This window comes from Emydura macquarii, unplaced genomic scaffold, assembly GCF_026122565.2.
Source record: "Emydura macquarii macquarii isolate MOO-44397 ecotype Brisbane River unplaced genomic scaffold, CSIRO-AGI_Emac_v2 contig_1635, whole genome shotgun sequence".
Taxonomy (NCBI): Eukaryota; Metazoa; Chordata; order Testudines; family Chelidae; genus Emydura; species Emydura macquarii.
Window position 1 is genome coordinate 1 of NW_027131772.1, and position 280,386 is coordinate 280,386.

A 280,386-nucleotide genomic window follows, 5' to 3' on the forward strand; every position below is an offset into this window, starting at 1 on the left:
TTCCAGGAGCGGGACAACTGGTAGGCAGGCTGATTGTATTCATTGTGTTGAGTTGAGCGGGCTCATCCAACTCCAGAAGCATGAAATGGTTGTCATGAGGCTTGGGGTTATACTGAGGGTGCATGTAAAGGCAGATTCTTGGATTCCATTATCTGCTCTGTGCCTTCGTTCACCTTTAGATTATAATCCCCCCAGACGCACCTGCAGTGAGCTACATGGAGAGAGGCCACAGGAAAAGATCAATGAATGTGCTTCAGCAGAGAGTTGGGCCAATCATAGAGTTTTCAGTGTTGAGGTAGCCTCCAAGACCTTGTCAACTTGGTTCCCCAAGAACTCCGTTCTGATCTCCGATCATCCAATCTTAGTTCTTTCTTGGCCTCCACTTAAACTCCATAAGTTAATCAGACTTGCGTGTGAGGGATGGGTGCAGGGCATACCCCAAATCCATACAATTATACAAATATTGGTACCTTGTATACAAGTTTAACCCTCTTCTGATACATACGTCCTCCATTTTACATTGTCTCATGCACTTTATGGTTGGTCCAGTTATTGTTCAGGCCCAGTTCATATACATCTCATGCCATGGGCGCCGGGTATGTAAGGCCAGGGAATGCTTGCTTTGCCTTTTCTTACAACCAGGCATGGTCCCATCCACACTCTGCCCCTTCGTGCTCTGTCCTGCTGGCATGGGCCTGGCAGCGGTGGCTCTGTCAACCGTTGCCTTTCCGCTGAAGCAGGCGGGGGCTAGAGTGCAGGTGGCTGCCCAGCCAGAGAGAGGGGCATCGCAACACCAGTGCAGACGGCCGCCTCCAGCTTCTCCAGGGCTGGGGCTGCTTAGCCTGCCCAGTGCTCAGGCCATCTGGCGCTCTGGTGCTGGGCTGGCCAGCCAAACCCATTGTGGGTTGGGGCAGGGGAGCGCTGGGGCGCAGGCTCTGGGGGTGCTTGGGTCACTCAGCACTGGTGCTGGGGTGCTCCACGGCACACACCCCACCCGGATCCGGAGAGCCTGGCTGGTCGAATGGGAGCTGTCCGGGCGGGGCTCTGATGGGAGAGGGTGGTGGATGGGGCTGGGCTTCAGGCAGAAGGGGCGGGGCCAGGGGATAGCCTCCCCAGCTAGACCGGCAGTTCTGACCACCTTGGTATCATGCTTTTTCTCCAAGCCACACGTACACAGCATATTTTAGTTAGTTTCTTCCTGTGTTTATTTGGTTTCCTCCCTGTCTGCATAGCCTCCTTACACACATTCTTAGCCACTGTTGCTGATATGATTTCTTGCTCCTGATTTCACACAGCTGAAATGAAGAGTTACAGTGAATTCATAGCAGATTTGTGGGACATTTTTGTGTTATCAAAGCTTGCCTTTTCACCAAAAGTCATGAATTCCGTGTCCTTGGCTTTTGGGTAGGGTGACCAGATGTCCCAATAATATCAGGATCATCCCTATATTAGGGGCTTTGTCTTATATAAGCAACTATATCCCCTTCCCCCCCACACCAAAAAAAAAAAAAAGAGTCCCGATTTTTCACACTTGCTACTTTTGGGACCCACTTAACATGGTTATTTTGACGTTTGCCTTATCCTGGATTCCTGTAGCCTGCTCAGACCTAGTTAAACCTATGTGTGAGCACTGAGAATTTCAGAGTCAAATCTGGGTCAAAGATTTCAATTTTTCCAACAAATCAAACAGTCGGGGGCAAAAGCTTGTTTCAATTATTGCGTAACATTTCTGATAATAAACTTACAGAGACTTTGAAAGAAAAAGTTGTCTCTAATGAAAAAAAAAATCAAAACATTTTGAAAATGTCGACATGAGACATTGCGATTATTTAAATGATTATTTATAGGTTTTAATTAGTTTTCCAAATAGAAAAAATAGACCAGATTCATCCTAATACGCCAAGAGAGTTAGGACAAAAGGAGGTGAGGGGAACAACATATCTATCTTCAGGACCGGCGGTAATGATAGAGCTTTAAAAAGTCAGCCCAAATTGCTTTACATTTTCGGGTGCGCCCATTCTGCGGAACGCCAGTCATTCAATTGCTGCCAGATCAGCCCTATCGCTGAGCGAAGCATCAATGTTTGGTGGGATTTGACTTTTCCATTTTTACAGGATTCGGTTTTTAGCGACCAGAGCTTCGTGTGGAACCAGGTTGCCTTGTCCCCAGGCAACCTCCAGCTGTCAGGAAATATATCTGAGGATGAAATGTAAAGGAGAGGGGCCACTGGAGGCGAATGGGGCTAAGGGCTGGGAAGGTGCAGCAGGAGGCTTGGGCATGGATGGGGGACACCAAGGGTTATCCCCATGCAGCACACTCTCTCCCTTCACCCCTCCTTTGACTTACCCAATCTGTTTGGTGCAGTGGGCAGCAGTTAGCACCCACTTCCGGTCTATCAGGCTCCCGCCACAGTAGTTTCGGCCGTTCCTGAGGAGAGCCACCTGGTAGGGCCGTGAGCCGATGGGGCAGGGTCCCCCCCCAATGATCCGCGGTTCCTCTCCCTCTGATGCTGCAATGGAGAGAAAGCATCCGCAGTAAGCGGAGTGACCATCAGCCATGGCCGTACAGATTAGCCAGTGGCAGGATGACCATGAGATGTTACTTGCACCCGGCTGTGCAAAAGAACAAGGCGATCGGAGGATGGACCTAGTGAGGTATTTCCGGCCATGATCGGGACACATTAATTCACCCATGTTCCAGAAAGAGGAATTCCAACTGGAACAGGTGTAGAGAAGGGTGCTAGAATGATTAGGGGGACGAAGTGCCGATCTTACAAGGGGAGGCGGAAAGAGCTCGGCTTGTTTTCACCTAAAACAAAGGCTGAAAAGGGATCTGATGGCTCTCTGTAAATGCAGCGGGGGAAAGAGCTAGAGGCAACATTGGCACACGAACAAATGGGGATAGAGTGGCCATAAATAAATCTAGGCTGAGAATGAGAAGATGGTTACTAAATATGGGAGGAGGGGGGTTGTGGAACAGGAGTGGGGGGCAAAAATACTCATTAGTTTGAAGATGGAACTCAATATGTTTATATGACAGAGTTGCCCCAGAATGATAATACGTTCCAGAATGATATTTGCCTTTTTTGTAGCTGCATCACATTGTTGACTCATTTTCAATTTGTGATCCACTGTCACCCACAGATCCTTTTCAGCAGTGTTGCCACCTAGCCAAATATTCCCTGTTTTGTAGTTGTGCGGTTGATTTTCCTTTCCTAAGTGAAGTACTTTGCAGTTGTCTTTACGGAATTTCATCTTGCTGAGTTCAGAGCAATTGTCTAATTTGTCAAGGTCATTTTGAATTCTAATCCTGTCCTCCAAAGTGCTTGCAACCCCTCCCAGCTTGGTGTCACCCACAAACTTTAGAAGTGTATTTTCCACTCCATTATGCAAATTATCAATGAAAATATTAAATATCCAGACACAGGACTGAGTTCTGTGGGACACCACTAGATACACACACCAAATTTGACAGTGAAACTTTGATAACTACTCTTTTAGTATGGTGTTTCAACCCGTTGTGCACCCACATTCTAGTAATTTCATCTAGACCACATTTCCCCAGTTTGCTTATGATCATGTCACATGGCACTGTGTCTAAAGCCTTTCTAAAATCAAGATATCTCTCATCCACTGCTTCCTCCCCTCTGCTAGGCCAGTAACCCTGTCAAAGAAGGAAATTAGGTTGGTTTGGCACGATTTGTTCTTGACAAATCCATGCTGGCTATTCCTCATAGCCCTATTGTCCTCTAGGTGCTTACAAATTGATTGTTTAAAAATTTGTTGCAGTATCTTTCCAGGTATCAAAGTTAGGCTGCCTGGTCTTTAATTTCCCGGGTCCTCTTCGTTCCCCCTTTTAAAGATAGGTACCATGTCTGCTCTTCTCCAGTCTCCTGGGACCTCATCTGTCCCCCCAGGAGTTCTCAAAGATAATTGCTACTGATTCTGAGATTGCTTCAGCTACTTCCTTAAGTTAAAATTCCTTAGAGTGAATTTCATCAGGCCCTGCTGACTGGAACACATCTAACTTAGCTAAATATTCTTTAATCTGTTTGTTAGAAATAATCAAACATGTTGTCCTGGGGGCGGATTGGGGAGATGGAACCCTTTATTGCCTGCTCGTTCCACCTCCACGCCACGAGTGAGCAATGAGGGGGTTACTTTACAATTCTTTTAACCATAGCAGTATGTGAATGTGTACATTTCCAGCAACTCCCCATACACCCTTATTTGGTTACATTGACCCCTATAAAATGAATATTAACAACTACATAATGAATTCAATTATACCCGCCCCTGTTTGTTATTTACAAGCTTACCATACAGAGGTCAGGCACATAACCTTAAAACCTATACATTTTACACTAACATTCTTTAAAGTAAAGGCATGCCAGGGGGAGGAAGAAGATAATGGTTTTTCCACCCACCAAGGCCTTGTACAGGAATGCCGATAAACGTATCCCCTGCCCAGATGGCAGGAAGGGAGGAGAAGAAGAGAGATAACAGACTCTAACTGAAATTCACAGAAACAAGATATGCCCTCACCATGACCCCATTCCCTGTAATTTAGGCCTGGCCATTTGTCCAGCTTTTAACTCTTTACTCTCCTACACTGTTCTTTCCCTATTTTGGCTTGCGTTCCTTCCCCTTTGTTGTTAGTATTAAATGTGTTGAGTATTTGGTGTCCATTAACTTTTTTAGTTACAACTGAAGCAAAATAGGCATTAAATAGCTCAGCTTTCTTGATGTCATCTGGCATTAGCTCTCCTTCCCTGCTAAGTAGAGGACGTACGCTTTCCTTCGTCTTGCTCCCAATGTATTTAAAGAACTTCTTTTTATTGCCTTTATGTCCTTTGCTAACTCATTTTGTGCCTTAGATCTTCTGATTTTGTTCCTACATGTTTGTGCTATTCTTTTGTTCTTTTCCTTAGCACTTTGTCCATATTTCCACTTTTTGTAGAACTCCTTTCTTATTTTCAGGTCATTTAAAGAGCTTCTGATGGAGCCATTTTGGCCTCCTCCTATTCTTCCTATCTTTCCTTCTCATTGGGATAGTTGGAGTGGTGCCTTTTATATTGTCTCCTTGAAAAACTGCCAGCTGTCCTGAACTCCTTTTTCCAGTAGATTTTCTTCCCATGGGATTTTACCTACCAGTTCTCTGAGTTTGTTAAAGTCTGTTTTTTGAAATCCATTGTCCTCATTATACTGCTTTCACTCCTTCCTTTCCTTAGAGTCATGAAATCTGTCATTTATCGTTTCATGATGACTTGCACCCAAATTGCCTTCCACCTTGAGATTTGCTGCCAATTTCCCCCTGTCAGTCAGAATCAAGTTTAACATACTCATAACTTCTGTGGATTGGGAACCTATAACCGTGTCTCTCAACCTTTCCAGACTACTGTATCCCTTTCAGGAGTCTGATTTGTCTTGCGTACTCCCAAGTTTCACCTCTCTTAAAAAGTACTTGCTTACAAAATGGGACATAAAAATACAGAAGTGTCCCAGCCCTCTATTACTTAAAAATTGCTGACTTTCTCATTTTTACCATATAATTATAAAATACATTATTTGGAATATCAATATTTTTCTTACATTTCAGTATATAGAGCAGTATAAACAACTCATTGTCTGTATGAAATTTTAGTTCCTACTGACTTTGCTAGTGCTTTTTATGTAGCCTATGTAAAACTAAGCAAATATCTAGATGCATTGATGTACCCCCTGGAAGACCTCTGTGTACCTCCAGGGGTACATGTACCCTGGTTGAGAACCACTGATCTATTACATACACTCACCATTGAGTTAAATTTGCTCGTTCCTTTTGCAACTTCCCATACCCATGTGTCCTTCATGAATGAACTTTAAAATCCTGGAATTTTTGTTTGTTTTTTTTCTCTGAGGATAAATGGAAGCTTAACACACTTCCCTTGGAGGGGAACGTTTTCTGCCACTGAGGGTTTATCTGTTTAGGCATGAAATGCTTTTTCCATCCAGAGTGTAGAACATGCATCATGGACTCCACTATCTCTTCCTCTGTGGTAGCATGTAGTCACATATCCCACATGTGAGGTGACACACTAGCTGAGAATGTTGATGTGGAAGTCAACCTTGGATTTGGTTTCTGGAGCATGGCCTTGGTGGGTCACATTTCAGATCTTGGCCAATGCATCATCCTACAATGATTTGACTTCCTGATGCGTGTTTTGGAAAGATTCCATTTAGTGATTTCCAAGAAAGAGAACAGGGAACGATAGGTCATTTTAACAATGTTCAAACCGTTCTCCAACCACTTTTTGAAGCGCTCTCGCGCCTTGGCAGCAGGAACTTGAAATTTTGCAAAGAAAAAGCCCTTGAGTCGGAGGTGCCCTGCACTATTCCCATGAAAATTCATCCAGATTTGGTCAAATTAAAAGCCTCCGGAAATCACAATTTACACATGCTCAATAGAATAGGGGGTTGGTCAGTGATCAGGGTTTCCTGGCTCTACCACAGCACAAATATTTAAAGGTGTCAAGCTTTTTAGAGTGGAACATTTTCCCATTGGAAAATGTCATTTTGCCAAAGTCAAAAATTTCCATGGGAACATGTTGATTGTGATGCAAATTTGTTAAAAAAAAAAAAAGATCAAAGTAAAACGGTCTCCTGTAGGGGTTGGGCTCCACAATCAAACTACATCTTCCATGATGCCTCACAACCTGGAACTCCCATGATGCACTAGCATCTCCACACCAAGAGGTGCATGGTGTTTCATGAGATAGGCAATCTGACCAGGGCATTGGACCTTATCCAAAAAGGCCATTTTGGTTTGTCTTATCAAAGTAATTTTTTGTTCACATTTGCTTTAAAGACTTAACATTATGTTACAAATGGTGCTATATAAAAGTTATATATTTTTATACCTGCTTTAAATTTAAAGCCATTGAAATCTCGATGAAAAAGACTTATTTTTCCACCCCAAAACACGTTTTATTCATTCATTCATTCGTGTCAGAATTCTTTCTTTTTGCCCTGATTTGAGACGAACACAGATTGTGAAATCATGGCTCCCTGCCAGCTCTACAAATAATAGAGAATAATCAGACACGAGGCCTGAATATATTAATTCCCTTTCGCAACCTTAGTGACGGGAATCAATAATGGGACTGCCAGGAAGGTGGCTTTTCATAACCAGCCACCCACCTTAAGCACCGTCTGGAAGACATTCCTGCCCTGAAATTGCAGAAACTTCTCACCCAACCCCACTTTGGGATCTCTTGTGACTTTTTTTCCTACCTGCTGCCCCAGCCACGAGCATTGCAATGATCAGCAGCTCCATGGTGGTTGTGGTGATGGATACGGTAGGAGTCTTCGCTGTCGTTATTGCACTGAAAGATATTGAAAAGGAATCGCTGGGCATAGGTGTCTTGAGGAGGATGGATGGTCTCGCGAATAAGGTGCTGACTTAGGATTTAAGGAAGCCAGGCTCTTTCCCAGACTCCCATGAGCAAGCAGTTTCTCTGTGCCTCAGCTATCCTGACTGTACATGAGGAGGAGAGCCCTGCCGTACTGGGGGAGGATAAATGTACTGTGGTAGTCTGATGGCAATGGGGGCCCACTCTCCCCCAGGGGCATTTTCCATGAAAAGATCTGATCTGTTGAGGGGGGAAAAACCTCAATCCAGATGAAAAAGATTTCCATGCGCTGCACTGAGCCCACCCCTCTCCTCCAAGCTCCGCTTCTAACGTATCACCCCAATAACAGATGCAAGCGCACCCCCCATAACCAGTCTACTAACAAAGAAATGAATAGATTTAAGGCACTGATCTGGCCCTCATCACGGTTCCATCTGAGCATCTCATCATCTTTACCGTACTTGGAGAGGTAGAGCAGGGCTATTATTCCCTTTGTACAGATGGGGAAACTGAGGCAGAGAGAGACTAAGCGATTGGGCCAAGGCCATACAGGAAGGCAGCGGCAGACCAGAGATTAGAAGCCATGTCTTCCGAGACCCAGCTGAGCAGCCGAACCGCCAAGCCCTCTGTCTATACTGAATGCCCTGTGCCATGCCCCACAATCCCCCGAATAACAGAGCAGTGTCCCCATGACATCCCATTGTCACTCCAAAACAGAGAGATGCCCTAAGTCTCCCCTTAATCCCCCAACAACAAAGCAATGCCCCCTGGTATCCCAGAATCACCCCAATGACAGAGTGATGCTCCCTGGCACCCATAATCAGTCCAATAACAGGACAATGCCCCAAGCCATCACTCTACGTCGCTCCCCAAACCACAGCCATCTCCTTCCCACCCTGCCGCATGACCCCCCACCCAGTCAGGCTTCCTGACAACCGGGGCTGGACTGTCCCTGCTTCACCTGTAGCTCCTGCTTGTGGCACCCGGGAGCGGAAGAGCCTCAGGCAGTTGTGTCTTGGACAAAGCCAGGAATCCTTTCTCTGGGGTGGGATACTTTATATGCCAGGGAAATGGGCTGTTCCTTGTGAGTCAATAAGTGATTGCCACGTCTGGGGAGCTGCCCCACATGTCGGCAACCAGGTGCCTCCCTCCACCCTCACACTCCTGGCTCTGGTACATCAGGTTTTGTGGAGCTGTGGGAGCAAGGCAGCCTTTGTTCCTGCCTCTCTCCTTCGCAGGGGCACGCAGCAGGAATTAGCCCTGGGAACGGTGCCTTCTCCATTGCTGAAAGTGACTCCCTGAGCCTGCCGCTCTGTCTGCTGCCACCAGAACAAGGGGGTGCAGAAATCGGCGAGGGGGCCAGAAAAGAGCCACGAAGGCTGGGGGGAGGAAGGGCCTGAGGGCTTGTCCTCACTTGAAATGCCACAGCAACAAATTGGCCCATTGGCGTATCCAATCCACCTCCCCAAGAGGCAGGAGCTGGGTGGATGGAGAATTCTTCCATTAAGTAATGCGGTCTACACCAGGGGTTAGGTGGGCTTCACTACGTCGCTTGGGGCTGTGGATTTTTGGATGGAAGCCTGGCTCTGAGACCTCTGCCCACCCTCCGAGCGATGTAGCTGGGTCAACTTAACTTTTTAGCATAGACCTGGCCTGTGCAGTGTGTGACTAAGAGTTTGATCTGCTTTGTTGTTCAAAGAGAAAAGCGAGAGGTGGCTCGCTCACGCTGTGTACATATCTTCACGGGGAGAAAATCCTGGGTGCTGATGGGCTCGTAAATGAAAGAGAACAAGAGCCAGTGGCTGGAAATTAAAGGCAGACACGTTCCAGTGAGGAACGAGACACTATTTCTTCCCAGTGCGGGTTGATTAACTGTTCCCTGATGGATTTGCCGTCATTGATGGCTTCCAATGCGGACCGGCTGCCGTTTTGGGAAAATGCTGGCAAATGCTGATTGGACTCAATACAGGGGGAAGTGGGAGAATGTCTCCAACATGTGGTATACAGGAGGCCAAAAGAGACGATCTCAAAGTCCCATCTGGCCTTAGAATCTATGAGTACATCTACCTTGCTATGAAAGGCCCTTGGTATGGCTATGGCTGGCTGAAAGGTTACAGGCTGTGGGCCAAACAGAGCCGGGGTGGGAAACACCACACAGGCATGGTGGGTGTCTCAGAGCCTGGGCTCCATCCTGAGCGGGAACGTCTACGTTGCTATTTCTAGCCCGGCAGCCCAAGGCCTGTGAGCCCAAGTCGATCTATCCAGGATCTGATACTTAATGCCGCACGTTTTGAACTGCAGTGTAGATGCACCTGACGACTCTGTGAGATCAAAGCCGATACAAGAACTTGTATTTTTCAGGCAAGGTGTAATTGAACTGTGGAACTCACTGCCACAGAAAGCTCTTGAAACCAAAACCATCACAAGATTCAAGAAGAGAGTGGAATAACAGGAATGATCACAGTTTGTGATTACAAGCAAATGAGTGGCTGGCACTATCAAACTTCCTCTTTCAGGGTTTGAATTTGTCTCTAATTATTAGAAAGCAGGGTGAGGATTAATGTGTGGTGGGGAGGGCAGATTATCTCCCTTCAGCCACTGCAGGGGGTCTCACATCTTCCACCGAGAGCTGTCAGTGATGAGATTCTAGACTAGATAGTGCGATTGTGTTTTTTTAAAATAAGCCTTGGATTCTCTTAATTTGTTTTCTGGTTTCAATCTGTTCATTAGATCCTTATCTGGACCTCATCACCATGGTATCTGGGCACCTCATGCTCTTTAATGCATTTATCCTTGCACACTCTGTTGCTCCCTTTGTTAGGGTTAGGGAGACCAAATAGCAAGTGTGGAAAATCAGGGCAATTCTTTTTCAGGAGGAGTGGGGCATAGCTGGGTACATAGGACAATCTTGTGATGATCCTGATAATATCAAAACATCCAGTTACCCTAGTTAGGGTGGGGAAGGGGATGATTTTCCCATCCCATGAGGCTGTTCAAGATTTCAAAGTTTCCGTGTCCCCAAAATCTTGCAAAATGTTGCCACCTGAGAAAAGAAAACCAAGACCATTTTGATTTGGGTCGGTTGAAACATTTCATTAACAAAAAATTCTAACGTGTTCATTTTGCTTTCACCTTTTAAACTCATTTAAATAAAAAAAAAGAAATTCAATCACATTTCAAAAGGGTTTCGAATACATCGAGCCAGGAAGTTTTGACAATATTACAACTTCCCCTGCTCAAAGTTTTTTTGAGCTGGGAACGTCACTGAAACACCTGTCCCATAAACAGTTTTGATGCCTTGGCATTTTAGGGAAGAGAAATTCCCATCCACTCTACCCATTTTACCGATAGGGAAATTGAGGCAGAGCGCGAGCCTGAATGCCTTGTTGAAAGTGTCACAGGTAGTTGGGTGTGGGTCAGGAATTGAATCAAGGCCTCCCACACTCCTGGATGATGCACAGCACTGAAATGTCCCTTCTCCATGCTTTTAAGGGGAACGCAAGTCACATTTTCAAGCTTTCCTTTGGAATCACAAGGGCTGGCAGTTTCCCTCTTGTTTTGATTCAGGCCAGTCACAAGACTTCAGCAGCTGGAGCTTGAAGCCTAGCACCAGCTATCAGGAGAGCTGGCAGCACTGCTTCTTGGGAATGTCTGCCGTACCCAGACGGGCTGGCTTGCCACATGTGGCAACTCCTCTGCGCTCCAGGCTGGTGTGAGGGCCTGTAATGACAGGACTATGCAGGTCTCTCTATGGGGCAGGAGCTGCTCTGAGTAACTGGCACATGTCTGGCTCCCCAGACTGGTGCTGTGCCACCCTGGTATCGACATTGCTATTGGCTGCTCGAGGGAAGGGTTAAGTTGGTTCTGCGTCTGGATGGCGCCTGGTGCTGGGATACTGGGATACTACCGTAATACACCTAATAACTGACAATGTACAGCACCTAGCACAAGGGGTTATGGTCTATGTCTGGGGCATCTAGCTGCTACCGTAATACACCTAATAAATAGTAATGTACAGTGAGTAGTGTAGTGGGGTCATGGCCTACATCTGAGGCTCCTAGGTGCTACCGTAATACATCTAATAAAATAATAACATACAGTGCGTCGCACAAATGGGGTCCTGATCCATTCTCCGATGTGCTCCCGTAATAGGAAATGCTGAGCACAGAGGGGTGGCCTAACTTCTGCCATTGAGAGGGTCTTATGCATCTATTTCCATTCATGCATGTCAGCTATGAGCACTCTCCTGGCATTAGACACTTAAGGCATTTTGTTCCCCATGGAACCCCAGTCGAGGCGCTCCCTGTTGACCAGTGGCTCTCATCTTGGATCTGGGGCCCACAGTTCAGTGCCCCCTCTACTTTCTGTGAAGAATGGATTTGAATGCGGGTTTTCTGTCTTCTACGAGAGCCCCTGCATCCTGACCAGCTTGCAAGATTCAACTCTGGCTCCCCACTCTCCGTAATCCATGGCACTAAGAAATGCAGCTCAGGGAAACAAAGGCTAAGTTTATTATCAAAGAACAGAGATTCAAGCGATAGAGAGTAAAATCTCAGGAAGCAAAGGTTACAGGAAAAACCAAATCATAGCTTGGTTCCTGGAGCCGAAACACAACTCACAAAACTTTCTCCCGTCTCCTGCAGGATGGCTTGCCCCATGTCCTTTCTCCAGCGTTTGCAGCCAGGTTGGCCGAGATCTCCTGTAGCCGGAAGGGGTGGTCCCCCTCTGAGGAGGACCCAGAGAGGGAGCCAGACCCACCCTGGCTGACAGAGGCCTGCCCCAGGGGAAGCCCTGACCAGAAGCAAGGGAGCGGGTCTAGGCTTTTAAAGGCCCCAGTGGCCCCACCTGACTGGAAGCAGGGGGGTGGAGCTAGGCCTTTAAGAGCCAGGCCGGTGAACTCAGTTGGGGAGAGACGGCCGAAGGGGAAGGACGTGTCTCCTCCTAAGCTCCTAGCTAAGGCTGGGCCGGGGAGCTGTGCTGAGAGGGAGTGGCCGGCCTTAAACCTAGCCTGGGGATCGACAGAGGTCTCCCCCAGGTACCCTACGGCCTGGGAGTTGGAGGAGGGCCCACCAGACGCCCCCACGGCCTGGGAGCCGGAAGAAGGCCCATCGGGGCTCCTCGCTGACTACGAGCCTGAGGAGAACCCCCCGGAGACACCCGGGGCCTGGGAGCCGGAAGCGGATCCGCCGGAGCAATACCGAGCCTGGGACCCCGAGAACTTACCGGCCCTGCCCGAGGCCTGGGGACCGCAGGACCTGGAAGAGCTGCCCTCTGAAGATGAGCCCATGGAGCTGCCCGAGCTGCCACCTGTGGAAAAGGAGGGCCTAGCAGGTCTACCACACCTCAGCGACCCAGAGGAGGCAGGTACCGGGGGTTTCGGGGAGGAAGAAGCCCAGGGATAGCCGCACGTTAGTGGCTGAGTCGGGGCAACCCGGGTGGCGTGTTGCGGTGGGAGCCCCGCCGACCCAGTGGCAAACGCCGTTGCCACTGCCAGGGCCCTGGGCTGGGAAGCAGTGGAGACGGGCGGGCCTGCGTCCCCCTCCCCCCTTCCCTGTCCTCCGTGAGAAAGCCTTCCCCGCCGGGCCGTTCCAGAGAGCGGCTTGCTGCCGTGCCAGCCCTGCCTGAGGGCCTGGCTTTAGACTGCTTGCCGTGCCAGCCCTGCCTGAGGGCCTGGCGCTAGGCTGCTTGCCCTGAGAAGGGCACAAGACTGCTCCCGGTGAGAGGTAGCCGGGAGGAGTGGTCCCCCTCTGAGGAGGACCCAGAGAGGGGAAAACCCGGACGCTGCTCCCTGGTTCTAGGGGCACGTCCACATCTCCCTTTCATAAGATCACACCGGCTGGCAGCTTCTCTTCACAGGTTGAAGGATGCCAGGGTGTTTCTCTGCACCTCCCCCACCCCAAATATACCACAACAGGGTTTTGATGATCACCTGAAAATAGGGTCCCGCTGTTTACTTGTTAGCATATATATATATATATATATATATATATATATATGGCAAGAATTGTATATATATATATATATAGCACGTATAGCTGGATAGAAAGCTGGATAGATCATCGGGGTCAACAGGTAGTGATCAACGGCTCAATGTCTAGTTGGCAGTTGGTAATAAGCGGAGTACCCCAGTGGTCAGTGCAGAGTGGTAGATACACTGGAAGGTAGGGACAGGATCCAGAGTAACCTAGGCTATGTCTACACTGACAGCGGCAAAGTCGCAGCCATGAGATGGACTTATCTGGATCGACTGAGCGGTCAGTGAAGACCCAGAATCCCGCACTTAGGATGAAAGAATCCCATGCACTGCTTCAGACCGGGGACCGACTGGCTAGGCAGCAGTTCTGTGGAAAGGAACCTGGGAGTTGCAGGGGACAGGAAGCTGGATATGAATCAACAGCGTGCTTTTCCATAAGTACATCTCACAATGATTAATCATGACCAGTGTGATGCAGACTTCTGGTAGAGAGACCTTCCATGACCTCTTCCATGTCTCTACGTCATTTGCTGCTGCTTCCATCTGCTCTTTGGTGTTGACATCAACTGTTCTGCCATCCCTGCTCAGGGTTGTTCTTAAGCTATCCCGGGGGTGACCGTCTTTCCTCACACCCCTTGGTTTCTGCTTGATGGCTTCACGTGCGTTGGCATCCAGAGACCATGCCCCAGATATGTCCCCCTTTTCTTCGGATTCCGGTGGAAACAAGCTGCTGGTTGCTGATTCCTCCCATCCCTTCATTAGCAAAGAAGTGTTTCCAACCAGTGCTCAGCCCTTATTTTCAAAGGTGACTAGTTTCCCGTCTTACGTTATGGTAGAACTCCGGCTCTTGCAGCCTTGTGTTTGTGTGACCCAAGGACCTCTAGAGGCTAACTGTCAAAATTTCTTTAAAATAAACAAAACTTGAGCACACATAAAAATAGCCAAAATCCAAACAAAACATTTTGATTTTGATGAAAGTGAAAGTTTCATTTGACACGGAACCTGTTTCTTCAATTCAGTGAAAAATTAAAACATTTTCATTTTGGGTCGAGCATGAAACAAAGCCCTTTCCTCCCCCCACCTTACAAAATTGCCAACAAACTGAAAACTCCATTATTTGCTTGTCTCTCTCCTACAGAAGAGGTAGTTAGGCTCCTAAATGCTGTGATGTCTAGGGGAGTTGGATGCCAAAATATCTTATGTTTCTGTGGGAGTTAGGTACTTAAATATCTTTCAATTCTATGGGAGTTAAGGCTGTAAATACCTTTTCAAGGGGAGTTAGAGCCTAATACCTTTGAGATCCAGGGGAGTTAGGCGCTCAATACCATGGAAGCTCTGGGCCTTAACCCAGGTAACCCAGCTTCCCGCATGGCGCATTCTAGCCAGGCCCAAGAAGCCCAGAGAGTTATTTTGAGCATCTGCATTATCGAGTGTGACCGGCTCCCCGTTTCGGTGCCTTACATGGGTGACACTTATTGTGTGGGTGGAGCTCGGACAGTCACATCTGGCTCTTTCTCCCTGGCCTGGCAAGGTGGCTAGGAGAGTTGTCAAACTAAGAGCCTCCTGCTCTGCTTCAGCAGGAAGGTGTTTCTTTGGGGCCATGAGCCTGGTCCCTCGCCGGCGGTGGAGGGGGAAATAGAATGCGTGTTTCTCATTGTATACTAGTGCTCTAACCATTGGTCCACCTATCCCTTCTGAGCCCTTCAGGAAAACCCCCAGCAGCTCACTTCCCCTTTCCCCAGCCATCCCATCAGCCCCATCCAGCCAGATTCCTTCCCAGCGGGATCCCCCAGATCCTTTGCTAAGATAGGACTCTACAACGCTAGTTTTAGGGCTGGGAAATGACGGGGACTGTTTGGTATGAAAATAAGTGATTCGCTCCTGGCTAATTTTGCTTATTTTGGTTGGAAGTATTCCTGGAGGTTTCATCACATGACCTAACCTTTAATGAGAGGTTCCTCTTTAATTCCTGGAGACTTCAAAGCAATCCTGGAGAGTGGGCGACTCTACTCCAGGCTGTGTTGGGAAACGAGCGACTCCTCGCAGTGGCACGGCTGGCGAAAGAGGCTGTGTTGCTGGGCAGCATTTGATACAAGTGACTCTTGAACTGCCGGCAACAGTGGGTGCTTAACTGATGTCTGAACCCTTGGGTGTCCCCTCGGGACAATGGCGGGGACCACTGAAAGATGAGCAATTGTTAGAAAATGTCCATTGGGCTGTCAATCTACCCTGAACTAATCCTCTAGACCCCACTCCCCTCCCAGGGTCAGGGACAGAACCCAGAAGTCCTGGCTCCAAACTCCCCTGCTCTAACCACTAGACATGACTTCCCTCCTAGAACCAACGATAGAACCCAGGAGTCCTGGCTCCCAGCCTCCCATTTTAAACCAATAGACCCCCCCTTTCTGCCCACAACCAGGGACAGAGAACCCAGGAGTCACTTGATGGGAGATCTCAAAATTTTTGCTTTTCCTGCCAATTGGGACTGAAAACAGATGTCCACGTGTCAGCATTTCCTGACGAATGGAGATGCTGAGTCTGACCCGCGTGAGTTATTTCTCTGGATGAAAAATGTTTGTTGGCTTTTTGCAAAACAACAGGCTAGGCATGGATATTGTGCTGGAAATGTTTGCCAATGGCTTGCAGAGGGTGAGTTATCAGGACGTAGTGCCAGGAAGCTTTTCCAGTCACAGGGCGTGGGCATCGTTCCCTCATCTCATCCTGGTTCTCCTGGCTATTTAAAAGACACTTCATGCTTCCTTTCAGCAGGTGTTTGTGAAGGACCCTGTTTTGTCATAGATTTTAATGATCGCAAGGAAACTGTGATCCATCCATCCTACCCTCCTGCGTAGCGCAGACAGGAGAGTGTTCCCCAGGGATTCCTGCCTCCAGACCAGATCTGGCTGTTGAGCTAGAGCATCCTTAACTCCACCTCTTGCTTGTGTGCCCTTAACTCCGCCCCTTCATGGCTTTAAAGCCCATATCTGGTGGGTGAGCTGGAGTGGAGCTTTGTGTGTGCCAGAGAGATGCCTTATCTCAATGCAAAGACTCTGAGGGATGGAGAATCTGCCCTGTCCCTGGGAGTCAGTTCCCCACCCTGAGGAAAATCTGCCCCTTATTTCCAGTCTGGATTTGTCCGGCTTCAGCTCCCAGCCTTCAGCTTTCACTCTGCCTCTGTCTGCTGGGTTAAAGAGCCCTCTGCTCCCCGAAATCTCCTCCCCAGAGAGGTGCTGATAGACTGGGATCAAGTCCTCTCTTCCCCTTTCTGGGAGAAACTCCCTCATGGGCAGACTGTCAAGGAAGCCCGCCCCGCCTGGGGGCCAGGGCTAGAGACTCATAGGCAGTGAGTTTATTCCCCTAGACCAAGGTGCTGTGGCCTTCCTCGGAGTCTGGGCCCGAGGAAGGATCGCGATAGCCCCGGCTGGATTGTACCACCAACCTACACCCTGGAGCCTGGGGATCGTGCCCCCCAGGATTGCCACACGGCCGGGGATGTAAAAGAAGGCTCATCGTGGCGGAAGGCAAGCGAGCGAGAGCTCCCAGCGCCATGCTGTGTCTTAAGGCTTGTTGCTACGGCGTGGCAAGCAAGGGCAGGTGAGGTCTGGAGCTCCAGCTTGACGCTGCAATGTCCTGACTGCTGTTTTTAGCACGCTAACTCGAGTGCGTTTCCCTGGGCTGAGAGACACCAGCTGCAGTGTAGACAGACCCAAAGTGGGAGAATAGACAAGCCAGTAGGGTCAGTCAGTGAGGGCTTTAAGAACAGTTGGACAAACGCCTGTCAGGGATGATCTAGGTTGACGGTTCCCAACCTGCCGTGCTGGATGCCCTTGGGGGGGCACCAAAGATTACAGGGGGTTCATGAGGCTTCAGTAGTATTGAGGTCATTTAGCCCCATGTGCAGGCCGGAGCAGAGGAGCAGCCCCCCCACAACCCTGCACCAGCCGGGCGCCCGGCCAGAGAGGAGCAGCCCTGTGCCGGTGGGGGCCAGGAGGAGTCCCCGCCAACCCGCCATGGCCCGCCTCCATTACCTGCAGTCCATGGGGGATGGGAAGAGGCGGGGTCACATGGGGCGGGCAGTGGCGGCTGCACCAGGGAAGGCTTAGCTTCTTACTCAGGTAAAAGTCATTGATTATTATTATTTATGTAATTTAGTGGTCTTATTATCTTTATATGTGTTTAGAGGGGTTATATGTGTTTATGGCCAGTGAGTGGGTGAGTTGGGTGGGGGGGTGTTTTACCTAGTGTTAACTAATGGGGCTTTCACTCAGAAAGGTTGGGAACCACTGATCTAGGTTTACTTTGTCCTGCCTCAGTACAGGGGGCTGTACTTGATGCCCTCTCAACCTCCCTTCCAGCCCAACTTTTCAAGATTCTACATGGGAAAATTGACCAGAACAGTTCCCCCATGTGGACACGCTTATTCCGGGATAAAAGTGCCTTTTCCAATTTAGCTTAATCTCCTTGGAAACAGAGCTGGGCAAAATACTCCATGTCTGACCTGTCTGTCCTCATCGTCAAAGGAAACCTGCACAATACCTTCAAAAGATGCGCCTCCACTGGAGACCGCCATCCTGTGTCATCCACCTTCACAGCCATTGAGAGAAATTATCTCTTCGTCCACCTGCTCTGCTGTTGAGGACATATGGGAATCCCAAGCCCTTGCCTGACTAAAATAGAGAAGGACCTCGTGGCCAGGATTCCAGCATCCCAACACCCAACACAGCTAACAGAAAAGAAAAACAAGGAAGGAGAAAAAAATGTGCCGCAGCTTAGACATAATCCAGATCCACTCTTTCCACTGGGAACTGTCTAGCCCAACTGTGATAAGATCTGTGGATCCCAGATTGGTTTTATTAGCCACCTGTGGACCCACTAGCCAGAACTCGCGATCATTTCATGGAAGACAATCATGTGTCTATTTTCACTTCCAAATGACTTTTTTTAAAATAAATTTCCTTTTACTTTATTTAATTTATTTATTTTAATTAAAATGTTAAAAAAAATGCTCAACGTCCACCTGAAACATTTAGTGTCAGGTCAAATGTTTTGTTTGACTCAAAATTGTCAGTGAAAAAAAAATCCATTATCTGCTCGATCCTCTTTTTGTCAATATTGATTATATTTTTGATGGGGGAGGGGAGCCAAAATGATCATTTTGTTTGGAAGTAAAAACGATTAATTTCAATAATGTTCAAATATTTTTTTTGACTTCATCCATTTGATTTTTCTAGATCTTTATGTGACATTAAAATATTAACTTTAATAATATTATATTTACAATGCTATCCATATAGTCGATTGAACCATAGACATAAACGGCTGGTAGGGACTTCAAGGGTCATTTAACTGTTTCCACATGGCCATGCAGGATCGATCCATCCATCCACTCATCAATTCCCTCTACCTACTCATCCCTCTGTATTCTGTGCCATCCATAACATCATAGATACGTAGGTATGGAAGGGACCTTGAAAGTTCATCTAGTGAAGTCCATTGTCCCATGCTGAGGCAGCATTCAGTACATTTAGACCATCCCTGACAGATGTACGTCGAACCTGTTCTTAAACACCTCCAATGATGAAGATTTCACCACCCTTCTCAATAATCTATTCCAAACTCTGCTTAGAGTTAGAAAGTTTTTTCTAGGATCTAAGATTATATGTCATATTTTAATGTAATATCAAAGTCATAACTAAATGACTCTTACACAAAGTAAATTGTCATGGATTAAGAGAGCAGCTTCTCTCCTGGATCAGTAACTAGTTAAAAGACAGGAAAAAAAGAGTAGGAACAAACGGTCAATTTTCAGCATGTAGAAAGATAAATCATGGTGTCCCCCAGGGGTCTGTACTGGGACCAGTACTGTTCAACATATTTATAAATGATCCAGAAAAGGGGTAAATAGTGAAGTGGCGAAATTTCCAAATGATACAAAACTACTCAAGATAGTTAAGTCCAAAGCAGACTGGGTGCGAGGGGATGGATCACTTGATGATTCCCTGTTCTTTTCATTCCGTCTGAGACACCTGGCATTGTCCACTGTCAGAAGACAAGATATTGGGCTAGCTGGACCATTGGTCTGACTCAGGACGACCATTCTTAAGACTCAAAATGACAATGTTGACATGAAACGATTTGTTTTTTCTTTTTTGAAATGTTTTATGAAGGCAAAGTTACAATAGAACTTTAGGAGAGTACATCGTCCATTACTTATTCAGGATCATATGAACCTTCAAAGAACCAGGCTAAAGATTCTGGTTTGTTCCCTCTTTGCTGAGCACGCTAGAAAGGAGTGACAAATTTCGAAATACCTGTCCTTTCTTTGGCGCTTCTCTTGTGTACATACCTGGTGTGAAAAGTTTTTAACATCATCACAGAATCCTAGATCCATAGGGTTAGAAGGGACCGCAACTGTCATCTAATCTAACCCCTGCCAAGATGCAAGATTATAGAAATGACACGCTTTTATTATAGAAAGGTAACTTTTCTACATGATCAAAACACCTTTTTTTTGGGGGGGGGGGGGCATTTTCGCAGCATCGGACACTAAGAAATTTCAGCTTTTCATTCCCATTCACAACAGATTCTTCCCCGTGCCCCAAAATGTTTGAGTTTCTCATAGAAATGGAGTTTCATTTTCCAACCAGCTCTGGTTTCTGAGCACAAAATGCATCTTTCTCTTTGTCAGTCTCTCCTCTGTTACAGCTTCTTCCATGAGGTCAGTTTTTGCTTTATTAACTGTTTTTTGAGCTCTAAAGGTCTTTTCCCCAGCTTTTTCCCCCCAAATCCGAGGTCTAGAAGGTGCTTTTTTCAACAAAAGCTCAGAATCTCATCGAGTCACATGACTGCAGGAGCTCAAGACTTTAAGAAACAAACCAGCTCTCATGAGACTTGTCACAAAATCATGGGAGATTTGGATCACTGATTCTCAGCCATGCCAAGTCTTGCAATTTTACCCTGGGTCTACTGTGGGGATGTAAATAGCTACATGTAAATATAAACATCTAGGAACAAAGAATGAGGCTGGGGGACTCTATCCTGGGAAGCAGTGACTGTGAAAAAGATTTGGAGGTTGCAGGGGGTAACAGCTGACCATGAACTCCCAGTGCTTGTCTGCACTCCAGCTCCATCCCTGTAACTGTGTTGCTGCGATGCCGCACAATAAAGCTTGAACTCCACGAGACCGACTTCAGAGCCGTTAAAGCCACTCAGCCACGCGTATCAATCCACGAGACCAGATCAAAGGCCTGTGTGCTATTTATGGTGTTTGAAAACCAGTCTCGCGGTTTTTAAACTGGTCTCCCCGTCGTCAGGCTGATCGCACGCTTTTAAAAGCAGTCTCGTGGTTTTCAAGCTGATCCCGCGATTCTAAATCAAGTCTCACGATTTTATAGTTCAACCTCCTGATTTTTAAACCAATCTTGTGAACGTCTGGCTGCCTCACGGTTTTTAAGCCAATCTCCCCCATTTTAAGCCAATGTCATGATTTGTAAAGCAGCAGCCTTGTAATTTTTACACCGATCTCGTGATTTTTAAAGCAAGCTCACAATCTTCGGGTTGATTCAGTCACACATTTTTAATACAATGTCAGGATTGTGTCAGGCCTGGCTTGTAACTGTTTGCTGCTTTGGGCTGTTCCCTGTCCCAATCCCACCTGGGCCAGCTCCCCTCACCCCATTCAGCACCCCCAAGGGCCGCAGCGAGGTGAGGGGAGGGATGGCTAGGGAGTGTGTGGTGGTTTATTGCAGCAGGCGTGACATGCTGTGAGCTCTCAGTTCAATCCGGTGTACCCCTTCCCTATGGTGCTCCTCACCCACTGGATAACTTTGCAGACACTGGCGTAGACCCCGGGCTGTCCCTCCAAGGCACAGACGGACATTCCCCAGGAGACGACGCCCTGCAGCTTTCCATTGCAGACCAGTGGGCCACCAGAGTCACCCTGTGGAGACAACAGAGAGCCATCATCAAATGCCAGCCACACACACGTGTGCTCACACACACACACACACACACACACACAGATCAGGGGCAACAGGGACACACACACACACACACACACACACACACAGATGGACAGGAAAGGTTTAAAGAGCAGCAATGGATTCAAGTGGTCACACCTGTGCTGGCGGTCAGGCCCAGGAGGTGGCCATACGGTAAGGGAAGCTCGGCAGTTTGGCTAGGTGCAGATGAAGGGCCGATTGGCTGCTCTTCCATGGGGCATGAAGGCTGGCTGGGGCCGGGGGCTGAGTGACACCTGCCCCCCAGCAGCATGCCGAGAAGGATTTAGGGGCAGTGGGGGATGATCAGAGTACAAAGCGAGAGTATTGAGCGGGGTGAGCTCTGACACCCAGGAACTCAGTCACAGCTGCACCTGCCCTGATCTCCAGGAGGCCTCCTTACATGGCATGAGTCTATGCCGCCCTGTGGCACGCCAGCACACAGCATGTTGTCCGTGATTATGCCTCCATAACTTTCCTGGCACGAGGCCTGGTTGATGGTATAAACATTTGCGCACTGCAGGATGGCTGGGAACTTCTCTGGGCAATGACAGAAAAACAAGAGTTCATGAGTAGGGTACAAGGTGCAAGAGACGTGTAAGACCCTCCACTGGTGTAAACTGGCATAGATCCACTAACTCCAATGGAGCCCTGGCCGACTGACCCCAGCTGAGGATCTGGACCCATTGACTGAAATGGAGCTATGGATGACTGACATCAGCTGGGATCTGGCTCCATTTCTTTTCCATGAAAGGAAACTTTTGATGATTCAATGGAGAAGCCAGAAAAATAAAACCCAACCTAATTTCAGGTCAAACTAATGGTTTCATTTAGATCCAGTGTTTTATGTTCTAGTATAATATTTCTTTGTCATATGAAGTGTGTTTTTAACATTTTAAAATTGTTTAAAAACAAAAGGAAGGATAATTTCAAAAGGAAATGTTCTGAACAGAAAAAAAAAATCAAGCCATTGTGACTCATTGTGTTTTCAAAATGCAAAGTTTTGATTTTTTTCAGAACATTATTTCTGAAATGAACAATTTTGTGAAATTGTCACGAATTGGCAGGACATTTGGTGATGTTGAAGCTGCATTTTTCACCAAAAATTGTTTCAGTTGGAAAATTTCCCCCAGGAAAAGCCAAAGACCTTTGACAGCCTGTTAACGAGGTTTCCTTAAAGACCTTCCACTCCCATCCCCAAATTGAGCCGAACCTTAGCCCCTCCCATGTACACCCAGGCACTTCATACTTTGGGGTGAACTAATGGTGCCCCATCCTGACACGCTGCATTGTCTTCCAGGAGCGGGACAACTGGTAGGCAGGCTGATTGTGTTCACGTGGTTGTTGAGTTGAGCGGGCTCATCCAACTCCAGAAGCATGAAATCGTTGTCACGGGGCTTGAGGTTATACTGAGGGTGCACAAAGTAATTGAGGATTCTTCGTCTCTGCTCTGTGGATTCTTTCACCCGTAGATTATAATCCCCCAGACGCACCTGCAGTGAGCTACTTGGAGAGAGGCCACAGGAAAAGATCAATAGATGGCTATTCAACTAGAGTTGGGCCAATCATAGAGTTTTCAGTGTTGACGTAGCCTCCAAGACCTCATCAGCTTGGTTCCACAAGAACTCAGTTCTGATCTCCAATCATCCAATCTTATTTCTTTCTTGGCCTCCACTTAAACTCCATAGAGTTGATCAGACTCACGTGTAAGGGATGGGTACGGGCCATATCCCAAATCCATACAATTATACAAGTATTGGTATCTTGTATGCATGTTTAGCCCTATTCTGATGCATGCGTCCTCCATTTTACATTGTCTCATGCACTTTATGGTTGGTCCGGTTATTTTTCAGGCCCAGTTCATATACATATCATGCATGGGCGCCGGGTATATAGGGTCAGGGAAGGCTTTGCTTCCTTCCTAGCTTCCTTGCTTGCTTCGTAGCTTCCTAGCTTCATAGTTTGCTTCCTAGCTTGCTTGTTTTCTTCTTTGCTTCCTAACTTCCCTGCTTCCTAGGTTCCTAGCTTCCTTGCTTCCTAGCTTCCCTGCTTCCTAACTTCCTAGCTTACTTGCTTTCTTCCTAGCTTCCTGACAGTCAGGCGTGGCCCCGTCCACACTTTGCCCCTTCCTGCTGCATCCTGCTGGCATGGGCCTGGCAACGGCAGATTGGGGTGGAGGTGGCTGCCCGGCCCACTCTGGCTCTCCAGGGCTGTGGCTGCCTGGCCCACCTGAGGCTGGGGCTAAGGGCTGGTGGAGGTGCAGCAGGAGGCTTGGGCATGGATGGGGGACACCAAAGGGACACCAGGGGTTATCCCCATGCAGCACACTCTCTCCCTTCACCCCTGCTTTGACTTACCCGATCCGTTTGCTGCAGTGGGCAGCAGTGAGCACCCACTTCCGGTCTATCAGGCTCCCACCACAGTAGATTCGACCATTCTTTAGGAGAGCCACCTGGTAGGGCCGTGAGCCGATAGAGCAGGGTCCCCCCCCAATGATCCGCGGTTCCTCTCCCTCTGATGCTGCAATGGAGAGAAAGCGTCCGCAGTAAGTGGAGTGACCATCAGCCATGGCCGTACAGAGTAGCCGGTGGCAGGATGACCATGAGCTGTTACTCGCACCCAGCTGTGCAAAAGAACAAGGCGATCCGAGGATGGACCTGACGAGGTATTTCCGGCCATGATCGGGACACAATGTCCCTGGGAAAACTTCCAATTCTGGTCACCCATGTTCCAGAAAGAGAAATTCCAACTGGAACAGTTGTAGAGAAGGGTGCTAGGATGATTAGCGAGACGAAGTGCCAATCTTACAAGGGGAGGCAGAAAGAGCTCGGCTTGTTTAACCTAAAACAAAGGCTGAAAAGGGATCTGATGGCTCTCTGTAAATGCATCGGTGGAAAGAGCTAGAGGCAACGTTGGCACAAGAACAAATGGGGATAAAGTGGCCATGGATAAAACTAGGCTGAGAATGAGAAGATGGTTACTAATTATGGGAGGAGGGGGTTGTGGAACAGGAGTGGGGGGCAAAAATACTCATTAGTTTGAAGATGGAACTCCATATGTTTATTCGACAGAGTTGCCTCCTGTAACAGGCACTGGACATGAGGAGGCCCCTTTCAGTCCTACTATGATCTTTTGATCATCTCTTCTACCAAGGATCAGGTCTGGAGCAGGGAAGGATGCAGATTTTCCGGATTGTAGGAAATCCAATTATTTCAATTTTTTTTCTCACTGTTTCAACATGGAAAAAAATTTTCTCCCCAAAAAATTTCAACTCATTGTCTGTATGAAATTTTAGAGAGTCCGGTAGCACCATAAAGACTATCAAATTTCTGTGGGCATAAGCTTTCGTGGGCTGCAACCCACTTTGTCAGATGCATCACTATGAAATTTTCACAGTATATAGAGCAATAGAAACAACTCATTGTCTGTATGAAATTTTAGTTTGTACTGACTTTGCTAGTGCTTTTTATGTAGCCTGTTGTAAAATTAGGCAAATATCTAGATGCATTGATGTACCCCTTGGAAGACCTCTGTGTACCGCCAGGGGTACATGTACCCTGGTTGAGAACCACTGATCTATTACATACACTCACCATTGAGTTAAATTTGCTCGTTCCTTTTGCAACTTCCCATACCCATGTGTCCTTCATGAATGAACTTTAAAATCCTGGAATTTTTGTTTGTTCTTTTCCCTGAGGATAAATGGAAGCTTAACACACTTCCCTTGGAGGAGAACGTTTTCTGCCACTGAAGGTTTATCTGTTTAGGCATGAAATGCTTTTTCCATCCAGAGTGTAGAGCATGCATCATGGACTCCACTGTCTCTTCCTCTGCGGTAGCATGTAGTCACATATCCCACATGTGAGGTGACACACCAGCTGAGAATGTTGATGTGGAAGTCAACCTTGGATTTGGTTTCTGGAGCATGGCCTTAGTGGGTCACATTTCAGATCTTGGCCAATGCATCATCCCGCAATGATTTGACTTCCTGATGCGTGCTTTGGAAAGATTCCATTCAACGATTTCCAAGAAAGAGGACAGGGAACGATAGGTCATTTTAACAATGTTCAAATCGTTCTCCAACCACTTTTTGAAGCGCTCTCGTGCCTTGGCAGCAGGAACTTGAAATTTTGCAAAGAAATAGCCCTTGAGTCCGGAAGGTGCCCTGCGCTGTTCCCCGAAAATTCATCCAGATTTGGTCAAATTAAAAGCCTCCAGAAATCAGAATTTACACATGCTCAATAGAATAGGGGGTTGGTCAGTGACTAGGGTTTCCTGGCTCTACCACAACACACATAATTAAAGCTGTCAAGCATTTTAGGGTGGAACATTTTTCTATTGGAAAATGTCATTTTGTGAAAGTCAAAAATTTCCATGGGAACGTGTTGATTGTGATGAAAATTCGTTTAAAAAAAAAAAAAAAAACAAGATCAAAGCAAAGCGGTCTCTTGTAGGGGTTGGGCTCCACAATGAAACTCCACCTCCCATGATGCCTCACAGCCCGAGACTCCCTTGATGCACTAGCGTCTCCTCACCAAGTGGTGCATGGCGTTTCATGAGATAGGCAGTCTGACCAGAGCATTGGACATTATCCAGAAAGGCCATTTTGATCTGTCTTACATAAATAATTTTTTGTTCACATGTTTTTCTTTAAAGAATTAATATTATGTTACAAAATTTATATATTTTTATACATGCTTTAAATTTAAAGTCATCGAAATCTCGGTGAAAAAGTTTTTTTTTTCCCCCCAAAAAACATTTCATTTTGTGGGAAATGTCAACATTCTTTCCTTTTGCCCTGATTTGAGATGAACACAGATTGTGAATCATGGCTCCCTGCCTGCTCTACAAATAATAGAGAATAATCAGACACGAGGACTGAATATATTAATTCCCTTTCGCAACCTTAGTGACGGGCACTGTGGAATCAATAATGGGACTGCCAGGAAGGTGACTTTTCATAACCAGCCGCCCACCTTTAGCAACGTCTCGAAGACTTTCCTGTCCTGAAATTGCAGAACCTTCTCACCCAACCCAACTTTGGTTTCTCTCGTGACTTTTTTTTTCCTACCTGCTGCCCCAACCACGAGCATTGCGATGATCAGCAGCTCCATGGTGGTTGTGGTGATGGATACGGTAGGAGTCTTCGCTGTCGTTACTGCACTGAAAGATATTGAAAAGGAATCGCTGGGCATAGATGTCTTGAGGAGGATGGATGGCCTCGCAAATAAGGTGCTGACTTGGGATTTAAGGAAGCCAGGCTCTTTCCCAGACTCCCATAAGCAAGCAGTTTCTCTGTGCCTCAGCTATCCTGACTGTACCATGAGGAGGAGAGCCCTGCCGTACAGGGGGGAGGATAAATGTACTGTAATAGTCTGATGGCAATGGAAGCCCTGTAGGCTGGTGGCACGGTCCAGCCAGCAGTGTTGCGACCCTTCCTTGGGCCCAGGCTCTGAGGAAGGCCGCAGCGACTTTCTCTAGAAGAATAAGCTCCCTGCTTATGAGTCTGTAGCGGTGGCCCCCAGGCAGGGAGGGCTTCTCTGCCAGTCTATAGCCCCCTGGCCCACACGTAGGGCAGGGCTTGTAAGGGGTCTGTAGCTCTCCGGCCTTCCAACAGGCGGGGTGGGCCAGTAGTTTATTGCCCCTGGCCCTCAGACTGGGCGGGGCAGGAAATGGAGTCTTTAGCCTCCGGCTCGCAAGCAGGGCTGGAAAGTGCCAAGGTCCTATGGCCCCCGGCCCTCAAACAGGGTGTGGGGGGGTGGTGAGTAGTCTGGCCCCCCCGGCCCCCCAGGCAAGGTGGGGCAGACGAGTAGTCTGTTGGCCCTGGTCTTCAAGTAGGCGTGGCAGGTATAGTCTACAGCCCCTGGCCCTCAAGCCGGGCAGGGCTGGTCAAGGAGTCAACAGCCCCTGTCCCTCAAGCGGGTGGGGCACATAAGCGGGTTGCAGCCCCCAGCCCTCAAGCTGGGCAGGGCTGGCAATAATCAATAGCCCCCTGGCCCTCAAGTGGGCAGGGCATGTATAGTGGTCTATAGCCCCCGGCCTTAGTCAAGCGGGGCTGGCAAAGCTCAGGGTCCTCTGGCCAGCAGTGTAGAGGACGCCAAGCACTCCCAGAGAGGTTAGGGAAGGAGGGAAGGGGGACGCAGGCTCACCCGACTCCACTGCGTCCCAGCTCAGGGCCCTATCAGTGGCAAAGAATTTTGACACTGAATCAGCGGGGATCCAGCCGCAACATGATGACTGGCTCAGTCTTCCAGGTCACAGGGCCCCAGGGGTTCCTTTGGTCCACGAGGTTCGGTCCACTTCGGTGGGTCCTCCACATCAGGCAGCTCCTGCAGGTCAGGGCCAGCCTCAGGGGGTTTCTCCCACCCAGCGGGCTCAGGTAGCTACTCCCAGCTCCCAGGGCCCGGCAGCCCCCTCCAGTCACACGGGCCCGGCAATCCGGGCAAGCTTTGGAGGCTCCGGTTGGTGGGGCAGTTGCGCCAAACAGCCACAGGGCCTGGGTCAAGCCTAGTCCACAGCCTCTGGGAAGACACATCTGCCTCCAGCAGCAGCTTCCCCCTGACTGAGCTGCTGGGCCGGCCTTTTATACTTGCCTCCCTGGCCCTGGCTCCGCCTCTCTGCTTCCGGGTGGCTTGGCCTGCAGGGCCTGGTTCTGTCCAGCGGGGGGCATTGCGACCCTTCCTCAGGCCCAGCTCCGAGGAAGGCCGCAGCAACATGTTACAGGACCTCCTCGTCAACCTTCTCCTCGCCCTGGCCAAAATGGCCATCTACAAGACCAGGGTGAGGAGGTTGGCAGGGGGGGCGCTCTGCGACTGTGGGGCCTACTTCTGTTCCCTTGTGCACTCTCGCCTCCCGGCAGAGTTCCTCTGGGCAGTGTCCGCTGGCTCCCTTGACATCTTGCAGGGGCAGTGGGCGCTGTCTGGGGTTCTCTGCTCGGTGTCCCTTTCCGGTTCCCTTCATTTAAACCTGTGACACCCCATGCCCCTTCCTGGTTTTCTTCATTAGTTGTCCCCTGTAATTAGTTGTAGCCCGGGCTCAATGACTCCTCCACTTAGGCTGAGGGAGGGGCCTTTAGCAGTGGTCGGGTTTGTACCCGCCCACTTCCCAGGTTTCAAATAGTGCAGGCCCACTCTCCCCCAGGGGCATTTTCCATGAAAAGATCTGATCTGTTGAGGGGGGAACTTCAATCCAGATGAAAAAGATTTCCATGCGCTGCACTGAGCCCAACCCTCTCCTCCTAGCTCCGCTTCTAACGTGTCACCCCAATAACAGATGCAGGCGAATTCCCGTAACCAGTCTACTAACAAAGAAATGAATAGATTTAAGGCACTGATCTGGTCCCAATCACGGTAGCGTCTGAGCATCTCATAATCTTTATCGTATTTAATCTCACAACTCCTTGGGGAGGTAAGGCCCATTGTACAGATGGGGAAACTGAGGCAGAGAGAGACTAAGTGATTGGGTCAAGGCCATACAGGGCGGCAGCGGCAGACCAGAGATTAGAAGTCATGTCTTCCGAGTACCAGCTGAGCAGCTGAACAGCCAAGCCCTCTGTCGATACTGAATGCCCTGTGCCATGCCCCATAATCCCCCAGATAACATAGCAGTGTCCCTATGTCACACCATTGTCACTCCAAAACAGAGAGATGCCCCAAGTCTCCCCATAATCCCCCAACAACAAAGCAATGCCCCCTGGTATCCCAGAATCACCCCAATGACAGAGTGATGCCCCCTGGTACCCCATAATCAGTCCAGTAACAGGACAATGCCCCAAGCCATCACTCTACGTCGCTCCCCAAACCGCAGCCATCTCCTTCCCACCCTGCCGCATGACCCCCCACCCAGTCAGGCTTCCTGACAACCAGGGCTGGACTGTCCCTGCTTCACCTGTAGCTCCTGCTTGTGGCACCTGGGAGCGGAAGAGTCTCAGGCAGTTGTGTCTTGGACAAAGTCAGGGATCCTTCCTCTGGGGTGGGACACTTTATATGCCGGGGAAATGGGCTGTTCCTTGTGAGTCAATAAGTGATTGCCACGTCTGGGGAGCTGCCCCACATGTCGGCAACCAGGTGCCTCCCTCCACCCTCACACTCCTGGCTCCGGTAGGTCAGGTTTTGTGGAGCTGTGGGAGCAAGGCAGCCTTTGTTCCCGCCTCTCTCCTTCGCAGGGGCACCCGGCAGGAATTAGCCTGGGAACGGCGCCTTCTCCATTGCCGAAAGCGACTCCCTGAGCCTTCCGCTCTGTCTGCTGCCACCAGAACAAGGGGGTGCAGAAATCGGCGAGGGGGCCAGAGAAGAGCCATGAAAGCTGGGGGGAGGAAGGGCCTGAGGGCTTGTCCTCACTTGAAACACTACAGCAACAGATTGGCGCATTGGCATATCCAATCCACCTCCCCGAGAGGCAGGAGCTGGGTGGACGGAGAATTCTGCCGTCTGAGGGGTGTGTTAGCCCCGCACTGGAACTGAGCGGGTGTGTTGGGCTGGCAGCTCTGGAGGGAGCAGGGCCCTGAGATGGACACAGCCCCCAGGGCCAGGGGAGAGAGGCCAGCTCAGGTCAGCCTGATTGACAGGGCGGGCCGGCCAATGAGGGAGCCGGAAGAGTGGGGGGAGTCCCGTCCTCCGTGTGAGCTGGAGCTGCCTGGGCCTGGGCCTGCCTGGGCCGAACTAAGGACAGAGCAGCCGGCGGCTGGAGGCCGATGGAGAGGCCCAGGGAGCTGAGCTGAGCTGTGCTGAGCTGGGCCAGGCCGGGCAGGGGCCGGGGCCGGGGCCGGAGCCAGGTGCGGTGAGTGAGCGGCTGGGCAGAATGAGGGGGACCCTGGGCAGAGGGGACTCAGAGGGGGATGGTGGCCCCGACAGGGGGACTGAGGCAGGGCAGAAGGGCCCTGCCCCCTAGCACCGGGGCTGGGTGGCCACTGCCAGAGCCAGTGTCTGACTGTGTGTTCCTGCAGCACGGCCAGGCCTGGGCAGGGGCCTGCGAGGTGTGACACAGACTGTGAACCCCCCTCACACCCCACAGACGCTGTGTGGGGGGCCCCGGGCCGGGGGCAGTGCTGGGTGTTTCCTTTAACCCCCTGCGCTTTTCTTATGATTTATGTGATGTTTGGTTGCTGTTTGTGTAACACGTGGTGTTGCTTTGCGGTGTGCAGTGATCAGCGGGTCAGGGATGCGCCCAGAGCAGAGTTAGGCCCCCCACGGTGGGGACCCCCTAGCCCCTGCCCTAAGGAACCACGGCAGGATTGGGGGTTGAGCCCCAGGAATCCTGGGCCCCGCCTTGTCGGGGTTACGGGGACCCCACCACACAGGACAGCGGAAGGGGAGCCCTTGAGGTCAGGTGGGCCTCTGGGTAGAGAGCGGGAGCAGGGACTCAGATTCTTTTGCTAGCCAGCTGCACCGGGGTCGTGTGAGAGCCAGGAAAGTTCCCCACAATAACATTCCCCCTGCTTACATATCACCTAGTGCTGTCTACACCAGGGGTTAGGTGGGCTTCACTACATCACTCAGGTCTGGATTTTTGGATGGAGCCCGGGCTGAGACCTCTGCCCACCCTCTGAGCGATGTAGCCGGGTCAACCTAACTTTTTAGCGCAGACCTGGCCTGTGCAGTGTGCGACTAAGAGTTTGATCTGCTTCGTTGATCACAGAGAAAAGCCAGAGGTGGCTCGCTCACGCTGTGTACGTATCTTCATGGTGAGGAAATCCTGGGTGTTGACGGGCTCGTGAATGAAAGAGCACAAGAACCAGTGGCTGGAAATTAAAGGCAGACACGTTCCAGTGAGGAACGAGACACCATTTTTTCCCAGTGCGGGTTGATTAACTGTTCCCTGATGGATTTGCCGTCATTAATGGCTTCCAATGCGGACCGGCTGCCCTTTTGGGAAAATGCTGGCAAGTGATTGGACTCAATACAGGGGGGAGCGGGAGAATTTCTCCGACACGTGTTATACAGGAGGCCAAAAGAGACGATGTCAAAGTCCCATCTGGCCTTAGAATTTATGAGTACATCTACATTGCTATGAAAGGCCCATGGTATGGCTATGGCTGGCTGAAAGGTTACAGGCTGTGGGCCAAACAGAGCCGGGATAGGAAACACCACACAGGAATGGTGGGTGTCTCAGAGCCTGTGCTCCATCCTGAGCGGGAACATCTATTCTGCTATTTCTAGCCCAGCAGCCCATGACCTGTGAGCCCAAGTCCATCGATCCAAGATCTGATACTTGATGCCGCACGTTTTGAATTGCAGTGTAGACACACCCAACGACTTTATGAGATCAAAGCTGATACAAGAACTTGTATTTTTCAGGCAGGGTGTAATTGAACTGTGGAACTCACTGCCACAGAAAGCTGTTGAAACCAAAACCATCACAGGATTCAATAAGGGACTGGAATAACAGGAATGATCACAGTTTGTGATTACAAGCAAATTAGTGGCTGGCACTATCAAACTTCCTCTTTCAGGGTTTGATTCTGGACTAGATAGTGCGATTGTGTTTTTTTAAAATAAGCCTTGGATTCTCTTAATTTGTCTTCCGGTTTCAATCTGTTCATTAGATCTTTCTCTGGCCCCCATCACCATGGTATCTGGGCACCTCATGCTCTTTAATGCATTTATCCTTGCACACTCTGTTGCTCCCTTTGTTAGGGTTAGGGAGACCAAATTGCAAGTGTGGAAAATCAGGGCAATTGTTTTTCAGGAGGGGTGGGGCATAGTTGGGTACGTAGAATAATCTTGAGATGATCCTGATAATATCGAAACATCCAGTTACCCTAGTTAGGGTGGGGAAGGGGACGATTTTCCCATCCCATGCGACTGTTCAAGATTTAAAAGTTTCCCTGTCCCCAAAATCCTGCAAAATGTTGCCACTTAAGAAAAGAAAACCAAACCTATTTTGATTTGGGTCAGTTGAAATATTTCTTTAACAAAAAATTCTAACGTGTTCATTATTGCTTATAAACTCTAAACATGTTCATTTTCAAAAGGGTTTCGAACACATCAAGCCAGGAAGTTTTAAACTCATTTGATGCCTTGGCATTTTAGGGCAGAAACGTTCCCAGCCACTCAACCCATTCTACCGATAGGGAAACTGAGGCAGAGCGCGAGCCTGAATCCCTTATTGAGGGTGTCACAGGTAGTTGGGTGTGGATCAGAAATTGAATCAAGGACTCCCACACTCCTGGATGATGCACAGCACTGAAATGTCCCTTCTGCATGTTTTAAGGAGAACGCAAGTCACATTTTCAAGCTTTCCTTTGGAATCACAAGGGCTGGCTGTTTCCCTCCTGTTTGGATTTTTCCAGTTGCAGGACTTCATCCACTGGAGCTTGGAGCCCAGCTCCAGCTATCAGGAGAGCTGGCAGCCCTGCCCCTTGGGAACATCTGCCGTACCCAGATGGGCTGGTGTGCCGCATGTGGCAACTCCTCCATGTTCCAGGCTGGTACGAGGGCCTGTAATGACAGAGCTACACAGGTCTCACCATGGGGCAGGAGCTGCTCTGAGTAACTGGCACACATCTGGTGTCCCAGACTGGTGCTGTGCCAGCCTGGTATCAACCATGTTCTGGGGTGCTAGAGGGAAGGGTTAAGTTGGTTCTGCATCTGGATGGCTCCTTGTGCTGGGATACTTGGATACTACCGTAATACACCTAATAACTGACAATGTACAGCGCCTAGCACAAGGGGTCCTGGTCCATTTCTGGGGCATCTAGGTGCTACCATTATACAACCAATAAACAGTAATGTACAGTGTCTAGTGTAGTGGGGTCCTGGCCCACATCTGAGGCTCCTAGGTTCTACCGTATTATATCTAATAAAATAAGAACATACAGTGCCTTGCACAAATGGGGTCCTGATCATGACTGGTGCTCTGATGTGCTCCCATAATAGGAAATGCTGAGCACAGAGGGGTGGCCGAACTTCTGCCATTCAAAGTGTCTTAGGCATCTATTTCCATTCATGCACGTCAACTATGAGCACTCTCCTGGCATTAGACACTTGAGGCATTTTGTTCCCCACTTTGTTCCCCATGGAACTGTTGACCAGTAGCTAGAGCTCTCACCTTGGATTTGGGGCCCACAGTTCAGTGCCCCCTCTACTTTCTGTGAAGAATGGATTTGAATGCGGGTTTCCTGTCTTCTAGGAGAGCCCCTGCATCTTGACCAGCTTGCAAGATTCAACTCTGGCTCCCCACTCTCCGTAATCCATGGCACTAAGAAATGCAGCTCAGGGAAACAAAGGCTAAGTTTATTATCAAAGAACAGAGATTCAAGCGATAGAGAGTAAAATCTCAGGAAGCAAAGGTCACAGCAGAAACCAAATCATTGCTTGCTTCCTGGAGCCGAAACACAACTCACAAAACTGTGTCTTGTCTCCTGCAGGATGGCTTGCCCCATGTCCTTTCTCCATCATTGGCAGCCAGGTTGGCCAAGATCCCCCTTTCATAAGATCACACCGGCTGGCAGCTTCTTTTCACAGGTTGAAGGATGCCAGGGTGTCTCTCTGCACCCCCCGCCCCCTCAAATATACCACAACAGGTTTTGATATTCACCTGAAAATAGGGTCCTGCTGTTTACCTCTTCTGGTTAATTTCCTTCTGAAGTCTCCACCCGCTCTTTGTTAGCAATTCACTTAATGCGCTGATAGGCTGCTACTGTACAACACACGGTACAGAGGGGACCCATTGTCTGGAGAAGTTTGTCTTACTACGCTACCCGTGAGTGATTGCAGACCTGTAGAACAAAATTGTTAGCATATATATATATGGCATACATAAGTGGATAGAAAGCTGGCTAGATCATTGGGCTTAACAGGTAGTGATCAACAGCTCAGTGTCTACTTGGCAGCTGGTTACAAGCGGAGTGCCCAAGGGGTTAGTCCTGGGGTCAGTTTTGTTTAACATATTCATTAATGATCTGGAGGATGGGGTGGATTGCACCCTCAGCAAGTTCAAGGAAGACACTAAACTGTGGGGAGTAGTAGATACACTGGAGGGTAAGGATAGGATCCAGAATAACTTAGACAAATTGGAGGATGGGGCCAAAGGAAATCTGATGAGGTTCAAAAAGGACAAGTGCAAAATCCTGCACTTAGGATGAAAGAATCCCATGCACTGCTTCAGACTGGGGACTGACTGGCTAGGCAGCAGTTCTGTGGAAAAGAACCTGGGAGTTACAGGGGACAGGAAGCTGGATATGAATCAACAGCGTGCTTTTCCATAGGTACATCTCACAATGATTAATCATGACCAGTGTGATGCAGACTTCTGGTAGAGAGACCTTCCATGACCTTTTCCATGTCTCTACATCATTTGCTACTGCTTCCATCTGCTCTTTGGTGTTGACATCAACTGTTCTGCCATCCCTGCTCAGGGTTGTTCTTAAGCTATCCCGTGGGTGGCCGTCTTTCCTCACACCTCTTAGTTTCTGCTTGACGGCTTCACGTGTGTTGGCATCCAGAGACCATGCCCCAGATATGTCCCCCTTTTCTTCAGATTCCGGTGGAAACAAGCTGCTGGTTGCTGATTCCTCCCATCCCTTCATTAGCAAAGAAGTCTTTCTAACCAGTGCTCAGCCCTTATTTTCAAAGGTGACTAGTTTCCCGTCTTACGTTATGGTAGAACTCCGGCTCTTGCAGCCTTGTGTTTGTGTGACCCAAGGACCTCTAGAGGCTAACTGTCAAAATTTCTTTAAAATAAACAAAACTTGAGCGCACATAAAAATGGCCAAAATCCAAACAAAACATTTTGATTTTGATGAAAGTGAAAGTTTCATTTGACACGGAACCTGTTTCTTCAATTCAGTGAAAAATTTAAAAATTTTCATTTTGGGTCGAGCATGAAACAAATCCCTTTCTTCCCCCCACCTTACAAAATTGCCAACAAACTGAAAACTGCATTATTTGCTTGTCTCCACTCCTACAGAAGAGGTAGTTAGGCTCCTAAATGCTGTGATGTCTAGGGGAGTTGGATGCCAAAATATCTTATGTTTCTGTGGGAGTTAGGTACTTAAATATCTTTCAATTCTATGGGAGTTAGGGCCGTAAATACCTTTTCAAGGGGAGTTAGAGCCTAATACTTTTGAGATCCAGGGGTTTTAGGCAACCAATATCATGGAGCTTTGTGTGTGCCAGAGAGATGCCTTATCTCAATGCAAAGACTCTGAGGGATGGAGAATCTGCCCTGTCCCTGGGAGTCAGTTCCCCATCCTGAGGAAAATCTGCCCCTTATTTCCAGTCTGGATTTGTCTGGCTTCAGCCCCCAGCCTTCAGCTTTCACTCTGCCTCTGTCTGCTGGGTTAAAGAGCCCTCTGTTCCCTGAAATCTCCTCCCTAAGGACGTGCTGATAGACTGGGATCAAGTCATTTCTAAAGCACGCCTATGTGTTGTGCATGAATTGGTCTGGGCAGACCCTGCTGGGTTCCCTAGTGCACTTCAGTGTAGGTACCCATTTTGGTACTATACATGGTTTCCACTGACCAATTAATGCACAACACATTAGTGTGCGTTCGGAACCACAATCCTGCAGCGCGCATTACTGCGCCATGTAGACAAGCTCTTAGCTAAGTCTGACTTCTGTAAACTGGCCATCAAGAAGTTAAGGTTGAAATTAGATGAAAGTTTCTAACCATCAGAGGAGTGAAGTTCTGCAACCTCCCAAGGGGAGCAGCGGGGTAAAAAACCTAACTGGCTTCAAGACCAAGCTTGATAAGTTTACGGGAGGATGGTCTGATACGATGGCCTACAATGGCACGCAGCCGATGTGCGATGGCTGACAGCAAATATCTCCAATGGCTGGTGCTGGGACATGACTGGGGACGGCTCTGAGTTATAACAGAGAATTCTTTCCCAGGCGGCTGGTAGGTTTTGCCGACATGCTCAGGGTCTAACTGGTCGCCAGATTTGGGGTCTGGAAGGAATTTTGCCCTGGGTCAAATTGGCAGAGACCCTGGGGGGGTTTCACCTTTCTTTGCAGCATGGGACATGGGTCACTTGCAGGTTTTAACTAGAGTAAATGGTGGATTTTCTGTAACTTGAAGTCTTTTAATCACGAATTGAGAACGTCCGTTACTCAGCCAGAGGTTGTGGGCCTATTACAGGAGTGGGTGGTGAGGTTCTGTGGCCGGCAATGTGCAGGAGGTCAGACTAGATGATTATGATGGCCCCTTCTGACCTTAAAGTCTATGAGGACAATAGGAGGGTCTGGATTTGGGATTTTGAAGCCAGCTCAGCTCAATACAGACCATTGCTACGTAGCTCCAAAGAATTGCTCTGCAGGAGCAATTCTGATGCTTCCAAGTTTGTTTGCAGTCCAGAATGAAACTGACGCTGGTTGAAATTTTTTGTGAAAACCATGGGGACCCACCCAGGTCTAACCCACCGGAGCCCAGTGGTGATGGCCCTGCCTTGCCCCAGAGGCTAGTAAATTAGTTGGACAAAGGGGAAGAACTCCAGCAGGTTGCTGAAAAGATGCAACTTCACGTTGGTGTTTGGCTTTTTTAACTCAGTGGTGGCCTGTAGGTTTTGTTTGCTGAACTGGACAGGTTGACCATCTGAGAACTGGCGCCGCCTACATTGCAGTCTGTGACTAGGAGCTTCCGGTCATCGCTGTCCCCTTCCCGTTGCTGACATTATCTTGCACTTGGCAATGAACTTGGAAGATGCCTGTGCGTGGTTTCTTTTAATGTGTAGACACCAATGCTTGGCAGGATGAGGTTCTTCATCCAATGGCAAGGAAACCAAGACCACTGCAGACTGCCATCCTGCGTCATTCACCTTCACAGCCCTTGAGAGATATTGTCTTTTCGTCCACCTGCTCTGCTGTTGAGGAAATATGGGAAGCCCAAGCCCTTGACTGACTAAAATAGAGAAAGACCTTGTGGCCAGGATCCCAGCATCCCAATGCCCAACAAAGCTAACAGGGAACAGAGAAATAGGGAAGGAGGAAACAATGTGCCACAGCTTGACTCAATAATCGAGTTTTACTCATTCCACCGGGAACTGTCTGGCCCAACTATGATAAGATCTGTGGATCCCAGATTGGTTTTATTAGCCACTGTGAATCCCACCAGCCAGAACTTGCTGTCATTTCATGGAAGACGATCATGTGTCAATTTTGCTGAATTGTTTCAGTCAAAAAATGAAACCTTAAAAAAAAAAAAAGAATTCCCAAAACATCAAAATTCCAAATGACTTTTTTAGAAATTTCCTTTTACTTTATTTTTTTTAAAAATTAAAATGTTAAAAAAAAATGCTCAATGTCCACATGAAACATTTAGTTTCAGGTCAAATGTTTTGTTTGACCCAATATTGTTAGTGGAAAAAAAAATCCATTATCTGCCCAATTCTTTTTTTGTCAACATTGACTATATTTTTGATGGGGGAGGGGAGCCAAAACGATCATTTTTTTTATGTAAAAACGATTAATTTCAATAATGTTCAAATATTTTTTTCGACTTGATCAATTTGGTTTTTCTAGATCTTTATGTGACATTAAAATATTAACTTTAATTATATTATATTTACAATGCTATCTATATAGTCGATCGAACCATAGACATAAAGGGCTGGTAGGGACCTCAAGGGTCATTTAACCATTTGCACGTGTCCACGCAGGATCGATCCATCCACCCACTCATCCATCCCCCTACCTACCCATCCCTCTGTATTCTGTGCCATCCATAACATCATAGATACGTAGGTATGGAAGGGAACTTGAAAGATCATCTAGTGATGTCCATTGTCCCATGCTGAGGCAGCATTCAGTACATTTGGACCGTCCCTGACAGATGTACGTCGAACCTGTTCTTAAACACCTCCAATGATGAAGATTTCACCACTCTTCTAGATAACCTATTCCAGTGCTAAAGTCTACATAGAGTTAGAAAGTTTTGAATTTAATATTTTAATGTAATATCAAAGTCATAACTAAATGATTCTTATGCAAAGTAGGTTGTCATGGGTTAAGAGGGAAGCTCCTCTCCTGGATCAGTAACTGGTTAAAAGACAGGAAACAAAGAGTAGGAATAAATGGTCAGTTTTCAGAATGGAGTGAGATAAATCGTGTGTCCCCCAGGGGTCTGTACTGGGACCAGCACTGTTCAACATATTTATAAACGATCTGATTAGTGAAGTGGCAACATTTGCAGATGATACAAAACTACTTAAGATAGCTGAGTCCAAAACAGACTGTGAAGAATTACAAAGGAATCTCACAAAACTGGGTGACAGATGAAATTCAGTGTTGATAAATGCAAAGTAATGCACATTGGAAAAGAGAGTCCCAACTATACATATAAAATGATTGGATCTAAATTAGCTTTTTCCACTCAAGAAAGATCTTGGAGTCATTGTGGATAGTTCTCTGAAAGCATTCACTCAATGTGCAGTGGCCGTCAAAAAATCTAACAGAATGTTGGGAACCGTAAGGAAAAGGATAGATAATAAGACAGAAAATATAATAAAACCTCTATATAAATCCATGGTATGCCCACATTTTGAATACTGCGTGCAGATCTGGTCTCCCCATCTCAAAAAAGATATATTGGAATTGGAAAAGGTACAGAAAGGGCAACAAAACTGATTAGGGGTATGGAAAAGCTTCCATATCAGGAGAGATTAATAAGATTTGAACTTTTCATCATGGATAAGAGATGACTGGTGGGGATATGATAGAAGTTTATAAAATCACGATTGGTGTGGAGAAAGTAAATAAGGAAGTGTTATTTACTGCTTCTCATAACACAAGAACTAGGAGTCACCCAATGAAATTAATAGGGAGCAGGTTTAAAACGAACAAAAGGAAGTATTTCTTCACACAACGCACAGTCAACCTGTGGAACTCCTTGCCAAAGGATGTTGTGAAGGCCAAGATTATAACAGGGTTCAGAAAAGAACTACATGAGTTCCTGGAGAATAGGTCAATCAGTGGTTATTAGACAGGATAGTCAAGGATGCAAAACATTCTCTGAAGTGTCCCTGGCCTCTCTTTGCCAGAGGCTGGGAATGGGTGCGAGGGGATGGATCACTTGATGATTCCCTGTTCTTTTCATTCCATCTGAGACACCTGGCATTGTCCACTGTCAGAAGACAAGATATTGGGCTAGCTGGACCATTGGTCTGACCCAGGACGACCATTCTTAAGACTTGAAATGGCAATGTTGACATGAAACGTTTGTTTTTTTCTTTTTTGAAATGTTTTATGAAGGCAAAGTTACAATAGAACTTTAAGAGAATACATTGTCCATTACTTATTCAGGATCATATGAACCTTCAAAGAACCAGGCTAAAGATTCTGGTTTGTTCCCTCTTTGCTGAGTACGCTAGAAAGGGGTGACAAATTCTTAAATACCTGTCCTTTCTTTGGCGTTTCTCTTCTGTACATACTTGGTGTGAAAAGTTTTTAATATTATCACAGAATCATAGACCCATAGGATTAGAAGGGACTGCAACTGTCATCTAGTCTAACCCCTGGCAAAATGCAAGATTATAAAAATGAGACGCTTTTATTATAGAAAGGTAACTTTTCAGCATGATCAAAAAAAATGTTTTGTGGCATTTTCACAGCATCGGACACTAAGAAATGTCAGCCTTTCATTCCCATTCACCACAGATTCTTCCCCATGCCCCAAAATATTTGAGTTTTTCATAGAAATAGAGTTTCATTTTCCAACCACCTCTGGTTTCTGAGCAAATAATGCTTCTCTCTCTTTGTCAGCCTCTCCTCTGTCACAGCTTCTTCCCTGGGGTCAGAGTTTCCTTTTTTCCTTGTTAGTGGTCGCTAGTAGCTCTTACCCCAAGAGTTTAAAATTTGCAAGTCTGGACTCACTCAAAATTGTGAGACTGGCTTAAAAAATCACAAGATGTTAAAAAAAACAAACAAACCTTGCTAGGATTCATTTATTCGCTGGTTTTGGGTTTTTTTTTTTAGTTCTAAAGGTCTTTAGTTCTAAGGTTCTAAAGGGTTTTCCCCCCAAACCCCAGGTCTAGAAAGTGACTTTTTTTGACAAAAGCTCAGATACTCATCGAGTCACATGGCTCCAGGAGCTCAAGACTTTAAGAAATGAACCAACTCTCATGAGACTTGTCACAAAATCATGGGAGATTTGGATCACTGATTCTCAGCCTTTCCAAATCTTACAATTTTACCCTGAGTCTCCTGTGGGGATGTAAATAGCTACATGTAAATGTAAACATCTAGGAACAACGAATGAGGCTGGGGGACTCTATCCTGGGAAGCAGTGACTGTGAGAAAGATTTGGAGGTTGCAGGGGGTAACAGCTGACCATGAACTCCCAGTGCTTGTCTGCACTCCAGCTCCATCCCTGTAACTGTGTTGCTGCGATGCCGCACAATAAAGCTTGAACTCCACGAGACCGACTTCAGAGCCGTTAAAGCCACTCAGCCACCTGTATCGATGCACGAGACCAGATCAAATGCCTGTGTGCTATTTATGGTGTTTGAAAACCAGTCTCACAGTTTTTAAACTGGTCTCCCCGTCGTCAGGCTGATCGCACGCTTTTAAAAGCAGTCTTGTGGTTTTCAAGCTGATCCCACAATTCTAAATCAAGTCTCACGATTTTATAGTTCAACCTCCTGATTTTTAAACCAATCTTGTGAACGTCTGGCTGCCTCATGGTTTTTAAGCCAATCTCCCCCATTTTAAGCCAATGTCATGATTTGTAAAGCAGCAGCCTTGTAATTTTTTACGCTGATCTCATGATTTTTAAAGCAATCTCACAATCTTCGGGTTGATTCAGTCATGCATTTTTAATCCAGTCGCAGGATTGTGTCAGGCCTGGCTTGTAACTGTTTGCTGCTTTGGGCTAGTCCCTGTCCCAATCCCACCTGGGCCAGCTCCCCTAACCCCATTCAGCACCCCCAGGGGCCGCAGGGAGGTGAGGGGAGGGATGGCTGGGGCATGTGTGTGGTGGTTCATTGCAGCAGGCGTGACACACTGTGAGCTCTCAGTTCAGTCCGGTGCACCTCTTCGCTATGGTGCTCCTCACCCACTCGGTAACTTTGCAGACATTGGCGTAGACGCCGGGCCGTCCCTTCAAGGCACAGACGTACATCCCCCAGGAGACCACGCCCTGCAGCTTCTCATCGCAGACCAGTGGGCCACCGGAGTCACCCTGTGGAGACAACACAAAGCCATCAGCAAATGCCCCCCATACATGCGTGCTCACACACACACACAGAGATCTGGGCCCATCGCCTCCAACAGGGGGTGACAGGGACACACACACACACACACACACACACACTGATGGACAGGAAGGTTTTAAAGAGCAGCAATGGATTAAAGTGGTCACACCTGTGCTGGCGGTCAGGCCCAGGAGGTGGCCATACACGGAGGGAAGCCCAGCAGTTCGGGCTTGTTGCAGATGAAGGGCAGATTGGCTGCTCTTCCATGGGGCATGAAGGCTGGCTGGTGCCGGGGGCTGAGTGACACCTGCCCCCCAGCAGCATGCCGAGAAGGATTTAGGGGCAGTGGGGGATGATCAGAGTACAAAGCGAGAGTATTGAGCGGGGTGAGCTCCGACACCCAGGAACTCAGCCACAGCTGCACCTGCCCTGATCTCCAGGAGGCCTCCTTACCTGGCACGAGTCTATGCCGCCCTGTGGCACACCAGCACACAGCATGTTGTCCGTGATTATGCCTCCATAACTTGCCTGGCACGTGGCCTGGTTGACGGTATAAACATTTGCGCACTGCATGTTGGCTGGGAACTTCCCTGGACAATGACAGAAAAACAAGTGTTCATGAGTAGGCTACAAGGTGCAAGAGACGTGTAAGACCCTCCACTGGTGTATACTGGCATAGATCCACTAACTCCAATGGAGCCATGGCCGACTGACCCCAGCTGCGGGTCTGGCCTCATTGACTCCAATGCAGCTATGGCCGATTGACCCCAGCTGGCAGCTGCCCCTTTGACACCAATGGAGTACAGCCGATTGACACTGGCTGGGATCTGGCCCCATTGATTTCAGTGGAGCTACAGCCGATTAACATCAGCGGAATCTGGACCCGACTGACACCAGCTGAGATCTGACCCCATTTCTTTTCCATAAAAGGAAACTTCTGATGATTCAACAGAGAAGCCAGAAAAAAACCCCAACCTCATTTCAGGTCAAACTAATTGTTTCATTTAGATCCAGTATTTTATGTTTTAGTATAATATTTTATGTGTTTGTAACCTTTTAAAATTGTTTTAAAAACAAAAGGAAGGGTAATTACATAAGGAAATGTTCTGAACAGAAAAAAAACAAGCCATTGTGACTCAGTGTTTTCAAAATGCAAAGTTCTGACTTTTTTCAGAACGTTGTTTCTGAAATGAACAATTTCATGAAATCACACGAATTGGCGGGACATTTGGTGATGCTGAAGCTGCATATTTCACCAAAACTTATTTCAGTTGGAAAATTTCCCCCAGGAAAAGCCAAAGACCTTTGACAGCCTGTTAACGAGGTCTCCTTAAAGACCTTCCACTCCCATCCCCACACTGAGCCTGACCTCAGCCCCTCCCGTCTACACCCAGCACTTCATACATTGGGGTGATCTAATGGTGCCCCATCCTGACACGCTGCATGGGCTTCCAGGAGCGGGACAACTGGTAGGTAGGCTGATTGTGTTCACGTAGTTGTTGAGTTGAGCGGGCACATCCAGCTCCAGAAGCATGAAATCTTTGTCACGAGGCTTGAGGTTATACTCAGGGTGCACAAAGAAGTTGCGGATTCTTCGTGTCTGCTCTGTGCCTTCGTTCATCCCTAGATTATAATCCCCCAGACGCACCTGCAGTGATCTACATGGAGAGAGGCCACAGGAAAAGATCAATAGATGGGTATTCAACTAGAGTTGGGCCAATCATAGAGTTTTCAGTGTTGGGGTAGCCTCGAAGATCTCGTCAACTTGGTTCCCCAAGAACTCAGTTATGATCTCCGATCATCCCATCTTATTTCTTTCTTGGCCTCCACTTAGACTCCATAGAGTTGATAAGACTCGCGTGTAAGGGATGGGTACGGGGTATATTCCAAATCCATACAATTATACAAGTATTGGTACCTTGTATACAAGTTTAGCCCTATTCTGATGCATGCCTCCTCCATTTTACGTTGTATCATGCACTTTATGGTTGGCCCGGTTATCGTTCAGGCCCAGTTCATATACATATCATGCATGGGTGACGGGTGTATAAGGCCAGAGAAGGCTTTGCCTTTCCTGATAGTCAAGCATGGCCCTGTCCACACTCTGCCCCTTCCTGCTGCATCCTGCTAGCATAGACCTTATGGCGGCGGCTCTCTCAACTCGCTGTATTTCCACTGAAGCAGGTAGGGGCTGGGGTGCAGGTGGCTGCTCAGCCAGAGAGAGGGGGCATCGCAGCATGATGCAGGCCGGCCGGGGCCAGGGTGGGTCGGGGCAGGGGGGGGCAGTGCTGGGGTTCAGGCTCTGGGGTCGCTCGGGTCGCCCAGCACTGGTGCTGGGGCGCTCCAGCACTGGGCCCATCCAGACCCGGTCAGCCATGCTGGTGGTTGGGCTGCCCAGGGTGGGACTGTGACAAGAAAGAGGTGGTGGAAGGGGCAGGGCTTTGGACGGACCCCAGCCAGACTGGCGGTTCATGAGCCGCCCCTCGTAACAAGCTTTGTTCTCAGGTCACAGGTACCCAGCACATTTTGTTAGTTTTCTTCCTGCGTTTTGTTAATTTCCTCCCTTCCAAACATTCATAGCCAGTGTTGCTGACACTATGATTTCTTGCTCCTGGCTTCACACAGCTGAAATGAACAATGTGGTGAATTCACCATAAATTTGTGGGATATTTTTGTGTTATCAAAGCTGCATTTTTCACCAAAAATCATGAATTCCTTCTCCTTGGCTTTTGGGTAGGGTGACCAGATGTCCCAATAATATCAGGATCATCCCTATATTAGGGGCTTTGTCTTATATAAGCAACTATATTCCATTCCCCTCCCACCCCAAAAAAGAGTCCCGATTTTTCACACTTGCTACGTTTGGGACCCACTTAATACGGTTATTTTGACTTTTGCCTCATCCTGGATTCCTGTGGCCTGCTCAGATGTAGTTAAAATTATTTGCCTGAATACTGAGAATTTCAGAGAGTCAAATCTGGGTCAAAGATTTCAATTTTCGCCACAAATCACAAAGTCGGGAGCAAAAATTTGTTTTGATCATTGCGAAACATTTCTGATAATAAACTTACAAGGAACTTTGAAAGAAAAATTGTCTTGAATGAAAAAATCAAAATATTTTGAAAATGTCGACATGAGACATTGCGATTATTTAAATGATTATTTATAGGTTTTAATTAGTTTTTCCAAATAGAAGAAATAGACCAGATTCATCCTAATATGCCAAGAGAGTTAGGACAAAAGGAGGGGAGGGGAACAACATATCTATCTTCAGGACCTGTGATAATGATAGAGCTTTAAAAGTCAGCCTGTATTGCTTTAAATTTTTCAGGTACGCCCATTCTGCGGAACGCCAGTCATTCAATCACTGCCAGATCAGCCCTATCGCTGAGCGAAGCATCAATGTTTGGAGGGGATTGACTTTTCCATTTTTACAGGATTCAGTTTTTTGCGACCAGAGCCGCATGTTGGAACCAGGTTGCCTTGTCCTCAGGTGACCTCCAGCTGTCAGGAAATATATCTGAGGATGAAATTTAAAGGGGAGGGACCACTGCGATTTAAAAATCCCAGCTTTTTTCTTTTTCAAAGCCAATGAGTGGACAAAATGGAAGTGAATTTGCAAAATGTTTCCCCATTGCCGAATCTGCACTTTTCGATGGGGGAAGGAGGGGAAATGTTTTGTGAAAAAAATTCGACCCACATCATCCACGTGAGCTGTCAGCACCAAGTGACGAGGCTGACGCTAGCGAGCGGGGATGAGGGGGCGGAGGTTTCCCTCTGCACACGCCATTGGGGAGACCAATGCTGGCTTGCTGCGTCCTGTACTGGGGCAGGCTCGTTTGAAGAAGGATGTTGGAAAACCACTGAAGGTGCAGAAAAGAGCCACAAAAATGATTTGAGGCTGGGGAAAAAATGGAGGCGGATGAGGCTAGGGGCTGTGGGAGGTGGAGAGCGAGATCTGGGCATGGATGGAGGACACCAAGGGAGAAGATAAGGACTGGAGCCGTGGGTTATTCCCATGCAGTACACTCTCTCCCTTCACCCCTGCTTTGACTTACCTGATTTGACTGCTGCAGTGGGCAGCAGTTAGCACCCACTTCCGGTCTATCAGGCTCCCGCCACAGTAGATTCGGCCATTTCTTAGGAGAGCCACCTGGAAGGGCCGTGAGCCGATGGTACAGGGCCTCCCCCCAACGACCCGCTGTTCCTCTCCCTCTGATGCTGCAATGGAGAGAAAGCATCTGCAATAAGTGGAGTGACCATCAGCCATGGCCGTACGGATTAGCTGGTGGCAGGATGACCATGAACCATTACTCGCACTCGGCTGTGCAAAAGAACAAGGCAATCCGAGGATGGCCCTGGCGAGGTATTTCCGGCCGTGATCGGGACACATTAAGGCCCCTGGGAAAGCCTCCAATTCTGGTCACCCATGTTCCAGAAAGAGGAATTCCAACAGGAACAGGTGTAGAGAAGGGTGCTAGGATGATCAGGGGGACGAAGGACCGATCTTACAAGGGAAGGCAGAAAGAGCTTGGCTTCTTTAACCTAAAACAAAGGCTGAAAAGGGATCTGATGGCTCTCTGTAAATGCAGCGGGGGAAAGAGCTAGAGGCAACATTGGCACAAGAACAAATGGGGATAAATTGGCCATGAATAAATCTAGGCTGAGAATGAGAAGATAGTTACTAATTATGGGAGGAGGGGGGTTGTGGAACAGGAGTGGGGGGCAAAAATACTCATTAGTTTGAAGATGGAACTCAATATGTTTATACGACAGAGTTGCCTCATGTAACAAGCACTGGACATGAGGAGGCCCCTTTCAGTCCTACTATGATCTTATGATCATCTCTTCAACCAGGGATCAGGGCTGGAGCAGGGAAGGATGCAGATTTTCTGGATAGTAGGAAATCCAACAATTTCAATTTTTTTTCTCCCTGTTCCAATATGGAAATAATTTTTCCCCTAAAAAAATTTCTGATGAAACTAATTCTGGGGGCGGGAGGAAATCCATTTCAGGTTGATCAGAACCTTTTGGTTTTGACAAAATCATAGCATCATGGAAATGTCAGGCTGAAAGGGGACTCGAGGTGTCGTCCCATCCAGGCCCTTGTGCTGAGGCAGGACCCAATAAATCTAGGCTATCCCTGACAGGGGTTTGTCCAACCTGTTCTTAAAAACCTGTCATCAGGTCCTCCTAAGTTTTCTTTTATCAAGACTAAACAAGCCCAGTTTTTAACCTTTCCTTGTAGGTCAGGTTTTCTGAACCTTTGACCATATTTGTTGCTGTCCTCCAGACTCTCTCCAGTTTGTCCACATCTTTCCTAAAGTGTGCTGCCCTGAACTGGACACAGTTCTCCAGCTGAGGCCACACCTGTGCCGAGCAGGGCGGGACGACCTCCCATGTCTTAAATATGACACTCTGGTTAATACTTCCCAGAATGATATTTGCCTTTTTCGTAGCTGCATCAGATTGTTGACTCATCCGCAATTTGTGATCAACTGTCACCCCCAGATCCTTGTCAGCAGTTCTGCCACCTAGCCACATATTCCCTGTTTTGTAGTTGTGTGATTGATTTTCCTTTCCTAAGTGAAGTACTTTGCAGTTGTCTTTACGGAATTTCATCCTGCTGAGTTCAGAGCAATTCTCTAATTGTCAAACTCATTTTGAATTCTAATCCTGTCCTCCAAAGTGCTTGCAACCCCTCCCAGCTTGGTGTCACCCACAAATTTTAGACGTGTATTCTCCACTCCACTAAAATCAAGATATCTCTCGTCCACTGCTTCCTCCCCTCTGCTAGACCAGTAACCCTGTCAAAGAAGGAAATTAGGTTGGTTTGGCACGATTTGTTCTTGACAAATCCATGCTGGCTATTCCTCATAGCCCTATTGTCCTCTAGGTGCTTACAAATTGATTGTTTAATAATTTGTTGCAGTATCTTTCCAAGTATCAAGGTTAGGCTGCCTGGTCTTTAATTTCCCGCGTCCTCTTCGTTCCCCCTTTTAAAGATAGGTACTATGTCTGCTCTTCTCCAGTCTCCTGGTACCTCACCTGTCCCCAAGGAGTTCTCAAAGATAATTGCTAGTGATTCTGAGATTGCTTCAGCTACTTCCTTAAATTAAAATTCCTTAGAGTTAATTTCATCAGGCCCTGCTGACCGGAACACATCTAACTTAGCTAAATATTCTTTAATCTGTTCTTTCCATATTTTGGCTTGTGTTCCTTCCCCTTTGTTGTTAGTATTAAATGTGCTGAGTATTTGGTGTCCATTAACTTTTTTAGTGACACCTGAAGCAAAATAGGCATTAAATAGCTCAGCTCTCTTGATGTAATCTGGTATTAGCTCTCCTTCCCTGCTAAGTAGAGGATGTACACTTTCCTTCATCTTTCTCTTGCTCCCAATGTATTTAAAGAACTTCTTTTTTTTGCCTTTTATGTCCCTTGCAAACTCATTTTGTGCCTTAGATCTTCTGATTTTGTTCCTACATGCGTCTGCTATTCTTTTGTTCTTTTCCTTAGCACTTTGTCCATATCTCCACTTTTTGTAGAACTCCTTATTTTCAGGTCATTTAAAGAGCTTCTTCTGATGGAACCATTTTGGCCTCTTACTATTCTTCCTATCTTTCCTTGTTGGAGTGGTGGATAGTTGGAGTGGTGTCTCTAATATTGTCTCCTTGAAAAATTGCCAGCTCTCCTGAACTCCTTTTTTCCTTAGATTTTCTTCCCATTGGATCTTACCTACCAGTTCTCTGAGTTTGTTAAAGTCTGTTTTTTTGAAGTCCATTGTCCTCATTCTACTGCTTTCACTCCTTCCTTTCCTTAGAGTCATGAAATCTGTCATTTATCATTTCATGATGACTTGCACCCAAATTGCCTTCCACATTGAAATGTGCTACCAATTTCCCCGTCAGTTAGAATCAAGTCTAACACACTCATAACTTCCAAGGATTGGGAACCTAAAACAGTGGCTCTCAACCTTTCCAGACTATTGTACCCCTTTCAGGAGTCTGATTTGTTTTGCGTAACCCCAAGTTTCATCTTACCTAAAAAGTACTTTCTTACAAAATGGGACATAAAAATACAGAAGTGTCCCAGCCCTCTATTACTGAAAAATTGCTGACTTTTTCATTTTTACCATATAATTATAAAATAAATTATTTGGAATATCAATATTTTTCTTACATTTCAGTATATAGAGCAGTATAAACAACTCATTGTCTGTATGAAATTTTAGTTCCTACTGACTTTGCTAGTGCTTTTTATGTAGCCTATGTAAAACTAAGCAAATATCTAGATGCATTGATGTACCCCCTGGATGACCTCTGTGTACCTCCAGGGGTACATGTACCCTGATTGAAAACCACTGATCTATTACATACACTCACCATTGAGTTAAATTTGCTCGTTCCTTTTGAAACTTCCCATACCCATGTGTCCTTCATGAATGAACTTTAAAATCCTGGAATTTTTGTTTGTCATTTTCCCTGAGGATAAATGGAAGCTTAACACACTTCCCTTGGAGGGGAACGTTTTCTGCCACTGAGGGTTTATCTGTTTAGGCATGAAATGCTTTTTCCATCCACAGTGTAGCGCATCTCTTCCTATCTCTTCCTCTGCGGTAGCATGTAGTCACATATCCCACATGTGAGGTGACACACCAGCTGAGTGTGTTGATGTGGAAGTCAGCCTTGGATTTGGTTTCTGGAGCATGGCCTTGGCAGATCTCATTTCAGATCTCAGCCAGTGCCTCATCCCTCAATGATTTGACTTCCTGATGTGAATTCAGCAGTGGAGTCACAATTCTGAAGCGCGAGTCCTGGGATTTGAGATGATGCTTTTCTTTGAAATCGATTATTTCAATCACGAATGATCCATAGATGCAGCTGGGAGAAGCTTCAAGACCAAGTGGCATGCGTTTGTAGTCCTCATTTGTGAAGAATCTTGATGCAAAAGCTGCGTATCCCCAGCTGCAGTCTTTGCCCGAGCCCATCTTGCAAATTTTCGCACAGAACGGCAGAACATTGTAGTTGATAACAATATACATAGGCCAATAGCCTTTTCAGTTCTTCAAATTAACCCTCCGTGGTCCATTTCTGTTCCACATCCAGCAGTAGCAATATTATTCCATGCGTTGTGTTATCAGAGATGTTATCAGTTAATTTTCCCCAAGAAAGTGTAACTAGTGCATGCGACACTAATATAGTGTCCATACTGAATAGCTACACCACAGATATAAGCTCCGGGGTAGAGCCAGTTGGAAAATTTCCATTGGAACCATATTCCACCAGAAAATGCTGTTTTGTCAAAATGGAAACGTTTCCCAGGGAACATGTCGATTTCATTAAAATTTTGTTTGGCAAGAAATTGACATGATCCGAGTGGAACATTTAGATTTTCATTTTGAATAGACTTTTTGTTTCGATATTTGACAACCTTATTTAGTTTCTTTTAATTCTTTATGAATTGAAAATGGGAACCAAACACCTCAACTGTATCAAGATGAAACATTTTCGTCGATCAGAAACTATTTTTTTTTAAATGTCATCTTGCTGGAAATTTCAAAATTCGTTGGTATGGTTCTGATTTGGAATGAAAATAAATTTCAAAATCACAGAATGTCTGGCAGATTCCAGTTTCTGCACAACTGCACTCCCAAAGATGCAGGTGTATAGAGCTTGATCCTTTCATTCAGAGAGGAAAGGCTTGTGGTTTTAGATGTTGAGGTCCTGGATCCTATCCATGCAGATGAGCTGAATGGGGGCAACATTGATGGGGATGGATAGAAACTGTGCTTTGATGGAAAATCAGGGTTTCACCAAAACAGAGATTTTCAATTTCCTGTAGAAAATTTTGAATTATTTTGTCCAAAAAAAAAATAAACACACCAAACCCAAAATAATCTTATTCAGAAATACCTCTGGCATGCCTCTGTGGTGTTGCAGTCTGGCTGCCCCATTTTCCTCCATATGCTGTGCTCCACGGTGAGACTTTATCTCCCATGATGAATCACAGCCAGGAGCTCCCATAATACAATTATCTTCCCTTACTATTAATGGTGTATCATGGGAAATGTAGTCCAACCAGAGAGCTTGGCCAATAGAGGAGGATGGGGGCCTCATGCCTGTATACTACAGTTCCCATGATGCATTGCGGCAGCACTTCCAGATCAGAATGTTTCAGATTTCAATTTTTTTCCTGAAAAGTGAAACTTTTCGGAGGGTGGAGGGCAGAAATAATTCTTTTTTGGATTGGAGGGTCACAGGGTAGCTGTATTCTCTGCTAATGATGTTTAGAAATTGCTTGAGCTGAATATTTGAGTGGGCAGAATTTACATGTAAAACCAACTTGCTCTGGCAGGAATTATAAACGACTGTAGGAGGGGTTGGTAACAACACCTAGAGTCAAGGTTGCCTAACACTTTCCATGATAAAACCCTGTTTTCAGTTGCTGAAAGCTTTACCAAACTTTAATTCTTCAGGCTGAGATTTTCCACGCTTGCTCTCTGAAAGTGCTTTGGAAAGATTCCGTTCAGCGATTTCCAAGAAAGAGGTCAGGGAAGGATAGGGCATTTTTGAAATGTTCAAACCGTTCTCCAAACACTTTTAGAAACGCTCTAGCGCCTTGGCAGCAGGAATTTGAAATTTTGCAAAGAAATAGCCCTTGAGTCAGAGGTGCCCTTCGTTGTTCCCATGAAAATTCACCCAGATTTGATGAAATTAATAGCTTCCGGAAATCACAATTTACACATGCTCAATAGAATAGGGGGTTGGTCAGTGACTAGGGTTTCCTGGCTCTCCCACAACACACATAATTAAAGCTGTCAAGCTTTTTGGGGTGGAACATTTTCCCATTGGAAAATGTCATTTTGTCAAAGTCAAAAATTTCCTTCGGAACGTGTTGATTGTGATGCAAATTCATTTAAAAAAAAAAAAAAAAAAAGATCAAAGCAAAGCATTCTCCTGTAGGAGTCGGGCTCCACAATCAAACTTCATTGCCCATGATGCCTCACAGCCCGGGACTCCCATGATGCACTAGCGTCTCCTCACCAAGTGGTGCATGGCGTTTCATGAGATAGGCAGTCTGACCAGGGCATTGGACATTATCCAAAAGGGCCATTTTGATTTGTCTTATCGAAGTCATTTCATGTTCACATGTTTTTCTTTAAAGAATTAATATTATGTTACAAATGGTGCTATATAAAAATTATATATTTTTACACCTGCTTTAAACTTAAAGCCATTGAAATCTTGGTGAAAAAAATTCCCTCCCCTCCCAAAAACACTTTTCATTTTGTGGGAAAAGTCAAAATTCTTTCCTTTTGCCTTGATTTGAGACTAACACAGATTGTGAAATCATGGCTCCCTGCCTGCTCTAGAAATAACAGAGACTAATCAGACAAGAGGCCTGAATATATTAATTCCCTTTCGCAACCTTAGTGACGGGCACTGTGGAATCAATAATGGGACTGCCAGGAAGGTGACTTTTCATAACCAGCCGCCCACCTTAAGCACCGTCTGGAAGACATTCCTACCCTGAAATTGCAGAACCTTCTCACCCAACCCCACTTTGGCATCTCTTGCAACTTTTTTTTCCTACCTGCTGCCCCAGCCACGAGCATTGCGATGATCAGCAGCTCCATGGTGGTTGTGGTGATGGATACGGTATGAGTCTTCGCTGTCGTTACTGCACTGAAAGATATTGAAAAGGAATCGCTGGGCATAGGTGTCTTGAGGAGGATGGATGGCCTCGCGAATAAGGTGCTGACTTGGGATTTAAGGAAGCCAGGCTCTTTCCCAGACTCCCATGAGCAAGCAGTTTCTCTGTGCCTCAGCTATCCTGACTGTACATGAGGAGGAGAGCCCTGCCGTACTGGGGGAGGATAAATGTACTGTGATAGTCTGATTGGAATGGGGGCCCACTCTCCCCCAGGGGCATTTTCCATGAAAAGATCTGATCTGTTGAGGGGGGAAAAACCTCAATCCAGATTAAAAAGATTTCCATGCGCTGCACTGAGCCCACCCCTCTCCTCCTAGCTCTGCTTCTAACGTGTCACCCCAATAACAGATGTGGGCGAACCCCCCATAATCAGTCTACTAACAAAGAAATGAATAGATTTAAGGCACTGATCTGGCCCCCATCATGCTAGCATCTGAGCACCTCATAATCTTTATCGTATTTAACCTCACAACTCCTTGAGGAGGTAGGGCAGGGCTATTATTTCCTTTGTATAGATGGGGAAACTGAGGCAGAGAGAGACTAAGCAATTGGGCCAAGGCCATGCAGGGAGGCAGCAGCAGACCAGAGGTTAGAAGTCATGTCTTCCGAGACCCAGCTGAGCAGCCAAACTGCCAAGCCCTCTGTCTATACTGAATGCCCTGTGCCATCCCCCATAATCCCCTGAATAACAGAGCAGTGTCCCCATGACATCCCATTGTCACTCCAAAACAGAGAGATGCCCTAAGTCTCCCCTTAATCCCCCAACAAGAAAGCAATGCCCCCTGGTATCCCAGAATCACCCCAACGACAGAGTGATGCCCCCTGGCACCCATAATCAGTCCAATAACAGGACAATGCCCCAAGCCATCACCCTACGTCGCTCCCCAAACCGCAGCCATCTCCTTCCCACCCTGCCGCATGACCCCCCACCCAGTCAGGCTTCCTGACACCCGGGGCTGGACTGTCCCTGCTTCACCTGTAGCTCCTGCTTGTGGCACCCGGGAGCGGAAGAGCCTCAGGTGGTTGTGTCTTGGACAAAGCCAGGGATTCACTGGGTGGGACACTTTATATGCTGGGGAAATGGGCTGTTCCTTGTGAGTCAATAAGTGATTGCCACGTCTGGGGACCTGCCCCACATGTCGGCAACCAGGTACCTCCCTCCACCCTCACACTCCTGGCTCCGGTAGGTCAGATCTCGTGGAGCTGCGGGAGCAAGGCAGCCTTTGTTCCCGCCTCTCTCCTTCGCAGGGGACCCAGTAGGAATTAGTCCTGGGAACGGCGCCTTCTCCATTGCCGAAAGCGACTCCCTGAGCCTGCCGCTCTGTCTCCTGCCACCAGAACAAGGGGGTGGAGAAATAAGAGATGGGGCCAGAGAAGAGTCATGAAGGCTGGGGGGAGGAAAGGCCTGAGGGCTTGTCCTCACTTGAAACGCTACAGCTCAGATTGGCCCATTGGCGTATCCAATCCACCGCCCCGAGAGGCAGGAGCTGGGTGGTCGGAGAATTCTTCCATCGCCTAGTGCTGTCTATACCAGGGGTTAGGTGGGTTTCACTATGTCGCTCGGGGCTGTGGATTTTTGGATGGAGGCATGGCTCTGAGACCTCTGCCCACCCTCCGAGCTATGTAGCCGGGTCAATCTAACTTTTTAGCGCAGATCTAACCTATGCAGTATGCAACTAAGCGTTTGATCTTCTTCATTGATCAGAGAGAAAAGCGAGAGGTGGCTCGCTCACGCTGTGTATGTATCTTCACGGGGAGAAAATCCCGGGTGCTGATGGGCTCGTGAATGAAAGAGAACAAAAGCCAGTGGCTGGAAATTAAAGGCAGACACATTCCAGTGAGGAACGAGACACCATTTTTTCCCAGTGCAGGTTGATTAACTGTTCCCTGATGGATTTGCCGTCATTGATGGTTTCCAATGCGGACCGGCTGCCCTTTTGGGAAAATGCTGGCAAGTGATTGGACTCAATACAGGGGGGAGTGGGAGAATTTCTTCAACACAAGTTATACAGGAGGCCAAAAGAGATGATCTCAAAGTCCCATCTGGCCTTAGAATCTATGAGTACATCTACATTGCTATGAAAGGCCCATGGTATGGCTATGGCTGGCTCACAGGTTACAGGCTGTGGGACATTTAGGCTTGGGCCAGACAGAGCCAGGGTGGGAAACATCACACAGGCATGGTGGGTGTCTCAGAGCCTGGGCTCCATCCTGAGCAGGAACGTCTATGCTGCTCTTTCTAGCCTGGCAGTCCAAGGCCTCTAACCCAAATCCATCGATCCAGGATCTGATACTTGATGCCGCACATTTTGAATTGCAGTGTAGACACACCCAACGACTTTATGAGATCAAAGCTGATACAAGAACTTGTATTTTTCAGGCAAGGTGTAATTGAACTGTGGAACTCACTGCCACAGAAAGCTGTTGAAACCAAAACCATCACAATATTCAAAAAGGGGGTGGAATAACCGGAATGATCACAGTTTGTGATTACAAGCAAATTAGTGGCTGGCACTATCAAACTTCCTCTTTCAGGGTTTGAATTTGTCTCTAATTATTAGAAAGCAGAGTGAGGATTCATGTGTGTTGGGGGGACAGATTATCTCCCATTAGCCACTGCAGGGGGTCTCACATCTTCCACTGAGACCAGTCAGTGACAAGATTCTGGACTACATTATGCGATTGTGTTTTTTTAAAATAAGCCTTGGATTCTCTTAATTTTCCTTCCTGTTTCAATCTCTTCATTAGATCCTTTTCTGGCCCCCATCACCATGGTATCTGGGCACCTCATGCTCTTTAATGCATTTATCCTTGCAGACACTGTTGCTCCCTTTGTTAGGGTTAGGGAGACCAAATAACAAGCGTGGAAAATCGGGGCAATTCTTTTTCAGGAGGGGTGGGGCATAGTTGGGTATATAGGACAATCTTGAGATGATCCTGATAATTTCGAAACATCCAGTTACCCTAGTTAGGGTGGGGCGGGGGATGATTTTCCCATCCCATGAGACTGTTCAAGATTTCAAAGTTTCCCTTTCCCCAAAATCTTGCAAAATGTTGCCACCTGAGAAAAGAAAACCAAGACCATTTTGATTTGGGTTAGCTGAAATATTTCATGAAAAAAAAAATTCTAACGTGTTCATTTTGCTTTCACCTTTTAAACTCATTTTTAAAAAATAGAAATTCAATCACATTCCAAAAGGGTTTTGAAAACATCCAGCCAGGACGTTTTGACTTCCCCTGCCCAAACTTTTTTTGAGTTGGGAACGTCACTCAAACACATCCTGTCCGGTAAATAGTTTCAGTTTCGATGCCTTGGCATTTTAGGGAAGAGAAATTCCCATCCACTCTACCCATTGTACCAATAGGGAAACTGAGGCAGAGTGTGAGCCTGAATGCTTTATTGAGGGTGTCACAGGTAGTTGTGCGTCGATCAGGAATTGAATCAAGGTCTCCCACACTCCTGGATGATGCACCGCATTGAAATGTCTCTTCTCTATGCTTTTAAGGAGAACGCAAGTCACATTTTCAAGCTTTCCTTTGGAATCACAAGGGCTGGCAGTTTCCCTCCTGTTTGGATTCTGGCCAGTCACAGGACTTCAGTCACTGGGGCTTGGAGCCCAGCACCAGCTCTCAGGAGAGCTGGCAGCTCTGCCCCTTTGGAACGTCTGCTGTACCCAGACGGGCTGGCGTGCCGCATATGGGAACTCCTCCGTGTTCCAGGCTGGTACGAGGGCCTGTAATGACAGGGCTACGCAGGTCTCTCTATGGGGCAGGAGCTGCTCTGAGTAACTGGTACATGTCTGGCGCCCCAGATTGGTGCCGTGCCAACCTGTTATTGACAGTGCTATGGGCTGCCAGAGGGAAGGGTTAGGTTGGTTCTGCGTCTGGATGGCACCTGGTGCTGGGACACCTGGATACTACTGTAATACACCTAATAACTGACGATGTACAGCACCTAGCGCAAGGGGTCCTGATCCAAGTCTGGGGCATCTACATGTGACCGTAATACGCTCTTGAACTGCCAGTGATGGTGGATGCTTAACTGATGCCTGAACCTTGGGTGTCCCCTTGGGACAACGGCGGGGAGCACTGGAAGATGAGTGATTGTTAGAAAGTGCCCATTGGGCTGTCAATCTACCCTGCCCTAATCCTCTAAGCCCGATTCCCCTCCCAGGGTCAGGGACAGAACCCAGGAGTCCTGGCTCCCAACTCCCCTGCTCTAACCACTAGACATGACTCCCCGCGTAGAACCAACAGTAGAAACCAGGAGTTCTGGCTCCCAGCCCCCCGTTCTAACCCAGTAGACCCCACTCTCTGCCCAAAACCAGGGACAGAGAACCCAGGAGTCACTTGATGGGAGATCTCAACATTTTTGCTTTTCCTGCCAATTGGGACTGAAAACAGATGTCCACGTGTCAGCATTTCCTGACGAATGGAGATGCCGAGTCTGACCCCCGTGAGTTATTTCTCTGGATGAAAAATGTTTGTTGGCCTTTTGCAAAACAACAGGCTAGGCATGGATATTGTGCTGGAAATGTTTGCCAATGGCTTGCAGAGGGTGAGTTATCAGGACATAGTGCCAGGAAGCCTTTTGCAATCACAGGGCGTGGGCGTCATTCCCTCATCTCAGCCTGGTTCCCCCAGCTATTTAAAAGACACTTCATGCTTCCTTTCGGCAGGTATTTGTGAAGGACCCTGCAATGTCATAGATTTTAATGATCGCAAGGAAACTGTGATCCATCCATCCTACCCTCCTGCGGAGCCCAAACAGGAGAGTCTTCAACAGGGATTCCTGCCTCCAGACCAGATCTGGCTGTTGAGCTAAAGCATCCTTAACTCCACCTCTTGCTTGCGTGCCCTTAACTCCGCCCCTTCATGGCTTTAAAGCCCATATCTGGTGGGTGAGCTAGAGTGGAGCTTTGTGTGTGCCAGAGAGATGCCTTATCTCAACGCAAAGACTCTGAGGGATGGAGAATCTGCCCTGTCCCTGGGAGTCAGTTCCCCACCCTGAGGAAAATCTGCCCCTTATTTCCAGTCTGGATTTTTCTGGCTTCAGCTCCCAGCTTTCAGCTTTCACTCTGCCTCTGTCTGCTGGGTAAAAGTGCCCTCTGCTCCCCAAAATCTCCTCCCCAAGGACGTGCTGATAGACTAGGGTCAAGTCCTCTCTTCCCCTTTCTGGGAGAAACTCCCTCATGTTCAGTCTCCAACTTGCAGGCAGGTTTTCCAGCCTTTGGATCATTCCTGTCGCTCTTCTCTGACCCCTCCCTGATTTCCCAGTGTCCTGTTTGACATGCAGCCTCCCACCGGGGCTGGGTGCAGACTCCAGACATGGTCTCCGCACTGTCGTATCCACCTCCAAACCACCATCCAAAGTAGATAGTGCTCCTGAAATAGATGCACGATGTGCGTGTTATTTTGAGCCATGCTTTGCTCACTCTGAGTTGGGTTTTGAGCATCACATGAACGCCAATGATGTCCCTGAGCTGAAAACACCAACATTCAGATCTAGGCGCTCTACGGGAAATGTGCACAACCGGGGTGTGATTTTTAAAGCGCACTAACCCGTTGTGCATGAATTGGTCCAGGCAGACCCTGCTGAATTCCATGGTGCACTTCAACGTAGGTACCCATTTTGGGTGCACTTTTATACATGGTCTTCACTGACCAATTAATGCACAACACATTAGTGTGTGTTCGGAACCACAATCCTGCAGTGCGCATTACTGCGCCATGTAGACAAGCTCTTAGCTAAGTCTAACTTCTCTTTGTACCAAAAGCAATCCGATGACTTCTTCGTTTCCTATAAAAAAATTCAGTGTCTCCTCCCGCACTTGCTCTCTGAGCACAAAACCAACGTCCTGGGACTTTTACAGGGAAACCCGTGCATCAGTTTGCAAGCTAAAGAACTGGGTCCTTTCTGCAATTCTTCTCTGTGTCCTGAAAGGGCTTAAAAACAGGGCAACGCAGGCACTTCAAACGCGACGCGTAATGTATGAAGTGTGAGCAAGAAACAAGGTGTATAACCACTGGAAAAAATTGTGAGATTGGCCTAGAAATCCAGAGCTGTAGACAAATTACAAAAAAGAAGCAATGCCAGGCTCTTTTGCTTTGCGTGCGGGCACTGGAGGATTTATACGTCACGTTTTCAAGCTCTTCTCCCCAGCTTTAAGGGCAAAAAACTTTTTTCTTAATGAAGCCAAGAACTAATGCTACTGACAGCATGAGGATGATGAGAAATTATCTGTGTCACATTTACAGTCAGCTCAGATGGGTCATAAATTAAAGGCCCCTCCTAGTTCTTCCATTGCAGTCTCTATCTGACGGGGAACGAAAACAGCTTCCCACTGATTGACAGCTCAAGCTTCTCAGAAGTGAAGGAGCAAAACAGTCACTGGGCAGGGTTGCTCCCAGCTGGTTCTACCAGACCTTTTAATACCAGGGCTGGGTAATTTTCTTGTAATTGTCTCTAATTAGTTCTGCAGCAGCATTCCTAACCCAGAGCTCTTCCCAAAGGCTGATTCATGTGTGAGCCTGCAAACCTCCGAAAGGAACTCTGCTCTGTCACATTCTTCGGCAGTAGATCCCTCCCCAGTTGTCTGCGCTGCAGCTGATCTTGTCCAGTGCCCACGTTGCCTGTGCAATGAAACGATGTAGCAAAGCCGGGTGCATCTCTTGGTGGTTGATTTCCCCATGCGTCCAGCATGCACTAGATCAGCTTAACCTGTCTGAGTGCTTTGCAACTGGGTGTTATCCTAGCTTTCTTCCAGTCGCAGTAGTGTTGCAAGGATGTGCAGTGCCTGGCCCCCTCTTTAAGGGATTATGATGTACACAAATCAAATCAGCCTGGGTGTGGAGGGAAGGTGGAACTGCCTAGTGATTAGGTCCCCAGGAGCAGAATGGGCCAAAAACTGAGTTTTTGGTTTGCTGGCTAGAAATCGGGGGTGGGGGAGCAATTTATTTCAGGTCGGCTCAATAACAAAACGTTTCAACATTTCCAGCGAATGGAAATGTTGGGGGGAAAAAAAAAAGCCATTTTAGGTCGAATAAAACGATTTGAGGTTATGGAAAGATTTCCCAAAGGTTGTAAAAAAATACATTTGAAGGCGATTTCGAAATGAAAAGGAGTTTTGACCCCAAAACATGGAAATGTTTGGTTTAGAAAATGTAAAAAATGAAACTCTTTAAAAGGGTTTTGGGGGTTTTTTTCCCGACAGAAGCAAGCCAGTGAAACTGACATGAATATGCAAAGTGTTTCAATCCACCTGAATGTGCATTTTTTTTTTTTTTTTTTGGCCAAAAAAGAAAAAGGCCGGGGGAGGTTGATTGCAAAATTCTACTCAGGAGAGCTGGATTCAATTCCTGGCTCTGCTACCGACTTCCTGTCAAGTCACTTTGTCCCCCACCCCTCGTGCGTCAGTTTCCCCATCTGGATAATGCTACTAACCCTGTGTCAAGTGCTTTGAGGTCCACAGATAGATATTTGTTAAGTCATCACCCCCCTCCCACAGCTGCCTCCTTCTGTCTCCTATTCCCCACTCCTCCCTCACTGGCTTCCTGTGGAGACCTAGTCCTGAGTTGTGTATTTACCTCTGCTAGCACCTGTCCTGGAGACAACACCCCTTAGTGAAGGCAGCTGGAATTGCTCCTCCTGTGATGTCCCAGCTGCTTTTGCAAGTGTTTGTGAGTCGCTTAGATGTCTTCATTCGATTAAAGGCGTCAAACTCACTGTCAGGAGACGGCCGTAGCCCAACTTCACTTATGGTTGCAGGCCAGGATTTAAATTCACACCAGGAAAATTGTAATGTAAACATTAAAGTGCATCTCCCTAAGGTGCCTCATGGGAGTTGTAGGTTCATTGCTTCATGCCCTCGGTCTCCTGTGGCAGTGTTTCTCAACCTTTTAAGTAGCAAGTACCCGCTAACTTCTGGAAATTTTAATAAGTCCCCAACACTCAGTTTTCCACGGGATTTTATATTTACGGACTAATGGGAGCCATATGTTGGAAGAAGGGCTGAGTATACAAGGCCGTGATTTGACAGATGTCAGATCTAGTGTGGGTAGCGTTACCACCGTTACAACAGGAGTGCACAACTCAAGTATGTATCTAGGCTAGAGGTGACGTTGGCCAAAGGTAGGAGGCTTTGAGTGGCATGCCAATGCTGGGGGATATAAAGTGCCGTGCATAATTTTTTGCCTCCCCCAGAAGCTGGGGGCTGCCACATGCCTCCCAGCTGGGAGCTAGGACTGGGCGGGAAGTGAGCTCCTGCCGCCAGGTTTCCCCCGCCTCCTCCCTTCACTCTGTTTTTCCCGGTTACCCCCTGCCTGTGTCTCGCATACTCCCAGGAGTACACGTACTCCTGCCTGGGCTACAACTCCTATGGGGCACCGTTGTTTACTGTCTGGCATGGTGCATCATGGGAGATGTGGAGCAACCAGGGAGCCCCCCATGCTCTGACCACGAGACCCGATTCCCATCCCAGAACCAGGGATAGAACCCAGAAATCCGGACTCCTAACCCCATGTGCTCTAGCGCACTAGACCCAGCTCCCCTCCCAGAGCTGGGGCTGGAAGCCAGCAGTCCTGACCCCCAGACTCTGGTACTCTAACCACTAGACCCAACTCCCAGCCTGGATTCAGTGACACAGTGCTATGATCGGTTAGGTTCCTTCCAACTGGTTTCCCAACCACAGTGCAAGAACTCCCCGCCATTGTCCTGAGGTGACACCCAAGGGTTCAGACATCGGCCGTTCGAGATCCACTCGTATCAAATGCTTCCCGGCAACACAACCTCTTTCTCCACCTGAACCCCTGCGATGAGTCGCTTGTTTCACAAACCAGCCCGGAGTGATTCACGTATTGTCATACCAAATCCTCATGGTCATTTTCCAGCAATAAAACCTGCCTTGCAACGTCCTACCTTAGCAAAGGATCTGGGGGACCCCCATTGGGAAGGAATCTGACTGGATGGGGCTGACACTCTAGCTGAGTGAAGAGAAACTGACCTGCTGGGGGTTCTCCTTAAGGGCTCAGAAAGGATGGATGGACAAGTAGTTAAAGCACTAGAGTACAGTGAGAAACCCACGTTCAATTCCCTGCTCCACCACAGATGTCCTCCACAACCTTGACTAAGTTTTTGTGCCTCAGTTTCCCCATCTGTACAATGGGACAATAGCCCTACCCAGTTCAATGGGGGTGTTGTGAGATAAATGAATTAAAGGTTGTGCGGTGCCCAGATACCATGGTGATGTGGGCCAGATAAGGAAAAAGATCCCAGGACTGGGCCATCTAAATGCTTGTGTGAGACCCGCATCACTGCAGTAACAAGATCATCTCCCGAATATGTATGGGTTTAACTCGCCCCTGGGAGGAAGAGATTTTTATGTTGCGATAGCTGAACAGAAAAGAATTTTTTCTATTGGTTTTTTGTAAAAAAAAAATCGTTTTCTGTGAAATTTTTCATTTGCCAGAATAGTTTTTGAAAAGAAAACAAAATGTTGTGGGAGGAGAATCTAATTTGGGTTTTTTTTCGTTTTGAAAATCTGGTTCCCCTCCTCCACCTTTCAATGAAAACTATTCCGCTGGCAATTTTTGCGACCAGCTGTAGTTATCACCTGAACGTGAAAGTGTTTCAAAAGTGAAAAGTGGGAGCTCCCCCCACACACACATTTTCTGTTCCCCCCTGGAAAAAGCACTAAGAAAATGTGGAAAGCCATCTATTTCTCCACATTACTAGACTGCCCCTGGGAAAACTGCAATTCCCCACTGGGGAATGTTTTTCCTTTGGAAACTTATGCTTGGGAAACCAACCAGATTTCCCACCCAGCTTTATTAATAAATACTTATCTAGAGCTTATCTAGATCTGAAAGCACTGTACAAAGGAGTTCAGTATTACCCCATTTGCCAGAGGGGGGAAACTGAGTCACAGACAGGTGATGTGACCCCCCCAGCAGGCCAATGGAAGAATGGGCACTAAAACTCAGGCCTCCGACGTCCCATCCTGGTGCGGTATCCACTAAGTCACACCGCTTCCCAGCTCTAAAGAGCAAGGTTTGCAGAGCTCAGGTCTGTGCCTGTGTTATGCTGAAGTGGCTGGCATCAGTGGGGTATTGGATCCAAAACCAGTGGCTGCGCCAAGCTCCCTGCTTCAGGCTCAATGGAAGGAGCAATCAAACTCCATGATGGAGTACGGAGAACTGCATGCAAAGGAAGTTACCGCCCAAGGCCCGGGGTGGCTCAGTGCTGAGCCGTGTGAGTTGGAAGGTTTCCCTGGCTGCCAACACAGGGGTGAGGAGATGCCTGTGCATCTGGGAAGCAGGAAGCAAGCGGGACCCTGGATGGAAGCAGAGTGGCAGAGCTCTTTGGGCACAGGGTCTGGAGGGACAGGTGGGTGGATTTCAGAGCCAGGAAACAGCCTGCTGCACTCATGGGAGCAGGCCAGTGGGGACGCATTTTTGGAAGGAACTGAGATTCCTCCGAGCACAGACCCGACTCGTGACAGGAATGACCCTGCGGAGCTCGTCAATGTGCTTGGGCCAAAGGAGGTGACTGTACCTTCCAAAGACTCCGGCAAACCAGCCAGGAGCAACTCCCCTTTCCAAGGGTGGCTGGACTGAGGAAGGATTATTTCATGCTGCAGAAGCGCTCTGACGGCCAGGATATGTTTGGGGGGTGGGGTGAGCGTTCTTCTCCTCCTCAGCTTTATGGCTATTCTGGTCAGCCCTGGCGGGACAACAGCCTCTGACTCTTCCCCCCAATTAAATATCCTCCTGCTGGAACAGAGCAGGAGGCCCTCGGTTTGACGACGCTCCTTGCCACTTCCCCAGGCCAGGGGGGAAGAGATGGGCGTGGCCTTCCGAGCTCTACCCACCCAATAAGCCCCACCCACATAAGGCACCGAAACAGGGGGCCAGTCACCCTTGATTGTGCCACTGCTCAGAATAGCTCTCTGGGCTCCTTGGTCCTGGCTAGAATGTGCCATCAGGCAAGCTGGGCTACTTGGGATAAGGCCCAGAGCCTCCAGGGTATGAGATGCCTAACTCCCATGGATCTCAAAGGTATTTAGGCACTGAACTGCCATAGAAATCAAAGGTATTTAGGTGCCTAAATGTCATATAAATTAAAGTGTTTAGGCACCTAATGGCCATAGAAATCAAAGGTATTTAGGCACTCGACTCCTACAGAAATTAATGGTATCCGGTGCCTAACTCCCCTTGCTCTCAAAAGTATTTAGGCGCCATGCCCCCTTTGATATCAAAGATTTGCAGGTGTCTAACTCCCATAGAAATCTAGGTTATTTCAGCAACTGCCTCCTATAGAAATCCAGGGTATTTAAGTGTCTGACGCCAGGAGAATCATGAATGGTAATAGGTGCATAAGATTCTTTAAGGGGTGGGGCTTTGGCCAAGCCACACCCCCCCATGCTCAGCATTGATCAGGGCCCTATTGTACTAACAAGGCGCTGTACGTTATTATCTATCAGGATTCAGCTATTTTTGTTTGGCTTGGAATTTAAATTGTTCATTCCCCTTCCCCCCCCCCCCGCCCACAGTCAAACCAAAGCAATATTTCAAGATGAAACCAAGAAAAGGTTTTTCTCCCCTCTTTTCTGAATTCTTGGGGGGGGGGTAGGGGAGTCCAAAAAATGGAAAAATTCACCTGAAATTCACCTGAAAAATTCATCGAACATTTTAGATTTCCAAGAAATTGCATTCTTGGAAAGAGAAAACAAATTAGTTCAACGGATTTTGAACACTTCGGTTCACACAGAAATCACGGGGATGAGATCACCTTTGTTAATATCCAACCTTTCAATCCATAGATTTTTTTCAGGCCACAAGGAGCACTTAGATCATCTAGTCTGACCTTCTGGCTAACACAGGCCACTAAAATTTCACTGAGTTCCTCCCGTCACTTTGTATTTGGTTAAAGTATCTTTCAGAGAGACATCCATTCTGCCCTGGAAGACACCAAGAGATGGACAATCCACCACTTCTGTGCGGTGTTTGTTCCAATGATTTTAATCACCTGTGCTGTTAAATATTTGAAATGTATTTCTGAGTTGAATTTGTCTAGCTTCAACATCCAGCCATTGGATCTTGTTGTACCTTTCTCTGCTAGATGGAAGAGCCCATTATTAAATATTTGTTCATAGGTACTTATAGATTGGTATCAAGTCACCTCTTAACCTTCCCTTTGAGCTCCTGTTTATCACTTCAGTAGTAGCCTGTATTTTCTCCCCTGAAGATACTTAGTTACCATAATTGTCACCTTTTGATCTTTTTGATCAGCTAACCAGGAGTTTGCAACTATTTGAATACAAGGGATGGGCTTGCTGCCTTCTTAAACTGCATCAGGGAAATCTGAGGCCTGGTCTACCAGGGACCAGGCAGGAGGCTGCGATGGATCGAGGACTGGTCATTGAGAAACTCTGAGTTAAACAGACAGAGCTCATTAAGTCTCTCACTGTCAGACGATTTCTCCAGCCCTTGAATTTTTTTGTGTGTGGCTTTTTTTCTACACCCTCTCCAATTGTTCAGCCTAGACTAACTTAATATAAAGTGGGTGTACAACTAGCTGGAAAAGCTTCACAATCAAGCTAGAGAGGTGTATTGAATGGGGTCCTGCAGGGATCTGTCCTGGGTTTGGTTCTATTCAATAACTTCAAAAACGATTTGGATAATGGCCGAGAGAGCACACTTATAAAGTTTTTGGATGGTACCAAGATGGGACGGGTTACAGGCACTTTGGAGCATGGGATTATAATGATCTTGACAAACTGGAGAAATGGTTTGCAATAAATAGGATGAAATTCAATATGGACAAATGCGAAGTATGACACTTAGGAAGGAATAATCGTTGGCACAGATACAAAATGAGACACACTGCCTAGGAAGGAGGCGTACAGCAGGAAAGAATCCAGGGGTCATAGTGGATCACAAGCTAAATATGAGTCAGCATTGTCACCCTGTTGCAAAAAAAGCGAGCATCATTCTGGGATATATTAGCAGGCATGTTGTAAGCAAGACATAAAAAAATAAACCTTCCGCTTTACTTAGTACGGAAGAGGCCTCAGCTGGAATATTTTGTCCAGTTCTGGGCACCACATTTCAGGACAGATGTGGAGAAATAGGAAAAAAATCCCGAGGAGAGCAACCGAAATGATTAAAGGTCCAGAAAACATGACCTATGAGGGAAGATTGAAAAAGCTGGGTTTGCTTAGTCTGGAGCAGAGAAGGCTGAGGGAGACGTGATACCAGTCTTCAAGTACGCAAAAGGTTGTTATAAAGAGGAGGGTTATAAACTGTTCTCCATAAATGCTCCGACCAGGATACGAAGTGATGGGCTTAAATTGCAGCCAGGGAGATTTAGGTTAGACATTAGGAAACACGTAAGGGGAGAAAAGCTCTGGAACAGGCTTCCAAGGGAAGCTGTGGCATCTCCATCACTGGAGGTTTTTAAGACCAAGTTATTCAGGTGCCCGTCAGCAGCCTGGCTCTCAAGCCCAGCCACGCCAGCTCCTGAACCCACTCGTCCCCCGCCTTACTCCTGCCCTGCCTCGCTCCAGATGACTCCGGTCCTGACCCCTGACTCCAGCCTTGACCACTAGGCCTGACTCCTGCTCCCATCACAAGGTGCAGCCATTCAGTTCCCGGTCTCGTGACCTCATGGGAGCCTGCTTGAGCATCCCGCTGGGGTTTAGGCACGAGCGACTGGCACCACGTAGCTCATTGGAGGCAGAGCGGTACCAGGACCGGCTGAAACGTAGGTGCCTAAGGGGGTTAGACACTTGTGGGATTAGCTGACCAGGGGGCTTGTGAACCTCAGTGTTGGACAGGGGCACCTAAGTCCCTTGGTGGATCAAGCCGCCGGTGCTGCTGTGCGGGAAGGAGGCACCAGAGAAGCAGAGCCACGGTTGTCACTCTTTTATTCTGAGGTCTCCAGGGCTCCCGTCCCGGTGGGCGCAGTCAGCCGGAGCGCATGGTCTCCTGCAGCCAGGTGATGTAGTTGCACACCTTGACGAACACGCCAGTCCGGTTGGGGCGGGAGCATCCTTCGAAGCCCCACGAGACGATACCCTGGAGTTCCTTCTGGCAGGTGAGTGGCGAGCCAGCGTCTCCCTGGAGGGGCGAGCGCCGCGAAACTCGTCAATAGGACAAGCATCACGCGTAGAGAGCCCAGCCCAGTCCCTTGCGTGACAGAGCTTGGCCCTCGCCACCCACACTGCCTTTCAGAGTGAATGTGCCGCACTTATGAGCTTGTGTAACCCGCCGTGCCCAACTCCCTGCCCCAGCCACGGAGGATGTGAGTCTATTACTGCTGAGCTGGGCTCTTCAGTTCAGGAGGGTCTAGCGTTGACCCTGGGCACACTGTATAGCAAGTCCCTGCCCTCAAGAAGTTACTGTCTAAATGGACTAAGGGTAGGAGGGGAAACAAAGGCAGGAACGGACTTGTCCAAGGTCATACAGGAGGTCAATGGCAGAACCAGGAACAGATCCCAGGAGTGCTGGCTCCCAGCCCCTCCTGCTCTAACCACTAGACCCCACTCCCCTCGCGAGGCCAGGAATAGAACCCAGGAGTCCTGGCTCCCATTCCAGTGTCCTAGCCACTTGGAAACATTGCCTCGCGCTGCAGCTCGTGCCCTCGCCGTGCCACGCTTTTCCAGAAGGGATGGAGAAGACCCTTCAGAAGCGAACGAAGACAGCCGGGCATCGGAACGAATCTGGCACCATTAATGAGCTCCCCTGCCAACAACCCAACGCAGCCGCACAGGAGTCACCCCCCAGCAGATGGCCTCGTCCCACTCTGGTGGCCACAATCTTTGGCTGCTTCCTCCACGTCGCTGTTTTCCCCGAAGTGCGGAAATCCACAATTTCCGGGGGAAAGGGTTCGATTGGAAAAGGGGTGTCCGTCCCGCATGGATCTGCAGTTGGATCTATATTGACCGGGCACCAAGAAAGTCACGCCACTATGATTTTGATGGTCAATCTTTGGGCTAAACTGGGGCGACCAGACGTCCTGATATAATATTAGGGCTTTGTCTTATATAGTCAACTATACCCCCCCAGAAAAAAAAAGGGGTCCCGATTTTTCACACTTGCTATCTGGTCACCCTAGCTAAACCGCTCCGGGCACGAGCAGATCTGAACGCCACTCGCTGCTGCTCCTGGGGAAAGCAGGATCACCGAGACGTCCGCCGAGCGAGGCTGAGTGGATGGCCTCCTGGACGGTTGATGTCTTTGAAATAGTTCATATGGGGTTTTTAGTCACTGATCTTTCTCCCGCAGCCCCCCTCCTGTTGGTTTTGGGTGAAGAGGAAGCAGATGGGACGGTCACAGATGCTAAGGCGAAGAGTGAAGGGCCGTGATCGTCGGTTCTGAACTCTGGGATAGCCTAGGCCATGGGAATCACTTGTGCTGGGCTGTCTCACGCTCCGTCCCGCCCCAGCAGGGGGTGCAATGCCTCACACACACCTGCCCTGTCCTTCCTTCTCTGCAGCATGCCAGCAGGTGCGCTATTCACCCCCCATCTGCCCCACCCCTCCCCCTCTGCCCCACCCTAGCCAGGAGGAGGAAGGGGGCACGCCTCATTCACCCCACCCGCCCTGACCCTGACCCTGACCTGGCAGAAGTCAGTGCCCCCCTGGATCACGCCGGCGCAGAGCATGTTGGGGGTGATGCGGTCAGGGTCCATTTCCTTACACCGGTCGTCGGGGAGCACCGTGATGTTCCCGCAGAGCAGGACGTCGGAGTGCAGCGCTCGGCGGGGGCAGGGAGGCTGGGCTGAAGGGCTGTGGGCTAGGGAGAGAGAGAGAGAGAGAGTCTCCTCAGCTCCGGTAAATGCTCAGCTTCTGCAAACAATATCCAGCCCGGACTGGGATCTGGAGAGCTACACAGGGCTATCCATCTATCCAACCATCCCCCACACCCCATCCAACCATCCCCCACACCCCATCCATCTATCTAACCATCCCCCACACCCCATCCATCTATCCAACCATCCCCCACACCCCATCCAACCATCCCCCACACCCCATCCATCTATCCAACCATCCTCCACACCCCATCTATCTATCCAACCATCCCCCACACCCCATCCATCTATCCAACCAACACCAACACCCCATCCAACCATCCTCCACACCCCATCCATCTATCCAACTGTCCCCCACACCCCATCCAACCATCCCCCACATCCCATCCATCTATCCAACCATCCCCCACACCCCATCCAACCATCCCCCACACCCCATCCATCTATCCATCCATCCCCCACACCCCATACATCTATCCAACCATCCCCCACACCCCATCCAACCATCCCCCACACCCCATCCATCTATCCAACCATTCCCCACACTCCATCCATCTATCCAACCATCCCCCACACCCCATCCAACCATCCATCCAACCATCCCCCACACCCCATCCATCTATCCAACCATCCCCCACACCCCATCCAACCATCCCCCACACCCCATCCATCTATCCAACCATCCCCCACACCCCATCCATCTATCCAACCATCCTCCACACCCCATCTATCTATCCAACCATCCCCCACACCCCATCCATCTATCCAACCATCCTCCACACCCCATCCAACCATCCTCCACACCCCATCCATCTATCCAACCATCCTCCACACCCCATCCAACCATCCTCCACACCCCATCTATCTATCCAACCATCCTCCACACCCCATCTATCTATCCAACCATCCCCCACACCCTATCCATCTATCCAACCATCCTCCACACCCCATCCAACCATCCTCCACACCCCATCTATCTATCCAACCATCCTCCACACCCCATCTATCTATCCAACCATCCCCCACACCCCATCCATCTATCCAACCATCCCCCACACCCCATCCATCTATCCAACCATCCCCCACACCCCATCCATCTATCCAACCATCCTCCACACCCCATCCAACCATCCCCCACACCCCATCCATCTATCCAACCATCCTCCACACCCCATCCATCTATCCAACCATCCCCCACACCCCATCCAACCATCCTCCACACCCCATCCAACCATCCTCCACACCCCATCTATCTATACAACCATCCTCCACACCCCATCCAACCATCCTCCACACCCCATCTATCTATCCAACCATCCTCCACACCCCATCTATCTATCCAACCATCCCCCACACCCTATCCATCTATGCAACCATCCTCCACACCCCATCCAACCATCCCCCACACCCCATCCATCTATACAACCATCCTCCACACCCCATCCAACCATCCTCCACACCCCATCTATCTATCCAACCCACCACCACACCCCCTCTAACTATCCAACCATCCCCCACACCCTATCCATCTATCCAACCATCCTCCACACCCCATCCAACCATCCTCCACACCCCATCTATCTATCCAACCATCCTCCACACCCCATCTATCTATCCAACCATCCCCCACACCCCATCCATCTATCCAACCATCCCCCACACCCCATCCATCTATCCAACCATCCTCCACACCCCATCCAACCATCCTCCACACCCCATCTATCTATCCAACCATCCTCCACACCCCATCCATCTATCCAACCATCCCCCACACCCCATCCATCTATCTAACCATCCCCCACACCCCATCCATCTATCCAACCATCCCCCACACCCCATCCAACCATCCCCCACACCCCATCCATCTATCCAACCATCCTCCACACCCCATCCAACCATCCTCCACACCCCATCCATCTATCCAACCATCCTCCACACCCCATCCAACCATCCCCCACACCCCATCCATCTATCCAACCATCCCCCACACCCCATCCATCTATCCAACCATCCCCCACACCCCATCCAACCATCCCCCACACCCCATCCATCTATCCAACCATTCCCCACACTCCATCCATCTATCCAACCATCCCCCACACCCCATCCAACCATCCCCAACACCCCATCCATCTATCCAACCATCCCCCACACCCCATCCATCTATCCAACCATCCCCCACACCCCATCCATCTATCCAACCATCCCCCACACCCCATCCAACCATCCTCCACACCCCATCTATCTATCCAACCATCCTCCACACCCCATCTATCTATCCAACCATCCCCCACACCCCATCCATCTATCCAACCATCCTCCACACCCCATCCATCTATCCAACCAACCTCCACACCCCATCTATCTATCCAACCATCCTCCACACCCCATCCAACCATCCTCCACACCCCATCTATCTATCCAACCATCCTCCACACCCCATCTATCTATCCAACCATACCCCACACCCTATCCATCTATCCAACCATCCTCCACACCCCATCCAACCATCCTCCACACCCCATCTATCTATCCAACCATCCTCCACACCCCATCCATCTATCCAACCATCCCCCACACCCCATCCATCTATCCAACCATCCTCCACACCCCATCCAACCATCCTCCACACCCCATCTATCTATCCAACCATCCTCCACACCCCATCCATCTATCCAACCATCCCCCACACCCCATCCAACCATCCTCCACACCCCATCTATCTATCCAACCATCCTCCACACCCCATCCAAACATCCTCCACACCCCATCCAACCATCCTCCACACCCCATCCATCTATCCAACCATCCCCCACACCCCATCCAACCATCCTCCACACCCCATCTATCTATCCAACCATCCCCCACACCCCATCTATCTATCCAACCATCCTCCACACCCCATCCAACCATCCTCCACACCCCATCTATCTATCCAACCATCCTCCACACCCCATCTATCTATCCAACCATCCCCCACACCCTATCCATCTATCCAACCATCCTCCACACCCCATCTATCTATCCAACCATCCTCCACACCCCATCTATCTATCCAACCCTCCACCACACCCTATCCATCTATCCAACCATGCTCCACACCCCATCCAACCATCCCCCACACCCCATCCATCTATACAACCATCCCCCACACCCCATCCAACCATCCCCCACACCCCATCCATCTATCCAACCATCCCCCACACCCCATCCAACCATCCCCCACATCCCATCCATCTATCCAACCATCCCCCACACCCCATCCAACCATCCTCCACACCCCATCCATCTATCCAACCGTCCCCCACACCCCATCCATCTATCCAACCGTCCCCCACACCCCATCCAACCATCCCCCACACCCCATCCAACCATCCCCCACACCCCATCCATCTATCCAACCATCCTCCACACCCCATCCATCTATCCAACCATCCCCCACACCCCATCCAACCATCCTCCACACCCCATCTATCTATCCAACCATCCTCCACACCCCATCTATCTATCCAACCATCCCCCACACCCCATCCATCTATCCAACCATCCTCCACACCCCATCCAACCATCCTCCACACCCCATCCATCTATCCAACCATCCTCCACACCCCATCCAACCATCCTCCACACCCCATCTATCTATCCAACCATCCTCCACACCCCATCTATCTATCCAACCATCCCCCACACCCCATCTATCTATCCAACCATCCCCCACACCCTATCCATCTATCCAACCATCCTCCACACCCCATCCAACCATCCTCCACACCCCATCTATCTATCCAACCATCCTCCACACCCCATCTATCTATCCAACCATCCCCCACACCCCATCCATCTATCCAACCATCCCCCACACCCCATCCATCTATCCAACCATCCTCCACACCCCATCCAACCATCCTCCACACCCCATCTATCTATCCAACCATCCTCCACACCCCATCCATCTATACAACCATCCCCCACACCCCATCCAACCATCCTCCACACCCCATCCATCTATCCAACCATCCCCCACACCCCATCCAACCATCCTCCACACCCCATCTATCTATCCAACCATCCCCCACACCCCATCTATCTATACAACCATCCTCCACACCCCATCCAACCATCCTCCACACCCCATCTATCTATCCAACCATCCTCCACACCCCATCTATCTATCCAACCATCCCCCACACCCTATCCATCTATCCAACCATCCTCCACACCCCATCCAACCATCCTCCACACCCCATCCATCTATACAACCATCCCCCACACCCCATCTATCTATCCAACCCTCCCCCACACCCCATCCAACCATCCTACACACCCCATCCATCTATCCAACCATCCTCCACACCCCATCCATCTATCCAACCATCCTCCACACCACATCCAACCATCCTCCACACCCCATCTATCTATCCCTCCATCCTCCACACCCCATCCATCTATCCAACCATCCCCCACACCCCATCCATCTATCTAACCATCCCCCCCACCCCATCCATCTATCCAACCATCCCCCACACCCCATCCAACCATCCCCCACACCCCATCCATCTATCCAACCATCCTCCACACCCCATCCAACCATCCCCCACACCCCATCTATCTATCCAACCATCCCCCACACCCCATCCAACCATCCCCCACACCCCATCCATCTATCCAACCATCCCCCACACCCCATCCATCTATCCAACCATCCCCCCACCCCATCCAACCATCCCCCACACCCCATCCATCTATCCAACCATTCCCCACACTCCATCCATCTATCCAACCATCCCCCACACCCCATCCAACCATCCCCAACACCCCATCCATCTATCCAACCATCCCCCACACCCCATCCATCTATCCAACCATCCCCCACACCCCATCCATCTATCCAACCATCCCCCACACCCCATCCAACCATCCTCCACACCCCATCTATCTATCCAACCATCCTCCACACCCCATCTATCTATCCAACCATCCCCCACACCCCATCCATCTATCCAACCATCCTCCACACCCCATCCATCTATCCAACCATCCTCCACACCCCATCTATCTATCCAACCATCCTCCACACCCCATCCAACCATCCTCCACACCCCATCTATCTATCCAACCATCCTCCACACCCCATCTATCTATCCAACCATCCCCCACACCCTATCCATCTATCCAACCATCACACCCCATCTATCTATCCAACCATCCTCCACACCCCATCCATCTATCCAACCATCCCCCACACCCCATCCAACCATCCTCCACACCCCATCTATCTATCCAACCATCCTCCACACCCCATCCAAACATCCTCCACACCCCATCCAACCATCCTCCACACCCCATCCATCTATCCAACCATCCCCCACACCCCATCCAACCATCCTCCACACCCCATCTATCTATCCAACCATCCTCCACACCCCATCTATCTATCCAACCATCCCCCACACCCTATCCATCTATCCAACCATCCTCCACACCCCATCCAACCATCCCCACACCCCATCCATCTATACAACCATCCCCCACACCCCATCTATCTATCCAACCATCCCCCACACCCTATCCATCTATCCAACCATCCCCCACACCCCATCCAACCATCCCCCACACCCCATCCAACCATCCCCCACGCCCCATCCAACCATCCCTCACGCCCCATCTAACCATCCCTCACACCCTTTCTATCTATGCAACCATCCCCCACACCCCATCCAACCATCCCCCACACCCCATCCATCTATCAATCCATCCCCACACACCCCATCTATCCATCTATCTATCTGTTGTTGCTTTAGATGCTGCATTGTTGCCCCTGCGGATGGGCCCCTCTCTCGTAAGCGTCTGTCTCCGGGGGCCAGCCCAGTGCCTCTCACTGCCCTGAGTGCCGGGTCCTAGGGGAAGAAGATTCCTCTTCATCCTCATCCTTGAGCCCCATTTCATGCGCCAGCAACTTTGCTGAGCTCATGGATTCACAGAATTTAGGCCAGATGAGATCACTCGATCACCTAGTCTGATCTGTGCATCACTCAGTTACCCTGCACTGAGCCCACATACTTTATTAGACCAAAGCATTTCACTCGTGAGGAGGTTAAACTGGAGTGTGCCACAGGCAGAGAACGGCAGAGATCGAGGTGCTCCCAACGCAGAAGGCCATAGTAACTGCAGGTAATCCATCGGGTGAGACATACCCAGATTAGCCCAGCAGGCAACCCACGCCCACATTGCAAAGGGCGGCAAAAAATCGGCCCACAGTCTCTGCCAATCCAACCTACGGGAAAATTCCTCCCTGACTCTGAATGTGGAGATGGGCTGAACCCTGAGCAGGTTGCTGGTTGGGGGATTCTCATCCAAAAAGTGCTGATTAGTTGAAATCGAACCTATCCCGGCAATAAGGTTGCGATTGAGAGAAATTTCCCACTTTACTAATTTCTGGAGACAAAAAAACCGACAACAAAGATTTGAAGCAGTGGCGGTGGCCCCTTTTGACATTTTCCCAGCAAGACTCGCCAAGGTTTTTTTGCTTCAAAAACTACTTTTCGTTTCAAAATTGAAATGAAAAAAAAAAGTTTTTTTAAGCTTGAAATTGAAACCCAAATTGGATTTCTTTCTTCCCCCTCTCCCCCAGATTTTCCAGTTGGGAAAGTTCAAAACTGAAATCTGAATCAAATTTCTTCTCCCCTCATACACGCTGCCTCCCTTTCCTCCCCCCCCTCTGTCTCTTCCTCTCTCCCCGCCACATTTTTGGCTTGGGAAAGTTTGAAGTTGAAACCCAAACTGAATTTCTTCTCTCCCCTCTCCACCCCAATCCCAAGATTTTCAGTTTGGGACAATTTTCAAGATCACAAAATTGTTCAAAACCTCAAAATTTTACTGGGGATTGGAACTCATTTCCTAGAGTCATCACGGAGCATAAAGTTAGAAGAAACCACCAGATCATAGTCTGACCGGGACAACCCAGGCTGGGGATCCTCTTCCAGTTACCCCTGTACTGAGCTCAATAATATAAGTTTAATGGAAACATTTTCTAGATGAGTCTCAGGACCGGATTAGAAGATGTCGAGCCATAAAGAATACACCATAGAACCATAGCCCCAGAAGGCTAGAGGGAACAGCAAGAGTTGTCTAGTCCAGTGTTTCTCAACCTTTTAAGTAGCAAGTACCCCTTAACTTCTGAAAATTTTAATAAGTCCCAAACACTCAGTTTTCCACAGGATTTTGTATTTACAGACTAATGGGAGCCATATGTTGGAAGAAGGGCTGAGTATACAAGGCCGTGATATGACAGATGTCAGATCTAGTGTGGGTAGCGTTACAACGGGTGCACAACTCAAGTATGTACCTGGATTAGAGGTGATGTTGGCCGAAGGTAGGAGGCTTTGAGTGGCATGCCAATGCTGGGGGGTATAAAGTGCCGTGCATAATTTTTTGTCTCCTTCAGAAGATGGGGGCTGCCGCCCGCCTCCCAGCTGGGAGCTGGGACTGGGTGGGCTGCTGCCGCCAGGCTTCCCCAGAAGTCGGCAGCTGCCGCCCGCCTCCCCTTCACTCTGTTTTTCCCGGGTACCTCCTGCCTGTTTCTCAGGTACCCCGAGGGGTACACGTACCACAGGTTGAGAACCTATGGTCTAGTCTACCCTCCTGCCAAGAGGGAGGATCTGACGTGTAAACCATCCAAGACAGACGCTATCCAGCCTCCTCTCAAAAACGTCCAGTGAAGGAGCTTCCACAACCTCCCAGGGCCGTCTGCTCCATCGCCCGACTGCCCTTACTGCTAGAAAGTTTTTCCTGAGATTCAATCTAAAGAGAGACCAGCTTTTCTCCCCTCTTTTTTATGGCATCCTGGCAAGTATTTGAAGACCACGGTCATATTTCCCCCCCCCCCCCCCTTAACTTCTCTTTTCCAGACTAAACATCCCCAGTTCCTTCAGCCTTTGCTCACATGGCTGCATTCCACCCCTCTGAGCATCTTTCTCTCTCCCCTCTGGATCCTTTCCAGCTTCTCGACAGCCTTCCTATACCTTGGTGACCGACACTGGACACAGTTGTCCAGCTGAGGCTGAACCAGTGCTGTGCAGAGAAGTCCTGTCCCCTTCTGTGACTTGCCGGCTACGCCTCTGTTAATGCAGCCTCACATTGCATTTGCTTTTTTTGCACCAGCATCGCGTTGCCGGCTCACGTGGAGGTTGGGACCCGCCACAGACTCCCAGATCCTTCTCACCACTTCCCTGGGAAGTTTGTTCCAATGCTCAATCACCCTCTCTGTTAAAAATCTGTGCCTCGTTATTCTGCGGGGGTTTGGTGTTTTGTTTTGTTTTGTTTGTTTCTGCTCCTCTACCTCTTAGGAAGATGCTGGTGCCCCACCCAGAAAGCACACAGGTCGAGTAGGGCTCGGGGCAGCTGCTGGGCAGCGGGAGCGGCTGAACGTTGCGGTTGATCATGGCCGGCACCAGGAGTTTTACCAGCATGATGTTGTTGCGGTGGGTGCTGCTGTCATACTCGGGGTGTGGGATGAGCCGGGAGCCGATGGTCAGCTGCTCTGACCAGTCAAGATGCCACAGGTTTTGCTCCCCCAGGCGGACTTGGAGCGTGCTGCGGTAGAAAGGGGACGTGGTCACAAAACTCCACTCAACTGCAAGGGGGCCAGGATGGACCCTCCAGTCTAAGCTCCTGCACAGCCCAGCCCAGAGATCCTCCCACAGAGATTTCTGCCTCCAGCCCAGGTCTGGGCGTCAGGCTAAAGCATCCCCAAGGGTGGTTCTCTGGCTTGAGCTATGCAGGATGGACAGGATGGATGGGCAGAACGACCCCTTCTGGCCTTGGAATCTATGAGATGATGAAGGGGATGGAGTTAAGGGCATTCCCACAAGGGGTGGAGTTAAGGACGTCCATACACGCACCTATAAGGGGCAGAGTTAAGGGCCCTCACACAAAAGGGGCAGAATTAATGGCACTCACCCAAGGGGATGGAGTTAAGGACATACACAAGGAGGCATAGTTAAGGACACACATTCATCCAAAGGGGTGGAGTTAAAGGCATTCACCCAAAGGGGCAGAGTTAAGGATACACACCTAAGGGAAAAGAGTTAAAAGCCACACATCCAAGGGGGCGGAATTAAAGAAACACCCACCCAAGTGGGTGGAGTTAAGATCACACTCTCGAGGCAGAGTTAAGGTCACACTCACCCAAGGGGTTGGAGTTACGGACACTCACACCCCAGGTGCGGGAGTTAAGATCACTCATCCAAGGGGGCAGAGTTAAGGACAGACTGGAGCACCTCCTCCCATTGGAAGAACGGCCCCCTAGTGCAGAGGGCTCCCGCTGCTGACCAGCCCCTTGACCCTTCAGCCCATGGACAGACCTACCGGCCGGTGTTGCACCGAGCAGCCGTCACCACCCACTGCTTGTCTATCAGGGTGCCGCTGCAATGGAACTTGGTCCCGTCAAAGATCGCCGCCACCCACGGCTGGGAGTGCTCCCGGCACTGGAAACCCCGCAGGAGCCGGGGGGAGTCCTGTGTTGTGGCTGCATGGGGAAAGGGGCAGAGGTTATGGCTGGATTACGATGAATGTGTCACGAACTCACACACCTAGAGATGAATGTGGACGCCCCCTCTCCCGGGCACATGCAGAGCCCCACAGAGAGAGACACACACACACACTCACCCCCAGTTACCAGCAGCAGCACGAGGCCCAGCAGCTCCATGGCACGCAGCCACAGTGATGGGCAGGGCAGAGGGCTGCTGGCTCTGGGGAGGAGACAGAAAGGGGCTCATTAACAGAGAATTTACACCAGCCACACACACCCCCACAGCCCTCCACCCACTGAGACCTGCTGACAGTGCTGATATCGACGTACTAGTCTGTGGGCCAGATCCTGACGTGACTCCAGCGGAGCGAAGGCCGCTGGACACCAGCCGGGATCTGGCCCCATTGGCCTCCGCGGAAATGAATTACGCCTGTAACCTGCCCGGCTCCGGCTCTCCCTGGGGGCTGAGCGTTGCAGAGGTTACCAAGTCTGCCGCTGGCTCCTCAGCTCAGTGGGCGGAAGCTCGCCGCTTTAGACCCAGGCAGACCTCAGGCAGGTCCCCAGGCCCGCTAACCCCTGCACCGCCGTGAGGGTGACCAGATATCCTGATTCTCTAGGGACAGTCCCAATATTTGGGGTTTTGTCTTACACAGGAGCCTATTACCCCCGTCCTGATTTTTCACACTTGCTGTCTGGTCACCCTGACCGCCTTCCATGTTTAGGTAGTTGTGCCTAGTGGATACAGCACTGGAGTGGGACTCAGGCAACCATGGTTCTTATCCCGGTTTTGCCCCCCCCCCTCCCGCCCCGCCCATGCCTCAGTTTCCCCATCTGTTCAGTGACGTAAATAGCTTTGTAAATAGCGTTGGCATGTACTGATGGAAAACACTGATAAGAGCGAGGTGTTGTTATTTAAACTTCAGTGCAGACACCAAGGATCACACACAGTTAAACATTCCCACAGATGAACGTATACACACAATGCATTTAAATGCAGCACACACACACACACACACACACACACACTCACATTCAAACACATGTTCGCACATACCCACTCCCCCAACAATCACAGCCAAATTCTCACACACATTTAAATGCATGTTCACACAGCCCGCAGCCCTCCCCCATGTCAATATACATGTGCATGTACACACATGCACACACACTGAGACCCCTGGGCAAGACACACCCATATGCTCACACCCACATGCAAGTCCTGCCCACATTCTAACACAGATTGAAACACAGGCGCACACACGCATGCAAGCACACACATTTAAATACACTCACGGGCACACACACAAACACACACACACAGTGTCACATACACATGCATCATACATAAGTGAGCACATATGCACACATATTTAAACACACACAGAGGCACACACATACATGTGCACACACAGGCATACGTACACACACAAACATCAACACGCCCGGAGGCACACACATGCCTACATACACGCACCATAGATAGCTGCTCCCACACATATTTAAACACACACGGGGCACACGTGATCACACATACAGGCACACACAAACACAGCAACACATGCAGAGGCACACACAAGCAAACACACATCACACATACATGCGCACACATATTTAAATATACCGAGGCACACATGTGCACACACACAAACAAATCAACTCATGCAGAGGCACACATGAAGCATACACACACGTCACATGTGCACTCACATATTTAAATACACAGAGGCACACACATGTGCACACACACATACCTGTGCCTGCACTCACAAACACAGCAACACATTTGACTTAGCTGGGGTTGGTCCTGCTTTGAGCAGGGGGTTGGACTAGATACCTCCTGAGGTCCCTTCCGCCCCTCCTCTTCTAGGATCCTATGATTCTAACACATGCAGGGGCTCACAGAAGCACACACACACGCATCACACGTATATGCACACGCACACATATTTAAATACAACGGGGCACACACGTCTGACTCCAACTCTAATATTCTATGATTCTATGATTCTATGACTCAAACATGCCTGCGCACACACAAGCGTAGCAACACAGTCAAAAGCACGTACACAGTTAGATAGAGGCACGCGGGTAACACACCTACGTGTGTACACGCCAAAACACACACACACATGTCTGCGCACACGTCGGCCGACCCCCTTCCCCCAACTGAACCAGCAACCTCCAGCGCTGCAGAGCCAGGGCACCCCAGCTGCAACAGACGTGTTGGCTTGGGCATGGCATAGGTCCCTGTAACCTGCACACTCACCTCTGGGTTACATGAGAACACACACACACACGCGTGCACACGCAGACACACACACATTCCCTTCACCCCCTGAAAGCCCCCGGCCTCCTCCCCAAACCTAGGAGGTGAGTCTGGTGCAACGCAGCCGAGCTCCCTGGACCAGCACCCACCGCAGCGCAGCCAGCCACAATCTGGATTCCACCCGGCAGCTCTGCGCGGTCCCAGGCGACCGAGCCGGCCCGGCTATCTCCCCGTCTCTCCCGTGCCGACCTGGCCTCGGCGCGTCTGATCCTGCCCTGCCGCCTTCACTAAGAAACGCTCGCCCCACAACCCGCTTGGCACCGGGGCAGTTTAGCTCCAGCCCAGCTTAGCTCCCCGGTCTTGCCCGCCGCGCTCCCCTGGGCCGCCTGCTTTTAACCCGCTGCCAGCCCGCGGCCCCAGGCAATGGCGAGCTTTCGCTGCCTCAGAGACGCCTCCTTAATTCACCCCCCTCCTTGTAATAAGGCAAGAGCGGCCCGTATGAGTCACTTTTATTGGGGCGGAGGCATGGAGAAACTCACATGCAAACAGGCCTCTGGAGTTATAGGTCGCTAGTAAAGCAGATCTCACCGGGGTCCTCGGGTGGCCGTTTTAAGCTTGCCTCTTTTCCCACCAGTCGTTGGTCCAGGAAAAGACAGCACGTCACCCAGCTTGTCTCCCCCGCCAGTTACAGGTCGGCAGCAAGAGGCTTGGGTTTCAACACGTGGCTGCCTCAAGATGTGCCCCTCCCCAGAATCACTCGCCTCTGTGTGCTGGGGAATTCCCAGGGCAGAAGGGACTATTGTGATCATCTGATGAGACCTCCTGTATTGTGTGAGGGAAAATCCACCAGCATCCTGGGCAAATTGTGCAAGTGGTTAATTACCCTCATTGTCAAAATTGTGTGCCTTATTTCCAGTCTGGATGTGCTAACTTTAACTTCCAGCTATGATATCGTGTTAGACTTTGCTCTGCTAGATTGAAGAGCTCATTATTAAATATTTGTTCCCTGGGTAAATACTTATAGCCGGGGATCAAGTCATACCTGCACCATCTCTCTTAATAAATTGAGCTCCTTGAGTCTCTTGCTATAAGGCAGATTTTCCAACCCTTTAATCATTCTCGTGGCTCTTCTCTGAACCTTCTCCAAGTTATCAACGTCCTTCTTGAATTGTGGGCACCAGATCTGGATGCAGGATTCCAGCAGGGGTCGCACCGTGTCAAATACAGAGGGAAAATAACCTCTTTGCTCCTACTCGAGTTGCCCCTGTCTATGCAACTCAGCATCACATTAGAGTTCTTGGCCTGAGCACCAGCCCAGAACTTGTGTTCAGCCGATTATCCACCACAACTCCCAAGGTCTTTTTCAGAGGCATGGCTTCCCAACCTAGAGTTCCTCATCCTGTATATACGGCTGACGTTCTTTGTTCCCAGATGGACACATTTACATTCAGCTGTATTAAAACACATCTTGTTTGCTTGAACCCAGTTTACCAGACTGCCCTGATTCAGTGACTCTTCCTCTTTGGTATTTACCACCCCTATTCTCATGCCTTAGCGGAAGGGCCCACCTACATCCCAGTTGCAACCAAAGAGATGCGGCTTCATTTCAAGAAATTGAAAGGACACGGGGTGCAGTGGGGGAGTCTTTAGGTTGTGATGCTGATTGTTGGGTTAGGCCCTATAATAATACAGTGCTAGTCTTGAAAACAGTACTTGGAATGTTTGACAGACCAAGGGAAAAACAGGATTAGACTGGGTTAAATTAGGTTATTGAGACTCAACCGACAAATGCAAACAGAATTGAATCCACTCCCGACCTCGAAGGACAAAGGGTGACATATGTTTTAAAAGTTATTAGGGGTATTATGGTAGCATCTAAGAGTCCCAGCCAAAACATCAGCTCCATTGTGCCAGGTGCTGCACAGACCCCAATCGAGATCAAGGACCACATCGTGTTAGGTTCCTCACAGACCCCAACCGTGCACCAACCTCGACAGGGCTGGAGTGCAGGACGACGCTATTGTTTTGGTCACCAGGTGGCGCTGTTACATATGGTTTTGCAAGCTCTCTCGACAATCGCCAGTCTTTGAAGACGTGCCTGTTGTTGTTAATTTTGTGAGGTTGTTTTCTTTGCAGCAGATCTGTTGCAAGCAGCCGGGAAATTGGTTCCTTCCTTAATTGCTCTAAGTAGGGCCACTTGCTCCCTGGGTATTGGTGCTTGGGCTGAGGATACTTACAGAGGCCATTTGTGACCGTCTCTGCTCTAGGACTGGTGGATACAGTCTATCAACCCGTTGCACTGAGAAAACAAGCAGCCTCCAACAGGTTTCTCCTCCAACAGAAAGCACAGCACCAGGGCCCGATTTCTGCTATGGTAGAGCAGAGAGGCGATAGGGTCTTGCTTGGGAAATCATGTCCTGCCAATATTTCCTCTAGGGCTGAAATTTCCCAGCCGCAACCTCTGCTCAAAGGGGGAATTTTTGAGCGAAACCACTGGAGACATTTTCAGCAGCAGGACAAGGAGAATCTACACGGGGAGCAAATATTTAATAATGGGCTTGGCTCTCCAGTCCAGCAGAGAAAGGTCTAACACAATTCAACAGCGGCAAGTTGAAGCTAGACAAAGTCAGACTGGAAACGAGGCGTACATTTTTAACAGAGAAGGTCATTAACAAAGTTGAAACAATTTACCAAGGGTCGTGGGGTGGATTCTTCGTCACTGACAATATTTTAAATCACGAGTGGATATTTTTCTAAAAGCTCTTCTCTAAGAATGATTTTGGCGGGAGTTTTGCGCTATACAGGAGATCACAACAGTCCCTTCTGTTGAAGCTGTTTTGCTTTGGATTAACTAATTAAATGGGGATTAGAGATGGGAGTGGCTGGTTCCCAGATCTTCCACCTCCCCATCCACCGGGCAATAAAATTAGTTTCGCTCTCTTGCTGACCCAGTTACGATTTATTTGTCCACATCAGAATGGCCCCATAGCCTAGTGGTTAGGGCACTCAGCTGGCAACTACGTGTTCAAATCCCTTCTCCTTCTTGTGCAGAGGGAGAACTTGAACCGGGTACCTTCCCCCATCCTGATGGGGTGCCCGGGCTAAAAGTGGAATTTGATTTTTGTTTACAAGTTTGATGGAAAATATTGATGTTTATTTTTAATCTTTTTTTTTTTAAATCAATTTAAATGTTCCCAGTGGCTAGATTGGGGGGGGGGGGGGGGGGGGGGGGGGGGGGGGGGGGGGGCGAATTCAGACAATAGTTATTGGATGACAAAAAGTTCACCTACAAATTGTCAATGTCACATGGCAAAATAGACACAGTGTAACCTGCCATAAATCAAACGCGGCTGAATCCTCCAGAAGCTGTTGTTTTACTTTACACAGCTGGGCATTTCAATTATTATCAGCAGAAGTATTTTGGGGGGGGTTTTTTTGCATGGTGCCGTGAAATCGACGCTGACCAACGCTTACCGATAAAAACTGCCTGGCTAAAGTTGTGGAGAGGTGCGTCCCGGCAAGAGGCACATCGGGCACCTGACTCCAGGAGAAGACTTAGAGCTGTGAATCAGAAGCAGGGGTAGGCACCTCCCTGTGGCATGGATTTAGAGCTTGACCAACGCCCTCTCGTCCGTCAGCCTCATGGCTCCCAGCCTGCCTTGCTGGTTTGTGTGGATTGCGGTCTACAGGCATGGCTACACTACGCTGCCCAAGCCGGAGTCAGCCTGATTTGTGTGTGGACAGAAGGAGGGCTCGGGCTCAAACCTGAATCAGAATCCGGGCTTAGCGTGCAGTGTAGACACTCCCTATGGCACCTGTTTCCAGTTCATTGTCCAGGGAGCCTCGGCACCAAACTCAGGCTTTGTGGCTCGCAGGGTCGTTCCTGAGATTTCCCGGTGTCTGGAAGCAGTGCTCGAGCTGGGCCAGAATGCAAGTGCCACCAGATGCTATTTCAGCTTTCAAAAAAAAGTCCGGTATGGCATTCCCGCAGGACTGGCACGCATGTCACCACCCCGATTGCACCATCTAGCCCACAGTCCTGTTTCGTTTGAATGGGAATTGTGGCTCTAGATCTCAAAGAACCAGGTCCAACGGTGAGACAAATACAGACTGAAAATAAGGAGCAATTCTTTCCCCAGGGAGGGGAATTGACCCTGGGAAGGTCTGCTCCAGGGATGGGGCAGATTCTGCTTCCCGTGGATTCTTTCCATTGAGATCAGGCGTCTCTCTCTCAAAGCTCCGCTCTAGCTCGACCATCAGATCTGGGCTGGAGGCAGATCTCCAGCCTGGGCTATGCAGGAAGTCAGGGGGATTTTGGCTTCGGTTCCTATGGCTCCATCAAAACTCAGCCGACGAGTTGCCCCTGAGCTTCTCCAGCCTGCAGTGCAGTTTTCCCTCTGATTGAGCTCGGTGATGCATTACGGGAGATGTAGTCTGACCAGGGCACCCAGCACACAGGTGAAGGAGACAATCAACCTACAACTCCCAGGTGGCATCACTGCCCCCTTGGAAAGCGCCCTCTTTTCAGATCAGGTGCTTCCACTTCAATTAGTTAGGGATAACGATTCCAAAAACCATGGGTCCGCATGGCTGTCTTTATGCTGGCATCAGCTACTCCCTTTTGAGTCATCACGTCCACAAAGAGCTGCGCCGAGCAGACATCCCATGGCGCAATGTTTCCCTACCAGGCACTGGCATTCCAGGATTGTTCTCATCACGCGCCATAGGAGACCTACCAGAATTCTGGGATGTGGGGAAAATGAAGTGAACAAACTCCCACAGTTCCTGTCCTGCTGCCCCATCAGTCGTCTGTCTTGTCCCATGCTGAAGCTGGCCCGTCTCATACATGGAAGTCAGATTGCCGCGTGTCATTCGTGCAGTGTTTGGGGTTGTCTTCCATCATGCCGGGGCTGCAGCAATATCCACACAGCTGAACAATGTGAGTAGCATTAACTGATGGACATACAAAGGTTCTTTCATTCAGGCTAAATGAAGGAACAATTCAATGCCCTTTTGTTCAGTGAGTGCTGAAGCAATAGAAGCCACCGCCCAAGGCACTGTGAGCAAGAAGTAACTCAGGGAGAATAAGAAGGATTTCCCTGGGACTGAATGCATTCCCCTCCCCACATGCCAGCACCCCCTAGCATCCACCCATGTACCACCTGCTCTGTGTATCCCTCATCTCCCCTCTCCTCAAACATGCCCTTATCCCCCATCAGCAATCAGGAGTTCTCCCACAAGAAGATAGAGGCCCCAAGATCTTCCAGTGTGAGCAGCAGAACCATGGCAATAAAAGAATTTACCAGTCTCGCAACCACCTTATAATACAGCTATAACCCTCGTCCCTCCCTCCCGGCCTCCCATGCCACCCCTTCACTGCCTTGGGATTTTGCTTATAGACCTTCCATACACAGGTAAACTCACTGGCCAGGAGAAAAACTCGCTCAGCCGTGATGCCTGCAAAATACTCGGCAATGATTAGGTTGCTGGGATGGTGGACTGGAAAAAGGGGGGGGCTCTTGAAAGGTGCTAGGACCTGTCGCAATGGACAAGCGACTCAACACGGGCTCCTGGGGCATGGCAGGAGGGAAGCGGGCTAATGCAATCCTTGGGAGACAGCGATGCAGAGCAGAGGAGGGCACAGCAGAGAGCGACTCTGGGATATTGCGCCCAGCTCTGGGGTGTGTGTTTTAACAGGACGTTGAACAATTGCAGAGGGGGGGCAGAGAAGCACCACAAAGATGATCTCAGGGCTGGGAAAAGGCCTAAGTGTGAGCGACTGAGAGAGCTCGGTCTGTTGGATCAAAGAGGTGGTGAGTTGTGCAAGGACCTCCCTGGAGAGAAAAACCCCAGGTGCTAACAGGATCTTGAAGCTAGAGGAGAAAAAGCTGAACAAGACCCAACAGCTGGGAGTTCAAGCCAGACACGTTCCTGTTCGAAATCAGGCACTGATTCCTTAACAGCAAGGGTGGGACAATCTCCCCAGGGCAGGGGTGGATTGTCCATCTCTTCGGATCTCCTGGTCCAGCCTGCAGGCCTTCCTGGCAGACGCTTTAGCCCAGCACAATTTCTTGGGTTCAAACACCAAGGAACGGAATGAATTTCTTGGGCCTGTAGTACACAGTAGGTCTCTTCTGGCCTTAAACACGAAAAAACTGCAAACTACAAATCATACATCATCAGAATAACCAGGGGAGGGGAAACTGGTCCTATTGGTTCCACTAGAGCTATGGCCCATTAACGCCAGCTGGGACCTGGCCCCTTTGCCCCCAGTGACGCTATGGCCGATGGACACTGTAGCGCGAGAAACTGGAAGCCAGCACCGAGCCTGCAAACTCCTTGGTGTTAAGAAATTTCCAGGCACCAAGCGACGCTCGACGTGCGCTTGACAGTCACACCCAAGCCCAGCGAGTCGTGGCAGAGAACTGGCACCAGTCCACGGACTGTCATGTTCTCATGGCCCCATGCTGTGATTTAGGTCATCGCCTCCTCCTTCACAGACTAGGTGTGGGGATTAACTGCTGGATGTTTGCAGATCAGCCACACCTCAGAGGGACAATTTCCCAGGATGGCACGCTGGGCTAATTATTGTTGTCCCAGCGTCCCTGGAGTGTGCAATAAGGCGCTGGATGGAGTGCCAGGCGCAGTGCCAGTGCCCTGGATGGGAAGGGTGCGACCTCCATCACTTTGCTCCCAGCCCACATCAGCTCTGAGCACGGGCACGGCCGAGAGAGCTAGTCCAGCAGCGGGACAATCTCTCCTGGGCTGGCTGTCAGTGGGAGCTGCATGTGCTCCTCAGAGGGCCGGGAAGGGCGGCTCCCACCCATGGCAAGGACTGAGCAAGCCGGGGCCGTCAGCCCAAGGAGAAAAACGAAGGCCACAGCGGAGGTGCTCAGCGAAATGGGCACAAAGCCGTGACTGGCACCAGCTGGGGGGGCGCCGGGAGCAGGGCCATGCAGGCAGATGGAGCTGGTTATTATTGGCCACTCGGGGACTCCCCACAGCAACTGTGCACAGCTGTGCCCTAGGGCCCGCTGAGACCCCGCGGGGAGACGCCATGGTCAATGCCTGGTGTTCCACTGCCTGCAATGGGCACCAAGTATCTGTCTGTCCATCTATCCTCATATACCCCTGTCTGGCCATCTATCCTTATATACCCCTGTCTGTCCATCTATCCTCATATATCCCGTCTGTCTGTCTGTCCATCTATCCTTATATACCCCGTCTGTCTGTCTGTCTGTCTGTCTGTCTGTCCTCATATACCCCGTCTGTCTGTCTGCCTGTCCTCATACACCCCATCTGTCTGTCAGTCTATCCATCTATCCTCAAACACCCCGTCTATCTATCTATCCATCTATCCTCATACACCCCGTCTGTCTGTCTGTCCATTTATCCTCATACACCCTATCTGTCTATCTATCTATCTATTTATCTGTACATCTATCCTCATATACCCCGTCTGTCTGTCTGTCCTCATACACCCCACCTGTCTGTCAGTCTATCCATCTATCCTCAAACACCCCGTCTATCTATCTGTCCATCTATCCTCCTACACCCCGTCTGTCTGTCTGTCTGTCCATCTATCCTCATACACCCCATCTGTCTGTCAATCTATCCATCTATCCTCATACACCCCGTCTGTCTGTCTGTCTGTCCATCTATCCTCATACACCCCATCTATCTATCTATCTATCTATCTATCTGTCTGTCTGTTACAAACAGGTCATAAATCAATCCCATTTTCTTCAGATTCGATATTCCTAAGCACTGACCACAGAATTTATGGGAATAAATTTCAGCCAGTGGGTGTTTGCACACCACGTGCTTGCATTATTCGCAGCACGCCATTGGTCAGGTGAATCCCGAGGCACTGCTTCTGTTCCCTAGCTGGTGCGCTCAGGAATTCTCAGCAGGGGAAGCATCAGCTGCGAAGCACCTTGTCCTTCCAGCCGTCTCTGTCTGTTGGCCTGTTCCAAGCACCTGATTGTTGGCATGGTCGAGCAGATGTGTGCTGCCCCAATTTATAATTTATGCTTAGTATTACCAGAGCATGCAGGAACCCCCCTTCATGGATCAGGCCCCCATTGCGCTAGGTGCTGTACAAAAAGATGGAGAAGACTGAATTACCTTAGGCAGGGGAAGTGAGACACTCATAGACTCATAGAAGATGAGGGTTGAAAGGGACCTCAGGAGGTGTCTACCCCAACCCACTGCTCAAAGTGGGACCAATCCCAACTAAATCATCCCAGCCAGGGCTTTGTCAAGCCTCAGCTTAAAAACCTCTAAGGATGGAGATTCCACCCCCTCTCAAGGGAACCCATCCCAGTGCTTCACCACCCACCAAGGGAAAAAGATTTTCCTAATATCCAACCTAGACCTCCCCCACTGAAACTTGAGACCATTGCTCCTTGTTCTGTCATCTGCCACCACTGAGAACAGCCTAGCTCCATCCTCCCTGGACCCCCCTTTCAGGTAGTTAAAGGTTGCTATCAAATCCCCCCTCATTCTTCTGCAGACTAAACAAGCCTGGTTCCATTAGCCTCTCCTCATAAGTCTTGTGCTCCAGCCCCCCCATCATTTTTGTTGTCCTCCGCTGGACTCTCTCCAATTTGTCCACATCCTTCCTGAAGTGCGGGGCCCAAAACTGGCCACAATACTCCAGGTGCGGCTAAACCAGTGCCGAAGAGAGAGGAACGATCACTTCCCTCGGTCATGCTTGGGGTCAGCTCGATGGGGCATGAATCTGCAGTTGCGATGGCTGATCCCAGCATGTGTATTGTTCTACGCAGCTCCTTTCCATGCCACGTGCGTTCTTGACAGTGCCCAGGTCTTTGTTTAGGGGTAGAGCTAAGTAATTGCCCTCCTACAGTGGAAGCCAGGCTGTGAAATTCCTGGAGTTGGAATGTGCAGTGAAGGGAAGAATCTGCCAGGTGGAGCCGGGAGCTGGTGAACCCATAATTAGTGCGGTTTAGCACCTTCGCCAGCTGGGACATTCTCTACCAGCAGCGGCTTTCAAGAAAGGTTATAGCCAGGCTGAAGCTCCTTAATCCCTGACTGATTCATATCATGAGAATCCCACACCCACACCATGCCGTCTGCCTATCAGACAGAACATCAAGAGCAGCACCCACCTGGCATCTCCAGAAAAGATGACTCAAGCATGGATCATTTTACTTAGGATGGGCAAATCAAACGCACGATGACAAAATGGGGACTCACTGGCCAGGCAGTCGTTCGGCTGAAAGGGATCCGGAGGTTTTTGTCGGTCAGAAATTGAATATGTATCCACGGTGTGAGGCCGCTGCGATAAAAAAGGCTAATGTCACTGGCCGGCGTATTAACGGGAATGGTGTCAGTAAGACACGGGAGGTATTTGGCCCATTCTACTTCAGGCACTGGTGAGGCCTCGAAGTACAGGGGCGAGATCCGGGTGCCGCACTTTAGCAAAGATGTGGAGAAATTGGAGCAAACCCGGAGGAGAGCAACGAAAGTGACAGAAGGTTTAGAAAAGCTGCCCTCTGAGAACAGGTTAAAAAAACCGGGGCATGTTTAGCCTTAAGAAAAGAAGACCGAGACGGCGACCTGGTGACAGGCTTCAAACATGTTCAGGGCTGTTGTAAAAAGGCTGGTGACCAAGGTTCTCCATGCCCACTGGAGCTAGGACAAGCAGTAATGGGCTTACTCAGAAGCAAGGGAGATTGAGGGTAGATATTAGGAAAAGCTTTGTAACTCCTATGGATAGTTAACAGGCTTCCAAGGGAGGTGGTGGGATCCCCGGCATTGGAGGTTTTTAAGAGCAGGTTGGATAAACCCATCAGGGCTGGTCTAGGTTTACTTGGTCCTTCCGCAGTCCTTTCGAGATCCTTTCCAGCCTGACATTTCTATGGTTCTATAGAAATAACTGATTCATGGAGTTTAAGGTCAGACGACCATCATCTAATCTGTCCTCCTGTAGGGCACAGGCCATTAAATTCCACCTAGTTATCCCATATGGAGCGCAGTAAATTGGGTTTGTCTAAAGTATCTTCCAGAAAGGCCTCCTGTGTGCTTTGGAAGACGCCAAGATTCATGTTCAGAGATCCCAAGGCCAGAAGGGACCATTGTGATCATCTAGTCTGACCTGTTGTATAACAATGGCCAGGCAACTGCCCCAAAAATAATTCCTAGAGACGATCTTCTAGACAAACATCCTGTCTTCTCTTTGATCAGCTAACCAGACCAAGATCTTTTATACACTCACTGTCTGGCCTTTTCTCCAGCCCGCAGATCTTTTCCATGGCTCTTCTCTGCACCCTCTGCCATTGTCCAACTTCCCTTTGCTAAAGTGGACCTGGCACTGGTGAGCCAACAGTTATTTTTTTTTTGTAAAGATTGCATGATTTTTAAAGCCAATCTCGTGATTTTTGCAAAGCGCCCAACTTGTGCTTTTTGCACGTTCTGGGCAGGCGATACAGGGGCTCAGCACAGAAGTGAAATGAGGATTATATGAGTGTCAACGCTCAGCTGGAGATCTGCGTGAGCCTCTTCTTAAGTGGGGTGGAAACTGCATACTGCCTCTTTAATGGAATGGAACGTTGTGTTTGGCAATGAGGCAACCGCTGCTGGACCAGTGTCTCCAGATCTGGCGTCCGTAATTCAAGACAGGCGTTGATCATTTGGGGTGGGGGCAGAGAAAAGCCCCCAGAAAGATGAAAGGATGAGAAAACAAACAGGTTTTATCGTGAGGCTCAAGGCGCTCCAGTTTATTCAGTTTGACAAAGAGGAGGTGAAGGGGTGACTTGATCTCAGGCTGTAAATAGAAAGTTGACCATGGAGGACTCGTCAATCTAGCAAAGGTCTGACAAGATCCAACGGCTGGAGGAAGTTGAAATCTCGGCAAATTCAGACTGGAAATACAGTGCTAAAATTTTCACAGGGAGGCTAATTAATTATTGAAACAATGTACCCAGGGCTCTGGTGAATTCTCCATCACTGGCCGTTTTTAAGTCGAGATGGGATTTTTTTAGTTCAACCAGGAAATAAATAACTAGGTGTAGTTCAGGTGCCTTGCGCCTTCATTTTCCTCTATGGGCCGGCCACTGTGGTTTGACTACATCTCCCATGATGCACCATGGTCTCCCCCTCTTGCTGAACCACTATGGTGCATTATGGAAGTTGTAGTTTCAGGTGCCTCTTTTCTCTTCTATGAGCCAGGCTCTCTGGCTGGACTAGATCTTCCAAGGTTCAATCTGTGTTTGCCCAGCACTGATTTCTGTACTGAGCTGGGTCAGAGATGCTGGCCCGTTCTCAAATGGCTAAAAAGGGCTTACGCACTGGGAGCATGGGATCAAATGTGTCTCCACTCAGTTCCTCATACTAAGCCAATGGCTCTTGGTGTTCAAGAGATCTTTCACACCAGAGGAGGGGAGAGAATAGCCCCCTTCTGAAATTTTCCCACCAGGAAATTCCTGTCGCCCTATGAGAAAAGGTTCAAAAAAGAAAAAAATGGGTGGTGGCGGGGGAAACCCTACTGTCTCACATTGGTTCCCAGCTTTGGCCAGCACCAAAGAATGAGAAAGTGGGAGGGTGGTTTCTCAGATTTGTGTCCCATTTTCTGACCATTGGGAAAAGAGACAGTAGCTTTTTTCCCTCCCCGCTTACTCAGACTTTGGAATATTCCCCTGTGGGAAGAGCTCCACTTTTCCCATGGAATGTTCCATTTCTGACCTGATCCAATTTTCTGTCGGGAAATGTTTCCATGTGGAAAATTCCAGCCAGCTGACAGGGAGGGCTGGAGCAGAGAGGTAGCAGGATGGCTTAGTGGTGTGTGCACCTGTCCTGGCCGTGGAGATACAGGTTCAAGTCTTGGCTCTGTTACAGCCTTCCTGTAGACAAATCCCTTAGCTGCGCTGTGCCTCAGTTTTGCCATCCATACAATGGGGATAACAGCCCTGCCTTGCCTCAAATGCGTGAGGGAGGATAAATACATTGATAACTGTGAGGCACACAGATGCTGTGGTGAAGAGGGCCAGCAAAGTACATAAGATTGCCTGGTGTTACGCTAAGAACAAGGCATGAAATCATGTTGTGCTTCTGTGAACTAACCTCTCCCAGCAGCAGAGGGCCTTTATTATGTAACATTTGTGCACAGCGCCATGCACGGGGCTGCCCAGGAGGGGCAATCTGGTTAATGCACCTGCAATGGCACTGTAAGGACCCCATGCAGCAGCGGGGAAGGGATGAGTTTCCCAAAGGACTCAAGGTCAGTTGTTGTTTATGGTCTCCTGGATCCAGTCGATATATTTACAGACGTTGACGTAGACCCCTGGTTTTTTGGGCAGGGCGCACGTCTGGGTCCCCCAAGACACGATACCCTGGAGTTTTCCATTGCAGACCAAGGGTCCCCCGGAATCTCCCTAGAAGGAGACAAGACAACAGAACATCAGAGTGAGGAGCTACAGGCAACACTGCATCTGACAACAACAACGTTATCACGCCTACAATGCCAGGATGAGTCCTCTGCGTCCGTCTGTGGGTACAGAGCCCAGCACAGCCGGAAACGGATTCTTTCCCAGTAGAAACTACCAATGAGAACGAAAAAAAATGTCACTTTTGCCCACATTTTCCACCCAACGTTTTTTTTTTCTTTTCTTCGTCGAAAATCCAAAATACCGAAACCGTTTGGCCCCAGCTGCAGTACTTCACCTTGGAAAGGAGGCCACAGTGTCTCCCGGGAGTTGGAGCCATGAAGACACATTAAAGCAGCTGGTGGGAAGGGACACACGGGGGAAGCCATCTGTAGCACAACACGTTTGACTGGTCTTATAACAGCCAGCACATATTATGTACCTTTAAATGCCACCACTTGGCACCATTTGCCTTGCCAGATTATTGGCTAGGGAAATTTTTCATAGAAACTGCTTTGTGATGGAAAATTGGGGTTTCGGCTAAGCTGAACTTTGGTTGAAAAGCATCTTCTGGCCGGGAAAATTTGGCGAAAAACCAAATTGGCCGAAAACCGCTATAGGTCCATAGGGAAAGAAAAGAAAAACATACGAATGACCTTCTCCAGATCTTTTTTGAACCCAGTTATATGTTTCGCCTGCACACCAGCCCCTGGCAATGAGTTGCATAGGCTGACCCGTGCGGTGTGTGAAGTTATTTCCGTTTGTTTGTTTTAAACCTGCTGTGCTTCATGGGAGTTGTAGTTCAGGTACCTCACAGTCCCATTCTCCTCTATGGGCTGGACTCCTCAGCCGGACCACACCTCCCAGGATGCACCACGGTCTCCCTTCTTGGACGGGAAAAGCAGTGCACCATGGAAGTCTTAGGAATCACAGTGATCTTTACAGATTGAATATTTTGGTTTTCAGGCGCTTGGTTTGTCACCAAAAAAATTAAATGTTCGCAGAGAGCAGAATGCTTTTCACCAAAAGCTTGGGTTAGTCGAAAACCCAGTTTTCCCCGTTTCTATGGAAAATTTCCAACCAGCCCTAGCAAATCGTTTCTCAATGGCCAGGAGCAAACGCCCTCTCCCTGCTGTGTTGCAAATCACAGGGTTGCTCGTGACTAGATTTTTCCAGGGCTCATCAGCAGACCCCAAAGTGATTGCATAACTAGCCAATGAAAGCGTGGGATGTATCATTCTTGTCTGCCACTAGATGGCGAACTTCAGGAACAGTGCAGTCCCAAAGACTGCATCTGGAAGGAAGTGAATAGGTCTTTAAAGGAGATGGAGACACCAGGGACCTATGCAGCAGCCACTAGAGGGGGACAACAAGCCAGCCTGTGTTTGCCGGCATAGAGTCGCTTTCTGCTGACACTGAACAAGGAGCTCTATTATAATAAAGGAAATGGCATTATCCCTGGAAGCTGATCTGTCTCCCTCTTCCTGATTATGACAATCCCCAGCTCTCCTGCTACCAGGCTTCTTGCTACCACTTTAAAAATACAGGCTGTTTTCCAAAAATACCTGCCGACGAGGTTGCCACATACTGGCTAGGAAGGAGAGTCCAATGGTTAAGGTGCCAGCTAGGATTCTGGGAGCCCTCAGTTAAATTTCTGCCCCCATCCCCCAAAAAAGAAAAAAGCACAGTCTAAACAGACAAAGAGTGGGGGGAAACTGAGGCATGGAGGGAAGAGAAGTAATTTGCCCAAGGTCACTTGGTGGCAATAGAACCCAGGTTGTCCTGACTTCTAATCCACCACCTTGTCTAAGTCTCTTGCTGGTTACCTGCATGGGCAGAGCTTGCGTTCATTCTTATCCGCCATTATGCAGATGAGAAAACTGAGGCACAGAGCGGGGAAAAGTGATTTGGCCAAGGACGTCCAACAGGAATTGGGATTAGAACTAAAGTGTCCTGACTCCCAGTGTAGTGCCCTGCCAAACTGTCTAAGCCTGGTGCTGATTCTCGGCAGGGGAGGAGCGCACATTTTTATTATACCCCAGATGGGGAAGCAGAGGCACAGAGCAGGGCAGTCACTTCCTGCAGCAGGTGAGGCTGGGATTTTCAAACCCATCCTGGGGGAGGTGGGTGGGGAAAGGAAATGTGGCTGTTTTGCTTCTATTCAAATTCACAAAGAGTGGGAAACACAGAATCCCAGCCTGCCTCGTGCACACACTCCCCTGCTCTAACTTGTGGGCCACACTGCCTAATGTGGGAGGAGAATGAGAAGATCCAGACTTTTTGCTGTGTTAGGAAGCCATTCCCCCCACGGCCCATGAACACGGGAGGCAGGGCCAGGTTTATGCACCCTTTTTATCATCCAAAACAGACCCCTGTGGGATTTCAGAGAATTTCTTGTCTTTCCATCAACAAACAGATTATTTTTGTGAGTGGGGTTAATCGGGCTGCTCCAGCCAGCCCCTGTCAAGACATGTCTGCCCATTAGTGGCTCAGAGACTCTGCTGAAACAATCAGATAAGCAAGTCCCACCCATTATAATTGCTCCCACACTTGTTCCTGCTCTTTTTTCTGGGTTCTTGAGAACTCCTGGGTTCATCCCCAGACTTGCCAATCTCTGGTGAGGCTCAGGATATTCAGGGCTTTTCCTAAACCCACAGTTCCTACAGTCACAGGATCCTGGCTGTAATAAGGTGGTCTAATTTTGGTTGTTGTGCAGGTATGGGGTGGTGTTGATGGCTTGAGATATCCAGGAGGCTAGATGGTCCAGTGATCCCTTCTAACCTGAAACTCTCTGACTTTATGACTATGGAAGACAAGCTGGGCAACATTTTTCTGCACAAAGCTTTTCCTGGCAAAAAGCGGAGATTTGGTGACATGGAAACATTTTCGTGAATTCGTGTCAATTTCACCTAATTTGTTTCGGTTGGACAGAAACCGACCCAAGGTTTCTAAAACATCAAAATCTTTCCTCTGGACAGTTTGGAAACAAAACGTGTCAATTTCTCAGCTCAGCTTTGCAACAACTTTGCACTTCAAAATTTCCCTTTAAAACCAACCCCGGTTACAAACGGCCAAAATTGAAAGGAGCTATTTTGAGTTTGCCGAAATGAAACATTGCCCTGGCCACAAAGCTTCTTTTTTCCCTGATTTTTCAGTTGGCCAGAAATTACAAACATTTTCATTAGTGGCTGGACTCGAAATGAAATTTTTTTTCCTGATTTTCTGGAATGGCCAGAGATCTGAAAAGTCCATTATTGTCCTGGTCTATGTGGCAGAATCTCAGCTCTGATTTAAACAATTTAAACATCTTTCTAAACCTCTTGGGCTAGAAAGATGTTGTCCCTGGAGAGGCTCAATAACCAGACAGCAGAGAACAGGTCAATTCTACAGAACAATCTGGATCACCTAGTAAACAGCGCTCACAAAAACAACACGTATTTTAATGCAGCCATAGGCAAGGTCATACATGAAATTTGGCTTGATACGGGAGTAAATGGGTGACATTTTCCATCCTAGATGATCTAATCATACCTTCTAGACATCAAAACTATTAAAAGGGCAGAGTTAAGGGCAATGAGAGTTAAGGACACTCACATAAAGGGGCGGAGTTATGGATGGGTGGGCAGAATGGTCTGTTCTAGCCTTGAAAGCTATGCCACTATGGAAAAACACTCAAGAATCGATCTGGGCTGGTCTCACCTTCCTCCCATTCCCTCTCCCCTCTCTTGGTCCCACCCCCACCCCAGCTGCCCCCGAGGCCAGCCCCGCCCACATCCTGCTTTCAGTTGTGCAATTCCCCTCACCTGGCAAGAATCCGTTCCCCCCTCCAGCACGCCGGCACACAACATGTTGTCGGTGTAGTAGCGAGGGTAGATCGCCCGGCACTTTTCCGAGGAGATAATGGAGACGTTGGTACAGTGGAGAAGATCTGGGAAGGATACTACAAAAAACAAACAAACAACAGCACAATGGATGTTGTGTCAGTGGGAGAAAGTCTTAGGGTCAGATCCAGGGCCAGGGTCAATGCACACAATCCCAGTGATGGAGGGTCAGATCTAGGGCCAGGGTCAATGCACACAATCCCAGTGACGTAGGGTCAGGTCCAGAGCCAAGGTCAATGGACACAGCCCTAGTGAGTTAGGTTTAGATTCAGAGAAGGGTCTTGAACCAGCAACCCCCGTATCTCCTCAGCAATGTCTCCCTCAATCCCTCCTGTTAGGGAGACTTTGTAGAAATAACTAAGTATTTATTGGAGCCGGAACTTGAGCCTGGGGTTCCCACAGCACAGGGGCTATAAGGTGCCATTAAAAATGTCAGAAGATCTCAGTTTTGTCCCGATGCAGAATGGGAAAAGTTGCTGAAATCTCGAAACTGTGCACAGGAGGGGAGAATCACTTCCAGCCCAGCTCTAACCAGGAGGAGTTATACCCCAATTGGCTTAGAGGGCAACAAAGAACAGTTTGCTTATAACCGTGGCTCGTAGCACCTATCACCCCTTTAACTGATGAGCACCTGTCTAGCCACATGCTACTCACGTCTCCAACGTGCCTAGAACATCTCTTAATCACAGGCTAACCCTCGCTAAATCTTTCGTAAATAGAACCAGTGTTCATTGGAAACCAGAGAAGGGGGCGGATTTTCATCTTTTCCTCAAAAGAATACACAGCCCCCAAACTTTTTTCTGTTTTGGGCCAATTTTTTTTTTTTCCTTTTTCAGTAGCAACTTCTCTGCTTTTCAGCCAAATTCCTTTAATTTTCACCCCCCAAAATCTACTACTTTCCACCAAAAAAAACCTTCAGGTTTTGGCCAAAATCTTTTTTCGTTTTGTGACAAAGTTTTTGCCAATTTCCAACCAAAATGTTTCTGGCAAAAGTTTTTCAGTTCTCATTTTTTTTTCAATGATAAATCAAACTTTTCCCAGGCAGAAGCCCCGTGCCAGGGAGATCCTCAACTGATCAGCCACCCTGTTTTACGTTGAGGGGAGGTAAAATTTCTATGGTGAATTTCCCCAGGAGGCTCCAACTGAAACTTCAGAAATGATCGATTTCTGAAAGGAAAGAGCAAAATAAATAAATTCCTAGGAAGATTTTCAGAGGAATTGGCCATAAAAGTTGCTGAGACAAACAGGGAAGTGGCAAAGAAGAAGAAATTTTGGGGGATGTTCAAAATTCTCGTGATTTTCTCGTTTTTCAAACCTGCTGGCTCCTCCCCCTTTGAAGCTAAGACCGCCCCCTGTCTGCCCCCAAAGACGGGTAGAGCTTTGTTACTGTACTTAGAGGGCTGCTTGTCGTTCCCCATCCAGACACCAGACATTCCTCCCCAGGAGAGGGGCAACTGGTCGGCAGCGCAAGGGGCTGGACGTAGCTGTTGAAGTTAGCCGGAGAGAGAAGTTTAAGCAGCATGATGTCGTTGTCCTTGCTGGCGGAGTTGTAGCCAGGGTGAGGGATGATTTTTGCTGAGAATCGTAGCTGCTCCGTCCAATCCAGATGATTGATGTTGTGTTCTCCCAGGCGCACACTGATGGCGCTGCAGAGAAACCAACACACGTCAGAAAAGCAGGGGACCAAGAGCTCGGAGGAAGCTGGAATCCCTGGGGGAGGTTCTCTGGCCTGGGCTATACGGGAGGGTAAACCGGACGGGCAGAACGGGCCCTCCTGGTCTTGGAATCCATGAATCTATGAAGGTGGAGTTAAGGGGGGGCGAGCTCAACCATCAGATATGGGCTGGATGAATCACTAGGGGAGATTCTCTGGCCTGGGCTACCCAGATCAAACACACACACACACACACACACAATCTAATGTGTACACACCCTTTTGCAAACACACACATACACATCATGTACACACTCTTATCCCCCCTAAATTCAGTCACACATGCTCTCCCCAAACACACACAAATGCACTCTCAAAGCCACTTACAGTCACACACACAAATGCACAATCACACATATGCTCCCCAACACATGCATAAATGCACAATCACACTCTCACACCTTCTCATAATCACACACTACTCAAAACACACACATGCACAATCGCACTCGCACAGTCACACCCCCCCTCCAACACATTCACAAATGCACTTTCAGACCCACTCACAATCACACAGACTCTCCCCAATACATTCGCAAATGCACAACTACAGTCTAACAATCACACACCCTCCCCATAAATGCACAGCCACACTCTCACGCTCCATCACAATCACACACGCATGCCCCAACACACACACACGACCTCACGCTCACACCCATTCACAATCACACACCCACTGCGATGCACACACACACACACCCCCTCCCCCCTACACGCAGACACCCTCCACCTCACCCACACTCACCATCTGACGTTGCAGTGGGCTGCGGTGACTACCCAGTTCCTGTTAATCAGGGTCCCTCCGCAGCTTAACTGGGTACCCACAAAGAGGGCAGCCTGCCAGGGCACGGAGTGAGAATTGCAGGGGGCACCGCCGACGATCCGGACGTCCTGGCCGCTTACTGTAAGGCAAAGCAGAAAGGTTCATGACTGGGGAAGGGGCGGGGGAACTTCTGTGACGCTGCACCACTGCCCTGCTTTGCCCCAGCTCAGGATCAGGGCCCTCCAGCTTTCTCCCCTTCTTGCTTCAGTGTCTGATTCAAATTCTGCCCAGATGCTGCCAATGGCGACTAGAAAACTTCACCAAATTGCACCCTCCCCTTTCAGCCCCCTGGCAATTCTGTCTCCAGCCCAGCCATCATCACAACATCTGGGCACCTCCCCTCCACCTAGGCTGGGCAGGGGTATTCGCCCCTTTGCACACTAGGGGGAAACTGAGGCACAGAGAGGCAATGTGTCTCAACCAAGGTCAGGCTGCATCTCTGGCCGGGCAGAATAGAAGCCAGGTCTCCCACATCCCAGGCCGTCCTTCCAGGCTCCCAATCCCAGTCAACCGTCAGCAACTAAAATCACCGTGAAGGGGGCATTCTCGTCTTACTGGCTTCGCCTGCGTCGGTTTAACGTGCAAAGCCATACCTGCAACACGCATGTCCCGGCTCACCCACAGCCACGTACACAGACCAGAAACCAGGCGTACATTTTTGTCGGGGGGAACAAGTCATCACTGGCCCATCTTCCCAAGGATTCTACATCCCTGACAACTTGTAAACCAAGATGGGAGGTTTTGCTAAATGATCTGCCCTAGGGATTATTTTGGGGCCGTTCTCGGGCCTGTGTTACATAGGAAGGCAATTTAGATTGTCACACAAAACCCTTGTCAGGGATGGTCTCGGTTTACTTGGTCCTGCCTCGGCGCGGTGGGGTGGGCTAGATCAGTGTTTCTCAATGACTGGGCCGTGGACCGGCGCCAGTCCCTGAGGTCTCCCTGACACAGTTTAGGAAGGCAGCAAGCCGGTCCATGGTATCAAAAAAGTTGAGAAACGCTGGGACACGATGATCGCTGAAGACGCCTTCCTGGCCAAGATTGCTCTGGTTCAATGCACACACAGACCCACAGATAAACAACTGCACACCAACAGAACAGGGAACACACCCAATGGTGCAGGCACACAATCAGTCTTCCTTGCACAACACTCATGCATAAAGACTCACACTTATACTCACAGATAAACACAAGCACCACGCACACTCTCGTGTGAACACACACACACACACACGTGATCGTGCACACATCCGCTCCCAGATAAACGCACACAGTGGCAAACACAGACGTGCACAGATGAACACCACATACAATCTTGTAGGCACACACATACGCAAACACACACAATGGTGCCCGAGCACACAATCACACACACTCAGAGACAAACACTCACACAGCCAGAAACGCACTCAAGTGTGCAGGCACACAGGCCGACAGAGCAGGGCTCATCCCCTCCAGCAGGGGGCCCCACCCACATCCACACACACACACACCCACACACACACACACACACACACACTTTCTCTCTTTCTCTCACCTGCAGTCACCATCAGCAGCACGAGGCCCAGCCGCTCCATGCCGAGGGAGGGAGGGTGACGGGTGGTGCGGGGGCTGCTGGTCCCTGGGTCCCTGGGTGCTGACGGGGTGGTGGGGAAGGAAAGGGAATCATTATCAGGGTACTGGCCCATAAGACCTCTCCCCCACCGCAGGCTCCGCCCCTGAGCTCCGCCCACTGCCATTGCTGGCCTACGCCCCCTCAAAGAATCCTGCATTCTGATTGGTTCCCAGCAGCGTATCTCAGTGCTGACCAATGAGAGAAGGGTGTGAGGGACGCTATAAGGCTGGGCAACTTCCTGGGCTGTGTGTGGGGCGGGGCCATCATCCTGCCCGACTGGGAAGGAGGCTCGGTCGTGGGGCCCAAAGGCAGGTTGGACCCGGTGAGCCATGGGCCAAGAGGCGACTGGGTTCAAGCCAGGCCAGTCTGTGCAGTGGCGTCCCACAACCCGAGGTCTGACGGCAGGCCCAGCGCCGATGGGCTTCACTCTCCCTTCGCGGGCGTTATCGCCAGTGGAGTCACTCCTGATTAACACCAGTGTGGGCGCGGGGGAGGGGGGGGGGAAACCAGCCGCATTGAGTCCAGGGGAGTGACTCCTGATTAACACTAGTGTGACTGCGTGGGGGAACCAACCCCATTGAGTCCAGGGAGTGACTCCTGATTTACACCAGTGTGGGCGCGGGGAGAACCGGCCGCATTGGGTCCAGGGGAGTGACTCCTGATTAACACTAGTGTGACTGTGTGGGGGAACCAACCCCATTGAGTCCAGGGAGTGACTCCTGATTTACACCAGTGTGGGCGCGGGGAGAACCGGCCGCATTGGGTCCAGGGGAGTGACTCCTGATTAACACTAGTGTGACTGTGTGGGGGAACCAACCCCATTGAGTCCAGGGAGTGACTCCTGATTTACACCAGGGCGCGGGGAGAACCGGCCGCATTGGGTCCAGGGGAGTGACTCCTGATTAACACTAGTGTGACTGTGTGGGGGAACCAACCCCATTGAGTCCAGGGGGGTGACTCCTGATTTACACGCATTGATGTCAATGGAGCTACTCCTGCTCGGCCACAGGTTGCGTGCCAAGGACTTGGAAGCTGGCACTCGGAAAGGAGTGGCTCCACTGGAAGAGAACCCTGCCCTATACCCCCCAAAACCAAGCAAGCAATACCCTTCGTGACGAGATCACCCGTCGTTTTGATCATGGTCCAAACATGCCAGGACAGATCAGCAGGAGGCCCAGTCCGTTCCCTGTGCAACAGCGCGAAAGAGAAGAGAACCAGGCTGGATGGGCCTGCAAATTACCTGCGACTCCGGCGACTGCAGCCCTCGCGCGATCTGCAGACGGAGACGGGCCCGGCGTGGCTTTATAGTGTGACTTCCCGGCTGGCCGTGAGCGATCCGGGCTGTCAAATCTGCCCTCGGATCTGAGGACTGCACAATGTCACCCTGTGCTCGTTGAGATCTCCAGATAGGAACCACCCAACGCCTCTAGGAGTCTTGCCTCAGGGGGTGATTGGCCCAGGGAACAGTGGAGGGTGGATAATTTAATTCTGCCTTTCCCCACGAGTTAATCTCTCTGGGTCGGCTAACAGCTCTAGTGGGAGGCAGCATCCAAAGAGTCTCAACTCCTTCGTTCCCCACCCATCCTCGACTTTTATTCCTGTCCTGCCTGAGGCAACAGGAAGCTGTTGCTGGTGACAGGTGTGTCAGCCTTCATCCTTAATCCTTCCAAGAAGGAAGACATCACATGCTCTTCCTTCTCCAATTCTGCAAGCTGTTTGTCAGGTGCAGGAGAAGGGGCAAAAGGAGAGAGAAGGGGGCAGCCAGCGAGCGATTTTTTCCAACAAAACATTTTTGCACTAAAAAAAAAAACCAAAACCTGAATCATTACAAGTGAGATTGGAGACGAATCTCTGGCCTTGGAAAAGCCCTGGAGGGAGGGAAAGAGCCACAATGGCCCCATTTTAACATTCACTACATGAAAAGTGTCGGGTTCCTCGCCTCCAGACGCGTTTACCTTTCAAACTTTGATTTCGTTTTGTCCGAAAAGAAACAAACAAAGAAACAAATGAGGCTGAAAACACGAGAAACAGTTGAAATCGAAACAAAATGTTTCAAAACGTTCGCCGCAAAGCACTTCCATCGGCCCAGCCCGAAATTGTTTCCAGCGTGTGAGTCTGCCAAGCTTGTTGAAATTTTGACTTTTTGGCCAGACTCAGGAAACAATGTTGCAATCTCACAAAATCTCATGGGATGGCAGAAACGCTTCCATCCCAGCCCTAATTCTGGAGCCATTCTATTTGTGTCAAAGTCATGCCAACCATGCCTGGCATTTCCCCATCAACCACAGAAATTTGACCCTCGAGGAGTCTTTAGCAACAAAACCTAGTTATTCCTGAGTAGATCTCAAAGTGCTTTATAAAGGCACTCTGTATCATTATCCCCACTAGACAGATGGGGAAACTGAGGCACAGAGCGGTGCAAAAACTAGCCCAACATCATCCAGCAGATCAGTGGCAGAACTGGAGATAGGACCCAGCTGTCTTGAATCACACTCCACTGCTCTATCCACCAGGCCATGCAGCAGACAAAAGGCCGATGGGTGGGAGTAAAAGCTGGACTCATTCAGAGTGTAAATAAGGCACAATGGATTTTTCTCAGTGAGGGAAATTAACTATTGGGACAACTTCCATAGGGAATGGAGTGGATTCTTCGTCACGTGGAAAATGGGCACTTCTTACTAAACTAGACACACTAGCTCGACCATCAGATATGGGCTGGGTGCACGTATGTGCTAGCAACAACTCCTTCTGCTGGGAAAAGCTCCACCCCCTCACTATGACCCCCACCCCTCCTTGGGGCCCTGACCCGTCCCATGGGGCTTAGGAGGTGTCAAGGGCCCCTTGTCCCCCTGGGAGGATAGAGCCTGAACCCGTCACGCTGAGAGGGGAGAGCTGCTCTGAGCGTAACTGACACAACGACGCTGCCTGAGTCTGCAGAGAGCCTGGGCCAATTGTTCGGAGAGCGAGGAGCTGCCCTGCGTTTGACCCGATACGTAACCTTAGCTGAGCAGTGGCACGGCACCGGGAATGTCACCAGAAGTGACGCACCTCAGCGAAGTGAAGCGAGGATGACACAGAACTGACTCAGGGCAGCTTTCATAATGACCGGGAGGGGCCGGCTTGAATTAGGGCCCGGTATGGGGAAGCACAAATCCTTCCACCACCTGCTCTGCACCGATCCTTCCCGAAGAATCTTGTCACTGTTATTTGTGTCCCTGGAAGCAACATACGGGACTGAATCACAGGTGAGTGATCTCCGATGCCCACTCGCTCTAGTGAGCGATGGATCAGGGCCAGAGTGATACGCAATAAGTCTAGTCCCATTCCCCATCCACTCACACGCACCTCACCAGGCATGTTGGGTTCAAACCCCCCCCCCTCCCCAACCTACAGCAAAGAAATGTCTGAGGACTCCAGAGAGCAGCTGATTCAAGATCTGGGGTAAAATTTTCCAAATGTTTTGATCACAGCTGGTCGAAAGCCAGAATGTCCCACACAAGGGAAATCCCCACCTGGTTTCATTCCGAGCTGGAACGAGAACAGCCAATAGAAACACCACAGTTCTGTTTGGTTTGGCCGGAACAGCCTGTCTCGATACTGAACACAAGACATTTTTCGTCAGGTTCCCCTCCAAAAGGCTGGTATTTGGTTCGGTGCGGCCAGAGAGTTCTGCGTTGATGAAAACTGAAGAGTTCCACCCCAGTTCTGACTTTGCCTCCTTCTCATAACCCTGCGTGATCACTGAGAGTTCAGGCTCCGAGTCGGTCATGGAGTTTACGTGACCTCCACGTGTTCGGCCCTGCATGGCAGGGCTCCAGCTGTCAACCCCAGATGGCGGGGATTGGACTTCAGCCCCACATCGTGGGGCCTGGGCACCAGTCACGCGCCCTTGGGCTCGGGCTTCTGGGATTTATTGTTTCATTGCCCCCGTCCTTCCTGTGACTTTTACTAAAAATACCCCCAACAAACTTTTAGCCTTCCTGATAGTCAAATCTAGAATCAGATCGAAAAGTTGCTTGAAAATGAAAGAGTGACGCGTTCCCTTTCGACCCCCTCGAGACGCTTTTTATTTTTTGATTTCCATTTTTCTTTTCTGAATGGAATTGCGTCGAGATAGCCAAAGTGGCGTTTTCTGACAGAAAAAATGTTTTTTCAGAACTTTTCCCACTGGCCCGCTACAGGCAAAGGGCATACACACCAGGGGGCAGATTTAAGTGCCAACTCAGGGCACCTATCTTTGCCCAGAACCTACCAGGTGAAGTTCTTCACCTTCACCCTTTTCCCAATGCACCTAAGGGACTTAGGAGCCTGAACTCACATTGAATTAAGCACCTAAATACCTTTACCAATCTGGCCCTCAATCACTCTGGAAAATAGGACTTAGGTTGTTAAGGAAAATTTTTATCCCAGAACTGGAAACAGCTGGATTGTCAAGCCATAGGGCATACCTCTCCATAGTGTGGTGCTATATGCAACGGGGGGGGGGGTGTGTGGGTCAGACTCGACACTCCTGGGTTCTAGTCCCAACCTGGCCATTATCTGACTTTGGTCAAGTCCCGTCTTTGCCCTGTGCCTCAGTTTCCCCTCCCCCCATGTCTCTTTGGACTGTAAGCTCTTCAGGTCAAGGAGTGTTTCTCATTTTGTACAGCACTAACATTGTCCCCTTGGTAAATTCATAGATTCTGAGAACCAAAGGAACCGTTCTGCCCACACAGCCTGTATGGCCCAGGCTGGAGACCCTCCCACAGGGATCCCTGGCTCCAGCCCATATCTGGGGGTGGAACTGGAGTGCTCCTAATGCCGGTGCCCTTAAGTCCACCCCTTCGTAGATTTCAAGCCCAGATCTGAGAGTCGGACTAGAGCAGAGCTTTTAGAGAGAGACGTCCGATCTCTGTGGAAAGATTCTGAAGGCTGGAGAATCTGCCCCGTCGCTGGGGCAGTCGTTCCAAAGGTTAATTCCCCTCCCTGGGAAAATCTGCCCTTTATTTCCAGTCTGGATTGGTCTGGCTTCAGCTCCCAGCTGCTGGATCTCGCTCTGCCCTTGTCAGCTGGGTTCAAATACCCTCTGCTCTCCAAAATCACCTCCCCAGGGAGCCGCTGATAGACCAGGAGCAAGTCCCCTCTGAACTGTCTCTGGGAGAAACTCCACAGGTCGAGCTCCTTCAGTCCCTGGCTCTCAGGCAGGTTTTCCAGCCCTCAGATCGTCCCCGTCACTCTTCTCTGAACCTTCCCTGATTTCCCAATGTCCTCTTTGCTCTGCGGTCTCCCAGAGCTGGGCGCAGTCTCCAGTCACCATCTCCCCCCTCTGCCATATCCAGACGCCACCTCTCAGCTCCTACTTGCTCTTCCCTGCTTCTCCAGCCCAGAATTGCCTTCTTAGCCGTAGCATCACCTGGGGAACTAATGGGCAGGAGGTTCCGCCAGGACTCCTGGGTCCTTCCCCTCGCTGGTCTCCAAGGCACAGCCTCCCAGCCTGGAAACAGAAGCCGCAATAAACTATTTATGAGCAAAAATCACTCCTGCTCCTTTCCAGTATCACACAAGAAGCCCGTGGGCAGCTGGTTTGCACCCGGCTCGCTGAGTCCCATGTTGTCTGCTCCTGTATCTTTGTAGCTATACCCAATTTATCACCGAGATCTCTACAGATCCCCCTTCCTTTCCCTTTTCTTTGACGTGCCACCCACTCCATTCAGCTTGCCAGAGGTGCAGCCCTTTCCCCCCAACCCTCAGCACGCCTGTCCCCGTGGAAAGGTGATCAGCGCCGTGATTCATCCCCCTGGGCCCGGTGCCGATCACACTCGAAGGCCAGCACAAAAATCGCACAAGGCCTTCCAAGGAAGCTGGCAAAGCCGCAGGGCGTTGGCTCGGAGAATTGCACACGCTTCGCTTATCTGCTGGGAAACGGAACATGCATGGCTAATTAGTTCCCACCTACCATTGGGCAAGCCGGTATTCGGGAAGAGTTAACACACCCCAGGAGTTGCCATTAAATCAATCGCCTTGGCACTGGTTCTCTCACTCGTGTGTTGACACCCTGCACCCACAATGCACTTCGGGGGGGGGGGGGGGGCACATTCCCGGCAGGCGAGTTTGACACAGCCCTTGGCAATTGAAGGCCAGCTGGTCAGGCAGTGCGACCTAGTGGATAGAGATGCGGGACACAGGTGGCCTGATTCTCGTCCCAGCACAGCCACTCCCCCGTGCCTCGGTTTCCCCATAAATGGGGATAACTGTGTGAAGTGTTTCGAGAGCTACTGAGGAGAAGAGCTGGGGGGGCTGTTGTTAACGCAGGGTAGAGGAAATGCCATAGCGTGTAATAGGAGCTCAGTCAATTTTGAGTCTCCCAAAGAAGGGTAAGGGGTGACTCTCAGCACCTCTGGAGGGGAGATCTGGAGGAAGCAGAGGGCTTTGAACCCAATAGACAGACAGAACCCAGGCAGCGTGAGAGCTGACAGCCAGCAGAGAAGGTCTGCAAAGTGCAGACTAGAAAGAAAGTGAATTTTTCAATGAACGTCGGATCAGCAGAACAAGGGGGGCCGGGGACGCTCCATCTGCTGGGCAGGACGCCTGAGTTTTCTTCATAGCTCTGCCAGTCTCTGCGTGACCTCGGGCATGTCACCACCCCTTTCCTGGCCTCTCTTTCTCCTCCTGCCTTTTGACAACCTAGACTCTGAGCTCTTGGGGGCAGGGCAGCGCCCAGCACAACTGGGCCCTGATCTCAGCTGGGGCAGGGGTTGTCTCTGGCCGTGTGTCTGGGCAACGCCTGGCACAACAGGGCCCAGGTCTCATTCGGCTCCTTCCGTAGTGCTAAGGACGCCGTCAGGAATCAGGCTGGCTATGAAGGCGCACGCTCAGCTTTTGTCCAAGGACTGGCCAGGTTGAAACTTTCGTGACTTTCCAGGGACCTCTCGAGGTGCCCGGCCCCAATCAGTGCATCCTATCAGTAGCTCAGGGTCAAAGGCAAGTGAATTTCAACCACCCCCCCAGTGTCTGAGCAAACAAATGCCATCTGGGCACTCCTGCCTTCCGTCTCTTCTGTTCCCCCACATCCCACCCATCAACTCCCCCCCCCCCCACACCGCAGAGCAGCCTCAGCACCTCCCCACTTTTTGAAGAAGGGGCGGATTAGCCCCCTCCCCCGCTCCCCGCTCCGTAACAGATGTGGAAACTGAGGCACCAAGGAGCCGACTCGCATCCGCGGCACGGCTGGGGATCGACCCCCGGTGTCCTGACTCCAACCCCGTCCCACTCTTTGGACGAAGGAGAGATGCGCCGCCAGGTCCGTGAACTGAAAGTTCCCAAGATGGGCCAGCAAAAATCACGCGATTGGGTCTAAGAATCATGAGATGTTATTAACAAGTCCTTCCACCCAGGTTAGGTTTATACGCCTCCTGGCTTCGGAGACTCTACGCGCCACGTTTCACTGCTTTTCCCTCACCATGACGGCCAGAAACTTCCTTTACTTTGTAGCTCCAGGAAGCTCCGCCCCCTCACAGCGACGGGCTCAGACTCTCTGCAAACTCAGGCAGCGTCGCTGAGTGGTCACCCTCAGGGCGTCTTCCCGCTCTCCCAGCAACAGGCAGATTCAGGTGGTGTCGGGCACACTCAGATGGTGCTTCTGAGCTAGTCTCCCCAGTTGCAAGAGCTAGCATCTCATTTTTTAACAAAGGAAATCTGAGATTCTCCCACAGGCCTAGCTCTCCAGGGGCTGGGGGTCCTGGACATGGGGCTACAGGGCCTGATTTTCAAAGAACTCAGTCAGTAAACTCTGGGGTGGGGGGGGCCAGGATTGTCTTTTTATACTGTGTTTGTACAGCACCTAGCGCAATGGGGTGCTGGTCCATGACTGTGGCGCCTAGGCACTACCATAATATATCTAATAAAGAGCAATGATAATGTACAGCACTGAGCACAACTGGGGGCTCAGTCCATAACTGGGGCTCCTGGGCTTCTGTAATGCACCTAATAATGTACAGCGCCTAGCAGACTGGGCGTCCCACATTCACAGGATCTGGTGTAGGCCCCGTCTCCTGGGTGCACCCCTTCAGCCTGCCAGGCCGCGCACAGCTCCACAGGGGCAGGTCCCGTGGGCCTCCACGACTCCAAAACCAGGCCTTCGGGTCCCAGCCCTACCTGCCTCGCTCCGGGGCTCCCCACAACAAGTCCAGACTCGGGCGGGCGGCTCACCCTGACTTCTCCAGGGTGCCAGGCCCTGAATCAGAATGTGCAGTGACCCGAGGCGGCCTTTTGCAAACAAGGGAAGAGGCAATTAGTCCCCTGGCCTGGAGCAGCTGCACGGCTGGGGCTTAGCACACCAAGACGACGGGGAAGGCAGAATTCAGCCAGGCGGGCCCCGAGCCATGCCCAGCTCCATGCTCTGTCCCATTAGCTCAGCCCAGGGTAGGACCCTGGGGGGGCTGAACGGCAGCTTTCGGCACCTGCCACCCATGCAATCATGGGGGGGGGGGGAGCCCTGCCACGGTGAGCGAGGGGAAATCCCCACTGCAAGACCAGCCCAGCGGCAGACTCGGGGGCCGCAGGGCACAGGCTGGGGGCGGCGGGGTTATACATCTGCAGCGTGGACGGTCAGTGTCGGGCCGGGAAGAGGTCCAGGGACCGGGTTACAGCCCAAATCCTGCACTGCAATTTCACTGCCCTGCCGGCCGAGGCCCCAGCACCCCAGCCTGCTACCCCGGGCGAGCCGCGGGGCTGTGGTCGCAGCGGAGTTGCCCCTTGATGACTAGCCCCTGGCACCGAAGGGGAAACGCCACCCGCACCTGGCGTGGCGAGCAGTCTGGTAACCCTGCTTTGCCTCCCCCCCGAATTCAGCTTTGCAGAGGGACACGAGGGGGACAATCCCCAGACCCCGCATCTCTGGGAGCCCAGCTCTTCACACGGACCCCGAGACCTCATATCGTTGTTTCCAGAGCCGGAGGGACGGGGGGGGGGGGGGTCCATCTTCGGGCTTGGGGGGGGCCGCCGTCTGCTGACACAGCGTGCGGACACTGGTTCAGACGGTGCCGTGTCCCCGATCTCAAACCCGATCGCCCATGACCTGGGGAGCCCATCAATTACCCCCCCCCCACAACACACCACGATGCCATGGGGCAGGCACAGCGTCATACGGAGAGGGCATAAAAACAGCACACAAAGTTCCCACGTTCGTCACAGCAGGACTCCTGGGTCCCATCCCCGGCTCTGGGAGGGGTGTGGGGTCTGGTGGTTAGAGCAGGGGACTGGAAGGCAGGACTTCTGGGTCCTAGCCCCAGCTCTGTGTGGTATCTAGTGGGTTAGAGCCGCGGGGTCTGGGCTGCCTGGTGGCCCTCTGTTTCCTCCTAGTGGCGGCAGAGGTAGAGGATTCGATGCAGAGGCAGTAGTTCAATTCCCCTTCCCAGTAACAGAGGGAGCCTTTCTGAGGTACTTACCAAGTCCCTTTTACAGCCGTATCCGAGGACGCTCAATCCACACCCATTTCACAGCTGGGCAACGGAGGCTCAGAGACTTACCCATGATCCCACTGTGGCAGAACTGGAAAGTGAGCGCCAGATACACGCTCTAACCACTAGACCATCCTTCCAGGAGGATAGCCTAGGTTGTGTCCCTGCCCCGGCCACCTGGCGGGTTGGGAGCATCATGTCCCCGGGTGGCATATGTCAGGATCTCGCGCACGGCTCTATCGCCAGCGCCCTAAAGTAGCATCCCAGCAATAATACTCAGGGCTTCTCTAGCGCCTTCCCTCTGCAGAGCTCAGAGCATTTTAGAAAAGAAGGGGGTGTGACCAATGGGGAAACTGAGGCAAGGGGAAATGGAAATTACTTGCCAAAGCTCATCCAGCAGGCCAGAGCCAAGGATAGAACCCAGGCGTCTTGGCTCCCTTTCCCCACTCTAACCACTAAGACCCACTCCCCTCCCAGAGCTGGGGATGGAGCCCAGGCATCCTGGCTCCCAGCCCCTGCTGCTCTAACCCAGGCCATGGCCCATGGGACAGACACAGCCTCCCCCCACCCTGTGCCATCCAGAGCTGGGGCGGAAGAAGGGACTGGGACGCCCCATGCCAAGCGGAGGAATGTGAGGGGCCTTGGCCGTGTTGCCAAAGGAGCCTGGAGCCGTGGGAGCGGCTACTCCTGAATAGTTGTGCAGTGACGGGGCTTCTGGGAGCCAGGTGCTGCTCCATAAATACACAGCGCCAGGGGGATGCCGGCTCCAATCCAGCTTCCGGGTGGGGGACGGGAATGGGACATGGGGCCTTTCCCCTCTAGGGGGTGCTAGCCCCGATCCGGCCCCAGGGTGGGGCACTAGCTGGCTTGCGAGCGGGTGGGGAGGATGGGCTGAGCGGGCGATGCCCAGGTGAGCCTCAGAGCGGTGGCTGTGCACTTCCTCCAAGGAGTGCCCGGCGGGAAGGGGACGGGGAGGTTGGTGAGAATTTGCCACCTGCCGTGTGACCTTTGCCGTGTCCAAACAAGCCGGGGCACCCTGGGGGAGCTGGGACGGGGGGGGGCTATTTCCTCATGATCCATTAATCATTGACCGCCGGGGCCCCTGCACCAGGTGTAAAGAGCATGGGAAATTCCACGCCTGGGCATCTGCTGCCATGAGCGCTATGGAGCGGGCAGGCTTCACGCTGCTGCTGCTTCTGCTGCTGCCGGCTGGTGAGGGCCTGGGTGTGCATGTGCGTGTGTGTGTGCATACGTGTGTGGCGGTGTCGTGCATTTGTGCGTGCATGCATTCGTGTGTGTGTGTGCGTGGCTGTGTGTGTACGTGTGTGTGGGGAGGTGCATTTGCGTGTGTATATACGCCTGTCTATTTGTGTCTGTGTGTTGTGGGTGTGCATTCATGTGTGAGCTGCGCAAGGTGCAGGTATCCTCTGTGTGTGTGAGTGTGTTTGCACAGCGTGTGTTGTATGAGTGTGGGTAAGGCTATGCAGATGTGGTTTCCATAAGCACGGCTAACTGTGTGTTTTCAATTCATGTGTGTAAGTGCGGCTGTGTGTTTACAGAGGAATGTGTAGCGAGGGGCAGGTATGGGGGCATGTGCCGGCTTTCTGTGTGTGTGTGTGTGTGTGCATGTGTGCGCTGCTGGAGGGATGCACCAGCTGGTCTGTATCTGCGTGTGTACTAACACTGGTGTGTTGCTGTCTGTGTGTTCATACACGCGTGTATGTGTGTTGCATCGGTCTGCATGTAGGTATGTGTCATTTCTGTAGGGGTGCTTGAGTGTGTGTGGTGCTTGGGTTTGAAAGTGTACACAAGTACCTCTTTTGTGTAAAGTGAATTGGCCGTAGCCCCACTGGGATCAATGGGGCGACCCCCAGCGGCGGGTCCCTGGGCCGTAGCCCCACTGGGATCAATGGGGCGACCCCAGCCGGGTTCCCTGGGCCATAGCCCCACTGGAGTCAATGGGGCGACCCCAGCTGGGGTCCCTGAGCTGTGGCTCCATTGCCATCCCCCCCCCCCCGGATGCTGATCTCTGCCCCTCCCACCCTGCAGCATCCCCCCGAGAAAATCGGATCATTGGGGGGACCGAATGCCCAGAGCTCAGGCACCCCTGGCTGGCTCTCCTCTACTACTTCGACCAGCACTACTGCTCCGGCATCCTGCTGAACCAGGACTGGGTCGTCACCGCCGCCCACTGTCAGATGAGGTGGGGTCGCGGGGGCAGGCGCAGCCGGGGGCACTGAGGGAGCGGGGCCGGGGGGGTGGCAGGCCTGGGGAGCTGCGCGGGGCAGAGGCTCATTTGTGGATACCGCCACGTACCCATCAATTCTCCACACGGCTCCCTGGCTGGGACTGAACCCACGCCCCAGCACAGCCGCTCTGGGGCTACAGGGGCCTGCCAACGGACACGGGAGAGACCTATCTGTCCAGCCCCATACACACCCAGCCAGCCAGCTATCTAACTATCTATCTATCCATCCAGCTATCTATCTATCTTTCTATCTATCTATCCATCTATCTATCTACCTGATCCATCGGTAGGTAGGTGGGCAAGGGGTAGGTGGGTCAGTTGGCAGGGAAGCGGGTGGGGGTAGGTGGGTCGGTCGGTGGGTGGGCGGGCGGGGGTAGGTAAGTGGGGGGTGGGCAGGTGGGTCAGTCGGCAGGGAGGCGGGTGGGGTAGGCTGGTCATGGGTAAGCGGGTACGTCCGTGGGTGGGTAGGTGCCTGATGCCCAGGTTTGCCAGCCCAGGCTGTTTGCCCAGCTCACACGGTGGGAGTTGCTGTCCCAACAGCCTGCACAGATGATCTGGGGGAAGAAGAGGGGTTCAGCAAAAGCCAAGGGGTTGTGGAGTTTTGGGGGGGTTAATGGGGACAGGGGCTGAGTCAGCACTAGAGGGGGCTGTGAGGTTTGGGGGCTGTGAGGTCTGTGAGGTTAGGGGGGCTGCGCGGTCTGGGGGCTGGGCCTGGCTGGCGGCCCGGGATTCTCTGTTCTTTGTCCTCAGTCACATTCAGGTGCGCCTGGGTGAGCACAACCGGTCCGTGAGCTCGGGGAATCAGCAGTTCACCTCTGCCCAGAAAATCATCCCCCACCCTGGCTTCCGCGGCCCCACCACCGGCAGCCGGGTCTACGACAACGACATCATGCTGCTCCGCCTGTCGCCCCCAGCCAACTACACCGACCACACCGTCTATGTGCAGCCGCTGGAACTGACCGACCTCTGCCCCCCGGAAGGGACCTGCTGCACCGTCATGGGATGGGGCACCACCATCAGCCCCGGGGGTAGCCAGACCTAGTCGCCCGCTGGGATGGCCGGGATTGACGGGCACCGGCAGAGCTCCGGGGAGGGTGGGGGGCGGGGGCAGGAGAGCCAGGGGCTGCGGGTGGTAGAATCATAGGATCATAGAAGATGATGGTCGGAAGGGACGTCAGGAGGTGTCTAGTCCGACACCGTGCTCAGAGCAGGACCAACCCCGACTAAACCATCCCAGCCAGGGCTCTGTCAAGCCGGGCCTTAAAAACCTCCAAGGATGGAGATTTCACCACCTCCCTAGGTAACCCATTCCAGTGCTTCACCACCCTCCGAGGGGAAAAGATTTTCCTAATGTCCAACCGAGACCTGCCCCACTGCACCCTGAGACCATTGCTCCTTGTTCTGCCATCTGCCACCACCAAGAACAGCCTAGCTCCATCCTCCCTGGAACCCCCTTCCAGGTAGTTAAAGGCTGCTAGCAAATCCCCCCTCATTCTTCTCTTCTGCAGACTAAACAAGCCCAGTTCCCTCAGCCTCTCCTCATAAGTCTTGTGCTCCAGCCCCCTAATCATTTTTGTTGCCCTCGGCTGGACTCTGTCCAGTTTGTCCACATCCTTCCTGCAGTGGGGGGCTCAAAACTGGACACAATACTCCAGATGTGGCCACACCAGTGCTGAATAGAGGGGAACAACCACTTCCCGCGATCTGCTGGCAATGCTCCCACTAATGCAGCCCAATATGCTATTAGCCTTCTTGGCAACCAGGGCACACTGCTGACTCACATCCAGCTTCTTATCCACTGTAACCTCCAGGTCCTTTTCTGCAGAACTGCTGCCTAGCCCGTCGGTCCCAGTCTGTAGCTGTGCCTGGGATTCTTCACTTGTCCTTATTGAACCTCATCAGGTTTCTTTTGGCTCCAATCCTCCCATTTGTCTAGGTCACTCTGTATCCTATCCCTGCCCTCCAGCGTATCTACCACTCCCCCCAGCTTAGTGTCATCCACGAACTTGCTGAGGATGCATCCACCCCATCCTCCAGATCAAAACCAGCCCCAGCACTGACCCTTGGGACACTCCGCTTGTTACCAGCAGCCAACTAGACATCAAGCCCTTGATCACTACCCGTTGAGCCCGATGATCTAGCCAGTTCTCTGTCCACCTTATCGTCCCTTCATCCAACCCATGCTTCTGTAACTGGCTGATAAGAATACTGTGGGATCAACCCTCCCTCCCCCACCCCCTTGGCCAACCCACATCTGGAACTGTAACCCCTTCCCTTCCAGAAACATACCCTGATGTTCCCCAGTGCACAGACGTCTGTATTGTCTCCCAAGCCACCTGCCAGGACGCGTACCCCGAGAAAGTGACTGAGCAGATGATCTGCGCTGGGGTGCCGGCGGGAGGCAAAGACTCCTGCCAGGTGAGGGGGCTTTTCTTGGGTACATCCTGGGGGCAGAGGCAGATGGGGAGGGAGAGTTGGGGACACTGGCATGGCTGCGTTTCCATGGCTCTGAGTGGCATAGCTGCATCTCCTGGCTCGGCGTGGCACGGCTGTCTCCCTGTAGCGCAGCTGTGTCTCCGTGGCCCCAGGTGGCGTGGCATGACTGGGTAACAGCTCTTGGTTGTGGCTGACCTAGACCTTTTCTGTGACTTCTCCGCAGGGTGACTCCGGGGGCCCCCTGGTCTGTGACGGGAAGCTGGTGGGCCTGGTTTCCTGGGGGGATTACCCCTGTGCCCAGGCCAACAAGCCTGGCGTCTACACCATCATCTGCAAATACCTCGTCTGGATCCAGGCGACCATGGCGGGGAACTGATGGCCCTGGGGCCAGGTGGGGCCAAGGGGCTAATTACTGATCCCATCACAGAGCTGGGCTAAGTAGCAACGCAGACTCAATAAATCCAAAGCACACGTGAACAGGGCAGCGTTTGTAGCCGTGGCCCCAGGGGACTGCCTGGCTCAGGGGGCGGGGAATGTGACATGGGGACTTTCCCCTCTAGGGGGCGCCGGCGCCGATCCAGCCCCGTGGGGGGAACCAGACTGGCTGGCTCGGGGGGGGCCAGAAATGGGCGACTTTCCAGCGGTGCCACATGCGAGCACCGCTGAGGCTGGTGTTCTAGCCGCGCCCAGCGACAGCCCCGCAGTCCAAGGGCTGCCTTCGAAACTTTACTTAAAACAGGGGCCCGCCCCCCCGCTTTGCCCCTCCCCAAGCAGGAGGACTTTTGGGGTGAAATGCCGCACAGGGCTGCGCTCCAGGCCCTTTCCATCACCCGTCTGTCCAGGATGGGTCTTGGCCTTTCCTTTTCCAGCAGGCCGGGCTCCCGGTTGCGCCAGGAGGGGAATGTCATGTGCCCCTCCATTGGGCTCTCCTGGTATCGTGCGTCTGCATCGAAGGGGGGGGGGGCGAATGCTGGACCCTGCCCCGGCTGGGCTGCATTTCTCGCTGGGTTCGGGGCTGCTGGGGGCTGTGATGTGCCAGAGGCTAAAACTGTGACCTGTATGTGCCACCCCCCAGAACCCTTCCCAAGAGCCTCTGCCCAGCAACTCCTGCCTCCTTGCAGCTCCTCGGATGGGCTCAGAGGATGCCCCACTCCCCCCCCCCATTATTGACCCCATATGGTACATCCCCCATTGCCCCCCTCCATTATGGACCCCACTTGGTACATGCCCCACTGCCCCATCCCACTACTGACCCACTTGGTACATACCCCCACTACCCCCTGCTAAGGACCCCATTTGGTGCATCCCTCACTGCCTCCCTCTGCCATGGATCCCACTTGGTATGTCCCCCTGCTTTCCTCCCCCTCTATGGACCCCACTTGGGAGGGCAGAGTTAAAGTTGTGTAAAGGGAAGGTTGAGGTTTAAGAGATGAAGTTAAGGTTAAGGGGGCAGTGTTAATGTTGAGGGAGTGTAGTTAAACTTGAGGAAGCAGAAAGAAGGTTGAGGGGCCAGCATTAAGGTTAAGTGGGCAGAGTTAAGGTTGAGGATGCAGAATTAAGGTTAAGGGGATGGAGTTAAGGTTAAGAGGAAGAGTTAAGGTTGTGAGGTTGTTAAAGTTGAGAGGGAAGAATTAAGGATGTTGGGGTGGAATTAAGGTTGAGGGCGGCAGAGTTAAGGTTATGGGGACAGCATTAAGGTCATTGTAGTACCCGGCCATGGGAAGGTGTGAGCTAGAGCTGTACTTTTAAGTCACTTCCCTTGCCAGGTCCTCTCTGTGTGTGGGGGGTAAGGCACATGTGCTGCGTACGTGTAGCCCAGATGGTTTCTCAACAAAACATCAGCTCTGCAGCAATTATTGCTTCTATCACAACAAAGCCCTGAGGCCCCATTGTGCTGAGCCCCGTGGGAGAGCTCCCCACCCCGTAAAGTTTACAGTGTAATTACACAGAGCAGACAAATGCTGGGAGGGTAAACAAAGGCACAGAAAGGAGACATGGCTAACTCAAGCTGACGCAGCAGGTCCATGGCAGACTGGGGGAAAGAGCCCAAGAGTCCTGAGTCCCAGCCTTCTTACCCTAACCACTGGACTGCCTTCCTCTACTCTCCCCAAGATGGGTAGGGAAGCCAAGAATCCTGACTCCCAGCCAGCACACCTCCCCCCCGTCTAACCACTAGACCCCATTCCCCTCCCAGAACCAGGCTAGAACCCAGGAGTCCTGGCTCCCAGCCCTGCCTTCCAGCCACAGTCCCCAACTCACTGGACCACACAGATCCTGGTCCTGCAGCCTCCTGGACCCTGAAAGTCCCCATCATGGAGACCTCAAGAGCTCAGGGGGACAGGAGCCAAGAACCATTCCCTCCCCACCCCAGGCACGGGGGGGGGGCCGTAAGGCGTTGAGCCTGGCGTCTGGCCGGACGGCCCAGCATGCACCCTGCTCTGATGTGGAGCGCTGGCTCCCCCTAATGGATCTGTGATAGGCTTGGTTAACCCAGAGGAAGGAGGGGGCAGCGGATCATTAGCCGAGTGACCACACTCAAGGCCCTGCTCTGCCAGCCTCCCTGTGCCACCTGGAGGAAGTCTCACTGTGCCTCAGTTTCCCCCTCTGTGACTCAGCGTCCCCCTCTGTAATAGCGGGATAAAAGCACCGCCCTGCGGGGCACAGGAGAAGGCAGGAGGGTAAACGTGAGAGAGGTGGGGATGGGATGACGGCCCAAGTCTTGTGCAGTGCAGTGAATTCGGGACCCGGGAGCAAAAATGCCACTGAGCTTCAGGACCTGCCCTAGGAGCCAGAGACGGCGCCCAGCCGAGAGATGCCAGCCTTCCCACGCATAGGCAGGATCTCTTATGTGCATTATGCTAGCCACCCCAGCTGAGATCACGGCCCCATTTTGCTGGGCACTGCCCAGACACACAGTGACAGACAGTCCCGGCCCTGCCACACACACACACACACACATGCACACGCACACACTCGCCCAGCAGCCTGTGCCCTGCCTGATTCTCTGATTCCCTGCTTCGAAGCAATTAGCCAGCCTGGCATGCAGCCTAATTTTGGTGAGACCTACACAAATTATCCCGGCTTTGCCTGGTGTAACCCCGAAAACATGACAGCGTTGGGGGTGTCACTCCCTAGCTCACACCCTCCTCCCATTTCCCCTGTAATCTCCCCCTCTGGCTTCCCTTCCCGGCATCTGGGCCATGTGAGCCACCCCTAATCCCTAATTTACATGGGCCCTGGGACCTGGCACCACCCCTTATCCCTTTTGCCGGTGACACCCAGGCATTATGTGATGCCAAGGCAGGGTGAGAGAGCCCTCGGAAGGGTAATGACAGGCTGAAAAGAGTGGGCCAGCCCTGCAAATCCCGTCACGCTTCCTCGAGGACAGCCGGTTCTGGGGCCGAAGGCAGGTTATAAACCAAGCGCACGGAGGATCCAGCAGACAGGAGTCTGCGGGTACCAGCCATCGCGTTGCTGCTTGCTGCGGAAGTTCCTCCACCCAACTCACGGATTACTCAGCTTTGGTGAGGGCAGGAGATTTCTTCTTGATCTCTGGGCTGAGCCATCTTGGGGAGCCCTCGGCGGAGAGGGAAGCCAGGACGGTTCGGTGACAGGTATAGATCGGTAAAGGGTATCATCACCTCTGCTTCGTCTTGGTTAATTCAGGAGGGGAAACCACATGATAGATGATTCCTGTGGCCTCCCTTTGATATAACTCCAGGGCCAAGCGCTCCGGGACATGTGGCCCTGCCTCGGCTAACCCAGCTCTCTTTTGGGATTCGTAGACTCCAAGGCCAGAAGGGACCTTCGTGATCATCTAGCCAGACTTCTTGTATGACACAGGCCAGAAAACTTTCCTAACTTAATGCCCAGTGGAACCAGAGCATTTGGCGAAAACATCCCATCGTGATTGCCAAATTGCCGGTGTGGAGGAGCCATCAAGGGGGTGATTGTGGATTTGTGTTTTGCATTTGGTTAAAAAGACGAAGGGTCAGATCAGATGATCACAGTGGTTCCCTTCTGGCTTTATAATCGGCAAACCTAAGAAAATCGTGAGATTGGCATGGAAAATCATGAGATTTAACACCACTAATAATCCAGGATAATTAAACCATATTGTGTAAAATGGGAGGGGGGGGGGGGAAATGGCTCTGCTTTGAAACCAAACAAATGAACTGTTTAACGAACACTAGCCTTTTGGCGTTGAAAATGGTTTGATTTAACTCTCTCTGGTTTTGAAAGTTTCTGATATTTTTTTTTTAATGATGTTTTGAAACTGCTGCCTAATTAACCAACACCAAAAAAAAATCAATTTTGAAAATTGCTTATCTTGGAAACAACTCAAGAAATATTTTAAAATGAAAAAAAAAATATGTTGGTACTAAATTTCAGTTAAAAATTGTCATGAAACATTTCAAATGAGGCAAAACTGTTTCGGTTTGAAAACCAACTACATGAAAACTCTTTACAAGTTTTCAAAACCTACCCAACATCTTGCATCTTGCATTTTTTTTAAAATGTCCCAAATATTCTTGAAAATCCCTCCAAATTTTGCAAATTTTCCCCCAATTCTTGACATTTGCTCTAAAATGTTTGAAAATTTCTCACAAATTCTTGAAATTTCCACGTTTTGCATTTTCCCCAAAGTTCCTGAATTCGTCCACATTTTAAAAAATTTTCATGTAGTTTCTTGAAATTTCCCCCAAAATATTTGAAAATTTCCCAATATTTGAACTTTTCCTACAAACTTGAAATTTTCTCTAAATTTTTTTTTTATTTTCCCCCAAATGTTTGATATGTTCTTATAAATTCTCGAAATGCTCTCCAATTCTTTTTCAAAATTTCCCACCAAAATGTTTTGTAATGTTTCCTGCACATTTCTTGATGTTTCCTCCAAAATGTTTGACTTTTCCCTGCAAACTCTTGAATATTTCCCCAAAAATTCTAGAAATTCCTCCCAACAGTTTTGAAAATTTCTCCCAGGTTCTTGAGATTTCTCCCCAAAGTTTTTGAACTTTTTGCTCCAGATTCTTGCTATTTCCCTCCAAATTCTTGAATTTTTCCCTTTGAAAATTCTTGACCTTTTCTATTTTCAAAATTCTTGACATTTCTCCCAAAATCTCTGATTTTTTTTAACCATCTCCAGTGCTCAGACTCACTCTCAGCTGCTTGTTGAACAGGGAACCCCTACTGGCTAACAGCTCCAGCCGCTTCTATGTTGTTTGCTTCAAAGCTTTTTCTACATAGCTTTTCACTTCTATTCCAGACCCAACTGATGGCAAAGGGAGGGTTTAGAAGAATTTATGCAGTGTCGCCAGCTGTTGCTCTTTTATCACAAGCCTCATGATGCTTAGAGATTTCCTAAATCTCCAGCTCCCGGAGGCATGACATGAGGGGAGAATTACTAGATTTTACTGCAAGGGCAGGGAGCCTTTGCTAGGGCTGTGTTTGTACAGAGGGAATAGAAGGGCACAGTGAGCCTCTGGCTTGGGGAAAAGGAGAAGAATGGGAGCACACAGGGCCCCTGGCATAGGGGAGGGTATGGAGAAGTTGTTGGGGTCCCTGACATAGTGGGGAATGGGAGACATTCAGAGATTCCTAGGCAGGTAGATGGGTCCATCCAGCTGGGTTATCTAACTCCCCTAGATGCATATCTAGCTCGCCTATGGCTTTGAACACAGATAGATAGATAGGTAGATAGATAGATAGATAGATGTGTACGTATGGCCATGGAGAGGGAAGGATAGAGGGATGGATGGATGTGGAAAGGGGTGGATGGATGGAGGGAAAGGTGTGTGTGGTGATGAACAGGTTTGGGGACAGAGGGAAATGGAGGGACGTGTATGGGGTTGGGTGGCTGGATTGATGGATGGGAATGGGGATGGATTGGTATGGCTGGAGGAAGGGGTGAGCGTGGTGATGGATGTGTATGGAGATAGAGGCATGTGAGGATGGGGGTGGATATGGCAGCGATGGATGGACGGGTGCACGTATGGAGATGGAGGGATGAATGGCCATGTTTGGGGCTGGAGGGTGAATGGACAGACGTGTTTGGGGATGGAGCAGCATCAAACCAGGCAAGGTGGTGGGTGTCGGTGGGCGGAGCCTGTGTGAAGGGGGCGGTCCCAGTTCTCTGTTACTGTTCCCTTTCCTTCTCCCTCCCCCCCAGCCAACAGCTTCCAGCCCCATCTGTCACCGCACCTGATCCCCATGGAGCTGACGACCATCGCGCTGCTCCTGGTGACTGCAGGTGAGGGGGGGGTAGAGATTGGGGGGGCTGCGGGAGGGAAGGGGCGTGCAGAGGGGGGGAAGGGCTTTGTCCGTGCGTGGGGGGCTCTGTGTGTGCGCAGACAGGAGGGGCCATACGGTTGGAGGGGTGTGCAGGGGACGGGCTCTGTGTGTGCAGAGAGGGCAGGGAGGGGGCAGGGAAGGGGTTGTGGGGAGAAGGGAAGGTGGGTGGCTGGGAGGGAGTTGGGTGTATAGGGGTGGGGAGCTGTGCACAGCTGCAGTTTCCATGGGGAGCTGGCCCAGCCCCTCACCCATGGGAGAATGGGGAGGGGGGGGGCGTCGGCAGTGGGGACTGAACCCGGCACCAACGCATCTGAAAAGCATGAGCCATGCGGGACTTGGCTAGAGCATGGAGAGACAGGACGTGTGTGGAGACAGACAGACGGACCTACCAGAACAGAGAGGCTAGCGACGGAGAGTGAGGTGTGGGGAGGGGAGGGGACAGATCGCTCGGTCGATGGATCCTCTCCCATGACTCCAGCCACTGGGGATTTGAGAACCAGACACACCTGGCAGCCCCTGCTCGACCATTGCTGCAACCAGCCCCACCTCCCATTGCACCAGCTCCGCCCGTGACCCCAGCGCCGTCCTGGCAGCTCTGCCCTGATCTCGCCCCCCCGGGTCCCTGGCACTGATGGGGGGTTTGCCGACAGGTGCCGCAGTGTCTGCCCAGGAGGAAGGGGGCCGGATCATCGGCGGATACACCTGCCCCCGCTACTCCCAGCCCTGGCAGGCCTACATCTACGGCCCGCTGCAGTGCGGGGGCATCCTGGTGGACCGCAGCTGGGTGCTGACTGCCGCCCACTGCTACAGACCGTAAGTGCGGGTGTGTGTGCGCGGTGCTCCCCTCTGCTGGAGGGGCTGGGCCCTGCTCTGTGTGTGTGTGTGTGTGTCTGTCCATCTGCAGGAGGGAAGGATCTTGCTTTGTGTTTGCGTGCATATATGTATGTGTGTGTGTGTGTCTCTCTCTCTCTCTCTGCTGGAGGGGTTAGGCCTTTCTGTGTGTGTGTGTCCCTGCCCTGCCCCCTGCTGGAGGGGACGGGCGCTGTGCTCTGTGTGTGTGTCTTTGCTGCCCCTGCTGGAGGGGACAGGCCCTGCGCTGTGTGTGTGTGTGGCTGTGTTGGAGGGGACGGGCTCTGTCCCAACTCTCCCCTGTTCCCAGGAGAGGGGCAGTAGCGGGGCAGGAGGGGTGGCCTGCGGGGGCCCTGACTGACGTGGCTCACTCTTGTCCCCGGTGGCTAGCGGCCTGCGGGTGCGGCTGGGGGAGCACGACCTGGCGGTGAGGGAGGGGCCGGAGCAGGACCGAGTCGTGGCCGGCGCCATCCTGCACCCCGGCTACAACCGCTTCACCTTCGACAACGACCTCGTGCTGCTCAAACTGGCGCAGCCCATCACCCTGGGCCCGACCGCCCGGCCCGTCTCGCTGCCCACGGCCTGCGCGCCCACCGGGGCCACCTGCCTCATCTCGGGCTGGGGCACCATCACCAGCCCGCAAGGTAGAGCCAGGGCCGGGGCCCTGCTGGGGAGGGACAGGAAATGTCAATCGGGAGTGACTCCCGGGGGCTGATTCAACCCAGCGTCAATCGGGAGTGACACCCTACGTGTCCCTGGGGCTGATAAAACCTTGTGACAATCAGGAGTGATTCCCTGCACGTCCCTGGGGCTGACACCAGGGTGAATCACTCAGGAATGACCCTGTGCAGGTCTGAGGCTGATTCAATCCGGTGTCAATCAGGAGTGACTCCCTTGGGCTGATTCCATCTGGTGTCAATGAGGAGTGACCCACCAGAACGGTATTTTCCCCAGTCTCTTTCCCTAGACTCCTGCAGTGTGGAGACGTCAGGATCATCTCACCCCAGAGCTGTCGGGCTTCCTATCCTGGGCGGGTCACCAACAACATGGTGTGCGCAGGCGTAACGGGCGGGGGCATCGACTCCTGCCAGGTGAGAGGGGGCAGGGCCAGGGAACCACAGGGGGTCCCTGCCCCTGTTTCTACCAAGACTCTGGAAAGGGGGATCTGGGGTGGGGGTCTGGAAGAAGTTGGAGGGAGGGGTGGGCACTGCCCCATGGGGGTGGAGGGGAATGTGGGTTCTGCCCCCCTAGGGAGGTAGAAGAGGGGAGCATGGGCAGTTCATCAGGGGAAGGTCCAGCTCTGCCCAATGGAGGAGGAAGGGACAGGGGGCACATGCTGGGAGGGAGGCAGCCTGCCAAACTGGGGAAGGGGGAAGAGAGAAGAGAGAGAGCCCAGATTCAAGGCCACGGTTGGCCCCTTGTCATGGTGGTCTGCGGCCCCACTGGGGAAGGAGAGGAACTGGGGATCTGGGTTTGCAGAGGGGGCTGGAGCCCCACAGATGACGCTAGCTCCACTCAGGGCAGGAGACCAGGGACTGGGTCTGCTGGCACCCCACCATCCCTACCCCCAGCCCTCGCTCCACCCGGGCTCCCCCGGCCCAGCAGAAGGGTGTCCTTCTGACACCAGGCGCCATCTCTCCCCAGGGTGACTCCGGGGGACCCCTGCTCTGCAAGGGGCAGCTCCAGGGCATCGTGTCCTGGGGGCTGCAGACCTGCGCCCAGCCCAACAGGCCCGGGGTCTACACCAAGGTCTGCAACTACGTGTCGTGGATCCGCAGAGCCATCCAGATGAACTGAGGACGGCGCCGGAGGTGGGGGGCAGATCCCTTAATAAAGCCTGAGCAGCAGAGTCCGTCTCCGTGTCTCCTTGGCCCTCCCCCTCCAGCCGGCACTTCAAACAGTGGCATGGCAGAGACGTTTCTCTCCCTTTGGTCTGCGAGCAGCCGGCGCCCCTCAATCCCAATCCACAGCCCCCTGCTGCACCAGCTCGCTCATGCGCTGTGTGTGTGTGTGTGTGTGTGTGTGTGTGTGCGCGCGCGCGCAGGTTTGCAGAAGTTACGGCTAGTGGGGAAAATAGCCCTCCAACGCTTTTTGCCCATGAAGAACGGCTTTTCTAGCTAAGTCCTTACCTAGCTCCCATCACGGTGGTGTCTGGGCATCTCAGCCTCTAACGCATTTAACCTCACCCCACCCCTCTGAGCTCACACATTTCCACTGAGATAATTTTTGTTTTTTTAATCAAGTGAGTGGCTTACAGGACATATATATTTCTCGAACAATTCTTACGAAAAAAGGCAAATAAAAAAATAAAAAGCCAGGCCCAGCTCCCACCTGTCATGATCTAAAAGCAGAGCTTCAAGCCTCGATACCAGACAAATACAAGCCAGCAATGAGAGGCGGGTGAAACAGACCCACGCACAACTGTGTAACAACCGAATCCATCCCACGGCCCCAGCCGCTTTGCCCCGGGCAACATGAAATATTAGATCACAGATAGAAGGGCTGGGTTGGGGAGATTTTTCCCTCCTGCCAAAATTCTCAACATTTCAACTCCCCCTTCCCTCCCCCATTCAAAAGCCAAGATTTCCAAATCTTTCACACAATGAAATTTTGGGAGTAAAATTCAAGTGGGGTAGCTCCAAAACGATTCCACCCTTTGTTATTTTTTGTCCAATCTTATGCCGGTATTTCGAAAGAACCATTGCTTCAACGTATTACTTCAAAACGAAGAATGGAAATTCTGCAAAGTGACAAAACAGGAGGGTTTGACATTTGCACAACTCCCCTCCCCAGTTTTTTCTAACCTAAATGGTGTCAAAAATCACTATAATTTCGCCAAAAAAATTCCCTTTCGGGCAAACTGCATTTTCTGCCCAAAAACCATTTAGAGGAAAATTTTCCAATTGGCTCTTGATTCAGCTGGTCATCCAGTCTGACCTCCTGCTTAGCGGAGACCAGAGAATGGCCTGAAGGGACCTCTGCCTCCAGCCCAGATCTCGGGGTTGAGCTAAACTCTGCCTACCAGTTTCTGCAAATATGTGATAATAGGCTAATGGGAAAAGCTAGCTAGCAAAGTGAGATTCCCACAGGTGTAAACGGGCCCTGACTGTGGAGTTATTTGAGGATCTGCCAGGTTTAGCTTCCTTCTGTCATTTTCCGCTGTCTACCCGATCAGCTCAGCAACAGAAATCCACTTGAGATTACCCAGGAAGTTTCCTAGACGCAAATGCAATTAACTTCAGAAAGGGATTTCTTGTCTCCCGGTGAAAAAAATGCAGAGGATACTCATCCACAAAGTGTACGTCTTGGAAGCAGCCACGTAGCACAAAACAGAGATAAATGTAAGAGATTTTACTTGCAGGTAGAGAGATTCTGGACCAAGAGCTCCCCTTCAAATCAGCCAGATGGGATGTCCAAAATCCAGGGAAAACATCTGCTAAGAAACAGCACTGGATGGGAAGCCTGGAAGTTAATGGTGGGATGGGAAATATACAAGAATGACTGAACCAAAAATAAAAATGCAGTAAAGCTTTGCCAAGAAGCTGTTTATATAGGTAAAGCGAGGATGGAATTTCTGAGATTTCAAGAAATTTTCCAGTCTTGAACTGGGATGAAAAATCCAGAACTCGGCAATTTTGGCAGGCCGAAAATCCAGAAAAAATTTCAGGTGGGGTCAAAATGTTTCATTTCCATGATTTCAGAAAAGTTTTGTTTTGAGCTTTTTTTTTTTTTTAAATCCATGCTTACTAAAATCTCAAACCAAAAACGTCGTCTCAAAAAACCCAAACCTTTTCATCCTGAACATGGCATTTTGACAATTTCTGAACTTTCTCCACTTCATTAAATTTTCTGCATCAGAAGATTCCTCCAAACCAAAACTGTGGCATAGCTAGGTCAGTCTGGACAAATCTCCCAACTTAAAAAAGCTTCTGTTTTGACAAGTCGGCTTTTTTCGGTGGGGGGGGAAAACCAGTTTGTCGAAAAAACTCCCAACCAGCTCCCACCCTGGGGGAGTGAATGCTGAGATTCTGAAGCTCGTCTTTGAAACAAAAAATTGGTTCAGTCTGATGACAAAGAAAGCCTCCTGCTTAATGGGAACGCAGGTTTACAAAAAGAAGTTGTGTGTCATGTACAAAGTGAGAGTAGTGTATTTCAAATGCAGCTTTTCTCCCCCACAGGAGCCCCAGATACAAACACTCCCTTCCCCCATCAGAGGGGCAGAAAAAAAAAGGCACTTCTTGAAATATAGGCCAGACTCTTTGCTGGTAGAAATCAGCAGCGCTCTCCTGCAGCGAACATGCAGATGCTGACATCCATACGCTCTAGATCTATGCCAATTAGCACAGATCTTCTGATTATAGCTGACAAATAAATCACTCTCTCTCCGGGCCGATCTTCAACTCCATCGCTCTCTGCAATCAGACGCTCGCTACGCCAGCCGTCTCCGCAATCAATAACTCCAGGCCAATCTGCCGCCAACGGTGTTATTTGGGTCAGCAGAGCGTTGCTGCGCCACGCTAGCGGGGTGCCAGGACTCCCAGAGGCTACAGATATTTTGCCAGGCCGACGTTCTCACAAAGAAGCTGCTCCTGTCCCTTGCCAACGCCCAGGGTATATTTCAGTAGAATAAAGCAACAAAGACAAAAAAACAAAAAACCCCAAAACAACCCACCACTGCCACATGCTGGATCTCCACAACCCTGACGCCTTCAAACTCAAAGGCACCAGCACACAATTGAAAGCTGAGCTGTATTTGCAATTCCCACCCGCCCCCAGCTGCTTGAAACGGTGACTATGATTAGGACAGGCGAGCCGCGCTGACGCCGAGTTGCGGCGGAGGGGTCACGTGTGGCACTGGTGCATCCCGGTGGGGCCGCTTACATCCCTGCGGGACCCGGAGTGCTGGCCGGGGCCGGGGCATTGGGAGGATTGTGCAAGTTGGTCTCCTTGTATGCGAACCAAGCGTTGCCTGCCCACAGAATGAGGTTCAGGAAGCCAAAAACCTAAGGGAGCCAAAGGAGGAGGGGGTTAGCCAGAATATCTAGCTTCCGGTTAGGCTGGGAGATGCCCTCTCTAGCTCCGCATGGAGCATTCTGCCCACCCAGCCTGGCATAGACCCGGACTGCAGACTCTTCCCCAGCGATTCCTGCCTGCAGCCCTGATCTGATGGTCGAGCGCCCTTAACTCCACCCGTTGCATGCGTGCCATTTACTCCACCCCCTTTGTAGATTTCAAGCCCAGATCTGGTGGTTGAGTTCTGGAGCTTTTAGAGATGCCCGATCTCCATGGAAAGACTCCAAAGGCTGGAGAATCGATCCTGTCCCTGGGGGCAATCGTTCCGCGGGTCAATCCCCCCTCCCTGACTAAAATTCACCCCTTCTTTCCTGTCTGGCTTCATCCCGCATCCCCCATCTCACTCTGTCTTTGCTGGGTGGGTTAAGGAGCCACCTCTGCTCCCCGAAATCACTTCCCCACAGAGGTGCTGACAGACCGGGATTAAGTCCCCTCTGAACATTCCCTGGGAGAAACTGAATAGATCAAGCTCCTTAATTTAACAAGGGTTGAATATATTATTTATTAGGTGTATTATGGTTGCACATAGGACCCTCACTCATGGCCAAGACCCCTCGTGCCAGGTACCATGCAAAAACAAAAAGGGACAGTCCCTGCCTCAAATGCTGGCCAGTCTATGGGCATGGCTACATAGGGACACTCAGGAAGATTAATCTGAATTAACTGAGGGCTTATTCATACACGGAAGTACTGCAGAACAGCAATCCCGGGAGAGTTCACGTTTTTCAAAATGGTTGGCGAAGCAAAAAGGTGAAAAAAATCGTTTTGGGTTAAAACCACTTTGCTCGACCCTTTTAAAATGTTTTTATTGGGGGTTCATTAAATAAAATGAAAGGATGTTTTCAAATCGAATCTATGTTTTCTGCTGAAATAAGTTTCATGTGGACAATTTCACCCATCCCTCTTCCTGAATAGCTTCCCATGTGGACACCAGTTGGATTCAGCCAAACCAGGACAATACTCTCATACTCTGGAATAACAGCATCCACACATGGAGTTAATCAGGAATAGTTAGGGCTTTAAAAGTCACACCTTGCCCTAATCTGAATTAAATTTCAAGTGTAGAACAAGCCCTCACTGATGTGAATTTAAAGTGGATTAGTTAAACTGCATTGAATCTTTGTTTGGATGCTCTCATTCTGAATTAAAGTGGCCCTAATAGAGGCTTGTTTAATTCATTGTGAATGAAAGTGACTAATTCAGAATGAGAACATTCACATTTTAACTAGTTCATAGGTTCCTAAGTTTCGGTCTGGAGCAGGTTGTGGGTCTGATGGAATCTCCTAGGGCCACAGATTCTAAGGCCAGAACAAACCCCTGTGATCTTCTTGTCTGGCCTCCTGTCTAACGCAGATCAAAGTACGTCCCTGAATTAATTCCTGTTTAAACTAGAGCAGATCAGTTAGAAAACCATCCAGTCTTTATTTAAAAAGTGCCCCTAATGGAGAATCTACCACACGCTTTGGTAAATTGGTCCAATGGTGAATTACTCTCATGGTTAAAAATTTACACCTCATTTCCAGTCTGAATTTGTCTAGCTTCAACTTCCAGCCATTGGATCTTTTTAGACCTTCCTCTGCTAGACTGAAGAGCCCATGATCAAGTATTTGTTCCCCGGAAGGAACTTAAGGACAGGAATCAAGTCACCCCTGCATTTGTTCTTTGTTAAGATAAATCAATTGAACTCTTCGAGTCTATCACTAGAAGGCAGATTTTTCAATCCTTTGATCATCCTTCCTGGCTCTTCTCTGAACCCTCTTCAATTGATCAGCATCCTTCTTGAATGACAGACACTAGATCCAGACACAGGATTCCAGCAACGGTCGCACCAGAGCCAAATCCAGAGGTACAATAATCTCTCTCCTCCCACTCTGAACCCTCTCCAACTGACGAGTGTCTTTGGGAACCAATCCACTTTAAATGCTTAATTCAGATTCACTTCCCTGCACATCCCCATGTAGACAAGATCTCTGATCACAGGATTGGAGCCAACCACACATCCCTGAGTTCCAAGGGAGGCCCAACTCACCCCACGTCTCAGCAGCAGAGGGGAGGGTGCTAGCTATACATACCACGGACACGTTGAGTGACCCCATGCTGCTGACTGCATCAAACCGGCAAGATGTGTTGGTCAACTGGCAGAAGTGCATTTCCGACACAATGCCAGGGCCGGTGGACACTTTGATGTCAGTCAGGGCTTTGGCCCAAGCCGAAGTGCTGACCAGCCAGAGAAAAGCAACCACCACGGTGATCACAAAGTCCTGCACGAGAGGGAGACAAGGGCCGGGGAGTTACTAGCCCAAGGCACCAGGAGAGAAACATACAATGGAGGGGGACAGATTCCAAGGCACGAACAACGGACATGCTGAGCACCCCTGACTCCAGTGGAGTGACGGCTGATCCATTCCAGCTGGGATCTGCCCCATGACTCCAATGTAGCTACAGCCCCTGGAACATCCCTCCTGCAACACACTTTCAAGAGAGACTCTAGATTGTGGGTGCCCAACCGGAGATGCTATCAGGAGAATCTGATTTTGACGGGTGCTTGGCGTTCTCTGAAGGTCGGACTCCTTTTACCGTATAAAGAGTCAGGCACCCAAAAAAATTCACTTGGCTCTTTGGACAGTGCAGGGCTGAGCTCACAGCATTCCTGCATGGAGCCCAGAAGAGAACCCAGACCCTCCTCTGTTACAGAGGAGGTGGACCCCTGGGATATGGGGATGCAGCCCAGAGTCTAGATTCTAACTTCAAGCTTGGATTCCAAAAGGATCGCACAATGCACTGAATGCCCAGGGCAATTAATGCCACTAAATAATAGCCTAGGTCCAGCTGAAAACGGGGTAGCATTGTGTCAGGCGCTGCCCAGACACACAGCCAGAGAGAGTCCCTGCCCCAGCTGAGACGAGGGCCCCGTTGTACCAGACGCAGCCCCAGACACTTACCGAGAGACAATCCCTGCCCCAAAGAACTTACAATGTAAACAGACAATGGGACGATCATTATCCCCATGTTACATATGGGGAAACCGAGGCATGGAATGGGGTCGTGACTCACCCAAGCCCTGTCCAAAGCTGAGTTTGAACCCAGGTCTTCCACCCTCCAGCTGGATCTCTCTCACCACTAGCTAACCCTTCCTCGCTAAGGGAAGCTATTCCTGGCAAACCCTGTTTTTGCTGCAATGTTAGCTACATTAAAGAACACTGGAGGGGACGGAGCAGTGCCCCATAGATCTCGCAGCCCCCAATCAGGAGAGACATCCCAAGAGCTCTGATGCAATTTGGATTTTCCCTCCGCCAGGCCCCCTTACCCAACCTCCACACCCAGCGCTCAAAAGCTGGGGTTTGCCAATTGCTCCTGACGAAGGTATCTGACAAGCAGGCCAGCGCTAACATGGTACCGCAGGAGACGCCCAGGCACTTACCACATTTCCCAGCCCTCCAGGGAGCCAGCGCAGCAGGGAGACAAGAGAAAAGGGGCAACTGTTTATCAGGTTACAACGATCCTCTCCAGCTCCTGACCCCTCTGCCTTCCAGAGTCAGGGGCTTTGGGTTTCACACCAGCATGGATAAAGGGCCTTGCACCAGAGATAGGGTCTCATGGCCTCTTAATGAGAGCCAGTATCTGGCCAGCGGGTGAGTCGGGAATCACCACAAGAACAGCCGGGCAGAACCTCTGCTGGTGTGAATCGGCAGAGATCCACTGGGCTAAATGGAGCGACAGCCAATTGATGCCAGCTGGGATCTGGCTCACTGACTCCAAATGGAGCTATGGCGGATTGACCCCAGCTTGGTGTTTCAGGAAAACAAAAATTATTGAAAAATGTCATCAGAAAACAAAATCCACCAAGCAGAACGTCTTAAAAGGATGAGGCGAAAGGGGAAACCAAAGGCAGATTTTTCTCTAATGAAGCAAAACTTTTTCCTGCATTGTAACTTGACCTCAGAAAGCTGAAACGCATATTATACACACCCCTTTTTATCGCAATTATTCCATTTTGTTTCCTCTTAAGGGGAAAAATGGTTTTTAAAAAGGAGAACTGGAGATTTCCCCCCCACTAAAAAAAAACAAAAAACAAAAACAAAAACTGTAGCTGAAAAGCAAGAAAATGTTGATCAAAAATTTTCCCAAGAAAATTTTCACCCTGGCCAAAAATAACAATTTTTTTTCTTCTTTTTTTGTGGTCCCCAAAACAACCTGGCAATGCCAAGATTCTGAGAAGAATTGTGTTTGTGAAGTACTTAGAGCTCTAGGTTATGGGACACTCTTGGCTTAAGAGTAGAGCTGGTTGAAAATTCTTCACCAAAACTGTGTTTTGACAGAAAATTGTTGTTTCAACAAAACAAAGTTATTTGTGATATATCTCTGCTTCCCACAGAGAATTTCAACTTTTCAGTGAAAATTGTCTGAAAACCAAAAAGTTTCAATTCAAAATGATACTGAGGTGTATCATGGGAACTGTAGTTCTGGGTACCTCATGCTTCCATTCTTCTCTGTGGGCTGGGTTATCTGGTTGGACTATATTTCCCAAGATACACCACTTCCTTGCCATTTGCTGATCCACTGTGGTGCACCATGGGAGTTGTAGTTCAGATACCTTGTGTTCTTATTCTCTATTGCCTGGGCTCTCTGGCAGGACTACATGTCCCACAATGAACCACTCTTTCCTCTTTGGGTAGGTTGTGTCATAGGAATCCCTGGCCAAGTTGCATCATGAGAGTTGTCTGCCTAGAGAGCCTGGCCCATAGAAGAGAATGGGTCCACAAGGCACTTGTGACTCCTTTCCCTCTCTGGCCAGACTACATTTCCCATGAAGCACCATGACCAGGGATGACACCAAATTCACCAAAAGAGGAGAAAGTGGTGCATCATGGGAGATGCAGTCAGAGATCCAAGACCATAGAGGAGAATGGGACCCCGAGCACTCAGGACTACAGCTCCCATGAGGCACCACAATGTCATTTTGAATCCAAATACGACAAAAATTAATAAAAAAAATCTCATTTTTTGTTTGAATTTTCCAAGGGAAATTCCCATACCTCCCTCACCGCGCACAATTTCCCAACCAGCCCCCTGTGAAGAGCAAAGCACAACACACTACTTACGATCATGGGCAGCTTCCCAGCGCCGCGGTAAAGGTGCAGATACCCCACGTAAAGCACCAGTGCCGCCATGCAGTAGAGGAAGACTAAGACGGCAAAAGTAACGAAGAACTGGGCTGAGGAGGAAAAGTCGCCCACGAGGTGGGTCTTCTGCCATGTGCCATTACATAGGTGTGAATCCAGGTCTTGGAACACAAGCGTGTTCAGCCTGCAAGGGGAGCAGAAGAGAAGCTTTTGAAGAGTTTCGTCTTGACGCCCGCAAGACGAAGCGCTGGGCCTCTGGAGCGAAAGATCCATACCTGTCCATGCGCTCTACCCTCCTGCATAGCCCAGGCCAGAGAAACTCCCCCAGGGATCCCTGCCTCTAGCCCAGAACTAGGAATCAAGCACCCTTACCTCGGATGCTCAAATTCCACTGGATTCCCTCTAGACTTCTTGGAGGGCCCCTTCTCTGCACACATGGGGCGTTAGCCAACGCCCTCATCAGGCTCTCGCCGTTTGAGTCATGTTGAGAAACAGCCCAGAAGCACCAGGCCGCTTTTACTGAGATCAAGCCAATCGATATCTCACCCATGACCGCTGACGCTACCCTTTCGATCCACATGGACACTATGCATCTCATGAAAGTTGGGGCTTTTCCTTCAATCCCCAGCTCCCGGAGTCACAGAATTTGTGGGAGAATCTTTATTAAAAGGACTTCTCATCTTCGTGGTTGGGGGCAGGGGATGGGAAATGAGGCCCCCAGAAGTTTAAAAAAACAAAAACAAAAACAAAAAACAAAACAGGAGGGAAACAGACCCAGCCTGATGCTGTTAAAAAACAACCCATGATCTTTAAGCCACTCCCAGACTGTTTCATTCCCAGGGGCTGGGAGAATGCACTGGAGAGGAGGAGGAAAGAGGGTCATGTGGGAATGATTAATCGATTCTAAGGCCAGAAGGACACTCTGCCATCATCTCACCTGCCCTTCTGTGTCATACAGGCCAGAGACCTTCCACGAATTAATTCCTTTTTCAACTAGAATAGATCTGTTAGAAAACACCCACTCCTGATTTGCACACTGCCAGTGACAGAGAAACCACCCCGACCCTTGGTGAATCATTCCAATGGTCAATTCCTGAACTGTTTACAATTTCCCCCTTACTTCCAGTCTGAATGTATCTAGCTTCATCTTCCAGCCACTGGATCGTGTTAGACCTTCCTCTGCTAGATGGAAAAGCCCATTATTAAATATTTGTTCCCAAGTAGGAACCTGTGGACTGGGAATCAAGTCATGCCTTAAGCTTCCCTTTGTTAAGCTAAATAGACGGAGCTCCTGGAGTCTCTCACTATGAGGCAGGTTTTCCAGTCCTCAAATCATTCCCATGGTTCGTCTCTGACCTCTGGCCAACTGATCATATCCTCCTGGAACGGCAGACGGCACCAGAACCAGACACAGGACTCTAGCATGGTCGCACCAGAGCCAAATCCAGAGGTCCAAGAACCTCTCTGCTCCTCCTTGAGATTCACGTTCACCTGGCCCCCGCATCCCACCACGAGCCACCGGGGTGGCACTCACCGGAATGGATAGCCAAAAGCCGCCTCCAGCGTCTTGTTCTTAACATCCGGACAGCTCACGTTAATGGATGCATGGCCACTGTACCCTCCACAGGTGGCGAAAGCGAAGATGGAGAAAATCTAGAGATACGGAAAGACGCAGCATTAGAGTCATAGATTTCAAGGCCGGAATCTGTGCTCATCCAGCCTGCCCTTCTGCAGAGCCCAGGCCAGAGAAGCACCCCCAGGGAGTCCCGGTGCGACACGCTGTACCCCATGTACACCCTTATGGTGTGATTCGTATATCATTCATAAAATCATAGAATATTAGAGTTGGAAGGGACCTCAGGAGGTCATCTAGTCCAACCCCCTCCTCAAAGCAGGACTAACCTCAGCTAAATCATGCAAGAGGCATCACAACCAGTCTATATGGTAAACTGAATACAGACGGACATATCAATCTTAGTTGAGATGCGAGTTATCTTTTAGTTAATCGTGATTAATTCCTTCACTCATTTATTAATCTTTTGATTTATATTAATCTGACTTGGAATCACTTAAAATCTTTCTGTAGTCAATAAATTTATTTGTTTGTTTTATCTAAAACAGTGCATGTGGACTGAGTGTGTCCAGAGACCTCACTTAGATTGAGGGAGCTGGTGCATACCAATTTCTTTGATAAATTGACGGAGAAATGTAAATGAGCTTGCACCCTGCAAGACGGCAGTTCCCAGGGTTGCTTCTGGGACTGGGGGTGTTTGCTGAGGGTCTATCCCATGAGTGGCTGGCCAGAAGCGTGCCTTCACTGGGCCAGGGACTGATTACTCACAGGAGCTGGGCGTGGGCTGACCCAGGAGTGGGTGGTTCACACAGTAAAGCAGGGTAAGTCGGGGCCCAGGAGTGAGGAATTGGGGTGACACAGCTACACACCAGTCCGGATTGCAGGGGCGGGGGGGAACGTCACACCTGCATCCAGACCCTATCTGGGGGGTCAAGCAAGACCCGATCTTTTTGATGCCCCAGTTCCATTTCAGGCTCAGCACACACTCCCCAGCCAGCGTCAGGAGGCTCCTGTTAAGGAACGCCAGCGGCGCACATGATTCGTAACAGCCGACCCCAGCGCTCTCCGCTAGCATTTGCCCAGCCAAACAGCAGCTGGGTTGGCGTACACTGTTCACTCTCGCCAGGATTGTGATTGTAACAGGGTCAATTTCCCGCTGTCACTTGGCCCCTTAAAACTGGCTCTAATTCAAATTGGAAGCAGAAGAGGCCAGATGGTGAGCCAGGGTAAACTGACTCCAACGGGACACGGCCGATTCCGGGGATCTGGCTGACTGACTACATGGAGGCACAATTTAGCCTGGACTGTGATCTCTTTGGGCCAGGGAACACAACATTTTCCGTTGGCACAGCTAACAAGACGAAACAGCCCTCTCAACATCCTTCCCGGCTTCTGCAAACCTTGCCAGAGACTGGGAATAATCCCTCACCATCAGGCACTCTCCATGCACAGATCACAAAGGGCTTTGGCAAGGGAAGTGTGTAGCGTTATCACCAGTGGGGAAACTGAGGCACAGAACATTGCCATGACTTGCAGGTCACTCAGCAGACCACAGCTGGGACAGCGCCCCTCCTCTTTAACAAAGGCTAAGCACCCAAGCTACTGCTCATTCCCTGTGTCCGTTCGTAAGCTAAAGACGAGCAAGCAATGAAGTTACACAGCTTGAGTTCCACTTCTGTCTCTCTTGCAGGGAATTTGTGCTGTTTGGAATATTTTCATCAAAACATTTCTCCTCCCCCATAAAAAACGACATTTCTACCAAAATGGAAATTTTAATGATTCACAGATCCCCAGGCCAGAAGGGACCATTGTGATCCTCTCTTTTGACCTCCTGTGTGTCACAGGCCAGAGAATGTCCCCACAATAATTCCTCAAGCAGATCTTTTAGAAAAAGATCACATCTTGATTTACAAAATTGCCTGTGGAGAATCCACCACGACCCTTGGTGAGTTGTTCCAACGGCTAATTCCTTCCACTGCTATGGAAAATGGAAAGTTTTTATTTTGATCACAAATCAAAAAAACACCCCCCCCCCAAAAGTGCGTTACAAAAATGTTCAGGTTTAGGTTTAAAAAAAAAAAAAAAAAAAAAAAAAATTTCCCCAGGAAAAACATTACGTTTTTTATTTAAAAGGTTGAGTTTCAAGTTTTCTAAAAATCAAAACTTTTAATTGAAAACCATCCTCAGGAACATTATTAGGAAAAAAACTTTTAGGTTAAAATTTGTAGTTTGGAGGGAAGTCTTTCAGTTTTCACTAAAAATGTTCCGTTTTTTGTTTTAAAAAATTGAATTTTACTCTTCAAAACCACACTTTCTGCCAAAAACTGCTCTCAGGAAACATTTTTTCTAACAAGTTATTGGGTTAGCTGAATATCTCCACTTTTAGATATAAATTTTCATTTTTTTCAGTTAAAAAAATGTTCATAATTTGGGGAAAATAAGATTTGTTCATTAATTCCAGGTTGAGTTGAATTCAAGTCTGAGTCTTCCAAAAACCCACCTCAGGAAACATTTTCAGTAACAAATTTTTTTGAAAACGAAAACCTTCCATTTTTATTTAGTTGGCTCTTTTAACAAAATCTGAACGTTTTTAACCGCAAGCCGGGCTCCACAACAGAACCATTTGGGGCTGAAGAAATGGCCACGTTTGCCTGTGAAGTTATAAAGATGGGGGGAAAAAAAAAAAAAAAAAAAAGGAAAGTCAAGGAAAGGAAAGGAAAGATTTGCAAACTTTCCCCAGGAAAATGTTTTTTTGACCATTCCTCTTGTCTGTACAGCTGGCAGACGCCCCGCAATGGCAGAATAATGCACTACAAGTGAACATGTCCTCAGCCTGGGATTTCTGCACCAAGCCACGCTGCTCTGGGCCTTGCAGGTCACGGCCAGGTTTAGCTGCTAGACGAGCAGCAGATTCCAAGCCCAGGCTTTGTCAGCACAGGGGAGTCTCGGACATTTTCCTGCTCGGGGGAGAGCTGTGAGGGGCAATTTCCCCTTTAGAAACCTTGCAAAGATCAGAGCTGCTGACACTGTGCTCCAACGGTCCACGGCAGAGCGGGGGACCCCAAGTCGGCCAGGACCCCACCCATGCCGGGTCTGGCCGGGAAGCTGAGTGCAGCACTACAAAGAGACGCGCCTGATCTGTGAAATTGGCTGCCATGCTCAGCGATTGGTGCCAGCCGCACGCTGCCCCGGCTGGAGGCTTTACGTGATAGTTATTATTTTGATGCCAGTAACTAGGTCGTCCCCCATTGTGCTCAGTGCCACAAGCTCCTTACTGAGCTGGGGGGGGCCCTCCTGTCATGCTGGGTGCCACACAGACACCCCCCCGACCGAGATCAGGGACCCCATCATGCCAGGCGCTCCACAGACCCCCCCCCAAACCGAGATCGTGGTCCCCTCTGCACCCCTCTTTCAGGAGGGACAGTCCAGTCTGGAAGGGAGGATGCGCTGGGCCCTCTGGGAGCAGGGTGGGTGGCCACCACGGGGGGTTCAGAAGGAGGAAGAGGATAAGGCTAAATGGATTCCCATCATGGTAGGGCTGGGGAGGCAGGTGGGAACCCAGCTGACACACAATCTCTCCCCCACTCCTCCCAGACAGACAGACAGACCAGCCCTCCATGCCTCGCGCAGCACCAGGAAGCAGCCACAAGAAGCCAGCTGCCTGTGTTGGTGCCGCAAACCCAGATCACATCCCCACCCTGCCTGCCAGAGTCACTGGTCCTGCCCCACACGGCAAAGAACTCTGGAAACACAACGTTGTGTCCACCTTGCCCTGGCCACAGGCTAACGGTGACGTGCTCCTGGGCAATGCCCTGCTCCGAGGATTGGAAGGAGACAGACAAATATGCAGATCTTCCATTGGAAAAAGAAAATGGGGATGAAAACCGTCAAAATTGCAGATTTTCTAATGAATAAAAATTGGAAAGAAAAAGGAAGATCTGCAGATTTTAATGTTTTCATCCCAATTTTTATTCACTGGAAAATCTGCAAATTTTGACGGTTTGGGTCACTTGTTTTTTCCCCCAATGGAAGAGCCGCAGATTTTAGTATTGGGACAAAAAACAAAAAAGATTCAAAGTCGCAGATCTTCCATATGGGGGGGGAGGGGGGGGGGGGTTTGACCAGCTTCAGCTGTGGGAAAAGGTTGAATATCTTTTCCTTCTGGATCACCTTAAACTGCAGCTGGGATATTTATAGCCTCTATGTCCAGCAGAGTGGGTCAGAGACGGGTTGGGGGGGGGGGGGGAGGGAGTGGCGTAGACACTTCCTGTGGACATAATTTCAAACTGTGCCCAGAGATGCCAGCACACCATGCCCTCAGCTAGGTGAGGTATCAAATCTAGGTATTGACCGGCCTTTGTCCGATCATCAAAATCCCTGTAGGTTAGGGATGGATCTCTCTTTTCTGTGTTTGTACAGCACCTAGCACCACGACTGCAATACAGCTAACCACCCTACTTTACAGCTAGGGAAACTGAGGCACGGGACAAATGAAATTATTTGTCCCAGGCTGGGGAACTGAGCCAGGATTTGAACCTTGGTCTCTGCACACCCCAGAGGTGGCTGAGGCAGAGAGAGCAGTCACTGTCTGGTGATGGGGATGCAGGCAGGGCAGGTGCAGAAGAAGGAAGGGTGTGGTGAGTGCTGAGTGTTGCTGGTTCTTGTTTCCAGCTGTCTAGGTAGAGCAGAGGCTAACAGGGAGGAGCCAGAGGCTCCAACGTGGGGCGTTGCCTTCTGCCTGCACAGCTGCCGCTTTACACACAGCCAGGTGGCAGCAGGGCCCTGCCCTTTGTTGGAGCGTGCCTCGAGGCACCAGGCAGGCATTGGGAGCCCCGCCCTGCCGGGCGCTGCACAGACTTCCCCACTCAACTGCCACACAGGGTGCTGGTCAGACCGCCCCCCCTCGACTGAGATCGGGGCCCCATTGTGTCAGGTGCTGCACAAACTCCCTGCTTCAACCGAGATGGGGGCCCTGTCACACCGGGCACTAAACAGACCCCACTGACTGAGTTCAAGGCTGCCGTCGCACAGGGTGCTATACAGACCCCCCCCCCCAAACCAAGATCAGTGCCCCCGTCATGCACAGACAGGACCTAACCCCAACACAGAAAACAAGAATATTGCAGGGGGGAGGGTTTGCTCATGGTTTTCAATCAGCAAAATGACAACTCGGCCATCTCCGGCGGCATTCTTGCAAACCTCACGCTCCCAGGGAGCTTTTCTTCAATCTCCAGCTCCTGGAGTCAGGAGGCGACCCCAGCTTTCGCCTTGAAACTTGGGCTCCCAGCTTTGCGTTTGGAGAGCTAACCTGGAGAACATGGCCATTCCGGGTCAAAACAGGGTGCTAAAGATTTAGCTTCCCCAGCTACAAGAACCAGTTGTTTGTTGGGGAGAGGGGGGGTTATTTTCTTTTTAATTTCATGATTTTTTACGCCAGCCTCGGGATGCTAGAGGAGCTGATTTTGGATTAGATGTGGCTGGCACTGCTCAGAACAGGAAGCCCTGGCTTCCCGCCCAGGTGCTTTAAAAGGATGCTACAAAGGGATCACGGGGGGATGCCCTTAAATTCAAATTTTCAACACTGAACAGGGAAAAAAGTGTTCCCATTCCTTCTGGCTGTTTAGCCACTGCGGTTTCCCCAGAGCACTGGTAATCCCCGATGCAGCAGGAGAAAGAAAGGGAAATTGACACCCATTTCCTCTCCCACGGAGCCAGGGTGAAAAATAATCCAGGCGAAATAGCAATGAAAACTACAGAAGAGGTTACAATTTAATCACCTTAGTCCCAGAGCTGCTGGATCTCGGAGTACAGCTAAAACCCCCCATGGCTGGCCAGGATCAGATGATCTGGGATCGGGGCCGCGGCACTATAAAATTGCAGTGTGAACATGCAGGCTCAGGCTAGAAATGGGCTCTGGGGAGGGGAAAAGGGGGGGAAAAGTGTCTTTTTGTTTGGCGTCTATACAGCGCCTAGCACAACAGGGGTCTGATCTGTGCCCGGGGAACCTACCAGCATAGTTTGGGTTTTCCCAATTTCTGTCTATGTCCATATCTAGCAGGTCAGCCCGAGAGCTCAATGTTGGGATTAGCTGATCATAGCAGCCCTGACACTAGCACGGCCACAGCTGGCTGTTTCGACGCATGCCTCCCATTGCCTTCGGTTCTCGCTCAATCATCAGCGCCAGGAGCCACAATGGGATGCCAGTAGAATCTAAGCTTGTGAGGACAGGTTTCAAATCTCACCCTCAAACAACGGAGGTTCGGGGGCCTGGGAAATGACTCAAAGGCCAGCAGGCAAATCAGCCTGATTTGGTCTCAATCGCGCGACCTCCCATGGACTTTTTGGGTTTGTTCGGTTTTTTTAAACACTCGAGATCAGGCAAACTAAGGAGGGAAAATTGAATAACGTCCCTCTCCACACATCCCCAAGAGATGGGGATAGAACCCAGGAGTCCTGACTCCCAGCACCCCCTACCCTAACCTGCTAGACCCCACTCCTGTCCCAGAGTCGGGGATAGAACCCAGGAGTCCTGCCTCCCAGCCCACATCTGGGGGTCGAGCTAGAGAGCATTATCCAGGCCCCAGCATTGCCAACCCCACCACGCCCCCGACCATCCCCTTACACCAGGGGTGTCAAACTTTCGGCCCATGAGCCAGATACGGCCTGCCAACCTTTTTGGTCCGGCCCCTGGCGGCAGTGCGCACTGCCGCAACATCTCACAGCGTGGTACTCTCTGGCGGCGTCGCACACTGCCGCAAGATGTCACAGCAGCACACACTGCCACCAAAGAGCACCACGCCGTGAGACTTGGCTCTCTCGTGCCACCTGTGCGATAAGACAGCATACTCAAAAACTGCAATGCAAATGGCTGCACAGCCATTATGAGCCGCCCCACTGCAAGATTAGACGCTGTCAAGCAAAGCCTGCCCGAACATCTTGATCTCTGCGCTTAACAATGTCAGGGCAAGCAATGGCAGCAAGAACATGCTAAGAATTTGCCAGGTCTCTCATATTTGCACTTACCAAGATTGATTTATTTTTAGAAGTACCTTTCCTTGCCTCGGTGGAGGATGTCCCAGAGCGGTCTTATTTTTTCCAGGGACCCAGCCCCAGAGCAGCCCAGGAACGGGAGGGCGTTAAGGCAGCTTAAAGTCATTCCAGTCCCCACCCCACTGGGCTGTGAGTTCTGTGCCAGAGCTCTCAAAGACACAGCCCAGAAACTGATATATCCAAAACAGAAATCTAAGAAGGTGGCTGTCTGTTTGATTGAGGATTTCTAACTTCAGGATTTTCCTTATGCCAGCTAAATCTACAAATTCAGCCTGGTTAAATGGACTCAGCACTGAAAACCAATTGTTACAAGTTTTAGCCAAAGTTCAAATCACAGCCGCAAAGCCTATTAAAGCCTCTTTACATATTAACCCTGATACCATGGCTAAGTTTTCCCCACATTTCTGCCAGTCTGTGGTACAACACACATCGAAAAAACTAGATAAGCACATTTTAATAATCAAATGTTTCAAACAGTGACATTAGAGTTTCTAAAGTTTGGAAGTACAGCTCATTAAACTCAGAACACCCTTGGGGCATCGCGCAGTACTATAATTCTTAATCATTGATTGATTCTTTTAATCATAGAATAGTAGTAGTTGTAGAAGTGAATTTACTGCAGTTTTTATATCGCTGATATCTAGCAAATAAAATATAATACTACATAAAAATGGTTGTGCCTAGTATTTCGATTTAAGGTATGTATGGCCCTTTTGAAGTATATTTAATTCAAATCTGGCCCGCCATAGCAAATGAGTTTGACACCCCTTCCTTACAGAGTTCTGCTTTGTTAACATCCAATATTACCAAACCATTGGAAACCCACAAACGGACGCCACTTCCCCGAAGTGTCAGGACCTTCTCTCCACACACCCCCAGAGCCACAGATCCCTCACAAGGTGCCACCAGTGAAAGTGCACCGGGACAGGGTGACGTAGCCCAGCAGGGAAGGGGCTGTAGTGTGAGACAGGATGGGTTCTATGCCCAGCTCAGGGAAGGGAATGGGGGCTAGTGGTTAGAGCGGCGGGAGGGGACTGGGAGCCAGGACTCCTGGGTTCTATCCCAGGCTCTGCCACTGACATGCTGATTAACCTTGGATAACCCCAGTTGTCTCACTGTGCCTCAGTTTCCCCTCCCACTCTTTGCCTATTTACACTGGCAGCTCTTTGGGGCAGCACCTAGCACGACAGGGCCCAAATCTCATCTCACAGCGACACGCCCTGGGCTACGTGAGGGTTGATACCCCAAATCCAGGAGGCACCTCAGTGAGATTTGCCACGGGCCAGGTCAGGAAATGCCCCCGAGAGCTGTCAGCCCTGGGTCCCGATCCCCAGCTGGTGCCAACAGGCCAGAGCTCCCGTGCAGTCTGGGGGCCGGGGTGCAGGGGTCTGCAGGCGGGACCAGTTCAGAGCAGCGCCAGCTTCCCCCACGGGACCCCTCCCAGCACCCACATTTTCCCCACTCTCCTGTCCCCCCCTGCTCTCTACCCCACCCGGGGACCCCTACCACTCCACCAGCCCCACCCCCACACACCTGGGCCTGGACCCCAGTCCCCCCCCCCCCACACACACACACACCTGGGCTCTCAGCCCAACCCCCCACCCGGCCCCTTCAGGCCCGCCCCACGACCACCAAGACCCCCGCCTCATGCACCCAGCCCCCCACACACGGGCCCTCAACCTGCCCCTCCCCCACCCCAACCCGGCCCTCTCACGTTCAGCCCCACCCCACAACCCGGCCCCCCCGGCGCGCACACACACACACACACACACACACACACAGACTCACCCACTCCAGGACTTTGATGAACCCCAGCGGCTCCTTCAGCGGGCCCAGGTTGAGCTGGAGGCCGGACATTTTCTGGGGAGAGGCCAGAGAGGAGGCGTCAGCGGGGGGAGGGGGGGCAGTGGGGGAGGGGCGCGAGCCTGCAATGGGAGGGGCGGGGGGGTGAGGAAGAGGGGCGGGGGGGAGTCGCATGGGGCGGGGGGGAGGGGGGGCGCAGCACCTACCTGACTCACGCGCTCCATTCCCCAGACACACACGCGCGCGCGCGCTGACGTCACCGACCCCCTCCCTGTGCCCTCTACGTCATCCCCCCGCCCCTTACCCTGTGGCTGATCTAATGAGCTCATTTGCATATCCTCCCTTGCAGCAGCCCCACCCACCGCGTGCCGCGCCCTGGGAGGAGCCCGCGCAGCGGGGACCCCCCCCCTGCTTCCTTCCTGGGCGCCGCCTTGTGCGCGCACACACACACACACGTCGCCAGGGACTCACACACACGAGCAGCCGGCTCTCTGGCCCCCTCCCTTGGGCTTTACATCGCCCCGACAGCCCCTCGGCGCCCCACATCCCCCTGGGCAGGGGTCGATTGCCGGGGGGGGGGAGGTGTGCAGCCGGTCCCGTTGTGCCCCACTCGTGCCCCCGCACCCGGCTCCGTGGCACACGCGCCGCCCGCGGCCTGTGCCGGCCCCCCCGCCGGGGAGCGATCCCGGGGCAGTAGCACTGATGCAGAGCACGCCCGCCCCGCCCCGGGAGCAGGGCTGAGATCCCTCCCCTCGCCTGGGGCAGATCTGGGGCGCGGGGGTGCACCGGAGCTACGCAGTCTGATGGGAGGGGGGACAGCGCACCAAGCCCCCACGTGCTCCAGAGCCGCACCCCGCTCACAACGGAACCTTTCTGCAGCCGGTGCAGACTCCGCCCCTATGGCTCAGGTGGGAGGAGCTTTACGTAGTGGGTGGAGCTTGGAATAGCCCCGCCTCACCCCAGCTCAGTCTGTATCTGCCCTAGCAGAGGGGAAATCTCTCCTTCCGCCTGCCATTACCCTGTTGATACACCCAGCCACCCGCTCCAGGGAAGCAATTCCAGGGGTCAAGGCCTTTGAACCCGCCCCACAGCCCAGGGTTGACTGATCTACAGTAGGCGCTTCTCTAGCCGCCCCCTTCCCATCGCAGCTGAGTCCCTTACTAGCTTTAAGGGCACCCCCATGAGGCAAGACAGGTGGGGAAACTGAGGCACAGAGCCAGGCCTAATCTCACCCAAGGAGCCTGTGGCAGAGCAGGGAATTGAACCCAGGCTTCCTAGGTCCTTGCACTAACCACTGACCTCTCCTACTGCTTAGCAGAAGGATATTTGTTTCCCCTTTGTTTCCCCTTCTGAAATGCAATTTCATCAAAACGGACTCGTTTCTGCCAAACAAGCTGGCATTTTCTGGTGGCAAAACGCTCCAGCGGGAAGTGCCCGGCCAACTCGACTTCGTAGCCTTAAAACCGCTCCACGGCCTGGCCTGCACTGAGCACGCACAGGCCCCGCTGAGGTTCTTGGAGGTGTCAGCTGCCCCCCGGGGTAGGGGTAAAGATGTAGCCCTGCTGTCCCAGAGAGAACCCCTTTTGTCAACCCCCTCAATAACTCCGCCCCCTGACGTGTCTGCCCTTAACTCTGCCCCCTCCATGGATTCACACGGTTTAAGGCTGGAAGGGCCCATTGTGACCATTTGCTCTGACCCCCAGAGAATGGCCTGGAGTGGTTTCCAACAGCTGGGCTTGAACAAGGTCGTCTCTCACCTCCAATTTCTAGGAAATTCCACCAAACCCATCCCTATCCACACCTCTCTATCCTTCCTTCCTTCCTTCCATCCATCCCCATACACCCTATCTATCTATTTCCATACACATCTTCTATCCATCCATCCATCCCCTCTATGTATCCATCCATCCCTTCCTCCCTATCCATCCATCTCCATACACCTCCTCTATTTGTCCATCCATCCCACACACCTCCTCTATCTATCTATCTATCTATCCGATGTGTGCAGAGCAAGGTGGATTCCCCAGCTGCCAGCCCAGCAGTCCCATGTCACTGCGAGGGAAGGAGGCGCAGACACCAGCTGGCTGCTGCCCCGTGTTTATTGTGACAGGATCCCCATCCCCGCTTCAATTCTCCCGCGTGGTTCTGCGGATCCAGCCCAGGAACTTGCAGACCCTCGTGTAGACACCAGGCTTGTTGGGCAGGCCACATTCCACCTCTCCCCAGGAGACGATGCCCTGGAGCTCCCCATCACAGACCAGAGGGCCACCGGAGTCGCCCTGCAGAGAAACAAACCCCCGGGAAGCGGAGATGTCAGGGCCAGGGTTGACCATTAAACCACCCAGCCGGCCCACCTGCCTAGCCCAGGCCAGAGAACCTCCCCCGGGGATCTCCACCTGCAGCGCAGATCTGGGAATTGAACTAGCATGCACTTAACTTCGCCGCTTTGTGTGCGTGCCCTTAACTTCGCTCCTTTATAGATTTCAAGCCCATATCTGGTGGCTGAACTAGAGTGGAGCTTTTACGGCGAGATGCTCAATCTCAATGGGAAGATTCCAAAGGATGGAGAATCTGCCACATTCCTGGGGCAGTCATGTGAAGGGTAGTTCCCCACCATGGGGAAAATCTGCCCCTTGCTTACAGTCTGGATTGCAGTCTTCATCCTGCAGCCGTCAGCTCCCGTTCTGCCTTTGTCATCTGGGTTAATGAGCTCTCTGCTCCTTGAAATCTCCTTCCCAAGGAGGTGCTGATAGACCAAGATCAAGTCCCCCTCTGAACTTTCTCCAGTGAAACTCCACAGATCGAGCTCCTTCAGTCTCCAGCTCTTGGGCAGGTTTTCCAGCCCGTAGATTGTTCCTGTCACTCTTCTCTACACCCTCCCCAATTTCCGACATCCTGTTTGATGTGTGCCCCCCAGAGCTGGGCACAGTCTCCAGTCATGGTTTCCCCAATGCCGTGTCCAAATGGGGCCCTGCCTCCCAGCTCCTATTCATTATTCCCCTGCGTCTCCAGCCCAGGGTCGTGCTCACCCTCTTTAGTCAAAGCATCACCCGGGAAGCTCATGAGCAGTTGGTCCCACCAGGACTCCTGGGTCCTTTTCAGAATCACTGTTCTCTAGGATACAGCCCCCCAGCCTCAAAGTGTGAGCAACAATCATCCCAATGGCCTACTCCTACCCAATGGTGGTCTAAAATAACTCTAGTCCAGTCTCATTTTAATCCTTTATTCCGCCCCCTTGTCTGTTTCACTTTAACTCTGCCCCTTTGTGGGTTTCACCTTAACTCCACCCCATCTGAGTGCCCTTAATTCTGCCCTTTTGTATGTTTCACCTTAACTCCACCCCCCTTCATAGATTTTTCCAAGACCAGAAGGGACCATTGTGATCATCTGGACTGACTTCCTATATAACACAGGCCAGAAAATTTCACATGTGTGTCTTCCTCACCTATGGGAGTCACTACTGGAGCTGGATAAGATTTTTTGACAGAAACTTTTTCTGCAAAAAAATGCAGATTTGTGGCCCCCGAAATAGTTGGCTAATCCATGTTGGTTTCACTGGATTGTTCATTTCTGGGAACTGGGGGGTGGGGAACAATTGCAAAAAAAATCAGAATGTTTCCTTTTGACATTTTCCAAATTAAACAGGCCAACTTTTCGGTGCAAAGAACCTCTTTGTTTTGAAAGTCCCTTCCATGCTGTTAAATGAATAAGTTCAGAAAAGTGTAAAAATGCTCAGCATTGACCCCGAATGATTTTATTTTGACTTTTGAATGGGTTCAGAATTTTGAAAATCTCTGGGTTTGGGCCAACCTGAAATTATATATTTTTTCAACTTCTTGAATTTGCCAATGAGGTGAAATAGCTGCTATTTGCCCCACATCCCCTCCTCAGGGGTACCCCTGGAAAAAAAAAACCCATCTCACCTGACAGGAGTCCTGACCGCCTTCCTTCATCCCCGCACACAACATGTTGTCAGTCACGGCCACAGGGTACGCCGCCTGACACTCCGCCGCTGAGACGGTGTTGATGTCCGTGCAATGTAGGACATTGGAGAATGTCACTGGGAGGCAGAGAAGAAAGGGTTAATTGGCAATTGCTGATGGACAATTGTCAATTAATAAACATTAATGAAAACTTTCTACTCTCTATTTACCAACATCATGCATAATTAATAGGTACTAATTAATAGTGATCAGTATAATTGAAAATAATTGATTGATCATTATTAACTAATTATTTCTAATTAACAATGATCAACATAGTAGATAAACAATAACCAATAACAAATGGGCATGTTAAAAACTATGATTAATAGCAAATTGTTTCTAAATTAATAGTGATCGATACCATTGATAATAATTAATTCAAACTAATTATTTCTAGTTAATAGTGGTCAATGTAATGGATAATTGATCTTCAAAAGTTAATGGGAAATATTAACAACCATAATTAATAGACAATAGTTTCTAATTATTAGTTATTAAAAGTCAGTCATGCCTTATCAATTACAGGGAACATTACAAGAAATAATCAATATTAATTATGGCTATTAACATACACATTAATTATGGGCTATCAATTAGCCATTATATTGAGCACCATTATTTAGAAACGATTTGCTATTAGCCATTAATTAATTAGCTAATATTAATTAGCCATTAATATTACCCATTAATAACTGGTCATTGATTTCCAACTTATAGATCATTTTCAATTAAAAACAATTTGCTATTAATTATGGTTGTTAATATTTCCTATTCGTTATTGATTAGCCATTATACTGATCACTAGTCATTTGAAATTATTGACTGTTAGTGATAGCAGCTAATATTACCCATTGATTGTGTATTATTGATTATCCAGTTCATTCTATTCATTTCTCATTAATCCTGACCCGTGTCGTGAACAATGGATGACTGACATTTAATAAGTAGTAATTCTGCATTCATAACGATCATTGCCGTAGGTAATGGGCCGCAGACAAATACAAACCCATAATTAATGATCAATAGACTGGAACATTTATCATTAATAATAGCTAATAATCACTTAGAACCACACTTCCCACAAGCCTCAGTCGGGAACACCTGACCGTGTGCCATTAATAATCGACCCTGGACAGGCGATAACAATGCCCTCCCCCTGACCCCTGGGCTAGCCCCATACCTGGGGGGCTGGTGGTCGTTCCCCAGCCCGACACCAGGCAGCGCCGGCCGGGAGGGACGCAACGCGCAGCCAGCAGCAGGGGCCGCACGTACTGGTTGATGGCAGCAGGAGGCGCCAGCTTGAGCAGCAGGAGGTCGCTGTCTTTGGTGCGCAGGTTGTAGCGGGGGTGGCGGATGGCACGCACGGCCCCCCTGAGCTGCTGGCCCTGGGTCGGTCGCCGCAAGTCATGAGCCCCCAGGTGCACCTGGGTCAGGCTGGGGGCAAAAGAGCAGGCCTCAGATCAGGCAATTCTTGCTGGGTTGTCATCCTGAATCCCAGTCCCCCACTTCCCTAACAGCGCTGGGCAAAGAACTCAGGAGTCCCCCTAGCCCATCTGCTCTAACCACTAGGCCCCACTCTCCTCCCAGAGCTGGGGATAGAACCCAGGCATCCTGCCTTCCAGCCCCTCTGGCCATTAGACAACCCCACACACAGGGTAGTGAGCCTGCAGCAGCCCTGCCTGGCGCAAGCAGCTCTTTCAGCTCAAGCCACAGTCAGACCCCGAGGTCCCAGGTTCAATCCCCACCCGAGGGGCACCGCATCCAGACCTACCCGGTGTGGCAGTGCCCGGCAGTGAGCACCCACTCTGGGCTGATCAGGGTCCCCCCGCAGCTATAGCCCTGAGGGGCGTAGAGGGCAGCCTGCCAGGGCTGGGAGTGGGCAGCACAGGGGTGACTCTGGACCATCCTCTCCTCACCTGGGGCAGCTGCTGGAAGACAAAGCATGAAGGTGGAGACGGGGAAGGAAGCAGAGGGGATGGAGGACAGGGGACCACACCGGGGGGAGGAGTTGGGGGCAGCTGTTACCTGCAAGGCCCAGCACTAGCACGATGCCCGGCAGCTCCATGGCACCAGGGGGAGCTGGCACATCTGGCCCAGGCTGTCTGTGAAGGACACTGGGGGGGAGGTGGAAAGGGCATCATTAGCACAAATTGCTCCTTGCACCCTCGAGGGGAAAGGCCCCCTGGCCCCATTCCCTGACCTTGTGATTCAAATGTTCACGAATAGCAAACATGGGAGACATAAAACTGGCCAGAAAACTAACATTTTTCCCTGCAGAAATAGTAAAAAAGGGAGAAAAGAGGGGGAAAAAACCCCCAAATCTGAACTAAACAATGAAGTAAGCGTGATGTTCAAACACAAACTCATGATTTTTTAGGGCCCGGTTCATGGTGGTTTTTTAACACTTTGGGTTGACGTCACCAAAGTCCCGTTTGCCGCTGGAGCTACCTTACGTCTTTTCTATATGGACAGTGTCACTAATTTAACCTAAGGTGTGATTTTAAACTGCTAGATTTAAACCAGTGCTGCAGGATGAGCTGATTTCGGTTAAAAGGAGCCTGGGAACAGTTAGAGTTGGCCAACTATTTTCTGATGAAAAAGTTTTTTTCCTTTGGAATGGGCAACTGAGTCAAAATCAAAACTTCCTGTGGGAACATGTCGCGTTTGACACTCTTTTTCAGTTTGCTAAGTACCTAAAAGCCTATCTCAAAGCCCCTTAAAAGGGCATCAGTTGTGTTATCCTCATTGAACAGATGGGGAAAGTGAGGCAGAGAGGGGGGAATGTGACTCACCCAGGATCACCAGTGACAGTGCTCTATCTACTAGGCCATGCTGCCTCCCCAAATTTAATGAAACAAAACACTGAGTCAAGTTGACAAACCTGGGGTCAAGTCAACGGCTCATCAAGTTTTTTGTTTCCAGATCAAAATTTTCCCTGCTACTTTTTGTGCTGCGGAAATACTTGAGGTTTTGACTTTTCTCCCTAAAGTCGGGATCAAAACCAACTCTTGAAACACTGGGGTTTTCCCATGGGACGGGAAATCCCACTTCGCCACCCACCCAGCCTCAGGAACTAGCTTAAACGGAGCCCAAAGAAGCCACTTTGAAACCAAAATCCAAGTCCCCATATGGGGGTCTGCGCCGAATTGATTAAACCGACTTAAAAAAAATACAATTAAAGGATATTTCCTCTGCAGACGAGGGACAACATTTGCCAAAGCTGCTCAGTGACTGAGGATCCCAAATCCCATTGGCTTCCTAGTCTCCTAATTCACTGAGGCACTTGGGGAAATTTTGCCACTGATCTCAGAGATATGTCTCTCTTTCCCTCTTCTATCATGGGTTCTTCTACAGCCCATCACCAGGGCATCTGGTATTTTATCTGTCCAGTAACATCTCCTGGCATTGGTGGGATAAGGGTGATGCTTTAATGGCGCAGCATCTAAATATCTCACCGCAACAGACCAATCCTTCCCCGCCTCATCCCTCTCCCAACAACCTCCTGCATTTGGGGGGAGCAGGGTTTATGAGCTCCAGAAAGTTTTCCTTCCTTCCAGGGCTGATTACCTGCTATTGGTGGGTTGTCCTCATTTCGCCAGGCGCCGTTCCTGTTGCGTGGGGGGATCAAGCCAGGTAAAGGAGTGAGATTTAGACGTGATGGATCCTCTTGGTGGATCCCCAGTGGCTGGTGTCAAAGGATGGAAGGAGCAGAAGAGAACAGGGGTGCCTCCCCCGACAGCCGCACACTCTAAGAGTTGGCGTCTCCCCCAACGGCCGACCACGCTACCCAACGGATCTCCCAACGCCCGACCGTTCTAAGAGCTGGCGACTTCCAATGGCCGAACACTCTAAGGGGTGGCATCTCCCCCAGTGGCCATGGTGCTGCCCAGGAACGCCGGTCTATGGCATCCTCACAGACTCTTTCACAATGGCCAGCCTTGCGTTTAGAGAGCCAGGAGATCTGGATTCAGATCCCACCTCTTGTGACCTGGGACAAATCATTAGAGTTTCAAGGAGAATCAACCCGTTCACTGGCTGAGAAGGTGAACACGATTCCTGGGGGTAGGAGTTCCATGGTGGGGGGCTGTCCCCCGGAAAGCAGAGATTCTGGGAGGGACCCGGAGAGCCTGGTGGAAACCACTGTGCCTCAGCTCCCTGCGTGAGAGTGAGCGCAGCCTTGGGCTGGAGAAGCAGGGCAAAGGAGAGCAGGAGCCGGGATGTGGGGTACCCTCTGCATACGGCATGGGGGAGACGGTATCTGAAGACTGCGTTCAGCTCTGGGGGGGAGCCGCTTGTCAAACAGGACGTTGGACCATTGGGAGGGTTCTGAAAAGAGCTACAGAAATAATTTACTCCTGGGTGAGCGAGAGGGGAATCAGCCCCCATAACCCCAGTGGTGTTACTCCTGATTTACACCAGGGTGACTCTTCCCAGCGTCCGGTGCAGCTGGGACCAGGCAGGGGAATCCCAAGCGTTCAAGCTGCAGGTCCAATCCAGGGGAATGCCATAGCCCAGAGCCAACAAGACGGGGGGCGAGCACACAGGTGAGGGTCCTGATCTAATATCTTATTAGGGACTAATATCTTCCCCCCTCTCCTGACCATCAGGTACCCAGTGCCTCCTTGTTGCCACGCAAGGGGGTGAGTGGGCCTGGCAGGGACATGTGAGGCTTATGCTGCTGGAAGATGGGCCCATAAATGTGTAATGACACTGGCAGAGCAGCCGAAAACCTGGCTGTGGTGAGTCCTGGCGCCCAGCCCTCTGCTCTAACCACTAGACCGCACTCCCCTCCCAGAGCCAGAACAGAACCCAGCTGTCCTGGCTCCCAGCCCCCCTGCTCTAACTACTACACCCCACTCTCCTCCTAGAAGTGGGATAGGGTGGAGTGTGGTTTAACTTGCGTTGGTGGGGGGCAGAGAGTCAGTGTGGGTCCAGCCACGTGTGGGGGGGCTGTGCACTGTATGGGGGGGGACGAAGGGGGTCTGTGTAATCCCCGCCAGAACACCTGAACTGAGCCTTCTCCGGGCGTTGCCTGCAGTAGGTCCGTTCAGTGCTATTGTTACCGTGGCGCTGGAGCCAGGGGTTAACGCACACCCCTCCGAGGACTGAGGGTGGGGTTTGTGCAGAGGTGGGGGACTGGGATCTGGGACCCCAGGCCCGGGACCCCTCCCCTCACACAGGGAGCTGGGGTCTTTGAAGAGCACATTTTGGGGGGTTGGTTCAACAATTTGGAAATGGGCCGTTTGTGGGCTGCGCTTCAGGTGAGCAGAGAGTGAGTGTGAAACATCGGGGCACTTTTGTTTTCCGAGCGGGGGATTAGTTGCCTCTATAAGCCGGGCCCAAGCATCTTTTGGGCCCAGTACAAACGTGTAACACGGGCCCCCCCCCACACACATCCCACAATCCCTCGTCCCAGACGCACAATCTCAAGAGCCATGAAAAATGTTTTCCTCGTGGTAATGGGGGTTTACAGCCTGGGCCGGGCCCCCCAGGGCCTCCGGGGCCCGGTAAAGTGTACCTTCCCCCCCCCATGTGGGAGCCCTGTATATACGACAAAGCCCCTAACATCAGGACATCTGGTCACCATCTTTGCACATGAAATGAGGCAGTTGGCCAAAACTGAGGAAAAACTGGAACCAAAACTGGGAACCACGCCCTATTTTTTGAAGTTAAAAAAGACAAATATGTTTCTGGTTTCAAATATAGTTTTGGTTGGCTTTATAAAAGGAAGGTTTTAAAAACCCGAACCACAAACTTTCAACCCAAACCACCACCTATTTTTATACCAAAACGGAGTTTTGAAAATGAACATTTTTGTTTTTTTCATCCAACGCCCCAACCCATCCTGCCCCCCTGCAGGAAAAAGAACAGTGGCCAGAACATTTATGACGCAGGTTTTGTTATTTCAGGTAAAAACCAGCAGGTTTCGGGTTTTTAAACTTGGCGGGGGCAGAGCCTTGTCTTTTTGTCCTTCTTTTAACCAAAAACTCAAATGTTTTTTTGTTTTCTTTGAAACCAAAAGTTGTTTTAAAACACAGCAACTTTTTTTTTCCTTACTCCTGATTTACACTGGGGTGAGCAGAGGGAAGCAACCCCAATGACTCCAGTGGAGTTATTCCTGATTTACACCAGAGTGAGAGGGGAATTGGCCCCACTGACATCACTGGAGTTACTCCTGATTTACACCAGGGTAGGTGAGAGGGGAATCCGCTGCTGACTCAGGCTGTCGGGCCAGCACATCAGCTGGGGTAAATCAGTAAAACTCGGGGCCCCGGTTTGGCTCAGTTCTCTTTATTTGCTGCAGTTGCAGCCAGCCCCACATGCTGGGCTCTGCCGGGCACATAATCAGCGAAAAGCAGAGGGCGAAGCCTGCCCCGGCGTGTGACACAGCAAGCGGGTGCATTGCCAGGGCCCTGCCCGCGCAGGTCAGTGGGCGACGCCTCCTGTTCCCAGCTGCTGCTCGGCGATCAGGGCCATGTAGACCTCAGCCGTGGCAGCTGCCAACTGGAAAGACTTGCAGGCCGATGCCAGCGCCTGGCACGCCTCCTCCAGGTGGCCGGTGGCTGCAACCAAAGCAATCCTGGTGCAACGCCCCGTGATGACATCGGGCAGGCAGCCCCACAGCCTCTCTGCCACGCCGGTCCCAGGGAAGGGGCTGTTCTTGGCACCCTCTGCGGGTCGGGGCCCAGCCGGGGAAACGGCTGTTCTCGGCAGCTCTTCTCTCTCACTCCCTGCAGCCGTTTCCCCGGCTGGGCCCCGATCCGCGGGACAAGGGGACAGGGCCATGACGAGCTTCTCGCTGCTTTGGCGCAGGGCGTCCATCGGCAAGCACAGCACCGGGGAGGCCTCTGCCTCCCGCAGGGCCGCCTCCAGCTGCTCGGGGAGGCCGGCGTTCTGCAGCAGCATGGCCACCACGGGGCCACCGACGCTGACGAAGATTCCCATGGTGTCCTGGTAGAAGTCCTGGATGATGGCTCCCTTCTCCTGCAGCGAGGTCTCAGGGGAGGCCATCCGGGTGTACAGGTCCTGGCGGGCGACCTTCCGTACGTGTCTGTCCGTCTGCTCCGCCGCGGCGTGCATCTCCCGCACCGCCCGGAGCAGGCGCTCCAAGCTCTCCCCTATGCTGACGCCGCCCCCCACCGGTTCGAGGGTCACGCTGGTGTTCAGGTGCTGGTTGAGGACACAGAGCAGCGTGCGGGTGGCCGAGATGCATCCTTGCAGGTAGTCGTGCAGGGACTGGCTGGCGCGCATGAGCCTCAGTCTTTCGTTTTCTGTGCCGGAGAACAGGGACAGCATCTCGGGGCTGGAAAACAAAGTGGGGAGAGCAGGTGAGGGGGTGGGAAGTGGCCCTACCTGGATCCCCAGCGCAAGTACAAGGGGATGTGCGATGGAACCGATAGCCAGCCCCTTTGAATTGGAGTAGAGGGAATGCTGTTTCACACAACCCCAGAATTCGCCTGTGGAACTCACCACCCCATGATCTCGCTGAACCTGAAAACTTAGCGAGACCCTGAAAAAGGATCTTACATTTATATGGCTCATGAGGAGAGCCAGAATGATGTTAGAGAAGCATTTTATTTTTTTAAGTTTGAAAAGATTAAACGCTCTCATGCTCCAGGGCATCGGCCCACCTCTAACTAGCAGCTTTCAGGAAGGAACTGTCCCTGTGGTGAGAATCTCCCTAACCTGCTACTGTGGGGTTTTCTGAAGCATCTGGTACTGTCATTGTCGGAGACAGGACACGGTGCAGAGGGCCCTCTGGGCTGAGCCAGTCTGCCCAGTCCAATGGCCCTAGTTTTGCATAAAACAATGTTTTTCCGCTGCTCTTCCTGATTTAAAAGCACTGAAAGCGCCTAGACAAAGCCAGGAAGGCCCCAGCCCTCCCAAGAAAGCCGGTGGCATTTGTATCTCCAGCTTAGCCTTGTTTTGGGCCTGTTTCAGCACAGAGAGAGGAAAGAACAAAGTGCAACAACAAACTTGTCACAGTGTGTTCTTTTCCGCTGCTCCGAAGCGGTGGGTGGCAATTTCCGAAGCACCTTGTGGCGTTGTCTTCGCCACGGAAAGAAAGGCCCTGATCTTCAGAGGAGTTTAGGCTCCCAACTCTCTTTGAAATCGACAGATAGGAGCTGAAATCCCTTCAAGCTGACACTGCCTCGCAGGTCAAGTTCTGTGGGCGGAGCCGAGGGCATCGCTTGTATTTTTATTGTGACACTTCTGGCTTCCGGCACCCCAGGGGGATGGGTGACTCCCGAGTACCCCGGCGTGCGGCCCCCACCGGTGTGGAGAAATGCAGGGCAGCCCCCTGGAGACCCAGAACTCGGGCACTTACAAGACACGGCCCCGCCTGGATTCTGTCTTAAAACCTCCTGGTTTTTCAGCCGCTCTGACGTTTTTTCCTTCCCCTCAGGAAGCGGGGGGCTGCCCAGAGCAAGGGAAGGGAGCTGGAGCTAACCAGGAGTTGGTTGGCCGGGAGTCGCAACGCTGGGGTCTCTTGCCAGTTCTGCCATATGGGCTGTGGGGCAGGGCCCGGCTCTGGCTGTTGACCGGCAATTGGGAATCTCACGCCTGTTTGCACACAGATTTGTTTTTTTAATAAAAGAATGTGTTCAGTTTTGAACACCCTGGCTGTCCCTCATTTCCAGGTGCAGGGCCCCTCACGACGCGGGTCACACTCCCTCGCGCCAGAGCCCAGCGGTGGAGACGGCTGCTGGCCGGGGTGAAGCATCGATATGCTAGAGGGCGGGTAACGTGTGGGAGGGCGTTACCCACGAGAGAGCCACGCTGTGAACCGGGAGCAGCATGCCAGTGAGGCGGAAACCGGGGATCAGGGGTGTTGAAGCTCCGGGGGAGTCTCAGGATACGTCTACACTGGAATAAAAGCCTCTGCAGCTGACTGAGGCTGACGGAAGGGGGCTAATAATTGCCATGTAGACGTCCAGGCTCAGACTGGTGCCCGGGCTCTGGGAGCTTCTCCCCGGGCAGAATCCCAGCCCAGGCCCACACGTCTACACTGCTACAGCCAGGGGTGTCTCACTGCGGGGCAGACGCACCCTGCAGGGCCAGCGTTGCACCCAGGGAGACGGCAGGTTCCAGCTCTGAGGAGGGCTGCACCCGGTGCAGGTCCCTAGGGTCCCCGAGACTGGGATGGCGGCTGGTCCCCGGTCAAGCACGGCCTAATCTGGGTCCCCGAGCAGCCCAGGTCATGAGATCTGGGGTTACCAGATTTCGGGAACCCTGCCGCAGGGAGGGGGGAGCTGGAGGAGGGGTACCGCTCTCCGGCCGCCCAGCTCTGCAGGCAGCGAGCAGCAGGCGTAAGGCTGGCCAGGCCGAGGGTCCCCTTCGATTACCCCTCAGCAGCGAGAAGCGCTTGCTAGGCACAGACGTCGAGGACCGTGTGCATGCCAGGCCAGAGAGACGAGGACTGCACTCAAGGCCCTGCAGGCTCCCCCTAGGCCCCGTCAAGCAGCCGGGTAGGCAGGGCGGGAGTGCGCCAGCAATGCCCCGACGGAGCTGATCTCCAGCCTGGGTCAGGCAGGGAAGCCCCAGGGGGTTTCGGTGCCTTTGCCCGCAGGGCTCGTGCATCATTCGGTGCCCCTCTGCGCCTGTGCTATGCTTTGCTGGCACTTTCTTGGGGTGGTGGGGGGTCATCAGAGCCTGAAATGTTTTCAAATGGGGGGGCCCAACAAAAAAGGTTTGAGAGCTGCTGTTTGAAGTGATTCCTGTCGCCGAGGTTGGGACATGCGGCCGCACGCTCAGCTAGTCCCTGCCCCATCGCGTCTCAAACCGGGGCCGCCCCGGCCTGGCAGAGGACCATGGCGGGGGAGCAGTGACACACGGATACCGCCCCCCAACATTCCTCCGTGCCCCACTAAGGAACAGCGGGGGAGAAAGGAGCAATGCCAGGGCTCCCTGCATCCAGGTCACTTTCCCCAGCTGGGCTGGGCTGGGCTGTGGGATAATCCTCCCCATGCAGCCCGGGCGGGGAAAGTGACCTGGATGCAGGGAGCCCTGGCGTTGCTCCTCCCTTCCCCCCCGTCCCCCCCCACACAGCCCCTTGGGGGGCATGAAGAGCATCAATACCACCAGCTGCTCCATGCAGGCAGGCTCGGGAAGGGGGCGGGTGCAGGGGTTAGGGGCAAAAAGGGGATTGGGGTGCCCGTGGGGGGCTGGGACGAAGAGGGGAGTAGGGCACCACCAGAGGCTTGCTGCACGAAAGGGATCACCAACACGAAAAGCTCGAGAACCGCAGCCCTGTCCCCGGGGTGGCATTAAAACGGCTCTTTGAATGGAATCAAAGCCAACCCTTCCTCCCGCGGCGAAAGGAAACGGCTCGAAATCGACCCGTTCCCACAAAACACTTGTATCCTGCCAAAAGCGCATCTCCCAACCGGGCCGGCCCAGCCCTCCGCAGCCAGCTCAGATTTGGGGAGGCCCGGCCGCGGCTCACACACTAGCTGTGAGATGATGGGAAAGGGACGTCTCACCTGCGGCAAGTCGGCTGTCCTGGCAGGGCGAAGGAGCGGACTGACGCCCGGCTTTCTGTCTGCCCTTATGAAGCTCCTCTTCACAGAGAAAGTGAAAGTTGGCAAAAGCCAAGCCGCAGATCAAGTTCCCAGCCCTTGGCATCAGAAAACTGCGCTGGACCCGTCCACGTTAACCCCCGAGTCAGCTGCCTCCAGGCCCCAGATGGTGCACGGCGCTGCAGTCAGCCACGCGTGGGGAAATTGCTTCTTTGATAGTGCCCCGAGGAAACGCTCAATACAGAGACCTGTAGCCAACGGTGCCTGCTGCTCTGGAAGAGTTGGTTGTTTCTCTGCTTTAACCACTAGAGATCACCCCCCTGCTCCGAGCCAGGGACAGAACCCAGGAGTCCTGGGTCCCAGCCCCCCTGCTCTAACCACTAGAGATCACTCCCCTCCCAGAACCAGAACCCAGGAGTCCTGGCTCCCAGCCCTCGCTGCTCTAACCACTTCCCCCCCAACCGGGGATGGAGCCCAGGAGTTCCGCCTATTCAGCCCGCCCCCTTCACCTCTGCCCACGCTGTGCAGATCTCCGATGGAAGAAAGCTGGAGCCTCCCTCCCTGGCAGCAGGACGGACTCTGAGGGTGTGGGTGGAAGGCCACGGGCAGGGGTTTGCAGCCGAGCCTGACTGGGGTTCGCTGGTCCCTGGATGAGATGAATGCATCTTTCTGCCTCTCGTGACTAAGGAGAAAACCAGGACTTGGAAACCAGCCAGGCTCCGTTTCTTTGAAAGCACGTGGGTTATGGGAAGCCAGGCCCCCCCAACCTCCCCCACTCCTGTTGTTCTTGGCAGCCTTAGGGGTTGTAACAGATCCGACCCTCGCCACCTCCCTTTTCTGTCCCCCTCTGGACCAAAAGCAAGGCGGGGACCCAGACCTGCAGTCACCCATGGTTTATTTACCGCGGGCGTCTGGAGCACCCACCACCATACCGTGCCCTGGCGGGTCCAGTCCTCCCAGGAGCTGCTTAGAGCCAGGGAAACAGGCAAACCCTCCGTCCCTCCCCGACTCCTTTCCCCTCTCTCTGGAACCCTCTGGCCTGGCTTATAAGCCCTCTAGGGCCTCTCCAACAGCTGATTTTCCATCTTCCTGCAGCCCCCTGCTAGCCGGGAGATCACGCTCACGCCGGGGAGCAGTGGGGGGTGGCCGGAAGGGGGTTCCCGGGGGCGGCAGCACCCCCCGCACTCATGCACGTGGGCATACGCGGCAGTCAAAGGGAGTTAGGTGCTTTCGAACAGCTCCATCAGGCCCCTCTCTGCCTCTTTCGGCCCCTGAATCCTGTCGGAAAGCCGGCCCTTGGCTTCAGCAGTCACCCCACCAGTGGGTGGCGTGGCCAGGAGACAGCAGCGACCCCCTTCACCCGGCTTCGCCAACGTGCTTCTGCGCAGCCGGCAGTCGTGCTCCGTCCTGGGGCTATCGCTGGAGGTGTCCTCAGCTACAGGCAACAGAGGGGGAAGGTGCAGGGCCGGGGGGGGGCTGTCCGGGTTGCCCCCACCCCCTTGCTCCCAGCAACAGTCGGCCTGTGGAGCAGGAGAGGAGGCGGGGCTTGGGGGGGTATTTGCTGCCCCCCTGGTTATTCTGGACTGCGGGCAACACCCCTGGTGGGGGACTCTGCACCTCCCTTACCCTGGGATATGTCTGTTCCATGCACAGCTCCACCCCAAGAGAGGGAGACCTGGGGAGGCCGAATGGCAATCGGGCCGTCGGGGAACCGGGGAGGGGTCAGGGAAGAACAAGGGGGATGATCTGAGGGCTGGAAAACCTGCCTGAGAGCCGGGGAAGGAAGGAGCTCGGTCTGTGGAGTTTCTCCCAGAGAAGGGGACGAGGGAACCAAACCAGGCCTGTCAGCGCCTCTCTGGGGAGGAGTTTTCGGGGAGCAGAGAGCTCTTTAACCCAGCAGACAAGAGCTGACAGCTGAGGGGGGAAGCCGGGCAAATCCAGACTTGGAATGAGGGGCAGATTTTCCCCAGGGAGGGGAATAACCCTGGGAATGATTGCCCCAGGGACGGGGCGGATTCTCCATCCCTCAGAGCTTGTCCGTCGAGATGGGGCGAGTCTCTGTAAAACCTCCACTCTAGCTTCACCGTCAGATCCAGGCTTCAAATCCACAAAGGCGCAGTTAAGGGTGCGCCAGCTCGACCCCCAGATTGGGGCTGGAGGCAGGAAAACTGAGTCAGAGGGAGGCAAAAGTAACTTTCCTACACTCACGCAGTGACCTCAGAAGTCCTGACTCCCAGCCTCCCCTGCTCTAACCACTAGACCCCACTTCCCTCCCTTCCCTGAGCTGATGATGGAACCTGGGACCCCTGACTCTGAGCCTGCGCCCTTGACCTCTCTGCCCACACTGTGCAGATCTGCGATGGAAGAAAGCTGGAGCCTCCCTCCCTGGCAGCAGGACGGACTCTGAGGGCGTGGGTGGAAGGCCACGGGCAGGGGTTTGCAGCCGGGCCTGGCCGGGGCTCGCTGGCCCCTGGATGAGATGAATGTGTCTTTCTGCCCCTCGTGACTAAGGAGAAAACCAGGACTTGGAAACCAGCCCGGCTCCGTTTCTTTGAAAGCATGTGGGTTATGGGAAGCCAGGCCCCCCCAACCTCCCCCACTCCTGTTGTTCTTGGCAGCCTTAGGGGTTGTAACAGATCCAGCCCTCGCCACCTCCCTCTTCCGTCCCCCTCGGGACCAAAAGCAAAGCGGGGACCCAGACCTGCAGTCACCCATGGTTTATTTACCGCGGGCGTCTGGAGCACCCACCACCATACCGTGCCCTGGTGGGTCCAGTCCTCCCAGGGGCTGCTTAGAGCCAGGGAAACAGGCAAACCCTCCGTCCTTCCCCTGACTCCTTTCCCCTCTCTCTGGAACCCTCTGGCCTGGCTTATAAGCCTTCTAGGGCCTCTCCAACAGCTGATTTTCCATCTTCCTGCAGCCCCCTGCTAGCCGGGAGATCACTCTCACGCCCCATTTATGGGGAGCAGCGGGGGGGGTGGCCGGAGTGGGGTTCCCGGGGGCGGCAGCACCCCCCGCACTCATGCACATGGGCAGGTGTTTGCAGCTGAGCCCGACTGGATGGCCCGTGGATGAGATGAATGTATCGTTCTGCCCCGGCTCTAACCACTACACCCCACTTCCTGAGCCTCCCTCCATGGCAACAGGACGGACTCTGAGGGCGTGGGTTGAAGCAGTTCCCCTGGTACCCAGCACGTGTACCCCTGGTTGAGAACCCCTCTACTAAGCAACAGTTGGGTCAGAGCAGCAGCCACGTTAAGGACCAGGTGCCATCCGCTGGCACCGCGTTCCTGGCCATAGCTGGGCTTCGCGTCTGCCAGTTTCCCGCTAGCTCTATGAGCCAGTGAAAGTGAAAGCAAAGATCAGCTCTCCTATAAAAGAGAGCTGAAACATCACAGCGAAGGGATCCTCTCCGGAGAGCATTAGCCGCCAGCACGAGCGAAGCCCTGCCCGGGCTGCTGCCAGGAGCGAGGTTGATCTCTGCCCGCGCGAACAGTGCCTCAGCTTCCCCCACGGCCAGCGAGCAGGTGAATAACTGAGTCAGACAAGGCAGAGGACACACAAATCGGAGGAGGGGTAAATCGTGCCAGGGCCAAGGCAGTGAGGGCACGGGTTTTAATGCAGCCCGTTGCAAGGTGCCCGTCTAGGGACAAAGTCACTCACAGGTTAGGGGTCAGTGGGGATGTCGTGGGGGGCAGGGTTGGGGGGAGCTGCAGGGCGGTTGCCGCTTTCCAAAGGGGGACCCTGGAGAGCTGCAACTCTGGGAAGGACCCAGGTGTCCTGGTGGAGCCAACTGCCCCTGAGCCCCCCAGGGAATGCTGTGGCTAAGGAGGCGTGAGTGACCCTGGGCTGGAGAAGCTGATGAATAGCGAGTAGGAGCCGGGATTCCCCTGGGTACGAGATCGGGGAGACCGTGGTTGGAGAATGCGCCCAGCTCTGGGGGGAAAGGACAAAAATGGAATCATTCCAAGGTGCCCCTCGAAGGCAGAAACCCAGCTGCCCAGTTTGGCCCGGCTCCAGGCACGGCATTTTATGCAACTTACTTCACGGGCTAATTTGCAGACAGCCACAAACGTCAGCTTACGATCGACAGTTCTGTCCCCCAGGCAGCAGCAGAGAGGGAGGAAGTCAGGCAACTGCAGAAAACTAGGCAGCTACGTGGCTGGGCCAGGTGGTTCTGGGGTGGATGGATTTGGGGTGGGTGACGGGGTCCCCGCGGGGGCAATCTGGACCGTGGGACCGCTCAGCCTTCCAAAGCCGAGAATTTTAAAATGATACCTCCAAAGGCAGACTTTGTACGAAGCATCTTCTAATCACATCACAGGGGTGAATGGGAGGGGGAACCAGGGGGCTACTTTGAGGTACTCAGCATCACAGGAGGAAGTCAGGCAACTACAGAAAATTTGGCAGCTATGCGGCCGGGGCAGGTGATGGCGAGGTAGGTGAGGGGTGCGGACGTGCTTCTGGGGTGGATGGATTCGGAGGGTGCTGGAAAGTGTTGGGGGTGGACAGAGCCGGATTTAGAGCGTGATTTAGGGCATGCCGAGTTTGAGGGCACTGGGCTCAGGGGGGGTTGTTTTGTTGGGAGTGACAAACGGGGAAATAGAGGGTTTGAAGTAAAACATTTCAGGTCTTCCGGTGCGGATTTGTTTTCCTCGAACCTCCTAGAGCAGTGGTTCTCATACTTTGTGTGTTGCTGACCCCTTTCAGTGTGTGAGTGTGAGCCCCTGGCCCCTCACGGATGCTCCACTCCCCTCTTCACCCCTAACTCCCGAACCCACCTGGGAAAACTTATCTGCACATGTGGAGTGCCTGGTATTGCTGCTTGCTCCCTCCCTCGAACGCTGCTCCTCCGTGCCCCCCAGGGGTGTTCAGCAGTTTAACAAATGGGCGGAAGGGGAACCAAAGATGCTCTTGACCTGGGGCACCAGTTGGTCTAGGGCCAGCCCGGGGGTTGGAGGAGGGGCTAGGGTGCTGGGACATCAGAGATCGGGGTAGGGGGGAATGTGGTTAGGTGATGGCGGGGGAAAATTGGGGGGGGGTGGTATCTGGGACATTACTGGGGCAAGGGGAATCTCTCTGGCAATTCAGGGTGTGTTTGGGAGTTGGCTGAGAGTCCAGAGAACGGGACTGATTTATCTCGGCAGCTCCCCACCCTCCCAGCACTGGGCCCAGGCTCTCTGCAGACTCAGGCAGCGTCACTGCGTCCGTCACACTTTTTGTGGGTAACTCTGACAGCCATCATTCATCACATTTCTTGCTGGGGTACCTAAAAGCCAGCCAAGACTGGGGCCTCGTTACGCCAGGCACTGCACAATCAGGGAGTGGCAGGCGGGCCCAGCCCAGAAGATTTATTCTGAACAGAGCGGCCGGGTGGCGGGAGGGGGGCAGAGGAGGGAGGATGCGGCTGGGCTGGATCACACCCACAGGGAGATAACGGAGATGGCAGCGAAGGGTGTGCTCCTGCCATGATTTTGGAGGGTTGGGGGGATGGGGACGTGAGAATCAGCTAAATGGAGGGCCGGGCCGGGAAGAACGGGCAGGTGGGGAGTGAAGCTGAACTGGAGACCGAAGGAGGGGGAGGGTTGAAGCAAACAGCCGCTCAGCTCGGGGCACAGCCAGTCCAGGCCAAATTGTACCAAGCTCTCTGGATAGCCTGAGAAACTTGCTCGGGCGGATTCTGCCTCTCCCAACCGAAGGCTCTTATAGAATCAGCAGATTGAGGTTGGAAGAGACCAAGGGAGGTGTCTAATCCAATCCCCTGCTCCAAGCAGGACCAACCTCCGCTAAATCATCCCAGCCAGGGCTTTGTCAAGACACAGCTTAAAAACCTCTAAAGATGGAGATTCCACCACCTCCCTAGGTAACCCATTCCAGTGCTTCACCACCCCCCCAGGGAAAAACTTTTTCCTACTAGCCAACCTAGCCCTGCCCCACTGCAACCTGAGACCATTGCTCGTTGTTCTGTCATCTGCCACCACTGAGAACAGCCTAGCTCCATCCTCCCTGGAACCCCCTTTCAGGTAGTTCAAGGCTGCTATCAAATCCCCCTCATTCTTCTCTTTTGCAGACTAAAAAAGCCCAGTTCCCTCAGCCTCTCCTCATAAGTCTTGTGCTCCAGCCCCCTCATCATTTTCATTGCCCTCCGCTGGACTCTCTCCAATTTGTCCACATGCGTTCTGCAGTGGGGGGCCCAAAACTGGACACAATACTCCAGATGTGGTCTCACCAGTGCTGAATAGAGGGGAACAACCACTTCCCACGATCTGCTGGCAATGTGCCTACTAATGCAGCCCAATATGCCGTTAGCCTTCTTGGCAACCAGGGCACACTGCTGACTCACATCCAGCTTCTTATCCACTGTAACCCCCAGGTCCTTTTCTGCAGAACTGCTGCCTAGCCCGTCGGTCCCCAGTCTGTAGCTGTGCCTGGGATTCTTCCGTCCTAAGTACAGGACTCTGCACTTGTCCTTGCTGAACCTCATCAGATTTCTTTTGGCCCAATCCTCTAATTTGTCTAGGTCGCTCTGTATCCTATCCCTACCCTCCAGCGTATCTACCACTCCCCACAGCTTAGTGTCATCTGCAAACTGCTCAGGGTGCATCCACCCCTTCCTCCAGATCATTAATGAACATATTGAACAAAACAGGCCCCAGGACTGACCCCTGGGGCTCTGGCTGGTTTCTCCATGTAATTTCCTCCTAAGGACACATGGTTTGACGGGGAGAGAGATGCTGGCCGCGTTCTTCTGCCCTAAAACCTCAAAGGTCTGTAAGTGCACAACTCCCATGGATTGACTGGGAATTGGGCACCTAAAGACCTTTGGGGATCAGGGCCCAGGAGACTTTTTTTTTTTAAATGGAAACTGAGACTCTGCACTAACTAAGCCAGTGATTTGGGGGGGGACACAGTGGGGAGAGCTGGCTAACACCTCCTCCTTCTTCCTCTCCTGGCAGTTCTCTCAAGAATGTCCTGGAGTGATCTTCTGTACCCGGGCAACCCAGACAGGCGGGCGAAGGTGGTGAGGTTACACCAGGAGCTGATCGACTGCATAGAGCTCAATTTTGATGCCGCCAATACTCTGATTGATGTCTTAAACACACACTGGACATGCAAGTTGTCCCCCGTTAAGATGAACAAGCAAGGCACCATCAAGGAGAACACCGACGTGTTCCTCGCAGCCATGAAATCCATCCAAGGCGTGCTGCAGGACATCGACAAAGCGCTGGCCAGCAAACTGGAGCCCGCCCTCTACCGAAAGCTTCACAACGTCCAGGAGACAGATGCCACGAAGATGAAAATTCTGGCAGAGGTGACCATTGGGGTTGTGACCGCGGGCATCTTCTTCACGCTGATTTATTCAAATGTGACGATCTCTGCCTGCGGCCAAATTACTGCGCTCATGGCCGAAGTCGGCATCTCCTTGTTCGGCGGCATTGTGGCTTCTGCTCTTGTGGGCGTTGGTCTCAACCTGATTCTCAGCGCGATCATAGGCGCCACAGAAAGAAGCCAACTGGAGGCAGAGATTCAGAAACTTGAAGCGCTCGTGAATGAGTTCAAGCCAGCCTCCAAGGAGTATTACAAAACCATCATAGAGGTGAAAATCATCTGCCAGCAGAGGGGCAAATAATCCACGCAAAGACAAGTAGCCATTATTATTTCTAAAATTAAGGCCATGGCGGTCAAATTCTTACCTGACGTGACTTAGCGCAGCACCACTAACGCCAGCCCAATAAATGATATCTAGCTCTTATATAGTGCTTTAGGCTTCATTAATGTGTTTTTCCTCCCACCCCCACCCCCTCTGGGGGTAGGGCAGTGCTATTATCCCCAGCCTATTATTCCCAGATGGGGAAACAGAGACAGAGGCCCAGAACATCAAAGGTATTTAGGCACTTAACTTCCATTGATTTCAGAGCAATGGGCTCAGGCTCTCTGCAGACTCAGGCAGCGCCACTGATAGACAGACAAACATAAATGTACAACACTGCATGATGGGAGTTCTCAGAGTTGCATCTGGGACTGGGAGGTGTTTGCCGGGGGTCTATCCCGTGAGCGGCTGGCCAGAAGCGCTCCTTCACTGGGCCGGGGACTGATTACTCACAGGATGCTGTGCGTGGGCTGACCCAGGAGTGGGTGGTTCACACGGCGAAGCAGAGTAAGTCAGGGCCCAGGAGTGAGGAATTGGGGTCACTCAGCTACACACCAGTCCAGATCACAAAGGGAGGGGGAATGTCACAATGGTGTTTTTCATCGGTAGAGCTGAAAATGCTTCATGAAGTTCAACCTTTCTGGCCACCTCTGTGCACCGCCCGGCTCAGACAACCCACTTAGTAGTGACAGGCCGGTTTGGCCGATGTGCATGGCAGAGGGCCCATGATGGCATATTCACCTGCACATCGACTAATGTGATATATGCCATCATGTGCCAGCAATGCCCCTCTGCCATGTACACTGGCCAAACCGGACTGTCACTGCGCAAAAGAATAAATGGACACAAATCAGACACAAAAAATGGTAACATCCATAAACCGGTCGGAGAGCACTTCAATCTCCCAGGACACTCTGTCGCTGACTTGAAAGTTGCTGTACTTCTACAAAAAAAACTTCAAGAACAGACTTCAAAGAGAAACTGCAGAGCTGGAACTCATCTGCAAACTTGACACAATCAGACTGGGTCTGAATAGAGACTTGGAATGGTTCTCTCATTACAAGAAGTAATTGTCACTGGTCACACATTCTCACCTCCTAATCCATGGTTGTGAATAGGCCTCATCTACTCTAACTGAATGGACTTTGCTAACACCTACCCTCCCCATTGTTGTTCCTTACTCTTGGATGTATATATTTATACCCCCTCTCTGATTTCTATTCCTTACTTCTGACAAAGTGGGTTACAGCCCACGAAAGCTTATGCCTGCAGAAATTAAATTTGTTAGTCTTGAAAGTGCTACAGGACTCTGGTTTTGTTTAAATGAAGCATGGAATCATCATCCCTGCGGTCAAAGGCACTGAAGCCCTTAGTAGCTTCCCTACACGGGCCAGGCTGACGATCATTTCACTCACCCAACTGCACGTGCTTGTTTCCATGTGTCTGGGCGTTGCTGGTGCACGCCACCCCCAGTGCCCACCTGGCCGCTTGACCGGGGCTAGTAAAAGCCAGCAGGGCCTTCGGCTCACTCTCTCTCTGGCCTGGCATGCAAACCATCCCCCTACATCCGTGCCTACTTGGTGCTGCTTGCTGCTGAGTGGTGATAAAAGTGGAACCTCGTCCTGGCCACCTCTTACTCCTCTGCTGCTGCCGGCGATGGCTCTGCCTGCAGTACTGGGCGGCCGGAGAGCTGTATCTCCCCTCCCCCTCAGCTCTTCCTCTCGCCAGTGTCCTTGAAATACGGTAACACTAGATCTCGCAACCACCCTACAATAGCCTCGCCACCCCCTTTTGGATCAGGACCCTCAGAAACACTGCTCAGAGAATAAAGGGAACGCACATCCACGCTATGGAACAGGGCGGGAATGGTAGAGAAAGCTTCCTATTCACCATTCACTTCTACAGGGTGGATTTACTAAGCATCATTTCTATAAAACCCTTCCCATCACCCTCCGATCCTTGTGGTTTGAACCAAGCAATCTCTGAGCCGGGCTGCGTAATCCGTCTAGAAATGCTCTAGGTTCCCCCTGCCCCAAGAGTTCAGCGGGGTGAGGGGGAAGAATTGTCCCAGTCCCAAATTGGACTGAAAAGTCCAAACTCTCCAATGTTTTTGCAAGCCCAACTTTTTCTTCGGTTCCAATCCCTCAAGCCATTTCCTTTCAACTGTTTAATTTGCTCATGTTTCTAACCTGAAACATATTTCTACTGGGGGAAAAAATGAAGTTTTGCAATTGAACAACGTCCAAACCTGGTCCCAAGCGTTTGGCGTCAGTGTGCCCAAGTTCTGGTTTCTACATTTTTTGGTGTAAAAAAAACCCTTCATTTTGCTCCAGACTTCCCAAGCAGCACAGTCCCAAAGGCACCATTTGCTAGAGAGATTTATTTTTCTTTTTAAGAGCCTGGCTGCCTTTTGTTATGTGATTGCCAAAGGTTTGAGAGGCTGGGTACCGAGTGATTTCGTCTTCTTCAGCAAACTGTTTTATTATCAGCTCTTTCGTATTTCCTTGTAACGTGCCTGGGGCAGAAGAGAACCACCAACCACACAGAGCAACTGGTTAATACCAGGCAATGATCATCCACAGCTCTCAAAGCACTTTACAAAATATAAGCAGCATTATCTCAATTCTAGAGAAGAGAAAACTGAGTCATGGAGAGGTTAAAAGTGACTTACCTACAGTCACAGTGACTTGGGAACAGAACCCGAATCCAGACTCCCAGCCCCCCACTCCAAACCATTAGACCCCACTCCCCTCCCAGAGCCAGGGATAGAACCCAGGAGTCCTGGCTCCCACCCCCCTCCAACCACTAGTCCCCACTCCCCTCCCAGAGCCAGGGATAGAACCCAGGAGTCTGAACTCTCACCCTCCCACACTCCAGATTTCAGGTCAGATGAAGTAAAAAAAAAATAAAAATAAAAAATCTGGGATGTGAAAGTCAGAGACCCTCCCCTGCTTGTCAATTGGCCATGGCACCATGGTGCAAACGCCAGCATCACTCCTCAGGGGCTGCTCTTATGCCAGGCGCCTCCACCCTGGCAGAGATGGGGGCAGCTGAGCGGAGGTCAGACCCGCTGCAGACAAGGCAGGCTGCAGAGTTAATGACATTGAGGGGGATGGGGGGACCCTGTCTTCCCCCCCCATCCTGCCACCGGAACTCAATTGCGCCTGCTAACCTGACCCACAGCCCTGCATGACCCACCACCTCGAGGCTCACCTGGTGCGGTCAGGACGAGGAGACGGCTGGCACAGCGCACCACGCGGGAGGCACTGGCCCTCTGGGGCTTGCCCACAATTGCCCGGACAGCGGGAGAGACGGGCAGGGTGGGAACCCTGGCGGCAGGGAAAACGGGTGGGGCAGGGAGAAGCCTTGGGGGTGGGGGGGGAGGCGGTTAGGAATCCTGGCCAGCGGGGTGGGGTGGGCTGACAGCTGGAGGGGGGAATCCTGGCAGCGGAGGAGACGGGCAGGGAACACAGGGCAGGGCGCACCAGGAGTGGGGGGATTCAGGCAGGGAGCATGAGGTGGGGGGTGTGGATTCTGGTGAGGGAGATGGGTGGGGAGCACAGGGCAGGAGGGGGAATCCTGGCAGCGGGGGAGCACAGGCAGGGGTGGGGAGGGCGGGGCAGGGACCTTCTGGGGGCGGGGAGGACAAGCTGGAGAGCACCAGGGGAAACGCAGGCCGTGGCGGGATAACGGGGGGATGGAGGCTGTGGGAAGAGATAGGAATGAGTGGCCACGGGGGGGGGGATGGGAGAGCGCGTGGCCACGGGGGGGATGGGAGAGCGCGGTGTTTCTCAGCGGCACGCCCCCCCCGCCAGTTCAGAAGTCCAGGCCTCGAGGCCCCCTCCGCTCCTGTCCGCCCCGCGGCTCGTCCTCTGCCCCTGGCTCCCCTGGGGGGGCCTGCTCCTCCAGCAGCTCCCCCTCAGCCGCGCCGGGAGCCCCCAGGCGCCTGCGCTCTTCCCGGGTGAGGGGCTGCCCGTCCCGCAGCTTGTCCCGCAGGCGCTGGTGCTTGCCGATGCCCAGCTTGGGCAGGCCGCGGTCGAGCCCCTCCAGGAGGACGCAGGCCTTGCAGAGGGGCTGGCTGGCCACGTAGCCGCAGCGCTGGCAGGCGCCGCGGGCCGGCAGGCGGAGGTCGGAGCGCAGCGAGAGCCGCTCGCCCGAGTGGCCCAGGTCGGCCACGGCGCTGGGCCGGGCGGCCTCCAGGTCCTTGAGCAGGGCGCGGGCGTGGCCGCGGTAGGCCTGCGGGGCGTAGACGCACTCGGTGCTGAAGTAATCCAGGCCCTGGAAGTAGGCGTAGAGGACGATCTCCTTCTCGTAGGCATGGCGCAGGGGTTTGCAGCGGGGGACAGCCCCCTCCCCGCCCGCCGGGCCGGCCCCCGCCCCCCGGCGCAGCCGGCCCACATCCCCCCGCAAGAAGTTCATCAACACCGTCTCAGCCACGTCGTCCGCGTTGTGTCCTGCGGGGGGGGGGGGAGACGCGAGTCAGGCTGGATCGGGCCCAGCAGAACAACCCCCCCCACAATCAGACCCCCATGGGGGGGAGGGACTCCCCTCCCCAATGCACAGCCCCCCCGAATCAGATGCGGCAGTGTCCCTCTTCCCCCCCAAATCAGACCTTGCGGTGCCCCCCCCACCTCCAGCACACAGCCCCCAAATCAGACCCTATGGCACCCCCCCCCACCCCGTACAGACACCTGGGGAGATCTTAACCAGGCTGAGCAGCAACTCCCCCAGCTGACACCCCCCCTTCCTGCGGGGATCCTGGCCACACCCCTGGCCCACGCTTGCCACACACACCCCCCCCGTTGGCTCTCCTGCCCCCCCCCCACCTGTGGCGATCTTGTCGGCCCCCAGCAGCAGGGCGCCCCGGTCCAGGGCCTGGCGCCGGAAGACGCCACAGAAGGTGCAGTTGTTGCGGGGGCCCAGGTGGCGGGCGATGCGGTCCATGCTCCAGCCGTACAGCTGGCGGTAGGAGACCACGTGCAGGGGCAGGCCGGAGCGGCGCTGGTGGCGGCGCACGGCGGCCAGGGAGGCGTCGCGGTAGCCGGCGATGCCCTCGTCCACGGAGAGCAGCCGCAGGCGCAGGCCGTAGCCGTGGCGCCGGTCCAGGAGCTGCAGCAGGTGGGCCAGCACCGTGGAGTCCTTGCCGCCCGAGGCGCCGATGGCCACGGTCTCGCCGGCTCGGAAGAGCCGCCCGTCCACGATGGCCCGGTGCGTCTCCTCCTCGAAGGCCGCCAGGAAGCAGGGGCGGCACAGGGCATGGCCCGTCTTGGGGCGCCGCAGGGCGGCCGGGGCGGTGCCGCAGGCGGAGCAGCTGGCCGGCATGGCAGGGGCTGAGAGAGACGGAGGGGGGGGTTAGAGAGGGGGGCCCGCCACACCCAGGGCCCCCCCACACCCAGGGCCCCCCCCCGATCCCTGCCCAGCACAGCAAACCACCCCACCCCCTCCAGCCAGCGCCTCTCCCCCCCCCGCCCAGCCCCCAATCCCTCCTCCCCCACCTGCTGAGCCCCCTCCCCACAATCCCTGGCACAGCCCCCCCCGCCCAGCCCCCCACCTGCTGAGCACCCCCGGCCCAGCCCAGCCCCCACCTCCTGAACCCCCACACCCCAACCTTCCCCTTCCCCAAACCCCCTGCCCACCCCCAAACCGCCCCGCCCCCCGATCCCTCCCGCGGGGTGCACAAGCTGACGCCGGGGAGGCAGCTGGGGGGACACGGGGGGCCCCAGGGAGGGCGGGGGGGTCTCACTCACCCGCTATCGGCGCTCAGCCGGGGGCTCTACGGCAGCGCTGCACACCGAGCAGCCACCAGCTCACGTGCACGCAGAACGGGTCAGCATCCCAGCATGCACCTGGCCAGAGACTGCAACTCCCAGCATGCACCTGGCCAGAGACTGCAACTCCCATCATGCACCTGGCCAGAAACTCCAACTCCCAGCACGCCCTCTCCTGCCTGCAACTCCCAGCATGCACCTGGCCAGAGACTGCAACTCCCAGCATGCACCTGGCCAGAGACTGCAACTCCCATCATGCACCTGGCCAGAAACTCCAACTCCCAGCACGCCCTCTCCTGCCTGCAACTCCCAGCATGCACCTGGCCAGAGACTGCAACTCCCAGCATGCACCTGGCCAGAGATTGCTAATTTGCAATCGCCCAGCAGGCAGCAGAGCCGCCGTAACCCCTCTGCCTATTGTTCCCTCCTTAGCCCTGCCTCAGCTCCCCCTACAGCTGCCACGGGCCCTGCCCCAGACCATGCCCTTCCGCCCAGGCTACCTCTGCCCTCCCAGCACCTTGTCCTGGCACTAGGGGACGAGACGATGCCAAGGGGCAGCCTGGGACCAGCCTGGCTGTGTGTCTGTCCTGCCCAGACCCCAGCACTGCAGGGCGCCACCCATCCTCAGCCAGCATCCGACAACAATGGCTGCTGTCCCCAGTGCCGGGTTAGGGGGTGCCATGCTGCAGGGAGCCTGCTGTGGGGCTCAGTGTTGCTGTGCAGATGTCAAACAGCTGCCACTCCCCAGCAGTAGCTGCATTTCAGCACAGGACAACTCCTATTGCTCCGTTCACAACACTGCCCCCTAGTGCATGCTGGGGCATCACGGCCACCCCTGACTGCCAGGGGAGAGCTGAGCGTCTTCTACTGAGCCAACCCCTTTGAGCACAAACCAAGCCCAAACTAACATGGCATCAGGCCACGTTCAGGCTCCAGAAGCAGCAGGCCTGAGCACGGGACACAGGATGAGTCTCCTGCCAGTGGTTTATAAGAAGCAGATGTGGGACAGAGCAGGGGGTGGAAAAGCATTTTCTGCACCCTCTAGATGCCTGGTAGCGGACAGGGGCCCCTGCAACTGCAGTCGCCCTCCGGGGTCGATAGGAGCATGGGCCATGCAGAACGGAGCAGGGATGTGGAGTTTCAGGGTAGGATCTCACCCACCCAGGGAGAGGACAGAGCCACAAGCTCCATGCCAGATGGACACACGGCCTCACTTGGGACAGGAAATTTCGGGGACAGGGGCACGGAGACGTGGCCCAGATCAGAACAGCACCTGATCTCTCCCCAGCCCAGGCAGACATGATAGAAATGCAGCCAGCTCTAGGGCAGGGCAGCGGGGGAACAGCCGCACAGGAACGGCTCGCCCGGTGCTGAGTTGCAGCCACCTAGCCGCACAGCAGCACTGAGTGCAGGAGGGAGCGTCTCTATCCTGAGCCAGTTGGCATCTTGTCCTGCTGCCTCATGACACAACCCCCCCCCCCCACCCCGAATCTGTGAGGTTGGGGCCCAACTGCTCAGCAGCTGCTTCCTGTTGTTTCTTCATCTCTCTGACCCAGGGCCAGCCTGGCCTTTTGTTTCTACCCCTCAGGCCGGGGGACCTGGAGGCCTGTGGAAGGGACGCTGCGTGACAGGAATTGGGATGGGGGCCTAGCTCCTCTCTGCAGCAGCTGTGGGGGTGAGATCAAGGTGTCAGTTTTGGGGGCAGCTGGAGCCTGGCCTGAGAACTGCCCCCCCCAAATGGTTCCTCAAGCAGATCTGTTGGAGCAATACCCCCGGCCCTAAACCCACCAGCCATGAGAATCTCCCGCAGCCCTTAGGAAATTGTCCCCAGGGGGAATTACTCCCACCGCTAAAATTTGCTCCCTTATTCCCATCTGGATTCATCTAGCTTCAACTTCCAGCTGTTGGCTGGCGAGAGGATGGATGAGCCTGGTATGCAGTACTCCCTCCCCACGTAGGCGCCTGTAGTGTAGACGGGGATCAAGGCACCCCGTCACTTTCCCGTTGTTCAGCTGAAGTGGGGGAGCTCCTGGAGTCTTTCGCACTCCGACCCCCGCCCTGATCTATCGCTCTCCCGTGGCAATCGGGGGCACCGGGACTGGGCCCGATTCTCCAGCCCAGGCACCGGGACTGGGCCCGATTCTCCAGCCCAGGCACCCCCCATGGCCAGATCCAGAGGGAAAATAACCCCTCCCCTCCCACTCCCGAGTCCCCTGGCTGTGCATCCGAGGAGCGCCTTGGTGCAGCCGATGAACCCCCACGACCCTCCCAGCCTGTGGGTCTGGAGAGGGATTTACTGCAGCGTTCTTTACCAGGCCGCCGCGTGCCTCAGTTTCCCTATTGCTTGGCAATTGGCACGGCTCCCCTGGGGGAGGGCGGAGCAGAGAGAAAGGGGGAAAGCTAGAGCTATTGGCCGGAGGGGGTGAAAATCCCCCCTACCCCCAACACACACAGCAGCTGTGAACAGCCCCTGCCCCTGTCTAGATAGTTGGTCTCTCCCCCCGCCCCTTCTTTTGGATGGTCTCTCCCAGGTTGGTGTCTCCCCCCGCCCCCCTCCCCATGGTCTGTCTCCTCGGCCAGTTGGTCTCTCCCAGCTCCGGCCCGTCTCCGACCCTCCGGCCGAGCCCCGCCCCCTCCCCCGGCCAATGGGCGGCTTGGGCGCCCGGCCACTCCGGTGACGGGGCGGAGCGGGAGCGCGCAGCGGGCTCGTGCCCGTGCCCGGCCCGGCCGCCCGGAGACAGAGCGAGCGAGCGAGCGAGTCTAGGGTGAGAGCCGGGGACCCCGCCCCCGCCCTGCGGGCACCCCGGGAGCCCCGCCCCCTCCCTTGCCCCACCGCTCCGGGGCCCCCTGCCCCACCCTGATGGAACCCACTGCCCCCCATCCTGCCCCCCATCCTGCCCCCCTGCTCCCCCGGCCGGTGCCAGGGGCGCCCCCCACCCTGCCCCCCGCTCCCCCCTATAGGGGCGGTGTGGGGCTCCCCTTCCCCCCCCTCCAGGCGATGGGCCCCTGCAGCTGGTGCCTATGGAGATGGGGGGATGCTGACCCCCGCCAGGGGAAGGGGATGAGCTGGGGGGCTCCTGGAACCCCCTACCCCCATGGGACCCCACGTGTCAGTCCTGCCCTTGTACCCTTGGGGGGGCTGGAGGGGGCGTCTGCCTTGGGCACTGGGGTGAAAGCTGGGGTGCAGCAACGGCTCAGCTGGATCCGCCTTTCTGCCCCCCCACCCCCCTGGATCAGCCCTATGGGCCTATCTGGCTGGTCTCTTGCCCCCGCTCAGCCCTAGGGCCCCTCCAACCCGCTGCCCCTCTCCTGTCGGGAGCTGGGGAGAGAACCCAGGAGTCCTGGCTCCCAGCCCCCCTGTTCTAACCTCCTAGACCCCATTCTCCTTCCAGAGTTGGGTCCATCTAGGTCCCAATCCCCTCTCCCTCCAGCTGTTCAAGGAGAAGCCGCCAAGCTCCTTGTTCTGCAGCGGCTTGTGGAACTCACTGCCACTGGAAATTGCTGAGGCCAGGAATAAAACAACTCTCCAAAGGGATGGCGCCATGTGCATGGGGTTTTTTATGCCTTCCTGCCCCAATTTCATTCACAGGTGCAGCTGGATGCCAGCACTAGGTCTCCCTCCCCATGACTGGCAGACCAGGTGGGACCCACAAACTCATCAGGACTCCTGGGTTCTGTCTCCAGCTCTGGGAGGGGAGTGGGGTCAAGTGGTTAGAGCGGGGGAGGAAGGGGCTGGGAGCTAGGACTCGGGGAAGGGAGTGGATTTGGGTGAGAGCAGGGGCTGGACGTCAGGATTCCTGGCTTCTGTCCCTAGCTCTGGGAGGGGTGTGCAGTCTAACGGCTAGAGCCGGGAGGGGGTGTAGCTTGGACTGACCCAGCATTCAGTGGGGCAGTTCTTCGGCTCGTCGGTTCAGTTCGGGGGGCTGAGATTTTTGCAGCCAAATTTTCGCTGGCCTCTGCTTTTCGCCAGCGCTTTCTGGGCACCTGCGTGAGCTGGGTTGGGGGGTGACTTTTCCCTCGGCGTGCGGCGGGGTGAGACCGGCGCTGGGGGGGGGGGGGGAGGATGCTGTTTGACACCGGGGCAGAGGCGAGAGACCCCAAAACAATCCCGGAGCTGGAGGAGAGGCCCCGGTAGCGGGAGGCTGACGGCCTGCGTCGCCGAGGACTGAGCAGCGATGGTCAGGGGATGGGGGCGAATCGGGGCATTGAGGAGCTCATGGAGGATAAAGCCGGATAAATTCCACCTCAGATGCAGGGCAGAGCTACTGCGCCGTCCTGGAGCCAGGTCGGGAGCTGGTAGGGCCTCCGCTTGTCCCTTTATAGAGCAGCCGGAGAGCACTTTATTCACGAGGATAAGGAGGGTTATCTCTGCCTGATGGCTGGGGAAACTGAGGCACAGAGCAGGGGAGTGGCTTGGCCTTGCTCGCCCAGCTTCCCTCCCACCCTTTCCCCCACATTCCCCCCCATGCCAGCACTGCCCCCCGCACACCTCCACACTCTGCTCTCACGCTTCCAGCGCCGGATCTCAGCAGCGTCATGACCTGCCACGGCTTCCCATCTCTGGCCGAGGGTCCCGGGTGGGGTGGCACGTGGGTGGCACGTGGGTGACTGGGTGTGGGCTTGGCTCTGCCTCCAAAAGGGCCCGCCTCAGGCCGTCGGTCTGAGCCTGGCTCCGTGCCCGTCTCCCAGCTGGCTCTGTGCCTTTCGTGGGTGCAATCGCCATGGGATGCCTGGCTGCCTGGGCCCGGCTGGCTGTCAAGGAGCCATTGTCTGTCTAAGGAGACTGTTGGCGGGGTGGAGCGGAACTCATCCCCCACGCTGGGGCTGGATCGGGGCCGCTGCCCCCTAGAGGGGTCCCATTCCCCAGTCCCCTGCCTGGGGCCAAATCGGGGGTGGCAAGGCTGGGGTCCCGACTGGCCTCGCTATGTGGAATGGTGCCAAGGGCTATGTTGTTTTTGGCACCCGTCCATCCCCGTGACGTCGGGTCTGCGCACGGCCAGCGCTTGTGTAAATGTCGTGCCCGGGGGAGTCAGCTGCGCTACCTGGGGGGGCTCAGAGAGGTCACCTGTGGGACAAAATAAGGACTGGTGAGTTAGAACCGGGGGGGGGGGGGGGGGGGGGGGAGGGGCTGGGATCCAGGATGCCTGGGTTCTATCCCCGGTTCTGGGAGGGGAGTGGTCAGAGCTGGGGGCTGTGGACTGGGAGTCAGGACTCCTGGGTTCTCTCCCTGTCTCACCTGCCCATTCCTTCCTTCTCTGCGTGCCGTGCAGTCCTTGCTGGGGTGGAGCTGGCTGGAGGGGGCAGAGTCTCAGACGGGCCGTTTCACCTTGCGGCTTTCTTGGTATTTGGCTGGGGAACAGTGCAGGGCGGGGTTCCCTACGCGGACAGACGTAGAGTAACCTCAGACTTCGACCCTTCCCTGCGTTTCCCCCTGCGCATGTTGCTGTCACAAAACCGCAGCATAGAACAAAGAGAGGTTGGGCTGCACCAGGACAAGGAAACTTGCTCTTCTCATGCTGCTGATGTAAATTCACCCCTGGCTCTGTGGGATAAAAAGCTTTCACTTCCTGTCCTAAATGGTAGGTAGCTGAGCAGCTGTTTCCCAGCTGCCCCACCCCAGAGGCAGCTGCTTCTCATGCAGCTCTTCCCCAGCTGCTCTGCCCTAGAGATGAAGCTGCCCTTCCCCAGATGCGGAGGTAGCTGCATCTTGCGCCGTTATGTGTGGCTGTTCCCCAGTTGCTCTGCCCCAGAGGCAGCTGCATCTCAACGTCAGGCGAGCCCTCCTCGTGCAGCATCCCCGTGCTATGTATGTAACCCAGACGGGGACTTAGACATGATAGATCCTGCTTCCTTCCTATAGAAACTGGCTGGTAGTGGCCCGAGGATCCGTGTAGATGCCTCTCACTGGCAGGAAGGGGTGTCTGGGGGGCACCCTGTGATGGGTTTGTGCTTTCCAACCCTCGGGCCCTTTAAGACGGGCGAGGAGTGGCTGCTTGGCAACCCCTGGTTGTCTAAGCAACAGCACACTGGCACACTGGCTCGCCCAGCAACCGGGGCGCTGAATCCATGGGACTCTGTCCCTGCCCCCCTTGGGTCCGGACCAGATCTCTGGGTCCCTGGCATACCCCATGCCCGCCTTTGGGTGAGCTCCCGGGCATCTCACGCTGTGCAGGACCGGTCCAGGTCACAACACGGGTGGGAGACCTGCGGGAGCAGGGCGGGGGAGGCTCAGTGAGGGGCTGCCGTGCCGTGGGGCAGGGGGCTCGGTAGGAGGTGCCGTGCTGCGGGGAGCAGGGTGGGGGGTTCCATGGGGGTGCTGTGGGGCAGATGGCTCAGTGGGAGCGGGGCAGGCGGCTTATGGGGGGCGGTGCTCGGGGGGAGGGCAGGGACTCAATGGGGGCGCTGTGCTGTGGAGAGCAGGGCGGGGGGCCCAGTAGGGGGCACTGGGGAGCGGGGCAGTTGGGGGGCTCATTTCCTTTTGCCTTAGGAACCCCGATTTTCCCAACCCCCTTATTTCCCGGTGGACGTTTTTCCCCCGGCTCAGTCTGCTGGGCAGTGTTGCTGGCGGCCGTGGCCAGGCACCAGGCTCTGCCCCAGAGGTGCGGAGCTGGGCAACACACGGTGAGATGGAAAAAAGGGGGGGGGGGTCTTGTGTCTCAGCCCCCTCTTCTGCCCCTCTTGGCTTCCCCACCGTATCCTTCCTGCTTCTCACATGTTCTCCTGCTCTGCCTCTCCCCAGGCGCCCCACGGAAAGAGCCCCGTGGCCGGCTGAAGTGAGCGAGAGCCGCCCCAGAGGAGCGGGGTGGGGGGCGCTGCCTGTCTCGAGGTAGGTACCCCAGATCTCCCTCCCCCCCAGGCCGGGCTGGGTGTCCCCAGGTACCAGAGCAAACTGGGGGATCGGACCAGGGGCCTTTGCCCTCTAAGGGGCGCCACCTCCATCCAGCCCCAGAGAAGTGGGGTTGGGGAGTCCCTGGATCCCTCCAGCTCTGGTGTAGACGTGGGTCCTTTCCCGGCCCTCGGATCCGGACTGGGGCGGCCGGCTGGAATTGCGCAAGTCGAGTCAAGCTGGAGAAACCAGTTCCCTTCCCAGTCCTGGGGAGAGGAGCGTGGGGCACCATGCGGTGTGGGGGCTGGGAGCCAGGACTCCTGGGTTCTATCCCTGACTCCGGGAGGGGAGTGGGGTGGTCTAGTGGTTAGAGCAGGGCGGGGCTGGGAGCCCGGACTCCTGGGTTCTCTTGGGGCTGATGGCCCTGCCGCTGGAATGATCCCATCCCCCCCAGCCGCAGCAGACCCATGGACAAAGGCCTCCTGGAAAGTATGTCAAACATCCAGCCCCGGGCACATGAAAGCAGCCGCGGCCCAGGGTCAGGGCCAGGTCGCGGGGCCAGGCGGAGCCGAGTCCCAGCGGATGTTGGGGGGGGGGGGGGGGCAATGGCACCCACAGCCAGGGCCCAGCCTGCCAGCCTCAGCTCTGACCAGCGCACCCCCCACCCCACCCAGAGCTGGGGGGTAGATCCCAGGAGTCCTGGGTCCCAGCTCCCTGCTCTAACCACTAGACCCCACTCCCCCAGAGCTGGAACCCAGGAGTCCTGGCCCCCTCCCAGCCCCCTGCTGTTGGGCTGGGCGTGGCGAGGAGCACCGGCATGCGGGGCGGGCTCTGTTCCCAGAAATGTTTGCTGGGCCCAGCCGGGGGCTGGCTGAGGCTTTTGTCCTTCCTGATTTCCCGGTTTCTGCCACACCAGCCGGCCTGGCCCGCAGTGTCTGGCTCACACCTTGCAGGTGAGGGGAGAGGGTCCAGGACTCCTGGGTTCTCCCCGGCTCTGGGGGGGCTGTGGGGTCTGGTGGGTTAGAGTGGGGGGTGGGCTGGGAGCCAGGACTCCTGGGTTCTGTCCCTGGCTCTGGGAGGGATGTGGGGTCTGGTAGGTTGGGGTGGGTGGTGGGGGTTGGGAGCCAGGACTCCTGGGTTCTGTCCCTGGCTCTGGGGGGGCTGTGGGGTCTGGTGGGTTGGGCTGGGGGGGTTGGGAGCCAGGACTCCTGGTTCTCCCTGGCTCTGGAGGGGCTGTGGGGTCTGGTGGGTTGGGCTGGGGGGGGGTTGGGAGCCAGGACTCCTGGGTTCTCCCTGGCTCTGGGGGGGCTGTGGGGTCTGGTGGGTTGGGCTGGGGGGGGGGTTGGGAGCCAGGACTCCTGGGTTCTCCCTGGCTCTGGAGGGGCTGTCGGGTTGGTTCCTGCGTGGCACAAGGGGCTCATGCTACCTCTCCCTGCCCCCCCCTCCTGTTCTCACCCCCAGGACGCCGTGCCTAGTCCCCCCCCCCGGCCCTGCCCCCCCACCAGCCATGGCTAGATGATCCCGGCCCAGCGCCATGCTGCAGTCCCGCAGCCGGTACCTGCTCCTCCTGCTGGGGGTGCAGCTGGTGGTGATGGCGCTGCTGTACCGCGAGGGCTACCGCCGGCGGGTCGCCTATTTCCTGGGCATCTTCTACAAAGGGGGGGCCCCGGCCGGGCTGGGGGGGCCACAGGGTGCCTCCCCCAACGCCTCGCTGCCCGGTGACGTCTACGCCAACCTCAGCCTCATCGCCCGGCCCCTGCTGCGCCCTGAGGAGCTGCCCTACTGCCCTGAGATCTCCCCGTTCCTAGGTAAGGGGTGCCTGGACGCCTGGGTTCTCCCCAGCTCGGGGAGGGAAGTGATGTCTAGTGGTTAGAGCAGGGGGCTGGGAGCCAGGACTCGTGGGTTCTCCCTGGCTCTGGGAGGGAAGTGATGTCTAGTGGTTAGAGCAGGGGGGTTGGGGGCCAGAACCTCAACTTGGTTGGGGCTGAGACAGACGTTTGCCCTGCCCCTTCCCCTGCAGGGGGCCCAATCCGGGTGACCTTCCCCCCGGGGCTGACGATGCAGGAGATCATGCGCAAGAACCCCTACGTGACAGCCGGGGGCAGGTACCAGCCCCCTGACTGCGACCCCCTGCACCGCACGGCCGTCATCATCCCACACCGCAACCGGGAGCAGCATCTGCGCTACCTGCTGTACTTCCTGCACCCCTTCCTGCAGCGGCAGCAGCTCAGCTACGGCATCTACATCATCCAACAGGTGCCCCGGACGCCGGGGTCTCCGCCCCGCTGTGGGAGGAGGGAGTGTGGTCCGTTCTTGGGCGTTAGAGCGGGCAGAGCCAGGACGCCTGGGTTCTGCCCTAGCTCTGGGAGGGGAGTGGGGACTAGTGGTTAGAGCAGGGGGGGGGCCTGGGAACCAGGACGCCTGGGTTCTGCCCTAGCTCTGGGAGGGGAGTGGGGACTAGTGATTAGAGCCGGGGGCTGGCAGTAACTCTCCCTTGTTGTCCTCCGCCCCCTGCCCCCCCAACAGGCAGGGAACTACACCTTTAACCGGGCGAAGCTGCTGAACGTGGGGTTCAAGGAGGCGATGAAGGACGAGGACTGGGACTGCATGTTCTTCCACGACGTCGACCTCATCCCGGAAGATGACCGCAACCTGTACACCTGCGACCGCTTCCCCAAGCACGCCTCCGTCGCCATGGACAAGTTCGGATACAAGTGGGTCCCCGCGCCCCGCCCCAGAGGTGGCTGCATTTCCGTGCCAGGCGAGGGGTCCCTGGATAACCAGCCCCCGCGCTCCACCCCACCCCAGAGGGGCTGCATCTCCATGCCGGGCAAGGAGTCCCTGGAAAACCAGTCCCCACACCCCACCCCAGAGATGGCTGCATCGCCATGCCCAGCGAGGGGGTCCCTGGGTAACCAGACCCCCCATCCCACCCCAGAAGGGCCACATCTCTGCGCTGGGCGAGGGGCCCTGCATAACTAGTGCTTTCACCCCACCCCAGAGGTGGCTGCTTCTCCACGCCGAGCAAGGGGTCCCTAGAGAGCCCACGCCCCACCTCAGAGGGGCAGCGTTTCTGTGCCGGGCGAATGGTCCCTGGATAACCAGCCGCTCCACCCCAGAGGGGCCACATCTCTGGCGAGTGTGATTGACAGCCCAAGTTCCCCTCCCCCGTGGTCACTGCCCCTCTGGAGCGCCCCCTGCTGACAGTGCCCCCTCTTCCCGGCAGGTTGCCCTACAAGACCTACTTTGGGGGGGTGTCGGCTTTGACCCCGGAGCAGTACATGAAGATGAATGGTTTCCCCAACAACTACTGGGGCTGGGGGGGTGAAGACGATGACATCGCCGTGAGGTAGGGGGCGGGGCCGTGAGGTAGGGGGCGGGGCTGTGGGAGAGTGGGTGGGCAGTCATCCCTTTGGGGTCTCCCCCCTGGGGTATGAGGGTGGGAAGTGGGAGGATTCCTGTGTTACTCACCCCTGGGCTAGCCCGGGTGTATGGGCGGGCCCATGTGGTCTGTTATACAGAAGGGGAAACTGAGGCACATGCGCAGCACAGCTGGGGCGAGAACTCAGGAGTCCTGGCTCCCAGCCCCCCCTCCCGCCAAGAGGCCTAGCACAATCCACAGCGCACTCCCCCCCCCCATTCCCCACTTACAGCCACCCCCCCACTGGATGGGCCCGTGGGTGTGATTTTGTGAGGGGAACACGATATTGGCTTTTGATCTTCTGACCCTGCCCCCTCCCTGCCCCCAGGGTGGCGCTGAGCGGCATGCTGATCTCCCGGCCCTCCGTCCAGCACGGCCGTTACCGCATGATCAAACACGGCCACGACAAGGGCAACGAGCAGAACCCCAAAAGGTGACAGGAGGGGGTGGGGGGGGAATCCCGGCAGTGGGGGAGGGGAGCAGTGTGGGGGTGGGGAGGGAATCCCAGCAGTGGGGGCGGGCTCGGGGGGGAGTTTCCCAGCAGCGGCGGGGCTCCTTGTCCGGCTAACATCTTCCTCCCCCTGTGTCCCGGGTCCCCCCCCCAGGTTTAACCTGCTGGCCAAGACACGGCGCACCTGGCGCCAGGACGGCATGAACACCCTGGAGTACCAGCTGCTGGCCAAGGAGCGCCAGCCCCTCTACACCAACATCACCGTCGCCATCGGCACCGAGAAAGGCCTGCGCCGCCCCACATGACGCCCCCGCCTGCTGGGGGGGGGCAGGGACTTGGGGGGGGGCCGCCCCTGACCCCACCGGACTGGAGCCCCAGCCCCATCCACCCAGGACTGAGCCACCAAAGACACCCAGCTGGAGGGGGCGGGGCCGTGGGCTGGCGCTGCTGGCAGGGTGGGGGGGGGGGGAGATCGGGCCCCTGAGCCAGGGCACGGGGTGTGGGGCAGAGCAGGGCCCGGGAGTTGGGCCCCGGCCCTGGGGGTGGGGAGGAATTGGGGCCCCTGAGCTGGAGGGCAGGGGAGGAATCAGACCAGGGCATGGGGCCCTTGAGCTAAGCCTGGGGCCCCCACTATTGTGGGGGGGGGAGGGATCAGGCCCGACTCCCCCCAGAGCCATTCGCCAGGGCTGTTTTTTATACAGAGGTCTCTTGGGGGGGTGTCTCTGGGGGCAGGGTTTGCTGTCCTGCCCGCAGAGGGGCTGGCTGCCCCCCCAAGTCTCCCATCTCCCCTCCCCATCCACACAGACACCCTTTCTTATTAAAGTGCAATTTATTTTACTGCAGTCGCCCCCCCCCCAGCTTCGTTTGTTCCTGGGTGGGGGAGGGAAGCTGATGAGGGGCGGGTGGCACAGGCCAGGTCTGCGCCGTGGGGCTAAGCCATGGGAGGGGAGCGTTGGCCATGCACTGGGGCGGGGGGGCTGACCGCCACTGCCCTGCTGGGGGGGGGACTGGGCCCCAGGGCCACCAGCTCTGCAGGGCCAAGGGTCTGTCACGGCACCAGCCCACCGGCCATGCTGGAGGTGGGGGGTGTGCTGGCCCGGCCCTGGCCCCCCTGACTGCCCTGCGATCTGCCTTTACGAACCCTGGCGTCCCCCCTCTTTGCCTCCGGGGTCTTCCCAGAGAGCCGGGGGCTGGTGGCCACCATTGTCCCGTCCCCCCCCCCCCGGGCACCTCTCTCTCACAGCCCCACTGCTACAGCAGGGGTCCCTGAACCTGGGCCCCCCACGGCCATGCAGTGGCCATGAAAGTTGCCCGGGCCCCATAGGACCCTCCGTCCCCCGGGCTGGGGAGAGGAGGTGGAGGGTTGTGAGACTCTGGACCCCCTTCCCTCCCACAGCACAGGGCCTGGGCTGCCTCCCCTAATGGAGCTGAGGCCCCCAGCCATAAGTAGGGGAGGGCTGTGGGGCTGGGACAGCCGGGGCCCGCGGGTCGGGAGTGAGGGGCAGTGCAGAGCTGGGTTCTGCGGGCGCTGTGGGTCCCCACGACCCTAAGCTGCAGGGGCACGTTCCCTATCCGCAGCCGGGGCCCGACGGGGGGCAGCGGCTCCAGCAGCCGATTTCTCCCCCTCCCTCCCAGCTGAAAGAAGTGAGAAGAAGAGGAGCAGTTAAAAGACAGGGTGGAGACACCCCCACACGCCCTGTCCCTGCCGGAGGAAGATCTGGGCCCTGGGACCCCTCGCCCTGCTTTGGCACCGGGCTAAGGGGGCGGCTCCAGCATCCCAGCTTTCAGTTAAAACCAATTCTGCTACGAGTCCTCCCCCCATGCGGGGGAAACGCTGGAAACCGGGAACCTGCCTGAGTCTGCCGAGAGCCTGAGCCTGGCGCTCAAGTGGGGCCTGATCCTGCGGGCCCCGGTCCATGGGGAAGGTCACTGGGCCCCATCCTGGCACAGCTGGGCCTGGGCCTTGGCTGACTCAGCAGCGTATGAATGCGTGCTCATTTGTGTGCAGCTGTTTGTGTTGGCAGGTGCATGCATTTGTGCCTGAGGGTGTGTGCATCTGGTGTGTGTGTGTTTGCATCCATTGGGTGTGTGCATTTTGGGTTTAGGGTGCGTTTGTGCGTAAGGGGATTTGCATTGTTGCACAACTTTGTGTGTGCCTTAGCTCGTACACATTGGTGTGTCTGTGCTTGGGTGTGCATTAGTTTCTGTGCACGTGTGTGTGCATTTCTTTGCACGGTAGCAGAGGGGCGTTTCCACCTGCACACTCAGCCGGGCATTTTGCACGTGCATTGGTGGGTGCGTGCAACCTCACACGGGCGTTCGTGCTTGTGTGTGTGATGTTAACTGCCCACAACAGCACTTCTCCTCCCCCCATGCCCTGGGTGGGGGAAGGGTGTGCGTGGGAGTGGCTACAGCTTTCCGGTGACCAGGCTAATTTCCCCAGAGGGGAGGGGCTTGGACTAGGCTCCACCTCCTATGGGGTGGCAGGAGGGGGGGGCAGAGGGATGGAGTGCAGTAATGCAAGGCGCAGTGGGGGGGGGGGGGGCCTGGGAGGAGGTGTGGGGCTGCAGTGGGGTGTGTAGGGGGCAGTGTGGGGGGGGAGGCAGTGGATCCTGTGCAGTGTGCAGTCGGTGGGGGATGCAGTGACTGGTGCAGTGGGGGATGGGGGTGTTGTGGGGTGCCGTGCCCAGCACGGTGAGGGGTGGGGGTACCGTGTGTTGCAGTGGGGTGAGGGGGTGCAGTGGGGGGGCGGTAGTTAACCCCACGAGGGGGGAGACAGGCAGTACCCTGCGGTCTCTGGCTCCCCCCACATCCTCCCCCCGTGCGTCCCTTCCTCTTTTCGAGGGTTTCCTGTCCGCGCTGTCGCTCGGCTCCGTCCCCAGTGCCCGGCCCCTCCCGCGGGGTCCCCAGCACCCGGCAGACGTCCTCAGCCAGACTCCTCCGCACCCCGGCGCCATGGGCCCCCCGGGACCCCCAACTGTCTGCGCCCTGCTTGGCTTGGCCTGGACACTGCTGGGTGAGTCTGACCCCCTCCCTCCCCCTCCCACAGTCCCCAGACCCCCCCCACAACCCTCCCCACAGGCAGTCCCCAGGCCCCCCCACAGCCGCCAGACCCGTCCCCCTCCCCCGCAGCATCCCCCAATATCCACCCACCCTGCCTGGGCATAAAACCATCACCCCCGTAGTCCCAGCCCATCTCCATCTCCCCCCCAGCTGCCCAACCCCACCCTCCAAGAACACAATCCGCCCCCCCCAGCCGATTTGCCCTTCGTTCCCCCCCCCCCACCAATCAACACCCCCCGCCCCGCCCCGCCGGCACTCCAGGGGAGCATTGCCCATTGAGTCCCATGGGATGCTGGGGAACCCTTCCAGGAGTGGGGGTAAGGTTGGGGGTCCCAGTGGGGTCCCGTCTCCTCGTCCACCATGCCACCCTGGGCTTTCCAACTCCCCTCCCCCCCGCAGCGCTTCCCTTTCTGCACCCGCTCTCTCTTCCCCTTTCCTAGGAGTCGCTCAGCAAAGAACAACGTGTGGGAGGGGGAGGGGAGAGGCCAGGACTCCTGGGTTCTCTCCCCTGCTCTGGGAGGAGAGCAGGGTCTAATGGTTGGAGCAGGCGTGTGTGGGGTGGGGCAGGGAGCCACAACTCCTGAGTTCCACTTATGCGTGGCCTTGGTCAAGTCCCTTACCCTTCTCCGTGCCTCAGTTTCCCCTGGCTGCAGTGGTGTTAATGGGATGGCCTAGATGGAGCTAGCACTGGAAGGGGGTTGGGGGGACAACCTCACTGGCAGCCTCTGTCTCAGGCTCCTACTTATGGGTCACCCCTCCCCCCACCGTCCTCTGTCTCCTTCCTCCTTCAGCCTCCAGCCGTCACAGGCATCAGAATACCCAGCCGCAGGACGCGAGCTTCCGGCTGCCTCTGCCCTGGCGCGCCCTGGTCACATCCATGCAATGGAACCCAGGAGTCCGGGCTCCCAGATCCCCCCCCACTCTAACCACTAGACCCCCCTCCCCTCCCAAAGCTGGTACAAGTAGGTCACTGGCACAGCGCCCTAGTGGCATGGTGGGCCCAGGCTGTTGAGCCTACGGGGGCCGGTGTTGGCGGGGGGAGGGAGCTGGGGTAGGGGGATCCTGCTGCTCCACCCTTCCCCTCCCAGTACAGGCACCCGCCCAGGCCCCCAGCGGAGAAACCAGAGGCGTGAAACTGACCACGGAAACACGTCACCTGCAGAGCTGTGGGGAGGGGCTGGGGGGGCCCCCAGAGCCACTGCTCAGATACCGCAGGGAGCTGAGATCAGAACCCGGCCCTGCCCCCACTGCAATCGGGGGTGACTCCGGATCGACCCCGGGGGAGCCGAGATCAGAACCCGGCCCTGCCCCCACTGCAATCGGGGGTGACTCCGGATCGACCCTGGGGAGCTGAGATCAGAACCCGGCCCTGCCCCCACTGCAATCGGGGGTGACTCCGAATCGACCCCAGGGGAGCCGAGATCAGAACCCGGCCCTGCCCCCACTGCAATCGGGGGTGACTCTGGATCGACCCCGGGGGAGCCGAGATCAGAACCCGGCCCTGCCCCCCCATCTGCAGCCGAGATCAGAACCCGGCCCTGCCCCCACTGCAATCGGGGGTGACTCCGGATTGACCCCGGGGAGCCGAGATCAGTCAGGATCGAGTCTCAGGTCCGAAGCGACTCGCCCAAGTTTACACAGTGAAGCTGCAGCCGTGTGGGTCCCAGGATAGTAGAGAGATGAGGCGGGGGAGGGAATATTTTTTACTGGCCCCACGTCTGCTGGGGGGCGGGAGAGACGCGCTGTCGAGCCACAGGCACCGCAGGGGAATAAGTGGCCGGGGCTCCGAAGCTTGGCTCTGCCCAGCAGAAGTTGGGCCCATAAAAGCTCTTTCCTCCCCGACCCCTCGCGCCAATTACCCAGGTTTACACAGTCGTTCAGGGGCAGATATGGGAAAGGGGCCCAGAGGTCCTGGCTCCCAGCCCCCTGCTCCTTTCTCCGCTAGACCCCACTCGGCTCCCAGAGCCAGGGAGAGAACCCAGGAGTCCTGGCTCTCAGCCCCTCCCTCCGCCCCGCTATAACCAGACTGAGGGGGCCTTTTCTTTCTTTTGCAGGTTCTGTTAATGCCCAGAGAGGTGAGGAGCTGCCCCAAAACCCATTCCTTCCCTGCCCTCCGCCCCCCACTGCCTCTCCTCCCCCACGCCTCTTCCCTGAACCCCCGTCCCCTCGCTGCCCCCCACCCCTTCTCTGCCCCCCCCCTCCATGCTCCCTTGCCTTCCCCATCTCTGCCCCCCCAGCCTCCCCACCCTGTTGGGCCTCTGCTCCCAAACTCTCTCCCCTCTCTGAAAACTCCTGGCGATGGTGGGAGGTCCCGGACGGTCGGAAAAAGGCAAATCTAGGGCCCGTCTTCCAAAAAGGGAAGGAGGAGGAACTGGGGAGTCTCAGACCCGTCAGCCTCACCTCAGCCCCCGGGAAAATCATGCAGCGGGTCCTCATGGGAGACCCTTGGAGGAGAGGAAGGTGATCGGGAGCAGCCGGCCTGGATTCTCCGAGGGCAAGTCATGCCTGACCAACCCGATCCTTCGCTGCTGAGCCGGCTGGATCTGTGCAAGTGGGGGACGTGATTTACCGTCACTTTAGCAAAGCTTCTGATACCGTCTCCCCCAGTATTTGTATCAGCCAGTTACAGACGTATGGGTTGGGTGTCTGGACGATAAGGTGGAGAGAGAGCTGGCTAGATCGTCGGGCTCAACGGTAGTGATCAACGGCTCCGTGTCTAGCTGGCAGCCGGTAGCAAGCGGAGTGCCCCAGGGGTCGGTGCCGGGGCCGGTTTTGTTCAACATCTTCATTGATGATCTGGAGGATGGGGTGATGCACCCTCAGCAAGTTCGCAGCTGACACTAAGCTGGGGGGAGTGGTAGACACGCTGGAAGGCAGGGATAGGATACAGAGCGACCTAGACAGATTGGAGGATTGGGCCAAAAGAAACCTGATGAGGTTCAACAAAGACAAGTGCAGAGTCCTGAACTTAGGATGGAAGGATCCCAGGCACAGCTACAGACTGGGGACCGACGAGCTAGGCAGCTGTTCTGCAGAAAAGGACCTGGGGGTAACAGTGGATAAGAAGCCGGATATGAGTCAGCAGTGTGTCCTGGTTGCCAAGAAGGCTAACGGCATATTGGGCTGCATTAGTAGGAGCATTGCCAGCAGATGGAGGGAAGTGGTTGTTCCCCTGTATTCGGCACTGGTGAGGCCACATCTGGAGTATTGTGTCCAGTTTTGGGGCCCCCACTGCAGGAAAGATGTGGACAAACTGGAGAGAGTCCAGCGGAGGGCAACAAAAATGCTGAGGGGGCTGGAGCACAGGACTTATGAGCAGAGGCTGAGGGAACTGGGCTTGTTTAGCCTGTAAAAGAGAAGAGTGGATTTGATAGCAGCCTTTAACTACCTGAAGGGGCGGGTGGGGAGGGGGGGGGGGTGGAGCTGGGCTGTTCTCGGTGCTGGCAGATGGCAGGACAAGGAGCAATGGTCTCAGGTTGCCGTGGGATAGCAGGAAAACCTTTTTCCCTGGGTGTGGGGGAAGCGCTGGGCTGGGTTCTCTACAGAGGTGGTGGAATCTCCATCCTTGGAGGTTTTTGAGCTCTGGCTTGACAAATCCCTGGCTGGGATGATTTAGCTGAGGTTAGTCCTGCTTTAAGCAGGGGGTCGGACTAGATACTTCCTGGGTCCCTTCCAACCCTGATCTTCTATGATTCTCACTGCCCTCCCCCCACGGCTGCGTTGCTCGATGCCCATGTCTCTCTCTCTCCCCCCCCCCCCGCCCAGATTGCACCGGCTGCCCCAACCTGAGCGGGGGGCTGATTGCGGGGCTGGTGCTGGGGGACCTTCTGTTGACCCTGCTCATCGCCGTGGCTGTCTACTTCCTGGCCAGCAAGATCCACCGCCAGCGGGGGGCGCTAAGCAGCGCACAGGGTATGAGGATGGGGGTACATGGGGGATGGAGGGGGGCAGCCAGGGGATGGGGCAGTGCAAGAATGGGGGGCAGCTAGGGGATAGGGTTGGGGGGGATGCCAGGGCTGGGAGGAGACTGGAGGTGTGAGTGGAGAGGGCTGGGGACTCCAGTGACAAGGGGGGGGGCCTCCCACAGAGAAGGGGCCACCTAGGTTGAGCGGGACTGCATGGGGGGCAGTGTCCCTGCTGCCCCCTGCTGGCGAGATGGGCCCTGCTCCCCCTGTGTCCATCTGTTCCTGGTCACCACCCTCACGCACAGACGGACGTTTATTACGTTTATTTCTCTCCTCCTCCCCAACCCTCCCAGGGAACGTCAAGAAGCCCCACATCCCAGAGCTGGAATCGCCGTACCAGGTGAGCAGGATCAGCTGTCTCTCAGGGACCCAGCCCCTCGCCCCTGCCGTGTATAATGCTGGGCCTGACCGATGTTGTCTCCGCCGTGTGTCAGAGCCCCTGCACTGACCAGAGTGCATGGAGATTCACCTTCAGCTACAGCCGCTGGCTAGCAGGGATCTCAGCTCCTGAGGGATACTAAGGATCCTTAGCACCATTACTTACCCTCCCAGACCCCACATGGGGAGGAGGGGGAAATCATTAGCCCCATTTGATATGATGGTGAAACTGAGGCACAGGTTGGGATGTGATTTGCCTTGAATCAGTGGTAGAGTGAGGGATAGAACCCAGGAGTCTGGGCTCCCATCCCCGCTGCTCTAACCACTAGACACCACTCCCCTCCCAGAGCTGGACTAGAACCCAGGAGTCCTGATTCCTAGTTCCCCCATGCTCTAACCACTAGTCCCCACTCCCCTGGTAGAGCTGGGATAGGACCCTGGAGTCCTGGCTTCCAGGAACCCTCTCTGACACTCTCTCTGCTTGTAGGAGCTGCAGGGCCAGAGATCAGATATTTACAGTGACCTGAAGAAGCCGGGAGCCAATTATTAATGCCCCATCTCCATCCCACGCCTGTTCTGCACCCAAGCAGCTGGTACCAGGGTGTCAAACCCATGCAGCCTTCACTGTTTATCTCCATGCCACCCGCTCTGAGCACTGTGCTGTGCAAACACGCAGCTGCCCAAATCTCCAGCACTGATGCCACCCTGGTCTCAGGAGTGAGATTATCCGCAGGTCTTCAGCGATGAATTTCCACGCTGCTGTCTTCACTTACTCTCCAGTTCAACTGCCCTGCTTGACTCTGGCTGAGTGGGTTACAAAGACCCTGACCCTGGTTGTGGTTGTGCGATCTTAACAAAGTTGTTTGACTGGGAATTTCTTTCCTTGCTATTTTTCTGATTGACATTATTGGTACAATCTCAGATTTAACAAAGTCTTTTTGCAGGGAATTTCCTCAGCTGTATTTCCTTCACTGAAGTGATTGGTACAATATCAGTGTTAACAACGTTTTTTACTTAGAAACTTCCTTAGTTGCCCTAAAAGTTTTCTTTAAAGTTACTGGGACAATTTCAATGTTAACATTTTTTGGTTGGAAATTTCCTTAGTTGCTATTTTTTCTGGTGTTACTGGGGATTGTTAACAACGTTTTTTTGACTGGAAATTTCCAAAGTTGCTTTTTCTTTTATTGAAATTCTTTGTCCTGTTTCTATTTTAAGAACATTTTTAGTTAAGGAATTATCATCATTTTTCTCTTGTTCATTCCTGTTCCCGGTCCTCGGTCAGTGTGAAAGTTTTTTTGATTGGGAGGCTTTTTTGGTTGCAGTTTTTTTCTGGTTAAAGTTATTGGTACAATTTCCACGTTAACGAAATTTTTCAGCTGGGAATGTCCCAAATTCTTGTTGTTGAAGTGCTTGGTACCGTTTCGAGTTTAATAAAGCTTCTTTGCTGAGCGTTTCCTCAGAGGCAGATGCGTCTCTGCATCAGGTGAGCCATCCCCGCGGGGGCGTTATGTGTGGCTGTTACCCCACTGCCTCGCCCCAAGGGTGGCTGCATCTCAGATAAGATAAGATCACTAAAGTGCTGGTGCCCCCTAGAAGACAAAGGCCCTGTGCCCCATTCCCTGCACCCCTGAGCCAGCCAGTTGCCCCCTAGAGGGGCACTGAGCTGCAGGGAACAGGGTGCAGGCTCAGGTTGCAGGCTCAGGGTGCAGTCACACTAAAAAACCACCAGAGTCAAAATAATCAGTCCTCACTTGTTTTAATGGAAAGATGAAGAGAAGCAGAGAGGCGGCTTTTAGTCCCAAATTCTTTGACGCTTAGGTGCACTGAGGGGGGGGGGTCTGCTGTGGGATCTCTTCTATTTCCCCCCCCATCCCCAGGGGTGGCAGGGCAGCACCCCAAAAGTTGGCCCTCCCTCAGCATTAGCCCAGGGCCTCGCCGGCTCCCTTCCATTGCCCCCCAATGGGGGCAGGCTGGCCCCCTCCCCGCTTTCCAGATCCGAGGTGTCCCGCTGACAGTCGGGGCGTTTCCCCCACCAATCCAGCCCTGCTCAGAACGGAGCCACGGTGGGGCTGAATTCTGCACCTCCAGAGCTGGTCCCAGAGAACCCTGCTTACAGGACTCAGCCCCCCCCAAACTACAACCCCCCCCCAAAAAAAGGGGAATGTGAGCCCAAATCTATTGCCTTTACATTCTCCCCCAAATGGGGGAAAGACCCTGGGATTGGCCATGAAGCTGGGAACCCCTGGTCACCCCCAAACTGGGGCTGGTGGGGTGTGATTCTGTCACCAAGCAGCAGGGGGCGCTAGGTGACCCAAGATCCCACCTGACTGCACCCCAAATTCCTGCCCACGTCAGCCCTCCAAGCCGGCGCCCCCTAGAGGGGAAAGGCCCCGTGTCCCATGTGTGGGGGCGAGGAAATGCTAATATCTGCCGAGAATGTCTGTGTGTGTCCCGTCCCCCCCCCCCACTTAGGATGGTGGCAGCGGTGAGATCAGCTGGGTGCTGGGGCGGTGGGGCGGGGGGGGTCAGTTGACTCTTCCAGGCATGTTCATATAAACCTTCTGGTCTTCTACAGAGAGAGACAAGCAAAGAGCATCCTTTAGCAACCAGCCAGTCTGATGTGTGGGGGGGGAGGTCCAATCCTGGCAGGGGGAGGGGGCGGCGTGAGGCGAGGCAGTGTGGGGCACACAGGTCCCGTCAGTGGGTGGTGTGGGCATGGGGATCCCGGCAACAGGAGAGGGGGTGGCGGTATCTCAACAGAGAGGGGGGATCCTGGCCGGGGGGAAGGGGCGGCGTGGGGGGGGCTGCAGGCCAGGGGGATCCCAGCAATGGAGGAGGGGGTAGTGTGGGGGTGGCAGACTGGGGGGGGGGGAATCCTGGCAGCGGGGCAGGGGGCTGCAGGCCGGGGAGGATCCCAGCAGCAGGAGAGGGGTCGGGGGGGGGGGCACTCACCGCCGTTCCCCGGGGGTTTGCTGCAGCGCTTGGTGCAGTGGTAGACGCCGATGATGAGCAGCAGGGTGAAGGCGAGGTCCCCGGCCACCATGCCCACGATGACGGGCGTCCCGATCTGGTAGCAATCCCCGCACGGCCCTGCAAGGGAACGGCCGTGAGCCCCCAAAGCCGGCCTGGCTCCAGGGGCGCCAGGCAGCGGGGCTCAGCGAGGGGGGGGGGGGTGAATGGGGGTGTTTGCTGCCCCCTGCTGGGGGGGCGGAGCCCTGCGCCGTGTGGGTGTAGGGGGGCAGCTCCCCTCCCCCCGCGGTCCCACTCTCCCTGGCTCAGCTGGGACCGGCCCCCCCCCAACTCACCCTGTCCCTGGGCCGAGGCGGCGTCCGCTGCGGAGAGAAAGGAAACGGGGGTGAGTCCAGTTCCAGCCCCCTTCGACTGGCGTCCTGCCCCACGCCCCCCACACCCTGCTCCTCCTCGGCCCCTTCCCCCGCACAGCCCTCGCCCCTCACACCTGCCCCCTCGCCCCCTCCCCCGCACAGCCCTCCCCCCTCACACCCTGCCCCTCCTCGCCCCCTCCCTCACACAGCCCCCCCACCCCCGCACCCTGACCCTCCTTGCCCCCTCCCCCACACAATCTCCCACCCCCTCACACCCTACCCCTCCCCCACACATCTCCCACCCCTGCACCCTGACCCTCCTCGCCCCCTCCCCCGCACAGCCCCCCACCCTCGCACCCTGACCCCCCTCACTCCCTCCCGTTGTGCGGGCCCTCCCCCCCCCTCACACCTGAACTCCCTCTGTCCCCTCCCCCCTCATGGCCCCGTGTCCCGGCTGCTCTCCCAGCCCTGGGCTCCCCTTTCCCCAGCTCTGGCCTACAGCCCCCCCCGGTGCCCAGCTTCCTTGCCCCGCTGGGGGGGGGAGGCTCTGGCTGTGAGGAATATATGGGGGTGGGGAATGACCAGTCTGGAGGGGGAAGAGCCAGGTGCGTGCACGAACCCCCTAGGCAGCGTCTCCTGCGGCTCAGCTGCCAGGAGGAAGCGAAAGTGACGTTTGCGACACTTCCCCGGCCGGGGGATTGCGCAGGGGCTGGGGCAGTGCCAGGAGCCGGCCCGAACCGTCTTCCCTGGGGAGATCGGCCCAGCCCCCCACCCTGCCCCCCTGCTGTCGGGGCCAGCTCCTGTCCCCCACCTCCTCCCTCAGGTCACCTCCCTGTGATGCCGGCCCAGCTTCCCCACGGCGCCCCCACGCTCTCACTTAGTACAAGGGGATTGTCCCCAAATCCTGGGAGCCAGGACTCCTGGGTTCTGCCCCGGGGGTGGGAGGAGAGCGGGGTCTAATGGTTACGGTGGGGGCTGGGAGCCAGGACTCCTGGGTTTTTCTGTCCCTGGCTCTGGGAGGGGAGCGGGGTCTAGTGGTTACAGCAGGGGCGGCTGGGAGCCAGGACTCCTGGGTTCTATCCCCGGAGGTGGGAGGAGAGCGGGGTCTAATGGTTACGGTGGGGGCTGGGAGCCAGGACTCCTGGGTTCTCTCCCCAGTCACCAGCTGGACACTCACCGATGAGGAGGCAGAGGAAGGCCAGGGCAGGGCCCCCCATGGTGAGCGAGTCCCCGGGCAGGCCTAGGGGCAGCGCAGCCCGCGCTCCGCCACTCTCTCCCCTCCAGCAGCTGACGGGGCGATTGTTACATAATCGGGATGTTCCCCCTGGGGCCCTGCACTCGCCACAGACACCCACATCCGGGGCTGCGAGCGCGGCACGGGCAGGGCCCATGGGACATAGACACAGGATGTGTGGGAGGGGAGAGCACAGGGTGAGTCATGTTTGCCAGCCTGAGCCAGGGGCTGCTGTCACCCCCCCCCCCCATCCCTCCTGCTCTAACCACTAGACCCCACTCCCCTCCCAGAGCCAGGGAGAGAAGCCAGGAGCTCTGACTCCCAGCCCCTCTGCTCTAACCATTAGACCCCACTCTGGGAAGGCTCTGGGGGTTGGCTACTTACACCAGACGTCCAGCACGATGGCCTTGGCACGGGCGGTGCCCACGGCGTTCTGAGCCTCACAGAGGTACCAGCCCGAATCGGCCGACGCCACGGCCGGCAGGTGCAGCGTCAGGGAGCCCTCGCCCTGCAGCTCCTCGTCCTTGTACCAGGCGAACTGGAGGGCCTGGGGCTGGGCCCCGGCCACGGAGCATTTCAGGGTCACGGCGTCGCCCTCCTTGAGGGACCCCATCGGCTGCCGCACCACGGAGACGCCCTTGGGCCCATCTGCAGAGAGACACACAGCGCCCTGACCGCCCGGTGGAGCCACGGCTGATCGACCAGCTGGGATCTGGCCCCAGAGACCTGCCCCATTGCTCGGCCGGCCTTGACATTCGCTGGGACCCTTCGCCCGCCCGCCCCAGCCATGTCTTGGCCCTGATCAGAAGCTCCCTGCCCCTCCAACCCTTCATCTGCCCTGTGGATGGTTACCGCCCCTTTGCCCTTAGCTGCATGGTGCCCTCTCACGCTCCCCTGTCTCCTCCCCGGCATTACACCCACAGACCCACCTCATCTCTCACCTAACGGCTGCCAATCCCCGCAGCAAGAAACGCCCCCCTGCCCTCCTGCGGACACAACCGAGGCCACGCAGCGCTGCCGTGAGACACGCCGACCCTCAACGCACGCGTGCGCCCCTTTTCTCTGATCCCACACCCGGGGGCGCGGAGAGTGGCTCACAGACACCCCCAGAGGGGCAGGGCCCCCCCCCAGATCACCCCAGGCCCCAAACACAGCTGACTAACCCACCCAGGGGTTGGCTGAAACATCGGGACACTTCTTTGTTCTGGGTGGGGGAGGATATAGTTGCGCATACAAGACAAAGCCGGGATCGTCCTGATATTATCGGGACGGCTGGTTACCGTACCATCCAGGGGCAAAGTTAAGGCTGCCTGGGTGTAATCTACATAGAGAGGGGAGGGCACTCAATCCACTCGCCAATTCCACTCTCTGACTCAAACTTTTTATTTACACAAGCCACGAATTTCTATCCTTGCCAGAGACTTCAGCCAGATTTTCGATGGCCCCCTTCTCAATATGACAGAGGACAGTTATAATAGGAGTCGCTTTCCTTAGAAATCCCCGACTGGCTTTGACCGTAAGACAGCTACACACGCACACCACAAGTAGTTTCAAATTGCCTTTGGCTAAATAACACACCGGTGAGCAACGGCAACAGCTCAGCAGTCTCCATGCACCGGGGCCAGCCTGACAGCACTAATGGAGGTCCGTTATTTTCCTTTCACACGAAGAATAAGCCCTACAATATATCAATTTCTATTGCCTTCCAAAATACACACAAGGATTGGGACTTCGGCCAGTCGGAGATCTGCTTTCACGGAGGCTCACCCCGGGTGTTATGTTGATAATTAAATACAACGTTATTCATGCCCCGTAACCGATTGTGCAACTGAGTACATAGATGTTGCCAAATCAAAACAACTAGGTGAAGCTAAAAGCTTTGGTTCGCTGATGTAAATATGCCTCCTGAAGTCACTGGGCATCCTGCCTACAATCCCCTGCCAGCCGGGATCCCACCGACCTCTGCAAAACGACATGAAACTGCGTTGAAATCCAGCTTGCAGATTCAGTCGGGGTCCCTCGGCGACTCCGGCGTCAGTGCTGGATCGGTTTGGGGCACAAACCGGCTGGCTGTTTCGTGCCCCCCGGTAGCATGCACTGCTGAGTGCAAGGATGTGGGGGCATGCAGGGACGCCTGCCCCGGATGCCAATGTCCGTGCCTGCTTTCCAACGGCTACACAGCACGGTCGACAATTTCCAGCGCTCCCCCAAGGGCGCTGAGAGAGCAACCGCTTATTCAGGCCGCCACACTCCCAAGTTTGTCTGGGGACGTTTCTCTCTCACTGCAGAGTGAGCAGAAACAGCTGCGGTTGCCCCAGCGATCAGGTTTCTGGCTGAGCCCCAGAAAATAAGCTAAAGAAAAGAGGGGGATGCAGGTGTTGGCCTTTATGCTACATTTCCAGGGGTTGAATTTGGCTGAAGATTCGCTGACACTCACGCTGGATTCTCCCTCCCTGAGAATTTTTCAAGCTAGAGTGGGTGTTTTTCTAAAAGATCTGCTCGGAGAGTTATTTTTTGGGGGGTGGCGTCTCTGGCCTGTCAAAGTCAGAGTAGATGAGCTATCAGTTAATGAAAGGGCATGAGACATCACCAGGCAACGTTAGCCCTGTCTTGTTTCGGTTTTTGTCAGTGGCTAAAAGCACCCCTCCTGATTGCAGCTGGTGAAAAGAGCACGCCGGGAAAATGGGAATAACCCCAGCTTGTTTTTGATGGGTTTAAATTTTAAAGGGTATTTTAAATGGCTTCCGTCCCGACGGACAGCAGCAGTTGGGTTTAATGTTTTCAAGCTAAAAGACTACAAAGAACATGAAAACGCTCCCTCTCTCTCAATTAAAATCGTTTGAAATCGAAATAAAAAGATGGGAACTGGGCAGGTGAATCAATAAACCTTTCACTGCACTTCTGTAATCGGCCGTCGCTCCATTGGAGTCAACGGGGCCAGATCCAAGCTGGGCTCAATCCACTCGATAATAAAGCAGAAAAAGTGTTTTAAAAAGTCACTTTCCCACTGGCATATGTGAAAAAGTTTCTTAAAATAACAATAAAAACAGGCTAAATCATACAACGAAAGCACAATTTCTATCGCTTTTTCACCCCTACTGTTCTGTTAGAAAATGAAAGGAGACAAAAAGGTTTTAAAAGTCACTTTTCTCACTAGGCGAGCGTGATTTTGTTTTAAAGGCTAACTCATGAGAGACAAAGAACATTTTGTGAATGGGAGGAAACTGAATTATTTTTTGCTCTTCGAAAAGCAACAATGGAATAGAAGTTTCGAGACGGAAGAACAAAATGATTTTGTTCTCAATGTTTTGCAGCAACAAATACAAAGAAAACGTTGTCTGAGAGGACAAGAAGTTATTACTTACAGAGCACGTTCACAGGGACAGGTGAAGACTGCGTATAGCTGACCGCATTCTCAGCCTCACACCTGTAGGTACCGGACCGCTCATCTGTAGCAGGGAAGGTCAGGAAGCTCTCTAGGGTCTCCTGATACTGTCTGTCATCCTTGTACCACGTATACTTGGTCACCGGTGGGTTACTGCTGCCCACGGAGCAGTTCAGCATCACAGTGTCGCCTTCCAGGATGCGCTGGGGGTTTTTGAGGGTGAGTCTTACCTCCTTCGGGCCATCTGGAAAAGAACCGAGGTTGGGGTGTATCTCGGTGTTTGGGGGTGGGGCAGTTATAGGTAGGGAAATAAAAAGGAGGGAGATGCCCTGAATGTAGCCGGCGCCTGCTTGAATCTGCAGAGAGCCTGAGCCTCTTGCTGGGAGAGGATGGAGCTGCCCTGAGTGTGACCAGCGCAGTGACGCTGCCTGAGTCTGCCGACAGCCTGAGCCCATCGCTCTGAGGGGGCGGAACCATCTCAATGGGGTGTTAACTCCCAGGTCTGCTGCGCTGAGGCCCAGTGCCCCAGCTGGGGGCTCTATGAGGCAGGAGGGGAGAGCGCCCCACCTGTGCACGGACACACTGGGTGCTGGGGTACATGCTGGGATCCCACCGCTCACACCAATGCTTCTGTGGAGAGAAAGAAGGAGGCCCCAGGGGAGGCTCCTGCCCCTCTGGGATTCGGTGGGGCTCTGCCATGCCAAACTGGGCTGCAGATTCTGAATCACCTCTGCGTACAATATCCCACCCAGCTGCGGCGCCCCCTGCTGGTCCCTGGCTACTCACACTGCACGTCAACCGTAACGGCCGGCGATTTTGATGCCCCGATTCTATTCCGAGGCTCGCAGTGGTAGGAACCGGACTGGTCAGGACGGATCTTGTCGAAGCGCAGCTCCTCCTGGGTTTGGGCCGGGACACGCTGGCCATTTCTGTACCACGTGTAGCTACTGTTACCGACAGACGGGTGAGCCCTGCAGGAACAACTGAGCACAACCGTGGTCCCCTCCTGGATCCAAGAGCTGGTCACCAGCTCAACATAAGCGTCCTTAGGGGCATCTGGGGAATCAAAAGACTCTGATTGAAGTAGATCTGGACTATTCCATGGGAGACTCTAAGTGACTTGACCAAGGTCACCCCAAGAGTCCAGTAGCAGAGAATGAACTGAACTTAGTTCTCCAGTGAACACCTGACGCACAGGGCAATCTTTTCTCTAGAGGTAGGGTGGGGAAACTGAGGCAGTGTCAATACACAGCCATGCCTGATTTTGGGAAATGGCCATTATTTCACTTAGGAAATTTTGGAGGGTTACATTTGAAATTGTCGCATTTTCAATGAAAACGCCGCTGGCATTTCCTGCAAAAAAAAAAAATCATTTTCTGGGCACAGGAAAAGTTCAAAACCCTGAATATATTTTGCAGATTTTTATCAAAAAAACCCAGCACACCCTCTGACTAGATTTTCAAAGAGTCACCCCCCCCCCCCTCCCGACTACCCCACAAAACCAAACCGAACTGAAACAATTATCCAGTGAAACGAATTATCTGTCTCTGGCAAAACTTCCACAAGCTGGGAGGAAGAGGTGCTTTTTGGTTTCGTTGGGGTTTTTTTTTGTTTTTTTTTTAGCAAAATCTGGGACATTTCAACCCAAAAAAGTATGTTCCTTTTGCTCCAAATGTTGTGTTCTGTCACGTGCAATGGATGACGCATGACAGCTGGACGTATGCACTTGGGTGCAAGACGCTCTCTGGCTCTCCCGATGGGTGACGTGTTGAAAAACATGGCAACTGTTTGAAACAGCCAAGCTGCTTCCGCTTCAAAATGGGCCAGTTATGGGGAGGAAACGTCACGCTTTTAAAATGACAAAATTTTCCGTTTTTCTCCTTTTCACCCCTGAGAGCAATAAAATAAATACATTGTTCTAGAGTTGGAGGTTTACCCCCTCCCCCCAAACTGTGTGTGAGGCTCCCTGGGTCCCTGCTGCCCTCTCCTGGAGGGACTGAGCCCTGCTTTGTATGTGCACATGCCACTGTCTCCTGCTGGAGGGAATGTGTCAGAACTGCCTGTGTGTGTGTGAAAGATGATGCACATTGCCCTCTGATGGCTGGAACCAGAACCTCCTTGCTGTGTGTCATAGGCCCAGTACTGCTAAGAGCTCATGGAGATTCTCATTCAACATCAGGGACTTTTCTGATGCTGGAAGCTCCGGTTTTTTCACCTCCTCTGAAGACTCCATCACAAGTGTCAGGGGGCACATAATAACACCCCCCTGAAACATGGAGCCTCCCTCCTTGTCGACAGTCACGCTGGATTCTCCCTGGCTGGGAATTTTCCAAGCTAGAATTAAAGTTTTTCTAAAAGATCTGCTCAAAGAGTTCTTTTTTGGGGGTGGTGTCTGTGGCCTGTCTCATATAGATCAGAGTAGATGAGCTATCAACTAATGAAAGGACATGAGACAACGTTAGCTCTGTCTTTTTTTGGTTTTTGTCAGTGGCTAGGATTTTAAAGGCACCCCCCCCTTCTGATGGCAGCTGGTAAAAAGAGCTAGCCAGGAAAATGGAAATAACTCAGACTTGTTTTTTATGGGTTTAAATTTTAAAGGGCATTTTAAATGGTTTCCGTCCCGACAGCAGCAGATGGGTTTAATGTTTTCAAGCTAAAAGACTACAAAGAACATGAAAACTCTCTCTCTCTCAATTAAAATAATTTGAAATCGAAATAAAAAGATGGGAACTGGGCAGGTGAATCAATAAACCCTTCACGGCACTTCTGTAATCGGCCGTCGCTCCACTGGAGTCAATGGGGCTTTCTTAAAATAATAATACAAACAGGCTAAATAATACAACAAAAGCATGATTTGTATCACTTTCCCACCCCTACTTTGCTGTTTGAAAATGAAAGGAGAAAAAAAAAAGGTTTTAAAAGTCACTTTTCTCATTAGGTAAGCATAATGTATTGTTTTAAGGCTAAATCGTGAAAGACAAAGATCATTTTTCTAATGGGAGAAAACTGATTTTTTTTTGCCCTTCGAGAAGCAACAATGGAATAAAAATTTCAAGATGGAAAAACAAAATTATTTTTTTCTCAAAATTTTACAGTGGAAAATTAAACGAAAACGTTGTCTGAGAGGACAAGTAGTTATTACTTACAGAGCACGTTCACAGAGACAGGTGAAGACTGCATATAGCTGACCGCATTCTCAGCCTCACAGCTGTAGGTACCGGACCGCTCATCTGTAGCAGGGAAGGTCAGGATGCTCTCCGTGGTCTCCTGATCATGGCCGTCATCCTTGTACCACGTATACTTGGTCACCGGGGGGTTACTGCTGCCCACGGAGCAGTTCAGCGTCACAGAATCGCCTTCCAGGATGTGCTGGGGGTTTTTGAGGGTGAGTCTTACCTCCTTCGGGCCATCTGGAAAAGAACCGAGGTCGGGGTGTGTTTCAGTGATCGCGGGTGGGGGGTATTAACCAGGAAATTAAAAGGAGGGAGATGCCCTGAATGTAGCCAGCACCTGCTTGAGTCTGCAGAGAGCCTGAGCCTCTTACTGGGAGAGGAGGGAACTGCCCTGAATGTGATCAGCACAATGACGCTGCCTGAGTCTGCCAAGAGCCTGAGCCCATCGCTCTGAGAGGGCGGAACCATCCCAATGGGGTGTTAACTCCCAGGTCTGCTGCGCTGAGGCCCAGTGCCCCAGCTGGGGGCTCTATGAGGCAGGAGGGGAGAGCGCCCCACCTGTGCACGGACACCCTGGGTGCTGGGGTACATGCTGGGATCCCACCGCTCACACCGATGCCTCTGTAGAGAGAAAGAAGGAGGCCCTGGGGAAGGCTATAGATCTTGCCCCTCTGGGATTCGGCTGGGGGGGGAGGCTCTGCATGCCAAACTGGGCTGCAGATCCTGGATCACCTCTGCGTACAATATCCCACCCAGCTGCGGCGCCCCCTGCTGGTCCCTGGCCACTCACACTGCACGTCAACCGTAACTGCTGGTGATTTTGATGCCCCGACGCTGTTCTGAGGCTCGCACTGGTAGGAACCGAACTGGTCGGGATGGATCTTGTCAAAGCGCAGCTCCTCCTGGGTTTGGGCCGGGACGCGCTGGTCATTTCTGTACCACGTGTAGTTGCTGACAGCCGGGTGAGCCCTGCAGGAGCAACTGAGCACAACCGTGGTCCCCTCCTCGATCTGCGAGCCTGTCACCAGCTCAACGCGAGCGTCCTTTGGGGCGTCTGGGGAATAAGAAAGCCCTGATTTAAGTGGGTCTGGACTATTTTGTGGGAAACCCTAAGTGACTTGACCAAGGTCACCCTGAGAGTCCAGTGGCAGAGAAAGACATAACGTAGCTCTCCAGTGAACACCAGACACATGGGGTAATCCTTTCCCTAGAGGTAGGGTGGGGAAACTGAGGCTGTGTCCTTTTTTGGGCTCAGAAAAAGTTCAAAACCCTGAATATATTTTGCGGATTTTTGTCCAAAGTAACCCCCACCCTAAAAATAGGTTGGATGTTCAAAGGGTCACCCCACCCCTCCGGCCACCCCACAAAACCAAACCAACCCAAACTAAAACAGTTGTCCACTGAAAGGAATTATCTGTCTCTGGCAAAACTTCCACAAGCTCGGGGAGGGGAAGTACTTTTTGGTTTGTTGGTGGTTTTTTTAGCAAAATCTAGGACATTTCAACCCAAAAGTGAACGTTCTTTGGCTCCAAATGTTGTGTTCTGTCACGTGCAATGGATGACGCGTGACAGCTGTACGTATGCACATGGGTGCAAGACGCTCTCTGGCTCTCCCGGTGGGTGAAGTGTTGAAAAACATGACAACTGTTTGAAACAGCTGAGTTGCTTCCGCTGCTTCAAAAGGCGCCAGTTAAGGGGAGGAAATGTCACATTCATAAATGACAAATTTTCCATTTTTCTCCCGTTTACCACTGAGAGCAATAAAATACATACATTGTTCTAGAGTTGGCGGTTCCCCCACTCCCAAACCCTGTGTGTGTGTCCTTGTGTTGGAGGGGTTGAGTCCTACTTTGTGTGTACGCATGTCATTGTCTCCTGATGGAGGGAATGTGTCAGAACTGCCTCTGTGTGTGTGAGACTATTCACATTGCCCTCTGATGGCTGGAACCAGAACTGCCTCGCTGTGTGTCATAGGCCCAGTACTGCTAAGAGCTCATGGAGATTCTCCTTGAACTTCAGTGACTTTTCTGATGCCGCAAGTCCTGCTTATTTCACCTTCTCTGAAGACTCCATCACAAGTTTCTGGGGGAGCATAACAACACCGCCCCGAAAGACAGAGCCTCCCTCCTTGCACTCAGCAGAGCTATCTAGTCTCGGGCAGTTCCACGGACCCTGCCTTCCCGTCTGGCCCCAGCCCACACACTCACACTGGACGTCTATCCGCAGCACTTGGGAAGAGACGTTGCCTATTTCATTGCTGGCTTTGCAGTGATAGGAGCCAGAATGCTTGTGCTCCTTGGCTTCAAACTCCAGCGTCGGCCCCGTGTGCAGCCACTCTCCGTCCTTATAGAACTGGTACTCGGAGACAGGGGGGTTGCTGCCCTGGGTCACGCAGGCCAGCACGAGTCTGCCCCCTTCTTGGATGGTCTGGTTGGACGTCATGTTCAACTGGATGTTCCTAGGGGCAACTGGAGCAAACAACACACGTGTGAACAGCTGAGATACGGACCCTGTCTGGACCTGGGACTTTCCCCTGTAGGGGGGTGCTGGCTCCCATCCAGCCCCAGGGCCGGGGACCAGCTGGTTCAGGGGGAGGGAGAATGGGACTTGGGGCCTTTCCCCTCTAGGGGGCGCTGTCTTTGACCCTCATGTCCATCCCTTAACCAGTGGGATGTCCCCACTCTTCCTTCAAAGTACCATGAGCGTCCTTCCCAATGGCCAATCTGCTTCTTCCACCAGGACCCCAGCCCATCGCCCTGGCGCCCCCCAGTGGTTTATGGGTCAGCATTGGTGTTACTGCTGGATCCTGAGCTGGTGGGGCGGATGCTGTCAGACCCAGAGCCTCCTGGTTCAAATCCCCCCACTCACATTTCACGTCCAGCACCACGCTGCTCTCAGAGCGCTGGGTCTCATCCGGGGTGCTGAGCCGGCAGGTTAAATTGGCTCCATGGTCCCGCCAGGTGGGTGTGAAAGTCAGCGTGTTCTTGGTCATTCCACTCTCGTAAGTGCTATTCGTGGAGGGCTCAGGGGTCCCATGCTCCAAACCCCCCCAGGTGAGGGTTACGGGGTGGTCAGGGCAGTGATAGGCAACAGAGCAAACCACCTGGGCTGGGGTCGATTCCCTGAACTCACTGGGTGCTTGGATCTGAGGCGCTGGAGGCGAATCTGTGTCAGGGGGACGAAGGGGAAAGTTGTTAAGGAAAATACCTGATTATTAGGTGCAATATGGTCGAGTCAATGCCCCAGCTGAGATCAGAGCCCCGCTGCCCAGACACACATTGGGAGATGGTTCCTGCCCCACAGAACCCACAGTGGAAATAGACAAAAATTATTCTCCCTACTTTTCAGCTGGGGGAAACTGAGGCACAAAGTGCTGAAACGACTTTCCCCGGGGGGCACATGGGGCAAAAGGAAAAGGTGAAAGAACAAGACCCAGCCCCCAACATCCTTCCTACTTCTGGCAGGTGGGGACGCAGCTCCCGTCGCTCGACTGGCCGAGAGCTGTGCTGTGCAGGGGAAGAGAGGGCATCCAGGCCCGGCTTCAGCAAGAGTCGGTACCTAATTAAATGGAGGGGGCTGGGGTGGGGAAAATAGGAGCAGCCAGCCTGGGTGTCAACACAGGCCCATCGAGCTGCGTCCCCAGGAATCGCTACTAACCGAGTGGGGTCTAACGCTTAGAGCGGGGCTGGGAGCCAGGCCCCTGGGTTCTCGCCCCAGCTCAGGGCAGATGACTGGAGCCCCACACGCTAAAGCAGGGGCAGGCTATGAGTCTTCAGTCTGTTCTACAAGGAAACCCAGGAGTCGCCCTGCCAGCTCTGACCCCTCACGTTCACACTGATCTCAGTCATCCACTTCTGCTTTTGGATAAATGTGAAGTAACAAAGCCCAGTCCCCAACATCCTTCCTCGCGCTGCACTCGGGGTGAAAAGGGAGTGGAAAAATGAAATTCTAAACTTCAAAATTTGGGGATAAAATATTTCAGGACGAATTTGGAAAAACACCATAAAATGGAAACAACTTTGAAATTTTCCACCCAGACGGTTGTTCTCCTTTTCTAGAGGTGCTGCTGAGCAGCATGGGGGATAACAACCTTCTACTTCCACTCCTTCACGGCCCATGTCCCTCAGCTCGTGTGGCAGAGCCCCTGTGCTGTGGCGACAGAGGGGCAGTTCAAGGCTTGCTGCTGTGAGAGTCGTTATCTGATTAATGCAGGGGGCCAGGGTGGAGGAAAATAGGATCTGCCAGCCTGGATGTCATCACAGGCGCAACAAGCTGCATCGCCTTGACGGCTGCTACCAGAGTGAGGTTTAGTGGCTAGAGTTGGGGGAACTGGGACCCAGGACTCTGGAGTTTTCTCCCCGGCTCTCGGGGGGAGTGGGGTCTAGTGGTTAGAGCAGGGGTGTCTATGAGTCGTCAATCTGTTCTTACATTGAAGCCCAGGACTCGCCCTCCCAGCTCTTACCTGCTACGTTCACACTGATCTCAGTTATCCACTTGAGCGCCTCCTTCTGCTTTTGGCCAGAGGCCTTCAGCCTCAGCCCGTAGGAGCCGCTCTCGCTGGCCTGGAGGTCAGACACCTGCAGGCTGCAATCTCTCTGCAGGTCCCCCAGGAAGCTCACGCGCCCGTGGAAGGCCGGGCTGTTGGCGGCGTTGTGTTCATACAGGACGGTGCCACTGAAATCTTTCTTCTCAGCATCATACGCAGGGTTCAGGTACCAGACCAGGGAGTCGATGGTAGGTTTGGACGAACTTCTGGTAGACAGGAGGCAGGGTTTGTAGCGGCACGGGATGGACAGACAGGCCCCCCTCCAAGCGATCAGGGACTCGGGGACCTCGACGGGCGTTTTGCACTGACTCAGGACGCCTGGAAGGTGGAAGCAGAGAGTGGCAGAGGTGGCAGCGAGGGGCAGTGCCAAACTGGGACTTTGATCGGGGTTTGATTCCCAGCACAAAACACCCTGTTCAACTCATGGCGTGGCTCTGGGCCTCAGTTTCCCCATCTGTACAATGGGGAGAACCCAGGATTCCTGGCTACCAACTGCATCTGCTCTAACCACTAAACTCCACTCCCAGAGCCGGGGATAGAACCCAGGATTCCTGGCTCCCAGCTCCCCCCCATATCACTAGATCCCATTGATTTGCTGCAAGTGGAGTAAATCTCATAGAGGAAAACCTCCCTCTGAGCTTGTGACCCACCAAGCGGGTTCCCCCCACCCCCAGGGCTCTGTGGGTCTGAAGCAGCCAGACTCTCAGGCCAAGGCAAAGGGCCTTACCTGGGAGGAACAGCAGCCAGACGAGACGCCTCATGGTGACCCCTGGGCAGCCGCGGCTCTGGGGGAGCAGAGGAAAGAGTGAAGGGCTGATCAGCTCCTGCAGTGACTCAGAGCAACATAAACCACACAGAGCGGAGAGAGATCAGCTAGAGGGGAACCGCAGAGGACCCAGCTACCTGCTCTAACCACTAGACCCCACTCCCCTCCTGGGGATGGAACCCAGGAGTCCTGGCTCTCAGTCCCCCACGCTCTAACTCACTAGACCCCACTCCGCTCCCAGGGCTGGGGATGGAACCCAGGTGTCCTGGCTCCCAGCCCCCCTGCTCTCACTCACTAGATTACCCCGCCAAAAGGCAAGTGAAGGAGCTGCCTGATGGGTTTGTCACGCATGGTGTGGTGCAAAGGGCGTCACATTTACATAGGGGATGGCAGCTAAACACAGGGGAATCTTTACAAGTCCCGCTGGGCAGGGTTCTGTTATTACAGTTCTTGGTACAACCCCCTTGGGAGCTAAAACCGGATGCCTCTAGTCGGTTGGTGTGTGGGGGCTGGGAGCCAGGATGCCTGGGTTCTAGCCCTGGCTTTGGGAGGGGAGTGGGGTCGAATGGTTAGAGCAGCAGACGCACTCAGAACGCTAAGCCCATTTGCATCACCAACTGTATGTATCAGCTTCTCTGATTCACCTCCCTTCGGTGCCTCAGTTTCCCCAGCTACGCCGTGGGAATCCAGACGCACACCTGCTGGTGTCAGGCCGTGTGCATCACTGCAGGCTGGGCACGGCGCAGTCCAGAGTCAAAGGCCCCGGCTGCTCTTCACGTTTGCTCCCCCCGTTTGGAGGACGGGGGACAAAGTGCACTGAGAACGCCCCTCCCCTGCTGCGGAGTAGCGCAGAGCATCCGAGCAGCTGTTTCCCCCCGTCACGGGGGGCTGGCTGGGCCTCGGCCCAGGTGTTTCTGTCACAGAGATGCTGCCACTTCCTCTGGGTGCTGAGCAAACCACGCTTAGGGGAGGACATGGGAGAGCAGCCTCAAGGTGTGTGAGAACCGGGGCCAGTATAGAATCATAGCCACATCGAATCATAGAGTTGGAGGGGACCCAGGAGGTGTTTAGTCCAACCCCCTGCTCAAAGCAGGACTAACCTCAGCTAAACCATCCCAGCCAGGGCTTTGTCAAGCCACAGCGTAAAAACCTCTAAAGATGGAGATTCCACCACCTCTCCAGGTAACCCATCCCACTGCTTCACCTCCCTCCTAGTGAAAAACTTTTTCCTAATTTCCAACCTAAACCTCCCCCACTGAAACTTGAGACCATTGCTCCTTGTTCTGTCATCTGCCACCACCGAGAACAGCCTAGCTCCAGCCTCCCTGGAACCCCCTTTCAGGTAGTTAAAGGCTGCTATCAAATCCCCCCTCATTCTTCTCTTCTGCAGACTAAACAAGCCCAGTTCCCTCAGCCTCTCCTCATAAGTCCTGTGCTCCAGCCCCCACATCTTTTTTGTTGCCCTCCGCTGGACTCTCTCCAACTTGTCCACATCCTTTTCATAATGGGGGCCCAAAACTGCACACAATACTCCAAATGCGGCCTTACCAATGCCGAATAGAGGGGAATGATCACTTCCCTCCATCTGCTGGCAATGCTCCTACTAATGCAGCCCAATATGCTATTAGCCTTCCTGGCAACCAGGGCACACTGCTGACTCACATCCAGCTTCTTATCCACTGTAACCCCAGGTCCTTTTCTGCCGAACTGCTGCCTAGCCCATCAGTCCCCAGTCTGTAGCTGTGCATGGGATTCTTCCTTCCTAAGTGCAGGACTCTGCACTTGTCCTTGTTAATTCACATCAGACTTTTTTTGACCCAATCCTCCAGTTTGTCTAGGTCCCTCTGTATCCTATCCCTGCCCTCCAGCGTATCTTCCTCTCCCCCGAGCTTAGTTTCAGCTGCAAACTTGCTGAGCGTGCATCACCCCATCCTCCAGATCATCAATGAAGATGTTGAACAAAACTGGTCCCAGGACCCACCCCTGGGGCACTCCGCTTGTGACTGGTCCCAGCTAGACATGGAGCCATTGATCACTACTCGTTGAGCCGATGATCTAGCCAGTTCTCTATAGACTGTCTCTGCCCCGCCCCCTGCAGCACAGTGCCCCCTAGTGCCGCCCCAGGGCATCGGGGCCAGCCCTGCCAGCCGGGGGAGACTGCTATGACAAGTGCAGGGCACTGCCCCTGCATTCCCCCTTCAGGGTCCCTCCCCGACACCCACTTAACGGTCTCTGGCTCCAGCCGTCTTGGGCCACGATCTGCATCTCTCGCCCTCTTCCCCGGGATTATTCCAGGCTGTGCAGCTCCCTGCCAACACTGGGAGATCCCCAGCAAGCCAGACGGCCTCAGCAGGTCAGCGGCCAGGCCTGGCTTCCTCTCTACAAGCTGCAGCCAGCGGAACGGCCCCAGGGAAGCTGCCCCCCAGCCCAGTGATTCCTCAGCCAGCAGCCAAAGGAAACACCCTCGAAGCAATGCAAGAACCGAGCTGTGTGCTGAAAAGCTCCCAGAGATCACCGCACCCCTCCCTCAACCCCCCTTGGACTGGGAGGGGGTCCGTCCTTCACGCCCCAGCACTGGGGTTGCCCCCCTGCCCGGCTTGAACAGGCCTTTGATCTCCGGTCTCTGGGGGGCGGGCGGGGAGGCAAGGAACCAGCCGGGCCCGTCCCCGCAGCGCATCGCTTCTGTTGATACTGGACACTTCGTGGTTAGCGTGAGACACGGCACGCCCGATTTGCAGCTCAATACGGTTTCATGCGCAAGGTTCTTTTAGAGATATCTTAGCTGAATACAAAGCGTAAAATGAACTGCAATATATCCTACTTACTAAGCCTGGAGAGCTGAGCCGTCACTCAGGAGCTGTACACAGGAACGGCTTGTTTTAGGGGCCAAGAAGTTAGTGGATCCTCTGCTTTGCCTGGCAGCACTTTTTGGGAGTCCGGTGTTGATGGCGCGCGCCCCTGTCTTTACATAACCACCTTCTATATTTTTTTATAAGCAGCTTTTATTCAATTAATTCTGCACGAAGCTGGGCAAAGAACCCAGGAGTCCTGGATCCCAGCCGCTCCGCTCTAACCACTAGCCCGCACTCCCGTCGGCAGGAGAAGGCGTAATGACCTTATAGGGGGTCCTGCAGCCACGGCTCCCATGGCCGATCTGGCCGGAGGGAAGCTGAGTGATCAGTCCGGCGGACAGTGAAAAGGGAAGCGGCACCGGGGGTGGGGGGGAGGTGGGGAGGGGAGAGGGTGAAGGCTCAGGAGCGCTGTGCTGCAGGGCGGGGTGGGGGCAGCTCTCCCCTGCAGTCAGGGCTGGCCCCAATGCCCCAGGGTGGCACTAGGGGGCGCTGTGCTGGGGGCAGGTGGGGGGCGCTCGCCCAAAGGGCACTGATTGCTCTCAGTCCAGACCTGGCCTGGGCACAGACCGTCGGGGGTGATCGTGTCCGGGCCCGGCCATGGGGTGACACACTCAGTCCCACCTCTAACTGCAGTGCCCTCAGCCCTGCCCCACACAGAGGGGTCCTTCCCCAGCCCTGCGCCTATGTCCCCCCCGCATGGACACACCCAGAATTACAGCGAAGGTCCGCACGGCCCGTGCTGTAAGTTCCCTTGTACCGTGGGCTGCGGCCTGCTCCCGGGGCAGTTCTCACTGCTGGGGTGGGGGTTCCCTTCTGGCGGCACTCTGCCCTGCCCCTGTGAATGAGCCCCCCTTCCAATGCTGTCCCCGGTCTGGTCTATCGGCCCCTCTGCTGGCCCAGTCTCCACCTCCTGGCCCACCCCTTCCCGCGGCGGCGTCAGCAGCTGTCATGGAGCCGCCGTGGATCGCGTGCTCCGGGGCAGCAACGCAGCAAATCTGTTATAGCCCTGCACAGCCGACACCCCCCAGAAATGGGGACCGGAGAGTGACGCAATGTAAGCAGCACAACCCCCCTGCTCTAACCACTAGACCCCTCTCCCAGCACTGGGAATAGACCCAGGAAGCCTGACTCTCGTCCCTACCCTACTTCCCTCCCTGAGCCAGGGATGGAACCCAGGAGTCCTGACTCCCAGCCCCCTCTAACCTGACTCCCCATCCTCCCTGTTCTAATGCACTAGATCTCACTCTCCTCCCAGAGCTGGGCATAGAACCCAGGAGTCCTGGCTCCCAGCCCCCTGCTCTAACCACTCACCACAACTACTGTCCATAGGGGCAGACATCGCACACGTATCTCAAGCTGGGGTGTGATCGCTGTTCTTCACACCCTCTTCCACACTGTGTCTGTCTGTGTCCCCAGCAGAAAATCCTGTGCTCTGGGGATACAGACTACAATGGAGACTATTATACCAGCCCAGGGGCTATTCTAACTGTGCCCGGCCGAGGTCCATGCAATCCATGGTCCCCTCTGCGCTGCCGGGATCCTGAACCGCAAACACCCCCAGCAGCGTTCACCCTCCTCTAGGAGCCGGGAAAAGCCAAAGTCATGGCCAGGGTGGCCCAGCTGCAGCCCAGACCTTGCTTACGGGTGGGAATTTGTGCTGCCAAATGCCCGGTTCTCCTAACTTTAATTTGCCCCTAGAATTTCCTGCCTGTCTCCTTTTTGGGATTTCAAATCTCCTTTGTGCACCTCTTCTGTGTCCCCTGGGAATTGCTGCTCACGTCTCACCTTTAACTCCAAGTTAACCCAAGTTTTTTGTCTAGGAATTTCCACAGTTTTTATACAGTTGATATAGAGAAAGAAATACCCCCAATCCTCTGCGTTTCAGAACTATTTATTCCTGATCGAGTTCTCCGGAGGAGCAACGGTCAATTAACACCAGCTGGGGTCTGGCCCCATTGAGTCCAATGGCTCTTCTTTGTGTTTAAGGTCCAGGCAGTGCAGAGGGGGCTTCGGCCAGTTGGGATTTCAGCAGAGCTCAGCGGGAACCGGCTCGGGGATAATCCAGCTGGCTGTAAATATCCTGGCTTGGTCTTTGGAGTTCCTGTAGGCCCAAAACGAGGGAGAGCTAGTGAGATCCCAGCTCAACAGCCCCCAGGGCCAGGGGGCGCTGCTGCTGCTCCGTGGCTGGGGGAATCTCCTCTGAGCCAGTAGCAGGATAGGGTCTGAGACACACTCTCAGACAGGGCCGATTCCACCCAGCAGGGGGCAGGGATTTGCACTCGGGGGGCGGCAGCCGCACACACACCCCAGCTAGCAGAGGGCAGTGGGGTCGGGGGGGGCCCTCCCACTCAGGGGGAAGGAAGGGGGAGGAACGCTGGACTCACCTCATAGGTCAGCTCTGTCTCTGGCCTGTGGGAAAGCTCAGCACCTCGTGGGAAAGAGAAGAATCGTTTCTGTTATTAAATCCGGGTCTCCCCAAATCACCAGATCCTTGAATCCCCCCGTGAGTCTCCCACCAGCCCCCCAGACCAACTGCCGCATCCCCTGAAGTGTCTCCAATGACCCCCCCCAGCCTCCAACTCACGGGTGTTTCCTCTCACACCACCAGCCCCAACCCCCCGTATTCCTCCAATTGTCTCCCACCAGCCCCCCACAAACCACCTCTTGTGTCCCACCAGCCCCCCACCACTGTGTTCCCCTGAATATCTCCCACCAGCCCCCCTGAACCTCCCGCCTCCACCGCCCCAAAGCACCCACAGTCTCTCCCCCAAATCCACTGGTCCAACCCCCCAATTCCCCCATGTCTTCCCCATCTCCCAAATCTCCTCATATGTCTTCCACCAGCCGCCCACCCGTGTCCCCCAGGTATCTGCCACCAGGGTCCTCCAACAACTAGCTCCCACCCCTCTGAACCCTCCTGGAGGACCTGTGGTCCCCAAATGTTTTCAGTCATGCCCCCCAACTGCTCGTGGTCTGCGCCCCATTGGGAGCTGCTGTTGGGAGCCAGGGGCAGGAGCAGGGTGTGGTCAGGGGCCACTATTGGGGCTGGGGGGCTGAGGTTGGGAGCTGTGATGGGGCCAGGAGCTGGCCCAGCAGCTGCCCTGGGCTGTGGCCAGGGGTGGAGCTAGAGAGGAGATGGGGGCAGAGCGGGGCTGGGTGGTGCTTCCTCCCCATTCCCTCGTGGGGGCTGGCCTGGGCTCCGCCACTTCTCCTCCTCCCCCAAATGTTCCTCCCACGATGGGCCCTGCCGTCCCTTTTGGGGACCTCTGCTGTAGAAATACGTTTGTAGAAGTTTATCATTTAGAGACACTCCCTCATAAGGGACAGTGGGATGAACATAGGAATTTGGAGACGTGCCCTGGAGGCAGTGGAGTGGGGGTGGAAATTGGGAAGGGAACACAGCTGGGTGTGCAGCAGTTCGCCAGGGATGCTGCTCTCCTGTTGGTTTTATTAAAGTTTTATTCCTTCCTCATTCACTGCTTTGTTGTTTAATGAACCCGAGATCCCTCGGTTACATGGTGTAGCCGTGCTGAAGGGGAAGGAAACTGCCCGGATTTTGGAGTTAACTCCTGTGTTTGCAACTGAAAGCGGAGACAAAGGGGGGCATCCGAGGAGCACCGGGAGCAATGCCCAGGGCACAGGAGCTTTTGCGGGTATTTGGTGAGCACAATAGTAGCTTGACTGGCCTAAATACAGAAAACAAACAAAAAGGCCCCAACAGGATGTGTTGCGACCTCCTTCCAGTCTGCAAGTGTTGGGTGATGCTGCTGAGAACTGGAAACTAATTCAGTCGGAGATTTGAATTAGATTTAGCAGAGATAGGGGCAGAGGAGAAAAATGACATAGCAGAACCTCAGAGTTCCCAGCACCCGAGTTACGAACTGAGCTGTCAATCACACACCTCCTTTGGAACCAGCAGTATGCAGTCAGCAGCAGCCGATACACACACACACACACACAGCGAGCACAGCACAACACTGGGTTAAAAGTCAGCTACTAAGAAGAAAGGGAAAGCAGGAGTATTCTTCTGCATGGTAAAGTTTCAAAGCTGTATTAAATCAACGTTCAACTGTAAACTTCTGGAAGAACCATAGCATTTTGTTCAGAGTTGTGAACATTTCAGAGTTACAAACAGCCCCGATTCCCGAGGCGTTCGTAACTTTGAGGTTATACTGGAATGTGAAATCACCTGTCTTTTTCGCATGTTGTTGGGGAGGAGCCGCTGGGTATTTATAACAACTTTAAGTTTGAGGAAGATGAAAACCTGAAGTTAAATAAAATACTGACGAAATGTGAGGAACACAGTATGCCAAAAACGAAAGAGACCTTTGAGAGACAGCTTTTTTTACATGCATGCAAAAAACTGACAACACCACCGAGCAATATGTCAGGGAATTAAGAAAACTCAGTAAAACCTGTGAATTTGGTGAGTTAACAGAGTCTCTGGTCAGAGACAGAATCATTTGTAGCATTAAAGAGAACGTGTGAAGAGAGGCTGCTCCGTGAAGGAGATTTAACGTTAGATAAAGCTCTCCCGATATGCAGGGCAGCAGAAGCTGTGAAAGTACAGGCCAAAGAGCCGAATTCCTCAGAAGGGGATATCCACTTACTAAGTATGAAAGAATAGAGCCAGGACAGGTCAAACCAAGAGTGCAACCACTCGCTCTGAAAACCACTGCTGGGGGGAAGACGACGGGGCAGAGACGGTTATGTGGAAGGTGTGGATGACGACATGGCCCCAAACAGTGCGTTGCCTTTGGGAAACTCATAATTGTGGGGAAAACAATCATTTTGCAAAATGCTGCAAAAGCAGGAAAGTCAAGTGCACTCAGTTAAAGACAGTCTGGTGGATGCCAGGTTTAGGCCTGGCTGCGTGTGAGAAACTCAGCGTGGTCAAACGGGTGCTCTCACTACAAGATCATCCTGAACCTGGCTCTGAGGCACTCTTTGGGGAATATGGTGACTTGTTCCAGGGGTTGGGTTGCTCGCAAGGTGAACACACAATCCGGGTAAACAAGCAGGTCCTCTAGAAAGGTGCCATTTGCACTGCGTGACAAACTCAAGGCTGAGCTCGCAAGGATGGAAGCGATGCAAGTCACACAAAACACTGAGTCGCCCACGGAATGGGTGAGCTCCCTAGTCATCGTGGAGAAAAGTAACGGCCGGCTACGCATGCACTTAGATCCCAGAGACCTCAGCAAGGCTGTGCAAAGAGAGCACGTCACAGCACCAGCCGGAGAAGAGATTGTGGCTCAATGTGCAAACACTCAATGTTCAGTAAATCGGACGCATGCTCAGGTTTTTGGCAGCTAAAATGAACTGAAGGAAGCTCAGAGCTGTGCAAATTGAATACCCCCATTGGAAGGTGCAGATTCTGACGCTTACCCTCCCGCACAGCTACAGCGCCAGCAGTGTACCACAAAACCATAGCTAAGATCTGTGACACATCCATGGATGACATCATCATCTGGGGCTCAACGGCAGAGGACCGCGATTGTCGACGTTAGCAAGTCCTGGATGCAAGGAGAGCTGCAAACCTCAAACTACAGAGGGAGAAAGGTGTTTTCGGGGTCACAGAACTGACTTTGGTTGGGAACGTTCTTTCCAATGAAAGTGTAAAACCTGAGACGAGGAGGATTTCAGCCATTGAAATGACGCCACCTCGCCAGTCAAAGAAAGATGTCCAGCGGGTCCTGGGAATGGTTCATTCTCTTGGGAAATTCACCCCTGATCTATTACCAAAGCAGCGGCTTTGAGAAAACTCCTAGAGGATAAAAGGAATGGGTCGGGTGCGGAACAGGAGGAATCATGGGAGGGTTTAAAACAACAACTGATGCAAGACCCAGTGTTGACGTTTTATGCACCAGGAAGGCCTGTTAAAATTTCAGCAAATGCTTCACGGTCTGGGTTGGATGCAGAGATTTTACAGAAGCCTGAAGAGTGTTGGAAACCAGTGGAATATGCATCCAAATCACTGACTGAGGCAGAAACCAGATACCCAGAGATGGAGAAGGAGCTTTTAGGAATCTTGTTTGCCTGTGAGAGATTCGATCAGTGTATTTACTGTCAGACAGTGGAGCTGAAACGGAGCACAAGCCCCTGACAGCGTTATTCAGCAAACTGCTGACTGACTGCACCATAAGGGTGCACAGAATGATGATAAAGCTGCAGAAGTGTGAGTTGGTTGTGACCTGCACACCCGGTAAATTCATGTTCACAGCAGATGCACTTTCCAGAGCAGTGGCTCCCACGAAACCAGAGAAGACTTTAGAGACAGAGATGCAGGCCTGTGTCGATCTGATTGTAAAGTCAATGCCCAGAGCTAAGAGGAAACTGCAAGAAATAAGAGAGGAGATGGAGAAAATGGACTCATTGGGAATCCTTAAAGAAGTGATAGTTAAAGGGTGTCCTGAAGAAATGAGCAGTTACTGTCCAAATATCAGAGACGACTGGAACTGCAGACCTGGCCTTCCTGTGATAGATGGGGTGATTTCAAGGGCAGGAAGGTTGTAATTCCAACAAGTCTCCCAAAAGAAATGCTACAGAGGATCCACGAGGTCATTTAGGATTTGAGACGTGCAAAGAATGAGCACGAGAGGTGCTGTATGGGCCATGGATCAATCACATCACTAACGTGGTAGGACGCTGCTTTTCATGCTTGAAATACAAGCCAGACCAACAGGCAGAGCCACTGCGACCCCATCCAGATCCACAACGGCCTTCGGAGAAGTCAGGCACTGACTTATTCACCGGGCAATCCGAGGATTATTTAATAGTCACAGATTATTAGTCTCTGTACCCAGAAGTTTGCACACTGCACGGCACTAAGAGTGAGTCGGTGAGAGCCGTCACCCTCGACACCACAGAGCTGTGTGCAGCAGTTCACCGCCGGAGCTCTCTGCAGTTTGTGGGATTGAAGTTTTATTCCTTCCTCATTCACTGCTTTGTTATTTAATGAACCCCAAGATTGTTACACTGCCAAGGGTCTCCCACCAGCCCCCGAATCCTCCTATGGGTCTCCCACCGGCCCCCCCAAACACCAGCCCCCCAGTCTCCGAATCCCCCCAAGGGTCTCCCACCGGCCCTGCCTCCCCCCCAATTCACCTGTCCCCAGCACCAACCACACCTGTTCCCATTGAAGCAGTGCGCCTCTTACCCTGCGCAGCCTGCCGCCAGCGTCTCCTGAGCAGGTAACAAGCCCCCACGGTAACGAGGACAACGAGGACCAGGCTGGCAACCGAGATGCCGGCCACAAGGCCGGGGCTCAGATATTGGCACCTGCTGTAGCCTGAGGGAAGACGGAGGCTGACGTCACGATCATCAGGCGCTGACAGCCGCGGCCCAGGGCTTTGCCAGCCTGAACCTTAGCCATACTAGCCGCCCTGAGATGCCAGGGATCTTCTGGACCTACCTAGGACAGTGATGACCACGGGGGGCGAACGGCCCAGCCCAACCTGGTTGTGAACCTCGCAGCGATATTCCCCAGCGTCTGTCACGCTTTGAAACGCCAGCTCTGGCTGGGACAGCCCCAGGCTGCTGTTATCCTTGTACCAGGTGTAGGTGACGGCAGCGGGGACACTGCTGCTGAAACGGCACCTTAACTTCACCGGGTCCCCTTCGCACAGCACAGCCCCGGGTGTAGCCATGATGTTCACACCTTTCGGGGCATCTGGAAACAGAGGGAGAACGGAGCTGTGAAAAGGGTGAGAAAAACTGGGTTTGTGCCAAGCGCCAGCCTGCGGTGCGGTGTCGCTTTAAATAGGTGGTGAGCCCTCTGGGGCGCTCACCGTGTTGCATGCTTTAGAAGGCAGCTGGAGCAGCCAGGCGTGCATGTAGCTCAGCCTGGCGCGCTGTGTGTGGTTAATAGACACGCTTACTTGAACCCTGCCTGCTTGTGGGGTCCCTCACCCGATGATGGTTGTTGAAAAGGCAAAGGCCGTTGGAACTGGAGGGAGGGACTCTGGGGGAAACGGGCCCTTTTCGGCAAACCAGGGAAAGCCAAAAGGTTTCAGTTCAAAGACCGAGCAGACCGTGATCAAAGATTTGCTCCCTGTGTAGGGACCTATAGAAGGGATCATCGAGTCACTGCTTCACCGTCTCTAAATCGACGGAGCTCCTGGAGTGGCCCACGCTACGGCAGGTTTTCCAACCCTTTAATCACGGTCGCGGCTCTTCTCTGATCGCGCTCCCATTGATCAGCACCCATCTGGAATCGGGAACCCCAGAACTGGGCCCGGATTCCAGCAGCGCTCGCACCAGTGCCAAATCCAGAGGTCAGCTGGCCTCTCTACGCCCACTCGAGACTCCCCCGTTTCTCTGTCGGTGACGAAGCGGGAACATTCGATCACATTTTGACTAAGTTGTGGGCCTGTTTCCCGCTGCCCAGTGGAGGCCGAAGGGTTAAGCAAGGCCGTTTTAAGATCTTCGTAGGCCCTAGGCACACTTGCCTTCGTAGGCCCCCCCGACCGAAATAACTAATTTGATTTTAAAGTCTGGGGCCACATTAATTGCGAGGTTTTGTGGCCCCTAATGATGCCACTCTGAGCAAAATGTCAAATAAAAATTGTTCAGAATTGAAACCTGCATTTAATGCATTCCCGTTTGCTAATATTGTAACCATATTCCTTAAATCTTGTCACAGAATTACATTTACAATGGATATATGTAATAATATAACAGTAATTTGTACCTTAGATCAATATATTGAATTTAAGAAGATATGAATTTTGATTTTATGGTTTGCTTTTCAAATTTTCGGATAGATTTTGTTTTAGTTCACAACATTTTTCGTAGGCCCTGAAAGTTTCGTAGGCCCTAGGCACTGTCTCTATTGTGCCTAATGGGTAATACGGCCCTGGGGTTAAGCCTGCTCATGGCAGCAGTGCGAGGCGTGGGTGGAAGCACAGAGACCAGTGGGAAGCCCCGGTGCCAGATCATTGCTCAGTGTTAATCGATGGCCTGGAAAAGCTGAGCGGAGACCAGGCCCCGAACAAAGAATGCAGGTGGGACTGGCAGGGATAAGGGCTGGCTTCTGGGAGAGGCTGGCTGCCCTCTCCCGGGGCAGAGGGAGGGACAGAGAGAGCCTGAAATGGGATGCATTGCAGCCCAGTGGGTGCATTGTCTTGCCTTGGCCGGGGTGTCTGACGTCTTCGCCTTTGCATCTCTGCGCTGAGCTAAGGGGTTTCGAGGCGGGGTTAACAAATACCACGCTGCTTGGCAAAGGCTGCCGGGCATCCCTGCCGGGCATGGCTGGGGTGCACGGCTCCCGGGAGTGTGTGCAAGGAGCTGTCCGAGCTGGATTCGCCGGGCACAGCTCCCAGGGTGAAGCAAGGGGGCTGGAGACCAGTGGCTCCGTCTCAGAGGTGCTGAGGCCACGGGGCTGGCCCTGAAGGCAGAGTGGGACACACGGGGGCTGCCCCAAGGGAGGAGGTTCCTCTAAGGCCTTTGTTCTCAACCCGTCGTCTGTGGAGCTCTGGGGGCCGCAGACCGGGTCTAAGATTTCCATGGGGGCTGCACTGCCATTCGCTATTTTTTAGGGGTTCACAAGTGAAAAAAAGGTTAAAACCCTGAGCTAGGCTGACGGGCCCATTTTCAAATCCCTGCTCTCTGCGTAGGGCCTTACAGACGGGGATCAAGTCACCCCGTCCCTTCCCTTGATGAAGCTAAGCAGATGGAGCTCTGGAGTCTCTCAGTCGAAGGCAGGTTTCAATCATTGTCTCATTCTCCTGGCTCTTTTCTCTCCCCTCCCCAGCTGATCAGCCGCCTTCTGCAATTGTGGGCCCCAGGCCTGGACACAGGACCCCAGCAGCGGTCGCACCGGGGCCAAACCCAGAGGGAAAATAACCTCCCTGCTCCTATTCCAGATTCCCTGTTCCTGCACCCAGGACCGGACTGGGCGCTCATGGCGAGTCTTTATCCACTGCGCTGCCCGCAACGACCCTTCCGCCCTGGTCTTACGGCAAAAGGTACAACCCCAGCCCTGCCCTTCTCCCCTCCCGCCCCCCGTAGGTCTCTTTTCACGTCACTGGCAGTGACCCCAGACAATGATGGTGATGGGGGGATGGGGACAGCCCGACCCCGTTGGCGGCCTGGCAGAGATATTCTGCAGCAGGCTCTGCCACGACGCTTCCCAGCACCATTCCCACGGGAATCCCTCCCGCCTCTGGCCGCCCCAGGCCTAGGAGCTGGGGGTGGAGAGGCTGCTGGTGGGATCGCACGTGAGCGTCACCGATTCCCCTTCCCGCGGGCTGCTGCCAGGTGCCGCTGTAATGTGGACGCCTGTAGGGACATTGGGGGGCGAGACGGACACTCAGGGTGGGAACAGAGAAAGACAGAGTGGGGGGACCTGATCCAGAATAGGCTAGTGATCTAGGGCAGGGAGAGGGCCATGGCCTGGCTCATGCGGGTCCATGGGGCCAGAACAGGCAGGGAGACATGGGGATAAGGGGCAGGGGATCCCCCAGAAGAACCTGGGGCAAAGGCAGGGGGAGAGGGGGCGGGTGTGGCCCAGAGGGGGCGGGGACCCAGGGGAAGCTTGTGTGGGGCACAAACTGAATATGTCACTGATGGGCCCAGCCAGGGGAAGGATGGAGGTGTGGAGGAGGTGACCGAGGTGGGGGGTGATGGAGGTTGGGGTGTTGACCAAACATGGTGATTAGGAGGCGGGGGTGGAATACGAGGCAGGGAGAGGAGGCGGGCGGGGACGACGCAGGGGGACGAGGCGGGGGACATGGGGCTGCTCCAGGAGGCCGTGTGGGGAGCTGGGGGGGCGGCTGGGTGGGGGGAGGCTCTCGCCAGCCCTCGCTGCTTACCCTGAACTTCGACCGATTCCCTCGCAGAGAGGCTCAGATACGCCCAGCCGGGGCCGGACACCCAGACACCGCACGAGTAGCTCCCTCCGTCAGAGACGTCTGCCTTCACAGTGCGGAAATCCTGCCCGGCTCCTGGCAGCCACACGTCCCCGCAGGACCAGACGTACCCGGCCCCGGGCCCCAGGGCACCAGCCTGGCAGCGCAGCGTAAACCCATCGCCTGCCTTTATCGCCGTCTTCCCTCCCGGCAGCAAAACCTCCACGCTGGGCACGTTCGGGGCGACTGAGGGCGAGAGTTTGTCAGCGGGGCCCTGAGCGAAGGGGCAGGTCCCCCCCCTCCAGCCGCCCGGGGCAAGGACATTAGCTAAAGCCACAGGACAGATTTTGAGGGAATAGGACCCAGGCGTCCTGGCTCCCAACCCCCCATCCTGTGCTGTAACCACTAGACCCCACTCCCCTCCCACAGCTGGGGACAGAACCCAGGCGTCCTGACTCCCAGCCCCCGCTGCGCCCAGGCCATGTCTGGAAGCAGGGCTCACCTGGCCCCGGGGGCTGGGGCTGGTCGGAGCCGCACCCATCCCAGTATCCGTCCACCAGGCATCTCAGCGCCATGCCGGGGGGCAGCCGGGATGGGGATATCGGCAGCTCGGTCGCCTTCTCCCCAGCCGGGGTTTGCCCTGGGCTCCGCTGCGCGCCGTCTGCGTCGTACCAGGAGGGGCGATGGGGGCAGGCGTCCGGCACGGAGCAGATGAGGGAGGGTCCCGGGTCCATTAGGCTCCCCAGGCGGGGCTGGCACGGAGAGGCTGTGAGGAGAGGGGGGTCGGGAGCCGTTGAACGCTGTGGGGCCCTGGGTTGGCCCCGATCCCAGGGGCCACGGCCTGGCTGTGGGGAGGGGAGCAGCCCCCAGGGTGGCGGGTGCGGCACAGACGGGGCAACGAGGGCTTGGGGGCGCTGGGGGAGGGGCAAACATTAGCTAGAGACACGGGGAGCGCTGGGACTGCCCGGAGAGGCACAGCCGCTATGGGGGGCCCCACACATCGGGCCCCAGCACCCCCCCTCCGATTCCCCTCACACCTGCTGCCTCTCGCTGGCTGCAGGGTCCGTCTCAGCAGCTCTTCAGCACAGGCCACGGGTTAGACAGAGACACGGCTCTGCCAGCACAGCCTGGGGATCTGAGCCACAGGTCCCACCTGCTCTCACCACTGCCCCCCACTGCCTCCCAGAGCCGGGGAGAGGACCCGGGAGTCCTGGATCCCAGCTGTGACCACTAGACAACACGCTCCCAGTGCCCCAGCAGCATGTGAGAGAGGCAGCGCCGAGGTGTGGGACTGCAGAGCAGGGCAGAAATGGGGCGTGTGTGTGTCTGTGTGTGTGTGTGTATGTGTGTGTGTGTGTGTGTCTGTCTGTCTGTGCGTGTGTGTGCCTGTGTGTGTCTGTCTGTCTGTGCGTGTGTGTGTGTGTCTGTGTGTGCGTGTGTGTGTGGTTCTCTAAGGTTATTCACGTGCCCCGTGTTGAACAGGAGGTGCTGGAGGGAAGCTGGTTACCAGAGACTCTGAGCTGCTGTCCTGGTTCACTCTTCCAGCCATTTCTCACTGTCACAAACCGGAAGCGGTAGGTGCCGTTGTCGCTGAGGCGCAGCCGGGCCAGCCGCAGGGAGCAGCTGTTCTGCAGGTCCCCCAGGTAGCGGACGCGCCCCTTAAAGGCAGAGTTGATGCGATCGTTGTCCGAGTGATACACGGTTTGATCCCTGTCCAGTGTCCAGTTCACGGCTGTGACAGTCTCCCCTGCAGGGTAGCTGAAGGAGCAGCGGATGGTCACGCAGGAGCCGACCCATCCAGCAAGGGGCCCTGCAGCGAATGTCACTCCCCAGTTCTGGGTGTAGGCGCCTGTGGGGGACACGAATCGTTGGGGATCAGGACAGTGCCCGGCTCCGGCGAGCTGAGAACCCGGCCCGCGGGCTGGGCTCGGTCTCGCAATCAGGGGCTTTGAAACAGAGTCGGTGAAGTTGCGTTGTGGGGCTGTCTGAGCTCCTTCCCCCCCGGCGTGTGGGTGACAATGAGCCCTGCCGACTCCCTCGGGAACTGGGGAAGGGGATATTGGAGTTTTGGAGATTCCTCCCCCCTCCACCGCCTGGCCATCAGCAGGGAGCAAAGATCTCCAGGTCTGTGTGACAATACTCACCACTCAGCAGGCAAAGGGCAGGGAACAGCACAAGGGCCATCTCCGTCCGGCACACAGCGCTCTGCGGGCCTGGGGGGGGAAAGAGGCCGGGAATGATTCACCTGCAGCGTTTCTGGGAGACAGCTCGTCTGTGCCGGGCAATGCCCCCAGCATCATCCGGCCGCAGGATCAGCGGCGCAGCCGGTGTATCACACCTAGGCCCCTCATAAAATAATTTCCTAGCAGTAAAGCTCGATGCAGCAAGGGTCGGCTGCATTTCCATCCCTGTGTGCTTTGCAGGCTGTGTGTGCAGGGCTCACAGCCTCGGGGGTGAAATGCAGCCACGTCTGGGGAGGAGTGCACTGCCTGATTGACAGCTCACAGCAACGTGGAGGGCGGTTTCAGGGCAGGACCAGAGGACTCTTCTTGTGTGGAGGCGACACGTGTGGGGAGATGCAGGGGAGGCAGAAAGGAACTACCATGTTGGGGTGTGACAGGGACCTTGAGATAGAGCCATGGGGGTTTAACAGCCACAAGGGGCAGGGCCCGGTTCAGTGTCTCAGCTGGGAACAGCAGAGCACCACAAGCAGAGACCATCCCGGATTGCGAGATGAGAGAACCCCCTACTGAGCCCCCCACCCCCTGCCTGCTGCACAGCACCCGCTAGTGCCCCCCTGGGGTACTGGGCCAGCACTGACTACAAGAGTAGAGGGCCCCCTACTCAGCCCCCCGGCCCATCCTGCAGCTCTGCAGCCCCATCACTGCCTCTGCTGCCTCCTCTCCGATAACTACATTGTTTATCGGGTCCCTTCTCGGTGTGTCTGTGAGCACATCCTGGGCAGGGCCAGCGTCTGCTGCTACCAAACTGCTCTGAGAACAATCTCTCTACGTAATGGTACAACTGGCCAGCGAGCATCTCAGGGCCAGAGTGTGTCTGAAAACTTCCCCTCCAAGAGCCAGGCAAAGAACCCAGGAGTCCCAGCTCTAACCCAAATGCCATGCTCTCTCTGAACAGTAGTTCAATCAAGCGTGGCCTCCCCCATATGATCTCAGCCCCCGTCACAGCTTGCCCAGCTGTTGATCTTTTCAACCAGCACAGAAATGCAGCCTGCTCTGGGGTGGGGCATGGCCACTGTTTAACAGCGCAGGGCGATGTTCCCCCACCATGTTCAGTCCCCATATCTCACACTGAGAGCTCGTCCCACAGGGACTGGCTCGCACTCTGTGTTTGGGAAGTTCCCAGAGTATTGTCAAGGCTAGCCTGAGCTGTGGTGAGACCGTGTGTTCCCGTGGCTAGCGCACTGCAGTGGGACACAGGGCCCCAGCTTCTACTGCAGGGTCTGCCATGGACCTGCTGTACCTCAGTGGGCAAGTCGCTTCCCTGCCCTATGCCTCAGTTTCCTTTCCCACCTATTGTCTATTTTAATTGTGGTTCTGTTGGGGCAGAGTCTCTCCCTGTGTCTGGGCAGCGCCCGGCACAATGGGGCCCTGATCTCAGCTGGGTCCGCTCCCGTAAGAAACTCTCACCCTTTAATCTCCTTTCAGTGATTTAGAGATTCGAAGAATTGTTCTCCCCGTATCTGGCTTTTTCCCCCAAAACAAGGAAGAGCGGCTCTTACCTGGGCCATGGGCCTGTGTTAGCAGCTGGGACTCGGATCTGATCCCACCGCTGACACTAACGGGTGACCAGGGACGTTGGATGGGGCAAGTTCATCGAGATCTGTGGCAATAGCCCCAGGTGCTGTGAGTGGCTGGTGGCTCAGGGGAGGGAAGGGAACCAAGATAGCGTGTTCCTGGCCTTAAAGGCAACGTGCTTGCTGGTTCGGTAGCGATAAGACTGAGTGGTTAGAGTGGCTGTGAGCCAGGACTCCTGGGTTCTATGCCTGGCGGTGGGAGGGGAGTAGGGACTAGTGGTCAGAGCGGGGAGGCTGGAGGGAGGTTACTGGTGGAGCTCCTCAGGGATCGGTCTTGGAACCGATCTCATTTAACATTTGTATTAGGCACCTCGGCACACAAAGTGGGGGTGTGCTAATAAAACGTGCGGCTGACACTAGGTGGGAAGCTATGGCCAATCCGGACTAGGACCGGAAGATCCTAGCAGAACTGGACGACTTTGTAACCTGGAGTAACAGAAATGGGATGAAATGTAGCAGTGCCCAGGGCAAGGTGATGCACGTAGGAACTAACAAGAAGCTGGGGCCGTGTCAGCTGGAAGTGACAGAGGAGAAGGAAGCCCTGGGTGTACTGGGTGATCACAGGATGACTATGAGCCGCCAGTGGGATGCGGCTGTGCGAATGGCTAATGCGGTCCTAGGATGCAGCGGGGGAGGTATTTCCAGTAGAGACAAGCAAGTGTTAGGAACATTGCACAGGGCAGAGGTGAGGCCTCGTCTGGAACATCGTGTGCGGTTCTGGTCTCCCGTGTCTAAGAAAGATGAATTCACACGGGAACAGGTGCGGGGACGGCTGCTGGGATGTCAGAGGACTGGAAAAGCTCTGAGAAGACACTTCAGGACTTTGGCTTGTTTAGCCTAACGCAGCAAAGGCTGGGGAGACACGATTGCTCTTCTAAACACGTCAGCGGGATAAACAGCAGGGAGGGAGAGGAGTTATTTCATTTTAGCGCCAGGGTTGGCACAAGAACCAATAGATACAAACTGGCCAGCGATAGGTTTAGGCTTGAAATTAGAGGAAGGTTTGTAACCATCTGAGGAGTGAAGTTCTGCAGCAGCCTCCCAAGGGGAGCAGTGGGGGTAAAAAACCGAAGTGGCTTCAAGACTGAGCGTGATACATTCATGGAGGGATGGTGTGAGCAGACGCCTGCGATGGCACGGAGCTGATCTGCGACTGCTAGCACCGAATATCTCCAACGGCCGGTGGTGGGACACTCGAGAGGCAGGGCTCTGAGATACACAGAGAATTCTCTCCCAGGTGTCTGGTGGGTCTTGCCCATATGGGATCTTGGGAGCAGGGCCTGAGAATGAGTTAGTGTCAGCGGTGGGATAAGCGCGGAGTTGCAGCCGCTAACCCCGGCCCAGGTAAGAGCCGCTCTTGCTTGGTTGGGGCAAAAAGCCAGATTTGGGGAGAACGGTTCTTCTTGGTGAGAGTTTCTTATGGGAGTGGCCCCAGCTGAGATCAGGGCCCCATTGTGCCGGGCGCTGCCCAGACACAGAGCGAGAGACAGTCCCTGCCCCAAAGAAATTACAATGCACAATAGGTGGGAGGGTAAACTGAGGTACAGTGACTGGCCCGTTATCGTACAGTACGTCCATGGCAGATCTAGGAGTAGGACCCAGGGCCTTGTGTCCCACTGCAGTGCTCTAGCCACTGGACCGCACTGTCTCACCACAGTTTGTCTAAGCATTGAAAATACACTGGGGGCTTCCCAAACATGGAGCGAGAGCCAGTCCCTGCCCAGCAAGCTCATAGTGCCCCACCCCAGAGCAGGCTGCATTTCACTGCTGATTGAAACGCTCAACAGCTGGGCAAGCTGTGACGGGGTCTGAGGTCACATGGGGCAGAGCAGGCTAGATTGAACTACTGTTCAGAGAGAGCATGGCATTTGGGTTAGAGCCGGGGCCGCAGGCCAAGACTCCCTGGCTCTGGGAGAGGAAAGAAGGGGAGTGGGGTGTGCTGGATTGGAGCAGGGGGCTGGAGTCAGGGTGCCTGGGTTCTATCCCCAGCTCTTGGAGGGGACATTTATTTTCAGACACTGCCTGGCCCTCAGACCCTGGCTGGACAGTTGTACCATTACCCAGAGAGAACGTGCTCAGACCGGTTTGGTAACAGCAGACACTGGCTCTCCCCAGGATGTGGCCAGAGACACACAGAGATGGGACCCGATAAACACTCTAGTTATCAGAGGGGAAGCAGCAGAGGAAGTGGTGCAGAGCTTCAGGATGGGCTGGGGGTGCTCTCCTCTTGCAGTCAGTGCTGGCCCCAGTACCCCAGGGCGGACACTAGGGGGCGCTGTGCTGCAGGCAGAGGGTGGGGGGCGCAGTAGGGGGCGCTCACATCTGGCAGTCCAGGCTGATCTCTGCTGGTGGTGCTCTGCTGTTCCCAGCTGGGACACTGAACCAGACCCTGCCCCCTTGTGGCTGTTAAACCCTCCATGGCTCTTTATCAAGGGCTCAGGATGCCCCCCAAGGTCCCTGTCACACCCCAACATGGTAGTTTCTTTCTGCCTCACCTGAATCTCCCCACACATGTCACCTCCGCACAAGAAGCTTCCTCCGGTCCTGCCCTGAAACCGCCCTCCACGTTGCTGTGAGCTGTCAATCAGCCAGTGCACTCCTCCCCAGATGTGGTTGCGTTTAACCCCCAGACTGTGAGCCCTGCACACACGGCTGCAAAGCACACGGGGATGGAAATGCAGCCGACCCTTGCTGCATCGGGCTTTACGGGTTAGGAAATTATTTTATGAGCGGCCTAGTTGTAAAATACCTGGTCGTGCAGGCGATCCTACGGCCAGGTGCTGCTGGGGGCATTGCCCAGCACAGACGAGCTGTCTCCCAGAAACGCTGCCGGTGAATCATTCCAGGCCCCTTTCCCCTCCCAGGCCCGCAGAGCGCTGTGTGCCGGACGGAGATGGCCCTTGTGCTGTTCCCTGCCCTTTGCCTTCTGAGTGGTGAGTATTGTCACACAGACACGCGCAGAGCCTTTGCAGCAACATTTCCCCAGCCCTGGGAGTCTGTCTGCACTGCAAGAAGGGTGCTGAGAAGTGGGGTTAAATCGCAGTCAAGTCCCAGCCACTCACGACAGTGGCCCTAAGTTCAAGCCCAGGGGGCGTCTGACCTTGACCCCAAGTGGCCAGATTGGCCGGCTCCTCGCTGCTGTTTTCACCCCGGTGGAGAACACGTCTGGTTTCCACGGCAGAGTCAACCTGGTCTAGCCACGGCCCACCCTGGGCTGAGCTGCTGTTTTCCCTGCGCCACGTCCTGTCTTCTGTTTCTCGCTGCCCCGGCTGCTGCCCCAGTGATTCGGGGCGTCTCCCAGGCCAGTCTGGAGATCTTTGCGCTCTGCTGATGAGCAGGCAACGGAGGCGGGGAGGAATCTCCAAAACTCCAATATCCCCTTCCCTAGTTCCCATGGCAGCTGGCAAGGCCCATTTTCACCCACAAGCCAGTGGGGTGGGTCAGACAGCCCCACAACACAACATCACCCATTCTGTGTTTTAAAGCCCCTGATCGCGGTGCCGAGCCCAGCCCGAGGGCCAGGTTCTCAGCTCGCCGGGGCCAGGCACCGTCCTGATCCCCAACGATTCGTGTCCCCCACAGGCGCCTACGCCCAGGAGCGGAGTGTGACATTCTTTGGAGGGCCCCTTGCTGGATGGGTCGGCTCCTGTGTGACCATCCGCTGCTCCTTCAGCTATCCTGCAGGGGAGAATGTCACAGCCGTGAACTGGATACTGGACGGGGATCAAACCGTGTATCACTCGGACAACGATTGCATCGACCCTGCCTTTCAGGGGCACGTCCGCTACCTGGGGGACCTGCAGAACAGCTGCTCCCTGCGGCTGGCCCAGCTGCGCCTCAGCGACAGGGGCACCTACCGCTTCCGGTTTGAGACAGTGAGAGATGGCGAGAAAAAACTCTGGACGAGTAAACCAGAGCAGCTCAAAGTCTCCGGTAACCAGCTTCCTTCCAGCACCTCCAGTTCAACGCAGGGGCACGTGAATAACCTTAGAGAACCCCCCCCACACACACACACACACAGAGCAGGGCTCAGCCCCTCCAGCAGGGGGTCACAGCACACCCACACACACACACACAGACACACCATTTCTGCCCTGCTCTGCAGTCCCAGACCTCGGCGCTGCCTCTCTCACATGCTGCTGGGGCACTGGGAGCGTGTTGTCTAGTGGTCACAGCTGGGATCCAGGACTCCTGGGTCCTCTCCCCAGCTCTGGGAGGCAGTGGGGGGCAGTGGTGAGAGCAGGTGGGACCTGTGGCTCAGATCCCCAGGCTGTGCTGGCAGAGCCGTGTCTCTCTGTCTAATCCGTGGCCTGTGCTGAAGAGCTGCTGAGACAGACCCTGCAGCCAGCGAGAGGCAGCAGGTGTGAGGGGAATCGGAGGGGGGGTGCTGGGGCCCAATGTGTGGGGCCCCCTATAGCAGCTGTGCCCCTCCGGGCAGTCCCAGTGCTCTCTGTGTCTCTAGCTAATGTTTGACCCTCCCCCAGTGCCCCCGAGCCCTCATTCCCCCGGCAGCCGAGCACCCGACTGGGCCGTGCCCGCCACCCTGGGGCTGCTCCCCTCCCCACAGCCAGGCCGTGGCCCCTGGAATCGGGGCCAACCCAGGGCCCCGGAGGGTTCAACGGCTCCCGACCCCCCTCTCCTCACAGCCTCTCCGTGCCAGCCCCGCCTGGGGAGGCGAATGGACCCGGGACCCACCCTCATCTGCTCTGTGCCGGACCTCTGCCCCCATCGCCCCTTCTGGTACGACGCAGACGGCGCGCAGTGGAGCCCAGGGCAAACCCCAGCTGGGAAGCAGATGACCGAGCTGCCGATATCCCCGTCCCGGCTGCCCCTCGGCGTGGCGCTGAGATGCCAGGTGGACGGATACTGGGATGGGTGCGGCTCCGACCAGCCCCAGCCCCCGGGGCCAGGTGAGCCCTGCTTCCAGACATGGCCTGGGCACAGCGGGGGGCTGGGAGTCAGGACGCCTGGGTTCTAGCTCCGGCTCTGGGAGGGAAGTGGGGTCTAGTGGTTACAGCACAGGATGGGGGGTTGGGAGCCAGGACACCTGGGTCCTATTCCCTCAAAATCTGTCCTGTGGCTCTAGCTAATGTCCTTGCCCCGGGCGGCTGGAGGGGGAGGGACCTGCCCCTTCGTTCAGGGCCCCGCTGACAAACTCTTGCCCTCAGTTTCCCCAAACGTGCCCAGCGTGAAGATTTTGCTGCCGGGAGGGAAGGCGGCGATAAAGGCAGGCGATGGGTTTACGCTGCGCTGCCAGGCTGGTGCCCTGGGGCCCGGGGCTGTTTACATCTGGTCCCGCGGGGACGTGTGGCTGCGAGGAGACAGGCAGGATTTCCACATTGACAAGGCAAACATCTCTGACGGAGGGAGCTACTCGTGCGGTGTCCGGGTGTCCGGCCCCGGCTGGGCGTATCTGAGCCTCTCTGCGAGGGAATCGGTCGAAGTTCAGGGTAAGCAGCGAGCGCTGGCCTGCTTCCCCATCACCTGTCTTGGATCCCCAGCCCCCTCTGGGCCAAGCCTTCCCATCCCCCGCCTTGTGCCCCAGGGTCTTCTGGGGGATCCCCTGCCCCTTATCCCCATGTCGCCCTGTCTGTTCTGGCCCCGTGGACCATCATGAGCCAGGCCATGCCCCTCCCCCCTGCCCTAGATCACTAGCCCATTCTGGATCAGGTCCCCCCACCCTGTCTTTCTCTGTTCCCACCCGGTGTGTCTGTCTCGCCCCCCAATGCCCCTACAGGCGTCCGCGTTACAGCCACGCCTGGCACCAGCCCACGGGAAGGGGAATCGGTGACGGTCAGGTGCAATCACACCCAGCAGTCGTCGCGGAGAGCGTGGTGGATAAAGACTCGCCATGAGCGCCCAGTCCGGTCCTGGGTGTCCGAACAGGGAATCTGGAATAGGAGCAGGGAGGTTATTTTCCCTCTGGGTTTGGCCCCGGTGCGACCGCTGCTGGGGTCCTGTGTCCAGGCCAGGGGCCCACAATTGCAGAAGGCGGCTGATCAGCTGGGGAGGGGAGAGAAAAGAGCCAGGAGAATGAGACAATGATTGAAACCTGCCTTTGATTGAGAGACTCCAGAGCTCCGTCTGCTTAGCTTCACCAAGGGAAGGGGACGGGGTGAGTTGATCCCTGTCTGTAAGGCCCTACGCAGAGAGCAGGGATTTGAAAATGGACCCGTCAGCCTAGCTCAGGATTTTAACCTTTTTTCACTTGTGAACCCCTATAAAATTGCGAATGGCGGTGCAGCCCCCATGGAAATCTTAGACCCGGTCTGCGGCCCCCAGAGCTCCACAGACGACGGGTTGAGAACAAAGGCCTTAGAGGAACCTCCTGCCTCGGGGCAGCCCCCGTGGGTCCCACTCTGCCTTCAGGGCCAGCCCCGTGGCCTCAGCACCTCTGAGACGGAGCCACTGGTCTTCAGCCTGCTTGCTTCACCCTGGGAGCTGTGCCCGGCGAATCCAGCTCAGACAGCTCCTTGCACGCACTCCCAGAGATGCCCAGCTAAGGTTCAGGCTGGCAAAGCCCTGGGCCGCGGCTGTCAGCATCCGACGTTTGTGACATCAGCCTCCATCTGCCCTCAGGCTACGGCTGGAGCCAATATCTGAGCCCTGGCCTTGTGGCCGGCGTCTCGGTTGCCGGTCTGGTCCTCCTTGTCCTCGTTAGCGTGGGGGCTTGTTACCTGCTCAGGAGACGCTGGCGGCAGGCTACGGAGGGTAAGAGCTGGACTGGTTCAGTGGGAACAGGGGTGTCGCTGGTGCCGGGGACTGGTGAATTGCGGTGGGGGCCAGTGGGAGACCCTTGGGGGGGATTCAGGGACAGGGGGATTCAGGGACTGGGGGCCTGGTGTTTGGGGGGGCTGGTGGGAGACCCATAGGGGGATTCGGGGACTGGGGGATTCAGAGACGGTAGCTGGTGTTTGAGGGGAGCCGGTGGGAGACCCTTGGGAGTGTAACAAACTTGGGGTTAATTAAATAACAAACCAGTGAATGAGAAAGGAATAAAACTTCAATCCCACAAACTGCAGAGAGCTCCGCTGGTGAACTGCTGCACACAGCTCTGTGGTGTCGAGGGTGACGGCTCTCACCGACTCACTCTTAGTGCCGTGCAGTCTGCAAACTTCTGGGTACAGAGACTAATAATCTGTGACTAATAAATAATCCTTGGATTGCCCGGTGAATAAGTCAGTGCCCGACTTCTCCGAAGGCTGTTGTGGATCTGGATGGGGTCGCACTGGCTCTGCCTGTTGGTCTGGCTTGTATTTCAAGCATGAAAAGCAGCGTCCTACCACGTTAGTGATGTTGTGATTGATCCATGGCCCATACAGCACCTCTCGTGCTCATTCTTTGCACGTCTCAAATCCTAACTGACCTCGTGGATCCTCGGTAGCGTTTCTTTTGGGAGACGTGTTGGAATTACAACCTTCCTGCCTTGAAATCCCCCCATCTATCACAGGAAGGCCAGGTCTGCAGTTCCAGTCATCTCTGATATTTGGACAGTAACTGCTCATTTCTTCAGGACACCCTTTAACTATCACTTCTCTAAGGATTCCCAATGAGTCCATTTTCTCCGTCTCCTCTCTTATTTCTTGCAGTTTCCTCTTAGCTCTGGGCATTGACTTTACAATCAGATCGACACAGGCCTGCATCTCTGTCTCTAAAGTCTTCTCTGGTTTCGTGGGAGCCACTGCTCTGGAAAGTGCATCTGCTGTGAACATGGATTTACCGGGTGTGCAGGTCACAACCAACTCACACTTCTGCAGCTTTATCATCATTCTGTGCACCCTTATGGTGCAGTCAGTCAGCAGTTTGCTGAATAACGCTGTCAGGGGCTTGTGCTCCGTTTCAGCTCCACTGTCTGACAGTAAATACACTGATCGAATCTCTCACAGGCAAACAAGATTCCTAAAAGCTCCTTCTCCATCTCTGGGTACCTGGTTTCTGTCTCAGTCAGTGATTTGGATGCATATTCCACTGGTTTCCAACACTCTTCAGGCTTCTGTAAAATCTCTGCATCCAACCCAGACCGTGAAGCATTTGCTGAAATTTTAACAGGCCTTCCTGGTGCATAAAACGTCAACACTGGGTCTTGCATCAGTTGTTGTTTTAAACCTTCCCATGATTCCTCCTGTTCCGCACCCGACCCATTCCTTTTATCCTCTAGGAGTTTTCTCAAAGCCGCTGCTTTGGTAATAGACCAGGGGTGAATTTCCCAAGAGAATGAACAATTCACAGGACCCGCTGGACATCTTTCCTTGACTGGTGAAGTGGCATCATTTCAATGGCTGAAATCTTCCTCGTCTCAGGTTTTACACTTTCATTGGAAAGAACGTTCCCAACCAAAGTCAGTTCGGTGACCCCGAAAACACCTTTCTCCCTCTGTAGTTTGAGGTTTGCAGCTCTCCTTGCATCCAGGACGTGCTGACGTCGACAATCGCGGTCCTCTGCCGTTGAGCCCCAGATGATGATGTCATCCATGGATGTGTCACAGATCTTAGGTATGGTTTTGTGGTACACTGCTGGCGCTGTAGCTCTGCGGGAGGGTAAGCGTCAGAATCTGCACCTTCCAACCGGGGTATTCAATGTGCACAGCTCTGAGCTTCCTTCAGTTCATTGTAGCTGCCAAAAACCTGAGCATGCGTCCGATTTACTGAACATTGAGTGTTTGCACATTGAGCCACAATCTCTTCTCCGGCTGGTGCTGTGACGTGCTCTCTTTGCACAGCCTTGCTGAGGTCTCTGGGATCTAAGCGCACGCGTAGCCGGCCGTTACTTTTCTCCACGATGACTAGGGAGCTCACCCATTCCGCTGGAGCCTCAGTGTTTTGTGTGACTTGCATCATTTCCATCCTTGTCAGCTCAGCCTTGAGTTTGTCACGCAGTGCAAATGGCACCTTTCTAGAGGGACCTGCTTGTTTACCCGGATTGTGTGTTCACCCTGCGAACAACCCAACCCCTGGAACAAGTCACCATATTCCCAAAGAGTGCCTCAGAGCCAGGTTCAGGATGATCTTGTAGTGAGAGCACCCGTTTGACCACGCTGAGTTTCTCACACGCAGCCAGGCCTAAATGTGGCGTCAACCAGACTGTCTTTAACTGAGTGCACTTGACTTTCCTGCTTTTGCAGCATTTTGCAAAATGATTGTTTTCCCCACATTTATGAGTTTCCCAAAGGCAACGCCCTGTTTGGGGCCATCCCGTTATCCACACCTTCCACATAACCGTCTCTGCCCCGTCGTCTTCCCCCTAGCAGTGGTTTTCAGAGCGAGTGGTTGCACTCTTTGGTTTGACCTGTCCTGGCTCTATTCTTTCGTACTTAGTAAGTGGATATCCCCTTCTGAGGAATTTGGCTCTTTGGCCTGTACTTTCACAGCTTCTGCTGCCCTGCATGTCGGGAGAGCTTTATCTAAAGTTAAATCTCGTTCACGGAGCAGCCTCTCTTCACACTTTCTCTTTAATGCTACAAATGATTCTGTCTCTGACCAGAGACTCTGTCAACTCACCAGATTCACAGGTTTTCCTGAGTTTCCTTAATTCTGTGACATATTGCTCTATGGTGTCATCACTTTTTTGCATGCATGTAAAAAAAGCTGTCTCTCAAAGGTCTTTTTCGTTTTTGGCACACAGTGTTCCTCACATTTAGTCAGTATTTTATTTAACTTCAGGCTTTCATCTTCCTCAGACTTAAAGTTGTTATAAATACCCAGCGGCTCCTCCCCAACAACATGCAAAAAAGACAGGTGATTTCACATTCCAGTATAACCTCAAAGCTACGAACGCCTCGGGAATGGGGGTTGTTTGTAACTCTGAAATGTTCACAACTCTGCACAAAACGTTCTGGTTCTTCCAGAAGTTTACAGTTGAACATTGACTTAATACAGCTTTGAAACTTTACTATGCAGAAGAAAACTCCTGCTTTCCCTTTCTTATTAGTAGTTGACTTTTAACCCAGTATTGTTCTGTGTTCGCGCTGTGTGTGTGTGTGTGTCGGCTGCTGCTGACTGCATGCTGCTGGTTCCAAAGGAGGTGTGCGATTGACAGCTCAGTTCGTAACACTGGTGGGAACTCTGAGGTTCTGCTATGTCATTTTTCTCCTCTGCCCCTATCTCTGCTAAATCTAATTCAAATCTCCGACTGAATTGGTTTCCGGTTCTCAGCAGCATCACCCAACACTTGCAGACTGGAAGGAGGTCGCAACACATCCTGTGGGGGCCTTTTTGTTTGTTTTCTGTATTTAGGCCAGTCAAGCTACTATTGTGCTCACCAAATACCCGCAAAAGCTCCTGTGCCCTGGGCATTGCTCCTGGTGCTCCTCGGATGCCCCCCCTTTGTCTCCGCTTTCAGTTGCAAACACAGGAGTTAACTCCAAAATCCGGGCAGTTTCCTTCCCCTTCAGCACGGCTACACCATGTAACCGAGGGATCTCGGGTTCATTAAATAATAAACCAGTGAATGAGGAAGGAATAAAACTTTAATAAAACCAACAGGAGAGCAGCATCCCTGGCGAACTGCTGCACACCCAGCTGTGTTCCCTTCCCAATTTCCACCCCACCCACTGCCTCCAGGGCACGTCTCCAAATTCCTATGTTCATCCCACTGTCCCTTATGAGGGAGTGTCTCTAAATGATAAACTTCTACAAACGTATTTCTACAGCAGAGGTCCCCAAAGGGGGTAGTGGGGCTTGGCACAGGAGGAGCATTTGGGGAGGGGGGACGTGGCGGAGCCCGGGCTGGCTCCCACAGGGGACGGGAAGGAAGCACCACCCAGCCCCGCTCTGACCCCATCTCCTCTCTGGCTCCACTCCTGGCCACAGCCCAGGGCAGCTCCTGGGCCAGCTCCTGGCCCCACCACGGCTCCCAACCTCAGCCCCCCAGCCCCAATAGTGGCCCCTGACCACACCCTGCTGCTGCCCCTGGCTCCCGACAGCAGCTCCCAATGGGGCGCAGACCACGAGGGGTTGGGGGGCATGATTGAAAACATTTGGGGACCACAGCTCCTCCAGGAGGGTTCAGAGGGGTGGGAGCTAGTTGTTGGAGGACCCTGGTGGCAGATATATGTGGGACACGGGTGGGCGGCTGGTGGAAGACATATGAGGAGATTTGGGAGATGGGGAAGACATGGGGGAATTGGGGGGTTGGACCAGTGGATATGGGGGAGAGACTGTGGGTGGTTTGGGGAGGTGGAGGCGGGTGGTTCAGGGGGGCTGGTGGGAGATACTTGGGGGAACACAGTGGTGGGGGGCTGGTGAGACACATGGGTGGTTTGTGGGGGGGCTGGTGGGAGACAATTGGAGGAATACGGGGGGTTGGGGCTGGTGGTGTGAGAGGAAACACCTGTGAGTTGGAGGCTGGGGGGAACATTGGAGACACTTCAGGGGATGGGGCAGTTGGTCTGGGGGGCTGGTGGAGACTCACGGGGGGATTCAAGGGTCTGGTGATTTGGGGGGACCCGGATTTATTAACAGAAACGATTCTTCTCTTTCCCACGAGGTGCTGAGCTTTCCCACAGGGCAGAGGCAGAGCCGACCTATGAGGTGAGTCCAGGGTATCCCCCGCCACCCCCCATAGCGGGAGGTGGGAGTGGCCCCCCCGAACCCGCTGCCCCCTGCTGTCTGGAGTGTGTGTGCGGCTGCAGCCCCCCCGAGTGCAAATCCCTGCCCCCTGCTGGGTGGAATCGGCCCTGTCCGAGTGTGTGTCTCAGACCCTGTCCTGCTACCGGCTCAGAGGAGATTCCGCCAGCCACAGAGTGGCAGCACCGTCCCCCTGGTCCTGGGGGCTGTTGAGCTGGGATCTCACTAGCTGTCTCTGGTTTTGGGCCTACAGAAACTCAGAAGACCATGCCAGGATATTTACAGCCAGCTGGATTATCCCCAAGCCAGTTCCCGCTGAGCTCTGCTGAAATCCCGACCGACCGGGGCCCCCTCTGCACTGCCTGGACCTTAAACACAAAGAGGAGCCATTGGACTCAGTGGGGCCAGACCCCAGCTGGTGTTAATCGACTGTTGCTCCACCAGAGAACTCGATCAGGAATAAATAGCTCTGAAACGCAGAGGATTGGGGGTATTTCTTTCTCTATATCAACTGTATAAAAACTGTGGAAATTCCTAGACAAAAAACTTGGGTTAACTTGGAGTTAAAGGTGAGACGTGAGCAGCAATTCCCAGGGGACACAGAAGAGGTGCACAAAGGAGATTTGAAATCCCAAAAAGGAGACAGGCAGGAAATTCTAGGGGCAAATTAAAGTTAGGAGAACCGGGCATTTGGCAGCACAAATTCCCACCCGTAAGCAGGGTCTGGGCTGCAGCTGGGCCTCCATGTCCATGAGTTTGGCTTTTCACAGCTTCTAGAGGAGGCTGAACGCTGCTGGGGGTGTTTGCGGTTCAGGATTCCGGCAGCGCAGAGGGGACCGTGGATTATATGGACCTTGGCCAGGCGCAGTTGGAATAGGCCCCGGCCTGGTATAATAGTCTCCATTGTAGTCTGGGGCTGGGAATATCCCTGGAGCACAGGATTTTCTGCTCGGGGCTGTCACGCTGGCTGGACCTGGGGACATTTAGTATATTGTTTGACATCAGTATGTCAGAATCATAATTTATGTGAGATATGCCATGGCAGGTAGTGTTAGAAAGGCTGTAATGTGCTAAGTAAGATGATGATGTCTGTGTTCATGTGTGATATTTGTAATGGAAGTTAGGGATATGTTTGCTATCTCTGTATTTCAAATTGTGCTGGCTGAGTAACGCCCCAGGCAGGATGGCTACAGAAGCATAGCCTGCTTAATGGCCCATTAAGACATTCCCAGGTGCAAGGGGCCCAGGGGGAGAAGCTGGAGATACACCCGATGAGTCACCAGGACTGGCTCATGTGACTCTGGACTCCATTTTAGTTCCTGTAAAATTCCACAAACCGCATGGCCAGGACTAGAAGGTATATAAGGCAAAGGCCTGGGGAATCCATTTTGTCTTTCAGTCGGGATTCAGCTTCAGCCACCTACCTACCTCTGGATCAATTCATCAGCAACTGAACTGAAGCTCTGAAACAAAGAACTGAGACCCATCCAAGTACTGGATGTGCACCAGAGGGACTATACAAGCCTGCAAACTCCACAATTTGCCTCGAAACCTGATGTCTATGGACTTTCAAATCATTTGTATGTGTCTGATTGCTTTAATTCTTTAACATTTCTCTTCTTGTTTGTTCCTTTCTCTTTATAATAAACCTTTCGTTTTTGTTACTAAAGGATTGGCCGGCAGCGTGGTATTTTGGGTAAGATCCAAACTTATATTGATCTGGTGCTGTGGCTGACCCGTTGGGTCAGAGGGAACCTTTGTAGTAAAGAGCATAGAGTTTAAATAACTGGTCTCTTCACTGGACCTAGTGGCCGATTCGAGCCAAAGACTGGAATGCAGTAAGGGGGGCTGTGTGTGTTTGTGTACTGGCTTCTTGATAACTGGTGTTGGAAATCAGAAGCGCAGTTCGTGGCTGGTTGGGAAGTCTAGCTTCAGTGCCACCCACCAGTGCTGGGAGAATCTGCTCTCTTTTTACAGCCTGCCCTGACCTTGGCATTTTCAGGTGGCTGCCCTAGGCACGGAAAGGTCACAGGGGCACAGAAAAACACAGTATGAAAGAGGGTGTGAAGAACAGCAATCACACCCCAGCTTGATATACGTGTGCGATGTCTGCCCCTATGGACAGTAGTTGTGGTGAGTGGTTAGAGCAGAGGACTGAGAGCCAGGACTCCTGGGTACTTTGCCCCGCTTCGTGCAGCCCCGTTGTGCTGGGTGGTCCCTGCCCGATAGCGCTCCCAGTCTAACACAGCCCTTTTGGGTGCCCTGGGGCGGGAAACTGTGTGGCTCAGGAGAAACAATCAACTGGGGGGGGCGCACTTCATAGCCGGTGTTGGCAGAGCTCCTCTTTACCCCCCAACACAGCTCCCTGTGTGCCCCTCTCCCATTTCCCACTCTAGGTCAGGAACTCCCAGCAACCTCTTCCCCCATAGGAGGGTCTCTATGTGCCCCCCATTTTCCCTCCACACCAGGGTCCCCCAATCTAACCCCTAAGCCAGGCCGCCCATTCCTGCCTCCCCGATACCAGGTTCCCCTGCCAGGGGCTCAGTCTGTGCTCTGTCAATCAGTCACACAATGACACTGCGGCGGGATGGGTCACGTGGTGCTGAGATGCAGCCACCTCTGGGGAGGAGCAGCTGCAGAACAGCCACACAGCAACACCACATGGGGATGGCTCGCCCAGTGTGGAGATGCAGCCACCTCTGGGGCAGGACAGATGGTAACAGCTGCACAGTGACTGCTCCCCAGCAGGAAAGTGCGGACACCTCTGGGGTGGAGGAAGGACATAGGACCTAACACAACAGTTGGAGGAAGGGGAATTGAGAGCAAATCACAGGGGCAAAGGCTGCGTCTTGAGAGCTGTAGCCTGGGATTGCGTCTTTCCCAAGGGGCATAAACCTCAGCAGGTTCCACTGCTCTGCCGCAGGAGCAAAGCGAATGTGGCAGGATTTGAACCCGCAGCTTTGGAGATGGCAGACCTGCTGTGCAGACGCTCAGCCATCCCCTCTGAGCTTCCCCCTTTCAGCTTGGGGGTCGGATGCTTACCCTGATGGGAAGCGAGTGGGCCAGCCCAGCCTGGTTGTGAACCTCGCAGCGATATTCCCCAGCGTCTGTGGCTGTCACGCTTTGAAGCGCCAGCTCCGGCTGGGACAGCCCCAGGCTGCTGTTATCCTTGTACCAGGTGTAGGTGACGGCAGCGGGGACGCTGCTGCTGAAACGGCACCTTAACTTCACCGGGTCCCCTTCGCACAGGACAGTCCCGGGTGTAGCCGTGATGTTCACACCTTTAGGGGCATCTGGAAACAGAGAGAGAAAAATGATCCGTAAAAGGGAGAGAGAAATTGGGTCTGCACCATATTGTATGGTCGTGAGCCCCACTGGGTGGAGTCGCTTTAAATAGGCAGTGAGCCCTCTGGGGCGCTCACCATGTTGTATGGCTTAAGAAGCAGCCGGAGCTGTCGTGTGTGCGTGTAGCTCAGCCTGGTGTATTGTGTGTGGTTAATAAACATGCTTATTTGAATCCCAACTCGTTGTTGTGGGTCTATTCAGCCGAGGATTGTTGTGTGGGAGGCAAAAGACACCACAGTGGAACTAGTCGGGAAATGGGGGGCTTTTGCCTGTGGGAAAGTTTGACTTTTGGGCAAAATTCTGAAAAACCAAAACATTTCATTGCAGAATGTCAAGTGGTGCATCATGGGAGATGTAGTTTGGTTGCCTGCTGTTGTCATTCATTTCCAGAGCCTGAGGGAGGACCCCAGCAACCTGAATGGACCAAACCAGGCCCAGCCACTAAGTCTGCCCGGCAACCAAGGAACCGGGCCGTGATAGGACCGCCCGGCGCGCCCAATCAGCGGCAGCGGGGCGGAGCCCCCACAGGAAGGGGCGGTATAAAAGGCCGGCCCCAGGGCTCAATCTGTTAGAGATCTCTGTTGGAGATAGATGTGCTGCTCTGCTGGCAGAGGTCTAGGCCGGAATAGAGCCTGGAGACTGGGTAGGGCTCTCATGGAGCTGGACCAGGCAACCCAGCCAGAGCGACTGGCCCGAGCCACCGGAGCCCTGGGATGGGGCGGAGACCCTGGAGCAACCTGGGTGGAGGATACCCCCCTGAGGCTGGACAGGACCTGGAGGAGCTGCCGGAAGCCGAGCCACTCCCTGCGCCCAATGACCTAGAGGAGCTGCCCCTCGAGGAGGTGCTCCCCGCATTGCTGCCTGTAGATGAGGAGGGACTGATGGGCCTACCCTGGACCGAGTACCCCCGTGATACTGAGGAGACAGGTACTGGGCCAGCGGGGAGGAAGTAGCCCAGGGGCAGCCAAAGCCTGTGGCTGAATCTGTGGCCTGGTTGGCGTGTTGCGGCGGGAGCTGTGCCAACATGGTGGCAACCGCTTTTGCCACTGCTAGAGCCCTGGGCTGGGATGCAGTGGAGACGGGTGGGCCTGTGTCCCCCTCCCCTCCCCTTCCCTAGCCACCCTGTCTGAGGGCCGGGGCAATAAACTGAAGGCTAGAGCGATAGACTGCTGGCTCGCCGAAAGCGAACAGTTTCCCCTTGGTTTGGAAGGCGCTGTGGCCTCCTCTGGGGCCAGAGCCCGGGCCAGTAAGGACAGCCCAGTGACAGCCGGGCTTGTGCCCAGCAGGGGTCCCAGCCCAGAGCGCTGGGACGAGGCCTTGCCTGCCAGAAAGCCCCATTCGCCTGGCTGAGCCCAGGGGGGTCTCTGACCTAAGCGTGTCAGAGCGGAGGCTTGGAGCGCCTGTGAGGGAGACAGGTGTTAGCCACCTCCTGTGTGCACAGTACAATCACCTGGCCAGATCCTGCAAGTGGATCTGCGTTCAGCTGCCCCAGCGGTCGAGCAGGTGCAGGGAGTAGGTCCTGTCAAGTTGCAGAGCAGTGCGTTCCTTCGTCTTTGCTGAGCTCAGTCGCCAGGAGGGACGCGGGCAGAGCGGGGGTTGTTCCGCTGGGTACAGCTTTCGAGGAGAAGGAATGGACTCTGCCCGAAGATACGGAACCTCTGATTGGGAGCAGAAAACAAAGAAAAACAGTTTGTGTTTCTGGCTTGATTTCTTGGGGGAAAAGAAAAGCCCTTGGGTGGAGGATTTCTTTGTGGGAGGTTCTGCATACACAGACCTTTGTGTTAGGTGGGAGGAATTTATAGTAGGGAAACCTAAACCCACTAAGAAGCTGGCCAAGAGAGCCCTGTGCTACGGGTGGGAAAAAGCAGCTAGAGAGCTGCAAGCTCACGTCGGGGAGCAAAAGGGTCAAATGACTCAGCTCCAGGGAGAAGTCTCCCAGACGGTCTCCCAAATGGCTAATTAGAAAGGGAAGGCCTACAGAGACCCGGCTCGAGTACAGGTGTCGTACACCAGACGAGGCGTGAGCTCTGGGAAAGACAATGGGGCCTTTAACCCGCGACACTGATTGATTGATTGGGTGGGCCGTGTCCCCAATCTACATAGCGGCGATTCGGTGTCACTGCTGTGGAATCAAAGAATTCATCATAAAATTGATTGATAGAATGCCTGGTCTGAAACTGGTCATAGAAGGCCTGGTCTGAAGTTGTAGCCTGAAACTGAAATAGAAGCCCCAGGCTAAACCATTAACAGAATGCCTCAACTGAAATTAGGATAAAGATGTTAAAACCCCACAAGAGGTCTCTGAACCACACCCGAGAGGCAAGTTCTCTGTTTGCCTTATTGAAGTCTGAACAGACTTCAACTGTTTTGGTAAGTACCAGTACCTGCCCCCCTTTGTCTTACTGGCCCCATAGAGACTTACTCCATAGAAATTAGCATTTGAACAGGTATTGTGTCACCACCCATCTTCGGGTGTTAACCAGGGTCCCTGAAAACCTGATTGTATAATCAAGTGACTCATTGGGCGTTCCTGTGAGGGCGTCTGGTGTACCCCACTCTGCATTGTGATTGTCTTTCTGTTAAGTATAAACTGTTAATCAAATTCCACTATACGATCAACATGTAAACGAACCTAAGCAACCCCTATATAAGTCTTTTGTATCTGGTAGCCAGGTGAAGTACATTTGCCCAGCATCCAGACATGCTGCTTGACTTCCCTATAGCCACCTGGGTTTTCCCTATGGCTGTAGTATTCCCCATAGCTATGGTTATGTGACTGTGTGTGTGTCACAATTAAAGCTGCACCCGATCCAACTCTAAAATGTAACAGTGTGATTCTTTTCCACGACAATTTGGTGCCGTGACTCGGATCTCCAAGTGCTAGACTTGCCTAGGAAGGACCACGGATCGCTCCACTTCAACCCCTCAGCACCACTCAAAGGTAAGAGACCTTTTAAATCTCTGTTTGGGGTCTTGAAAGAGGGCTGTCCATAGGCTTCCTATTTGAGAACAGCCAAGTGAGATCCAAACTTTGTTAAGGATCGGGGTAAGCTTTAAATTGTCTGTGTCTATCTGTTTTGTCTGTATGTAACTGAAGTGGTCACCTGGTTTATTGTGGGCTGCAGACATTAGGTCTCCCCCACCTGGTTTATTGTGATACTGGAAAGCGCGCCAGGTACTGTGGGCTGGAGATGCAAGTCTCCACCCCGGCAGGTTTTACTGCGGGTCGAGGACGTTCCCCGTCAGGTACTGCAGGCTGAGGATTTTAGTCCTCCCCTGACAGGTTTACTGCAGGTTTGACGGGCTGAAGGACGCTATTAGATCCACACCCCGGCAGACTGAGGGCTGTGGACATGGTTAGATCCACACCCCGGCAGGTTTAGGTTTTACTGCAGGTTTCATGGGTCCCGGCAGACTACGGGCTAAGGATCATGTGCTCTGCCTGGTAGGTTTTTGATTTCACTGCCAGCTGAAGGTAGAAATCTTCACCTTGGCAGGATTGGGTTCTTCCTTTCCTTCTCTTTTTTATAAACTGAAGCTATATATATCTATTTTCTTTTCTGCCAGCTAAGGATGGGAATTTTCACCTTAGCAAGTTCAAGTTTCTGTCAGTGGAGGGCTGGTTCTTCCCTGTAGCAGGTTTAAGCATTACACCCAGGAAACATCAGAGGGTGGGAAAGTAATGTGTGGGTATGACCCAAATGATTGTGCTTAGCTAAATGAGCCGTTGACCAGGTCTTGGACTAAGGCAAGTTCTAGCCGCCCTGATTCCACTGCAAGCCTTGTTGGCGCTAACCGGTGTGAGTCAATTGCAAGGGGGGCTTGCCTGAACCTAGTGACCCAACGGACAGGCGGAGTGTTTTGCAGCCGAAGAGGCTATCCCTTTCCCCTTCAATTCATGAGCTTCCTTAGATCCATTGTCCAAATGGACTCCTGTGATTTGGAAGACCCCTTCTGTGTCTTGTCTCCTTTCCCAACCCCCTCCCGCTAAATAAGCGTTCCATCATCGGGTTCATTTCACCCCAGCTGCATTGCGGGCTGAATTGAAGTGGTGTGGATCCCTCAATAAGCCATTCCTGTGTATGTGTGTGTGTGTGTGTGTGTGTGATAAGGGGAACAGGACAATCTAGGCAAGTGTCAGACCCCCCCCCCCCACCAAAGGGAACCCCAGTGTATTATCTAGTATGTATTAAGCTCCCTGAACTTGCAAGTTTCTAGCAAATTGGCATTCTTACACCAAGAATGACCTGGCCTGGCAATTTCCCGATGTGAAAACACTTGATTTGGATAAGATAATGCATTTAAGAAAAACGCTAGAGTCTCTTGGATCCAAAGTATCCCAGGCACAATGGGGTGCATTTTTTGAATTAGTATAATAAAGCTTCAAAAAGTCACAAACTTGAAATCTCAAAGCCTCCCAGTAAAAATTAAAACAGCAATGGAAGGAGGTTTGGGTCTAACATCTGTAAGACCCCGATGAATGTTTGTCTGTCTCTATCTCTGTCTGTGTATGCCTATCAGAATGTGTGAGTGTGAATGAAGGGACCGATTGAAACATGTGTCTCTGTTGTTGATACAGTATTAATGCTGTTTTCTTGAGTGTTACATTGGTAATACTGTTTCCCTAAGTAAAGAACTATATTAAGGTTGTTACAGTGTTAATACTTTTCCTATTAATACTATTTACCAAGTTTCTGTATTCCCAATAAAGGTGGCTTGTTGCCTTATCCCCTAGAAGAAAAATAGATCCTGTGATATTTGCTATTTGGGTAATATTAAAAATGCAAGGGGAGAACAGTAAGCATGCCATTGTTGTTGTGAATACCGGGGGTGCACACCCAAGGAAACTTTGTCAGTTTCAACAGTGCAAGGAGTCTGTGTGTGTGTGGGGGGGCTGTTGAAATCCCTGTTTGTCAGTTTCAGCAGCGCAAGCAGGAGTGCTTGCCTGTTGAATCCCCTACTTGTAAATTTCAACAATGCAGGAGCCTGCCTGCCTACTGAAAAACTTAAAACCAGGCTTAGTAACTGTCCCAGATCAAAAGCACATTAGAAATCCACTGTGCAATTAACAAAGTATTCTTGCAGCCCCAGGCAGCTGCACTGCCAGGGTTGTCACACTTGAATGAGTTTGGGAAGCTGGGTGACATTGTCTTAAGAATTGCCCCAGGGTGCTCCAATGATGTCCTCAAGGGAAGGAAAAGATCATTAAATTTCTAAGGAAAAAAATATGCAAAGGTTCAGAAACCTATGGTAAAAGATAGTTTGATGTGGTGGTCTGACCAAACAAAAGAAAAGCTAGGAAAAAGAGTTGTGATACTTTACTGTAAAAAGAAAAGCTAGAAAAAGGCAAATCTGAACTATTAATTGAAGAAACTCCAAACTGAGAACAGTGCTTTAAGGGTTAAACTGAAAGAGTGTAACTCCTCTGCACATCACAGTACTGCTATCATGCAACAGGAGGAATACATCGATTTTTAAATGGAAAACAGCTCAGCATGTTCATAAGTATACTCCTCTCAGTACAGAGGAAATAAGGGGCTTATTAAGAATCTCCCAGATATAAAGCCCAAAGACCCAAACTTGATGTTTTGGAAATAAATGTGTGTAAAACAAGATAAGCCTGATGTCAAAAATTGTAAGCAAAAGTGGGAAAAGAGTAAAAGATTAACCCTATAGAAGCTGGAGGAAATGGAACAGTTAAAAGTTGTAAAATTGTTATAGGAAAATAAATTCTTGGTTTTGTTGCAGCCATTCTGAAGAAAAATGGGCCCTTCTCCTAAAGGACTGGTCTGTAAATAAACCTGACTAAAGTGACTTAAATATGAATGATTTAGTTTAAATCATGAACTAGAACAGGGGGGGGGGAAAAAAAGGATTTCCATTGGAACTTATCTGCCTCCAAATGCATAAAAGGAAATGTAATTTGTGTACAAATGTGTATTTTAAGCAATAATTCCACCTCCCCCAAGGGGATAGAAAAAGTATTCTTTTATCTTTCAGGACTAAGAAAAAAACTGGTACCAGTAAAACAGCTATAGAACAAAACCATGGATCTAGTGTTGCGACAAGGGTTGTGTTGTGTCATTGTTTTGTCTTGTTACTATTATTATTGTGTTTGGTATTGAAGGTACGGCATTAAGCAGAAAGGAATCAGGAAGCACTGTAAATCAATGAAGTTAGTAGGAAGAGATCCTGAAATTAAATGTTTTTGGTACCAATTAAAGAATGTGATTTTAAATTTCAAGTGCCTAAATTCACTAGTAGCCTTGTTACAAAATTCTGATCAGAGGAGCACCAAAGCCCACACTTCCTAATTGCAAAAGGAACTGTTGGCACAGGTACCTCAAGTTCTAATTTGTGCAGATCTGCAAGCAGTTTAAGCTGCAGTTTTTCTGCCATCCCTAATCTGGCTACTACTTTGTCATGTTTTCCTGCAGCTGCTATCTATTTTACCGTTGTGAAACTCTGTTCGGCTTTCCTATCTAGCCTAATCCCCAATCTAAGCGGATTTTTTGTTGTTGTTGTTTGCCTTCACTTCCTACTATTCGCAAGCAAATAACAAGCCTTTTGAAATGGCAGGGTATGGTAGACAATGAATCTTAAAGTTTGCTTCACTCATAAAATCCCTGCAGAACCTAACCTGAATTCAGTCACTGAGCCGCTTATCTAATCGGCCGAGGCTGTCTACTTTTAAAGGGCTAAAACTGAGTATGAAAGGCTTTTCCTTTCAGCCCTAATGCTCTGTAAACTTAGATCTAACCAGTTAAAGGTGATGTATACCTTTTTATTCTTCTGTGAAACCTGTACTGCTTAAAATGAATTTGACTGTTTTACAAGAGTGCCTGTACATCCTAATTTGCAGAACCAGTTTCACTGCCAAACGGAATGGGCACAAGGTCATGGTTATTGTGCCTCAAAGTGTCAAATTAGATATTTGCAAGAATTGCCCACCAGCAATCTATGGAGATAAAGTATGGAAGGTAAGCCCTTACCAAAATTGGCCCTAGGATCCTTTGGGTTACCCTGGGTTATAAGTCAGTGGGCTGGGAGAGAGAAAAAAACTATTGGATACCAGGGGCTGTAGTGCATGAACCCCCATAAATGGGTCTGCCTATCCATACCTTCCTCCATAGAAACATGCAACAGAACTGCCATAGTGGGAACATGTATTTGGAATAATTTAGAAAAATGACACACAAGTCCTATACAAAGTCTACACTGTTATATTGTAATACCTTGCATACCTTGCCCGTGCAACTCACTCCGTGACTCTCACGAGCAAAGGGGGGATGTCGGATGTTATCGTGATTTCATGATTTTTGGTGGTTTGATTTTTTGATTTTTGTGTCATCATGATTTGATTTGATCATGATTGAGTTGCCCCAAATTTTATTTTATGGTTGCCCTGAATTTTGGGTTGCCCCAAATTTTATTCCCTTTGTGAGCTTCACCCCCTCCATGGGGACCCTTTGCAAACTTGCAAATGGATTGTGTCCAAATGCCTATTTTGAATGTGTTAGTCATCATTGATATGTTTTCAGTATGGGTAAAAGCATATCCTTGTAAGCAAGCAGATGTGAGTAGCTGTTGCCAAGAAACTATTGAAAGAATTTATACCTTGGTTTGGGTTACCCCTCATCCTGGACAGTGATAAAGGGACCTATTCCAAAGAACAAGTCATTCAAAACCTATGTGCAGAAACCAGCTTAAAGTGGCCAAATGGCTTACCCATGCCTCTCATGTATCTTAGTCCATGTTTTCTGTTGACAGTATTTCTATCTCCACATGAGATCCTTATGGCCAGATCCATGAGATGACCACTAGATTCACAAGGATTGGATCTGCACTTAACTGATGATGTGATACTGAACTATTGTAAACTATTAATGAAGTGTGTCAAGTCTATCTACTCACAGGTTCAAGAAGCCCTTCCAGCACCTGCAACAGAACTGTACCATTCCCTCCAATCTGGCAATTGTGTCCCTGTAAAAGTCCACCAACAACAGAATGTGTTGCAACTTCGGTGGAAAGGACCTTATTTAGTGCTGCTAACCACTAACACTGCGGTGCAATGTCAAAGATACCTTAACTGGATTCATGCTTCAATTGTAAGCAGCCTCTACCGCCAAAAGAAGAAAACAACCAAGAAACCCAGCAATTAATGGACATTTTTGTTTCACTGTGAAAGTTCAACCCCCCCCAAGAAGACCTTACATTCTAACTGCCTTAACTGCCTGCTAATCTCGTTTGATGTAATGCAACCTGAATATGTACATAGTTCTAATGTTCTGCCTTATAATAATGTATAACCATGCATTCTCCCAGTCTCTCCTCGAAAACCATGCCTGTAGTTTTGGGTATGATTGTCAAGCAGACAACCGCCTCCCTTGCCTCCCCGTAGCATGCCCAGTGGATAAGGCATCGGACCAACCTGAAGCCTGGGCCTCCTGGACCTATGCCCCACTGGACAGTGTGCGGGAAGGGTAAGTGCCTGGACCACTCTTTAGATGAGAGTGAGGGGGTGTGGAAGTACAATTTATAGCAGGACAAGTGCTTGAACCTGAACTACAGAAAATGGCTTTGTGGAACAGGCAAACCTAAGTGTGCTTAGCAAAAGTTTTGTTTCAATATTGTTGTAATTCCCCCCCAGTAGTAATGGATAAGAGAGGCCACAGATGCTTATGCCCTTTCAAATCAGAGTCTTTTTTTTATGTTGTACTGGAAGTACAAAAGGGAGGATTGTGGAATCAAAGAATTCATCATAAAATTGATTAATAGAATGCCTGGTCTGAAACTGGTCATAGAAGGCCTGGCCTGAAGTTGTAGCCTGAAACTGAAATAGAAGCCCCAGGCTAAACCATTAACAGAATGCCTCAACTGAAATTAGGATAAAGATGTTAAAACCCCACAAGAGGCAAGTCTCTGTTATGAGCCTTAAGCCTTATTGAAGTCTGAACTGACTTCACCTGTTTTGATAAGTACCAGTACCTGCCCCCCTTTGTCTTACTGGCCCCATAGAGACTTACTTCATACAAATTAGCATTTGAACAAGGATTGTGTCACCACCCATCTTCGGGTGTTAGCCAGGGTCCCTGAAAACCTGATTGTATAATCAAGTGACTCATTGGGCGTTCCTGTGAGGGCATCTGGTGTACCCCACTCTGCATTGTGATTGTCTTTCTGTTAAGTATAAACTGTTAATCAAATTCCACTATACGATCAACATGTAAATGAACCTAAGCAACCCCTATATAAGTCTTTTGTATCTGGTAGCCAGGTGAAGTACATTTGCCCAGCATCCAGACATGCTGCTTGACTTCCCTATAGCCACCTGGGTTTTCCCTATGGCTACAGCATTCCCCATAGCTATGGTTATGTGACTGTGTGTGTGTCACAATTAAAGCTGCACCCGATCCAACTCTAAAATGTAGCAGTGTGATTCTTTTCCATGACACTGCCCAGGGAGTGCATGTCGGTGGAGCAGTTTTACGTGATGCCCCTGCAGTGCAAACGGGGCCACACCCGACAATTTGGAAGAACTACAGAACATTTACAAGTTCCACGTCCCAGGAGCCGGTGCCAGCGGGAGGTTCTGTTCCGACCGGCAGTGGGCTCAGGAGAGGCCAGGAAAGTCCAGCCTGAGGAAGAAAGTGTTATTCAGGCTGGCGGGGGCCATGCGGCTGGACGCAGCTGAATTTCGGGAAGCGCTCGGACAAGGTCTGTTGCCGACCCTAAGGGTAACTTTGGGGCCCATCGACCCAGCAATTACTCCGCTGGGCATGATGGGAGAAAGGATTAGGGTGGCATAGGACCTTCGTAGGGAGGCTCTCCCAGGATCAAGGAAAAAGGTGTCCGCGGTGAGCATCAGGGAGCGGTCTCATGCTGGGAAGAAAAAGGTAAGTCTTGGAGAAGGGCAGCCCAGAGGACAGATGGCTGACGTCTACACAGCCGCTGTCAGAACGGCAGCAATGAGGGAATGCTGTGTGGACGCAGCTCCTGAAGTACGAGGCCCAGGGAGCCGTCCATGGATTTAGAACCAAGCGAGCTACTCAAGAGGCTGGCGCTGCATGAGGGGAACTAGCAAACAGCGGCAGCTCTTTCAGGGCAGAGAGAAGATCTTTTGTGAAGGGGCCGAGCTTCCCCCCTGCCCTAGAGACTATTGCACCAGTGAATCAGGATCACTGGCGGAGGCTGACTGTGAGAGCGCTAGTATTGGGGACGTTCGGGGAAGATAAAACAGGACCTCTTACTGGACACCGGCGCCGAGGTGTCCTATCTATGCGCCAGACACAGCCCAGCAGCTAAGGAATTGCCCATTGAGGCATGGCAGACATTAGAAGGTTTCAATGGGGAAGATAGTTTAACTCCCTTCACGTATCCCACTGAATGTCAGCTCTAGACGGGGTTGGAATATTCGGGGTTGAGGCTCTACAAAGCACTGGAGCCGTGACTGATCTCCTGAAGAGAGTGGTTCTTTCTCAAGGAATCGATACAGAGCCTCATGCAATAGCAGCCTCTCACCGAGTGGCGGCAGTAAAGGCACGCTTAAGTGTGGACCTGCCGGAGCAGGAGCCAGATGTTACGCAAGTGGCTAAACTGTTTCCCAGAGCATTGGCAAAGAAGAAGCAGGGAAAACGGCAACTCAGCCCAGGTGGGCTGGGGCTAGGCCAGGCTGACTCTGCCATGGAAACCAGGCATGTTCTCCACTGGGGTGAAAACAGCAGCAATGACCCGGCCGCTCGGGGTCAGACTCAAAGCTACACCCCCCCTGGGCTTGAATTGGAGCCACTGGGGCGAGTGGCTGGGACTCCAACCAGCTAGGGGCCGTGCTAGGGTCCAACTAGGCCAACCAACTAGGGGCCGTTCTCCTCCTGACCTGCTGCTCACAAACAGGGAAGATTTGGGAGGGGAAGTAGAAGTGGTGGCCACCTGGGCAGCAGTGACCATGAGATGGTCGTGTTCAGGATCCTAACAGAAGGAAGGAAGGAGAACAGCAGGATACGGACCATGGACTTCAAAAAGCAGACTTGGACTCCCTCAGGGAGCTGATGGGCAGGATCCCCTGGGAGGCTAATGTGAGGGGAAAAGGAATCCAAGAGGCGCCCAGCTTGGCTTAACAAAAGTCTTTGGTGAACTTAAACACAAAAAAGAAGCTGACAAGAGCTGGAAGCTTGGTCAGATGACTAGGGAGGATTATAAAAATACTGCTCGAACATGTAGGAATGAAATCAGGAAGACCAAAGCGCAGTTGGAGTTGCAGCTAGCAGGGACGTGAAGGGGAACAAGAAGGGTTTCTACAGGTATGTTACCAACAAGAGGAAGATTAGGGAAAGTGTGGGCCCCTTACACCATGGGGGAGGCAACCTAGTGACAGAGGATGTGGAGAAAGCTGAGGTACTCAATGCCTTTTTTGCCTCTGTCTTCACAGACAAGGTCAGCTCCCAGACTACTGCACTGGGCAGCACAGAATGGGGAGGAGGTGAACATCCCGCAGTGCTGAAGGAACAGGTCCAGGACTATTTAGAAAGATTGGACGTACACAAGTCCATGGGGCCGGATGCAATGCACCCGAGGGTGCTGAGGGAGTTGGCTGATGTGATTTTAGAGCCATTGGCTATTATCTTTGAAAGCTTGTGGTGATTGGGGGAGGTCCCTGATGATTGGAAAAAGGCAAATCTAGTGCCCAACTTCAAGAAAGGGAAGAAAGAGGATCCAGGGAACTACAGACCTGTCAGCCTCACCTCAGTCCCTGGAAAAATCATGGAGCAAGTCCTCAAGGAATCCATTTTAAGGCCTTGGAAGAGAGAAAGGTGATCAGGAACAGTCAACATGGCTTCACCAAGGGCAAGTCATGCCTGACCGACCTGATTGCTTTCTATGAAGAGGTGACTGGCTCTGTGGATGTGGGGAAAGCGGTGGACGTGATATACCTTGACTTTAGCAAAGCTTTTGATACAGTCTCCCACAGTATTCTTATCAGCAAGTTAAAGAAGTATGGGTTGGATGAATGGACTATAAAATGGATATAGAGCTGGCTAGATCATTGGGTTCAACGGATAGTGATCAATGGCTCCATGTCTAGCTGGCAACCGGTCACAAGCGGGGTGCCCCAGGGGTTGGTGCTGGGGCTGGTTTTGTTCAACATCTTCATTAACGATCTGGAGGAAGGGGTGGATGCATCCTCAGCAAGTTTGCAGATGACACTAAGATAGAGGGAGTGGTAGACACGCTGAAGGGTAGGGATAGGATACAGAGTGACCTAGACAAATTGGAGGATTGGGCCAAAAGAAACCTGATGAGGTTCAACAAAGACAAGGACGGAAGAATCCCAGGCACAGCTACAGACTGGGGACCTACGAGCTAGGCAGCAGTTCGGCAGAAAAGAACCTGCGGGTTACAGTGGATAAGAAGCTGGATGTGAGTCAGCAGTGTGCCCTGGTTGTGTTTGCCCAAGAAGGCTAATAGTATACTGGGCTGCATTAGTAGGAGCATTGCCAGCAGATGGAGAGAAGTGATTATTCCCCTCTATTCAGCATTGGTGAGGATGCATTTGGAGTATTGTGTCCAGTTTTGGGCCCCCCACTACAAAAAGGCTGTGGACAAGTTGGAGAGAGTCCAGTGGAGGGCAACAAAAATGATTGAGGCTGGAGCACAAGACGTATGAGGAGAAGCTGAGGGAACTGGGCTTGTTTAGCCTGTAACAGAGAAGAATGAGGGGGGTTTTGATAGCAGCCTTTAACTATCTGAAAGGGGGTTCCAGGGAGGATGGAGCTAGGCTGTTCTCGGTGGTGGCAGATGACAGAACAAGGAGCAATGGTCTCAAGTTGCAGTGGGGGAGGTCTAGGTTGGATATTAGGAAAAGGTTTTTCCCTGGGAGGGTGGTGAAGCACTGGAATGGGTTACCTGGGGAGGTGGTGGAATTTCCATCTTTAGAGGTTTTTAAGCTGTGGCTTGACAAAGCCCTGGCTCGGATGATATAGCTGCGGTTAGTCCAGCTCTGAGCAGGGGGTTGGACTAAATGCCTCCTGAGTTCCCTTCCACCTCTAATAGTCTATGACTTGACTGCGATTTAACCCCAGTTCTCAGCGCCCTTCTTGCAGTGTAGACAGACTCCCAGGCCTGGGGAAATGTTGCCCCAAAGGGCTCTGCGCGTGTCTATGTGACATTACTCACCACTCAGAAGGCAAAGGGCAGGGAACAGCACAAGGGCCATCTCCGTCCGGCACACAGCGCTCTGCGGGCCTGGGAGGGGAAAGGGGCCGAGAATGATTCACCTGCAGCGTTTCTGGGAGACTGCTAGTCTGTGCCAGGAAATGCCCGCGGCTGTGTCCAGCCGCAGGATCAGCTGTGACACCAGGTATTTTACAACTATGGCCCTTCGTAAAAGAATTTCCTAACCAGGTAAGGAGTAAAGCTCGGAGATTTGCCTGACGGAGCAAGGATCAGTTGCATTTCCATCCCCGCGTGCTTTGCGGGCCGTGTGTGCCGGGCTTACGGGCTCAGGGGTGAAATGCAGCCATCTCTGGGGAGGGACACGTGGACTGTTTGACAGCTCACAGCACCGCAGAGGGCGGTTTCAGGGCAGGACCAGAGGATGGCTCCTGTGTGGAGCTGACACGTGCGTCAAGATTCAGGGACGTGGAGGGGAACTAGCCACGTTGGGATGTGACAGGGACCCTAAGGCCATATCCTGAGCCCTTGGGAAAGAGCCGCCTGGGCAAGGGGTATACTAGCCACAGGGGCAGGGTTGGATTCAGTATCTTAGCTGGGAACAGCAGAGCACCACCAGCAGAGATCAGCCTGGACTGCCAGATGTGAGCGCCCCCTACTGCGCCCCCCACCCTCTGCCTGCAGCACAGCGCCCCCTAGTGTCCGCCCTGGGGTACTGGGGCCAGCACTGACTGCAAGAGGAGAGCACCCCCAGCCCATCCTGAAGCTCTGCACCACTTCCTCTGCTGCTTCCCCTCTGATAACTAGAGTGTTTATCGGGTCCCATCTCTGTGTGTCTCTGGCCACATCCTGGGGAGAGCCAGTGTCTGCTGTTACCAAACCGGTCTGAGCACGTTCGCTCTGGGTAATGGTACAACTGGCCAGCCAGGGTCTGAGGGCCAGGCAGTGTCTGAAAATAAATTTCCCCTCCAAGAGCTGGGGATAGAACCCAGGCACCCTGACTCCAGCCCCCTGCTCTAACCCAGCACACCCCACTCCCCTTCTCTCCCCTCCCAGAGCCAGGGAGTCTTGGCTTGCGGCCCCGGCTCTAACCCAAATGCCATGCTGTCTCTGAACAGTAGTTCAATCTAGCCTGGTCTGCCCCATCCGACCTCAGACCCCGTCACAGCTTGCCCAGCTGTTGAGCGTTTCAGCCAGCAGTGAAATGCAGCCTGCTCTGGGGTGGGGCACTACGAGCTTGCTGGGCAGGGACTGGCTCTCGCTCCATGTTTGGGAAGCCCCCAGTGTATTTTCAATGCTTGGACAAACTGTGGTGAGACAGTGCGGTCCAGTGGCTAGAGCACTGCAGTGGGACACAGGGCCCTGGGTCCAACTCCTAGATCTGCCATGGACGTTCTGTACAATAACGTGCCAGTCACTGTACCTCAGTTTCCCCTCCCACCTATTGTCCATTGTAACTTCTTTGGGGCAGGGACTGTTTCTCGCTGTGTGTCTAGGCAGCATCTGGCACAACGGGGCCCTAATCTCAGCTGGGGCCACTCCCATAAGAAACTCTCACCCTTTAATCTCCTTTCAGTGATTTAGAGATTTGAAGAATCATTCTCCCCAAATCTAGCTTTTTGCCCCAGCTAAGCAAGAGTGGCTTTTACCTGGGCCGGGGTTAGTGGCTGGAACTCTGCGTGATCCCACTGCTGACACCAACAGGAAGCCAAGGAGGTTGAGGCAAGTAACCAGTAATCATACTGAGCTATGTCTGTGGCTATAGCCCCAGTCGCTGTGAGTGGCTGGTGGCTCAGGGGAGGAAAGGGAACCGTGATAGTGTGTTCCTGTCCTTAAAGGAAATGTATTTGCTACTCAAGCGACAAGAATGCCTAGTGGTTATTGTGACTGAGAATCAGGACTCCTGGGTTCTATCCGGGGCTCTGGGAGGCGAGTGGGGTCTAATTACCAGTTACTCACAAAGGAAGAGTGACTATTCATGGGCTGATGTCGGATTGGAAGGTGATCTCGAGTGCGGTTCCCAGGGATGTGTTCTGTGTCCGGTGCTGTTTAACATCTTTAGTACTGACCTGGCTGTCGGACTAGAGAGCAGACTGAGCTAATCTGCAGATGACACAAAGCGGCAGTGGGAAGGTTCCAGCACTTGGGAGGATAGAGCTAAAATTCAGAAGGATCTTGATAAACTGGAGCAGTGGGAGGAAGTGGCCCAGGGACAGCATGTTGCGGCCCCCGTCAGCGCGTTGCAGCTGGATCCCTGCTGACTCGGTAACAAACGCCTTTGCCACTGGTAGGGCCCTGGGCTGGGACGCAGTGGAGTCGGGTGGGCCTGTGTCCCCTCCCCCACTTCCCTGACCACCCCGGCAGTGCTTGGCTTCCTCTGCACTGCTGGCCAGAGGACCACAAGCTTGCCTGCCCCGCCCCGCCTGAGGGCCGGGGTTGCAGACTCATAAACAAAGAGCTTATTCCCCTCAGCAAAGGTGCTGTGGTCTTCCTCGGAGCCTGGGCCAGGGGAAGGGTCGCACCGGCACGGGCTGGACCGTGCAGCCAGCCTGCAGGAGGAGAGAGCTCAAATTCAGAGGGATCTTGATGAACTGGAGAAGTGGACGATAGGCCACAAAATGAAATTCAGCAAAGAGAAAGGTAAGGTGCTCCAAACGCACAAACACAGAATGGGGGTAACTGGGAGTTGTGGTGGGTCACGACCTGGATGGGAGTCAGTCACGCGATGCTGGTGCAGAAAAAGCACATGCAATGTTCGGCTGCATGAACAGAGGCGTAGCTGGCAAGTCACGGGCGGTGATAGCACTGCTCTACTTGGCGCTGGTAGGCCTCAGCTGCAGTGGTGTGTCCAGTGTCGGTCACCGAGGTATAGGAAGGCTGTCGAGAAGCCGGAAAGGATCCAGAGGCGGGCGACAAAGATGCTCAGAGGGGTGGAATGCAGCCATGTGGGCAAAGGCTGAAGGAACTGGGGATGTTTAGTCTGGAAAACAGATTAAGTGGGGACATGAGCGTGGTCTTCAAATACTTGCCAGGATGCCATAAAAAAGGGGGAGAAAAGTTGTTCTCTCTTGCCATGGAGGGCGGGACAAGAGGCCATGGGTTCAAACTACACAGAGCAGATTTAGAGTGAATCTCAGGAAAACTTCCTAACAGTAAGGGCAGTCGGGCGATGGAGCAGGCGGCCCTGGGAGCTCGTGGAAGCTCCTTCACTGGAGGTTTTCCAGAGGAGACTGGATAGCGTCTGTCTTGGATGGTTGAGACACAACAAATCCTGCATCCTGGCAGGGGTTAGATGTGACGTGATGACCCTTGCGGTCCCTTTAACCCACACTGTGGTTCTAGGATTCGAGTGGATTGGAGCAGGGGGGCTGGGAGTCAGGACTCCTGGGTTCTCTCCCAGCTCTGAGAGGGGAATGGGGCTGCAGTGGTGTGACAGTCCCCCAGGAACCGGGCTCCGGAAACCACTCGGGGCAAAGCCAGTCAGGACGATAGTGCTTGGCGTCTGCCCCTCCCCCCGCCCTGGGTGTGCGCACACCAGCGCAGCCACCTCCTGACCCTGAGGTCAGAGGGTTCAGCCCCCCCACTCCGCCTGAGCCCCCTGTGAGTCCCCCTGGACGGGACCCTGGGGAGCTCTGACATGCCCCAGAGGGGCCGTGCGCCCCGCCTCGCAGTCAGAAGCGATTCACAGCCCACGTGGGAGGCAGGAGGGTTTATTAGTTCTCAGGATCCCGGCGCAGAGAGACTCTGTTAGCAGATTAATTTGAGGTTATGGCAGCAACCAACGAGCGAGCCCAAGAGCCCATTCTCAGGCCCTGCTCCCGAACCCCCTTATGAGGGGGTCCACTTTCCAGCCAACCCGCCCCCGACAATCCACCATTTCCAATAGTTTAAACCAGCAAGTCACCCATGCCCCACGCTGCAGGGGAAGGTGAAAACCCCCCACGGTCTCTGTCAATCTGACCTGGGGAAAATTCCTTCCAGACCCCAAATCTGGCGATCAGTCAGACCCAGAGCACGTGGGCAAGACCCACCAGACACCTGGGAGAGAATTCTGTGTGTATCTCAGAGCCCTGCCTCTCGAGTGTCCCACCACCGGCCGTTGGAGATATTCGGTGCTAGCAGTCGCAGATCAGCTCCGTGCCATCGCAGGCGTCTGCTCACACCATCCCTCCATGAATGTATCACGCTCAGTCTTGAAGCCAGGTCGGTTTTTTACCCCCACTGCTCCCCTTGGGAGGCTGCTGCAGAACTTCACTCCTCAGATGGTTACAAACCTTCCTCTAATTTCAAACCTAAACCTATCGCTGGCCAGTTTGTATCTATTGGTTCTTGTGCCAACCCTGGCGCTAAAATGAAATAACTCCTCTCCCTCCCTGCTGTTTATCCCGCTGACGTGTTGAGAAGAGCAATCGTGTCTCCCCAGCCTTTGCTGCGTTAGGCTAAACAAGCCAAAGTCCTGAAGTGTCTTCTCAGAGCTTTTCCATTCCTCTGACATCCCAGCAGCCGTCCCCGCACCTGTTCCCATGTGAATTCATCTTTCTTAGACACGGGAGACCAGAACCGCACACGATGTTCCAGACGAGGCCTCACCTCTGCCCTGTGCAATGTTCCTAACACTTGCTTGTCTCTACTGGAAATACCTCCCCCGCTGCAGCCTAGGCCGCATTAGCCATTCGCACAGCCGCATCCCACTGGCGGCTCATAGTCATCCTGTGATCACCCAGTTCACCCAGGGCTTCCTTCTCCTCTGTCACTTCCAGCTGATACGTCCCAGCTTCTTGTTAGCTCCTACGTGCATCACCTTGCCCTGGGCACTGCTACATTTCATCCCATTTCTGTTACTCCAGGTTACAAAGTCGTCCAGTTCTGCTAGGATCTTCCGGTCCTAGTCCGGATTGGCCATAGCTTCCCACCTAGAGTCAGCCGCACGTTTTATTAGCACACCCCAGGTTGTGTGCCAAGGTGCCTAATACAAATGGTAAATGAGATCGGTTCCAAGACTGATCCCTGAGGAGCTCCACCAGTAACCTCCCTCCAGCCTCCCCGCTCTGACCACTAGTCCCTACTCCCCTCCCACCCAGGCATAGAACCCAGGAGTCCTGGCTCACAGCCACTCTAACCACTCAGTCTTATCACTACCGACCCAGCAAGCACGTTGCCTTTAAGGCCAGGAACACGCTATCGTGGTTCCCTTTCCTCCCCTGAGCCACCAGCCACTCACAGCACCTGGGGCTATTGCCACAGATCTCGATGAACTTGCCCCGTCCAACGTCCCTGCTCACCCGTTAGTGTCAGCGGTGGGATCAGATCTGAGTCCCAGCTGCTAACACAGGCCCATGGCCCAGGTAAGAGCCGCTCTTCCTTGTTTTGGGGCAAAAAGCCAGATACGGGGAGAACGATTCTTCGAATCCCTAAATCACTGAAAGGAGATTAAAGGGTGAGAGTTTCTTACGGGAGCGGACCCAGCTGAGATCAGGGCTCCGTTCTGCCAGGCGCTGCCCAGACACAGGGAGAGACTCTGCCCCAATAAAATCACAATTAAAATAGCTAATAGGTGGGAAAGGAAACTAAGGCATAGGGCAGGGAAGCGACTTGCCCACTGAGGTACAGCAGGTCCATGGCAGACCCTGCAGTAGAAGCCAGGGCCCTGTGTCCCACTGCAGTGCGCTAGCTCAGGCTAGCCTTGACAATACTCTGGGAACTTCCCAAACACAGAGTGAGAGCCAGTCCCTGTGGGACGAGCTCTCAGTGTAAGATATGGGGACTGAACATGGTAGGGTAACATCGCCCTGTGTGCTGTTAAGCAGCGGCCGTGCCCCACCCCAGAGCAGGCTGCATTTCTGTGCTGGTTGAAAAGATCAAGAGCTGGGCAAGCTGTGACGGGGGCTGAGATCATATGGGGGAGACCACGCTAGATTGAACTACTGTTCAGAGAGGCCATGGCATTTGGGTCAGAGCTGGGACTCCTGGGTTCTTTCCCTGGCTCTTGGAGGGGAAGTTTTCAGACACACCCTGGCCCTGAGACGCTCGCTGGCCAGTTGTACCATTACGCAGAGAGATCGTTCTCAGAGCGGTTTGGTAAGAGCAGACGCTGGCCCTGCCCAGGATGTGCTCACAGACACACCGAGAAGGGACCCGATAAACAATGTAGTTATCGGAGAGGAGGCAGCAGAGGCAGTGATGGGGCTGCAGAGCTGCAGGATGGGCCGGGGGGCTGAGTAGGGGGCCCTCTGCTCTTGCAGTCAGTGCTGGCCCCAGTACCCAGGGGGGCACTAGCGGGTGCTGTGCAGCAGGGAGGGTGGGGGGCTCAGTATGGGGCTCTCATCTCCCAATCCGGGATGGTCTCTGCTTGTGGCGCTCTGCTGTTCCCAGCTGAGACACTGAACCCGACCCTGCCCCTTGTGGCTGTTAAACCTCCATGGCTCTTTCCCAAGTCACACCCCAACATGGTAGTGCCTTTCTGCCTCCCCTGCATCTCCACACACGTGTCAGCTCCACACAAGAAGCTTCCTCCGGTCCTGCCCTGAAACTGCCCTCCACGTTGCTGTGAGCTGTCAATCAGCCAGTGCACTCCTCCCCAGATGTGGCTGCATTTCACCCCGAGGCTGTGAGCCCTGCACACACAGCCTGCAAAGCACACAGGGATGGAAATACAACCGACCGTTGCTCCATTGGGCTTTACTGGTTAGGAAATTATTTTATGAGAGGCCTAGGTGTGATACACCGGCTGCGCCGCCGATCCTGCGGCCGGATGATGCTGGGGGCATTGCCCGGCACAGACGAGCTGTGTCCCAGAAATGCTGCAGGTGAATCATTCCCGACCCCTTTCCCCCCCCCAGACCCGCAGAGCGCTGTGTGCCGGACAGAGATGGCCCTTGTGCTGTTCCCTGCCCTTTGCCTGCTGAGTGGTGAGTATTGTCACACAGACCTGGAGATCTTTGCTTCCTGCTGATGGCCAGGCGGTGGAGGGGGGAGGAATCTCCAAATCTCCAATATCCCCTTCCCCAGTTCCCGTGGGAGTCGGCAGGGCTCATTGTCACCCACACGCCAGGGGGAAGGAGCTCAGACAGCCCCACAACACAACATCACCGACTCTGTGTTCAAGCCCCTGATTGCAGGGCCGAGCCCAGCCTGCAGCGCGGGTTGTCAGCTCGCCGAGGCCGGGCACCATCCTGATCCCCAACGATTCGTGTCCCCCACAGGCGCCTACGCCCAGACGTGGGGCGTGACATTCGCTCGAGGGCCCCTTGCTGGATGGGTCGGGTCCTGCGTGACCATCCGCTGCTCCTTCAGATACCCTGCAGGTGAGATTGTCACAGCCGTGATCTGGACACTGGACAGTGATCAAACCGTGTATCACTCGAACAACGATCACATCAACGCTGCCTTTAAGGGGCGCGCCCAGTACCTGGGGGACCTGCAGAACAGCTGCTCCCTGCGGCTGGCCCAGCTGAGCCCCAGCGACAACGGCACCTACCGCTTCCGGTTTGTGACAGTGAGAGATGGCTGGACGACTTATCCTGGACAGCAGCTCAGAGTCTCTGGTAACCAGCTTCCTTCCAGCAGCCTCTCTCTCTCTCTCTCTCTCTCTCTCTCTCTCTCTCTCTCTCTCTCTCTCTCTCTCTCTCTCACACACACACACACACACACACACACACACACACACACACACACACACACACACACACACACACACACACACACACACACACACACACACACACACACACACACACACACACACACACACAGTCTCTCTCTCTCTCTCTCTTCCCCTCCCCCCCATTTCTGCCCTGCTCTGCAGTCCCAGACCTCGGCGCTGCCTTGCTCACATGCTCCTGGGGCACTGGGAGCGTGTTGTCTAGTGGTCACAGCTGGGATCCAGGACTCCTGGGTCCTCTCCCCGGCTCTGGGAGGCAGTGGGGGGCAGTGGTGAGAGCAGGGGGGACCTGTGGCTCAGATCCCCAGGCTGTGCTGGCAGAGCCGTGTCTGTCTAACCCGTGGCCTGTGCTGAAGAGCTGCTGAGACGGACCCTGCAGCCAGCGAGAGGCAGCAGGTGTGAGGGGAATCGGAGGGGGGGGTGTTGGGCCCCCCATAGCGGCTGTGCCCCTCTGGGCAGTCCCAGCGCTCCCCGTGTCTCTAGCTAACATTTGCTCCTCCCCCAGCGCCCCCGAGCCCTCGTTACCCCGGCTGGGCCGTGCCCGCCACCCTGGGGGCTGCTCCCCTCCCGGAGCCAGGCCGTGGCCCCTGGGATCGGGGCCAAGCCAGGGCCCCGCAGGGTTCAACGGCTCCCGACCCCCCTCTCCTCACAGCCTCTCCATGCCAGCCCCACCTGGGGAGCCCAATGGTACCAAGACCCTCCCTCACCTGCTCCGTGCCGGACACCTGCCCCCATCGCCCCTCCTGGTACGACGCAGACGGCGCGCGGCGGAGCCCAGGGCAAACCCCGGCTGGGGAGAAGGCGACTGAGCTGCCGATATCCCCGTCCCGGCTGCCCCCCGGCGTGGCGCTGAGATGCCTGGTGGACGGATACTGGGATGGGTGCGGCTCCGACCAGCCCCAGCCCCCGGGGCCAGGTGAGCCCTGCTTCCAGACATGGCCTGGGCGCAGCGGGGGCTGGGAGTCAGGACGCCTGGGTTCTGCCCGGCTCTGGGAGGGAAGTGGGGTCTAGTGGTTACAGCACAGGATGGGGGTTGGGAGCCAGGACACCTGGGTCCTATTCCCTCAAAATCTGTCCTGTGGCTCTAGCTAATGTTCTTGGGCCCCGCTGACAAACTCTCGCCCTCAGTCGCCCCGAACGTGCCCAGCGTGGAGGTTTTGTGGCCGGGAGGGAAGACGGCGATAAAGGCAGGCGATGGGTTTACGCTGCGCTGCCAGGCTGGTGCCCTGGGGCCCGTAGCCGGGTACGTCTGGTCCCGCGGGGACGTGTGGCTGCCAGGAGCCGGGCAGGATTTCCGCACTGACAAGGCAGACGTCTCTGACGGAGGGAACTACTCATGCGGTGTCTGGGTGTCCGGCCCCGGCTGGGCGTATCTGAGCCTCTCTGCGAGGGAATCGGTCGAAGTTCAGGGTAAGCAGCGAGGGCTGGCGAGAGCTTCCCCCCCCCCAGCCCCCCCTTCCCCCCCCGGCTCCCCACACGGCTTCCTGGAGCAGCCCCACGTCCCCCCGCCTCGTCCCTGCCCGCCTCGTCTGCCGGCCTCGTATTGCACCCCCGCCTCCTAATCACCATGTTTTGTCAACCCCAGCGCGGCCGGCTCTGGGCTTCCCCCAACCTCCATCGCCCCCCCAGCCACCTCCATCGTTCCCCTGGCTGGGTCCATCAGTGACAAATTCAGTTTCTGTCCCGCACACAAGCTTCCCATGGCGCCCACCCACCGTCTGGGCCAGGCCCTTCCCTCCCACCTGCACTGTGCCCCCACCCCTGGGCAATGCACCGCTTCCCCACTCCCTGCCTTGGATCCCCAGCCCCCTCTGGATCAAACCTCCTCCCCCCACCTTGTGCCCCAGGTTCTTCTGGGGGATCCCCTGCCCCTTATCCCCATGTCGCCCTGCCTGTTCTGGCCCCGTGGACCCCCATGAGCCAGGTCATGGCCCTCTCCCTGCCCTAGATCGCTAGCCCATTCTGAATCAGGTCCCCCTGACTCTGTTTTGCTCTGTTCCCACCCCATGTGTCTTGCCCCTCCCCCCCGTGGCCGTGCCCCTCCCCCCGTGGCCGTGCCCCTACAGGCCTCCACATTACAGCCTCGCCTGGCAGCAGCCCGCGGGAAGGGGAATCGGTGACGTTCACGTGCGATCCCACCAGCAGCCTCTCCACCCCCAGCTCCTAGGCCTGGGGCGGCCAGAGGCAGGAGGGATTCCCGTGGAAATCATGCTGGGAAGTGTCACGGCAGAGCCTGCTGCAGAATATCTTTGCCAGGCCTCCAACGGGGTCGGGCTGTCCACATCCCCCCATCACCATCATTGTCTGGGGTCACTGCCAGTGACGTGAAAAGAGACCTACGGGGGGCGGGAGGGGAGAAGGGCAGGGCTGGGGTTGTGCCTTTTGCCGTAAGACCAGGGCGGAAGGGTCGTCGCGGGCAGCGCAGTGGATAAAGACTCGCCATGAGCGCCCAGTCCGGTCCTGGGTGCAGGAACAGGGAATCTGGAATAGAAGCAGAGGTTATTTTCCCTCTGGGTTTGGCCCCGGTGCGACCGCTGCTGGGGTCCTGTGTCCAGGCCTGGGGCCCACAATTGCAGAAGGCGGCTGATCAGCTGGGGAGGGGAGAGAAAAGAGCCAGGAGAATGAGACAATGATTGAAACCTGCCTTTGACTGAGAGACTCCAGAGCTCCGTCTGCTTAGCTTCACTGAGGGAAGGGGACGGGGTGACTTGATCCCCGTCTGTAAGGCCCTACGCAGAGAGCAGGGATTTGAAAATGGGCCCGTCAGCCTAGCTCAGGGTTTTAACCTTTTTTCACTTGTGAACCCCTAAAAAATTGCGAATGGCAGTGCAGCCCCCATGGAAATCTTAGACCCGGTCTGCGGCCCCCAGAGCTCCACAGACGACGGGTTGAGAACAAAGGCCTTAGAGGAACCTCCTCCCTTGGGGCAGCCCCCGTGTGTCCCACTCTGCCTTCAGGGCCAGCCCCGTGGCCTCAGCACCTCTGAGACAGAGCCACTGGTCTCCAGCCCCTTGCTTCACCCTGGGAGCTGTGCCCGGCCAATCCAGCTCGGACAGCTCCTTGCACGCACTCCCGGGAGCCGTGCACCCCAGCCACGCCCGGCAGGGATGCCCGGCAGCCTTTGCCAAGCAGCGTGGTGTTTGTTAACCCCGCCTCGAAAACCCTTAGCTCAGCGCAGAGATGCAGAGGCGAAGACGTCAGACACCCCGGCCAAGGTAAGACAATGCACCCACTGCCCTGCAATTCATCCCATTTCAGGCTCTCTCTGTCCTTCCCTCTGCCCTGGGAGAGGGCAGCCAGCCTCTCCCAGAAGCCAGCCCCTTATCCCTGCCAGTCCCACCTGCATTCTTTGTTCTGGGCCTGCTCTCCGCTCAGCTTTTTCCAGGCCATGGATTAACACTGAGCAATGATCTGGCACCGGGGCTTCCCACTGGTCTCTGTGCTTCCACCCACGCCTCCCACTGCTGCCATGAGCAGGCTTAACCCTTCGGCCTCCACTGGGCAGCGACGCAAAGGGGAGCGGGAAACTGAGGCCCACAAACTTCATGAAAATGTGACCGAACATTCTCACTTGGTCACAGATGGAGAAACGGGGGAATCTCGAGTGGGCGTAGAGAGGCCAGCTGACCTCTGGATTTGGCACTGGTGCGAGCGCTGCTGGAATCCGGGGCCCAGTTCTGGGGTTCCCGATTCCAGACGGGTGCTGATCAATGGGAGTGTGATCAGTGGAGAGTCGCGACCGTGATTAAAGGGTTGGAAAACCTGCCATAGCGTGGGATGCCCCAAGAGCTCCGTCGATTTAGAGAAGGTGAAGCAGTGACTCAATGATCCCTCCTATAAGTCCCTACACAGGGAGCAAATCTTTGATCACGGTCTGCTCGGTCTTTGAACTGAAACCTTTTGGCTTTCACTGGTTTGCCGAAAAGGGCCCGTTTCCCCCAGAGCCCCTCCCTCCAGTTCCAACGGCCTTTGCCTTTTCAACAACCATCATCAGGTGAGGGACCCCACAAGCAGGCAGGGTTCAAGTAAGCGTGTCTATTAACCACACGCAGCGCGCCAGGCTGAGCCACATGCACGCCCGGCTGCTCCAGCTGCCTTCTAAAGCATGCAACACGGTGAGCGCCCCGGAGGGCTCACCACCTATTTAAAGCGACACGGCACCGCAGGCTGGTGCTTGGCACAAACCCAGTTTTTCTCACCCTTTTCACAGCTCCGTTCTCCCTCTGTTTCCAGGTGCCCCGAAAGGTGTGAACATCACGGCTACACCCGGGACTGTGCTGTGCGAAGGGGACCCGGTGAAGTTAAGGTGCCGTTTCAGCCGCAGCGTCCCTGCCACCGTCACCTACACCTGGTACAAGGATAACAGCAGCCTGGGGCTGTCCCAGCCGGAGCTGGCGCTTCAAAACGTGACAGCCACAGACGCTGGGGAATATCGCTGCGAGGTTCACAACCAGATTGGGCTGGGCCGTTCGCCCCCCGTAGTCATCACTGTCCTAGGTAGGTCCGTAAGGTCCCTGATGTCTCAGGGCGGCTGGCACGGCTAAGGTTCAGGCTGGAAAGCCCTGCGCCGCGGCTGTCAGCGCCCGACGCCCGTGACATCAGCCTCCGTCTTCCCTCAGGCTACGGCAGGTGCCAATATCTGAGCCCCGGCCTTGTGGCCGGCATCTCGGTTGCCAGCCTGGTCCTCATTGTCCTCGTTAGCGTGGGGGCTTGTTACCTGCTCAGGAGACGCTGGCGGCAGGCTGCGCAGGGTAAGAGGTGCACTGCTTCAATGGGAATGGGATGTGGCTGGTGCCGGGGACCAGTGAATTGGGGGGGAGGGCAGGGCCGGTGGGAGACCCTTGGGGGGATTCGGAGACTGGGGGCTGGTGTTTGGGGGGGCCAGTGGGAGACCCTTGGGGGGATTCAGGGACAGGGGGGCTGGTGTTTGGGGGGGCTGGTGGGAGACCCTTGGGAGTGTAACAAACTTGGGGTTCATTAAATAACAAAGCAGTGAATGAGAAAGGAATAAAACTTCAATCCCACAAACTGCAGAGAGCTCCGCTGGTGAACTGCTGCACACAGCTCTGTGGTGTCGAGGGTGACGGCTCTCACCGACTCACTCTTAGTGCCGTGCAGTCTGCAAACTTCTGGGTACAGAGACTAATAATCTGTGACTATTAAATACTCCTCGGATTGCCCGGTGAATAAGTCAGTGCCCGACTTCTCCGAAGGCCGTTGTGGATCTGGATGGGGTCGCACTGGCTCTGCCTGTTGGTCTGGCTTGTATTTCAAGCATGAAAAGCAGCGTCCTACCACGTTAGTGATGTTGTGATTGATCCATGGCCCATACAGCACCTCTCGTGCTCATTCTTTGCACGTCTCAAATCCTAACTGACCTCGTGGATCCTCGGTAGCGTTTCTTTTGGGAGACGTGTTGGAATTACAACCTTCCTGCCTTGAAATCCCCCATCTATCACAGGAAGGCCAGGTCTGCAGTTCCAGTCATCTCTGATATTTGGACAGTAACTGCTCATTTCTTCAGGACACCCTTTAACTATCACTTCTTTAAGGATTCCCAATGAGTCCATTTTCTCCGTCTCCTCTCTTATTTCTTGCAGTTTCCTCTTAGCTCTGGGCATTGACTTTACAATCAGATCGACACAGGCCTGCATCTCTGTCTCTAAAGTCTTCTCTGGTTTCGTGGGAGCCACTGCTCTGGAAAGTGCATCTGCTGTGAACATGAATTTACCGGGTGTGCAGGTCACAACCAACTCACACTTTTGCAGCTTTATCATCATTCTGTGCACCCTTATGGTGCAGTCAGTCAGCAGTTTGCTGAATAACGCTGTCAGGGGCTTGTGCTCCGTTTCAGCTCCACTGTCTGACAGTAAATACACTGATCGAATCTCTCACAGGCAAACAAGATTCCTAAAAGCTCCTTCTCCATCTCTGGGTATCTGGTTTCTGCCTCAGTCAGTGATTTGGATGCATATTCCACTGGTTTCCAACACTCTTCGGGCTTCTGTAAAATCTCTGCATCCAGCCCAGACCGTGAAGCATTTGCTGAAATTTTAACAGGCCTTCCTGGTGCATAAAACGTCAACACTGGGTCTTGCATCAGTTGTTGTTTAAACCCTCCCATGATTCCTCCTGTTCCGCACCCGACCCATTCCTTTTATCCTCTAGGAGTTTTCTCAAAGCCGCTGCTTTGGTAATAGACCAGGGGTGAATTTCCCAAGAGAATGAACAATTCACAGGACCCACTGGACATCTTTCCTTGACTGGTGAAGTGGCATCATTTCAATGGCTGAAATCTTCCTCGTCTCAGGTTTTACACTTTCATTGGACAGAACGTTCCCAACCAAAGTCAGTTCGGTGACCCCGAAAACACCTTTCTCCCTCTGTAGTTTGAGGTTTGCAGCTCTCCTTGCATCCAGGACGTGCTGACGTCGACAATCGCGGTCCTCTGCCGTTGAGCCCCAGATGATGATGTCATCCATGGATGTGTCACAGATCTTAGGTATGGTTTTGTGGTACACTGCTGGCGCTGTAGCTCTGCGGGAGGGTAAGCGTCAGAATCTGCACCTTCCAACCGGGGTATTCAATGTGCACAGCTCTGAGCTTCCTTCAGTTCATTGTAGCTGCCAAAAACCTGAGCATGCGTCCGATTTACTGAACATTGAGTGTTTGCACATTGAGCCACAATCTCTTCTCCGGCTGGTGCTGTGACGTGCTCTCTTTGCACAGCCTTGCTGAGGTCTCTGGGATCTAAGCGCACGCGTAGCCGGCCGTTACTTTTCTCCACGATGACTAGGGAGCTCACCCATTCCGCTGGAGCCTCAGTGTTTTGTGTGACTTGCATCATTTCCATCCTTGTCAGCTCAGCCTTGAGTTTGTCACGCAGTGCAAATGGCACCTTTCTAGAGGGACCTGCTTGTTTACCCGGATTGTGTGTTCACCCTGCGAACAACCCAACCCCTGGAACAAGTCACCATATTCCCAAAGAGTGCCTCAGAGCCAGGTTCAGGATGATCTTGTAGTGAGAGCACCCGTTTGACCACGCTGAGTTTCTCACACGCAGCCAGGCCTAAATGTGGCGTCAACCAGACTGTCTTTAACTGAGTGCACTTGACTTTCCTGCTTTTGCAGCATTTTGCAAAATGATTGTTTTCCCCACATTTATGAGTTTCCCAAAGGCAACGCCCTGTTTGGGGCCATCCCGTTATCCACACCTTCCACATAACCGTCTCTGCCCCGTCGTCTTCCCCCTAGCAGTGGTTTTCAGAGCGAGTGGTTGCACTCTTTGGTTTGACCTGTCCTGGCTCTATTCTTTCGTACTTAGTAAGTGGATATCCCCTTCTGAGGAATTTGGCTCTTTGGCCTGTACTTTCACAGCTTCTGCTGCCCTGCATGTCGGGAGAGCTTTATCTAAAGTTAAATCTCGTTCACGGAGCAGCCTCTCTTCACACTTTCTCTTTAATGCTACAAATGATTCTGTCTCTGACCAGAGACTCTGTCAACTCACCAGATTCACAGGTTTTCCTGAGTTTCCTTAATTCTGTGACATATTGCTCTATGGTGTCATCACTTTTTTGCATGCATGTAAAAAAAGCTGTCTCTCAAAGGTCTTTTTCGTTTTTGGCACACAGTGTTCCTCACATTTAGTCAGTATTTTATTTAACTTCAGGCTTTCATCTTCCTCAGACTTAAAGTTGTTATAAATACCCAGCGGCTCCTCCCCAACAACATGCAAAAAAGACAGGTGATTTCACATTCCAGTATAACCTCAAAGCTACGAACGCCTCGGAATGGGGGTTGTTTGTAACTCTGAAATGTTCACAACTCTGCACAAAACGTTCTGGTTCTTCCAGAAGTTTACAGTTGAACATTGACTTAATACAGCTTTGAAACTTTACTATGCAGAAGAAAACTCCTGCTTTCCCTTTCTTATTAGTAGTTGACTTTTAACCCAGTATTGTTCTGTGTTCGCGCTGTGTGTGTGTGTGTCGGCTGCTGCTGACTGCATGCTGCTGGTTCCAAAGGAGATTGACAGCTCAGTTGGTAACACTGGTGGGAACTCTGAGGTTCTGCTATGTCATTTTTCTCCTCTGCCCCTATCTCTGCTAAATCTAATTCAAATCTCCGACTGAATTGGGGTTCTCAGCAGCATCACCCAACACTTGCAGACTGGAAGGAGGTCGCAACACATCCTGTTGGGGCCTTTTTGTTTGTTTTCTGTATTTAGGCCAGTCAAGCTACTATTGTGCTCACCAAATACCCGCAAAAGCTCTGTGCCCTGGGCATTGGTGCTCCTCGGATGCCCCCCTTTGTCTCCGCTTTCAGTTGCAAACACAGGAGTTAACTCCAAAATCCGGGCAGTTTCCTTCCCCTTCAGCACGGCTGCACCATGTAACCGAGGGATCTCGGGTTCATTAAATAACAAAGCAGTGAATGAGGAAGGAATAAAACTTTAATAAAACCAACAGGAGAGCAGCATCCCTGGCGAACTGCTGCACACCCAGCCGTGTTCCCTTCCCAATTTCCACCCCACCCCACCTCCTCCAGGGCACGTCTCCAAATTCCTATGTTCATCCCACTGTCCCTTATGAGGGAGTGTCTCTAAATGATAAACTTCTACAAACGTATTTCTACAGCAGAGGTCCCCAAAGGGGGTGGGGCTTGGCACAGGAGGAGCATTTGGGGAGGGGGACGTGGCGGAGCCCGGGCTGGTTCCCACAGGGGACGGGAAGGAAGCACCACCCAGCCCCGCTCTGACCCCATCTCCTCTCTGGCTCCACTCCTGGCCACAGCCCAGGGCAGCTCCTGGGCCAGCTCCTGGCCCCACCACGGCTTCCAACCTCAGCCCCCCAGCCCCAATAGTGGCCCCTGACCACACCCTGCTGCTGCCCCTGGCTCCCGACAGCAGCTCCCAATGGGGCGCAGACCACGAGGGGTTGGGGGCATGATTGAAAACATTTGGGGACCACAGCTCCTCCAGGAGGGTTCAGAGGGGTGGGAGCTAGTTGTTGGAGGACCCTGGTGGCAGATATATGTGGGACACGGGTGGGCGGCTGGTGGAAGACATATGAGGAGATTTGGGAGATGGGGAAGACATGGGGGAATTGGGGGGTTGGACCAGTGGATATGGGGGAGAGACTGTGGGTGGTTTGGGGAGGTGGAGGCGGGTGGTTCAGGGGGGCTGGTGGGAGATACTCGGGGGAACACAGTGGTGGGGGGCTGGTGAGACACATGGGGTGGTTTGTGGGGGGCTGGTGGGAGACAATTGGAGGAATACGGGGGGTTGGGGCTGGTGGTGTGAGAGGAAACACCTGTGAGTTGGAGGCTGGGGGGGAACATTGGAGACACTTCAGGGGATGGGGCAGTTGGTCTGGGGGGCTGGTGGAGACTCACGGGGGGATTCAAGGGTCTGGTGATTTGGGGGGACCCGGATTTATTAACAGAAACGATTCTTCTCTTTCCCACGAGGTGCTGAGCTTTCCCACAGGGCAGAGGCAGAGCTGACCTATGAGGTGAGCCCAGGGTATCCCCCCGCCACCCCCCATAGCGGGAGGTGGGAGTGGCCCCCCGACCCCGCTGCCCCCTGCTGTCTGGAGTGTGTGTGCGGCTGCAGCCCCCCCGAGTGCAAATCCCTGCCCCCTGCGGGGTGGAATGGGCCCTGTCCGAGTGTGTGTCTCAGACCCTGTCCTGCTACCGGCTCAGAGGAGATTCCCCCAGCCACAGAGTGGCAGCACCGCCCCCCTGGTCCTGGGGGCTGTTGAGCTGGGATCTCACTAGCTCTCCCTGGTGTTGGGCCTACAGGAACTCCAAAGACCGAGCCAGGATATTTACAGTCAGCTGGATTATCCCCAAGCCAGTTCCCGCTGAGCTCTGCCGAAATCCCGACCGGCCGGGTCCCCCTCTGCACTGCCTGGACCTTAAACACAAAGAGGAGCCATTGGACTCAGTGGGGCCAGACCCCAGCTGGCGTTAATCGACCGTCGCTCCACCGGAGAACTCGATCAGGAATAAATAGTTCTGAAACGCAGAGGATTGGGGGTATTTCTTTCTCTATATCAACTGTATAAAAACTGTGGAAACTTGGAGTTAAAGGTGAGACGTGAGCAGCAATTCCCAGGGGACACAGAAGAGGTGCACAAAGGAGATTTGAAATCCCAAAAAGGAGACAGGCAGGAAATTCTAGGGGCAAATTAAAGTTAGGAGAACCGGGCATTTGACAGCACAAATTCCCACCCGTAAGCAGGGTCTGGGCTGCAGCTGGGCCGCCGTGTCCATGACTTTGGCTTTTCACAGCTTCTAGAGGAGGCTGAACGCTGCTGGGGTGTTTGCGGTTCAGATTCAGAGGGGACCGTGGATGGACCTTGGCAGTGCAGAGGGGACAGTGGATGGCCAGGACTTGCAAATGGGGAATCCATTTTGTCTTTCTCGGATTCAGGTCAGCCACCTACCTACCTCTGGATCAATTCATCAGCAACTGAACTGAAGCTCTGAAACAAAGAACTGAGACCCATCCAAGTACTGGATGTGCACCAGAGGGACTATACAAGCCTGCAAACTCCACAATTTGCCTCGAAACCTGATGTCTATGGACTTTCAAATCATTTGTATGTGTCTGATTGCTTTAATTCTTTAACATTTCTCTTCTTGTTTGTTCCTTTCTCTTTATAATAAACCTTTCGTTTTTGTTACTAAAGGATTGGCCGGCAGCTGGTATTTTGGGTAAGATCCAAACTTATATTGATGTCCCGTTGGGTCAGAGCACAGGTTTAAATAACTGGTCTTTCTGGCTGGGGCAGAATGAAGGGGGCTGTGTGACACTTGATAACTGGTGTTGAAAGAGGCTGGGAAGTCTAGCTTCAGTGCCACCCACCAGTGCGATCACAGCCCACCTTGGCTTGAGATCACAGGGGCACAGAAAAACACGTGTGAAGCGATGTCTGCCCCTATGGACAGTAGTTGTGGTGAGTGGTTAGAGCAGAGGACTGAGACCCAGGACTCCTGGGTTTATGCCCTGCTTCGTGCAGCCCCGTTGTGCCGGGTGGTCCCTGCCCGATAGCGCTCCCAGTCTAACACAGCCCTTTTGGGTGCCCTGGGGTGAGAAACTGTGTAGCTCAGGAGAAACAATCAACTGGGGGGGCGCATTTCATAGCCGGTGTTGGCAGAGCTCCCCTTTACCCCCCAACACAGCTCCCTGTGTGCCCCTCTCCCATTTCCCACTCTAGGTCAGGAACTCCCAGCAACCTCTTCCCCCATAGGAGGGTCTCTATGTGCCCCCCATGTCCTCTCCACACCAGGGTCCCCCAATCTAACCCCTAGGCCAGGCCGCCCATTCTTGCCTCCCCGATACCAGGTTCCCCTGCCAGGGGCTCAGTCTGTGCTCTGTCAATCAGTCACACAGTGACACTGCGGCGGGATGGGTCACGTGGTGCTGAGATGCAGCCACCTCTGGGGAGGAGCAGCTGCAGAACAGCCACACAGCAACCCCACATGGGGACGGCTCGCCCAGTGTGGAGATGCAGCCACCTCTGGGGCAGGACAGATGGTAACAGCTGCACAGTGACTGCTCCCCAGCAGGAAAGTGCGGAAACCTCTGGGGTGGAGGAAAGACATAGGACCTAAGACAACAGTTGGAGGAAGGGGAATTGAGAGCAAATCACAGGGGCAAAGGCTGCGTCTTGAGAGCTGTAGCCTGGGATTGCGTCTTTCCCAAGGGGCATAAACCTCAGCAGGTTCCACTGCTCTGCCGCAGGAGCAAAGCAAATGTGGTAGGATTTGAACCTGCAGCTTTGGAGATGGCAGACCTGCTGTGCAGACGCTCAGCCATCCCCTCTGAGCTTCCCCCTTTCAGCTTGGGGGTCGGATGCTTACCCTGGATGGTGACGGGAAGCAAGTGGGCCAGCTCAGCCTGGTTGTGAACCTCACAGAGATATTCCCCAGCGTCTGTGGCTGTCACGCTTTGAAGCGCCAGCTCCGGCTGGGACAGCCCCAGGCTGCTGTTATCCTTGTACCAGGTGTAGGTGACGGCAGCGGGGACGCTGCTGCTGAAACGGCACCTTAACTTCACCGGGTGCCCTTCGCGCAGGACAGTCCCGGGTGTAGCCGTGATGTTCACACCTTTAGGGGCATCTGGAAACAGAGAGAGAAAAATGATCCGTAAACGGGAGAGAGAAATTGGGTCTGCACCATATTGTATGGTCGTGTGCCACTGGGTGGAGTCGCTTTAAATAGGCAGTGAGCCCGCTGGGGCGCTCACCATGTTGTGTGGCTTAAGAAGCAGCCGGAGCTGTCGTGTGTGCGTGTAGCTCAGCCTGGTGTATTGTGTGTGGTTAATAAACATGCTTATTTGAATCCCAACTGGTTGTTGTGGGTCTCTTCAGCCGAGGATTGTTGTGTGGGAGGCAAAAGACACCACAGTGGAACTAGTCGGGAAATGGGGGGCTTTTGCCTGTGGGAAAGTTTGACTTTTGGGCAAAATTCTGAAAAACCAAAACATTTCATTGCAGAATGTCAAGTGGTGCATCATGGGAGATGTAGTTTGGTTGCCTGCTGTTGTCATTCATTTCCAGAGCCTGAGGGAGGACCCCAGCAACCTGAATGGACCAAACCAGGCCCAGCCACTAAGTCTGCCCGGCAACCAAGGAACCGGGCCGTGATAGGACCGCCCGGCGCGCCCAATCAGCGGCAGCGGGGCGGAGCCCCCACAGGAAGGGGCGGTATAAAAGGCCGGCCCCAGGGCTCAATCTGTTAGAGATCTCTGTTGGAGATAGATGTGCTGCTCTGCTGGCAGAGGTCTAGGCCGGAATAGAGCCTGGAGACTGGGTAGGGCTCTCATGGAGCTGGACCAGGCAACCCAGCCAGAGCGACTGGCCCGAGCCACCGGAGCCCTGGGATGGGGCGGAGACCCTGGAGCAACCTGGGTGGAGGATACCCCCTGAGGCTGGACAGGACCTGGAGGAGCTGCCGGAAGCCGAGCCACTCCCTGCGCCCAATGACCTAGAGGAGCTGCCCCTCGAGGAGGTGCTCCCCGCATTGCTGCCTGTAGATGAGGAGGGACTGATGGGCCTACCCTGGACCGAGTACCCCCGTGATACTGAGGAGACAGGTACTGGGCCAGCGGGGAGGAAGTAGCCCAGGGGCAGCCAAAGCCTGTGGCTGAATCTGTGGCCTGGTTGGCGTGTTGCGGTGGGAGCTGTGCCAACATGGTAGCAACCGCTTTTGCCACTGCTAGAGCCCTGGGCTGGGATGCAGTGGAGACGGGTGGGCCTGCGTCCCCCTCCCCTCCCCTTCCCTAGCCACCCCGTCTGAGGGCCGGGGCAATAAACTGAAGGCTAGAGCGATAGACTGCTGGCTCGCCGAAAGCGAACAGTTTCCCCTTGGTTTGGAAGGTGCTGTGGCCTCGTCTGGGGCCAGAGCCCGAGGCAGGACCCCAGCACCCGGGCCAGTAAGGACAGCCCAGTGACAGCCGGGCTTGTGCCCAGCAGGGGTCCCAGCCCAGAGCGCTGGGACGAGGCCTTGCCTGCCAGAAAGCCCCATTCGCCTGGCTGAGCCCAGGGGGGTCTCTGACCTAAGCGTGTCAGAGCGGAGGCTTGGAGCGCCTGTGAGGGAGACAGGTGTTAGCCACCTCCTGTGTGCACAGTACAATCACCTGGCCAGATCCTGCAAGTGGATCTGCGTTCAGCTGCCCCAGCGGTCGAGCAGGTGCTGGGAGTAGGTCCTGTCAAGTTACAGAGCAGTGCGTTCCTTCGTCTTTGCTGAGCTCAGCCGCCAGGAGGGACGCGGGCAGAGCGGGGGTTGTTCCGCTGGGTACAGCTTTCGAGGAGAAGGAATGGACTCTGCCCGAAGATACGGAACCTCTGATTGGGAGCAGAAAACAAAGAAAAACAGTTTGTGTTTCTGGCTTGATTTCTTGGGGGGGGGGGAAGAAAAGCCCTTGGGTGGAGGATTTCTCTGTGGGAGCTTCTGCATACACAGACCTTTGTGTTAGGTGGGAGGAATTTATAGTAGGGAAACCTAAACCCACTAAGAAGCTGGCCAAGAGAGCCCTGTGCTACGGGTGGGAAAAAGCAGCTAGAGAGCTGCAAGCTCACGTTGGGGAGCAAAAGGGTCAAATGACTCAGCTCCAGGGAGAAGTCTCCCAGACGGTCTCCCAAATGGCTAATTAGAAAGCGAAGGCCTACAGAGACCCGGCTCGAGTACAGGTCTTGTACACCAGACGAGGCGTGAGCTCTGGGAAAGAGAATGGGGCCTTTAACCCGCGACACTGATTGATTGATTGGGTGGGCCGTGTCCCCAATCTACATAGCGGCGATTCGGTGTCACTGCTGTGGAATCAAAGAATTCATCATAAAATTGATTGATAGAATGCCTGGTCTGAAACTGGTCATAGAAGGCCTGGTCTGAAGTTGTAGCCTGAAACTGAAATAGAAGGCCCAGGCTAAACCATTAACAGAATGCCTCAACTGAAATTAGGATAAAGATGTTAAAACCCCACAAGAGGCAAGTCTCTGTTATGAGCCTTAAGCCTTATTGAAGTCTGAACTGACTTCACCTGTTTTGGTAAGTACCAGTACCTGCCCCCCTTTGTCTTACTGGCCCCATAGAGACTTACTCCATAGAAATTAGCATTTGAACAGGTATTGTGTCACCACCCATCTTCGGGTGTTAACCAGGGTCCCTGAAAACCTGATTGTATAATCAAGTGACTCATTGGGCGTTCCTGTGAGGGCATCTGGTGTACCCCACTCTGCATTGTGATTGTCTTTCTGTTAAGTATAAACTGTTAATCAAATTCCACTATACGATCAACATGTAAATGAACCTAAGCAACCCCTATATAAGTCTTTTGTATCTGGTAGCCAGGTGAAGTACATTTGCCCAGCATCCAGACATGCTGCTTGACTTCCCTATAGCCACCTGGGTTTTCCCTATGGCTGTAGTATTCCCCATAGCTATGGTTATGTGACTGTGTGTGTGTCACAATTAAAGCTGCACCCGATCCAACTCTAAAATGTAACAGTGTGATTCTTTTCCACGACAATTTGGTGCCGTGACTCGGATCTCCAAGTGCTAGACTTGCCTAGGAAGGACCACGGATCGCTCCACTTCAACCCCTCAGCACCACTCAAAGGTAAGAGACCTTTTAAATCTCTATTTGGGGTCTTGAAGGAGGGCTGTCCATAGGCTTCCTATCTGAGAACAGCCAACTGAGATCCAAACTTTAAGGATCGGGGTAAGCTTTAAATTGTCTGTGTCTATCTGTTTTGTCTGTATGTAACTGAAGTGGTCACCTGGTTTATTGTGGGCTGCAGACATTAGGTCTCCCCCACCTGGTTTATTGTGATACTGGAAAGCGCGCCAGGTACTGTGGGCTGGAGATGCAAGTCTCCACCCCGGCAGGTTTTACTGCGGGTCGAGGACGTTCCCCGTCAGGTACTGCAGGCTGAGGATTTTAGTCCTCCCCTGACAGGTTTACTGCAGGTTTGACGGGCTGAAGGACGCTATTAGATCCACACCCCGGCAGACTGAGGGCTGTGGACACGGTTAGATCCACACCCTGGCAGGTTTAGGTTTTACTGCAGGTTTCATGGGTCCCGGCAGACTACAGGCTAAGGATCATGTCCTCTGCCTGGTAGGTTTTTGATTTCACTGCCAGCTGAAGGTAGAAATCTTCACCTTGGCAGGATTGGGTTCTTCCTTTCCTTCTCTTTTTTATAAACTGAAGCTATATATATCTATATTTTCTTTTCTGCCAGCTAAGGATGGGAATTTTCACCTTAGCAAGTTCAAGTTTCTGTCAGTGGAGGGCTGGTTCTTCCCTGTAGCAGGTTTAAGCATTACACCCAGGAAACATCAGAGGGTGGGAAAGTAATGTGTGGGTATGACCCAAATGATTGTGCTTAGCTAAATGAGCCGTTGACCAGGTCTTGGACTAAGGCAAGTTCTAGCCGCCCTGATTCCACTGCAAGCCTTGTTGGCGCTAACCGGTGTGAGTCAATTGCAAGGGGGCTTGCCTGAACCTAGTGACCCAACGGACAGGCGGAGTGTTTTGCAGCCGAAGAGGCTATCCCTTTCCCCTTCAATTCATGAGCTTCCTTAGATCCATTGTCCAAATGGACTCCTGTGATTTGGAAGACCCCTTCTGTGTCTTGTCTCCTTTCCCAACCCCCTCCCGCTAAATAAGCGTTCCATCATCGGGTTCATTTCACCCCAGCTGCATTGCGGGCTGAATTGAAGTGGTGTGGATCCCTCAATAAGCCATTCCTGTGTGTGTGTGTGTGTGTGTGTGTGTGTGTGATAAAGGGAACAGGACAATCTAGGCAAGTGTCAGCCCCCCCCCCCTCCCCGCCAAAGGGAACCCCAGTGTATTATCTAGTATGTATTAAGCTCCCTGAACTTGCAAGTTTCTAGCAAATTGGCATTCTTACACCAAGAATGACCTGGCCAGGCAATTTCCCGATGTGAAAACACTTGATTTAGATAAGCTAATGCATTTAAGAAAATCGCTAGAGTCTCTTGGATCCAAAGTATCCCAGGCACAATGGGGTGCATTTTTTTGAATTAGTATAATAAAGCTTCAAAAAGTCACAAACTTGAAATCTCAAAGCCTCCCAGTAAAAATTAAAACAGCAACGGAAGGAGGTTTGGGTCTAACATCTGTAAGACCCCTATGAATGTTTGTCTGTCTCTATCTCGGTCTGTGTGTGCCTATCAGAATGTGTGAGTGTGAATGAAGGGACCGATTGAAACATGTGTCTCTGTTGTTGATACAGTATTAATGCTGTTTTCTTGAGTGTTACATTGGTAATACTGTTTCCCTAAGTAAAGAACTATATTAAGGTTGTTACAGTGTTAATACTTTTCCTATTAATACTATTTACTAAGTTTCTGTATTCCCAATAAAGGTGGCTTGTTGCCTTATCCCCTAGAAGAAAAATAGATCCTGTGATATTTGCTATTTGGGTAATATTAAAAATGCAAGGGGAGAACAGTAAGCATGCCATTGTTGTTGTGAATACCGGGGGTGCACACCCAAGGAAACTTTGTCAGTTTCAACAGTGCAAGGAGTCTGTGTGTGTGTGTGGGGGGGCTGTTGAAATCCCTGTTTGTCAGTTTCAGCAGCGCAAGCAGGAGTGCTTGCCTGTTGAATCCCCTACTTGTAAATTTCAACAATGCAGGAGCCTGCCTGCCTACTGAAAAACTTAAAACCAGGCTTAGTAACTGTCCCAGATCAAAAGCACATTAGAAATCCACTGTGCAATTAACAAAGTATTCTTGCAGCCCCAGGCAGCTGCACTGCCAGGGTTGTCACACTTGAATGAGTTTGGGAAGCTGGGTGACATTGTCTTAAGAATTGCCCCAGGGTGCTCCAATGATGTCCTCAAGGGAAGGAAAAGATCATTAAATTTCTAAGGAAAAAAATATGCAAAGGTTCAGAAACCTATGGTAAAAGATAGTTTGATGTGGTGGTCTGATCAAACAAAAGAAAAGCTAGGAAAAAGAGTTGATACTTTACTGTAAAAAGAAAAGCTAGAAAAAGGCAAATCTGAACTATTAATTGAAGAAACTCCAAACTGAGAACAGTGCTTTAAGGGTTAAACTGAAAGAGTGTAACTCCTCTGCACATCACAGTACTGCTACCATGCAACAGGAGGAATACATCGATTTTTAAATGGAAAACAGCTCAGCATGTTCATAAGTATACTCCTCTCAGTACAGAGGAAATAAGGGGCTTATTAAGAATCTCCCAGATATAAAGCCCAAAGACCCAAACTTGATGTTTTGGAAATAAATGTGTGTAAAACAAGATAAGCCTGATGTCAAAAATTGTAAGCAAAAGTGGGAAAAGAGTAAAAGATTAACCCTATAGAAGCTGGAGGAAATGGAACAGTTAAAAGTTGTAAAATGTATTTTAAGCAATAATTCACCACCTCCCCCAAGGGGATAGAAAAAGTATTCTTTTATCTTTCAGGACTAAGGAAAAAAACTGGTACCAGTAAAACAGCTATAGAACAAAACCATGGATCTAGTGTTGTAACAAGGGTTGTGTTGTGTTTTATATTTTGTCTTGTTACTATTATTATTGTGTTTGGTATTGAAGGTACGGCATTAAGCAGAAAGGAATCAGGAAGCACTGTAAATCAATGAAGTTAGTAGGAAGAGATCCTGAAATTAAATGTTTTTGGTACCAATTAAAGAATGTGATTTTAAATTTCAAGTGCCTAAATTCACTAGTAGCCTTGTTACAAAATTCTGATCAGAGGAGCATGCCCACACTTCCTAATTGCAAAAGGAACTGTTGGCACAGGTACCTCAAGTTCTAATTTGTGCAGATCTGCAAGCAGTTTAAGCTGCAGTTTTTTGCCATCCCTAATCTGGCTACTACTTTGTCATGTTTTCCTGCAGCTGCTATCTATTTTACCGTTGTGAAACTCTGTTTGGCTTTCCTATCTAGCCTAATCCCCAATCTAAGCGGATTTTTTGTTGTTGTTGTTTGCCTTCACTTCCTACTATTCGCAAGCAAATAACAAGCCTTTTGAAATGGCAGGGTATGGTAGACAATGAATCTTAAAGTTTGCTTCACTCATAAAATCCCTGCGGAACCTAACCTGAATTCAGTCACTGAGCCGCTTATCTAATCGGCCGAGGCTGTCTACTTTTAAAGGGCAAAACTGAGTATGAAAGGCTTTTCCTTTCAGCCCTAATGCTCTGTAAACTTAGATCTAACCAATTAAAGGTGATGTATACCTTTTTATTCTTCTGTGAAACTAGTACTGCTTAAAATGAATTTGACTGTTTTACAAGAGTGCCTGTACATCCTAATTTGCAGAACCAGTTTCACTGCCAAATGGAATGGGCACAAGGTCATGGTTATTGTGCCTCAAAGTGTCAAATTAGATATTTGCTGGTGGGCAATTCTTGCAATCTATGGAGATAAAGTATGGAAGGTAAGCCCTTACCAAAATTGGCCCTAGGATCCTTTGGGTTACCCTGGGTTATAAGTCAGTGGGATGGGAGAGAGAAAAACTATTGGATACCAGGGGCTGTAGTGCATGAACCCCCATAAATGGGTCTGCCTATCCATACCTTCCTCCATAGAAACATGCAACAGAACTGCCATAGTGGGAACATGTATTTGGAATAATTTAGAAAAATGACACACAAGTCCTATACAAAGTCTACACTGTTATATTGTAATACCTTGCATACCTTGCCCGTGCAACTCACTCCGTGACTCACACGAGCAAAGGGGGGATGTCAGATGTTATCGTGATTTCATGATTTTTGGTGGTTTGATTTTTTATTTTTGTGTCATCATGATTTTGATTTGATCATGATTGAGTTGCCCCAAATTTTATTTTATGGTTGCCCTGAATTTTGGGTTGCCCCAAATTTTATTCCCTTTGTGAGCTTCACCCCCTCCATGGGGACCCTTTGTAAACTTGCAAATGGATTTTGTCCAAATGCCTATTTTGAATGTGTTAGTCATCATTGATATGTTTTCAGTATGGGTAAAAGCATATCCTTGTAAGCAAGCAGATGTGAGTAGCTGTTGCCAAGAAACTATTGAAAGAATTTATACCTTGGTTTGGGTTACCCCTCATCCTGGACAGTGATAAAGGGACCTATTCCAAAGAACAAGTCATTCAAAACCTATGTGCAGAAACCAGCTTAAAGTGGCCAAATGGCTTACCCATGCCTCTCATGTATCTTAGTCCATGTTTTCTGTTGACAGTATTTCTATCTCCACATGAGATCCTTATGGCCAGATCCATGAGATGACCACTAGATTCACAAGGATTGGATCTGCACTTAACTGATGATGTGATACTGAACTATTGTAAACTATTAATGAAGTGTGTCAAGTCTATCTACTCACAGGTTCAAGAAGCCCTTCCAGCACCTGCAACAGAACTGTACCATTCCCTCCAATCTGGCAATTGTGTCCCTGTAAAAGTCCACCAACAACAGAATGTGTTGCAACTTCGGTGGAAAGGACCTTATTTAGTGCTGCTAACCACTAACACTGCGGTGCAATGTCAAAGATACCTTAACTGGATTCATGCTTCAATTGTAAGCAGCCTCTACCGCCAAAAGAAGAAAACAACCAAGAAACCCAGCAATTAATGGACATTTTTGTTTCACTGTGAAAGTTCAACCCCCCCAAGAAGACCTTACATTCTAACTGCCTTAACTGCCTGCTAATCTCGTTTGATGTAATGCAACCTGAATATGTACATAGTTCTAATGTTCTGCCTTATAATAATGTATAACCATGCATTCTCCCAGTCTCTCCTCGAAAACCATGCCTGTAGTTTTGGGTATGATTGTCCAAGCAGACAACCGCCTCCCTTGCCTCCCCGTAGCATGCCCAGTGGATAAGGCATCGGACCAACCTGAAGCCTGGGCCTCCTGGACCTATGCCCCACTGGACAGTGTGCGGGAAGGGTAAGTGCCTGGACCACTCTTTAGATGAGAGTGAGGGGGTGTGGAAGTACAATTTATAGCAGGACAAGTGCTTGAACCTGAACTACAGAAAATGGCTTTGTGGAACAGGCAAACCTAAGTGTGCTTAGCAAAAGTTTTGTTTCAATATTGTTGTAATTCCCCCCCAGTAGTAATGGATAAGAGAGGCCACAGATGCTTATGCCCTTTCAAATCAGAGTCTTTTTTTTATGTTGTACTGGAAGTACAAAAGGGAGGATTGTGGAATCAAAGAATTCATCATAAAATTGATTAATAGAATGCCTGGTCTGAAACTGGTCATAGAAGGCCTGGCCTGAAGTTGTAGCCTGAAACTGAAATAGAAGCCCCAGGCTAAACCATTAACAGAATGCCTCAACTGAAATTAGGATAAAGATGTTAAAACCCCACAAGAGGCAAGTCTCTGTTATGAGCCTTAAGCCTTATTGAAGTCTGAACTGACTTCACCTGTTTTGATAAGTACCAGTACCTGCCCCCCTTTGTCTTACTGGCCCCATAGAGACTTACTTCATACAAATTAGCATTTGAACAAGGATTGTGTCACCACCCATCTTCGGGTGTTAGCCAGGGTCCCTGAAAACCTGATTGTATAATCAAGTGACTCATTGGGCATTCCTGTGAGGGCATCTGGTGTACCCCACTCTGCATTGTGATTGTCTTTCTGTTAAGTATAAACTGTTAATCAAATTCCACTATACGATCAACATGTAAATGAACCTAAGCAACCCCTATATAAGTCTTTTGTATCTGGTAGCCAGGTGAAGTACATTTGCCCAGCATCCAGACATGCTGCTTGACTTCCCTATAGCCACCTGGGTTTTCCCTATGGCTACAGCATTCCCCATAGCTATGGTTATGTGACTGTGTGTGTGTCACAATTAAAGCTGCACCCGATCCAACTCTAAAATGTAGCAGTGTGATTCTTTTCCATGACACTGCCCAGGGAGTGCATGTCGGTGGAGCAGTTTTACGTGATGCCCCTGCAGTGCAAACGGGGCCACACCCGACAATTTGGAAGAACTACAGAACATTTACAAGTTCCACGTCCCAGGAGCCGGTGCCAGCGGGAGGTTCTGTTCCGACCGGCAGTGGGCTCAGGAGAGGCCAGGAAAGTCCAGCCTGAGGAAGAAAGTGTTATTCAGGCTGGCGGGGGCCATGCGGCTGGACGCAGCTGAATTTCGGGAAGCGCTCGGACAAGGTCAGTTGCCGACCCTAAGGGTAACTTTGGGGCCCATCGACCCAGCAATTACTCCGCTGGGCATGATGGGAGAAAGGATTAGGGTGGCATAGGACCTTCGGAGGGAGGCTCTCCCAGGATCAAGGAAAAAGGTGTCCGCGGTGAGCATCAGGGAGCGGTTTCATGCTGGGAAGAAAAAGGTAAGTCTTGGAGAAGGGCAGCCCAGAGGACAGATGGCAGACGTCTACACAGCCGCTGTCAGAACGGCAGCAATGAGGGAATGCTGTGTGGACGCAGCTCCTGAAGTACGAGGCCCAGGGAGCCGTCCATGGATTTAGAACCAAGCGAGCTACTCAAGAGGCTGGCGCTGCATGAGGGGAACTAGCAAACAGCGGCAGCTCTTTCAGGGCAGAGAGAAGATCTTTTGTGAAGGGGCCGAGCTTCCCCTGCCCTAGAGACTATTGCACCAGTGAATCAGGATCACTGGCGGAGGCTGACTGTGAGAGCGCTAGTATTGGGGACGTTCGGGGAAGATAAAACAGGACCTCTTACTGGACACCGGCGCCGAGGTGTCCTATCTATGCGCCAGACACAGCCCAGCAGCTAAGGAATTGCCCATTGAGGCATGGCAGACATTAGAAGGTTTCAATGGGGAAGATAGTTCAACTCCCTTCACGTATCCCACTGAACGTCAGCTCTAGGCGGGGTTGGAATATTCGGGGTTGAGGCTCTACAAAGCACTGGAGCCGTGACTGATCTCCTGAAGAGAGTGGTTCTTTCTCAAGGAATCGATACAGAGACTCATGCAATAGCAGCCTCTCACCGAGTGGCGGCAGTAAAGGCACGCTGGAGTGTGGACCTGCCGGAGCAGGAGCCAGATGTTACGCAAGTGGCTAAACTGTT

General features: G+C 53.1%; 15 protein-coding genes and 1 pseudogene across 18 annotated transcripts; 5 read left to right on the top strand and 11 right to left on the bottom strand.

The window, feature by feature from the left end:
- Positions 1-7: 7 nt before the first annotated feature.
- LOC137157943 (trypsin-3-like) lies at positions 8-7,314 on the bottom strand (annotated as a pseudogene).
- A 13,625-nt stretch (positions 7,315-20,939) lies between these two features.
- On the bottom strand, positions 20,940-26,475 carry LOC137157936 (trypsin-like). The gene is made up of 6 exons (XM_067555356.1): positions 26,433-26,475; positions 25,883-25,891; positions 23,719-23,881; positions 22,611-22,864; positions 21,765-21,901; positions 20,940-21,303 (listed from the first exon to the last, which is right to left on the bottom strand). The coding sequence occupies exons 1-6, from the start codon at positions 26,473-26,475 to the stop codon at positions 21,136-21,138; spliced, it is 774 nt and encodes a 257-aa protein (XP_067411457.1). The 3' UTR covers positions 20,940-21,135.
- A 14,834-nt stretch (positions 26,476-41,309) lies between these two features.
- LOC137157937 (trypsin-like) lies at positions 41,310-52,126 on the bottom strand. Its single transcript, XM_067555358.1, has 6 exons — positions 52,084-52,126; positions 47,974-47,982; positions 45,549-45,711; positions 42,895-43,148; positions 41,944-42,080; positions 41,310-41,477 (listed from the first exon to the last, which is right to left on the bottom strand). Exons 1-6 carry the CDS (start codon positions 52,124-52,126, stop codon positions 41,310-41,312), a joined length of 774 nt encoding a protein of 257 aa, XP_067411459.1.
- Positions 52,127-66,168: 14,042 nt separating this feature from the next.
- On the bottom strand, positions 66,169-77,720 carry LOC137157944 (kallikrein-15-like). Its single transcript, XM_067555368.1, has 5 exons — positions 77,681-77,720; positions 77,381-77,540; positions 76,353-76,606; positions 67,823-67,998; positions 66,169-66,321 (listed from the first exon to the last, which is right to left on the bottom strand). The coding sequence occupies exons 1-5, from the start codon at positions 77,718-77,720 to the stop codon at positions 66,169-66,171; spliced, it is 783 nt and encodes a 260-aa protein (XP_067411469.1).
- Positions 77,721-90,537: 12,817 nt separating this feature from the next.
- On the bottom strand, positions 90,538-100,193 carry LOC137157939 (trypsin-like). Its single transcript, XM_067555360.1, has 5 exons — positions 100,154-100,193; positions 98,539-98,695; positions 97,469-97,722; positions 95,999-96,135; positions 90,538-92,204 (listed from the first exon to the last, which is right to left on the bottom strand). The coding sequence occupies exons 1-5, from the start codon at positions 100,191-100,193 to the stop codon at positions 92,052-92,054; spliced, it is 741 nt and encodes a 246-aa protein (XP_067411461.1). The 3' UTR covers positions 90,538-92,051.
- Positions 100,194-110,798: 10,605 nt separating this feature from the next.
- LOC137157942 (transmembrane protease serine 9-like) lies at positions 110,799-123,352 on the top strand. Its single transcript, XM_067555367.1, has 10 exons — positions 110,799-110,880; positions 111,718-111,871; positions 112,667-112,944; positions 114,198-114,334; positions 114,576-114,716; positions 120,482-120,602; positions 121,294-121,456; positions 121,883-122,136; positions 122,447-122,583; positions 123,137-123,352. The coding sequence occupies exons 1-10, from the start codon at positions 110,823-110,825 to the stop codon at positions 123,287-123,289; spliced, it is 1,596 nt and encodes a 531-aa protein (XP_067411468.1). The 5' UTR covers positions 110,799-110,822; the 3' UTR covers positions 123,290-123,352.
- Positions 123,353-123,712: 360 nt separating this feature from the next.
- Positions 123,713-142,387, bottom strand: LOC137157938 (synaptophysin-like protein 1). Its single transcript, XM_067555359.1, has 6 exons — positions 142,321-142,387; positions 142,100-142,171; positions 133,223-133,341; positions 131,668-131,872; positions 128,638-128,826; positions 123,713-126,495 (listed from the first exon to the last, which is right to left on the bottom strand). The coding sequence occupies exons 1-6, from the start codon at positions 142,336-142,338 to the stop codon at positions 126,370-126,372; spliced, it is 729 nt and encodes a 242-aa protein (XP_067411460.1). The 5' UTR covers positions 142,339-142,387; the 3' UTR covers positions 123,713-126,369.
- Positions 142,388-144,240: 1,853 nt separating this feature from the next.
- Positions 144,241-148,165, bottom strand: LOC137157950 (kallikrein-14-like). Its single transcript, XM_067555373.1, has 5 exons — positions 148,126-148,165; positions 147,872-148,028; positions 147,281-147,534; positions 146,038-146,174; positions 144,241-144,393 (listed from the first exon to the last, which is right to left on the bottom strand). The coding sequence occupies exons 1-5, from the start codon at positions 148,163-148,165 to the stop codon at positions 144,241-144,243; spliced, it is 741 nt and encodes a 246-aa protein (XP_067411474.1).
- A 4,220-nt stretch (positions 148,166-152,385) lies between these two features.
- Positions 152,386-156,935, bottom strand: LOC137157945 (uncharacterized protein C12orf60-like). Its single transcript, XM_067555369.1, has 2 exons — positions 156,585-156,935; positions 152,386-153,403 (listed from the first exon to the last, which is right to left on the bottom strand). Exon 2 carries the CDS (start codon positions 153,394-153,396, stop codon positions 152,527-152,529), a length of 870 nt encoding a protein of 289 aa, XP_067411470.1. The 5' UTR covers positions 153,397-153,403; positions 156,585-156,935; the 3' UTR covers positions 152,386-152,526.
- A 3,100-nt stretch (positions 156,936-160,035) lies between these two features.
- Positions 160,036-165,553, top strand: LOC137157940 (single-pass membrane and coiled-coil domain-containing protein 3-like). Of its 2 annotated transcripts, none has more exons than XM_067555361.1 (2): positions 160,036-160,147; positions 163,577-165,553. In XM_067555361.1, exon 2 carries the CDS (start codon positions 163,588-163,590, stop codon positions 164,248-164,250), a length of 663 nt encoding a protein of 220 aa, XP_067411462.1. In that variant the 5' UTR covers positions 160,036-160,147; positions 163,577-163,587; the 3' UTR covers positions 164,251-165,553. The 2 variants fall into 2 exon arrangements, with proteins under 2 accessions (XP_067411462.1, XP_067411463.1); XM_067555362.1 differs by lacking the exon at positions 160,036-160,147 and adding an exon at positions 160,984-161,058.
- Positions 165,554-168,087: 2,534 nt separating this feature from the next.
- On the bottom strand, positions 168,088-170,110 carry CTU1 (cytosolic thiouridylase subunit 1). The gene is made up of 3 exons (XM_067555370.1): positions 170,019-170,110; positions 169,098-169,601; positions 168,088-168,725 (listed from the first exon to the last, which is right to left on the bottom strand). Exons 2-3 carry the CDS (start codon positions 169,591-169,593, stop codon positions 168,088-168,090), a joined length of 1,134 nt encoding a protein of 377 aa, XP_067411471.1. The 5' UTR covers positions 169,594-169,601; positions 170,019-170,110.
- A 2,569-nt stretch (positions 170,111-172,679) lies between these two features.
- LOC137157941 (beta-1,4-galactosyltransferase 3-like) lies at positions 172,680-182,267 on the top strand. 3 transcript variants are annotated; one of them, XM_067555364.1, is made up of 9 exons: positions 172,724-172,804; positions 173,629-173,679; positions 176,779-176,865; positions 178,327-178,673; positions 178,886-179,121; positions 179,392-179,579; positions 180,092-180,214; positions 180,615-180,719; positions 180,892-182,267. In XM_067555364.1, exons 4-9 carry the CDS (start codon positions 178,400-178,402, stop codon positions 181,040-181,042), a joined length of 1,077 nt encoding a protein of 358 aa, XP_067411465.1. In that variant the 5' UTR covers positions 172,724-172,804; positions 173,629-173,679; positions 176,779-176,865; positions 178,327-178,399; the 3' UTR covers positions 181,043-182,267. The 3 variants fall into 3 exon arrangements, with proteins under 3 accessions (XP_067411464.1, XP_067411465.1, XP_067411466.1); XM_067555363.1 differs by lacking the exon at positions 173,629-173,679 and having other exon boundaries at positions 172,680-172,804; XM_067555365.1 differs by lacking the exons at positions 172,724-172,804; positions 173,629-173,679; positions 176,779-176,865 and adding an exon at positions 177,803-177,818.
- Positions 182,268-183,578: 1,311 nt separating this feature from the next.
- On the top strand, positions 183,579-189,593 carry LOC137157947 (TYRO protein tyrosine kinase-binding protein-like). The gene is made up of 5 exons (XM_067555371.1): positions 183,579-183,753; positions 185,855-185,875; positions 187,566-187,712; positions 188,059-188,105; positions 188,631-189,593. Exons 1-5 carry the CDS (start codon positions 183,693-183,695, stop codon positions 188,691-188,693), a joined length of 339 nt encoding a protein of 112 aa, XP_067411472.1. The 5' UTR covers positions 183,579-183,692; the 3' UTR covers positions 188,694-189,593.
- A 301-nt stretch (positions 189,594-189,894) lies between these two features.
- Positions 189,895-192,772, bottom strand: HCST (hematopoietic cell signal transducer). Its single transcript, XM_067555372.1, has 4 exons — positions 192,644-192,772; positions 191,449-191,475; positions 191,096-191,233; positions 189,895-190,712 (listed from the first exon to the last, which is right to left on the bottom strand). The coding sequence occupies exons 1-4, from the start codon at positions 192,681-192,683 to the stop codon at positions 190,669-190,671; spliced, it is 249 nt and encodes an 82-aa protein (XP_067411473.1). The 5' UTR covers positions 192,684-192,772; the 3' UTR covers positions 189,895-190,668.
- Positions 192,773-193,076: 304 nt separating this feature from the next.
- Positions 193,077-204,650, bottom strand: LOC137157951 (B-cell receptor CD22-like). Its single transcript, XM_067555374.1, is given in 9 exon segments — positions 193,077-193,348; positions 196,066-196,329; positions 199,232-199,495; positions 200,049-200,312; positions 201,466-201,726; positions 202,127-202,423; positions 203,721-204,122; positions 204,532-204,595; positions 204,597-204,650. Coding segments are annotated over 9 exon segments (2,142 nt in total).
- Positions 204,651-224,979: 20,329 nt separating this feature from the next.
- On the top strand, positions 224,980-229,686 carry LOC137157952 (sialic acid-binding Ig-like lectin 8). The gene is made up of 6 exons (XM_067555375.1): positions 224,980-225,019; positions 225,669-226,019; positions 226,733-226,996; positions 227,255-227,536; positions 228,666-228,797; positions 229,676-229,686. Exons 1-6 carry the CDS (start codon positions 224,980-224,982, stop codon positions 229,684-229,686), a joined length of 1,080 nt encoding a protein of 359 aa, XP_067411476.1.
- The last annotated feature ends 50,700 nt before the right edge of the window (positions 229,687-280,386 follow it).

Coding starts and splice junctions, on each gene's coding strand:
- LOC137157936 (XM_067555356.1), bottom strand. CDS start 26,475: ATGGAGCTGCTGATCATCGCAATGCTCGTGGTTGGGGCAGCAG. Junction 22,865..23,718: donor CACTGCAGCAAACGGATCGG/GTAAGTCAAAGC, acceptor CTCTCCAAGTAG/CTCACTGCAGGTGCGTCTGG. Junction 21,902..22,610: donor CACCATTAGTTCACCCCAAA/GTATGAAGTGCC, acceptor GTCATTGCCCAG/AGAAGTTCCCAGCCATCCTG.
- LOC137157937 (XM_067555358.1), bottom strand. CDS start 52,126: ATGGAGCTGCTGATCATCGCAATGCTCGTGGCTGGGGCAGCAG. Junction 43,149..45,548: donor CACTGCAGCAGTCAAATCAG/GTAAGTCAAAGC, acceptor CTCTCCATGTAG/ATCACTGCAGGTGCGTCTGG. Junction 42,081..42,894: donor CACCATTAGATCACCCCAAT/GTATGAAGTGCT, acceptor GTCATTGTCCAG/GGAAGTTCCCAGCCAACATG.
- LOC137157944 (XM_067555368.1), bottom strand. CDS start 77,720: ATGGAGCTGCTGGGCCTCGTGCTGCTGCTGGTAACTGGGG. Junction 76,607..77,380: donor GCTCGGTGCAACACCGGCCG/GTAGGTCTGTCC, acceptor TTTCTACCGCAG/CACGCTCCAAGTCCGCCTGG. Junction 66,322..67,822: donor GGGGCACTGACTTCTGCCAG/GTCAGGGTCAGG, acceptor TCGCCCCTCCAG/GGAGACGCTGGCTCGCCACT.
- LOC137157939 (XM_067555360.1), bottom strand. CDS start 100,193: ATGGAGCGGCTGGGCCTCGTGCTGCTGATGGTGACTGCAG. Junction 98,696..100,153: donor GCTGCTGATGGTGACTGCAG/GTGAGAGAAAGA, acceptor TTTGCCTTACAG/TAAGCGGCCAGGACGTCCGG. Junction 96,136..97,468: donor AACGACAAGCAGCCCTCTAA/GTACAGTAACAA, acceptor TGTTTTTTGTAG/TATCCTTCCCAGATCTTCTC.
- LOC137157942 (XM_067555367.1), top strand. CDS start 110,823: ATGAGCGCTATGGAGCGGGCAGGCTTCACGCTGCTGCTGCTTCTGCTG. Junction 114,717..120,481: donor TCTGGATCCAGGCGACCATG/GCGGGGAACTGA, acceptor GGGCGGTCCCAG/TTCTCTGTTACTGTTCCCTT. Junction 121,457..121,882: donor GCCGCCCACTGCTACAGACC/GTAAGTGCGGGT, acceptor CCCGGTGGCTAG/CGGCCTGCGGGTGCGGCTGG.
- LOC137157938 (XM_067555359.1), bottom strand. Junction 133,342..142,099: donor TCATCAAAGTCCTGGAGTGG/GTGAGTCTGTGT, acceptor CCGTATCTCTAG/ATTTTCTCCATCTTCGCTTT. Junction 128,827..131,667: donor CTGGGAAGCTGCCCATGATC/GTAAGTAGTGTG, acceptor CCTCTCGTGCAG/GACTTTGTGATCACCGTGGT.
- LOC137157950 (XM_067555373.1), bottom strand. CDS start 148,165: ATGGAGCTGCCGGGCATCGTGCTAGTGCTGGGCCTTGCAG. Junction 148,029..148,125: donor GCTAGTGCTGGGCCTTGCAG/GTAACAGCTGCC, acceptor TTTGTCTTCCAG/CAGCTGCCCCAGGTGAGGAG. Junction 147,535..147,871: donor GCCGGGCACTGCCACACCGG/GTAGGTCTGGAT, acceptor TTTTGCCCCCAG/CCTGACCCAGGTGCACCTGG.
- LOC137157945 (XM_067555369.1), bottom strand. CDS start 153,396: ATGCTGTCCCTGTTCTCCGGCACAGAAAACGAAAGACTGAGGCTCATG.
- LOC137157940 (XM_067555361.1), top strand. CDS start 163,588: ATGTCCTGGAGTGATCTTCTGTACCCGGGCAACCCAGACAGGCGGGCG.
- CTU1 (XM_067555370.1), bottom strand. CDS start 169,593: ATGCCGGCCAGCTGCTCCGCCTGCGGCACCGCCCCGGCCGCCCTGCGG. Junction 168,726..169,097: donor GGCCGACAAGATCGCCACAG/GTGGGGGGGGGG, acceptor CCCCCCCCGCAG/GACACAACGCGGACGACGTG.
- LOC137157941 (XM_067555363.1), top strand. CDS start 178,400: ATGCTGCAGTCCCGCAGCCGGTACCTGCTCCTCCTGCTGGGGGTGCAG. Junction 178,674..178,885: donor TGAGATCTCCCCGTTCCTAG/GTAAGGGGTGCC, acceptor CTTCCCCTGCAG/GGGGCCCAATCCGGGTGACC. Junction 179,122..179,391: donor GCATCTACATCATCCAACAG/GTGCCCCGGACG, acceptor CCCCCCCAACAG/GCAGGGAACTACACCTTTAA.
- LOC137157947 (XM_067555371.1), top strand. CDS start 183,693: ATGGGCCCCCCGGGACCCCCAACTGTCTGCGCCCTGCTTGGCTTGGCC. Junction 187,713..188,058: donor GGCGCTAAGCAGCGCACAGG/GTATGAGGATGG, acceptor CAACCCTCCCAG/GGAACGTCAAGAAGCCCCAC. Junction 188,106..188,630: donor AGCTGGAATCGCCGTACCAG/GTGAGCAGGATC, acceptor CTCTGCTTGTAG/GAGCTGCAGGGCCAGAGATC.
- HCST (XM_067555372.1), bottom strand. CDS start 192,683: ATGGGGGGCCCTGCCCTGGCCTTCCTCTGCCTCCTCATCG. Junction 191,476..192,643: donor CTTCCTCTGCCTCCTCATCG/GTGAGTGTCCAG, acceptor TTCTCTCCGCAG/CGGACGCCGCCTCGGCCCAG. Junction 190,713..191,095: donor CAAACCCCCGGGGAACGGCG/GTGAGTGCCCCC, acceptor CTCTCTCTGTAG/AAGACCAGAAGGTTTATATG.
- LOC137157952 (XM_067555375.1), top strand. CDS start 224,980: ATGGCCCTTGTGCTGTTCCCTGCCCTTTGCCTTCTGAGTG. Junction 226,020..226,732: donor AGAGCAGCTCAAAGTCTCCG/GTAACCAGCTTC, acceptor CTCTCCTCACAG/CCTCTCCGTGCCAGCCCCGC. Junction 226,997..227,254: donor GCCCCAGCCCCCGGGGCCAG/GTGAGCCCTGCT, acceptor TCTTGCCCTCAG/TTTCCCCAAACGTGCCCAGC.